Raw genomic sequence first — 210,769 nt, 5'->3', positions numbered from 1 at the left:
TTCCAAGGGCGGCTAATTAATTAGGAAGTGATATAGTGGTTAAATTACTGCAAAATCACTGCCTTCATTAAGGGAATCAAAATGCTTATGTTGCACTAAAGTGATGCATTCAATTCTGACGTTTGCACAACTTGTGTGTTGTCATCAGACACATCCCTTAATGAACTTAAGAGAAGTTTTTTAAACAGTCATTATAGTGAACACATGAGCACCATGAAACCCCACAACATGAATTTAGGAAATCCTAATTTACTGATTTCATTGTGTTTACATCCAAAAATAATTGTTTCAAACTAGCTATGAAGGATGCTGATCCATATTTTAATACATATGTTACAAAATTGGGTGTCCATATTAATGGTGCGTTCCATTTGGTCTTGGAAGTCAGAAATTTTGAGTTACTTATCGCGGGGGTTCCAAAAGTGGGGGTCGTGAGACACTAGTGGGGGATTTCGAGATGTCTTCCAGAACCTTTTTTTTTAAGTAATCTAAAATGACATACTTTGCCAATTATTGTAAAAAATATCAACAAAAATAGTAGCTAAATTTGAAATGAAACTTTGCAAATGCGTTTTTTTGTTTTCATTCGTTTTCTGCCTTTCTTTGTTGCCAGGTGACTCCTAACATTAAGGTCAGAGTCAGGGTTGGTTACAATAAATTTACAAAATCATCAGTAGCAGTAGGCTAATTCACAGCAGCACAGGAAACGGCCACATAGACCAGCTCAATGAAGTATGAAGCAACAATTAATCACTTTGAGGGACAGTGGGGGTCATGATTCTTTGGCCCTGGGGGGACAGGGCCTTCTCTGTCGCTGCCCCCACCCTCTGGAACTCTCTCCCCCAACACCTCAGATTCTCTCCCTCACTCACCAAATTCAAATCCGGACTCAAAACACACCTATTTACAAAGGCTTTTAAACTATAATTGATTGATTTTTGTTTTGTTTTGTTTTGTTTTATTGTTTCTTGTTTTGTTTTATTTTGCTGCCTTGCTTTTCTTTGCTTTTTTTTGCACTGTTTTCCTTTGCTTTTCTATTGTATAATTTTATTTTCCTGTAAAGCGCTTGGAGAATCTTTTAAAGGGCTTTTATAAATAAAATGTATTATTATTATTATTATTATATTATGGGGGTCACGGCGTGAAAAGTTTGGGAACCCCTGACCTATTGGATACGTCACCAAGAATGTCCCCGGAAGTCAGACTTCCTACTCGGAGTAACCTCAGTAACTCTGAGCTCAAGTTCCAAGATGGACTCTTCCTGCATTAAAAGTAAAAACTGTACTTTTAGTAGTACTTATCTGCACCTTAGTTAATTTCTGCAAAGTTTCAAAACATGAGATATAGAAATGTTGGCTTAATTCCCGGACATGTTTTCTGCAGTTTTCCAGCTAATCTAAATAACTCGTTTCAACAACTTTGTCAGACTTGACCTGAGTTTGACATCAGGCTCTACCGTCCTTTAAGGACAATGTTGAACGACATGCCCACCCGGCAGCTCTTTCAATTTTTCAAAAAAGTCCTCTTCACGGCTCGCCTTCTGCTTCTGTTTTGCACTTTGTTGATTAAGCGTGTCTAAGAAAGTTGCTCGTACGTGTTCTTTTGGTTGTGAAGGAAAGTCACAGCTCTCACCCTAAAGACGAAGGCACCAGAAAACAGTGAGAGCCACAACCGAGCTGTTTGTGCTCTCAACTTAACCATGAGTCCTTTGTAAACAAAGACCAGCAGGAGTTGGATTTGTGTCTCAACTGTTCCTGAAACTTTGAGCTGTTCAATGTATAAAGACCTCCCATGAAGGCTCTAAACCGAAAGCTGTATGTACCGTCATGACAGCATGTTACTTACTACTAAGCTGTAAGAAAAGTGAAACCCCACAAGCTGTGTCGAACTTTCTATGACTGGAGAATCAGCCAAACGGTTCAGGCAGAGGCTAGATAGTTCTGACATGAGGACTTTCATGGACACCAGGAGTATAAATAAGGAGGTTTTTGAGCTGCAAATCATGCATTGCTGCTCTATAGGTGTTGTACATTGACATAATAAAATGAAGAAAGCATATAATTGATTTCCTTTAAAATACTTAAAATACTCTTACCGGCCTTGAAACCAGAGAAAAACCATATGAATATGAATCATGATAAAGTGATGTGATTCAGACAACAAAGACAGGAATTAGAGGCTATAAACTCACACGTCCAAGCTTCTTAGGTCAAGATCTGGCTTGACATGTCGCTGTCTTTATCCTGTAAGTGATTCTTTATGTTGACATGATTTGTAATCTCAGTGGATATCCACTCAAGCAGGACTGACAGAGATCACAACTACACAAGATGACAGTATATCCTTCAGTGTATACATTTTACTCAGGATAAAAAGAACCTTTTATTAATAGCTTCAATGTCACAAACCTCAGTTATCTCCTGCTGCAGAACTTCACAGAACAACTAACTCGGCCTTTAAACGTTCTCAATCTACCATGTAGTCACGCTGAAGAATCTGAGAATAAAGCTCACCTCAGAATAGAAAGTGATTACAGCATCTTACTTTTTAATAATTAATGTCGTCTCTCCAACTCTTCCTCCGCGCAGCACTGCAGGCTTTTTCATTAGCTGTGCGGGTGATTTATGAGCTGTTGTTACAGCTGAGATAAGCTTCACTTAGATCTCAGATGTGATTTAGAGATCCGAGTATATATTGCATCTATAAATAAATAAATAGAATTTTATATATAGGTTTGGCATGGGAGCTGGCTTTCATTATATTGTAGTGCGCGGTCCCTTGTTTCCATGTGCAGGAATTTATTAGCAGCTTCTGTTTCCTTCTGTTTTTATGTTTTATTGTCTCGGTGAAGGAAATGAGATAGACAAGAAAGTTTGAGTGTAAACTTTAAAAATTAGTTTAAGAACAGCTTTTTATTAGTTCTGTTTAAAGAGGCTGCAGTGTGTTTCCAGAAGAAGCAGATTTGGGTTTAAAGTTGCAGATAATGCTAATCCTAATTCCATTTAACAAGAGCTTTTAGTTTCATACACAGTAATTGTTTTATAGCCTTTTTTCACATTAAATTACAGATCCTCTGAAGTCCCATTAATTATTATCAGCTTTATGTTGTGCACACAAGTGAAATTTTAAAATGGACTGTGCTCATAAATCCCTTCCTCTGGTCTCCTGATCACTCAAAGCACTTTTACATTACGTCACATTCACCCATTAACACACTGCTGGCTTTGCCACCAGGAGTAATTTGGATTTAGTAGCTTGATCAATCTGGGATCAAACCAACAACCTTTCAAATGAGGGATGACCAAATCTATAATTTAACCACAGCCACCCCTTACACAACATTTTAACTTTTGCACACAAAATGATTTTTTTTCTGTGCTCACAAGATTAACTTAAGCAAACAAGATAATACGTTGTGCACGCAAGATACTTCCTATGACTCTTGGGGACAAGATAAAAAGCTAGTACACAAGATATCATGGAACTTATGGAGCAAGTTATCTTGTGCACATAAGGTAATAAATTGTGTGCCCCATATAATTTCCTTGTGTACACAAATTATCAAATATATCGTAAACATAGTGAAAAAATATAAATGGTGGGGCGCCATTGTCCTAGTGGTTTGACATCGGACTTCCAACAGATCCGAGTCCAGTCCGTCTCTTGCTTGTCCATCAACACCCAGGGAGCAGGACCGTCAGACAGCTGGAGTCATGTGACCGAGGTTTTTCCCCCTGTAATTACTGAATCAAGGATTCTCCTCCTCCTCTCCTCATCCATGTTGTCTTTCTGATCCTCTGAAAACCTCTGACCTGTTGACTCCAGGCCTGGCTCCGATCATCATGATGGTTTGTTGTTGTGGTTAAGTGAAATACGATCTGGTGATAATACAGAGTGTTTTATTCTGAAAATTAACTGGATGTTTTCATTTTGTTTTGGTGCCTGACTTCCTGTCCCGCTCCATCTGCTCTGTTGAGATTGATGCGTCGTGCTCAGCATCCTGCAAAAATAGAAGTCTTCTGTATCTGATCCGGAGATCTCAGAGACGCAGCTGGAACGCAAGGGAGTGGATCCAATGGAAGTCAACACATTGACTAGAATAGAAACAAATCAACTCTGGTGCTGTGATGGATCAGAGACGAACTGGAAACAGATCTGGTGGAAGTTGGCCCTAAGTGTGTGTCCCATATACAGAAGCTCCAGTCCATGGGTTTAACTACAGGCCTTGACTATTTGCTGCATGTCTTCCCCCTCTCTCTGCTCCCCACATTTCCTGTCTCTCTTCAGCTGTCTAATGGAATAAAGGGGAAAATGCCCCAAAAATATAACTTAAAAAAAAATGTAAATAAAATATATGCACAGCCACACCTCTGACTCCAAATGTCAGCACGCCTGCAGGTCTTTGCTCTCCACATTCTCTCAGTCACAGTCGTTACAGCAACACGTCTGCCAGTCCCCACAGATCCCAAATATCACACACTTTACAGCTGTCATTAACACTAAATGAGGACATGGGAGCAGCGTGGAGCTCCTTATCAGCAGCTAATTAGCCGCTCTGAAATTACCTCAAATAGCCAGTTAGCAATTAATGACACAGTTCTGAATTCTCTGAGAGCTTCATTAGCATATCCCAGGACGGCACAGAGATAGGAGACGTTGTAATGAACATGCTGCTGCAGAGGAGTTCTTTAAGGCTAACATTGTGACTGACTGGGAGGTGTATGTGGAGGTATTCATCATATCTGAAGGTGATGACTTGATCCAGGTGAGGTTTGAGTTTCTGAAACAACATCACAACGTGGGAAGTTTGGTGCAGTGAGCTCAGATCAGAAGGATAGAAGAAGAGGAGCTGTATGAACAGATACACTTCTACACTGATATAGATCTCTCTCTTTCTATCTATCTTTTTCTTTCTTCCTTTCCCTCCCTCCTCCACTTCCTTTCTTCCTCTTTGTCTCTCCCCTACCTCTCTCATCTCTCCTCCTTCCTCCCCTACTTCCTTTGTTTCTCTCTCTCTTCCCTCTATCTCTCTTTTGATTTTTCTATTTCTTTCTCCAGATCTCTCTCTGTCTCCCTACCGCTACTTCCCCAACTAACTTCCTCTCTCCTCCCCTTTCTTTCTATTTCTCTCTCCTTCCTCTTTTGCTCTCCCTCCCTCCATCTGTCTACCCCCACCTCTTCTTTTCATTCTCTATCTCTCTTCTGTCTTTTTCTTTCCTCTCTCCCTCTTTTTCTCTCCTGTCTATCCCTGTCTCTTCATCTCATCCTCTACATCCTCTTCCCTCTCTCACCTTCCTCTCCCTCTCTCTCTCTCTCTCTCTCTCTCTCTGTCTCATCTGTCTCCTTCTCTCCCCTTCCTTCCTTATTTTGTTTCTCTCTCTCTTCCCTCTTTATCTTTTTATTTTTCTGTTTCTTTCTCCATATCTCTCTCTATCTTTCTCACTACCGTGCCCTCCCCCACATTCTTCCCCTCTCCTCCCCCCTCTTTTGTTCTCTCTCTCCCTCCCTCCATCTCTCTTCCTTTTCCTCCTCTATTCATTCTCCATCTCTCTTAAGGTCTCTTTTTTGACTCCCTCTTTCTTTCCTCTCTCTCACTTTTTTCCCCAATCCCCATATCTTCATCTCATCCCCTATATTCCCCCTCTCCCTTTCTCTCACCTTCCTCTCCCATTCTTCTCTCTCTCTCAATCACCTGTCTCTCTCTCCATATCCATCTACCTTCCTCCCCTACTTCCTTTGTTTCTCTCTCTTTCTTCCCTCTATCTCTTTTTAAAATGTTCTCTTTCTTTCTCCATATCTCTCTATCCATCAGTCTTCCTATATAACTCTCCCACTCCCCCTCGATCTCTCTCTCCCCCTGCTTTTTCTCTCCCTCCCTCATTCTCTCTTCTATCACCTCTTCTTTCATTCTCTATCTCTCTTGATGTTTCCACCTCCCTTTCTCTCCCCTTTTTTCTCCCACTCTTTCCCTCTTCATACCCTTCTTCTTTTCATTCTCTGTCTCTCTCTTTCCTCTCACCCACTTGTTCTCTCCTGCCCCCCCCCCCCCCTCCTTTTTATCTGTCCTCTCTATCCCTGTCTCTTCATCTCATCGTCTATTTCCCTTTCTCTCACCTCCCTCTCTCTCTCTCTCTCTCTCTCTCTGTTTTCTCTTACTTCCTTACAGTTTCAGTTTCTCTTTAATTCTGTTAAAGTTTTCCTCTGAAGTCTCCTGAAGTAAAAACATTGTGTATCACTTGAAGTCCTAAAAAGTGAGTTCTGGTGATATCACACAAATGTAAAGTAATCTGAAAGCAGCATCGACTCAGTAGATGTGAATAAGTTCTGGTACAGCTCGGAGTAGCCTCTGAGTCTCCAGTGAGATTTCTGAAAATATCAAAGTTCAACTTTTTGTGCGGCTGGTCTTTGAAGCTCCCTGCAGACTGATCTCCTTCCTGAACACTGAGCTCACTGCCCCGCACACTCTTTGATTCCAGACAGGACGGTCACATCCAGTTTTCTGGCCGGTCCTCCAGGATTAGAGACTGAAAGTTCTGAGGGCAGAGAACAGCTGAGGCTCCGACTCACCGCCTCCTCCCCTCGGGCTGATAAAAGAGCATGTGTGGATAAAAGTTAATGATATACCACCATGAAACTTTCTAACTCACACCTTCACTGCAGCTCTGAATGTGATCTCAGACTTACTGAGGTGCAGTGTTTCTGTTTTTCTCCTCTGTTGGTGCTGCTCAGTTTAATGAAGAGCTCGGAGGCGCCCTGCAGTGATGCAGCACCCACGTCTCCAGAAATTAAAATGATATTTGCATACCTCTCAAAATGCTCATCAGGCTGTGCAAACGCTCACACACGGCACGCTTAACTCGCACAAACAGATTCAATAAGATCAAATTAAAACTTGCAAAACATGAAGAAACACCCTCAGGTGAACAAAATCAAGATGATGAAGAAACATAAAAATATTCTTCCTTAAAAGTGCTGCTCTGTTCTGTTTCTGAAACCCTGACTCAGGTCGGTCAGATCCACCTTCCTGTGGGCCGGCGTCTTTTTCATCCTGCAGATTAAAGATTAATCAGCCAGACAGCTTGATTAATATTTCAGGTGCAGCTATACAAACATTTATTGTTCCTGAAATGTAAAGTATTCTTCTTTACAAGCTGCTTTCTCTGCACAAGAGGCCGCACACTACTTTTGAATCCCTTCATTTAAATCTGTGAATTCTGAGAGTGTTCAAGGACCCCTTTTGTATTTCTGATTAGCGTTCAGATCATGAGCGGCGGACTGAATGAATAGACATTGATGTGATTGCGTCAGTTAGAGAGCCGAACAACAGAGTGTCCTTGCTTTGGATCGACCACACAGAGCTGTGAAATGTTTGAGAGGAGAAGAGTATGGATTAGATTTACGCTGGAGCGCACCAAAAGGAGAACAACAGATACAATACTGTCACAATAACATGTTTGTGAGGCCGCGATTGTTTATCTATAAAGAAGATTTGTTCAAACTCTTATTGACCGAACTGTGGAGCAATTTTGGATTACAATGGATGTTCAACAAAAAAACACACACTGTGATCATATTGTCTGACATGGCTGAAGGCCAAACTGCATTTTACAACCCCAGATCCACAAGAGTTGTGCCGCTGTGTAACATGTTGATAAAAACAGAATTTGATGGTTTGCAAATCATTTAAAACCTTTGTTTGATTGGAAATATAGAAGAGACATCAAGCTGAACATAAAAAATAAAAGCTCATTTTAAATTTGATGCAAGCAACACATTTTATAACCTTTAGGACAGGTGCATGTTTTCATTGTATCGCATCACCTCTCCCTTTAACAGCACTCAGTAAGCGTTTTGGAACCCAGGAGACCAGCTTCTAGGTTTGAAGGTTAATCCACAAACTGGTCACCACCCCAATTTAAGCATCCCTACATTGGCTCCCTGTTGTTTTTAGGATTGATTTTAAGATACTTTTAATCACATTTAAAGCACAACATGGACTCGTCCCTCAATACATTTCTGAGCTTGTATCCCTCTATGAACCAGGATGCAGTCTCAGATTGTCTGGCAGTGCTCTGCTTGTTGTTCCACAGTCTAGACTAAAAACTAAAGGGGACAGGGCCTTTGCTGTCAGACTTGCAGAGTCAATCCCTAATTGTATCTCACTACTCAAGACACACCTTTATAATAAAGCTTTTATTTTGTGAATTTATTCTAATTTTTAACATTTTACCTCTCTGCTTTTACTGTTGGTTTGCTTTTATTGCCTCTCTCCTTCTATTGTCTGTTTTTATTGTTTTTGCTAAGCACTTATTACTTGTATTAAAAAGTGCTATACAAATACAAGTATTATTATTATAAAGTATTATTACATGTTGTCTCATTCTTGCCTGATATTGAAATTCAGCTGCTCAACAGTTTGGGGTCTCCTGTAATGTTTATTTTGTGTCATGATGCATCAAATGTTGGCAATAAGTGACAAGTCAGGACTTCAGACAGGCCAGTTTAGCACCCAGACTCTACTACTAAAGAGCCATGCTGTTGTAATATGTGCAGAACGTAGTTTGACATCTTCTTGCTGTATCATGTAAGGTCTTCCCTGAAAAAAGGTATACTGTCTGGATGGCGGACTCCAGCGGCAACAGATACTACTACTACTACTACTATCCGTCTCATGACTATCATCCCTCTCTCTCTCTGTTCATCTCCTCTATCCCTCTTTCTAACAGATCTCAGCAGATGTGTGTCACAGCTAACATGCATACTGTGCTGAAACTGATAGTCTGGTTCTGGTTTTCATGATGCACTTGTAAAACAATGTGTGTGCAAACTAAAATATCCAAAAAGCACATAACCGGTCACTATTAAATAAAGAGTGAGGCTTTTAAAGGAGGTTGCTTATTACTGTATTGACCCGTGTAGAGGATGCTTTTTTTCTTTCTTGAAATACATCTGAAATAGTAGTTTGGTTATATTTGGGGTCCCAACTTTTGAATACAAGTATTTGCTCACAACAGTGGATGGCACCACTTATCCATAAAGCGAGTGTAACCCTCGTGACTGAGGTCAGCTGTCACTCACAACTACAAAGCCAGGGGGGTGAAAGATGGAGAGATACAGGGATGGTCCAGAACAAGATGGTGGTTTAAAGATAACAGTGGCGATAATAGCGAGGCCAAACAGTTGGACTTGAAAATGTAATTCTTCGGTCTCTGCAGATGTGTGTCTAACATGAGTCTGGTCCTGCTGGAGGTTTCTGCCTGTTAAAGGAAGTTTGTCCTTGCCACTGTAACTTGCTAAATGCTGCAAAGTGCTCTGCTCATGGTGGATTAAGATGAGATCAGACTGAGTCCTGTCTGTAAGATGGGACTGGATCTGATCCTGTCTTGATGTTGGGTCTTTGTAAATAATAGAACATAGAGTACGGTCTAGACCAGATATGTTTGTAAAAGAATCTTGAGATAATGTTAGTTGGGATTTGGCGCTATACAGATAAAGATTGATTGATTGATAAAAAAGCATGGTGGTCCCTGTCCTCTTTAGACATGATTTCCAAAAAGAATGACAAATTTTGATACATCAGACCTCAGGGCAGTTTTCCTCTTTGCCTCAGTCCATCTTAAATGGGCTCAGACTTAGAGAACTGTTTTAATCTACATTTGTGGAAGCAGAGACCATCTGAGATCCCTGACAATGTTCTTTGTGTTCTAATTTTGAGCTAATGCAGTGAGTTCCACTACAGAGTCATGTCTGTTTTTAATACAGTGACACCAAAAAATCACAGCAATCCAGTCTTGGTTTTAGACCTTGTAGATTTCTCCAGATTTTTATACCCGGTCATGTGACTGACCTGTTTGTTGTAAATTAACATAACTTACTTGGGAGATGTTTCTCCAGTTTTTTTATCAATCTTTTTTTTCAGTGTTTTGTTGTCCCAATTGTTTTGAAACATATTTCTTGCTTCAAATTCAAAATGAGCATACATTTTTCATAACATGTTTCAGTTTGACCATTTGATTTGTTGTCTTTCAACTAATTAAAGGCTTTAAATGATCAGTTTTTTATCAACATTTTGCACAGCGTCCCAACTCTTATGGAATTGGGGTTGCATGACTAAACTGCATGACAAAAGATTTCTTGAACTCAGGCATCTTCATCCTACAGTAACAGATTCACATACTTCAAGTTGAGCGAATCAAAGTTTTGTACAAAGTCTTTTTATTATGCATAAATATGTAACAAACCAGAACAGTTTCCAAAGTCTGTACATTTTTCTCACACAGTGTATGATGACTGTGGTTTCTACACAACCTGCCATCATCAGAACATCACAACACAGCTGGAAACCACTGATTGCATAGATAGAAAATGAGCACCTTCATTGAAAAGTAAACCGACAGTGTAAACTTCAGAGTTTGATTTAAAGTAATGAAAGCTCATCTGACATTTCTCCTCTCATCCTCATTTTTAGAAGCCGTCATTGTTTTCTGGACTCAAACCCTCACAGGCTGATTTGTATTCTGTGCACTCCAGACTCCAATTGGCATGTTGCACCTCTGAGTGCAGGTCTGACACCCCCCCCCCCTCCCCTCCAAATGGAAAACTCTCAGCCGGCCAAAGAACTGCATCTCTGTGAGGTTTGCAGGGAATCTGAATGTGCTGTGTACAGTACGCCGGGCCCATCGGAGTGATTTGTGCCATAATAGTATTTAAAAGGGGATTGATCAATTCTAAATACAGAGGAGATTTGCTGCAGAATCAAATTATGCCATGATGACTTTTTATTTGCTTGAAAATCGATGAAGAAGGGCAGAACTGAGTGAAGACTTAATCTAAGTGTTGTATCTATTGGTTCCTTTTAAATTTCTCTGCGATGGATAACAGAGCAGCTTGTGTTGAGGCTGTACAATGTCTGTTGTCTTCATTATAGAAGACATCTGAGAGCAGGGGCGTGTCCAGACTTTTTAAGGACCGGGTTGCCTAATTGGGGCACTGATTTATCCAGAGGTGGCATGAGGTTGGTGTGCATATATGTGAATTAAAAGCACATGCTATGTTCCAGGGATGGGATATGATTTTCAAAACTTCGAAGATTCGTTCACTTAGTAAAAATCGAGGAGTTACTTTGAATATTTTCTCATTTTAAAAGTACAATTGAAGAGTTCATTTGCAAAAAAAGATAATTCAGTTTTTATACATTTTCCAAAAAAAACTTTTTTTTTAATATAGATTCTTAATAAAGTTACATTTTCAAGATATCTCTGTCATTTTGATTTAGTCAAAGCCACCCAACCTCAGTTGATTGATCAGACCAAAAGCTGGTATTAGAAAAAAATATGTTTTTTGATCTTTTTTTTTTTATTTTTCAAAATTGAGTGAACTATTTTTGCAAATGAACTCTTCAATTTTTCATCCTTTTTACCGGTGCCTGTTTGTAATACGGTATTCCAGCCAGATGGTGGCTATAGGGCGTCTTAAAGCTGTTAGCTAACAGCATTCAGTAAAAGGAGAAGAGGAATGCTAACTATGAAATAGCAATAGAAGAAAACATTACAGACAGTCGCTCCAATTTTCTCTGTTTCTGAATCTCACACTACTACACATGTATTTCCAAATACTGAGCATGGCTGTGAAATGTTAACACACACGCCAAGCTGCGTCACAGAAACACCAACTTAAAGATTGAGACAGATGCTGTCAGTGCCCGCTACTAGCAGCACCTCTTCCTGCTGCTGGTTAACATGACTGCCACACAAACGGGCCTTTAACGGGACAGGTCTGTGTGTGTGTGGGGGGTGGGGGATTATGATAATCGCCGAATAGATGCCAATGATTATAGAATAGTATTTTGGCTTGAAATGCCCATCCCTACTATGTTCCTCTCTAGATACAAGGTTGTGTTAAATACTTGTTTCTGATTGGTCAAGGGTAATTCATTCTCAACAGCTAAAGCAACATCAGAAACAACCTGATTCCACACACATCATATCAAATCAATCTGCAGAAGGGAGTGGGGCACATTGTACTTCTGCCTGTTGACACTGTGGCAAAAATGTTAGGTTTGAGGGTCGGGTGGTTATTGGGCACAGAAGTGAGGCGAGCCTGAAGAGCTACTGGGACTCAACCATCTCTGAGAGGGGAAAGTGGAGCATCATCCAGTCCTGTAATCCAGAGAACATTAGCAGAGCTGGTGAGAGCAGATACTGAAGTCACTTAAAGCATGAGCTGTAGTGAAAATAGTAAAGATTAGGGGTGTGGCGAGCCAGCCTATCTGCATAAACACCCACTCTTCACACATTTTGCTTACATAATGAGCTTAAATCTTTCAGGGCTCAGACCATAGATGAGTACCCACAGTAACACATTGAAGTACTAACTAAACAAAGTGTGCCATATTGATATTCAACAGAGAGCCTATTGCAACACGCCCCATAAACAGAAGTCCCACATGACAAATCTTAATTAAGGAGTTTTGGGTGGGGCCCCGTGCTGCCCCACTAGACACGCCCCTGTCTCAGACCCCCTGGACAGCTGCCTGTCTCTAAATATCACTCAATCTCTCTGAATCAGCTGACACTTCAGTATCCACACATGGATCGATCCCCCGCTCAATAATGGAGCAGCAAAGGTGTAAAAAATGTTGCAAAAAATAATCTCCATCCATGTGGAAAAGAGCTGTGAGAAAAAAGATGAGGCAAAAATAACAACACTGCTTTTCAGCCTCAACTTTCACAGTTAATGCTGGAAACAAAACTAGCTAAAGGACACACTGGAGGCTTTTTATGGAACCCAAAGTCTGCAGAGAGTACGCCACAGAGCTGGTATTTCTTCCAGTCGGGGACCAAACAATGCAATTAAGTTTCATGGCGTAACACGATAAGCCGTCCAATTACTTGAGTGCGGGTGTCATGACAACACAGAGCCCCCTCCCACTCCCTCCCGCCCCTGTCGGATGTTGCAATTATTCTCAGTCATGATGCTGTGAATGCAGAGAGGAAGACCCTTCCTCAGACAGACGGGGGCACAAATGATATCCTCCTGGCCTGAACGTCATCAGAGCCGGGGATAAAAATAATTTGCTTAGTCTGAGGAGCATTTTGTCCGTAATGAGATTCAGGACAAAGGTTTTGTTGCACATAATGAGAAAGATTAAGGAAATGTGAAGTGTGTTGATCAGGTGTTGGAGGACACATTGTGTTTTGTGCGTGTGTTATCAATCTTAAAAATAAACAAACTCCTGCCGTGATAAAAAGAACACACATTTATACAAACCATCTAACCCTAATGCAAAACATACAAGCATCTACACATTCACATCTCAATAAGAGTGAGAATGACTCTGCCCAGCCTACGTCTTTTACAATGATAGACTACGCACATGAAGATGACACGCATTGAAAAAATACAGCGTATGGAAATAGCTTCTTTACTCTAATAATAGCGTGGTGGCCTTGCTTTACAGTCCTCTTCCTGACCTCACGTCATTGTTATTCTCTAACAGTAACATCATCTCTATGTACAGTGACAGCTGTGCTGCGTGAGGAGGCGACAGAATGGAGAGCAGTCATTACGTTGTGGTTACATAAGCTGCGTTCAAGAAAGACAGTGATGGAGTTGATTGTTTGAAGGATGTCAGGATGGCTCTGTGAGAGAGAGAGGTTTGAGGATTCTGAAGAATAATGGATGACTTCTTCTGATCATAACACCACACATACTTTAAACTTTATTACCGGGTCTGTGCTCGTGAATATGGCTGTTTTCGAAACCGCCAACTATACTAGCAGTACGTACGTATTTGGCCAAAATTCAGTATGTAGTAAGTGAACAAGAGCAAAATCTGCAGTATGCCAAAACTGATTCGGGGGGGAAGCTTTGAAGTTAACCCTTTATTCACCTTCAGACTCATGCAGACCTACAATCAACCTCGCATTTTACTCGTAAGATGAAAAAGGGATCAGAAAGATTCTTTACGCAGCCAAAACATTCACTTTTTTAAAGTTAAATTAAATCCTGTCTGAGGTGCATCGTGATTCATTCAGCCTGGAAACTGAACTCATGAACTGAGTCCAGTTTTTAAAGGTTTTCACCAGGGGTGACCCCAAATAGTCGAGTATTCGACGATTCATTGCCAATCTCATAGTCGAATATTTGCATATGAAACGTGGATCATTCCATTCAAACCATGGGGGTGCTCAATGTCTAATTTTACACTATTTTCCTGTTTCCCGTAAAATAGCGTCTCATTTAGCCTATTTTTATATAAATACAGACTTATTTAATGTAATTCTGAGAACAGCTCTTGAAGTGTTAAATCTCCTTAAAGTGGTAATTAAATCTCCCCTGGTAATTAAAGGTGGACCATTTAGCGGGAGCTGTGGAGCAGACGTACCTCAGCTGGCCTTTAAATCTTTCTACGTTCATAGCAGCTCAAAATGTCAGGAAATAAAACTTCAGTTGATCCTAAAAAATAGTGATGAAGATGAGGAGCAGCTTCATGAAGAGGGCTGTGAGATCAAGGATTACCGGACCACACAAAAACTGTACGGGGCCAAAAGAAGGAGGAGGGATACCCAAAGCTGTCTGAAGCCTCAAAAACAATCCATAGCATCCCATCCACCTCCACGCCTTCAGAGAGGATATTCTCAAAGACAGGATTTACAGTCAACAAAGCTGTTGACTGATTTAAAAACCCTTTAGCTGGTTCAGGTTTGATTTTGAACATTATACAAAAGTTTAGCCTTAAGTTGGACAAATTACCCTCCGCAGTGCTGCTCTCCGCTGTGTGAACACTGTTTAAATATCTCTTGATTCCTTATTCTATAGTGGCGCGTTGTTCCATGTTTAACGGATGGTGGCCTTATTTGAGTTTTCTCTCCATCAACTCGTTGTTTTTGCAATATAGATTTAAAAAATCTAAGTTTTATACTTATAATATTCTGTTGTCCCTTTTACTTTAAGCTACGAGTCTCTTAATTGTAAATGGTTATGCGTAATATTGTCATGCGGTCACCATCATGCAGACTTTGGGTCAATAAGGAAAAACAACAAACATTCGACTATTCGTCGACTATGGGCAAAATCTGATGGATCAGATTCGACTAAGCAAATCCTTAGTCTGGCTCACCCCTAGTTTTCACTCTGAAACGGTTTCAATTCTTGGCTCTTAAATCCACGAGTCAGAAACTCAACAAACATAACACTTAAACTTCGGTGCGGACGTTTGAGATGATGTTACAAGTTTAAAGTACGTTTGGTGATCACTTCTGTTGCAGACATTACTTCTCTTTTCATGCATGAGCTGAACCAAACTTCCTACAGTGTGTTTCAAAATAAATGTCTTCATTCATTTTATTGTGAAAGGCCAAACCGGAGTGCCATATTTTTTAAAAACACAGTTTATCTGGTGCTTTCCTCTATTTCTCTTCCCGTTAGTCCAACATGGTCTCAGCAGATGGCTGATCAACACAAGCCTGGTCCTGGTGGAGGTTTCTACCTGTTTTGTTTTAAACTTAAACTAAAAATGTTTCCATTCAGTCTGACTTTTATGTAGGCTTTAACAAATGTATTACTTTGGGGCACTGGTGGCCTAGCGGTCTAAGCGTCCCATGTTGGGCGGCTATAGTCCTCGTCGCAGAGGTCGCTGGTTCGACTCCTGGCCAGTTGACCATTTGCTGCATGTCTTCCCCCACTCTCTACTCCCCACATTTCCTGTCTCTCTTCAGCTGCCCTATGCAATAAAAAGGTGAAAAAAGCCATCCAAAAAAACAAAAACAACAACAATTGTATTACATTAATGATCTATATTGATTTTAATGATTTTTTATTAATTTTAACTATTTGTTTTGTATTTATCTACTCAGTTTTATTGATATTTTTAGCCTTTATTTTATCTTCAACTCTTATCCTTAACCCTTTTAATGTATTTATTTAAACTATTTATATTCTTAATGTTAATTTGATGATTTAACTTATTTGATAACACATTTTATTGATCTTGGTGTGCATTAGTCTCTATTTTAAAATCCATTTTTGTTTTTTAATATGTCCTGCCATTATTTGATTCTGCTTCTGTCTTGTTTTCAATCACTGTAAATAACTTTGAATTGGATTTGATTTGTATGAAAAGTGCCATTTAAATAAAGCTTGATTGATTGATTGTTTTAATTTGGATAATTAAGGCTTATAGCTGAATAAATGTCACTACATTACACTCTTTCATTCTGTTTTCATGGCTGCTCATCAATCGAGGAGCTGTGAGATGACCACAGTTTGTCAGATTATAAAGGTTTTCACAATTTAAGCAGCGAGACATGGGAACAGTTTAGCTTAACACCCTGAGATTGATGTTACAAGAAGATGGCTGCTGTGGGACTGTGGTCGATTTATGACCCAGAATGAAAAGAGGAGGAATGTTATATTTGTTTAAAATGTATGAGATGTTGTTTAAAGCCTTAAATACATAAATCAAGCAGTTATTGTGTCTGGATTTAAGTCTTACAGTCTGATACAGTCATGTATCTTTGTTGGTTTTAAATTATGAATCCATAAGTTTTCAACTTTGAACACTTCCTAAATGTTGATTCTCGCCTTGTTCATGATGCATTTAAGGACCCCTCATTAAAAATCTGACAATTACCAAAAATATGACTGCAGGACTGCATTTCTAACAATCACATGAGATGTTGTAACACTGGATAGATTCATACAACAAACTGAGTGGTAACATATGATTCATATTTCTACTGTTTTTGCAGATGACATCAAACACTGGACGTCTAACAGCTGCTGGTTGCTGGAAGACGTCTAGTGTTTGATGTCATCTGCAAAAACAGTAAAAATGAGGATGTAAAATGTTGGGATTTAAGTCTTAAAGTCCGTTCTCATGTATCTTTGTTGGTTTTAAACTGTGAATCTGTAAGTTGAAAACAGTTCCTTAATGTTGATTCTTGCCTTCTTCGTGGTGCATTTAAGGACCCCTCATTAAAAATCTGACAACCACCTACAATATGACTGCAGGACTGCATTTCTAACGATCACATGAGATGTTGTAACACTGGATAGACTCTCACAACAAACTGAGTGGTAACATATGATTCAAATTTTTACTGTTTTTGCAGATGACACCAAACACTGGACGTCTAACAGCTGCTGGTTGCTGGAAGACGTCTAGTGTTTGATGTCATCTGCAAAAACAGTAAAAATGAGGATGTAAAATGTTGGGATTTAAGTCTTAAAAAAACGTTCTCATGTATCTTAGTTGGTTTTAAACTGTGAATCTGTAAGTTGAAAACAGTTCCTTAATGTTGATTCTTGCCTTCTTCGTGGTGCATTTAAGGACCCCTCAATAAAAATCTGACAATGACCTACAATATGACTGCAGGACTGCATTTCTAACGATCACATGACATGTTACACTGGATAGACTCTCACAACAAACTGAGTGGTAACGTATGATTCAAATTTTTACTGTTTTTGCAGATGACACCAAACACTGGACGTCTTCCAATGACCAGCAGCTGTTAGAAGGAGATGACGGCCTTATTTACACACATATGTGGAGAGACTCTTCATCCTGATTTACAAGTGTCATCCATGTACTTAGTATTCTGACAAACACTGAGGGACCCATACTTGGCATTCCTCCTGATCTTCACGCGTTGCAGTAGAAATATGTCATTTTTCGTGCCGTGCTGTCGTGTTGTCACACTTAGAAGACATCGTTTCTCATCGAGCAGTGTGTGGGGTTGTGGAAATGGCAGAAGATGGCTGTTTACACTGAGCTGAATGTGTGTGTTGACGGGCAGACATTCACAGAGAAAGCAGTTTATAATATCAGGGTTTCCATTCGGGCTCCTCTGCAGCAGCCACAGAATATCAAACAGCCTCTCAGGTTCAGGTTTGTGCATCGGGGGAGCGTGATGTGTATTCCTCTCTGTTCCAGCGTTCAGTGCAGTTTTTTGTGATTCTTTTTTTGTTGATCTTGGGACCTGTGCTAGATTTCTCACTAACTTTTGTGGTGCTGGCTTGTGTTATTCCGACTCTTTGCTGCAGACGGACAAAACATCGTGATTGAAGAGCTCCGGGGGGCTCAGAGCTGCATTGTCAGAGACGGGTTCGGAGCGGGACTCGGCCAGTCTGAGACACAAAAAGAGAGGGAGAGGTTATGAAAAGTGATGCAATGGATAAAAAACAACAACTGCATGAAAAGATGGATAACAAAAGCATGCTACCCAAAAGTTAAGCCAAAACACGTCAAGCCCCTCCTACTCACTGACCGCAGTATAAGGTCACAAGGTTGGCCATGTCCATATTTACAAACAGGACACGAGTCCAAAATCCAAACAAAGGTCAAATATCACAGGTTGAAGAAGGAGTATCACGCAATGATTGACAGCTCTGTTGAGAAAATCAGCTCCTGAGGCTACCTGTGTACTAGATTAGCTGAACAAAGGAGGAACACGGCACTAAAGCCAAACAAACACTAATAAGATTCATTCAAACAAACACAGACAGCTTCCACAAGGTAGACTACAGTGATCCACAGGGATTGAATGTGTTTTTTGGTTCCCTGATGGGCCAAGACTTCAACCCCAGGGCTCCACTAACTAGTCCCTACTGCAAGCATGCTGACTGGAAATGGCATCACAAGTATAAGATTAAAGCGTCTGTAGTGATTGGTATTTTGGCTTCACTTCTGCACATCAGAAAGAGGTGAGGACGCGCCATCCATCTTTAGAGGCAGTCAATGCTAGGCACTGTCTGAGTTTGTTAGGTGCATTCATTTTTACAATACAGCAACATGTTATTAACCTCACAATGCTGCAATAATTCTCATTGGCAGCAGGATTATTGTAGCTTTTCTGTCAGGATTAAATCAGTCACTGTAGTAATAGTTATAAACAATGCTTTAGGATGTGCAGTGATACTTCCACTGGTTTTGGTGTGCTGGTTTAGCTCAGTGGTTGGATTATGCTCCTCATTTTAAAGAGGCCACAGTCCTCAAAGTAGGCGACCTGGGTTCAAATCCAACCTGCATCCTTTCTCCTCGTTGTACCCTGTTTTCTACTCTATCCACATTCCTATGCTCTCAATCAGTACGTTTATATGATGTTAAAAATGTTAATTTATTGCATTTGTCACAGTAAACATGTTAGTCCGACTGAAATCACACTAAATTGGACTTTTCAAAGTCAGACTAACAAACCTAGATAATGCCGTTTGGGATTTATCTACACCCAGTGGTGTAGAGTTGTGTATGGACCGTTTGGACGTGTCCCTACCAATCTCAAACGATGGCTGAAATGTCCCCACCCATTTTAAAGTTGAAGGGAAAAAAAAATGTGCTTCATGCGGCACACAAAGGGTTAAATCCTTTCCCAAATACATCTTTGAGACCGGTCAGTTTTTCATTGGCTTAGCTCCCTGTAGGCTGTTTCGCTTGCAGGTTTTGCTTGCAGTGTTGACGGTGCACTCATGTCTGAGGATGTTGGCAGGCAAGAAAAGAAAGATGGACATTGGAAGCTATTTTAACAAAGTGTAAGTCACCAGAGGAAAATAGACCCCCCCCCTCATAGGCAACCACTAATGAATGCAAAACATTGTTTCTGTTGCAGGCGGATGTCCCCACCAATGTCAAAATCAAACCTACGCCCTTGTCTACACCTCAACTTGACCCAAACTGACCTAGGCATTGGGTGCATGCAAACAGCATAAATGTGTAAAAGGAAGCCGGGTAGTAAACAAAATGTCAACAGAAGAAGAAGGAGAGTAAACAAGATGAAGCTGTTGTATCGTATGTAATAAAGGTACAAAGCTTTAAAGCTGTCCATGTTTTCACTGTTCAACATACAACCGGTTTATTTGTCAGTAAATCGATTCCCGCCTGGTGCTCGTAAACTGGAGGAAGGACAGTCGTCCAATGAAATTTCCTAATCAAGCTATAACCGCAGCTCCACTACACTGTGCATGTAAACATACTGAGTAATAAAGGAATAAGAGCCCAAAACAAATAATTACATTAACACTCCCTGGCTCCAAAAGTGACGCCAGTGCGAGACATTAGCGTATTAATGCAAAGGGTATTTTGGCTTCACTTTTGTACAACAGGATGCAAAAATGGGATGGCTGCCTTTATTTTAGATGAAATGTGATAACTTAAGTTAGGGGGATGAGGGAAAAGTGGACAAAGTGCATAAGAATGAAAAGCTGTGGATGCAGGAGAGGCACACAGACAGCTACATCACAGTTGGTGAGGGTAGCTCTCAGCACAGTTGGAGTAAAAATAAATGGACAGATGGATGTAGTTTCCAAACATGAGGGTTCCCTGGGACATGCCAGCTCATAACAAGGATGAGGAAGACTTTGTTTTTTCATTAAGGATGACATTGCACAAGGACGCGTGTTTGCAACATGCAGAACAATGCATGAAAAGAACACGTGTAACTTACCGGTGTCCATCTCCTCTACCTCCATGTTGCTGCATTCCAGGTAGAAGAAAGAGGAAATCATGACTATGGTACATGGTTTATTTGTGATGTGATTCATCTAAAACAATCAGATTCTCATAACAGGAAGTTGTGAAAGACTGAAAGCACTGTCAGTGTGTGTAGTTTGAAACACTCAGCGAAGGTTAAAACGACAATAAGAAAAAGCTCATGACATTTAGATGAGGTTAAATTATTAAAAGCACCTCAGTAGCAAGCTTCCTCTTACATAATAGTCCTCTTTACTCAAAGGTCTCTGTCCATTTAGGAACCTTAAATATAAATCTAACCACTTAATTAAGTCAGTGTCAATAGTTGTGAGCACAGAGCCGCAGTTCGAATCATTTTCCTCTTTCTCACCGAGGCGTGATCCCTGACCCGTGTTCAAACACTTCATTAAAAACACAGAGGTTGGTTTGACTGCTGCAAAAGCTCAAGTTAGAGGACTACATAGCACTGCTAGCGCCCCCTAGAGGCTGTGCAGCTGCTTTCACACACGGTTTACAATGAACCAATAACATACAGAGCAACCAACTGAACACCTAAGACTGCTTGAAATTCACACGCTCTTAAAAAAAAAAAGGACAAATCAGCCAAGAGACAAAAACAAACAAAGACCAAACATTAAAGCTCCAGTGAGGAATTTTCAGTTTGTGTTGATTCTGGCGCCCTCCTGTGGACAAAGTAATACCTCTCGTCTCTTTGCTGATCTCATCCTGTCCATGTGTAGGTAGTGCTCTCTGGTAAATTACCACATCCTGATTTCTACAAATCAGATGTACTCACAGTGAATGTTTGTTGTGGAAAAAGTGCTGTCAATCATCTGGTCTGACACTTACCCCCTCATACTGCTAACAGACATTAATAATCACATGAACTTTGAATCTTGTTGCTGATGGTCTTGTTAGCATTTGTGAATCATAAAAAGGCAACACTGTTAATTAAAGTCTGTTTTATAAAATAAAATAAGAACTCATAACAGGTGCTTTAAGTATTTTTACGTTCTTTAAAGCTACAGTGAGAAGTTTTTGGCTGGTTATGCAACAGATGGAAAATGATGCCTTTTCTTAAAGAGCAAATTTAACCACCAGCTAAAAAAGATTAGTTATTTTTAATGCTTGAAACTGCTACTACAGGGTAGGTGTCAGATGAAGTGATAACAGCATGCTGCAGGAACTGGCCTTTCATTCCACTCATCTTGATGACTGAAGCAAGAAAGCAAGGTGAAAACATTTTCAAGGTCACTTCTTATATGTGTTATATTACATATGTTAAAAGAGATAAGACATGTCTTTGTCCACAGGGGGCGCCGAAATCAACATAAACCAAAATTACCCCACAGGAGGTTTAAACGCAGGGGTGTGTCCAGAGCCCTGGGTAGCACTGTCCCCCCTCTTGGCCACCCCAAAACCCTGAATAATCAGCTATTTGCCCTGTCAGAGGCGAGACTTGTGTTAAAATTAACTATTTGAGACGTGTTAACAGGCTGGCAGTATATTTCTTTATATTTAATTGAAGCCCATTTTAATGCACACAATTGTGTCTTTGGACAAACACTGTCTCCTCTGATTCTCAAAGGAATAAGCTAAGAAGATGTATGTGACACTACTCTGGTGTGTGTCTTTTTTAAAGTCAACTAATCAAACACAGGAATATGACAGCTGTATGATACTACACAGACTCCCTGAGCTCCCTTGTCTTATAGGTTCCTCTGAGTCGCTGCTATGGACGTGCCAGACTCCAGCTGCTATAGCTACTACATCTCTCTCTCTCTTCATCTCCTCTATCCCTCTTTCCAATCCCAACACAGTCTCAGCAGATGTCTGTCTAACATGAGTCTGGTCCTGCTGGAGGTTTCTGCCCGTTAAAGGAAGTTTGTCCTTGCCACTGTAACTTGCTAAATGCTGCAAAGTGCTCTGCTCATGGTGGATTAAGATGAGATCAGACTGAGTCCTGTCTGTAAGATGGGACTGGATCTCATCCTGTCTTGATATTGGGTCTTTGTTAATAATAGAACAGAGTCTATTCATTTGTGTATTTTCACATAAACCTGGCCACACCTTCCTCTGCAGGTGCACCAATTGGGCCACCCCACTCAAAAAAAGTCTGTACACGCCCCTGCTTAGATGTTTTTTCACATTTGGGCAAAAAAAATTGTCATTGACTTCTTACTATTTAATATTTCTTGTTATAAGCAAAGTAAAGATCCTCCAAGGACTGAGTTTGCAGCCGAGGACAGGGAATAAAATGCAGACTCAAACAACCAAACATTGAAAGCTGTTTCACACACACTGTTAGTTATTGTATTCAGTAACTTTTTTCAGTTCTTGCTTCTTTTTTAAAACTCTGGAGTTTTGGGGATTTTGCACTGAAGTTTTTAGTGCATGTGTGATCATATTGTCAAAGGTGTTATCTTTATTTTCTCATCCTCCCTCCAACTTTAGAAAAGGTTTATACAGACAAAGACTACAACCTTCCTCTTCTGATTTTAAAAGCACTCCCAAATGTATTATGCAACACCGAGGACTGTCACAGCCAGCCACGACAACTCAACATGATGCAGAGTCTCCAGTGTTTCAAGACGGATCTTCTCCTACATTTAAGCACGGTCATGGCCTAGCTTGACATCAACGCTTACCTCCTCTACACTTTAAAATCCTTTACCATTTATCTTAAATGTTCCACCTTCCTCTACACACTCCTGACTCGAGGTTGGAGTTTCCTCCCCCCTGCTGAGAACATCCCGGGTGCTGATCTACCCTCCTCTTTTGATCTCCTTCAACTGGCAGCAGCTTCCACATCCTGTATTTGAAATCTCTGCCCCTCATTTACTCATTTGCTTTGACTAAAGAGTTTTCATGCTCTGGGCCAACACACAGATCTGTGAGCCTCAGGCAATACAAGCTAATGAGTAGCTTTCTATTTAATGTGAGAGGCCCTATCCCTACCTCCTCTGCTCTTTTCTCTTCAAGGAGGATTGAAGCGGCTCTGCAGGACACTCACACACACACATCAGCTGAGCCTAAAAGCCATGGAGAGGCCTCACACATCCACTGGACTATATTCAGAAGTGCTTCTGTGCATGAATGGACATTTCCACAGAGTTTGGATGAGTTAGGAGGGATTTTTAGAGCAAAAAGTGTCATGATTTTATGCCACAAGCATATTCTGCAACACAAAATGTGCGTGTATGCACAGTGACACTGCAGACAGTTCTTTTCATCACACCTTCCTGATCTGAGACTCACACTGTAGTCGCTCTGCAGGCATCTCACAGCCGTGAAATGACAATTTCACACGCTATCACTCTTTCAAAGAGAACAAAGTGTTGCATTGTGATCTCAGTTCAGTGATAAAGTGTTGATGCAGTTTAACACAGCGCTGTCTGCATTTGCTTTCTGTATGTCAGACAGCTCTGTCAGGAGAGGAGGAAGCAAGAGTCGCCGCTGTTTCCTGCATCTGTTCAAAGCAGCAGAGTGACCTCAGCAGAGTTCACATGGCTTACTAGTTATGCATGTCTTCTGCAATGTAGTGAAATGAGCTGCACAACGCAATGCATTTTTACTGGTATCACAATGTGAGCATTCACAATATGCACATCCCGAAAGTCCAAATCTATTACAATAAATATGAGTCATTATTACATGCAAATAAGCAACGCTTCCTCACTTAGCATATGTACATTTTCCTTTTTGGATTGAGACCAGGGTCCATCTTTCACATTATTTTGATTCAGTCAGACAGAGCTGAAGCTGACTATCTGCTATCCTCTGATTAATGGTGCCAGCCGAGGATCTGATCTGGGTTCAGGAAGGATGTCGCAAACGTAGGAATTATGTAAACATGAAAAAGCAGGGGTGCTGTTGGCCTAGCGGTCTAAAGTTATGCTGTTTTTTTGGAGGCATTTTTGCCTTTAATGACAGGACAGCTGAAGAGAGACAGGAAGTGTGGGGAGTAGAGAGCGGGGAAAGACATGCAGCAAACAGTCGACCCGCCGAGAGTCGAACCGGTGACCTCTGCGACGAGGACTGTAGCCTCTATACATGGGAGGTGGGCCACCAGCGCCCCAGCATAGCGGTCTAAACGCACACCCCATACACAGAGGCTATAGTCCTTGTGGCAGTGGTCACAGGTTTGACTCCTGGCCTCGACCATTAGCTGCATGTCTTCCCCCTCTCTCTCCTCCCTGCATTTCCTGTCTCTCTTCAGCTCTCATATCCATTAAAAGCAAAAAATGCCAAAAACTGTAACATTAGAAAAAGCAGACAGACATTGAAACTGTGAGCGATGACTTAAAGCTCCTGTGAGGAACGCCCCCCTAAAGGACAAAGCAGTGCTTCTTATTTCTATGCTGATTTTGATCTGCACATGTGTGAGTCAAGAGTTCAAATAGAATAAACTCACACACTGTTATTTCCACACTAAAGTGCACCATGGGAAATTTAAAAAAGGGTGTTTTAGTGAATCAACTCGATTAATATAAAATTGGCTGATGACACCTTGTATTGCTATTGCAATACTTAAAAACAAAATTAAACATAAAATGCCTCATAGTAGGATAGCACAATCCTTGTTGTTGCCTAGTTGGTGTGTATTGTTCTACAGTGCTGTATAATAAAACCAAATGTAGTGGTGACTTTTAGCAAAAACCTTCTTTGCCACTTCTGCAGGACGGGCTGTTGACTTGTGCGTTGTAAAACAGGTTTACTCAAAATTCACTTCTCTAGTCACTATTAACTTCTAATTCCACAAGCGACAAAACTATACAAAACCAAACAAAGCTACGGTTAGAAAATAATGTTGCTCCTTGTCCATCGCACATGCTCAGTTGCTCCCATTTAGCAGCACCAATTACCTGCAGCATGACAATTAAAGGCACATACACTCAAATAACTCTATGGCTCTAACACCAAAGTTTAATAAATTAAGTGGTTTAATTTACTCTTCAATGATAGAAGTTGGTTTCCAGTATAAACAAATAAGCTATTTTGACACATTTGATAAAAGAATACACTGAAAATTGTTAATTTCATGTCAGTCATTTTTTAAAAACAAACTTAAGACTACCCTTTTTAATCTGGCTTTTAATTTGGAGTATTCTCTTTTATATCCCTGGACTGCATTATCATAATCATTGATTTAACAACATTTATTTATCTTATCTATTTAGTTATCTATTTATTTATTTGTTGTATTTATCAGATCATTTCACTTTAATTGATTTTTAATTTTGTTTTCTACCCTTACTTATTTTATTAATTTGACTGTATTGATTTTATTAATTTTTAAGCATTTTTTTTAATTATGTTTTTTATTATTTCACCCATTTCTGTAGTTTCCTGCCTCTCTGTTCTTTTGTGAAGCACTTTGGGCTGCATGCATGTGTGTATGAAAGGTTACGAGTTGAGTGATGGTGTATGAGTTATTTGGTGGAACAAAAACTTGGATTAGGGGTGGATTAAAGTCCCTTCTGAATGATCATTCTTGCTTCATGATTTTGCTCTATCAAGAGGCGTGGCCAGAGGGAAGGCCAAGGGTGGCATGGCCCCTACTTGAAATCTGATTGGCCACCCCAAAATACTAAACCATGATTTGCAATTTGCCTTGTTGGAGGCAGGATTTAAAGTCAAGGCTGTTCTTTGCACTCACACAGCACATCTCCTTTTGTTAGAACTTATATAAGATACTGTTCCCGTCTGTTTCATTAGACAGGTGTGAAGGAGAGGAGTCAGTAAAGAATATATACTGTATCTATTCATCACATCTTCATACCTCTTAAGTATCTCATCATTTCTAACGGCTCAAGTCATTGACGAACAGTTCAGACAGATTCACTAAATGAAGTGTTCGATCAATACAGCACTCCTGCAGACACTCGTTTTCATTCATCCTTTCTACATCACACTGTTGCCATGGATGCAGTGTCGTCTTTCTGCGTAGTTACCTAAAAAAAGGGAGACCACTGTCCCCGTCCGTCTGTCTGTCCTTCTGTCTGTCTTTTAGTGTGACTTTTATTATTCAATTAAAGTGTCAGTCAGTTTGTCGAGTGGAGCTTTTTGTTATTTAAAATAATCTGAGAGGTTTCTGACAGCTGACCGTCAACCTCACCGCAGCTGTCATAAACAGCCAGCGTGATTCAGAAGATGAGTGTGTCCTCTTTCAGGACGATGCTCAACAGAAGGAGAGTTTCAGGGGTGTTTATTTTGGGGTGAACGTTTGGGAATTTAGTCCCTGATGTAAATTTAAAGGTTACCTTGAGAAGGCATCTTCGAGTCCATCATCCACGTCCTGTTGGAACAGAAAGAATATGAATCAATACATGCCTGGATTATTTTACATTACAGTACAATACTGCTGATTCTGTGCAGACTCACTTAGTCAGCTGGTGTATATGACTTATTTCATACAAGAGAAAGAAAACAGGAATAAATGAGCCAAAGAGTCAAATATCAGGCAGTCTTTGTGATGTTGTTCATGCTGATTTTTTTCTCTTTGTTTAAACCATTATTACTGTATTCAATTGAATATCTTTATGGCTTTTTTTACAAACTAATAATGGAGGGGAATCTATAAATATAAGTACAGGGATGTGTTGTTGTTTTCTCCCACTGCACTTGTTTAAAGAAAAGGAAAGAAGTCCAGATCAATTAAATCCTCTTCCTCTGTTCTGGTTAATGAGCTGCTGATGAATGTAAACATATATCACTGTCTCCAATTTCACTTCAATTTATAAGAAATGTATCCGGATGTAAAGAGTGGTGTTTAACAAATCAAGTTGGACTATCTGATTGAAATAAAGCATTCTTTTTTTTCCATTATTTGAACCCTGTTAGGGAGGAAACATGAAGCTCAGATATTCAAATGAAAATGGTGACACCTAGTGGTCAGACTGTGTTAGTGTACACCAAGGGATGTGAATCATGACCTACAGGCACATGGAAATCTAAAATTAGAAGTTTATAGAAAATACTGGAATAAAAACATCCAGATTAATCAAAAAAATAACTGAAGGAAAACTGACTTACAGTCAGAAACCATCCAATATTTCGCAAGAGCTTCTTCTATCATATAATGTAAAACCAACTTCTACTTTTCATGGATCCAGACAGAACATTATGAGTTGTCTTTGTTACATTAACCTACTGAGGTTAAGAGTCTTTTTATCCTACTTTATATCTGAATGTATACTGCATGAATACTACACTCAAAGCAAGGTATATTTATCTGTAAACAAACCATTTGTAATATTTGTATATATCTAAATTTGGATGTATTTTTATTTTCACTTATTTTATTTTACTAATTGAAACTTAATCTTGACAGCACTTATGTCTAAGTTGCTGCAACAACCAAATTTCCCCCTGGGGATCAATAAAATTATATCTTATCTTATCTTTAAGCCCATTTTATTAAAAAGGCAATTTAAAGTGCTTCACACAAAACATCAAAACATCATGACATCAGGACAAAGAGCAGAAGAAACATTAAAGAAAGGGATGATGTGAAATTACTCTTACCAATCAATCAATCAATCTTTATTTATAAAGAACCAAATCACAACAATGGTTATCTCAAGACTGTTCTATTATTAACAAAGACCCAACGTCAAGACAGGATAAGATCCAGTCCCATCTTACTGTCAGGACTCAGTCTGATCTCATCTTAATCCACCATGAGCAGAGCACTTTGCAGTGTTTAGTATTTAGCAAGTTACAGTGGCAAGGACAAACTTCCTTTAACAGGAAGAAACCTCCAGCAGCACCAGACTCATGTTAGACACACATCTGCTGAGACTGAGTTGAGGTTGGAAAGAGGGATAGTTACAGACTAAATATTTAAACAAGTCAACACTGAAGTCAAACATGAGTCTTGTCTATCTGCTGTGGAGGGCTTAGGACTGTTGGAGCTGAGATGGAGCAGATGAAGCAAAGTCAGTATAAGCACACACACAGACTGAATAGAGTGAAACCTGTCAGCTCTGCTGCTGTGGAGGACCGAACACGCATCATCTGGAAGTTCACCATTACTAGCTCCTCATTGGCTTCAAACACAGTGACCACAATTTAGTCTTTGTTTAACTGGAGACAATTTTTGGTACATTAATTTGTTGATTTGTCGTATTTTTCCTGTATACTACATGTATACTGAATGTTTCCCATTATTTCTCCTGTTTGGATGATACTTTGGCTCACACTTGAAGTAGTGCATAAAGAGAAAATGTTGATCTTGAGTTAAATATAAGCTTTAACTGTGTCTCAGGAGATAGAGTCCCAAATTGATGCAGTACCAAGGATTATCTCTCCATCAGCTCTGTGATGCTTTTAGGTAATAGTCTCTTGACAGAGGACCTTGTAAATTGAAGACAATCAGGTTTTTAAACACGTGAAAAACAATATTGAAGTGTTAACAAGCATCGTGACGTACCCATGAGTCGTGTTTGATTGGTCGCCTTCTGGTCGGGTTACTGCGAGGTGAGGGCGAGCTGAGTGAGGCGGAGAAGAAGGGCCTCCGCAGCTTCTCCTCCATCCCGACAGGCTTGTGTGTTTCTGGATCTGAGGGAGGGGGGGAGGTGTGGACAAAATAAAAGAGAAGTACACAGGAGGTGAGACAGAAGAGAAAGGATCCACATCCAGTCGCAAGAAAAAGAGAGATTTGTTGTGTAACTTCAGCTCGAGGCGCTCTCAGCTCTCTCTGCTTGAAGCTGATTTCAAATCCTCTCTGTAAAAACTTTCAGCCACCCTCTCTGAGCAGAGTCACTCCTGAGCTCCTCAAAGCTTTCACACCACTTTCTCTGTGTCCTCAGGCCTCTGCAGCAGGATGTGGAGCAAGCTTAAATTAAGAGAGGCTGGCTATTAGCTAACAACAACCTGAACGGATGATTAAACCTCATTTCTTGGACTCTGTGACCCCCGAGGAGCAGGAAAGCATTTTGACCTATAAATGTCACGGCTGTTGGATGGCACTTAAAAATCTCCTGCCTCTCTGAATGACTAATGAGAGTGTGTAATTGGCTGATTTGTCCTCCATGAGACTGACGGCAGTTTAATTTGAGTGTGAGCGGGTTCAGTGTCAAAGTACAAAATGACTAGTTTGGTTGTTGTGTGCATGCTAGAACTGCTAAAGTCATTTAAATATCATTATGCAGATGAAAACAGGAGCTTTAATTCGTCACGTTCACTCCACACTGTGGGTTTGTAAGGATTATAAATGCACTAGTCTTTACTGTAACTCTGCTTCTAATTACAGTCTCATTGCAGAGACTACATCAGTTTTATATCTATCATTTATACACCACTGATTAGATCATTAAGTCTTTTATTCTGTCTGTATACAGTGTGATGAGATTATACCATCTTTAAACTCATCCTCCAGCTGTAACAGAAACCTCTGATCCATCAAAAACCTGAGGAAAACTGACATTGTGTGAAAAGATGTGGGAACCTTTTGTGTGTGTTTTGGAACGTGGTGATTTGGGTAATGTGCTCATTGATTAGCTGGACAGTAAATTGAATATGGACTTTGCTTAAATATATGAAATACCTGCTCTATTCATATTTAAATGTATATTTACATTTATATTTATACTTCTATATTTATAATTAATTAAATTATATTTATATTTATATAATTAAAATATATTTATAGTTATACTTATGCATATAGTTTAATGATATAATATGTTAGTATTTATCTAATTCAATTAGATCTATATTTATATTTATACTTATATGGATATAATTAAATTATACTTATATAATTAAATGATATCTATATTTATACTTTGTTTAAATAACTAAACTATATTTATATTTATATTTATATTCATATTTATTTAATTAAATTATATCTATATTCATATTATATCTATACTTATATTTATATAATTAAATTATATTTATATGTATATAATTAAATTATATCTATATTTATATTTATATAATTAAATTATATCTATATTTATATTTATACTTATAATTATATTTATACAGTTGCATGTGTACAGTTTTCTTTTTGGCCCATTAAAGGGAAGTTAAAGCTTTTTTGTTTGGCACCTATAAATATGAAGATAATACAAAATAGTATTGAAAGAAATATACAAAATAATGTTGATAAATAAAGCCTCAAATATAAGGATTTGTCCACAACATAAGAAAGATACTGTTTTAATTTGTATTTTTTAGAAAATTCTGCTTGAGAATTAAAGTTTGATTAACTTTGTTCTTGCTAAGATGAAAGCATAAAAGTTTCATAACTAAGGAAAACTAACAGACTTCAACAAGTAGGAGTGACTCCAAGTCATCAATCATAAGAATGTAACAACAGGAGATGTTTATTCAGTGGTCAAATAGTCCCTAATCCTGTTTTTGAAGACCTCCCTGCTTATTACATACTCTATCTTAAAGTGACCCTGCAGCTTAGACGAAGATGAAGGAGGAGACACTTTGAAAACACTTATACCAAAGTTGTGAGGGACATGAACCATGTGGTCGGCTATAACTCAGTGAAGAGACCCGTCTGATACCAATAATCTCTACTGCTGAGAGCTTATCCTTCTCATAAAAGCACCAGAGCCTTGTGTTAAAGTCAACTTAGTCTAGTTGTCTTATAAACCTGTAATCCCTGCAGCAGGGTGGGTGTCAGACGAGGTGATGAACAAACCTGCAGAAACACACGGAGTGCCTGATGTCTCCGTCTGTCCGTTGCTTGTGGCACATGAACAGCAGGTCCTGGCCTTCTTGCTTTTGTCTGCAGACAGAAATACAACCACAAAGTTCAGCATCTAGAGCTTTTACCCACATTCACTGCACTCTATAAAACATATACCACCTGTCACGCTATGTGTATCTTTGACACCGGGTTTGTTCAGACCTTTTCCTGCCAACCTTGAGGTTTGTATGAGTCGAGGAAGTCGTGGTGAGCTAAGGTATGAAAGCCACAGGTTGAAATCTTGCATGTCTACCGTTAGCGAGTTGGCGTTTGTGTGCATTGCACTCTTTACTGTTCGCCTCAGATGTTAATATGTTGTTTTCTAATGTTTTCTTTGTGTCATTTCGTAACAATTGAAATTGTGGAGTGTACCTTTCTGACAGAGAATTTCCTGCTGTGGGCTGTACAGTATCTCACAAAACTGAGTACACCCCTCGCATTTCTGCAAATATTTAATTATATCTTTTCATGGGACAACTCTGAAGAAATGACACTTTGATACAATGTAAAGTAGTCAGTGTACAGCTTGTATAACAGTGTAAATTTACTGTCCCCTCAAAATAACTCAACCCACAGCCATTAATGTCTAAACCACCGGCAACAAAAGTGAGTACACCCCGAAGTGAAAATGTCCAAATTGGGCCCAAAGTCCTAATATTTTGTGTGGCCACTATTATTTTCCAGCACTGCCTTAACCCTCTTGGGCATGGAGTTCACCAGAGCTTCACAGGTCGCCACTGGAATCCTCTTCCACTCCTCCATGACGACATCACGGAGCTGGTGGATGTTAGAGACCTTTCGCTCCTCCACCTTCCGTTTGAGGACGCCCCACAGATGCTCAATAGGGTTTAGGTCTGGAGACATGCTTGGCCACTCCATCACCTTCACCCTCAGCTTCTTTAGCAAGGCAGTGGCCGTCTTGTGGATGTGTTTTGGGTTGTTATCATGGCAGCACTCATGCAGACCCAGACCATGACACTCCCACCACCATGCTTGACTGTAGGCAAGACACACTTGTCTTTGTACTCCTCACCTGGTTGCCGCCACCCACGCTTGACACCATCTGACCCAAATAAGTTTATCTTGGTCTCATCAGACCACAAGACATGGTTCCAGTAATCCATGTCCTTAGTCTGCTTGTCTTTTGCAATTGTTTGTGGACTTTCTTGTGCATCATCTTTAGAAGAAATGTGAGGGGTGTACTCACTTTTGTGAGACACTATAAATATCAGGCCTTAAAATTCCTGAATATATCTAAAATAAAAAATATGTGAGAGAGGTGCATCGAAGAATAGCTTCCCTTCTTTCTTTATCTGACCTTCCCTCCTTTTGTTTGGTGACTCACCTTCCTGAGCGATCTCCCAAAGATCGAGGGCGACCTTAAAGGCCTGAGCTACGGTTAATGTCACAGCCTGAGCCTGGAGAGAAGAAGAACATGGTACAGATGAAACACAGGCTTAATATAAAACCCAATAATACAAGAACATTTGCTTTAACATCTTCAGTTAATCTATTAAAAAAATTTTCATGAAGAGAAGCAGACTGCTGGGCTGAGTGGAAACCTGCCACAAGAGGGAGCCACACACCCTCTACATTAATGCTCCTTGCAGCCTCTCATTATGATAAATGTGCACAGTCCTTCTGACCTGCTGAAGTCCAAGAGCTTGAGTCCAAACACAAATAAGAACACAGTGAATGCATCACTTATGAGCGCTTGATTACTTACGATCTTCTTCTTCTGGCACAGATACGCGTGACACTCCAGCGTCTCATTGAACTGACTCTGGGAGACGTACGCAAACACCTTATCCTGAGTTTTATCGGCCGTGCAGTACGAGATTCTGTTAGAGAAGACACAGAAAAACAAAGAAGCATTATCACACATGCCAAATAGGATAAATCCGACTGACAGAGCTGCATTTATGGTGATGAACGAGCAACTGCAGTAGGCAGGAACCAATTTATGCCATTAATGTCTCCAGGCAAACATCCCATTATATCACAATACAGGCATGCAGAACAAAGAGGACCATGTTCACTGCATAAGCTGCCCCCCTGCAACTCATATTTCAAAGCAGGCTGCACTGTAAACATGTCAATACAGCACCATAACTTTTCAACCCTCCACCCTCTTGCATATGCATTAGGAAACCAATCATGGCAGGATGAAAGCAGCAGTTATGAATATTATGCTGATGAAGTCCCACAGCTGGGGTGGTGAAGCAGGAGACACAAGAGCGTCAGTGACACCCACGAGAGATGCTTGAAGCTGGGACTGGCTCTTTAACGCCTCGTATTTAGGGGATAAGAGTGTTTTATGCAAAAATGATCTCATGTGCTGACACAGTGCTGCTTTGAGGATTGATGTTTCTGCGTAAAGAAGGTCAGTTAAGCCAGGAGAGTTCAGCTAAGTGTGATCATCATCATCATTATTATTATTATTATTATTATTATTATTATTATCAGTAATACATTTTTTTATTATATTATTATTATCAGTATTATTATTATTATTATTATTATTATTATTATTATTATTATTATATTATTATTATATTATTATTATTATTATTATAATTATCAGTATTATTTTAATTATTATTATTATCATTATTTTTCTATCATTATCATCATTACTATTATTAGCATTATTATTACTATTATTATTATCAGTATTATTTTTATTATTCTTTATTTATTTTTATTACTATAACTATTATTATTATATTATTATCATTATCAGTAGTAATTTCTTTATTATTATCATTACTTTTATTATCATTATTATTAAATTATTACTATCAATGTTATTTTATTATTATCATTATTTGTATTATTATTAGAAAAAATATTATTAGTATTATCATTATTACTAATATTATTTTTAATATCATATTATCAGTAATTTTGTTATTATCATTGTTTTAACATTTATTTATGCAATTTATTTAGTAATCTGTTTATTTATTCTATTTATCTGATCCTATTTACTTAAACTGATAGTTAATTTTTTTTAAATTCATTAATTTTATTGTATTGATTTAATCTTATTTTTAAGTATTTTTAAAAAGATTATGTTTTTTAATATTTTACCAATCTCTAGTTTTCTGTCTGTTCTTTTGTGAAGTGTTTGGGCTGCATTCTGTACATAATGAAAGCTGCTCTATAAATAAAAATGATTTGAGGAAATTTGAGGACAAAGAAAAAACTGTAGATGTAAAAGAGAATTCTTGCTCACTCTGGTCTGTTTACTTCTTGTTTATTCTTACTGATGTTCTTTAATTTGCTGCTCCTATCAAATAAACAAATATTAATGCACCACCTTTTCAATTCTCTGCATTCAGGTGCACTCATTCTTAAATCTGTGCTCTTTGTCTCTTGAGATCATCTCAGGATACAGAGAAGCGTCTGAAAAGCTGAAAATCAAACATCATGTATAACCTCCCGGACGGTCACGTAGTTTGAAGTTCCTCCTGTAGGAGTATCAAAGTTTCTCGTGTCAGTGAGAAATGGAAATCTTGAGTTACGAATTGATCTGTGCTGTGACTTCAAAGTGCTTCAGAACCTCATTCCCGGCAGTCACACTGAATCACACCTGGATCTTATTTCTCGTTTCAAGACATCCAAACGTCTGCAGTCCATGTCCTGTAATTCTGGAGGGTTATCTAAAACCAATCTAGAGGAAGTGCAGCACGCACAAAAAGCCTGTGTGGGCTCTCTAAAGCGACAGACACAGATCCGGTGGATTTGCTTTGCTGGATCTTATTCAGGCGGTTAGAATCAGTATTGATCCAGAGTCCGCCTGTGTGTCCGTCTGAGGCTGCTACCTGAACCAGCAAGGCGTGTCATGTTTGTGGCTTTAAATAGACGTGTAAATGAGCCACAGGGAGTGACACACATGACCTTTGTCACTCTGATTAAACACATGGCCTTTATAATGAGCAGCACAAGGACAGAAGTGGATAGCCTTAAACAAAACTCAGCTTCATCAGCTCAAGTTGTTTTCCTCCTCATCTCATTGTCTGCTAACAATTCAACTTCGATCCCAAGTACATGTCGTCTCCGGGGATTGAAGGCTCCACAGGACTGCAGAAGCTGTCGTGTGGATGTCTAAATAATCTGTCATGATTCCAGCTCACTTCTACGCTGCATATAAAAAGGATCCACAGCTGGCAGCCAGTCGTCTGCAGCCCCACTTCAAAGAGGAGCACTGAAAATGCAGCAATTTATTCGATCGAACAACAAGCATGAAATCACCACCAGCCTTGTTTGCTGGCTTGCACCACTGATGCATGACCCACATTGTAATGCCCCTGACACCCAGCTCTGTATTTCCCCACTCTTTCCCCTGTGCTAGAACTTATATTTGGACCTTAATTGCAGAAAATGAGCGGAGGAAATGTTGAAAGGGTTGGCCTATTTAAGTTTAGAAAACAGTGATGTAACCAAAGTGCTCAATATAAACTTAATTATCCTCTTATTGGGATGTTTTTACTTTCCCCCCTATTAAATTTATTGCAGCCTGTTTCTAACTTATTTCTGTGCATGTTAATTGAGCCTCCAAAGATTTGCACCTTGCAGCTATGCGTGTGCTCCACAGACGTTTTAAAAAGATGGACGATATGACAGCTCCCCCCAAATGAAGCCATCAGAGTTAAAGCTCCCTCTACTGACTGGCTGCAGCATAGATTATAAAGCCCGTCCCCTCATATCTGATCAGAAATATATTGAATAGTTTATTTTGATATATTCTATTCTATGTATTTATTGTTATTTACATTTTTTTATTTTTTTATTTCCTGCTATGGTTATTATTATTACTATTATAACATACATATACATGTTTGTTTGTTTTTTACCCTCATTTGTCATTTTCCTGTCTGTTTTATAACCTTTCAGTTGTCGGGTGGTTTAGGGGATGTTGGGGATGTTGGGGATGTACATGTTTGTATATGTACATATCTGTTCAAAACTAAGAAAAACTATAAATAAAGTTATTAAAAAAAAGGAAATATATTGAATATGTTTAATATTTATGACTTTAAATCAGCTAGATCATCTTCCATGCAGACTCAGAATGTAGATTCACTTTTTTGTGTATGTAACTTAAATCAGGAGATTCATACACAAACATGAAATAAATATATAAATAAAATTAATTCATAAAAATAAAATAAAATTAATACATGAATGAATAAAATATTACACATACATAATTCATAAATAAATACATAAATAATGAATACAACAAAATAAATAAATGAATAAAATTAAGTAAATAAATAAAATTAAGTAAATAAGTAAAATAAAGTAAATAAATAAATAAATGAATGAATAAAATAAAGTAAATAAATAAAATAAAGTTAATAAATAAATAAATGAAATAAAATAAATACGTACAAAATTAATTAAATAAAAACCCACCCCAGAGCAACCCGAGACCACCAGCTCTACCAGACCATGATACAGATCTTAAAACAGGCCAGCCCACATTTGAATATTACACTTATTACACTCCTTAACTGCAATCATGCGAGCAGTGGAAAGCTCTATGTCTATTTCTAGTAAAGTGAGGATTCAGCTCTGGACCGTCAGCTCATCAGGTGTTTCCACCTCTTCGCAACCAACTTCTTTTTGGCAGTGAGGCAGGCATGTAATATTACTCTTCACATACCTCACAGTACAGAAAACTCTGGAAAGATAATCTTAAGGACCATCAGATAATCTGGACTTTGTTGACTTTTGTTGGAGATGGGCCAAAATCGGCAACACGCTTAAGCATAAAAGTCATACTGACTTTTTTATTTAATTAATTATTGTTTGCTTCCTCTTAAAAATCTTATATATAATGTATTCCAAAGCTTGCTTTTTCTCACTCCATTGTATTAATCTGAGGCAATATGGATTCCAGCCTGTAGATGGGGTAGAGGGGGATGAGAGGATGAATTATGGATGCATCTTTGATCCTTTCTATATTGTGCTTTTGTCTGTACATTTTGCATAAGTCAAAAAATAACTTGCACTGCTTTGGTTCCTAATTCATCACTGATTTAGTTTGATTTAAAGATCTGGAGCTATCCTCATAAAGACAAACAGAAGTTTGCACGAAGGCCTGAAGCAACCATGCACAGGCGGATTCATCCAAGCAAAGATAGAAAGTTTTGGTACTCTTCTCTCTAATCGCACATTTCAACACATATACAAGATAAAGAGATGTTTTGGGACAGAGTTAAACGGATGCATTCTAGTAAGAAATGCTGCTCATTGTCCATACTGTGCTGTTAGATTACCCAGAATACTCCGCTGTAGGCAGAAGAGAAATAGGCAAATAGGTCAGTGCACATACAGCGCCTGTAGGCACAACATTTCTGCAGGAGACAACTGAAACAATTTCCAACACTGAGCTGTGTTCAAAATGACACGCTTACAGAACAATGGGGGAATTGTTACCTCCCGTTATCAATACAAAGACATTACTGATGTGAAAAGATCAAACAATAACAGACTTCTGTCTTCTTAGTATGGCATGAATCTGACATAACGTGACTCTGATTGAATGTTTCATGAGAGCGCAAAGACACACAAGCTGTTTCTTCCATTCCCACTAAAGTCATTTATCTTGTGTGAACTCTTGAATCCTTGTTTGCTGATTTAACTCAAGATGGGAGAATCTGTACAAACACAAATAATGTACTGCCAGCCACACAATGGATCATACTCACAAAACAATCTTCCAGCTTGAAACAATGAGAGGAGGAAAAAAGAGTAACTGACAGCGCCGTGGTGTTTTCACTAAGCTGGAACAACAGAAGCTGAGCTGTCAGTCTGCATCATATCTCCAAAGAGGCTCTGCGGACTCCAGCCTTTGATCTCCTCGCTGTGTCGAGCACCGCTGTTTGTGCGGCAGCGAGGGAATATCAATGGAAATATTTAAATATTTACAGTACAAAGCCTGAACAGAGCCTCGTACATCAAAGCCTGCGTGCACGCTGAATACAGCAGGTACGCTGTTTAGCAATGAACCACTTTTGTTTAACTCCAACACGACATAAGTGCAGTAATGAAAGAGCAGCATTAAAACGAGTCTTCAAATTCAAACCTACAGAAAGCGGCCAAATATTTCCATGAATGTTTAAAAAAATCCTCCTGACACGTCTCACAGATCTAACAACGTGTCAGAACACGGAGCATCATTAGCAGGTGGACTGTCAGTTATCTTTGAGCCCCGTGTGTTTCTCTGATTGATATGCTGGTCCACTCTGAGAGCTCCTGTCAGAATATGAATCAGTAACAACAGTCCAGATGGAGGCTCAACACCTCACAGTCTGCTGCTCACTGGAGGAGGCAAGGATCACTTTCTCTATCCTTATTTAGAAATGAAAATAAGAACACAAGAGACAATAAGTCAGCATATTGCATGAGTTCCCTACACTTGTTTCACATATTGTGTGTAAAAAAAATCCAGTGAATGCTTAAAATAAAAAACAACCATCGACTGATCAAGTGGCAAATCTGTGTTTCATCCAAATACAGAATAACACACATCACCAAACTTTTTGTCACAAACAATCCAGGGTTTTTTTGTTTTCTCAAGCAACATTTAATAAAAGAAGTAAAGTAAAGTCTGACATCTTTAAATATACACTTATTTCCTGTAGTGAGAGAAAGATCAAACCGTATCACTCACGTGTTTGCGCAAGGAGCTAGGGCTAAGGAGGAGTTAGCTTAGCTTGGATTAAAGAATGTTCAAGGTTAAAAACATGAAGGAAAGAAAAACGTTACTCAGGTCCAGCAGCGTATAAAAATAGATAACAAGCTGAAAATAGACCCTATAAATAAATACATAACCTAAAAGCCTGTAATGAATAAATAGAAAACATAGTCAGAGAAAAAGGAAGTGGGGGAAACAGCCAGCCTGGTTCATTTCAAAGAGAAGATTCAAAAGAAATCAAATAACAAGTTTATCATTAGACTTTTATGTCTTTATTTAGAGCACTCTGTGCCCCAAACTTTTCAGGCCGCAACCCCCAAATTACAGGGGTCAAAGACTCACACCCCCCACTGTCCCTGGATGTTATTAAAATGTTGCTTCATACTTCATTTAGCTGGTCTGCAGAAAATCAGCCTAGCTTCACATGTGACTCTGTTTCCTGTGCTGTTATGAATGAACCTGCAACTGATGCTTTTGTTGTAATATTTACAACAATGAGTAAAATATGCAACTTTAGATAACTTAAAATCAATCAATCAATCAATCAATACAAATCTGGAAGACTTCTTGCGACCCCCCTATAGTGTCTGGCGACCCCCACTTTTGGAACCCCTGATTTAGAGGAACAGAGCAGGAAACTGAGAGAGAGTGGTGAATGACCGCAGGATGGATTCAAACCTGGGCCAACAACATCAAGGACTATAGCCTCTGTACATGGGGTGCAAGACTTAGCCACCAGACCAAACCAGAGCCCCATAACCAGCACTTTTAAATGTCATGAAGTAACATCTTAACATTTGTGCTCAAACAAAGCCAGGCTAGCTATTTCCCCCAGGTTTGGGTCATTATGCTAGTCTAAGCTAAGCTAATTGACCAGAGCCAATGGTATCAAAAAAAAGCTTTGTGTCATTACTTTTGATTTTTTATCATGTAAATAGGACTTTGGCTGTACTAATGTGCCTTAAAATCATGTTTTTAGATGATGGCTCGTTTCTGTCTTTTAATTTGAAGATCATTTTTGGGTCTATTTGCTTTTATTTAACAGCTTTAGAGCGTCAGGGATCAGAGAGAGATCGACATGCACCAAATCATGTCAGAACCAGTCATTGATCCTCCAATCATTGGGACAAAGATTGAAGCCTCTGTACATGGGGCGCCTGCTCTACCAGCTGAGCTACACAGGCGCCCTGCTATTCTTTCTCTTTAAAGTCAGACTGGTTCAGAATCATGAATGTTTAAATTCTCTGTGCCTGCCATTACATTATGATAATACAGTATTCCCCCCGGGGATCAATAAAGTAATACCTCATCTTATAACCTGCCTAATACTGTGTAGGTCCCTCTTTTCCCACCAGAACAAATAGCCCTGACCAGACCAGAAACAGACTCCACTAGACCTCTGAGGATGTGCTGTTGTGTCGGGCACCAATTTAGCACATAAGCAGCAGATCCTTTTAGTCCTTCGAAGATGCGAGGTGGGATCACAAGGATCAGACATGGTAGTCCAGATTAGATTAAGATCTGTGGGATTCGGAGACCAAGTCAACACCTTGAACTCATTCGTGTGCATTAGTGTGGGAACAAGGGTCAGCATGGGAACCCTGGCTGGTCTGTTTCGTTAGATTGGAGCACTCAGGCCAGTCTTCACTCCCCACATGAGTCATGACCCTTGACTGCCTTTGACCTTGGCACTGGTTCAATACTTTCCCTCCCTTGGACTTGTTATGGTGGGTACTGACCCCTGCAGACCGAGAAAAAACCCACAAGAGCTGCAGTTTTTGAGACACTCTGACCCAGTTGTCTAACCCCTGTCCATTTTTGCCCGTTCTTCCTGCTTTTAACACATCAACGCTGAGGACAAAATGTTCACCTGCTGCCTAACACATCCCTCCTGCTGACAGGTGACACTGTGAAGAGATAATAAATGTTATTCACTTCACCATCCGTGATCATAATGTTACGGCAGATCAGTGCAGACCAACATAATTCCCATTTTTCCATAGACCGATCAAAATGTTTTTATATATTTTTGGAGCCAAGAACTTGAAATTATCTTTTTTTCAAACAAGCATCAAAACCAATAACTCCAAAAGAAGCTTGTGGGCAATATTTACACACCTGAGGATGAGACGACTTGGATGCTGTGAGGAAAGATGATGAAATCTAAGAACGCTCTGTGTTTGCTATATTTATTCTGAGTGCTCCATTTCTGATGTATTCAAGAATCATTTGGTGCTGGGGCGCCAGTGGCCTAGCAGTCTAAGCGAGCCCCATATACAGAGGCTACAGTCCTCATCGCAGAGGTCGCTGGTTCGACTCCCAGCCGCAACACTCTTCCCCCATTCTCTGCTTCCCACTTTTCCTGTCTCTCTTAAGTCATCATATCAATAAAGGAGAAAATGTCCAAAAATATAACTTGAAAATATAATAATAATGATCGTTTGGTGCTTAAAAACAAGGAAACTCTAATATAAAGGCGTCTTCGTAGAAAGAAGCACAGTATTATGTTTATTTCAAAGGCCCTCAAAGGTTAACTCTCTCCTTACTTGACGAGTTTCTTTGTCTCCAAACACTTCAAACTGCAAAACCAGATCTCAAAACTGGATTACTCTAAAAACACCAAGGTTTAGAACTGAATGTGGAAAGATTGCTGTTGGTATTGCTGCTCCCATTATGTGGAATAACATTAAAATGACAGCTAAACTCCCCTCTCTGATTTCTTATGATGTCTTTAAAGAGGTAGTGTTTGAGCAACTTAAAGAAAGTACTTGAAATGTTGTGAAACATGAAAGCATTTTAGAACTGTTGTTTTAATTGTATTAACTGTATTGTTACAACGTTACAATGTCACAATGTTACAATGTCATTTAGCAGACACTTTTATCCAAAGCGACGTACATATGAGAACAAGAACAACACAAGCAAAGATCTAGACAAGAGGAAACAAGATCAGTAAGAGTAACAAAGTGCTTCAAGTCAATTTGGGTGCAGGTACTGCCAAGCAGTGTAAAGGCAATGCACAAAAGTAAGTAAGGATTTATTTATTTTTTTTAATAATAAAATAAGGAACATCTACAATGAAGCAACCAAACAATTTAAGACCTTCCATTGTCATCATCAACAATTAACATCACCACAACAATGACCAAAGTACCAAGTGCTGGGTCACTCAAGAGCTGAACACAGATTCCCAGAGTAGAGCAGGACAGTGTGAGTCAATTGTAGCTGGAAGACATGATCTGCCACTGGGGACAACAGTGGAGAAGAGTCTAGCTAAGTGCATAGTGCTTCCTAAAGAGCTGGGTCTTTAGCTGTCTTTTGAAAGTAGAGAGGGACTCTGCAGATCGAATGGAGTTGGCCAATTCATTCCACCATTTAGGGGCAACAGAAGAGAAGAGTCGAGCTAGTGATTTTGAGGCCTTGTGTGCTGGAAGCACTAGGCGCTTTTCAGAGGCTGAGCCTGATATCGTGTCACCAGTACAGCTGGATAATGCTAGAATGAAGTTGTGAGTACTAACAGCAGCCATGTTTGTTTGTGTTTTTAACTTTCACTATGATAATGTTTTGGTGAGGACCGGTTTTGAATCAGTCACGATCATATGGTCGCAAGTCAGCGGCGCTCTTGCATGTGAGCGTGGGGGGCGTCGTTTTGGAGGAGCTCTGAGGGAGGAGGGGAGGGGTTAGACGGAGTCCTGAAGAAATGCTACATTCAAATTCATGCTAGTTTTCCAAGACTGCCAACCCCAGCTTTAAAGACCTGTCAATAACTATGGAATAACACGTTGTGATCTATTCTGTATTATGACATGTAATAGGCTATGATCTGACCATCAGTCGCTCTTATTCACCTCTGTTTTGTGAATAGTATTATCTGAACCAGGTCCATGTCCATGACCGTGTTTTTGTTACAGCTGTTTCTGTTTTGTTTTTATTTTTTGTTGTTTTGTGGGGTTCTTTCTTGAGCTTATTATTGTGAAAGACTGATGTGATTGTGTATTGTGGTGAAGCCTCCGTTTCTATGTGTTCGGAGTGACTCCAAGAAGAATAGCTGTTTCTTCGGCCACAGCTAATGGAGATCCAATTAAATGAAATGTAATTAAATCTCTACTCTCTTCCTTGTATGCTTAAAAATATCACCAACTTAGTCTTTTCATTCCCTTTATAATAAAAAACTCTCTTCAAAACATCATTCCACTAAAACTTTACCACTGAATTATCATCAAACCTCCTGAGTGCTGCCGCCCCGGGCCTCACCCCCGCCAGCAGTAACCTCCAGCAGCGCTACAAGGACGATAAACTATTTTAATGTCTGATGTTACAAATTAGCTGCTGCTGTCGGGAGCAGAGTGGTTGTAAATACTGCTGGATTAAATATCATGTGATAACAGAGAGGAAACTTTAATGCAAAAAGCAGGGAACGATACTGCAATGTTTGTGAGTGGGTGTGTGTGTGTGTGGAGGGGGGCTGGGAGGGTCATGGTTGGGAGGATCCTATTTCCAATGCGATGCACAATATCTTCCTGTCTGTTCTCCTCCCTAAGCTTCCCCTGAGGGAAACAGCCCGACCTCCACTAGGTGTGGATCCACAATTAACGCTACAAAAACAGACATTTAAATACACACACGGAGCGTGAGGCGCATACTTAAATGCTTATATGTCCACTCATGCATGGATGGCCAGTGTGTGCAAACAAATACACACACTCACACAAACAAACCTTATTTGTTATGCACAATAAACAGTCTGATTTCATCCATTCTCACACACGCCACAGCCTTTCACACTTCACTCGCTTTCTTGGCCAATAAATGGATTATGTGCAACTAAAATAAGACACAAGAAAGGAGGGGCAAAAGGGGAGAGAGGAGGTGGGGGGGTGGGGTCTCATGAAAGGGGAGAAAAAAAAAAAAATCAATCCTCAGTCAGCTCTGCATGTGGCCCCTCAATCTCTCCAGCATCATTACTCCAGAGTAAAGGCGGCGTGAGTTTCAAAGTGGCCAATTAGTCGTGGGTATCCCTGCGTTCGGTGCTCTGTGCATGTTAATACGAGCAGAAAGGAAGGAGTCATTTATAGGCAGTGTAAATGAAAGGAGGAAGAAGAGGGGGGGGAGATAAGGAGAGGAAGAGGAGATCAAAGACGAGGCTGATTCCCCGTCGCCTGTGGTCTGTTAGCGCTGATAAGGTGGATCAGAAGCGGATGCGAACACACACACACACACTGACTCACAAACACACTCACATGTCTCGATCACAGCCTGTTTGGTAATCACAGTCCAGCCATATGATATTTAGACTGTAATCCTCATTGACAAGAGGCCGGGGCCGTGTTACAGGAGGTCTTTCCAACAAGGGGAAACCGGCCAGACGTATAACAATCCATACACACTTCACTGATTTGGTAGAAAGAGACCAAGCATGTAACTGAAGGGCTCATTTTTATTGACACAGAGAGACAGTAACAGACCCTCCAGTGAGCCCCTCCCGCCCTGACATTAATGGTTTCACTGTGAACTGACCAAACATGGGACACATGACAGATCTGAGAAGAAAGCTTGGTTTAATGGTGCAAAGGGAGCCAAAGCAGAGGACAGAGGGGAGAGTGACCTACATAGATGACTTCATGCATCAGATGAGGTCAATATACTGCTTTAAGGAAGCAACTGGAGGGAGCACCTTCATCCTTCAACACATGACATACTGTTCATTAAGAATAAACAGAAAATTGATGGATAGGTTCACACAAAGTTCACTTCATGTACGAATCATTAGTATTCACGTCATATCACTCAACTGTGCCAGTAAAGTAAAGCAGCCACTTATTGAGATAACTATAACATCATTCAGTGACTCTCTGAAAACACTGAATGAAATTGTTCTGCATGAAAGTTTCAATTATAAGCATGGAGCCAGTAGTACTACTATGAAAACGAGGTCAGTGGGACTGTCACTGTGTCACTTGTACAAAGGAAAAAACTAGAACAGGAAGTGAATCGACACAGTAATCTAAAAACGTCATTCAATTTTAAAGAAGGAATTAATTTACTGGATATGTACATTAAGTTTAATTCAGATGTCCTCGGATAAATAAGAGTGGATGTAAAAGTCTCAGCAAGATATGAGGAAAAGATATTGGTTGTTGATTTGAAGAAGAAACATGGCAGAGAATTCTTTCCAATAATGGGAAATACATCAGAGAAGCTAGAGGCAAATACACTACCAGTCAAAAGTTTGGACACACCTTCTCATTCAATGGTTTTTATTTATTCTAAATATTTTCAACATTGTAGATTAATACTGAAGACATCAAAACTTTGAAATAATCTGGTTTTGAGATAATATGGATCACAGCAAAACACATTAAGAAGGCAAGTAATTCTACAAATGAACTCTTGACAAGGCTCATGTTAATTAGAAACCATTCCAGGAGACCACTTCATGAAGCAGACTGAGAGAATACCAAGAGTGTGCAAAGCTGTCATGAAGGAAAAAGGGGGCTACTTTACAGAATCTAAAATATAGAACATATTCTGGTTTGTTTAACATTTTTTTGTTCATTAAGTAATTCCATATATGTTCTTTCATAGTTTTGATGTCTTCAGTATTAATCTACAGTGTTTCAAATAATTAAAATAAATACAAACCCTTGAATGAGAAGGTGTTTCCAAACTTTTGACTGGTAGTGTATATCCAATATAAAATACTTCATAGGTACTATTACACACCAATAAGGTTCTATAGCAAGGGTTTCCAAAGTGTGGGTCAGGACCCCCAAGACACAAATTGGGGTCATGAGATGTCGTCCAGAATGGCTTTTTTTTTTTTTAAGTTATCTAAAATTTGTACATTTTACCCATTATAGTAAAAAATATCAACAAAAATAGAAGCTAAACTTGAAATAAACCTTGAAAATAGAAAATGTAATGAGTTTTCTGCCTTTCTTTTTGCCAGATGACTCCTAAGTTTAGGGTTAGTGAACAATTAATTATCAAAAGCATCAGTAGCAGCAGGTTGATTCATAACAGTACAGGGAAAACAGCAACATGCTCATGTAGGTAGGCAAATGTTCTGCAGACCAGCTAAATGAAGCCACATTAAATCACTTTGAGGGATAGTAGGGGTCGCAAATCTTTGGCACCTATATTTTGGTGGTCGCAGGCGGAAAAGTTTGGGAACCCCTGCTCTATAGTCTTTTAATCAAAGACAGCTTATGTTGGAAATGTAAAACAGAACGTGATACATACATGCACACACTATGGAAATGCCCCATGGTATCCCCATTATGGAAGAATACTTTGAGGTGTATGGATGAATGGTTAGGATGTGTTGGAAGTTTGGTGCCACAGCTGAGTAAATCTAGACTTTGAATATTAACAACTGGCATCATAACCTGTACTAGACTACTTTTAAGATTCTGGAAGGAGACTCAAACTCCTACACTGAAAATGTGGAGGGAACAGATGACAGGAATTGCTGCATGTGAGAAGATGTTTGGGAAATTAAACTCCAGAAACGATATGATTAAAAAAGGATATAGGAGAATAGGAGAAAGAGCTATGATAGCGGTGAGATAGAAGGATGGATTTATTCATACAGCTAAAAAATGGTCCTTCTGATTCCACCATCAGTAAAGCTTTGGCAACAGATCTTATCAGCCTCCTTGTGTGACAAATTACTATTTAGACTTGAGTACTTTTTTGTTTTAATTAACATCAAAGTGAACACATCCACTGAAGTTGGAATATTTATGTTGACATTTCTGTCCTCATTAGGCTCTCCTTCTCTGAGTTTTGCAGGTGATGCACCTTTTAAGATAAACATGCAAATCTAACTTGAAACATTGCTGCCCTTATCACTACCGCTCATGGTTAAAGTGACAGTGTAGCGATAGCCATTTTAGCGATGCTCTCTCCAGCTCTGCTGCCATTGCTTCGATAGCAGGGGAAGATGTTGCCCCACTTTTCCCTATCAAAGATGGTTGGAGTCCAGTAGCTCCTCACTCTCTCATCTGTGTCCGCTAACTGTCATTATTTCCTGACTCTCAAGACCAGCCTGAGACGGACACTATAGCTTTTTGCCACAGTGTCAACAGGCAGAATGAAATGTGCTTAACTCCTTTCCTCAGATTGATTTGATATGGAGGTGTGTGATCAGGTTGTCTGTGGTGTCACTTTTGCAATTGAGAATTAATTTGCATTGTTTTGGGGTTTTGACCAATCAGGATTTAAGTATTCGACACGGCCAGGTAACAAATGATAAGCAGACCACCATCTTCAACAAAGTCTCACACAAAGTCTTTGCACTTGAATGCAAGCTGTCCAAAGACATGAACAGTTTTCTACTTGTCACCTCACCTTCGACAACGATCTACAGATAGAAGAACACACTGCTGCACAAACAGTCTAGACACACTCCAACTTCAGTATAAAACAAGCCTTCACTTCAAGAAGAGTCCTCTGGCTGCAAAGAGGACTAAGATATTCTATCAAAGAGCATCAAGAATATAAGATTTAGAAACTCTGAGTGACCTGTTAATGTTTTTTGTCATGCATTTCCAGGAGATAAAGTGTCTCATATATATAATGCTCCTCCTCAGTCAGAGCGACGTGCTGACAGACCAACAGACAGAAGCACAGATGGAGCACTGAGCAGACCGACTCTGAAAACATGGAACCATGCAGCTCGCAGGGATAAAAATACCTGCAGTGAATGGGAACCTGAGTACAGTCTGGTGCACTCTGCTGGAGTGTTGGACTCAATCAGCTTATCCACTTTGCAGCTTTCTATTTTCAGTCTATTCTATTCCAGCACTTCTTCTGTACCTGTATATGGAGACGTTTTCTATGAGGTCTGCCGTCTCTGCGTCTGTGATGATGATGCCTTTAGGGGACACTGTCAGAGTTACTTTCCGAAACTTCTTGGCGCTGGCTCTGGCCTGTGGATAAAGAACATAAAACACAAATATATAGGACACTTAAATCAGACGGAGAAGATCTAAGCACAGGTGGAGACAGCTCCAGCCTGTCACTGTGACATATTTAAAACATAAACTCACATCTGGTCAAACACCGAAAACCCTGCAGTGGAACAGTCGCTGAGTGAAACCGAGCAGCCTGCGTGATTTGTCTCAGAAATGCAGGGAATTTATAAAAGGTGACAGAACAGAGGGAGGAGAGGAGCTGCAATGTGTAGCTCAGAATGAGTCCTCGAGGTCGAGCTGGCAGCCACTCGCTCCCCCTGCCGCTCCGCTCCATCTGGAGCTTCAGAAAAACAACGCCACAGTGCTGAGCTTGCAGTCTGCGAGAGCGCCTGTTGACAATGACAATGACCCTCCTTACGGTGCAATTAGCTGGCAAATGAGAGCACTTTAGTTTCACAGCCAGATGATATCAGGTTAAGACTCAGTGGAGTGACGTTGAGGGAAAGCAGAGAAGAAAGACGGAAGGGAAGGGAAATAAAAAGCAAAGATTTCATCATTTACTTCAACATTCCCCGTGCATCAGGGCGCTTTTATTTTGACAGGAGGTGAAGTACAGGCTAACAGTGAAGAGATGCGGTGGATAAAAACAGTGTGAGCTGTGCTTAAACAGAAACGAGGACTTCTGAAGGACAACAGAAACGGTGCCAGGGCTTTCAGTAGCAGCCCTAAACACCCTGGAGAACACTCTCCCCGCGCTGCACTTATTATACGTGAAGCTGACTTTATAACACGGAGGGGGGGAAAGCATGCTGTGGCTGGCGGTGGCAGCTCATTCATGTAGGAAGTGCTAACAATCACATTTTCTTCAGTCATGTTACTCATGTCGTGCCACGAGGCGAAAAGCAATCTGTCAGCCTGAGATACGCCAAGTTCAGCCTCTCTGAGTGCGTCAGGTCCTCCGGTCTTGTCTTATCGTTCCTGACTGAAGCATGTAGGGAAATGGAAAGAGTCACAAATGTATTCACTAATCCCATTCAGGTTGATTGGTTTCCAAGGGAACAGACAGAGACAACAGAGTGTGGTTTTTTTTTTCTGCTACTGTTGCAAATCAAGTGAATCTTAATCCTGCCATTAGGTTCTGTTCAGTCTGTAATGAAGAAGCAGGAGGTTTGTGATTATCTGTCTGCACCCTGCAGGAAAAGTCAACAGATTAGACTTCATGAATGTTGGCTGCATTCCCCGAAAAGGTCTCCATGTGGAGGAATGCATGAACAAAAACATGCATATCATTGTTTGTGTCTGTGTGTGTGTTTAAACAGCCTGACAGGTTGAGATCGATTACAATTTTTCGAAACAATCTCATTAAACTGTCAGGATTCTGAATCCATGTAGAGAACTGTGATCGGCTGAATCCCACGTCTGGCCCAGGGTTGTGAAGTAAACCTCGTATCACTGCTTCGGCTGCTGCACATGTGCTCACATCGATAATCCTGGATTTAACAGCTGGGTTTTTCTGCAGCCATATTGACCCTGATAAAAACACACACCCCCTTCGTAGCTGCATGCTGAGAGAATTTCAGAAAGTTTCAATCGTTACTGAGAGCTGTTTTCAAAAGTGGAAACTGAGCAGTGAAAATTTTGCAGAGCATTTGGTACATTTAGAGTTACACATTTGTCTTGAAATACATTTTGGGACCAATTAGAATCAATTTTCTAACATTTCCCTGGCTCATCAGAACTCATTGCATCAAAATCTGACAAGTGAGTCTTTCCCGCTCGGCAGTTAGAGGCATTAATTTCACAAATCCACAAGAGAGCGTCTATAAAAAGCATCTCTGTGATTGAAATCTTCACAGTCACTCGTCTCCTGGTATTTCATGCTGCAATGAAATCGCTGGCCTTGTCAACTGGAAATGTGTTGCAACAGGGTTTGCTAGCATCAGACCGTGAGGAATAAAATAAAGGTAAATTGACTCACTCACCGTGGAAACAATTCTGCGGATGGCAGCAGAGGCCATGTCCTCTCCTTTGGGCTGGCCCACCAGAGTCATTCCCAGGTACTTGACGTTGAACACCATCCCCTCCAGCAGGGTCTCCTTTGTGTCCGTCCAGTTCTCCGGCAGCTCTGATAAAACAAAAAGACAGGGTACAGGAGATTAAAAAATGCTCCTTTGAAAGAGGACAGGGTGTGTCCAGACTCTTTGAATGAGGTGGCCCAGTTTGGGTGCCCATATTCAATAATGGATATCATTTATTCATCCTTTCTGTCTCCTCTACCTACTTACAGGATAATGTGGAGGCTTTACTCTTGTGTTGATTCATTTATTTATCTTAATTTAAAAAGTGACACAACAACAGCTTGTGTAAAAGCTCAATCACAAACCATTAATACTCGAATGAAAATGTTACAACAAAAGTGGTTAATGAGGACATATATAACCCCTGAAAAACTCAATAAATGGTCCCCTGACATTCCAGATACATGTGTGAAATGTTCGATTGAGAAAGGTACTTTGATTCATTGTGTATGGGGAATGTCCTAAGCTGGTAGCCTTTTGGAAAATGGTTGCATGCACTCTAAGTAAAATCACAGGTATTCAGGTATCCTGTGTAGCAAAACTTTGTATCTTAAGAATACACCCAGATTGCTTTCCTGTTAACTCTAAGTGTAAGACTCTGATCAACTTTGGCCTCCTGCAGGCCAGGAGGATGGTTGCTCTATCTTGGAGAGAGACAGAAGTATCCTCTGCACAATGGATGGATTAGAGAGATGACAATGTGTGTTACACTAGAAAAGTTAACCTATGTAATTAGGGGTAAAATGCAAGAATTTGAAGAGGTGTGGGCACCCTTAATGGACTCTCTCAGGCAACAATAGATGATACTTATCTGTAAGGCTATTGAGTGTGACAATTTTATTTTATTTTTCTTAATTTAATTGTATTATTATTATTTTTGTGTGTGTTTGTGTGTATGCAGCAAGGGCTGCTTGTATTTTATTTTGCAACTGGTGTGGTATGTGTTGATGTTTTTTGCATGTTCTTGTTGAAAATCAATACTAAAGTGACACAACAGAGTGGTAACAAAAATCTTTCAAGCTACATTCTTTGAGTACTTAAAGATTTTTAGCCAAAGTTGCCATTAAAAGTAAGAGTAAAAGATAACGTGCTGTACTGAAATGCAAAGCAAGCTTCAATCACCTTGATGCATCACAGCCCAAAATAGTTGAATCTAACACAAAGCCCGCCCCTTTCAAAGCAAATAGCCAATCACAGTTCAGGGTTTTTTGGTTGACACTCATGGTGGCCAATCAGATTTCAAGGGGGCCCATGCCACCCCTGGATTAATCAAGAATAAAGAAAGCTTTATTGCCAAGTGAGCTTGCACATACAAGGAATTTGACGTGGTGATTGGTACACTGGTACTTGACAACAAGACAGTAAGGACAATAAATATGGAAACCTAAAATCTAATCTAGAAATTCTAAATAAAAATACTATCTGTATTGGGGCGCTGGTGGAATAGCGGTCTAAGCGCCCCACGTATAGAGGCTATAGTCCTCATCGTAGAGGCTGCCGGTTCAACTCCCAACCGGTCGACCATTTGCTGCATGTCTTCCCCCACTCTCTACTCCCCACGTTTCCTGTCTCTCTTCAGCTGTCCTGTCAAAAGCAAAAAGCCCAAAAAAATTAAAAAATACTCTCTGTACAAAGAAAGGTATAGGTTAAGGATACATCATTTGCAGTACTTAGTTGTAAAGTTCAGCTCCTACAAAAAGAGTCCAAAATATTCAGACTTTTATCATCTATTCAAAAACTTGTGGAAAAAATCTCAGAAATGATGAATAAAAGTGTTACTAATTTAAATAACTAGCCGAACCAAAAGCTTATTTGGAATGGATTAAGATTTCAGGAAAGACTGCATAAAAATAAATGTTTAAAAAATCATTTAATGTGAATTTTAAGATTTTAAATGAGTCAAAATTGGTATTTGAGTTCTTGTCCGACTTTGTGATGTTGTTCAAGCAAACAGTTTTTTAATACTCAGCCTAGACTGTACCGGAGCTGGCTCAGTAGAATAACAGCTGAGCAGATAGTGCTGCTGATATACAATCAGACTCACACAAATGAAGTGTGGTATAATGATTACAGAAAATCCTCCATGTGAAATCAGTTTTCATGCGCTCCAATCTGTAAGATGGTTTTAACTGCACTTAGAAGGATTGAGTAATAAAGACTAACAAAGAGAGTAACAAATGATGTGATTTATTCTGTATATGAAACCGTCCATAAATGATCCTCACGTTCCACATTAGGCTCACAGTCTGGATTTAAGGCGCATATCGGATCCCTTTAACTGTGCCCTGTTATCAGCACGGGATAAGAAAACAGAACTGATCTCAGGAAATAAAAATGCTTCACAGGTCACAAACCCAGTATCGGCTGGGTGCTGATAGATTGCACAGAATGGCAGCAATATCCTGCTGTTAGTGTGCTTTCCAAAAAAGAAGCACCAAGCTGTCTTCTTGGTCCGACTGCAACTGAGCATGAGGAGCAGAGTAACTTTCAAAACTCCAACAAGTTCTGTTGTTAACTTAACGGGCCAATAACAGAGTTGACCACACATAATGTGGATGTTGTAAATCTTTAAAGCAACTACAGCTATAAAAAACGAATGATGGCTCAATCTGAGTGGTTATCTCAAATCCTTTAAAAAGGACAGCATTTTTGTCTCATCTATTTTTGTACCTTTTTTTTTTGTTTTTATATTTTCGTTATTTTGGAACCACCTACTGTCTTTATTTATTCTGTAATGTTAACTTTTTCATACTTCTTTTCTGTCTTTTATATATGTTAATTTTCTGTTTATGTTCTGTTTAAGTATGTTGGGTGTATAGTCAGCTACTTTATAGGGAGGGTCTCTTTCAGGAGGCAACTATCTTTCATATTTCTACGGTAGCTCAGAACAGACAAACTAGTAACATACACATTCTTGTATTTAGTGAGTCACCACACAAAATGCAAGAGTTGCAGGACACAGAAGTGGTTGTGTGCAAAATAATTTGTATTGATGTACGTTTGGTTGTAAAAACTTGTCGAATGGATTGTACATACTGTATCACTTATGAGGCTTCAATGACAGAAAGGGTGAGCAAGAGAGCATTTCAATCTAGATTCTGGCCACTAAATATTCCTACGCACTGTACCTTTAATGAGGTAAACTGTTGTGCTTCAGGTTTGCAGATCTTACAAATCTGGGAAACCTGGTAAATTGTTTTCATCTCATTACTTGATGATTGATCACAAACTGAAAGTCGATAGAAGATAAACTTTCAAGGGACATTGAAGAAGGGTTCATGTTAAAGCATCATATCTGATAACTCATTAGCTAATTAGACATCAGCTAACATAACCACTATCAAGCTGTCAATACATTTACTTTAACTCTCTCTGTCCCATTGAAAGTTACTAACCATAGACCTTTCTAAAGTCCCTGAGCTCCCTTGTCTCGTAGGTTCCTCTGAGTCGTAAGCATCCTCCTGCTGTGGACGCTCATGACTCCAGCTGATATGGACAACTGCTGTTACTACTACTCGTCTCATCACTATTCTCTCTCTCTCTCTCTCTCTCTCTCTCTCTCTCTCTCTCTCTCTCTCTCTCTCTCTCTCTCTCTCTCCTCTCTCTCTCTCTCTCTCTCTCTCTCTCTCTCTCTCTCTCTCTCTCTCTCTCTCTCTCTCTCTCTCTCTCTCTCTCTCTCTCTCTCTCTCTCTCTCTCTCTCTCTCTCTCTCTCCCTCCCTCTCTCCCTCTCTCCCTCTCTCCCTCTCTCCCTCTCCCTCTCCCTCTCCCTCTCCCTCTCCCTCTCCCTCTCCCTCTCCCTCCTCTCCTCTCCCTCTCTCCCTCTCTCTCCCTCTCTCTCCCTCTCTCTCCCTCTCTCCCTCTGTGTAAAACAGCAGTAGAACATCTTAAAGCATCTGGCCCACCCTGAGCATGACTCCAGAGGAGAACGGCCCCTGAGTGAATGAGATTTCATAACAAACACTACATTAAGAGACTGGCACTGACAAAGAGTATGAAGAATAGCATGCAGAGAAAGGAAGAATAAAACAACAGACACAAAATCAGTGTCCAACACTGTATTCTGTTACACTGGCACCAAATTGTCCACATGGGCTGAGCCATCTGTCACTGGCAGGCCCCGTGCAGCTGTGAAGGCGACCAGCAGAGAACACCATCCCTTCGCAACGCTTCCAACAACTCTGAATTATTAACCAATCTTTGATCAGGCTACCGGGGGCAGCTTCAAAAAGCAGTGAGCACGTTTGATGTTCTATGACTGCTAAAGGATGTACGGTGGACAGCAAGTTTGTCTTTTACAAAGTGTTCTGGGTGAGAGCCGTGTTAGATTTGAGACTGAGAGGTTTGTTTTTGTCAGACGTTAAAGGTGTGACTTTAATGGAGAAGGCTATACATTGTACAGATCCAGCAGGTCCACTTAAGAGTGGCTCTCTAATGGGTTATTGATCCGTGACGAAGAAATGCATCCTCTCTTTTTCCAATTTCCACAGGAGGTCAGAGGTGAAGTTCAGCCACAGAACTACAAAATTGGTTTCAGTCACAGCCCACTGAAGGAACACAGACAGGATAAAATAAAGGATGGGATTCCTGTGAGGGCATTTTACTGACAAGTATAGCCTTGGGAATTTTAATGCTTTTAAAATCAAGACGAAAATTTAATTTACTTTAAATGTATTCAGGAGAGATTTGGTCAACTCCACTTATAAGATTTGAGGGTCACATTGAGGAAACCTTGCATTGGATCTTGACAATAGAGATAAAGTTGCATGCAGGCTGTGTCTGTTTAATCCACTTGACTAGAGGATGCATAACCTGCAAGGAGGACTAAAGGCTGGTGGTGCTACATCTGCTAGTGTTAGCCACCCTCTGCAAACCAATATGACATGGATTACCTGCAGTCTGTGTTAAGCCAAATTCAATAAACTGTGCTCAATTCTAGCTGCTCCCCTTTCTTAAGTTGAGTCCTTTAGTTGGGACGTGGATTTCCTGGTGAAGGCTGGTGGTGCTAGCTCTGCTAGTGTTTGCCACCCTCTGCAAACCTGCAGACTGTGTTAAGCCTAGGAATTATCTAGGAATCTGTCTTGACAGCAAATTTTCTTTTGAAACACACATACACTGCCCACAACGATCAAATCCCACATTGGTTTTCTCTATGGTAACAAATCATCCTTCACACACTCTGCTAGACAGCTTCTGGTTAAGATGACAGTTCTCCTAATGCTTGACTACGGTGACATAGCCTACAGGTCTGCCTCCAACACTCTCCTTCACAAACTGGATGTCATTTACCACACTGCTATCTGTTTTGTCACTGCAGCCCCATTCAACACTCACCACTGTCACCTATACTCTCAGCTGAACTGGCCTTCACTCCACTCTTGCAGGCAAAAAACACACTGGTTTCTATTCCTTTACAAATCCCTCATTAGTAAAACCCTGTTTTATCTACAGTCACTAATCAAACTACACAGCACAAACTGTAGCCTGCGCTCAAGTAGCTTTATTAACCTCATCACACCCAAAGCCCGGACTTCCTTTGGTCGCACCTCCTTCTAGTTTTCTGCTGCAAATGATTGGAATCACCTGCAACAATCCTTAAAGCTGACCTCTTTCATTCCACTCGCCACTTTCAAAAACGTATTACATCCCATAACTCAACATCACTGCACTTGCTTTTAAGTTGTTCACTCCTGTCATATTTTTGTATTGTATTGTTCTAATAATAATAATAATAATAATGCATTTTATTTATAGGCGCCTTTCTTGGCACTCAAGGTCACCTTACAACATTAAAAACAAACAAAGTTTAAATAACAAACAGGAAATAGAACACAATTTAAAAAGTTTTAAGTGACTGGACAGTGGGGTTGTGGTCAGATGGAGTAAGCCAGTTTAAGTTTGGATTTAAAATGTGGGAGTGAGTCAGTATTACGGAGGTCAGGTGGGAGAGAGTTCTAGAGCTCCCCATGGTAACAAGGCAAGCAGGGGGGACAGAGGTCAGAGAGTTATGGAGGGGCGAGGTTGTGTATGGATTTGAAGGTGAGGAGAAGTATTTTGTAGTTGATCCGGTGTGTGATGGGGAGCCAGTGGAGCTGTTGCAGGATGGGTGTGATGTGGTGGATGGAGGCGGTGCGTGTGATGATACGGGAGACTGAATTTTGAACCAGTTGTAATTTATGGAGGGTTTTGTGGGGTAGGCCAAACAGAAGGGAGTTGCAATAGTCCAAACGGGAGGTGACGAGGCTGTGAACAAGAATGGCTCTAGGTTCCTCTGTATGTCCTCTTTTATTTATTATCAAGCCATCTGTATTGCCTCCTCGCCCAGGTCGTTATTGTAAATGAGAATTGGTTTTCAATTGACTTACCTGGTAAAATAAAGGTTAAATAAAATAAAGCCAAATTCAGTAAGATGTGCCCAATTCTGACTGTTCCCCTTTCTAAGTTAATTCAGTCAGTTGAAGTATTAATTTCCTAGGAAAAGACTGAGAAATGAGTCACTTCTGAATAACCTTGTACAAGGTTACTGTTTTTAAATATGATGAATGTTCCAGCAAACCCATGGTATTAGCATAGGTTAGCTAGCTGCAGGTTTTAAAATCTGCTGGTGACATTTCATCTTCTCAGTTGACATAAATTGATGATAATTCCCAAAAATGAGAAGCCTTCGTTTGTTTTCTTCAGAGTAACATCAGAGCTCCATTGTCAGGGTTTCAACTTTGATTTTTTTTTGTGAGCATGCCTGCTTTAAAGCAAAAGTTTCCACTGGTGATTAGCTTTCTGAAAAGGAAACTCCAAACAGCCAAATTCCACCACTTAACCCTGATTAACTCCAGTTTCAACAGCAGAGTCATTGTCACTCTAAGCTGCCGTACGTCAACTCATGGTCAAGAGTTTCATTACTTGGGTTCAGTCTTTAAAATGTCACATCACTACCAAGCTGCTGCAGCGCTACAGTCCATGTTGTGTCTCCAGCAGGCTACACACATGAATAATTAAAGAGCTTCATGTTGATGCTGCAGGGTTTCCAATATATTATCCCCCTAAAAGAGGAGCGCTTAAATTTTTAATAAATCCTGTGTGAGTCTTCAGCGGGGCTGCGACTGATAAGAGTGACAGGAACAAGCGGAGGGAGGCTAATTGGATTTGAACATGTTGAGGGAAATACAGAGGGGGGACTAAAATGTGCAATGTGAGCTTTTATTATTAGCATGCTGTGTGTTTGTGATGTGTGTTTGTGAGTGTGTGCTGAGGTGATTTAATTTAAAAGGAGCACAAAACAAGATTAGAAAGGGCCGGGGCCGTGGCGGTGCACTGATGACGTTTGCATCTTTATTAAAATGATGCCTGGCAACATTTTCACACCCCGGCTGTTCCAGCAAGTGCACTGATGCCATTATGTTCACATAAGAGCTTCACAGGCGGGACACACTGCAGGAATCAACACTTTGCAACAAAAGCACGGAGCGGTTTAATGACATTTTGCTGCACTGGGCCTCTAGTTACACTGTAATAATGCCATCGCCTTGAGATGTTGAGCGCTGTAAAATATTTGAAGCTGTTGAATGAACTATTGACAAGTGTGGCATTGCACAGCAGCTGATAGTGCTGTTGTAGTCTAATAAGTACCATGTGCTCTGCACGCTGTCAGCTACATGCAGCGATCACCAGCTGTCTCCTTGAGAGCCCCGCTCAGTAATTTAATTTGCACTAAGAAGTCAAAATCGTACCCTGGTGAATTCTGCTCCAGCTGAACACCTCCACTGACTGCTAATTAATAAAACAAACAGGAGCCAGCAGATATGCACGAGCACGACAGAGCATATGCACTGCAGGCACACATATGATTTTCTTCCCCAGATAAATGAGAAAACTGTTTGAATAAGCGTGAGCTCCAGGGTCAAAGTGAGAAAGAAGATCCTGTTTTCAACCTCCCAAAAGATCAGTGAGGAGGCTATTTTTACAAGGTTTCACAATCTATCTTGGTTTGAATCCAATGAAATAAAAACAGCATCAATATGTCAGTGTAAGAAAATATTCAGCCTGCTTTTTTAGACCCAAGTGACACCCCCATCCTCCACATCCTTCTTGATCTAATCTCTCTGCCTTACTTGTTTTACTCATCCGATGGAACTTTGAATCTAGGACACCACCTTGACAGGGAAAATAGGCCGCACATTCAGGGAAGATGGTGGGCTGGCATTCTGTGCAAGTGTGTGTGTGTGGGTGGGTGGGGGGTGTATCTGGTTTCCTGATTCTGCCTGGAGGGGGAACCTTGTAGAGCTAAGTCCTCCCTCTTCTTACCATTCTCCTAATTCCATCCCCTCAGTCACCTCTCTCACCTCCTCTCCTCCTCTGGCTCAGAGTAAATCCCCCTCCTCACATTTATCTCAGAGACTGGCTTATTAAGGAGGCCGGGGGGGGGATATCGAGCACCTCTCAATCAGAGCTACGGCACAAGCTTCTCCTCAAACCTTGACAACATCAACAATGGCAAAGATGGAGTCCAAGAGACTATGTTGCTAAGCAACCACAGATTCACTAACAGCCCAGCTGCAGCAGAAGCAGCAGCCAGGAGGTGGTCTCTGATAATCAGGATACTGAACACCTTGGCTGGGCATCAAAAGAGGAGAACAAACCACATAAAGTGCTTGGAGATGAGTGGAGGTACCCTGGAGAAGCACAAGCTCCCACCTCTGGAAGAGAAACATAAAGAATCATTGAGCCAGAATACAAAACTCAAGATCTGCTACTTCAAACTGAAACCACCTTAACTTTGACTACCTGCTTCTTCTCACAGTTCTCACAATGACATAAAGCTGACATGACAGGAACATTAAAGAACATCTGCTGCCTAAAGTAAGCATTGAGTACGACCTGGAAGCATTTTAACAAATGAAAAAAATCATTTTCAATCAAATAATTTTATTTTATTATTTAATTTTATGTTACTTTATTATTGTATTATCTTATTTTCATTTTATTGTATTGTATTATTTTATTTTATTTTACTTAATTATTTATTTTATTTGTGTATTTTGTTTTCACTTACCTTTATTATTTTATTGTATATGATATTTTTATTTAAGGGTATTATTTTATTTTATTATTTTACTTTACTTGATTATTTTATTTTATAATTTTTTACTGTGTTATTTTAATTTTACTTTATTTTGTTTGTTACTTTATTATTGTATTATTTTATTTTTTATTTTATTTTTATATTATATTGTGTTACTAGATTATTTTGTGTTATTGGAGTATTTCATTTTATCTTACCTTTATTATTTTATTTTATAACGCTATTTTTATTTTGTTTAATCATTGTAATAAATTGTTTATCATTTTATTTTGTAACTGTATTTCATTTTATCTTTATTATTATTATTATTATTTTTTATTATTATTATTATTTTTATTTTTTTATTATTTTTTTTTAAATATGTACATTAGTTATATTCCCCTGGAACAAAATAATTTCCTCCAAAGGGGGATCAATACAGTACATCTAAATCTAAAACAAACCTATACAATATCTTCGATTATTGAAATCATCAAGAAAAACTCAGTAGAAGCAAAATCCTCACAACTGAAAATGCTTGAACTAAAGAAGATTTGGCATTTTATCTGAAAAGTAACCAAAACTTAACAAACAATCCCAGTTCTGGTTTGTTTAGTGACACTTAAAATAGAAATCTCATAACAATACGGCTTTAGAGCCGACAGGAAGTAAATAAAAACAATCTGCAAATATGATGGATTTCAGTTCATCCATCATTATGATCACTAACCCGGCATCAGCCATCTGTTTGCTTGCCTCAACTTCTAATTACCACTTTCCTGTGTGCGTTGGGAATCTTTCTAATGCCGTGGTTTCATCGAGCTTAATGTGAAGTTTTCATTTTCTGATGCCAAACACTGTCAGACAAAGACAAATGTTTGCAAAAGCAATAAAATAGACAATTGAAATCCCTGAAGACTGTGAGCAGATTTAATTTGGCGTTTGTCTCCTCAAAAAAGAAAACACAGTGAAGTCGTCGAGCGCCGTCACACAGAAAAACAATTTCCCTCCTGCTTTTATTTCCCTTCCACTGACAGGAGGAAATGTCTCTGGGGGGGGAATAATTCAGGTTTATGAATCAGCTGTTTCCTCGTAGGAGCTTGAATGAATCAGTGTTGTGTGGATTTAAAGATAATCCTTTTTAAACCGAAACCCCTCATTAATATCTCTCACTTTACACGCCATATCTGCTGCTAATCAAAATAATGATGATGCAAATTATCTGGTGGTGTGAGCATGAATGAGCACAACCGGCTACAGCAAAGTGGAAGCAGTTGAGGGCTCTCTTAGGATACCAAGACAGAAGAGTATGTTTATATAGCAACCAATAGTAGCATTGCTATTTTACAGCAAAACCTACACTGTGGCTTTAAGTCGTCAGGGTATAATAAGCTAGCATTGTTAGGCCAACGACAGCTACTGAACTTACATCTCTCAATATCAAAAGTAACATCTTTACACACAAACAGGTGTTAAATGTTTGAAAGGATAATTCAAGTTTGTGAAATGTGCTTTCTTGTCAAAATATATGATAATAATGGACATATGGCTACAAGCTAAGCTAACAACAAGGATAGGATGACCATATTTTCAAACCTCCAAATACGGTTCATTTAATTTCACTACAAACCCACATGTATGAGCTCATGGTCCAATTGGATTCTTCATCAGTGCACCTGATCTTCCAGCCTGTACCCAGTGTTTGTGTTATCATGGCTTTGTATGTTAGCATTTCCACCCTCTGCGACCAAAAATGAGCACTTGCAGAAAGTGCAAAGCGCAGCATATTCATTGCATGGCACTTTTCTGTAACTGTAACTCTCCTGGAGCTCTTTGAAAAAACACTGACTTCCTTTTGGGCATGACCGCTGGCTTACCTGATGTAACGCAGCATGTGTCAGTATGATAAGCTAGGCTGGCTAAGCAACAGCTGCACACTGAGATTTGATTGACAGATGTACAGAAAAGACAGTATTGAGTTTTGACTTGCGGTGCATTAGGGATGGTTTTCTATTGGTTAAAACAGAAAAAGCCTTTTGCAATGACATTAACTGATATGCATTCAGACAAATCAATGTTGAAAGCATGGTACATTGGTGGTTATTGTGTTAAAGCTGGGATGCGGATTGCTAGGAACTGTGATGTATAAGTGTTTAATATATATTTGTTGGGACTCTGTACACTAGGCTTCAAAACAAGACAGTCCAAGTCAAATCGAGATATCTGGTGGTCACCCTTCACAAGGACCAGAAACAGACAGAAAAACAGCTAGCTTGTCTCCCTCAAAAGCTAACAAGGCACCTGTAAGTCCTATTAATTAGTATAATATAACAAGTCTGGTTGATCCTCTCAAAATGTTTTTAAAGAAGTTGTGGTTTCACAGGGGACTAGACAAAGCCAGCTTAATATTAAATGTACAGATAGGAAAGCAGAATTCCTCCAAGTCTCAGCAAAAGCACACAGTATTTAAAAAAGGACAAGCTATTCCTTTCACTACAGGGAGTAGTGGAGGTAAATAAGAGTAGACTTGAACTTAAATATGGCTGTGTAATTTCTATAATCTAATTAATATAACTTACTTGTGGCTAGGGGCATGAAAAAAAAACTGTGATATGTAAATTATTTTTAAAAAGATGACTTAAAACACAACTTGATTAAAGAATGTGTTATAGTGTCATGAATACTAATTGGCTTTTGACTGAATACAGTTATTATGCAAAACATAGGCTTCCAACCCCCCACCCTCGTATCAGGAAGCATCCTACAAAGGCCCTGTGAATCATTAATTAGACAAGATCAAATCCGTTTCTGTATGCTGTATGAAACAGCCTTATCGTCTCTACTCTGAGAAGCCTGTTCTGTCTTCAGAGGTGTCCAGAGAACGAAATGAGATAAAGCAGAAGAGGGGTTATTACCCGGGCAGCCATTACTCCATGCTTCAAATTAAAAGTCAACACAGAGGCTTGAGTTTTTGTTCCCTGAATGTCTTCTTGTATTCTATTTATAGCCGGTATCCCACTGAGAGAGTTGTGCTAATATTTGCTCGGCAGTCAGTGACAGTTGGTCTGCATGATGCCGTGTAGGAGGACTGAGCGAGTTAATCATACAATCTTTGTTTCCCCATCTCCTGGATGAAGAATTTGTGCCACAGCAACTGAAAAGAACATCCCTTTAAGCGAGTGACTGTGTTTTTCCTCAAAGGGTGTTGTTTTTAAAGGAATGGTGTGGGCTGTAGTTTATATCTGGTCATGAACTGAGATGACTCTGCTGCGGCTCTTTTGTGCGACAGGGTCGTCAAAAAAGTTAACCTAGTAGTCTCCTACTACAAGGTTTAGTTAGCAGCAAACACTTCAAGATATCATGATACATTGGGTCACAATCCAATACCTATTGGAATACTTTGCAATGCTCTAGAAAAGATGAGGTAATACAGTTTGTTAACATTGGGGTGTTTTCCATCCATCCATCCATCCATCCATCCATTTTCTTCCGCTTATCCGGGGTTGGGTCACAGGGGTAGAAGTCCAAGCAAATTGACCCAGACATCCCTCTCCTCAGAAACCCTTTCCAGCTCCTCCCAGACCAGGAAGGAGATATAATCCCTCCACAGAGTTCTGGGTCTACCCCGGGGTATTTTCAATATGATCAATACCATCTTACAGGCAAGACTAGTCTTATCTCATTTTAGTGCCGTTCCTTGTCAGTCAAGTCAGCCATGCCCTTAATTAGGCTGAAATTATAAGTTTAATTTATTCAAAACTAATGAGTTGTAAAAAGATTCACCACCGCACAGTGTGTCTATAAAGAAATGAGCTATTCAGACCAAATCATTTTTTTGGACCAGGCTGTAAACATGTTTATTTTGGCTCTTAAGATTGGCTTTTTTGAATGGGTGTGTATGTGGCTTCCTGTACTTTTGGAGCAAGCCTCAACTGGACACTCGAGTAACTGCGGTTTTTGGCACTTCCACATTGACTTCAGTTAGGAGCCAGAGTACCGCACCATTCATTTTATTGTGATCTGTAAAAAATGCTGATACAGATGATTGTCCAAATACCAAATATTGGCCCAGATCATTGGCCATGGCTGATAATCGGTCCACCCCTGCACTGTCAACTTCGCCAAGATAGACCATAAGAAGCACCCTCTGTCCTCACTCCTGTCAACATTGGTTGCCTTTACCTATAATCACAATCATTTCCAAATCTTCCCCTCATACTCTGAGCAAACTTACTCCAGAAAAACTTCCATAAAGGTCATAGATTGGGAAAATATCATATGAACCCTTTCAGGATTTGCGCAATGGGTCGTCTTTGAGTGTCACACTGACAAACAACATATTTCACTGTTGAGCTACGAGGGCATATCATCCCCTTCCTTGTTAATTATGGGGTGGTGTTTTTTGGGGGGAAAGCTTGTGTAAAGCCATTTAAACGCTCATTTATCTGTTTCACCATGCGCCAATTAATCAAACACAACCCAGCAACAGGGGAGCTTGTTCGTGATACAGGCTGTTTACAATCTGCTGACAGTTATAGTTAATCATTGATTAGAGGGCATTAAAAATGGAGGGTGACTCACACAGTAAATGTCCACTGGAAGTGCTTTGGATCATTTATATGGAGTGACTCAGCTGACACTGTTTGTCTATTCCTGGCATGTTGTCTGTTAAATTAAGATTTCCATACAGGGCTTAAGCACCCGGGTCTATTTTTCCACACAATGGCCTGTATGCATATTCATCTTAGAGTTCATAATATACATTTTTAGAGCTGTTCAATAATATTTTTCTTTTTCTTTATGTTCCTTTATTAGAAAAACAAGAAAACATTTCAGACCTCAGACCTCAGAGTGAGGGAGAAACAGGGTATAAATACCCGTTTCACTAGGAACAGTTGACTTGGAGGACTCTGTTAACAATGCAGACACTTCCACACTGGGAGAAATCTTTCCTTGAGGCTATATATTCATAAAGAATAACCGTTTAGCACCGTGTAAGGATTGTTTCCATTAGCATTTCAAACATGGAATTATTCCACTTTTGCTGATACGGATCTTTTCTCCCTCGTGTCTGCTGGCTCCCATTTTTACATCTTCTTCATCTATAAGTAACAACCACAACAAGAATCCATTCATAGAAACAGCTTTATATTTGATACGTTTTCATTCTAGGGTAAAGCTGTCAGTCACAAAAATAACCCAGAATCCTCTGGTTCCCCCATTCCCCATTTCCCATCCATTATCACACCGAAGCAAAGCAAGTCACCTTGGAGAGCTGCTGATCTAATCAGAGACAGTGTATCTCTGCAACCCTTTAATAGCTGAGGGCTTCCCACAGGAATCCCCTCTGATGCAGTAAAACACTTCCGACCCTTCCAGCAGAGTGATGGATGCTGGTTCGACATAGACGGCTACCTCGACCTCCAAGGTCTCAGGTCTCTGGAGTATCAGGGGAGATTAGAGGGGTAATCAATGTGAGTGCTGGAGCTGAGATGTACAGTTTCCAACAGCTTATTCTCTCTTAAAGTGGTGGTATCCAGCTTTTTCATATTTTATAGATATGTGGCATTAAATTGTTGGATGTCACTAATCCTGGGATGAGACTGAAGGCTGCTCCGAACAGATTGTTCTTAGTTGCTAGGCATGTTTTTTGTCCATCTCAAAACTTTCTGGGTCAGATTTGAGGTCCAAACCATATGGGCATATTTAATATTCTGTCATTTGTATCTCATAAAAAGAGAAACACAACTTGGTAGCATAGCAACAGTGGAAGACACTTCTGGAATGCTGGGTTTTTGAGGGCTGGGTTCCAGAATAGTTGGTTTTGAAATGCTGGGTTCCTGAAAGATGGGTTTTGATATGCTGGGTTTCAGATCTTTGGGTTCTGGAATGCTGCATTTTGAAACGTTGGGTTCCAGAAGGCTGGGTTCCGGTATGCTGGGTTCTGGTATGCTGGGTTCTGAAATGCTGGATTCAGGAGTGCTGGGTTCCACAGTGCTGGGTTCCAAAGTGCTGGGTTCCAAAGTGCTGGATTCCAGATTGCTTGGTTTAAGAATGCCGGGTTCCAGAGCACTGGGTTCTGAATTGGTGGGTTTTGAAATGTTGGGTTCCAGAGTGCTTGGTTTGGGAATGCTGGCTTTTGGAATTCTGGGTTCTGGAGTGCTAAGTTGTGTAGTGCTGGGTGTTGGAGTGCTAGGTTCTGAAATAGTAGTTTTTGGAATAATGGGTTCTAGAGTGCTGGGTTCTGGAATGCTGGGTTCCGGTATGCTGGGTTCAGAAATGCTGGATTCCAGAGCATTGGGTTCTGGAATGCTTGGTTTTGAAATGATGGGTTCCAGAGTGCTGGGTTCAGGAATGCTGGCTTTTGGAATGCTGGGTTCTGGAGTGCTTTGTTACGGAGAGCTGGGTTTTGGAGTACTGGGTTCTGGAATACTTGGTTCCGGAGTGCTAAGTTCTGGAGTGCTGGTTTATGGAGTGCTGTGTTCCAGAGTGCTGGGTTCCGGAATACTTGGTTTTTGAATGCTGGATTCCAGAGTGCTCGGGTCCAGATTGCTTAGGAGTGCTAAGGACCTTGAATTCATGGCCTGACTGTGTCTGAGGTCTCATGAAAAATGTCCACACAAAACAGATCTGAATACTTTAAGACCAAAAATGTATAACAAAAAAGAACCAAAAACCTTAAAAGATTATTCTCCTTTTCTTCTTTAACAGTTTTCAGCTGCTTTTGAAGTTAATCTCAATCCAGCCTGATAATTAAAATTGAGGTTACAAAGGAAAGTTTTAGAGCTGGATGATTTATCGCAGCTGGATTCTGCTCATCAAAAGCTCATCTTAATTTATTAGACAGCCATAAAATCTAGATAGCCTTTTCCTGCCTTGAACCGTGTTATCACATAAATCTGGTTCTTTAACAATCTGAGCTACACAAGTTTCCCATTCCGCCCTGATGGGAGAAATATATTTTTAGGAGTCGGGGCTCCTCGGCTCTCCGTGCTGAGCTCAGGTGGGGACATGATGTGTGAGGGGGAGTTTGAATTTTTCAGTAGAACAGAACAGGGAGATGGGATTTAGCTCTCCAGAGGAGGCACAAGTTCAAAACAACACACACACACAAAAACACAGGTATCTGCAGTAAAAATCTCCCACAGACACCAAGAGAATAAAAATCGAAAGTATGCTCATAAAGACTCTTCCACCTGAGTGACAGCATCCCATCTAACAGACAGCTGCCAGACATCAAACAGTGAAAGTACCTGGGTGAAATGACTGCACTGTACACGTTTGACAGGATGCTGGGTTGTCTATGTGTGTGCATGTGTGTGCATGTGTGTGCATGTGTGTGTGTGTGTGTGTGTGTGTGTGTGTGTGTGTGTGTGTGTGTGTGTGTGTGTGTGTGTGTGTGTGTTTTGCAGCTCTCCAAAGATAGTGTCTCTCAGTTTCCTCGTGTTGCATAATTCACTTCACTTCAGGGCAGGGAACCTTGTTGGTGTTAAAATCAGCCCAGAGAGAGAGAGACCGCATACATACGCATGATAATGATGAGCCATATAAGACAGTTTGACTTATGTGTTGGTGTTTATGGAGGTGAAGCTGGAGGCGGGGCATGTTTACATCTGAGTTAGACTGAGGGGATGAAGGATGCCGCCATGGTCGTTAAATTTAATCATTTGTAGCCTGTATAAATTTAAGCTTGAGGCCTTTGAGTTACCAGTCACTTACAACACATACTATATATATATATCTATATATTCTGGGTCATGACAACATTTTATACACTTTCCATAAAACAACTCACAGGGGTCTGACAAAGAAAATCAATATAAAATATGACGTCGGAGCAGTTTTTAATAACATAAGGCCAAGGCTACAAAAATCAATATTTGTGGAGTGCTACCGTGAAGAAAACACACCGACAGCTTCAAGTGTATCAGGAACGACACAGCATGTGAAAGAGGTAGAAATACTAGCATGAAATTTTGATAGAGTGTATGAACTTCAAGTCGTTTCAATCCAAGATACAACTGGATCAACACAGAAGTTGGCTTTCTAACATGAGTCTGGTCCTGCTCGAGGTTTCTGCCTGTTAAATGGACGTTTTTCCTCGCCGCTGTTACAAGCTAAATACTGTGAGGTGCAATGCTCATGGTGGATTAAGATGAGGTAAGACTGAGTCTTACCCTGTCTTGGTGTTGGGTCTTTGTTAATAATTTAACATTGAGTACGGTCTAGACCTGCTATGTTTGTAAAAGCATCTAGAGATAACATTTGCTGTGATTTTGCGCTATACAAATAAAGATTGATTGATTGAGAAGAAACTTTGACATTTTCCTAACATGACAAACAGAACTTGTAAGTTTAACCAAACCTGATGCAACAGCAGTAAACAAACACACACCTTCTACAAAGAAACGTTAGATCCTCACCATCAAAGGGTTTTCACCTAAAACATCCTCTGTTATGCTCAAAGCTCGAGGATGACTTAAGGGGACTCTCTTGGGCATGTTGGGGATTTAAGGGCATTAATGAAGAAATAAGAGTTGAAGAATAAAAGGAGAGATGGGCTCCACACTAAGCTTTGACTAAACCAAGACCTATGACAGGAACATAATTGAAGCATTAATACATTTAGAGGCAGTATGTCAGCTGCAGGATTTAAAGCACAAGAAGACAAGTGCAACAAGAGGTGTGAAGCACTTGTCGACCCAGCGTGAAACCATGAATACCGTGATGAATGCTGCAGAGTCTCATGTACATAATCCAAGCTACAGAACCCTTTATCCAGCTCGCTGTTCTTCCTCTCAACTGAAGTAATGCAGCCCAACACAGCAGGATGTGGGTTAATAAAAACATGCTTTACACTTTGTTTACATAAAAGGTGAATTCATCAGTTTTTTGTAACACAAAATATAAGCTACACTAGAAGCTCAACTAGTCATAGACCTTTCTGGAGTCCCTGAGCTCCCTTGTCTTGGAGGTTTCTCTTGAGTCTGTGCCGCTGTGGACATTCCAGACTCAAGCTGCTACAACTCTGTCTGTCTGTCTGTCTGTCTGTCTGTCTGTCTGTCTGTCTGTCTATCTGTCTCTCTCTCTCTCTCTCTCTCTCTCTCTCTCTCTCTCCCTCTCTCTCTCCCTCTCTCCCTCTCCCTCTCTCTCCCTCTCTCTCTATCTCTCTCTTTCCCTCTCTCTCCCTCTCTCTCTCTCCCTATCCCTCTCCCTCTCTCTCTCTCTCTCCCTCTCTCTCCCTCTGTCTCCCCCTCTCTCCCTCTCTCTCTCTTTTCCTCTCTCTCACTCTCTCTCTCCCTCTCTCTCTCTCTCTCACTCTCTCTCTCCGTCTCTCTCTCTCTCCCTCCCTCTCTCTCTCTCTCTCCCTCTCTCTCCCTCTCTCTCCCTCTCTCTCTCTCTCTTTCTCTCTCTCCCTCTCTCTCTCTCTCTCTCTCCCTCTCTCTCTCTCTCTCTCTCCCTCTCTCTCTCTCTCTTCCTCTCTCTCTTCCTCTCTCTCTCTCTTCATCTCCCTCTATCCCTCTTTACAACCCCAATTCAGTCTCAGCAGATGTGTGTCTAACATGAGTCTGGTCCTGCTGGAGGTTTCTGCCTGTTAAAGGAAGTTTGTCCTTGCCACTGTAACTTGCTAAATGCTGCAAAGTGCTCTGCTCATGGTGGATTAAGATGAGATCAGACTGAGTCTTGTCTGTAAGATGGGACTGGATCTTATCCTGTCTTGATCGTAGGTCTTTGTTAATAATATAAGAGAGTATGGTCTAGACCTGCTGGTAACATGGCTAAAAACAACACCAGACAGAGAGTGGGGCGGTTTGGATTTAAAAGAGTATGTAAATTATACTTCATTTAAAGAAACAAGACAGGAAACAATGAAAAAGAAAGCCGTCACAAATGTGTGGAAAGCTTCACAGAAAGGGGAAGCTAAGTGTAGAAAAGTAGGAAGCCTGTCTGAGCAGAGCCGTCACTGAGCTAGCTGTGCTTTTGACAATAATCCAACTAATCACACTGTCAGGGGATTTAGCTCATGTAGTTCTCTTGTGACAAAGTGTAGGGAGTCAAAAGGTCAGGCGCTCAAACTAAAATCCTCTCTAGTGTTACTCTTACTGCGAAATGACTGCATTTAAACCTGATACGTTGTTCATAAGCTAAAATGTTCACTTCTTATAAATGGGGAACAGTTTAATCCATGAGAGTGAAAATACAAAATCCGTTTCAGTTGTATTCACCAGCAATAAAGGATGCTGCCGAGTTACAGCTTCTACAGAACACTGATTACCTAATCATAATGGCGAGGCCTTTGAATATCTGTAATGAAAGGACCCTGAGGGATGCACGGTGGATTTCTCAAACCATTTACGTGATGCAAACGGCGCCACACAACTCGTGAAGCTTTTGATCGAACTAAATCCATTAGACAGGTAACTTTCTCCCGAGCACGTTCCATGAAAACTAATTAGCAGCACTTTATCATCTGATCTGTGCTCGGTCTGTGACTGAATGTGTGTGAGCATGAATTATGCAGAGTACAGGTGGGAAATGTGCTCTGTTAAATCATCGGCTGACACACTGGAGCTCAGCATAGTACACATATTGGCTTAACTAGTTTTATAAATGACTGAGTGGAGACTATAGTGAGTGTAGACTGCAATGAACTGGTTTCTCCTTTAAGCGACTCCAATGACAGACAACACGGTTACATAGACAACAAAGTTCTACAAAAAAAGCTGTCCTCTGATACTGTTTGTACTTTTGCAAGGATTATCCTAAAGTACAAACCCCTCTATATGAAGCAAGAACTATTAACGAGCAGATAAGTGTATGGGAGCTCACAGACTGATTGGGGTGATACTCTAGAAACTTGGGATAACTGTGTCAAATCAACTTAATGATTAAATTTCATCTTCGCTAGTCAGTTTTAGAATTACTAGTCAGTTAAACTAGTTATAGTAAGTAATATTTTTATTATTGCAGGCCTGAAATGCCGGTCATATGCTGTGTTCAAGCAGCAACCTCTGGTCTTAAAATATGAAGCCCATGTGGAAGTGCTAAAAACTGCAGTTCATTGAGCGTCCACTAGAGGCTGGCTGCAGAAACACAGGAAACCACATACACAAACATTCAAAAAGTTGATCTTTGCAGCAATAATAAACATGTTTACAGCCTGGTGACTTGATTGACAGGCGGGCAGTTATCAAAAAGGCTAAAAGGCCCGCCTCTTTACCTTACACTAGCTCGGACAAAGTTGTGTTGAGTATTTCCAATATGGCCCCCACCGACCATTGATACAAACAGGGCTTCAAGAACAGATGGGTGACCCCACGGATACTACGTCCATTTCTTATATAGTTTATGGAAGTGTCTAAGATGTAGCACAGCCAGCTGCCACAAGCCAGGGCTGTAGCTTTGGTAAGTGGCTACTGACATGATATAATGCTCTACTACCCTGATGTAAACAGGCACAATGATGACAGATGCCGTCTTGTAGCATCGCTCGGTTTGTCAGTATTTTGATCTACAAAATGAAGAAGGTGTATGTAGGCTGTGTCTGTTTGCAGCACAACCTGTGAGAAGGATCAAAGGCTGGTGGTTCTAGCTCTGCTGACCTTAGCCACAATCATTAAATCAATTTGACATTGTTTACCTGCAGACTGTGTGATCTCTTGTTTAGCCATGTCAAAGAAATTGTGCTCAAATTTGACTGTTCTGTGAGTGTTTTCTTTCCTTTAGACAAGGTGGTTAGTCAGAAACTGAATATGTTTAAATCAGAAGGAAATAAGACACTCCTGAATATCCCAACTAGAAAACTCATCCCTATCTAATATTGAACAAATGAAAACATTTCTGTTTAAATTAAGTACAACTCTGAAAATCCCCTTAAAATCAAAAACACCTCTAGAATACTTCCCATAACTTCAACCTTGCTTCACATGTTTCTGTTTTCCTCTCCTGTGTTTGTTCTTGTTGCATCATTTTGTTGTTATGTGTGTTACTGCAGACAAGGCACTGCTGCAAAAGGTCATGTTCATATGCAAATCCAACCTTTACTGTAGATATCATCTTAAATAAATCAAGTCCCCAACCCCTGAAAGGAGAGCATTCAGCCAATGTAAAGGTTAGCAAGAAGCATGGTTTTATTTCACCAGGACAATAAATGAGGATTACCCTGGCAGAGTCACAAAGACTAGCACAAATTGGAGGACATTTTTTGTTGTTTTTTTACACAAAGCCAAAATTCAGTCTCTTGAAATGGAGTCAACATGAATTTATATTTTGATTTCTATTTCCCAAAGAACTGTTTGGATCACAAGAAAAATATCTGACAGAATATCTGAGATTAGTATTCCTATGAGCAACACACAAAACCACATTCACCTTCATTGCCTTTTTTAAGGTAGCAGAAAACTTACAATAACTGAATCTGACAATATGCATATAAAAACAAGAATATCTGCTTGCTGTGTTGGGAAGTTATGGTTACTGCTTTTCCATCTACACAGCCAGATTATGCTGTATTTGGTAATCCCAGGCTGCCTTTTTGATGCTTTAAACACCCCTCATAAACACAAACCAAGCGCTCCATAAGAACCCAATTATCAACTCCTCATCTCATACCCTTACACTGGCAGCAGAGGAATCCCTCTTTATTTGCAACACACTAATCCCACTCTTCATCCCTCTCAATCTTAATGCACTGCTGACATCCCCTCTATCACCACCCTGTATATACCCACCCATTGCCTCTGCTCATCCTCCTCCTCCTCGTTGCTCTGCCCCTGACTCATGGGTAACTGAGTCTTAACGAGCCAGTGAGAGATAATTGCTCCTCGAGGGTCAGTACCGACTGACACCACTGCCTCCTGCACGCCATTCAATGCAGCCCCTGTCAGCTTTAATAGATCTCCAGGCTGGACTCACTGCTACAGCTCCCACCCAGTCGAACATAATGACTGTGGAGTCCACTAATTTCACATAAAGCTCCTCTATGGACTGCAGGGTTTAGCAGTGCAAGCTTCCTGTAAGCAATAACACTCTTTAACAAAACCACTTAAGCTGTGTATTCATAAACTAAATTAAGAGAGACTTTTCTGTGCTTCTTTGATATTGAGCTGTGCAGCAGAAGCCAACACTGATACTTACAACACCAACATCATTACAAAAAGCAGCCAAAGGACACAGTCCTACTGGATTTCACAGAGTCTGTCCCAAAGCTGCACCATCTCAAATTGATGCAGCCCTGTACAGCACGGACGTCCTTGGTGCCAAGGGCAAGTGTGTGTGACTTGTGAGATAGAGAAAGGTCCATTCTGCTGCTCTGTGACAAGATCCAAAGGGATGGCTCGTACTCCAGGCACATACTGTGTCCTCTGCCGTCCTGCCAGGGGCTCTGACCTCACCAGATGACGACCAGCGGCCACGAGAGGCGAAGGGGAAGTGCTGTGCATGCCAGAGCTCTGAAGACTAAAGACTGGCTTTATACCAGTCCAGAAATAGGTCATTTTATGGTGCCACCCTGGAGTGGATATGATATTATTTACTTGTTAAATGTGTGCCTCTTTAAAGTGTTAGTTTGACTTGCGATGTTAATGATCCTCCTGCATTTGACTTGCTTATCATGCCGCCTGTGTGTGACCTCCTGAGGTTGTACAAATCCAGAAGGAGGGGTTTGGTTATTACAAATAGTTGTCTCATGCTAATGGATCAGTCAGACTGGCAGTAGAATAATAATCATGAGGGGAGTATTTATATCTAGAAAAGAGATGACTACCTTACATAAATTCATGAGACTCTAAAGCACATTCAATTCCAGGATTACTTTTCAGAACTTTTCTAAAAATACATCTGTTGGCTTTATTCATCTTTTAAAGTAATGGCTTTTGGTCACTCAGACATCGGTGGCTATTGCATGACCTTTGTGAAAACAGCCTCTACACTTCACCACTGTTTGGCAGATGATACAGCAGAAAATAGCAGTGCAACAGCTGATACATGATCTGCACAGATCAACTCCGATGATTTGGCTTGCAATGTGAGCCATTAATGCAAATTCATCATCCAGGTGGAAAATAACTCCAGTGCCTCTAAATCTCTCTGCAGAGGTGCAGTAAAAAGAGACAAAACAGAGTGTTGTGTTTCACTCTGAAGGCCAATGATAAGAGGTGTGGAAATGAGTTTGGAAAAAAAACATTTGAATAGCAGCTGCTGGAACTCTGTAGTGAAAGTAGAGTAATGTTGGATATTCAGTCAGGATCACTCCTGTCCAACCTAAAACAAACTTCACTCTGCTGCTAACTTAGCATGAAGCAATATTACAAAGTAGTCAATGTATATTGCATGTGCATGATGCATGGTAGGTAATGCATATTGCACTACAAATAATATATATTGCATGATAGATAATGTATATCACATGGTAGATAGTGGACATGGCATGCGTCCTACTACATTGCACTAAATATTGTATATAGAATGGTAGATCATGTATATTGGATGGTAGATATATAAATTATATATTGCAAGGAAGATAATGTATGTTATCCTTTCAATGATGTATAGAATGTATATTGCACTGTACATAATATATACAGCATAGTAGATATTATTTCTAGCATGATAGCTAATGTATCTAATATGTGTACAGTGCATGGTAGATAATGTATATGGCATGTGAAGAGTGGATGTGGATAATGTTTTTTGTCATGTGCATAGTGGATAACAGATAATGTATTTTGCATGGCAGATACTGTATACATCATGTGTATTGTGTATGATAAATATTATGTGTTACATGGTAGAAAAAAGTATATTGGATGGTAGATCATGTATGTTGCCCTGTAAATAATATATATTGCATGGTGTATATTGTATAGCATGTGTAAAGTGCATGATATATAATGTGTTTTGCATTGTAGGTAAAGTATATTGCACTGTAAAACATATCAATGCATTGTAGATAATGTATATTGCATGCACCCATTATACTGCCCTGTGCTCACTCCAAAAAACTGAAGACACCATTTGTTGTTTTGCATGACTCACCAAAAAGGTGCACTGCAGGATCAGCCGGTGCGATTATTCACATACCACCTGTGTAACATTGCATGGCATCCGCTATATACACTGTGTGCTTCTGTATGTGTCCAACACAAGGGACAACATTCGGTCTAAAAATATGAGTCCAATATGAGAGGAAGTGCTAAAAACTGCAGTTCATCGAGGATCCGCTTGAGGCTGGCTCCGGAAGAACCAGAAACCACATACACACCAATTAAAAGAAGACAATCTTTACAGCAGAAATAAACATGTTTACAGCCTGGTACAGAAAACAAGAGTAGTCTGGATAGCTCATTTATTGATCGGCACACACTGTACAGGGGGTGATTTTTTTCATAACCGAAGATATTGAGATTACAAGTTTTCTAATTAGAAGCACAGCTGACTTGATTGACAGGCAGGAACCTCGAGCTGTTGGCTAGGAGGCTCAAAGCCCGCCTCTTTACGTCACACTTGCTCGACAGCAGCAATATGGCTGCCGCCGACGACTGGCCTCAAAACAGCGCTTCAGAAACAGATGGGTGACGTCACAGATACTACGTCCATTAGGGGTGAGTATTGGCAAGAACCTTGCGATACGATACGTATCACGATACTTGGGTCACGATACGATAGTATCACGATATCACATATTGTGATATATGGCGATATTCTAGACAGTAAAGTAAGAAATAAATAGATGGTGTATTTGTAAATCACACAATATTACTCAAAATTGAAAGGACAAATTAAGTCAAAACTATTTGATTGAAAACAACTTTTCCACTTTATTGTTTTTGAAATACTGAAGTCCTCTTTTAGTTCCAACTCGGCTAAAACATGAATTTTTATTTTGTACCAAAAAATCGATTTTAAGAGTTGAAATATCGATATTATATCAGAAGACAAAGTATTGAGATATATTGCTGTGACAATATTTAATCACAACTCTAACGTCCATATTTTATACAGTCTATGGTCGAACATTGCTATAGCTCAAATTCTGACTTTTTGTTTGTTTCACCCTACTTGAGGGATTTCTGACTTCTTCTTGTTGTTTTTGGCTGGTCCCAAATTTGACTGTATCTATGACTTATAACCATGGAACTATCTGAACCATGAGTTTTGAGATCTTTTGCACATCAAGAAGGAAAAGAACAATACCATGGGGGATCAAAAAAGTCTTCTGTACTCCTGAATCCTGCATCCCTATTGCTTTTTCATTGCAGCCTTTAAAAATAACTGTGACTCAACACTGCAGAATACATTATGTTGATGGAAATGAACACATTTGAACAGGGAGATTACTATTGTGGTCATACATAGACCCTGCCATCTCCCGCTTGATGGAGAGTAAACCTCTTTGACAACTTCAAGTTGTTTCTTTCCCAGTGTTTGATGATTGACAACCTATCATTATTGATACCAGAGGATGATTCAGTGATGAGTCTATTATGCTGCTCTTGAAAAGCCAAAGCAGGTGTGCATTTGTCTCGTTCTAATCTCAAAATTGCCCCTCATGCCTGCAGCCTGTGTGTTAACATAAAGGCTTTCAGATGAGTCTTTTTTTTTGATTAATCTACCTGGTGAGAGTGCTGTCATGATTTTTACATATGCTTGACAGTCATGGTACAAGCATTAGACAAACAGGCAGACCTGTCATTAACATAAGGGGGTGCATTTCTGAGAGGTGTGTTAAAGATTGATTGGTTCCTCACTTAAGTGTTGGTTAAGGAGTATTGATTTGGTCTCGGATATAATATTGACTTTCCATTACATAACCAAGTCCTTACATTATTTCTCTGCATAATCTCATTATAAACCCTCAGTGAACAAACAAGACTGATGAAATTGATCTCTTCTTTAAAACTTCACTCACACCTAATTTGCAGCTGCAATGTTGTCTTATTTGCATTCCATCAGCCAGCTTTGTCGCATCGCCACATGCTGGCATACAGATGCTGTCCTCTCTCCAAATTGCCTGCTAAGTAGCTTCTGGACATGGGCAGCAGTCACTGTGTCTGCGTGTAGCATTTGTGACTGCTGTGTTCACGTTTTTCCAGCCTGATTCCTCTGGTGTCTCTCAGACACAAACTGCTTCTGTCATCAGGCAGCTGGATTCTGCTCTGATCATCCTGCTCTTTTTTCCCCCTCCTCTCTTTCTGACATCAACAACAGAAAGAAGAAAAGCACAAAGCAGAGTCTCTCGCCAACAATGTGGCACTGACAATGTCTTAAAAAAAACATGTTGATGGTTTGTTTGTCAGCTTTTGTTATCATGAATTTCCCATGGCTGTGACAGGGGGACTATGGTGAGGCTTGCAACAAAATAAGATTAGAAGTTGAAGTCCATTAGTCCTCTGAACCAGAGAAGACAACCTGTCCCTTAATGTTGTCATCCCGTGCTCAAATCCAGGAACTAAAAGCAGACAAAGTCATTTAGGAGACTCATTAAATCTCCAATCCAAAGAGAAAACTTTTAAGTCCCACAGACTTACACTCATTACTCAATAATTTATGTAAAACATTTCCTAGAAAGAGCGGAGACACCGAGGACGTTCTCCTGGCTGTGAAATTAATCAGTCATGTTTAATGGAAGCTGGCATGGGCGGCTGATTATTCACAGAGAGAGAATCCAGGATGAGGCAAAAGCAGCATGCTAGCATTTAAAGGCAGCGAGGGGCTCGTGGGTGATGTAGCTGAAGGGAGGGAGCGTTCAAGACAACGCTTCACACATCAGTGAGACAGCAGGGCTGCAGGCAGCAGAGCAGCCCCTCACACACTGCCTATCACTGTGACAAGGTTCAATGCTCTGACCCTTCATTCGGTGCTCGCAGCCTCCTGTGCTTCACACTGAAGTAACCCAGGAGCAAGTGAGCACACATCATATGATATGATCTCAATCATCTGATTAACTGGGAGCTAACGACACCATGCTTCAAGTACTGCTGTTATCTTTCACTACTGATTGATTCTCTCTAAAGTCATTCTGAAAGTGTGGAGTTTACTTTAAACAGCATGTGTTATTTTGCCTTCTATGCATCTCTGCAAATAACCTTCATGTGGGCGACTTGTTCTCAAGTGAAACGGTGTTGAACTGAGATCTACCTCATGTTTCTGCATTGGAAGATCAAAAAATACTAAACAACAATGTCAATATTGATTATTATCCAAAAGATCTAGCTCCAAATCATGCATTTGTTATTGTTTCTGTATTTTATTGCACAATTATATCAACTGGATCAATTAACTGGGCTACAACTAACTGTTTTTGCTTTTCAATTTCAAACAAATCTTGTACTTTTACATTATGGTGACATATTGTACATGCATGCATCTTCATCCACTTTACAGACCCTTACTTCACTACATTATGCAGCTCTGCTTTATCACCAATGCAAAGTCTCTCGCTCACCATTTGCATACTTTATGATTTGGTAGGTTGAGCATCAGACGACACTGAGTGATACTGGGAAAACTTTCATCTCAGCTCTATGGGTACCAGGTGCGAACATCTAAATTTAATCTACACTGTACTCCGATTTTGGACACATCTGGGGACGACTAAAAAAGTTACAACCACTGAAAGTTACTAACAATAGACCTTTCTGGAGTCCCTGAGCTCCCTCGTCTCGTAGGTTCCTCTGATTCGCTGCCATAGACGTCCTCCTGATGAGGACGTTCCAGACTCCAGCGGCAACAGCAACTACTACTACTTCATACTCGTCTTCATCACTACCAATGCTCTCTCTCTCTCTTTGTCTCCTCTATCCCTCTTTCCAACCCCAACACGGTCTCAGCAGATTTGTGTCTAACATGAGTCTGGTCCTGCTGGAGGTTTCTGCCTGTTTAAAAGGAAGTTTTTCCTTGCCACTGTAACTTGTTAATACTGCGAGGTGCAATGCTCATGGTGGATTAAGATGAGATCAGACTGAGTCCTGTCTGTAAAATGGGACTGAGTCTTACCCTGTCTTGATGTTGGGTCTTTGATAATAATTTAACATAGAGTATGGTCTAGACCTGCTCTGTTTGTAAAAGCATCTTGAGACAATGTTTGTTGTGATTTGGGAATATATAAATAAAGATTGATTGATTGATTGATTGATTGATTGATTGATTGATTGATTGATTGTGTCATTTTTTTAAATATGATTCTGTATGGCTCCTACCTTGGCCAGATCCCTCTTGTATCATAGACTTTTAAATCTCAATAGGACTAAAGGTTTAATAAAATAAAAAATATATGAAGAGTTCATTTGCAAAAACAGTTAACTCACTTTTGAAAAAATAAAAAAATGTTTGAACTCTTTTTCTAATACTAGCTTTTGGTATGATCAATCAACTGTGGTTGGGTGGCTTTGACTAAGTCGAAATGATTTTACTAATCAGAGATATCTTGAAGATGTAACTTTCTTAGGAATCTATATAAAACATAAATCCATTTTTTGAAAATGTTTAAAAACGGAATACCTGTTTTTGCAAATGAACTCTTCATACATAAAACATGACCTGCTGCTTATTCAGCTACTTGTTAATGCAATAAAAATGTCAAATGAGGGAAAATGCCAATCACAAGAGGGAGTTTACAAATATCTTGCTGGGTTTGTCAACAGTCCAAAACCTGCTAAAGTCGAGTTAAAATGCTGTAAAAATTAATAAATGTTGCAAATTTTAGAAGTGGAGGAAACTTGATAATATTATTGTTCTTATAAAACAATTAGAACAATTAATTGATTGAATTAATGACTGTAGTTGATCTTTTTTGTGTATCGACTACTCGATTAATCAGCAAACTTCCCATGTTTAATTGAATTACTTAGTTATTTATGCTCCTGCTGTTTGCATTAGTGGGCATTTGGGAGCAGCTCACACGGAAGTAAAAACAACACAATTACTAAACCTAATTAACAACACAACACTTAACACTAAATGCACTTTTTGCACCAACACAATGTTAAATCGAGCTCAGATCATTTTGGCAACAAGACAAACAAAAGCTCTCGAGGAAGAAACACAATACAGTCAGCAGCCAGAGGCACATAGTGTCCTGCCTTTCCCTCAACTGATACATTTTCCTGCCTTTGCAACATCGCCAACATCTCAACAACATTGTTCCACATCCACGCGTGAACACACTCTCGCCGTCTCACTCACTTTCGTGCTTTGAAGTTCCCCATGTGTGCCGCGGGACTCCGGGGCTCTTGATAATCGCTCTGCCGGCGGATTTGAGGGCATCCATCCCGAGGTGTGTCTGCTCTCCTGCAGGTGGATTCCCCAGTCTCTCCGGACCACAAGGGAGGTGGATACAGCTCACGCTTGGTTTTAAAGGCAGATGCACCAAAAAAAAAAAAGGAAGGAGGAGAACAGCAGAGAGGAAGCCCCCTGTTGTAGTAGAAGACACCCTGCTGTGTGGCTGCTGCTGCTTGCTCTTCACACAGAGACTGAGGAGCGGCACGTGCACCTACTGCACCGCTGCCAAAGTTAAGGGCGTGTCCTTCCAACCTTGATGAGCTCACAGTCACCGGGCGCCCTTTAAAGTGCTCCAGTCTGAGGACCCTAATGGAAAATCAGTAGTGGGAAGGACTCACTAATGACTTTATGGCTAATGAGCGTAATTGAATTTTCTTTGCGTGGTTTATTGATGCAAGCACTTTCCACTGCTAGATTTTCTTCATACAAAAGGCTGTATTACACTTTTAATACTCCTGTCCTGTCCTGTGTTGTTTTTTGATTAACTTGTTTGAACTTTATTAAACCCTGTCCTGTCATGTTCTCCTTTACACCCCTGGATGTAAGGATGGCTATCATAAAGACCTATTGGCTAAAAATACATAGTATTTAAAGTAAGTAAAGTAAGCTTCATTTATTCTGGTAGTTTTAATTCCAAGTTGTAATTTACTTTAGGAAATGTATTTAACCCTCCTGTTACCCTCCAATTTACTAACTTGCTCTTTTATCCTTGGGGTCAATTTGACCCCAGCAATTAAAACCTCCAGACACTGATTGTTACCCAGGTTTATGTTTCAGGTACTTAGGTTATAAAAATGTATGTTATAGTGACCTCAATATCATCCAAAACAATTAAAACAAGTGTGTAAAATGTTAAATGTTTTTATGTTTCATACAGCTAAAACAGCCTGGGGTCAAATTGACCCCAATGAACACCGATGCCTAATTTTTTTACAGGAAAATAACAACATATCAACATTTTGATTTTATGTTTTCCCAGTTGTCCCCATTAATGAGGAAAATTGACAAAATATGAAGCCAAACAAATTATGTTAAGCATTAATTTAGAGACATTAAACATTGAATGGGGTCCAATTGACCCCAAGGATAATAGGAGGGTTAATGCTACTTTAGCCTATATTTCAACACTATTCCATTGGTAATACTGAACGTATACTCCACCTAATGTATCCAACAATGTAAGCAGCTAGATATGTATAAATATTTATCATGCATATCATGAAATGAATGAATAATACTGTATGTTCACGGGGTAATAGTGCTCTAAAGTGGCACCCACCTTGTCAGCCTAACATTAAAGTTCACATTCTTCATAATGGGTACTTAAGCATTCACTACTTTAAGTTTATTATATAATAAAATGCTTTTATGCCTCTACTACTGGCTGCAAATTATCAACTAAGAACTGAAAGTAATGCTTCATGTGTCTTGTCTGTTGGCGCCCTCTATAGATTGAAGCATGTAATTACAGCTGTGCAGATTTAATGGTTTTCCTCAAAGGAAGTATGTCAGTCTGGGTAAATTGATGATTTAAAGTATGTTTGTCTTAGAGAAGGCCCTCTCTACCCTCTAAGGAGTAGATAAGTGTTCTTGTTCTGTTATTTCTTTCTTCCTCATATTTCCCTCCTCCCTCCATGAACTCTCCCCGACCTCTCCTTGACCTCTTCCTGACCTTTACTTTAACCATGTTAGTGGTTATGGAGTCTCCACTGTATTATGGTAATTCAAAAGCAGGGTCCAAACTGTAGTGGTAGAGAGCCAAACCATTCAGGCTCCAGACAGGAAGGATGCAACTCGGGTTTGAGCCCACATCAAGCCTGCTGTGAGTCGGCACTGCTATCCAATGTGCTTCTAATGATGAAAAATTATAGTGGATCATCTCACCTGACATAAAAAACTGGGTTTTACAGTCACTAGATGGCTAAATCTGAACCAAGCAAGACATAAATTATGATATAGCTTTCCAGGAAAAGCAAAATACCGCTCAAAAGTGGCCTGTCTTGTCCATGTGGATATATTTACATAATTGATTTTGTATTAGGCTGCCTATAACTGTTTGATTTAATTTATGAATATGATTGATTTATATGTGAAATGAAAATATGATAATAGTATGGGAGGTAGAGCCTTCAGCTCTATGGGAGGTAGGCCTCTCTCCTTAGGAATCATCTACTAGTCAGGGTCCAGGAGGCAGACACTCTCTACTTTTAAAAGTTGGCTTCAAACTTTCCTTTTTGATAAAGCTTATAGTTAGAGCTGGCTCAGGCTTGGACCAGCTATTAGATATGCTGCTATAGGCTTACACTGCCGGGGGAACTGACACACTGGGATCCTATCTCTCCCCTCTCTCTGCCTGCCACTTACTTTAACTCTCCCTTTCACGTTAAAGTTACTAACCATAGATCTTTCTGGAGTCCCTGAGCTCCCTTGTCTCATAGGTTCCTCTGGATCTCTGCCGTAGTAGGCCTGCTGCTATGGACATGCCAGCCTCCAGCTGATACAAGTACTACTATCCCTCTCACCACTATCATCTCTCTCTCTCTCTTATTCTCCTCTATCCCTTTTTCCAACCCCAACTCGGTCTCAGCAGATGTGTGTCTAACATGAGTCTGGTCCTGCTGGAGGTTTCTGCCTGTTAAAGGAAGTTTGTCCTTGCCACTGTAACTTGCTAAATGCTGCAAAGTGCTCTGCTCATGGTGGATTAAGATGAGATCAGACTGAGTCCTGTCTGTAAGATGGGACTGGATCTGATCCTGTCTTGATGTCGGGTCTTTGTTAATAATATAAAATAGAGTATGGTCCAGACCTGCTAATAACATTTGTTATGATTTGGCGATATATAAATAAAGATTAATTGATTGTTTCCCAACCTGAGGATGAGAAAACCCACAGAGGGTCAGAAGGCGACTGTGAATGACCACAAAATCATTAACTGTAGGCGGAAGCAAAAAACAAACAGGTTTAATACACACCTGGCAATGAAAATCTTTTAAGGCATTGTTTTATCTTTGCCCTTTTTGTAGTGGATCATCGTACGTCAGCAAGAATATTTAAATAAGGCAAGACTGAGTTATTTCACAAATCAAGGAGTAATTTTAATCTCAAAATTATCATAATCTGCACATTTCCCTGGGTCCTTTTTTAGTGGCTTCAAGAAACAAACATGCCATTTAAAAAAAAAGGGAACTCTTGACTTTTCCTGATTACTGAGATTTTAAAAAAAGACCAGTCATTGCAATTTAGTCCTTCATGGTGAAATGTTTATTTAATTTCTCTCCACAACTCATGTCCGAGTTCATGTCTCACAAATATTTCACACTCAGGAAGCTAAGCAGCGCATGTAAAGTCATGTATTTCTCATGAATCATCTATAAGGGGTTCTTAGACTTCAGCCCGAGGTGGCATGCTGCTGTTGTAATTTCGGTGCTCTGTGATCATTTGAGAGAGAGAGTCTTGAGTTTATATGTAATGCTCTTAGCTGCACGCAATACTGCAACTACACTGATTGCTGTGTGGGCATTTACAGCATGTGTGAGTCTGCCTGTGTGCGTTTATCCTGCACACACAGCAAGTAGCAGAATCATGCAGCTAGATTTAAAACTCTTTAGAAAAACACTGCGGTGTCGCTGCCATGTTGTACACTAAAGTATCTGCAGAATGAGCATTTTACCAAACTATAGCAGTGTCTCCCTCCATAGCTTATAAGGAGATAGCCTCCTAAGAGCTTAAGCTGCACTAAAACAATGCAAAAGTGACACCGCCCTCTGTCTGCGATCATGGAAGACTGTGGATTTGCGATTAAAAGTTATAATTGATGGTGTTTATAAATCCCTCTGGTCTTTTCAATCAGCGCCATAATGTCACAGAGCACCTTTGACCCCAATAGAGAAGAACAGGTACAGGCTTCAACAGTTTCAGGTGTCATTTTCAACCAGAAATCTTTGACAAAAGAGTGAAAATACAGTGACGCATGCATCGTCTGTTTCAGGTTTCTCAATTTAGGTATGAGCACTGCATCGTAAAATCTGTGGAGGGAGGTGAGGTCACTAAAAGAAGTGTAAGAGTACAGCCAGACGAAGAGAGGGCTTCATGTAGTAGATTTATGTAGAGAGGGAGAAAAACCATCTAACAGAAAAGAAAACATAAAACCCAGAATGAACTAGTCAGCTAACATGCTCTCAGCCACTCCTGTTTGAGATTCATTCATGGATGCTGTCCTGTCTGGAAAACTGATTATCCCCCGTCCAATCTTCTATCATACTCATGCTTTAAGTCTCATACAAGCTCTCTCACACTCTCATGTTTTTTTTATTTGCTTTCTCTAAACCCGCATCGTCCTTACAGGCTGGAGCTAGAAGGCATCTGGTGGGAGGGCCTGTCTTGGAAGCAGGAGGTGGCCTTGGACAATGATTTTCAGGTCAATCCAGCTGAAACATCAGCTCCTGGATTTGTGTTTTATCCTGTCTAATCTTCAACCAAGTGCAAAGCCTGCAATCGGAGGACCTCATACACCGTCTATTTCAAAGACTGGGTAAACTGTCCCGTGGTGGGCTCCTTCTTCCCCTCCTGGTTTCTCTCTTCCCTCTTGTTCCTCTCTTCCTCCCCCTTCTTGTCTTTCTTCCACTTCAGAGGCACACAGGTAGTCTTGGGACTGGGACTGGGAGTGTCCCAGGGACTCCACTGACAAGCTTCGGCTAGACAGGATGCTACTGAGGCTGGACTGGCGGGCGCCTCTTGGATGGGTCTCAATTTCAACACGAACCTCAATATTGGTTCCTTCCCTGCAGTGACATAAAAAACACATCATGTAAAAAGCGGTCTATCATAACTTTAATGACTTGAGGAAGCATAATCAATGACTACCTCAAATACATAAAGTCTGCTTCAGTCCCATGATAAGTCGTACAATAAGACTTCAAGCGGTGCCACGGCCTAATCAGCTTTGAGCTAATTGTCAGCCTACTTAAAACAGCAACACTAACATCCATATGCTTTACAGGTATAGATCAGACTCTATAAACAGAGGCAATTAAGGAGGCATTGAAGCTCCTGTTCTTATCATTGAAAGGATTCATGGCCAACACTCAAACACTTACTCAATCACTCATTTGAGAACCTTCCTAGCCCAAAAGGACGATTAAAATTGACCCTGCAACATTTCAAACTGGGCCGAAGTGCTGGTTGGAGCAAGACTGTCATCTCAAAGGTAAAACAATTGGCAACTAAGCTAAACACCCAAATAGGGAGTAGAAACTAAGCAGTAACCTCAGGTGCAAAAAAATGAAGCCAATGTTGAAATGCAAGAAACTGCAGTTCCTTGAGTGTCCACTTGAGGCTGTCTCAAAAAAGGCCAGGAATCCCCATTAAATCCCATATTAAAAAGCCATTTTTTAAATTAAGAATTAAACATGTCACAACCGTTTCCATTATATTAACAGGAGGAGTTCTGCCACATTTGTGTTATTAGGGGGCGTGGCTTAGTTGATTGACAGGTGCGTGCACTGTAGTTGTTGCCAGGAGGCTTAGGGTCCACCTTAGCTCCACCTTCGGCCGGATTTTGGGTTGACTGAAAGTTAGGTTGACCTAGTTTCAAAACTCCTCTTCAGAAACTTAAGGATGATGTCACTAACATCAGACTTCCTCCAGATCTGTGTCCGGTCTGTCTCCAATCCGCTGCAGTCCAGCTCCGTGCTCTCTCATCTGTCAACACCCACCGGCTGCTTTTTCAGAACACAGCACGGAGCAGGACTGCCGGACAGCGGGAGTCATGTGACCGTGGTTTTCCTGCAATAATCACTGAATCAAGGATTCTCTTCCTCCTCTCCTCATCCATGTTGTCTTTATGGTCCTCTGAAAACCTCTGACCTGTTGACTCCAGGCCTGGCTCCGCTTATCATGACGGTTTGTTGTGAGTGTTTTATTCTGAAAATTAACCAGATGTTTTCATTTTGTTTTGGTGCCTGACTTCCTGTCCCGCTCAATTGATTAATGTGTCGTGCTCCGGCATCCGGCAAAAATAGAACACAACAGAGCGGATCCAGTGGAAGTTAACACATTGACAACAATAAAAACCCTATAGAATAGAAGTGCTGTGACAGATCGGACACAGATCCGGTAGAGTTTGGCAGTCAGACTACATCCATGTTTTAAACAGTCTACGGTAGAAACAGAGACAACATTTACCTCAAAGCGAGCGCTTGTGAGTCATCAAGCTTGCCATCAGGCACAATGACCACCTCACAGTCTGATTGGATGTCCTGCTGGGTGTATCCAAGGGGTTTCGTGGCTTCATCAAATACCTCGTAGCTATCTAAATCAGGGGGTGTGGTGCTTGTACTGGGGAGGACGCCCACTTCCTGTACACTGACTCTGACTTCCTGGACGCTGGTGTCGCTGAGCGTCGGGTTGTTTTGACCCGTCCAGTGGTCGCTGACTACATGAGAGAATAGAAGATCTATAAGAGAAGTGGAAAGTTCATCAGATCAGGACAAGGACTGGGAAGATATTGTACTATACAAAACAATAATGTTCTTAACCAAAGTCCTCATCAACTCTTGGCAAGAAAGCAAATAAATGACTTGAAGAATGTCAAAGTATTTCTCTAGATTTTGTACTCACAGCTGGCTAAGTCCTCCAGTTGGATTTTATGTGTTTCAGGCGGCTCACTCTGCGGTCGACACCAGCCGTTCCTACAGAGCGACATTGGGACGACCCCATAGACATAAGTCAGCATTAGCGGCACACCGACACCTGCAGGAAAATAGATCGGTTTTAAATACATCTATTTCGATTTCTAGACATGTTTAAAAGTGGTCACTGGTGTCTGTCAGGCACCTTAACACGCTGGAGTTGAGAGGTTTCCAATTTAAAATACATGTTTCTGTTAAAATGTTTTTCCAGGCCACACCAAGTGATGTAGCATCAGGTAATTTCAAAAGACATTTTAAAATAAATGTGTCCCCATCATGAATTTCATTTTATCAACTGTAATATCCAGATCAAACACTAGAGGGAGTCCCTTCTGCTCCACTAGGGAATCCATAATGAACTCATTTGTTAAAACAGACTTGTCTCTAAAGTAGTCTGGGACATTTTGTATCTATATTTATGCAGTTGTGTCATCACAAATAAGACTGGGGAGCATTGCTAATGCTTCAGGATCTAATTTCCCTCACAAGGGAATCCCTTCTCTTACATTGAGGGCAAAGTAATATGGCAATCATCTTCTATTTTATGCATTTACTCAAATCATCTGCATTCTCTCTTTATATTACTTAATTTGATATATTATTAAATGAATCCGTCCTCAACCACTTGAAGTAGTGTGCTTTGAAAGTCTTTGTTTTCATTCTGTTAATACAAAATATACAAACACGTCTACAGAGCTGGAAAAATATCCCTGTAGTTGACAAAGGTTCAAAGCCAAAACAACCTTTTAAAGCACAAAATTAACAAAATGGAATTAGAGTTGTCAGTGTTTAAGTGTTTGCAACAATGTGAGTATGCTTCTGAACTAGGTCTTTTTAATTGCTAGCTATTTTGTCCCATTTGGCACACCGTAGCTGCCGCAACATCTTCCTGTTTCCTGCTACTGCCATGATGGAAAACAACGACACTACTGCACTTTTCAATGAGACATTTCCCTTTAAAATAAAACTCCCTGGTGGATCAGCAAACAGAATTGAAATATAAAGTACTTTAAAGGTGACATATCACGCTTTTTTCATCAATATATATTGGTCTAAGAGGTCCCCAAAACATGTCTTTAAAGTTTATGCTCAAAAAAACACTTTGAAATTTTCTCTCTGACCACGCCCCCTCAGGAAGTGGGTGTGGCCTCGGCTGTCCAGCACGTTGATCTAATGTTAGCTGAATATACACGGCTGCTCAGAGATCACGTTACTTCAACCGTTTGAATCTGATCCAGAATCTGATCCTGACGGAGAGGCGCCTGTAGCAGGACCTTTCTGAAGGATTGGTCACAGATTTAGTGTTTCTTGTTGTTTTATTTATCAGTATGTAGACGTGTGTCTTGGTACACAGCTACGAACATGTAGCTATGTGGCAATGCTAACTAGCGCTAGCACTTATCCATGATAAATAAAAATCATCCACTAGATCTTCAAATCTGCAGACGTGGGAAGTAAAACCGACCTCTGCCAGAAAGGCAGCAGAACCTTTCTGAAGGATTGGTCACAGATTCTGTGTTTCTTGTTGTTTTATTTATCAGTATGCCGACGTGTGTCTTGGTACACAGCTACAGCTATGAACATGTAGCTATGTGGCTATGCTAATTAGCGCTAGCACTTATCCATGATAAATAAAAATCATCCACTAGATCTTCAAATCTGCAGACGTGGGGAGTAAAACCGACCTTTGTGTTTATTAAGACAGCCTACAACTAGCATGCCTCCTTCCTAAGCTCCTTGTTAGCACACATTTGTGCAGGTAATGAAAAACGGAGGAGGGGTTCAGTATTATTTTATACAGTCTATGGGCTGAACAAGCTCCGAGCTCTGACTCCGTGACAGACCGGATATTGTTGTTACGCAAAAAAAACACGGAAGTCTGAAACGGCTCGTTTCACACACATTTATAGAAAGGTGGAGAAATCAAAACAGGGGCAGAATGGATTTTTTTCATTCTCGGGGGGTTTGTAGACATGCCAGGGACACATATTTCAGGTAGAGAACCATTAAAAAGTCCATTTTGCATGATATGTCACCTTTAAACTAACACCTACGAGCTAAGCATACAGGTGAAGCCAATCAGAGTGATGTCAGTGGGCAACTGCAACACAAGAAGAATCCCAACATACCTGTCGATGAAACTAATAACAAAGCCATTGAAGCTGTCTTCTACCTCTGAGTCATAGTTTCAGACCACACTGGTGTAGCAGTGAAGCATGTATTTAAATAATAAACCTAAAAGTCAAGATCTTAAAGTACAATTCATTCCCTTTATTAAGAACTGCTTTGTTAGGCTGTAATTTGCCTTCTCTGTTTTTAATTTTTGATTATTAAGGTCTTCCATAAAGAGTTTTGACAATACAATAAAATAATAAAGCGCTCACTTATTAATCCATTGCCTTGATAGCCTTGAAGTCTAAAATAAGAATTAAAATAAATTTGATTTTCCTTCACAAAAGTGCTTCAAAAGAGTCCCTGAACTCGATGGGCAGCAGCCTTTTGTGCTGCGTGATTATGCAACCCGTGATTGAGATAGGAATTCAGAACACAAAGCAGAGTGCCGACCAAACAATGGGACATCATTAACACAGCGAGAACTGGGACGCTATTGACTCAAAAACAGGGTGAAACCAGGGCAAGAGGATGAGCCTGCCAGCCCGAGAGAGGCTGTGTGTGCATGTTGGAGTGCGTCTGTGTGAATGAGAAAGGAAGAAACGACGGGACAGCGAGCTGTGACTGAAATATGAGAGACTACAGTGAGGAGAGAGAGCAGCAAACAGAAGACACATGACAGAGAGACAGTGAAGGCAAAGTGGCAAACAGTGAACAATGAAACGTGGGGACTCTGATGCAAGCAGGAAGGAGGACACACAGGGGAAGGAGATGAAGGTGAAGTGTGTGTTTGTGTGTATGTGTGTGTGCTACGGGTCGGCCCATCAGTGTGTGGTGCAGTGATGGTCGTGACACTGCAGCAGGAAGCTGACAGGCTGCTTCCTCCTTGAGGATCCCAGTCACAGCTGGGGATGTTATCTACAGTAACAACTAGCATGACTCAACAAAATGCTGCTTTACACTGTAAGTGTACTGAACTGCACTCAAGCCGTGTGTCTGCTAGACTGCTTACTCATGGTACTCTGATAAAAGGGACAGTCCGCAATTTTGAGAACACAGTTTCCTGAGGGCAGCTAATTTTAAAGGCTTGAAACAGTGGAAACAGCTAGCTAGGTTCCATCCTTAAGATAAGACAAGATAAGATAAGATAAGATATTACTTTATTGATCCCGGGGGGGATTCAGTTGTTGCAGCAACCCAGACATTTATACAATCAAGAAAAAGTTCCAATTGGTAAAATAAAATAAGTAAAAATAAAAATAGATAAGTAAATAAATAAATAAATAAATAAATAAATAAATAAATAAATAAATAAATACAGAATGCAAAATAAAGATAGAATACAAATCAGTGGTTGCCAAAGTGGGGGTCATAAGATGTCTTCTTTTGCTTTAAGTAATCTAAAATAGCATATTTTAAGCATTGATGTAAAAATATAAACAAAAATAGAAGTTAAATTTGAAAAAAAGTTGCAAAAAAAAAAAAGATTCATTAGTTTTCTGCCTTTTTTAGTTGCCAGATGACTCCCAAGGTTAGGGTTAGTTTCTGCAGACTAGCTAAATGACATATAAAGCAACATTTAATCACCTCAAAGGACAGTGGGGGTTGCAATTGTTATATATATATGTTTATTTTGGAGGCCACAAGCTGAAAAGTTTGGGAACCCCTGTCCCAAACTAGCAGAATCCAGCTACAAGCATCTGTGCTAAGCTTGGTTTCAAATATGAGAATGGTGTGTCAAACTCCCAACATGAAAAAACAATTGAGGAAACTAGTTTTTTACATTTTGGCTTCAAGAAAAATGTTGGTTTGGTGTTTTTGATCCTTTCTCATGTCACAGAGTTTATTATCTGGCATTTGTGAAACCAGATATCTTTAATAAAGAACTGCCAGCAGCTTGGTACATTGACTAGAACAAGGGGAACCAAGTATCCTGATGCAATCTAGAGCTAGAAAAGCCAACTTCCTGTTTGGAATACAGATAAGAGAACAGTGTTCGTTATTCGATTTGAACTCTTTACAAAAACTTCAATGAAAGGAATTTCTCTTTTTCGTTTTGGGTATACATTTTAGGAGACGTGAGGTTTCTATTTCCCAATGTTAATCCCTTCTCATAATCCAGAAGGGATTATCTGAAACAATGATGGATCGTCTTAATCTATAAAGACTGTTTTATCCACATGAACTCTCGCCTCAGATATTAAAAAACTTGAGCTTTATAAAACATAAATGGTTGTCTTTGAGGATATTGTGACACATTTGACAACTTTTTATTAAAAGAATAATTTCCAAACACAAAACCAAACACACCCATCATTTAAATTCTGCTATCAGGACATACAGAGGCCATATTCCTGATGGTTCCTTACCCACAGTGACAGCTGCTATGACCGGCGACACAAACACTGACATCATCACCCCACTCACCACAGTCAAGTAGTGCTTACTTCCTGAGATATTGTTTTTCTTGCAGCGACCATGGACCTGGAGGGTAATAAAAGACACAGAAATTAGATCACAGAAATGTGATTTGCTCCTTACTGTTGTCTCATTGTCTGCAGCCACTTGTTCATATCAGATAAAACACGTGTCCTTGCATGCATGCGAGACCAGTGGCAGAATCACAGAGCAGAAATACATGGATGGTTTCCATTGTTACATGTTCAAAAGGTGACAATACATCTTTAATTAACAGGACTTTTTTTGTACAAGCATATGGTGCATTTTAAACATCCTTGAGCACCATATGGAAGCAGTTTCTACATTTTAAGCCCAACATAAAGAAGCCAACTCCACACATGCAATCAGGAATTACAGTCTTGTGTGTACCTTTCGACCCATGTAGATTGGTATGCCCACAATGATGACTGGGATGGCAATGCCCGCTATGAGGGAGATGACCACTGGTGCTCCCAGCAACATGCCCACCTGCCACAGAACCTTTCGTGTCTGAGACCATGGCTTCTTCCCCCAGAAGGTACATCCAGAGGGACTGAGACACACAGGAGACACAACAGATGGGATTAGTTTAATGTCAAATCATGCACAGAGTCAGGAAAAAGGGATGCATGGCTCATATTAAAACTGTAATAAGTGTTCTGGCTTCATGTGTGACCATGTCTTTCTGATTCTAAGTTTATTCCCCAGTATGTTACAAACTGACAGAGGAGGAGTTAATCAAAAATCTAATTCTGTTAACCGTTAATCCATGAACACAGACGTTGATTCTGTTAGGTGATTTATTTGATGCTATAAATGGGGTTTATTGCCATGATCGACAGCTCTGTTGACAGAAGAGGCTCCTGCAGCACACTTCACTGGATTAGCCGAATATAGGAGGGACAGCCAGAAAAAATGTCATGTCAAGTCAAGTCAACTTTATTTATATAGCACATTTAAAATAACCAATGTTGGCAAACGTGCTGTACAAGGTGAAAGTACAAGAACACAGCAATAAACATAACATATTCATATAAAATGTTAAATCTAGGAAAATCAAGTAAAATCTGAGGGGATACTAATGTTATCATCTCAAGGAGAAGGCCACAGAGAAGAGATGGGTCTTCAATAATGATTTAAAACACTCAATAGTGGAGGCTGATTGTATTTGAAGTGTTAAGCTACTAAGATTGGGGGCTGCTATTGCAAAGGCTTGATCGCCCCAGGTTTTTAAGCAAGTTTAAGGCACATCCTGGAGCAGCTGGTTGGTTGACCTCAGTGTTCAAGCTGGAGTATAAACATGGAGATCCTCAGCCAAGTAGGATGGTGCGAATCCATTGAGGGCCTTGTATGTTGTCAGGGAAGTTTTAAAATCAATCCTGTGACTGACTGGGAGCCAATGGAGGTGAGAAGCAGCATTTTGAGCGAGCTGCAGGTGCTGAATGGATATTTCCAAGCCCACATACAAAGAATTACAATAGTCAAGCGTAGAAGTAATAAAGGCGTGTATCACTCTCTCTATCTCTCTTGGAGTGATATACGCCTTCACCTTAGCTATAAAACTGGAAGAAGCTAGACTTGGCAACAGAAGAAATTGTGAATTGTTAACCTTGTATCCAAACACAACGTAACATCACTCAAACAATTGAGCAAGGACTACAGGGATCCCTTCCTTTTTAAGCTCAAATGCATATATATTAGAACATCATCCGCAAAACAATGAAATGAACATCAACACCAATGTCATGAACGTTCTCTAACTGTGAGTGTCTGCTTCAAATCAACAAAACATGCTTTTACGTTGTAGTCTGTGACGATCTGAGGGATCTTTGCCGATGTGTCAGTAAGTTAAAGTAGTAGTAGTTGTGTTCACCAGCTGATATCTACAGCACAGACTCTGGTTCCAAATTGGCAAGATGTTATCACCTGTGCTGTGAAGTATTTAGGCCTAACTTTGGTACAATGGGGGAAGGTCGAAAAAGTGTTGTCCATCTTCAGGTGCTTTTTCCGATCACAGGAACTCTAACCTGGAACTAGGGACTTTCCCCAGGAACTATGTGCTTTTTGACTGCAGGAACCAGGGTCCAAATTTAGTTCTGGGGTAAATGGATGGACTTGTACTTTTATAGCGCTTTTCTAGTCTTTCTGACTACTCAAAGCGCTTTACACTATTTGTCACATTCACCCATTCACACCCATTCACTCAACATTCACACACCGCTGAACATCAGCAGAAGCAATTTGGGGTTCAGTGTCTTGCTCAAGACACTTGACTGCCAGAGCTGGGACCGAACTGCCAACCTTATACTCTACCCACTGAGCCACAGCCGTCCCAGGGTAGTTCATCCCCCTGAAAAGCCCCTGCTTGTGGGGTAGTACTTCTCAGAGGTCCAGGATCTATGGGGGGCTGGGCCTGCAATGTGGAATGTTTCTGATTGGCCTGATTTGCATAATCATCCTGGAACTTCAGCCTGTGGTAGTAACGCAGACAACAATAGGGCCACAGGAACCTTTTAGATCCTGGAAGAGTTGTTCCTGGATCTAAGAGGTTCCTGGGAATTCTGGTGGAGAAGCACCTTTTATATAAAGTCAGGGGTCTGGGTCAAAACAAAAACCTTTTGCTTGCACCATTGAAAGGCTGAGATTTCCAACGGTATAATTTCAGGAAACATTAGAACATCCTAACTTGGGTAAAGTACATTGACAAGGACAAAGACGTAAAACTCTATAGCTTCACTAAATGTTTTTTATTATAAATAAATTGAAATGAGGAAAACAGACACCTGGGAACATAAAAAATCCTTCCCTTCATTACTGTGATCATAACAGCACCAAGCAGCCTCCTCGCGTTCTGACACAAACACAAAACGAGTCTGAACGATCACTTATTAAGAAACATCTGAAATGAATGGATGCTGACAACAACATGACAACATTATCTGTCTGTCTCATAGCTGTCTTCACATCATTAGCCAAAATGAATGACCTCATCTGCGCTTCTCATTTCAGCTTTGTCCCCTCTCCCTGAATTACTGTCATTTGCAGCGGCCATTTGTATCCAAAGCGTCGTTAGATTGACGTGAAAGCAGGGTTACTTAAGTCTGTTTACGTGGAGTCAATCTTCTGTCACTTACTGGGACATTAACTACAACATGTCCTCCTTTAAATTGCTTCTTTAATCTCATATAAGACTTTGCGTTGTAATTCCAAATGCCAACTAACTGACTGATGTTGTTTGCTCCTAATGAAGCAGCAATTAGATTCCAGGAGCCGCAGTGATATTATAAGCAACACAAATAGCACCTTAGGGCTCTGCAAGTTCTCTAAGCATGCATTGGTTTTATGGCAGCAAATGTCACCTTGAGGTTATGAAAGCCTGAGTGGGGGGAATTATGACGGGATATTAAGGTTGTGCTCTGTTGCTCTGACATGGCAGATTTGCAGCGAGATGCTAAAAGCTTTGCCCTTCTATAGGACGCTTGGTGTAAGTTGTGGTGTGAAAGGCAAACAAGGAGGGGAGAGGAAGAGAGAGAGAGGGTGCGAAAAGATTTAAAAAAATCAATACATGAAAATATATACCCACATTATTGTTAGCTGTAGTTATAAAATGGACCTCAAACAGTGGAGAGATTAAACCACGTTCTGTAAATATTCTGCTGCATGGAAATATGGCGTCAGATAAAACTGATTAATTGATGAAAAGTCAGCAGCAACTTCCTTCCAGGACTGGAGGAATCAATAACCACCCAGACGAGCTGTTCAAACAATGACATAGTGCCGGTGTCTCGCTGACTGGCTTACTTTTTAATCTATCTGGATATTGTCAAATTTACAAAACAGTGAAGATAAACTCGACTTGACAGAAAAGTTTGGTGTCTCCTATTTGCTTGAACTGAGACGGTGACACGAAGCACTTTTTCATGTAGACGCTGCTGTAACACTGGGATCAAATTCTGCTGCTGTGTGTGATGTGTTGAGTGCAGCCCTTTCACTGTATGGCTCCTAACACCAAGATACATCATTATGTGACTGCAATTTATTGATTAATTTTAATACAAATCATTCTGTGCATTTACAAACAGCCATTAGAATTTTGTTGAGCCTTGCATTTGAAATATCTTGGTTCTTGCTCACCCTGTCTTTATTCTTATTCACATAACCACCTGCTCAGTAAACATTATCCCACTTTCTCCACATTCTCTGTATCGTTCAATGATATAATTTACTGCTGATGATGAAATCCCAAAATCCTTTTCAAGTTTCCAACATTATTCTGAAACATTTGCTTAAACAGTCTCTCACAGCATCCCACCTTTTTTGGAATTAGGGTTGTATTTGCAGCGAAGAGCAGAGGTTTCTCTCTTTCACATCATGTATGTCTCACCACTATCATCTTTCTCTCTCTCTCTCTCTCTCTCTCTCTCTCTCTCTCTCTCTCTCTCTCTCTCTCTCTCTCTCTCTCTCTCTCTCTCTCTCTCTCTCTCTCTCTCTCTCTCTCTCTCTCTCTCTCTCTCTCTCTCTCTCTCTCTCTCTCTTTTATTTTCCTCTATCCCTCTTTCCAACCCCAACATGAGTAGGCTTAAAATGTTCCTTTTTGATAAAGCTTATGGTTAGAGCTGGCTCAGGTTTTAGACAAGGTCTTAGTTATGCTGCTATAGGCTTAGACTGCCTGGGAACTAACACACTAACACACTGGGATCCTCTCTCTCTATCTATCATTGACTTTAACTCTCCCTGTCCCATTAAAGTTACTAACCATAGACCTTTCTGGATTCTCTGAGCTCCCTTGTCTCATAGGTTCCTCTGAGTCGCTGCTATGGACATGCCAGCCTCCAGTTGCTACAACTGCTACTATCCTTCTCACCACTATCATCTCTCTCTTCATCTCCCTCTATCCCTCTTTCCAACCCCAATACAGTCTCAGCAGATGTGCATCTAACATGAGTCTGATCCTGCTGGAGGTTTCTGCCTGTTAAAGGAAGTTTGTCCTTGCCACTGTAACTTGCTGAATGCTGCAAAGTGCTCTGCTCATGGTGGGTTAAGATGAGATCAGACTGAGTCCTGTCTGTAAGATGGGACTGGATCTTATCCTGTCTTGATGTTGGGTCTTTGTTAATAATAGAACATAGAGTACGGTCTAGTTTGTTGTGATTTGGCGCTATATAAATAAAGATTGATTGAAGATGCCATTACATTCTGTTATATCAGGTGAGAAACAGAGTGAGGCCATTACAAACTTGCCGATAATAGTTGTTAGCATAACCCTAAAAGCTATGGCATAACTTTCAATTAAATAAAGGGACAGAGGACATGAAGTGAGGTGTTTGAGGATACTCCAAGAAATGACCCAACATACAAAAATACTGCTGTACTGTATTCTGTATTGCAGGTAAAACAATCAAAACATCTTGGCTTTTAAGTTTTACTTACCTCAAAAACTGGAAAGGATGTCCACAAAAACAAACAAACAAAAAAAAACATGCAAAAAAAGCCATGGTGTGTGAAAAATGCATATTTTCTTCATGTCACTTCATTGAAAATTACTTTAGACTACTAAGTTTTCAGCGAATAAAGTGAAAAATGTCAGTTTTTTAATGCATGTCACAGTTTCTACTTTAACTTTTGAATTCATTTTGGATATCATAATGTTAACTGAGTCACATAAACGTGGTTGTGCAGATTCAGGGTGTGATAGGCGTAAAAATCACATCACAAAAAAACAAAAGTTCCACAGCAGGAACTTGTGTATGATCTCTATGGCAGAGCTCTAAGGGTAAACAAACAACACTAAGCATGTTAGGGTTTTTGTTCCAGGTGAGATGTGAGTAAAGTACCTGAGGTAGTGCACAGTCGGTGATCTCCTGCATACACAGCCAGCAGAACTGACAGGCACACACAGTGCAGTTCATACGGTTACAGCTGCCATCATTGGTCTTCATGATGTAGGCACCACAGCGAGGGCACGCTTTGATCTCCTCTGCATCTTCAGCAACAAAGAAAATATGTCAGCAGTGGGAACGCGTTCTGCAATATTTATTTTGCACTTTCTTATACACCTACAAAAAAAAAAAGCTGAGATGTGTACTCTGATTCCTGCTGCTGAGGGTTTGGCAATAAAGACAAAAAGAAGGTGTCACCTCCTCCGGGTTCTTCATTGAAGACGTACAGCGTGGAGGCATCGTTTCCGCTGGAGGTGTGGCGTGCTCGCTGACGCCGGGCCTGGTCACACGTCTGGTTGGGGTGCCACAGCTGTCGACAGTGGTAGCAGAACTCGGTGTCACATCCCTCACGGCCACAGCTCAGCTTGGGACACTCAGCACAGCCATAAGCGATCACTGCATAGCTGAGGAGAGAGAGAGAGAGAGAGAAAGTGCAGATGAAGAAACGCAGAGCAGCCACAATGAAAATGTTAATTGATCCCTGAAGGGCCGTTCCGTACTGTTAGGGGCTGGAATATCTATAAAAGCTGCACTTGGACGCGACGTAATGTGGATTTTACAGCTTAGAGAAGCAGAATGAATGATTCATTGTTGTCTTTGTTCACAAACAGTACATTTGTTGGCTTTGTGCCTCGATGGTTCACAGTCAAAGACAGGAGTGACGATCAGTGGGACTGGTTTCCACAGTTTAACACCTGAACCAGAAATAATCCCACCCTTAGATCTTGAGCTGTCATTAGAATGATAACACAGAGGCCGACGCCTGAGGACGTAATCCTACTCCTCAGAGGTGACATTAACATAAATTTTAATATTTAAAAGATCATGTGATAACGATCAAATACAAGTGAAAGGGACTGGGAGTGATTTAGGATCAAGGCAGAGCTGCTTCACTGTGAAGTGTTTGAAAAGCTCCTCAGGGTTTTTTTGTGCTGTTTCTAAATTTGTGAGAAAGAAAGACGAATCAGACGGACTGAAAGGCCACACACAGGAAGATAATCAGCCCATTCAGGTGCCCGTCTAGATTTTAGCTGTGTCTCAATCCCTTATTACATTCTTGGCAACACAGAAAGCGAGTGTGGACCTGTGCCAGAAACATTCCTGGGTACCTCAGTTTGTCAAAAATCTGCATAGCTGGAATATTTTGCTTTAAAACCGTGTCACACTTCTGCAAGGTCAAACCGAAAATGTACAGCAGCACTGCGTAAGGCTGCAGACAACTTTAGAGGGGTTACAAACAAACACATGAAGCCACCAGAAATTTAACAAGAACATAAATGATTTAAGAACCTCTCACATTTTTAAGATGATCATTTCAAAAGTTTGACTTCTAAATATAATATGCTCCAGAAAGTTTCCTACTCAGTAAATGTCAAATAGAGGTTATAAGTTCTCATGTCACACTTTTTTAGTTGCATATTGGAACAAAATCTGCACCTAGCTAAGTCGTGATGTCATAATCTGCTCGTACGAATGTGATGAAGTCGTCACTTGTTGAATTGAAGGTTAGCATGAATTAACATCATCCCTTCAGGCAGATGATAGTTAAATAAACTGCCTTTCACTGTCATATATTGTACCTATATCACCCTGCATCCTGTTCTGTTCATATTTTGTTCACAAGAATGTAAAAGTATGAGCATGTTATCACACAAACACGGGTCTACTAACAGTTTCACTCTTGAATAATCTAAATTCAGACTAATTGACGAGTCTAAAGGTAAAAAATCACTCAATAAAAACCAAGCACAGTTTATTAAACGGCTAAACATGGGACCTTGAAGTCTGCTGGTGAACCATGTCAAATTGGTTCGTGTGGCTAAAGCTTGCAGAGCTAGCACCACCTGCCTGTTATGGTACCACTTTAACCAAACACAACCTACTTACCTGTGCACTTTAGAGTCAATTTTAAGATTCTTTTAATTGTTTTTTAATCTTTAAATGGTCTGGCCCCCGCCTTACCTCTCTGAGCTCCTTCACCCTTACACTCCTGCTCGGTGCCTCAGGTCAGCTGATCTGCTGCTCCTGGACGTACCGAGGTCAAAACGGAAGCTCAGAGGTGAAAGAGCTTTTTCTGTTGCTGCTCCTAAATTATGGAATGAGCTTCCCTTCCACATTAGACAAGCCTCCTCACTGTCCATTTTTAAAACTCATCTAAAAACACATTTTTATTCCTCGGCTTTCAACCCTGCATGGGACTCTGCTCCTGTTTTAGTGTTTTATGGTTTGTTTTTATTGTTTTATTATCCTGTGTTTTAATTGTTTTATGCCTGATTTGTTTGTCTATTTATGTACAGCACTCTGTTTCGGCTGTGGTTGTTTTTAAAGTACTTTATAAATAAAGTTGAGTTGAGTTACAACTTTATCTCCATTTTCTAGATTCGAAATATTGCCAAACTACACACCATTATAAGATGCTGTGCTTATTTACATCTGGGTAGTAGAGCATTACAGCAGTATTATGGCATTAACTGGAGATACACCCCCATCTAGTGGTGGGTGTCTGTGCTACAAGCTTAGAAACAGCGCTTGATTAGCATTTCAGGCCTAAAGTAATACAAATATATATATATATATTTAAAGTTATATTTTTGGCCTTTTTGCCTTTATTTTATAGGACAGCTGAAGAGAGACAGGAAATGTGGAGAGCAGAGAGAGGGGGAAGACATGCAGGAAATGGTCGACCGGCCGGGAATGGAACCGGCGACCCCTGCAACGAGGACTGTAGCCTCTGTATAAGATATAGATAAGATAAGATAAATACTCCTTTATTCATCCCACAACGGGGAAATCCATGCAAACAAGAAGGTGTACAGTACAAGAATATATTAAAAAAAAAAAAAAATGTTCATCAGAGACGACAGCTTGGCCATGATTCTCCTGTCAGCCACCACCTCCACAGGGTCCAGGCACTTAGACCGCTAGGCCACCAGCACCCCCAAGTAATACAAATATTGATAATACTTTAACCAGCTAGTAAGGTTGATGACATTTAATAATTTAGTCGACCGATCCTAAAAGAAATGATCAAGATATTTTGTAAAACTGACACATATTTGAGTTTCCATCTAGTCAGACAGGTATGCAGCTGACACATACTAACTTTTCTTGTACACTTTTTGCTTGGACAAATAAAGAGGAAAAAAACACCCTTTAGTTTTAAATAGTGACATTTTCCCGCTTCATCAAACCCAAAAATCTATGAATGAAATTTAAGTTATGTGACATCAAACTGGATCTTAGTATCTCCTCATGGAACGCTTGTGCTGCACTTCAGTGTGTGTTGGAAACTTCTGTACAATGCAACAAAAACATGACTAACTGTGCACATATACATGAGAGCATGCGGACACACACTCAGAGCACGCTTTCTCTGAGCCGGCATAATCTCCCGCTAAGCTTCTGTCACTAAGACCTCGAGGAATGTGTGTATATTGGGAACATGAGAATACACAAACCATAACTGTTAATGACCGGTTTACATAATGGGTCAGGCTCTTTAATGTGGGAACCACTCAAAGCACGCTGACCCTTCCTTGTAAATATCTTTTACAATGTGAAACTCATGGATACTTTGAATTCTCTTGTTTCTCTGTGTTATATTTCATTCAGCACAGCAGCAGTCAGATTCTGGATTCGATTTTTGTTCCACTCGTTCATCACGACTGAGCTGTGAGAACTGACAGTCAGGGAGACAGACAGTCTACCACTGAGTTCTGGTGCATACGTGTTTTTGACCACAAATATTCACACAACACCCACACAACATGCACACACACATCATGGTTTCCCATCAGCAGACCTATCCCGTTACCCGTCCATGAACATCGATGTGATTCAGACAAGGATGTACGAGGATGAGAGCTAACCCAGAACATGCAAGGAGCCTACATTCTTCATCACATTCGGCTGTTTGCTGTTTTCAGATTCAGATTCAGAATACTTTATTAGTCCCCGAAGGGCAATTCCATTTTACAGTTAACCTGTCCATAGTACACAATATACAGTAAAGGAAACAAGGAAATAAATAACACGTCAAGGAAATAAATAACACGTCGTGACATCAGCAACTACCACAAAGCGGGATGCTAGGTAGTTCCTGGTTTACTCTGCCTTTGTGCATTTAGCAGCCTTATGGCAGAAGGAATAAAATAATTAGAAGTTTCCTCTGACATTAAACTCAGATTGGGAAGCTTGATCCAGTGATGTTAAAATGTTGCACTCTCTGGGGCGCTGGTGGCCTAGCGGTCTAAGCGCCCCACATACAGAGGCCACAGTCCTCGTCGCAGGGGTCGCCGGTTCGATTCCCGGCCGGTTGACCATTTCCTGCATGTCTTCCCCCACTCTCTACTCCCCACATTTCCTGTCTCTCTTCAGCTGTCCTATAAAATAAAGGCAAAAAGGCCAAAAATATAACTTTAAAAAAAAAAAAAAAAAGTTGCACTCTTTCCAAGTGTTTAGTTAGCTTAAAGTAAGAAACTTTACAAACTGTTATCAACTCACCACTTCCTGATTGATACAACTGAAAAGACAATATAAAGAAAAGCCAGGGGGATACTGGTTATATATCAGTATTTTTACTTCAACTTCCAATGGTGCCTTCAAATGGAGTTGTGTTTACTGTGCTACTAGAAATGGACATATGAACGCCCCCTCTTATCGTATCCACGACATCGTACATCCAAATTTTCTGAAAGCATTGAGTTCCCGAGTTGTGACATGTCTGACGACGTTCACAGAAATGGTGGACACCATGTTCTCCAGTTTCACGCAAATGAATAAAGTTATTACGTGACTGATAGGGTCTGTAGTTAGAGGAGCGAAATTAGCTAACATTAGCAAGAGCGCTGCTTGTACAACGTGGTTTTATTAACGTTAGCCATGTACAGGCACAGCAAGTGTTACTCTAGATCAGGGGTGTCCAAACTTTTTTCAAAGAGGGCCACATTTGATGTTGTCAGAATACCTCAGGGCCAGGGGCTCCTACTGAGACTTTGGAATCCTAAAAGTTATACATGAAATATCTATTTAATAACAATTATTTTAATTTTTTTCTCAATAAAACAGTAACTAGGAAGTCCTCAGTTCTCCACAAGCCATGTAAACATTAGCAAACGTTACCTTCTTTTAGCAGACAACATTTTAAGAACAATTATTTTGCTGCGTTCTGAACATTTTTTATGCACCAAATTTTGCCTTTTCTGAACAATTTTATAATTTTGATCTTGTCTTTTGTCCTCTTTTGTGTCTTCTGACCTAATGTGTTCATCAAGAACATTTTCACATCATGATAAAAACTTTAATTTGAAAACCTGTCAACTTTAAGAGTTCTTGTGTTTCTTCTTTATTGCCTTCTTGCAGAATTCCCATTGCTTTGGCTTTAGACAGGCAGTCCATATGAAGCTTTTTGAGACGTTTCTGAATTGACTTTAGTTTTGTTTTTGCGCTTGATAGAAACTGCAAATGTACACATAATTCAGAATGTGATTAATTTCTTTGCTATTAATAACACAATTTAAGATGGAAGCTTGGGGCCATAAATAAATGGACCTTGGGCCGCAATTGGCCCCCGAGCCGTACCTTGGACATGCCTGCTCTAGACTGTTAACTTTGCTGTCTTTTGATTTTTTCCTCTGCACGGCATTTCAGCACATATGAAAAAATAGTAATATTAACATTTCCACTTAAAAAGCAAAGAGGATACTTTTGGCGTTTTTGTAGCCGTTGCCTAGCAGTGGTGTTACCACCAGACTTCACAGCTTTACGAGTTCCATCTGAAGGCAGCATTAGCTTAGGTAAAATACCTGTTACTCAGTATGATGGGAAAGGCACACCCAAGCTTATAGTAATGTAAGCTAGCTGTTGGTTAATGCTAACTATCGCAGTTGTGGCCAAGCTAATTTAGCTAAAGCACCGCATATTTGTGGACTCATTCAAACACAGCCACTGAAGCCATTCTACCAATTCCTAGCTAATATTATCTTTAGTTAGCTAGTTAGCATCATCTTTAACTAGCTAATATTATCAGCTAAGATGTGACACCTTCCAAATCCTGTTTTTTTTTTTGCATTATTAAATTTAGTTTTTAGATGCCGTGCTAATATGGTAGCAATCATCAAGCATCAAATTAAGATAGTCATAAGAACAGCTAGTCACAACAATGTTCTTAAAAGTCAGAGAAGGCTGGTATAAATGGGTTAGCAGGGCTTATACAATAAAATACAACACAGATGAACAAAAAAATCTTCAAATAATTAAAAAACTGTGTTTGTTTTTCTTGTTTTCATGAAGCAAAGTCTCAACAGAGCTCAATAGCTACTACAAAAACACACTATCTCTCTAAATGTGCTTATTTTTCAGAGCCCGAGCACTGAAGCATCCTTCCCCATTCTCTTCTGTAATGAGTGACAGGTGTAATGACAGTTTCTGACATCAAACACTTCTCTGTAGTGTTGTAGTGTCAGGCTGTAACTTGATGTCTCACATGTAATGCATCTGTGTTAACTATACTAACTAAGTATGAAGCATGTGTTAAACCACACTCCCAAGATGACCACCAGCCAACACTGTTATAGTCCTAGCTAGCATTACCTTTAGCTAGCTAATATCAGAAGTTACACCTGTCCTATCCATCCTTTTACAATATCAAAAAGTAATGAAAGATAGAAAGTGATGGACTTCCTGTTAGAATTTTAGACTCCCTTATCTATTAAGATGTAACTCAATGAAGAGGCAGTGAAATCAAAAGGGCAGAAATAGTAATAGCATCAAAGCTGCACCAAAGAAATGGCCGCTGTGATAATATGGGGTGTTGTCAGTTTTCCTATGATGATTTCTTTTCTTTTCATCATTGTTTTAAATATTAATCCCTCTTATTAATCTTTTTTTTGTTTTGTCTGTAGATATTCAGTTTCTACATTGATACTTTGTCTTTGTGTTGATTATTTTCAATGGAGGGCCACTCAACAAGCACAAAACATGTTAGTGGTTAATTTTATTATTGAATTGTATCTGTTATATCTTGGCTCGTGTTATTGAACATGCAATGTTTTGTTTTGTTCTTTTATATGTGCAATAAATAAATACATAAATAAATTCTGCAGTGATATCATGGTAGGTGATGTCTTTAAACCTCGCTTTGCCACATGATGAAATCCATATTTCACACAATTTTCAGCCACATTATCAGGTGAACTTAACCACAAACTCTTGTTGTGTTGAATGAATCCATATATTTGTTGTGGTCTCCAGTTCATACTGAATTACTCAACTCTTAAGAACTTAAATGCTCAAGTAAAGAGGCTTTTTTTTATATTCATTTGCAGTCTGATCTCTTCCAGGGACTGAAAAATATTTTGGTCGCATCAAAATTGTTATTATCATTTCAGCCTTGAGATTCATGCACGCTCAAAGGAAGCTTTCACTTGCTGTCAGTTCATCCTTTGTAAGCTCAGTCTATCATCCTGACACTGAAAGACTGCTCCAGTCTTGTCTTCTACAGCATCAAGCTGGTGGTGGGTTTGACAAGACCTGCCATGTTGTAACACTGAATAACTGCAGGGCTCTTTTCTTTGCTCTTCTTTTAGAGGGTAATTACAGTACAGCTAATTATTACTTTGTGGATTGAGATGTCAATAAAGACGTGCAATTCTTTTGGTTAGACAACCAAGAGAATGTCATGATTGCATGATTTTTGCCTTCACTTTACAGCTGCATGAAGCTGTTCTAGCAAAAAAAAAAGGATTGCAGGAAACCCATTTTGACTTCACACAGTTTGATTCTCACCTGCAGTCAGGTGCAGGACACCAGCGAGTATCTGGATCAGACGCCAGGAAACGTCTCAGCTGGTACTCCTCAAACCGCTCCAGCAGTGCCTGATCATCCAGGATGGCACGAACATCCAGCGGGGAGAGCGTCTCGGGGCACTGCGGGCATGCGATGCACACCCGGCTCTCTGATATCTCGATGCGCAGGTACTGACGGAGGCAGTCGGAGCATGTCCGGTGGGCGCAAGAGGAGAGGCGGGGGAAGTGGCAGCGTGGTTGGCTGAGCAGGCACAGAGGGCACTCCTCCAGGTGTTCCTCCAGAAGCTGCTCCTGGCTGGAGGAGGACAGGGACAGGACCCCCGTGGAGCCGCTGCTGGCCCCGCCCACACACTCGGCTGTGGCTGCACCGGTCTCGCTGGCCTCAGCCGCTGCTGGCTGACCTCCTCTTTCTCCTCTTTCTCCTCCAGAGGCTCTTGATTCTCCAGCCTCTTCTGCTGTGAGGTCGAGCTCCTGTCACATTTACAGAAATTCTTATTTAAAACATGCAGTTATGTGAAATAAGAAAGCTCTCAAACTTTTTAAAAACCTTAAACTTAATATAAAAATGTGCTGCTCTTTAGTTTATAATTTGAAAACAAATGTAATATCCTTGTATTTATGGTGAGAATCAGAATAGGCGAGTGTGTACGTCCCTGGATACCTCTTGTATTTGATGTACTCGGTTTCTTGGCAACATAATTTCCCCAAATTACCAATTCATTAAATAAACACTCTAATGGATTTGGGCTGTAACAGTAGGGGAGATGGAGGAAGCAGGCAGAAGCTAATACATCAAGAGTTAATCATCTACAGCTTCTCTTCAGGTTCTCCTTTCTTACACAACATCTAGACCACTAAACTTCTTTCAGCAAGACTAAAAAAATAATCAGTTTTCATCCTGTTACTGAACAAACAGTGGTATGGTGTAGCACTTTAAGAAGTTATACTACTATGTCATGCATTTCAGAGATGGGTGAAGTCGTTTTTACTGATAACAGCACTGAGATTCATCAGTATGTCATCATTTAATCTAATTTTTAAAAAGCAATGACAGTCAGAAGAGCATCATCCTGAGTCCAGAGTCACAGAGGGTGAGTGAGACAAAATGTGAATGACTTAACACTGCAAAGGCTCTTTATGTTAGCATCATTATGACTTGAACCCCTCCTCAATGTAGAACAAACAAGACAAGCAAATTATTGTATCCCTTCTGCTAGACTGACTGCTAATGACTGTTCCTGTAAAATTGTGTAGTTATAAGTTGTTCCTCAGTATTTATTCTCTTTTATGACAAGCTCCCTGCATATTTGTTGTCACTGACATGTTGAGCATTTGTTTGTTTGTTACTGTTTCTGTGGTTTATTTGACTAGCTGGTAGGCTGCAAACAACATTGCCCTTCTGGGATCAATATTATTTATTTATTTATTTATTTATTAGTTTATTTGACAGGGGCCATGCAAAATAAAAACTGTCAAGCCAGAGTTAGCTATAAGCTAATTTTCATCTGTGGTCCCTGGAGAGGAAGATGTTAACAAATGTACAATACAAATGATAAAAAAAACATACTAGCACTTAAAACAATACATAGACTACTCAACACAGTCCATCACTAATAACGACACATTTAAAATTATATTTCATTGTCTCTAATTTGATGCATTCAGATGGTCACATGATTGTTTTTCCTTGAGCAATGATTTCAGTTTACTTTTAAAAACACTGAGGCTTGTACAGTCTCTAATGTGGGTCAGGATTGAGTGAAAATGCAGACTGTCCAAATGCAGTCCTCCTACGTTTAGCTGAACAGTCTCCTCTTGCTGATGCCCTGGTCTCCCTAAGTTTGTTCCTGCAGAGTAACACACATTGTTTAAGTGGTGGTGGGGCCTGATCATTAATTAATTTATACATCAGACACATATCTGCATAACAAAAAAAACTGTTAAAGGTCATTAAGTTATATTTCGTAATGATTTTACAGTGGTGGTACTTCCTTGTTTTTTTTATCTAGAGTTTTCAGTGATTGTTTGTAGAGGGTGTATAATGGTTTTAGAGTGGTTGCTCCAGCCTGAGAATAAAGTTCTCTGAATCTGGTTCTGAATGTGAGATGTTAGGGGTTTGTCTTCAATCCATTAGAACAAACAAAACAATTTGCATTTTAAAAAAAAATAATAAATTTAGTCTATCATAACTGCTCAATATCCAAAAATTGTACATCTTTTTAAAATATAAAACTCTAAATTCTGCAGATTTGTTGCAGACACTTTTGATTTCTAACTTTTTGTGTAATTTTCAAAGTGTACACTAACAAAGAAAAACAAGAACATAGAACAATACAAAATAGAACAGAAAAAAAACAAAGTAAAACAATACAAAACATGAAGACTATGAGATGACAGCACCTGGTTTAAGACTCAGACAAGGAACAGCATATGTTACAAAAGTAGTGAAACACACTTTAGAAAAGAGATTAAAAGAAATCTGGTGCTACGCCAAAAATTTTCATAAGAGGAAGAGAGAAAAAAATTCAGCCAAGGGTGTGGGAGGTAATGTATGTAATTTCATACTTTAAATAAACTTAAACTGGTTGCCACATTTAAAAAAATATATATGTTGTTCTCTTTTGAAGTAGCAGAGAGGCTTTCTATCAGTAAGACCTTGCATATTTGTCTTTTTCAGTGTGTTAGTGTATGGAGTTTGACTTAAATTCATTTGAACCAAAATAAATTAACATTTTTTCTCATTTTTTAAAATGTAATTCATCATAACTGTACATCTTTTATAAATATTTTTTGCAGCAGATTTCCTGAAACCAAGACATAAAAAGTAAACTAGGAGGAAACTGATTTAAAAATTGATACAAACAGCTGTATCATAAAGTTCTGGCACGTCTTCTCAGTGCCAACTCTATAAACTCTGAAAAGGCTTCTTTATTGACTTCCTTCTCCAACTGGGATGTAAACACAAACTGAGATGCTTAAAATGAACAGCTAAACTGCACCAAGTCAACTTGAAGCTGAAACAAAACCAACAGAAACAATACAAACGGGGAGTTTCGTCCTCTCTTTCATCTCTCTGATAACAGAAAGTTTCAGTGGTCTGGGTCTCACCTGCTCTGGGTGCTCGCTCGGGGTCAGCGTGATGGCCACCTCCTCTCTGGGACGGGCCTCCGCAGGCTTCTCGGGCCTCGCCTCTGCTTTGGGCTTCCTGCTGAAGAAGTTGAGGAAGCTGAGCGGCCCAGTCTGCTGCTTGGGCCTCTTCATGGTGTCTGAGTGGAGCGGGAGCAGCAGCTGAGGAGGGCAGGCCAACGACCATGAGCAGGATGCAGAAGTGTGTGTGTGTGTTTGAGTGTGTGTGTGCGCGTGTGTGTTTGAGTGTGTGTTGTTTTTTAGGTGTGTGTATGAGAGGGCGGGTGAGTGCGGCGAGCTCTCACGGCTCAGAGTCTTGAAGCTGGGCGGCTGCTCTGCCGAATGTGGGAGGAAGAGAGGGAGAGATGGAGAGGTAGACGGCGGGGAGGAGGAGGAGGAGGTAATCCCTGCCTGAGGGGAGCATCGCTGATTTGGAGCCTGTCCGAGGTCGGGTCATGTGATACGCTCTCTCTCCCTCTCCCTCTGTTTTCTGTCCCTCCTCCTCTTCTTCCCTCCACCTCCACTGCAGTCCTCTCGGTCCGAGCTACTCTTTAACGGGCCCACAGTGCTTCATCATTTCAGGCCTCCTCTTCAGTCCACCCTGAGAACAAACATCACAATCATGACTAAATAACAGTGAATCAGAAATGATAGGATCTGCATTCAGGCAAATGTTAGGTTGTACAAAAGTCTCTGTTTCGAAAGTGGAGCTGCTAAATCCATCACAGGCTCTGCAATTACTCAACAGAGATATATGTCAACTTTTTATGTACTGCCATACTTTAACACAATCGTTTGACATAGTTGTAACAGTTTCCTAAGACAAACCCTTCTCTAAAGTGTAAAAATCCTAACATTGTATCATGTCGTGTCGTATTGGGTCAAGCCATATGGTGTCATGTCATGTCATATTGGGTCATGCCATATCGTGTTGGGTTATATGGTTTTGTGTCGTATTGGAAGCAGCAACCTCCGGTCTGAAAATATGAAGCCCATCCGGAAGTGTTACAAACCGCAGTTCATCGAGAATCCACTTGAGGCTGGCTGCAGAAACATCGGAAACCACATACACACCAATTCAAAAAAGACGATCTTTGCAGCATTAATAAACATGTTTACAGCCTAGTTAAAAAAACGTCTTGGCCCTATGTAGATCATTTCTCTATCAGCACACACTGTAGGGGGGTGAATTTTTTTCTAACGCAACTAGGGATCGGTACCGAATTCGGTACTTTTATAGGTACCGACCGAATTCCATCGGTACTACCGAGTACCGACTCACGTAAAATCAAACGATACCATGTTTCGGTACCTGAACGCATCCCTGTGACTGTGAGGGAGTGGAAGAGGAGTCGAGTTTCCATACTTTTGCCCTGTAATAAAGTCAGATACTGATCGGGTGGACGTCTCTGCTCTCTGCATCTGCGCAGGAGCGCGCCAAACAGAGCCTGCAGCTGACGGGTGCACACACACAGAACTGCAGAGGATTAAGTTTATTTTATACAGTCTATGGTTGAGAGGGTCTCTCTTGCTCTGACTACCTGCCCTGTTTATAACCATTCCTGTGTGCGTGAATGCCCAACAAGTAAGTTGTGTGTCCTGTTATTATAAAGAGACGGAGAACTGACTTTTCCCGTCCGCAGGCGTTCACGTGTGTTCATTGATAAACTCCCGAAAGAGCAATTAGACGCCACGAGCACATCAGCTAATATATCTAATCACCTTTATAATCCTGTTTCTGTTCAATTCATGTTAAATGAAATAAATATGTTAAATTAAACAAATTTGAGATATTTTTTTTTTTAATTAACATTTATTACCACATAAACACAAAAGTACCGAAAATTGGTACTGTTGATTACCGGTACCGATTCCCAGGTACCGGTAATCGGTACCGTATCGGTTCAAATGTGAAAGGTACCCATCCCTAAACGCAACGGTTCAGAAGATGTTAAGATTACAAGTTTTTGCCTAAATAAGGACATGACTGACTTCACAACTTGGTGTCAGAGTCCCAAAAAAAGAATCAGAGGAACCACAAGATGATTAACAGAAGAGATGAGCAGAGTATCCTTCCTCTGTTATTCCAAATACATATTGAGTTTCATAACTTCCTTTAAATACACTCTCTCTTCCCTTGACTTAAACTGGAGATTAATTCAGAACTAAATCAAGAAAAGGATAGAAAGGAAATCCAATTCAGAATATGTATGCAACTGGGGATTAAGTGCTACAAGCAGATGTGCCTTTATTTAAAAGGCTGACAGCAAGAGGCGCACAGATGCAACAGTCCACACAAACCAGGAAGATATGAACTGATCCAAAACATTTGATCCAGCCCTGCATCAATGCTGTATCAAGAATTAGACTGACTTCATTTAAACCTGAGCAACAAAATCATAACATTAAGCATGCTCTAGCTGTAGCCTGCTCAATGTATGAAGTGCAGTCATGTTTTGAACATTTAAAAAGGAGGAACACGTCTCCATAAATGCATGAACAAGAATGTGAAATATATTCACTTTCACCCTCTGCATAAAGGAGCAACAGAAGAAAACAGAAACATGGACGCCTCAGTCAGATCTGTTTCAGTGCTTGTTATATCTTCATCATCATTAGCAACCTATTAATATTTAATCACTGCAAAACAACGGCACATAAATACAGGATATATTATGCATGAAACACCGTGCACAGTCGCTCTCTTTTGCAGGAAACCTGAGCAGACACCAAACCAGGACCTTTAAATCTGACCTTTAAAGAATGTCACAAAAAATAGACATTTCAAATACAAGCTGTGGCATTTGACTCTTAAATCCCTCCTTTAAATCCCCTGAGATCCATTTATATAAAATAAACATCAAACTAAAAACACACCGAGGGGGTTTGAGTCCCCGTGACCCGGCCTCAGACATGAGCAGTAAGGTCAGAGCCTGGAGACACAGCTAGCAGAAGGAAGAGCGAGTTGTGACTGGTCTGACAGAAAGGATTGGGGGAGACAGAGGGTGAGGCAGAGGAGAGGCAATGAATGACAGCACAGACAACTCATTCTGTCTCCATTAGGCCGCAGTGAGCTTTCATAATCAGGCCCAGAGAGAAAAGAGAGCGCGAGGTGATTCATGCAGGCCCAGACCAATTAAAAAGGTTGTCTCCATATCGCCACTACGTCAAATCGGACCATGGAAACCACTCCAGTTACAATATCATGATAGATCATTGTCTATGTAATGATGCAAAGCTGTTCTAGGTTTAGAAATTACTGCAATTGCCAGAGGCAGGGTCTGACTACAGGAACTACACTTTATCTTTCTTTTAACAGGGATGCACAAAGAGTCTGGATTTATGTAAGACTGCAGAGTCTAACCTGCTTTCGTGCATAGAGACAGAGAGTTAGAGCTGTATTTTTATTCCAGTCCTGTGGATATGTAAAAATTTGACATGAATAGCATGCCATTCTTGCAGTAGCACATCATTGTATATGTTAATTTGAGAGTATAGAAAAGACATTTCTGCCCTTTGAAAAACTGGCAGCATAAACTGATGATTAGTGTCCGTATTTTGGATGCAAGTTTTTTTCCACTGTAGTGCTGCAGGAGATACTGTGACACTGTGTTTAGCTGAGTTACACCGAGTCCAGTACACAAGAACACAACAAAAACTGCACGACATGTTATTGCAGAACTTCTTGTTTGGTTGTTTTTATGCAGGAATGTTCTGTTCATGCAGACTAAAGATCATGCAGGCGCAATTTAAAGCTCCTCTATCAAAGGATCTTAACAAACCGTATTAGGAAAAGCAGAAAAGCATTCATGACATATTAAAACAAAGCTGCAACTCATGATGATTTTGGTAAGTTTGATAAATTAGTATGATTTGATGTATAAAATATCAGAAAGTCATGTAAATTGTTCATCAACATATTTAAAAGTCTGATTCATGTCTTCGAATGTCGTTTTGAACGAACTAATTCAGATATTAAAGCTCCTGTAAGGGATTTTTTAGATAGTAATGAAATAGACTGAAATTAAAGGGGAGGCTTCTTTATGACTCACAAAAGCAAATGAGACCATCAGTAAAAAAATATATTGTGATTTATAATTGCCATAATGCTATAATGCTCCACTACTCGGATGTAAACAAGAGTGTGACAACAGGTGGCATCTCGTAGGGCGGCGCAGTTCTAGAAAGTAGAGGTAAAGTTGAATGTAGGCCGTGTCTGGTCAAACTGACATGTAACCAGCACAGGCATGTGGACGTAAGCCAGCAAGGAGGACTGAGGGCTGGTGGTGCTAGATCTGCTAATGTTAATCACACTCAGCAAACCCAATTTAACAGTTCTTACCCGCAGACTCTGAGATACTGTGTTTAGCTGTGTTGAAGAAATTGTGCACAAATTTTATCAATCAATCAATCTTTATTTATAAAGCGCCAAACCACAACAAACGTTATCTCAAGACTCTTTTACAAACAGAGCAGGTCTAGACTGTACTCTATGTTCTATTATTAACAAAGACCCAACATCAAGACAGGATAAGATCCAGTCCCATCTTACAGACAGGACTCAGTCTGATCTCATCTTAATCCACCATGAGCAGAGCACTTTGTAGCATTTAGCAAGTTACAGCAGCAAGGACAAACTTGAGCCTGATTTATACTTCTGCATCAAATTGATGGCGTAACCTACGCCATTGGTCTGCGTACCTGCCGTACCTACGCAGAGGCCTACACACATAGCTGACATGCATCACCTCCAAAATGTAACTGCGCATCGAATCAATGCGGACCGCAAGCCCTGTGATTGGTCCGATCTGCAGCATTGTATTTCCCTCATTTACAGCACTTCCAGGATCCCCGCTCATCAGCCTCACATTGACTGTGTATTTCATCTCCTCCTCTCTATTCTTCATGTAATCATGTCTGTATGATAAACAGCAACATGTATGAGCTCTAAAATAACATAATACACTTGGAATTTCTGTGAAAAAGTCAAAAGAGATCATCGCAGGGCCGGAAACAAGCAGCGAGTATTGCTGTGCGACACGGACACATCGACGCAGAAGTATGTAGTGCTCATGTCCGCGTCAAGCCTTGTTGCGTAGGGGCGACGCTGAAGTATAAACCAGGCTTATGATCCAGTCCCATCTTACAGACAGGACTCAGTCTGATCTCATCTTAATCCACCATGAGCAGAGCACTTTGCAGCATTTAGCAAGTTACAGTGGCAAGGACAAACTTCCTTTAACAGGCAGAAACCTCCAGCAGGACCAGACTCATGTTAGACACACATCTGCTGAGACAGAGTTGGGGTTGTAAAGAGGGATAGAGGAGATGAAAGAGAGAGAGAGAGGGCTGATGGTAGTAGTTGTAGCAGCAGGCTGTCTATAAATTTGACAGTTCAGTGTTTTCTTACCTTTAGACTAATCAGCTGGTCAGAATTTAAACTTCAGTTCAAACAATTAGGAGTGAGTCTCTTCATAACATCCCTAGTCAGGAGTTTAGTCGACTTATTGTTGCAGCAGTTCCAGGAGACCAGCAGAATAATCTCCTGTATGCTCCCCAAAGAGTAAACAGTGATGGTTCATGTGGCGTTCAAGGGTCTTTTCTTCATAACCTGACCATCAATTATGAAGTTGTTTGTTTCTAACTCTCTTGTGGAAGCCTTTGTTTTCAGATAAATCCGTGGAGACAGTCTGAGTTGAGTTAAAAAAAAAAAATCTTTCTAGCAACAGTTTCACACTAGAGCTCTCTGTTCATGGTTTTAATGTTTTCAACAAAGGATTTTTTTCTACATCCAGTCCCCGGTTTCTGTGCTAAGCATCCGCATGAATTTCCGCAACACACACACGCACACACACTCCACAGAGACCAGCTTTCTCAGCCAAAAGAAGCAACCTCTGTGATGAACACTTCACTGATCCGCTGTTTATTTATAGAAATCATTCCCACACATCAAGACATCAAACGCACACATAACACATTCAAAGACGCTAAGCTTGCATTTAATGTACATCCTGTCTCGTCTTACACGTTCAAACAGAAACACACAGAACTGATCTAAACATGAACACACACACACACACACACACACACACATGCAGAGACAAAATTGGATGATCTTGAAGTACGGTTCAGTGGTGGTCCTGCAGCAGAGCGGAGATAAAGACATAAGCAGGAAGTGACTTTGATGATGTGAAAGATATCTGCTCAGACTAGTTTGGATAAATGATGCCACTTAGAAACAACCCATGTCAATTTAAGAGCATCAGCTGCGTCTGCTTTACCAAGGTCAACACGTTGTTACTTGTATTCTTTCTTTAACATCGTTCATTTATCTGAGATTATGTTCTTTTACCACAATCATCTTTTTCATAATCTGTGCAGAGCATGTTTGCATTGTAACAGATCATCATCCGGAATCAGATCAGCCATCCATCAAAATCTGCCAGCTCAAAGACTGCTGACATGCACGCATACACACTCCCAAACGCACACACAAACATGGATTATCATGCAAAAATATATCTGAATTGTGAGGATGAAGAAAGGGGGATGGTAGAAACAGAGACTGGATAATGACATGCTGCTTATTTGACCCCGGCTTTGTTACAAACATAATGAAGGTTGAAGTCCTGGACTGCTCAAAGTTACTGAAAAGTACAAAAAAAAGAAACAAAACACAACTTACATCTTAAAAACAGACAGGGGATTTATCAGCTATGAGTTTTGTAAGCTCTGTTGCCTCTGACATGCATTACCTCTAATGACCAGCAGGGGGGCACTCCAGTCCTTGCAACAACAACTCCAATGCATAGAAGTCCATGAAATAGTTCTTTACCTTCTTCATTACCTCAATACACATTTTATTCAACACAGGTTGATGTTCATATTGTGAGTTATAGTTCCAGTCAGAGTTAAAGGTACAGTGGGAATATTTAGCGCTCAGATTCTAGATTAAAAACCTCCCTTGCTAACCATTCCTGTAAGTGACGGTGGCCTTCAAGGACAAGAAGCTCAAGTGATGGATTGTAAGTATGACTGTGGAAGTCATATTTGTATCCATGAATGAATGACTGTGGACTGGACCTTTCATTCATCCCGCTAAGCTAATCAAAGGATGATGCGCCAACTGGATGAGTCCCAGTATAGCAGCCCTTATACCCCTTTACGACCAACGCGAATCTGGTTGTAGTTCGGGGCTGGTGCTCGCGCTGGTTCGGAGCTGGTTGAACTTCAGAACCAAATTGGCACTAGTTTGTTTTTCCACTCACTCGAGCCTGTGGAAGAGCCACGTCATGACGTCACGCCTGCTTTTTCCCAGCAGGGCTAGTGCGAACTTTCCCTCACAATAACAAAATTGGCGGACAACATAGCTACTGGTGTTGCTCCTGGCTTTTCGTAATCCCATGAGGTCATGGATCTGCAACTCATCCAACTTTAGAAACATTTCTGTGCTACTTGTCGTGCTTTACATGGACGGCATCTTCACCCCTCACCCCTGAAGTAAGCGGTTCGTGGTTCTAGATCAGCAAAGAGTTGGTGCTGCTCTGAAAACGAATGATTTTTGCATTCAGGTGATGATATGCTGATTTAAACATACTTATGAATAATATATTCCACTTCTGCAAAGTCTGTTCTACTAAATGCAGCTAAAAGTTACACATTGCACCTTTAAAATTCTATAAAACAGGATATGCTTTAGAGCAAGTCTGTTGAGATGGATAAGAAAATGCCTTGTTCCACTTTAGATTCTACGAGAAGAAACTTTAAGGAGAAGGCTGTTCTTTTTTAGGTTAATTTAAATACATCTACATTCATTTTACAGAACTTTTTTTACTCTATTTAAACCAGTGACAGTACATTTTCTAACAAGCTAGTGTTAGAGTTAGGTGATTACTCTTCTCATGCTCCATCCACTCATCCAGATATGGTAGTGATAGTGGTACCTCCAAATTTCACAGCCAAGATAAAGAACTCTGGGCTTCAAAATGATGGCTTACAACCATTCTGTGATATCATGGTGCTAACATCTGCTCTTAATGAACAGTCTGTGGTCAAAACAGGCGGATAAACACAACTTACTTCTGATGTGACACACTTTACATGACCTAAAGTAACCTATAATTTACAAGGAAACAACTCCATTAACATGGATAAAAAGCTATTGCACCTCATATTTCAATCAATCTTTTTTTACATCCCCAAATCACAACAAATGTTATCTGAAGACTCTTTCCAAACAGAGCAGGTCTACTCTATGTTCTATTATTATCAAAGACCCAACATCAAGACAGGATAAGATCCAGTCCCATCTTACAGACAGGACTCAGTCTGATCTCATCTTAATCCACCATGAGCAGAGCACTTTGCAGCATTTAGCAAGTTACAGTGGCAAGGACAAACTTCCTTTAACAGGCAGAAACCTCCAGCAGGACCAGACTCATGTTAGACAGACATCTGCTGAGACCGTGTTGAGGTTCGAAAGAGGGATAGAGGAGATTAAGAGAGAGAGAGAGAGATGATAGAGGTCTACAGTCAGACAGTTTCAAAATAAAACAACATAAACTTGTTACTAACGCATGATCATATTTCTTCTTTGAAATGATCACGCTGAACAAACTTTACGACCTCTCTTTGATGTATCTAATAATGAATATAGTTGAGGGAGGGTAAGAAAAGAGAGGGAAGAGAGAGGGAAGAAGAGTGCCGGTCTTTAATGTCCTCCCTTTAGAGAGCTCAGGGGACAACAAAGTTACCAACACGAGGCTGGACACAGATGTTGCTGGGAAAGAGAGAGAACATATCTTCAGTTAACAGCTTAATGATGCTTTTTACTCTTTAGTGTGTGTGTGTGTGTGTGTGTGTGTGTGTGTGTGTGTGTGTGTGTGTGTGTGTGTGTGTGTGTGTGTGTGTGTGTGTGTGTGTGTGCAGTATGCAGTAAAATGCTCCCTATGCCAAAGACACACTTAAAGATTTGACCTCCCCTCTTCACACTGCAGCTCAGCTTCGATGTCTCATACTAAGCGAACAGTTCTCTAACACGGACTTGTACAAGAATCCAGATTCTTAAAGCGTCTGTGCGGATTACAAAGAATTAAAGGACAAATACAAAATCTGGCCTTGAACTTGTTTTCTGTAGTGCTGCACAAAGAGCTCAAACATGAAGTCTTCTCCTTTACCAGATTATGTTTTTGGTCATGTTTTTATTTGGTATTTTGGAGCAGCTTTGTATGAGTAAAACTACAAATCCTGCTGCTGCTGCTGCTGCTGGGAAACACTGAGGCCTACAAGCTTTAAGAAGCCACTGCAGAGGGAAAAAATCAATAATGTTGAAGTGAGTCCCATGAGAGAAAATAACCCACTTTAGTCCTGAAAGAGAAATCCTCTGTAGAGTAACTCTCACTGCAGTGTTTCCAGTCAGGGAGGTTTAGATTATAACAGACTAATGAGTTATTGAACATGATCATCCAAACCATCCTCACTTTATTTGTCCATTTAATCTAAATAAGACTGAATCACAGGATAACTCACAATGATTCAATATCACACGATGCAATATGGTGTGGTAAGTTACGGTAAGGCAGGGTGTGATCAGGGCTTGACACTATTTTGCTCACCAGCCACTGTGGCCATTGGTTTTCCAAAGTTACTAGCCACTCAGTGTTTTCACTAGCCGCAGTTTTGTGGTTTGGAAGTTATAATTTACATGATCAAAGTTGCTTTTATCGTTGAACTAGATTTACCACCCAAAGAGTAAATGACAACCATCCATCCATCCATCCATTCATTGTGGGGCAGCAGTAGCTCAGTCCATAGAGACTTGGCTTGGGAACCGAAGGGTCGTCGGTTCGAGTCCCAGTATGGACGAAGTTTGGCAAGTGGACTGGTGGCTGGAAAGGAATGGACCAATAAGCAAATAGCTGCAGGTAGTGCTCATGGGAGATTTGGTGTTGTAGTGTCACATCTCTACTTGTAGTGTCACATCGCAAACAGTTCGTCATTTCAATGACAATAAAGGCTTCTGTGGGCGCCGTTAGCCTAGCAGTCTAAGCATGCACCCCACATACAGAAAAAGGAGAAAGGTACTTTATTGATCCCCAGGGGGGAAATTAAATTTTTTCACTCATGCTTTTTTGGACATGCTACAGAACAGTTTTTATGGTATATACATACAATGCACACACATGCAGTGAACATGCTTAGGGAGAGATGTCAGGGTGAGGATGCTGCCATCAACCAGCACACCCAGGGCAGTTGGGGGTCCGGTGCCTTGCTCAAGGACACCTCGGCAGTGCCCCGGCAGGTGAACCAGCACCTCTCCAGCCACCAGTCCACTTGCCAAACTTCGTCCATGCTGGGACTCGAGCCGGCGACCTTTCGGTTCCCAAGCAAGGTCCCTATGGACTGAGCTACTGCCGCCTCCAGAGGCTATAGAAATCGTCGCAGAGGTCGTAGGTTCGATTCCAGCCTCGACCATTCACTGCATGTCCTCCCCCACTCTCTACTCCCCACATTTCCTGTCTCTCTTCAGCTGTCCTGTCCATTAAAGGCGAAAATGGCAGAAAAATATAACTAAAAAAAAAATTGGCTTCTGATTCTGATTTGGACACTTTTAAAAAGACAACAATTTGGGCGCTGTTGTCCGAGCGGTCTAAGCTGACCAAAATACAGAGGCTATATTCAACTCATTTCTGCGGTCGCTGGTTCAACTTCCGGCCTCAAACATTTACTGCATATCTTCCCCCTCTCTCTACTCCCCACATTTCCTGTCTTTCTTCAGCTGTCCTATCAATTAAAGGCGAAAATGCCAGAAAAATACAACAACGAAAAAAATAAGGACTTCTGATTCTGATTTGGACACTTTTTAAAAAGACGTCGATTTGTGCGCTGTTGTCCTAGCGGTCTAAGCTGACCAAAATACAGAGGCTATATTCAACTTGTTGCTGTGGTCGCTGGTTCAACTCCCGGCCTCAACCATTTACTGCATGTCCTCCCCCACTCTCTACTCTCCACATTTCCTGTCTCTCTTCAGCTGTCCTATCCATATAAAGGCAAAAAGGCCAAAAATTTAACTTTAAAAATGGTAAGTAAAAAGATGACAATTAAAAAACAAGTGTGGAAGTGACTGTTACACGCCACTGCTGAAATCCACCCACTTCTGGAGAGTTGGCAGGTGTTAAAGTCAAGGCCTGGGTATGATACAGTATGATACAGTATGATATTGTACTGAGAGGTAGTGTACGATACGAAACTGTATGGGGCACTACAATAGGGTACAATACAGTACAGTGTGATACAATACAATACAAACCAGTGTGAATCAATTTGATATAGTGATACAGAACAATATGGTACAGTATGATGCAGTAAGGTATAGTATGTTTGATATGATATGATATATGATATGATATGAAACAATGCAATATGATACTATGAGACAAGACGAGACGATGGAAAATGAAATGAACTACATGATATAATTGGGATACAGCTATTCTAGGATGATTGATCAATGTTAAGACAATCATACAATAACACACCACAACATCTGATTAACTGAAGAAAACATAATGCCACCTTTAGTGCCACCATGGGAAATCATGAAGTAGTGAGGTGGTTGAGTCAGAGTGGAATATAAATCTGTTTAGAGCACAGTACTATGATCAAAATATCAAAATTTAGTACCAGATAAATGTCTACTGCAAAAGTCAGGACTGTGATATAGTGCTGTATTGATATTTGCACCACTCATAAATTTAATTAAATATTCCTATCAAGGCAGTCATTCCCAAATTTCAGCTACAGACTCCATTTTCACCTGCAGGAGGCTGATGTTTACTCATTTTCTCAAGGGACTTGAACAAGATGGCTGTTTGACCCCGTGACCTGACGTCTAAACGACATCATGTCGATCACAGCACACAGAGCTTCAGCCCCCCACCTCAGTCTTAATTCACACAGCAGCAAACCCTCATTTTTAATTCATTTCCAACAGGCTAGGAGGAAACTGATCCCTCAGCCAACAGCATCAGCGGACATCATTACATAATGCACTAAGCCTTTGGCTGGAGTTTTGTTTCCTTACCTACTAACATGATTCAGCAGGCTGATTCACATTCATTTCAAACTGACAACAACAACAACAACGCACATTTAGACTCATTTCTGCAAAGAAGTCCAGGTTTTAAAGGGGTATTCCACAAATTACACACAATAAATAAACCCACCAATGTTACCAAGGTTATCTCAGCATGACATCAGTGGATTATGAGTCAGTGTTTCCCAGAACACAGAGAGGTAAAAGACCCCCACCCTTGCTTCATCAGGGAGGTTCGCTGTTACTTTGTTCTGCATCCCCTTGTAGTGGTTTTGTGTCTTTTTCCCAGTTCATGTCTATCCCCTCCAATGACTGTGTATGCAACTGCAATGCTATCACACTATTCAAACCAAGTATGGTGTCAAATTAAGTATGAAGTGTTTTACAAATTCTTAGTATGCAATTTTGCAAATGCAAGAAATCACTATATCCTCTGTACCAGTGGTTCCCAAAGTGTGGGTTGGGATCCTCTGGGGGGTCGCCAGACACTAATTTAGGGTCACAAGATGTCTTCCAGAATTGTTTTTCTTTTTTAAATAATCTAAAATTGCCTATGTTACCCATTTGTCTAAAAAATATTGCCAAAAATAGTTAAATTTCAAATAAAATCTTGCAAAATTAAAAATGTTTCATTAGTTTTCTGTCTTTCTTTGTTGCCTTATGACCCTGAAGGTTAGAGTAAGTTAACAATTAATTAATAGAAGCATCAGTAGCAGCAAGTTAATTCACTGCACTACAGGAAATACAGCCAGGTGTGCATGTAGGTGCTTCATTTTCTGCAGACCAGCTAAATGAAGTAAGAAACAACATTTGATCACTTCGAGGGAGGTCGCAAGTCTTTGGTAGCTATATTTTGGGGGTTGCAGGCTGAAAATGCTTTGCGGCTCCCCTGAATAGCAGACCTCGCCAGCTAGCAACAAGCCAAAAACATAGATATTCAAATGAATCAATAGCTGTATTAGTAACAAATGTTTGTATACTGTTGTTGGACAGCCTGGTGGGCATGCTTGCTGAGTCACTGTAGCTAACATTAGATGGAGAGGATGCTCAAAGTATATTGGTAACCTCCACACTAACAGTCAAGTCAGCAGGTAGTTAGCGTAGTATGTTAGTTTGTGGTTTTTGACACAGCCTAAGTTTTTCTCTGTCTCTTTGTAGTTGTTATGTGTCTCTTTGAAGTTGTTATGTGTCTTTTTGAAGTTATGTGTCTCCTTGTAGTTGTTATGTGTATCCTTGTAGTTGTTGCGTGTCTCTTTGTAGTTGTTGCATGTCTCTTTGTAGTTGTTGCATGTCTCTTTGTAGTTGTTTCGTGTCTCTTTGGAGTTGTCATGTGTCTCTTTGGAGTTATGTGTCTCTTTGAAGTTGTTATGTGTCTCTTTGAAGTTATGTGTCTCCTTGTAGTTGGTATGTGTCTCTTTGTAGTTGTTGCGTGTCTCTGTAGTTTTTACGTGTCTCTTTGGAGTTGTTATGTGTCTCTTTGGAGTTGTTATGTGTCTCTTTGGAGTTATGTGTCTCTTTGGAGTTATGTGTCTCTTTGGAGTTATGTGTCTCTTTGAAGTTATGTGTCTCCTTGTAGTTGTGTGTCTCTTTGAAGTTATGTGTCTCTTTGAAGTTGTTAAGTGTCTCTTTGTAGTTGTTATATAACTCTGTGTTGTCCTTCTGTGCTCATTATTTGTAAATGCTTTGTCTCTTTTCCTGGTTATCTGTTTGCAATCTTTATCTCGTTTAAGTTATGTGTACATCTCTTTGTAGTCCTCCAGTATCTTTGTAGTTGTTCTGGAAGGGTTTGCAGTTGTGTCTCTTTGTTGTCATGTTTCTCTTTGCTCTTTGGATCATTGCAATACCAGGATTTCAAACTTTGATATGTTACCAGTATGATGTCGATACCTGTTTTAATACCACAGAAAACAAAAAAATAACCTCCTGGGTACCAAAAACTGTTTAATTTTCTCAGTGCATGTAAAGAATAAACAAACTAACATCTGACCTGTTGTTAAAAGTAGACCAAAGAAAGGCACAATGGTTCTAATATAACGAATAGACCCCAATTAAGTTGGATTATAAAGCTACTTATCATTTTAAGACTTGAGCCCAGATTGTCTTGTTTATTCATGCGATTCTATCGTTTTTATTGGTTGAATATTTTCTGATATGCGTTTTAAATGGAACCTTTAGCACTTTTATCATTTTATCATGTCTATTAATTTTACCACTTTTATTGTTAGATTAGTTTTAGGATATTTTTGTATGTTTTGCACATTAAGTAGTTTGTTCTGTCTTACATCTATCTTGTAATTCTGTATTGACCTAACATCTTACTGGCTGCAAAACAAGTTTACCTACGGGTACAAATAAAGTAACCTGAACCTGAACCTGATTTATAATCCAGAGGAAGTGTGATGTAATGTGTGCAGCTGCAAAACCAATGATGTCTCTCTGCATTTTCAAGTGATACTTTACAGCCTCAATCTCTGTGCAGTGATCAGGGTGAAGCTCCCTGTCAACAGTCCAAAGATCAGGACTAAAGGAACACATATAGGAACCAGATGACGTTGCGGTCTCTTTAGTCGTACATGAATATAATATGTGCATCGTTATAAAATGCCAAAAGGACTTCATAAACCATCAGTATTTACAGAACTGGTATTGCACTGGCATTGAGAGAGCTTTAAGTGTGACAGAGAGTCGAGCAGAGACACACACCGAGTGCAGAATGTGTGGAAACCAGCACTGCAACCAGCAAAATCCTGCACCTTTGCATGTCTGTATGGAGCTGTGAATGTATTCATTATTTAATTAGAGCAGAATCACTGTGATATCATAAAAATGACAACTTATTTCTAAATTTTACTGCTTTATTTACTCATAAAACTTGCTTCCTACACTACTACTTGTGAATTTCCCTGTTGCGGGATGAATAAAGGAGTATCTTACCTTTTTAATTTCATTGACTACCACTGCTCCCTCTTTTGCTGTCAGTATATTTTGGTTGAAAATATGACTGCAGACCTGTTTGTTTCTACAAGCTTTGATGCTTTTTGATACTATCTAGGTAAAAATAAGAGATATTCTATAATTTTAAGCATGTGGTATTGAAAAGTATGTAAGTAAAACTTTTACAGACTTACTTTGAAGTGAGTCTTCGTCTCTTTGATGTTGTTTGTGTCTCTGCTGTCCTGCTGTGTCTCACTGTAGTTGTTAAGTCTCTCTGATGCTGTTTTTCTCTGCATCTCTTTTTGTCCTTTCGCACTTTGTATCGGTTATGTCTGTAATGTCATCGAGTTTCAAACTAGAAATGCAAACAGAAAATGTAAACAGAAACTTTAACCTAAAGCTTACATCCGGGGGACCCCTGACTTATGTGTCCTTTGGGTTTGTGCCAAGTAGATCTGCACTGTAATCCCTCCCTGCTGTTTAGGCTTGGGAGCATTTCACTGAAAGTCCTGAAATTGCTAGATTAACCTCCATGTGTGTTACAAATTGAAAGTAAATGTTTGGACGGACATGGGTATTATTTAGAGGAGAGAGGTAGAATGAAATGAGGCTGTTGGTATCTAGTCTTTTTAAAGCTTGACCCTCACTTGCGACAATAAATCAGCTGTTTTCGCCGCCATGGTACCCGTTTTGACCATCCTTTTCTCCTCTGTCTCACTCATGGGAGACGTGAGTGTGCAGCTGTAGCTGCTGCAGAAAAAGGACTTCAGGCGGATGAATGAAACCTGTTGCTGACATTGACCTACACAGATGGTTGGCTTCTTATCAAGCGGGCGTCATCTGACATCACATTTGATCTACTCATAACATTTTGAAAACAGAACTTTGTGTTTGCATCTCTCCTTTGCTGCATTCCTTCAATTTGGACAAAATGTTCAGTAACTAATCCAACACATGTGGAGTGAATTTCATACCAACGTTTCCTGTGAGATGTCAGACTTGATTTCAATAAGTTGAGCAAAAAAGTATGGCATTAGATCTGCTTGATAGAATGACAATGACAGATGGGATTATTACACAACCAGCAGCATCTGCCCCGCAGCATTTCCCCTCTTTCAGAATACCAAAAAGAAAAGAAATAGGACACCATTTTTTCCTTTGGATTTTTGTCCTTAGCATGAACTATAGTGTATCATCACTTCACTTTTTTGGGGGGAGGTTTTGGAGGACACTTGTTAGCAAGCTGTTGCTCGCTCTGCGCTCCGTGAACAGAGAAGGAGGTCAGTTTTCTAGTCTGATGAGCTGAGTTGTGCCTTCAGCGGAGGGAAACCTGATGATACACCCTGTTAAATATCTGTTCATTGGACTCAAGCCCACATCAGCAATGCGGGTTTCAGAGGCATTAGAGTGACCTCAGCCTGCACCCCCCCTCAACAACACACACACACACACACACACACACACACACACACACACACACACACACACACACACACACACACTCCTGTACTCCTGGCATCCCTCACACATATATTCTGCTTTTGTACCATGTGGCATCAACACTGACTCTTAGTGACCTCTGCTTTGTGTTATTGAATAACAATATGAGGGATTAGGTTTTACATGAATTTAAATCATAGCTGCCTGTATTGTCTGGAAAATTCATAACAGTTATGCATGTTTTTTTGTATGTTGTGATGCAAAATCTAAATAATAGGTGTTTTATTTCACAGCATATCCACATGAACATAAAGGCTGGCCTGCAGGTTGGATAAAAAGGATGCACATGCACATTTAAGGTGCTGAAAAGCGCGCAAATCAAATGCAGCATTATTAATACTCCATATTTGAGGGAAAAAAATAAGTAATGAGCATTTTTCAATAGCTTCATATTAATAATTCAAAGAGAGGTCTGTCCAGGACATCAGTATGCTGTTGCAGGGAGTGGCATGTTTAATAGGTTACGTATTCGCATTCACCTCCACCTCGTGATATCCATCACAGACACGAGAAACAGAGAAAACCTGCGGTCACAATGAGGGTTTGGAGGTCCGCTGTTAAACACAGAGCATTTTTTATTGCGTAAACATTAGGTATCTTACCTCTGAGTGCGGCTCCTTCTCTTTGCAGCGTAGAAATCAACAACTGGCTCCTCCCCTCCAGGACCAAACAGTAGCACAGAAATCTCCCTCTTCTCACTGCCGCACAGAAAACACGCTGTATGTCACCGTGGAAGCTGCACGGAGGATGGATGCGGTGCTCTTGCGGGTCCGGTTAAGTGCAGGGTAAGACCGGGTAGAGGCAGAGGAGAGCCGCGGTGAGGAGGAGAGACTAATCCCCCGGTTCACAGCTGCAGACTGACGGCTGAGCTGTGCGGCGGCCTGAGGGGAGGCACACTGCAGTGACATGAACCAATGAGATGACGCAGAGTCCCAGGATCTCCTATTCATAAATGCCCAGTCCCAGAAAAAGGATAACAGGGGTTCTCGCATGTTTTCAGAGCCAAATGTACACAAACATGCTCCTTCTTAGGGAAGAAAATGTCTCAGCTGAAAATAAAGTTTGGTTATTTATAAGGGTAGGATATAGCTGCAAGCCAAATAAAGACATACATAGGAAAGAAAGATGGAGTCCCTCAGTCTATTTGAATTATCCATTAATAAGTGGGCTTATTATGCTACAATAATAAGAAATAATAATAATAATTTAATTTGTAGAGCACTTTTCAAAATCGAGTTACAAAGTGCTAGCAAAATAAAACAGGCAGTTAATAGAACACACAAGTCAAGATAAAGAAATAAACATATTTTAAAAGACATAACATTTCCCCTAAAAGAACTCTAAAGGAATAAAATTATCTTTTTCTTTCTTTTCCTTTTCTTTCTATTGTATATTTCTACATAATTTACTTTCCAATTTTGTATGGGTGGAGGGTCACACAATTTCAAACAAAATGTTGTGTCAAAAAGGTTCGAACTTGTAAGAAATGTATCATGTATACATAGTATTGACACAATAAAGTACAAATAAAAAAATAAAAAAATTAAGGAATAAAATTATTTTAAAATATATTTTTTAAGACGGTTAAAATAAAATAAAATAAAATATAATATAATTCAGATAAAATCCGGGATGGCTCTGCGCTAAAAGTCTGTTTTAAGGAGGGATTTAAAAGAGCTCACTGACTCAGCAGACCTGATCTCCTCGGGGCAGATGGTTCCAGAGAGTCGGACCCCTCATTGCGAACGCCCTGCCCCCTTTTCGTTGTCATTTTTGTAACTGGAATGCACAGTAAACCTCTGCCCGAGGATCTCAATGCATGTGTAGGCTTGTAGGGTGTACAAGTCACAGGGGATGGTGGTAAGCTCCGCCCATTTTTTTGAGAAAGTGGCCAAAGAGCCGCACCAAAAGCTAAGCTATCAACCGCTAGGAATGTCTGAATAAGCTAATTTTAACAAACGACATTCAAAGCATTATTCTCAGTGTCAGCGTAAACTCTATTTGGACGTTTCTCGGCCCTTTATTTTGCAATCAGAAAGCCCATTTGTTTTTGCACTGTTCTTGAATGCAGCACATGCAAGTTAAAGTCAGCTGGTGCATTTTCCTCCATGAGGTACCCTAGCTTCCATTGCAGTTCTGCCACTTTCTTAAAGGGGCGGAACTACCTGACATCCCCTGTGGCTAACACACTTACTCTTAAAAAGGACAACCTCATAAAACCCCACTTAAAAATAACCTACTATACCTTTAATACTTGGGATCTCTCATCAGGACCATGTCCAGACTTTTTTGACTGGGGTGGCCCAACTAGGGCACTAACACTTGATGGCATGAAGTATGTGTTCACACCAGACTAAAAAATATGGACCGCGACGTGACGTAGTATCCGTGACATCACCCATCTGTTTCTGAAGCGCTGTTTTAAAGCCAATCGCCGGCGGGTGCCATATTGGAAATGCTGAAGTCAACCTAACTTCATCAGAGCTAGTGTGAGGTAAAGAGGCAGGCCTTTAGTCTTTTCGCTAACAATTAAAGGTACTTTATTGATCCCCAGGGGGGAAATTCAATTTTTTCCACTCATGCTATTTTGGACATGCTACACATACAGTTTTCTTTTTTTTGGTATATACATACAAATGCACACACATGCAGTGAACATGCTTAGGGAGAGATGTCAGAGTGAGGATACTGCCGTCGACCAGGCAGTATCCTCCCAACCCCAACTGCCAACCCCAGGCAGTTGGGGGTTCGGTGTCTTTCTCAAGGGCACCGAGGCAGTGCCCAGGCAAGTGAACCAGCACCTCTCCAGCCACCAGTCCACTTGCCAAGCTTCGTCTATGCTGGGGCTCGAACCGGCGACCTAAGCCAAGACCCTATGGACTGAGCTACTGCCGCCCCCCTACAGTTACAGGGTGCCCATCTGTCAATCAAGTCAGCTGTGTCCTTATTTGGGCAAAACACGAAAGTTTCATATCTACGAAAAAACTGAGTTATAAAAAATGAACCCACCCTGTACAGTATGTGCTGATAGAAAAAAATGAGCTATTTAGACCCAAACTGTTTTTTTGTACCAGGCTGCAAACATGTTTATTATTGCTGCAAATATTGTGTTTTTTGAATGGGTGTGTATGTAGTTTATGGTGTTTCTGCTGCCTGCTTTAAGTGTACGCTCAATGAACTGCATTTTTTTTAACTTCCGCATGGGCTTCATAGTCATATTTTAAATAGCCATTCTTCAGTACCCAGCCTTCTTAATGATCACCCAACTGTGTTAAATGCTGAATTCTGATTGGCAGCAATGGTAGTTAATTCTGTCAGCTTGTTTGTGTCTTTATTAGGTGGCCAGGCAATAAGTCGGATTATGTATATAACCACTAGCTCACTATACATTATCTCTGCCTCCCTGGCCTCCTTTTGGATGTGCCCCTGGCTCCTGTCGCATATTCAGAGGTCCTTAGGCGTGCAGATGTCAATTTTGCTATTTTTAATTCTATCATTACCAGTTTAGATTCTATACTTTGCTGTGAGTTTACAAGCTGTGGGTTGGAAGTGATCTAAGCTGATGACCTTGGTAGCAACACATGGCACTGTGTTCTGCTGGTTTTGTCCTGTTGGGTGCTACATTTTCTCCTCTAACATTGGTACATTACGAAGGACTGACAAACTTCTCTGTCCTAATAGGTCCAGATATGTGAAATAATTAGGTCAAGTGAGGAGCATAAATGTTTCAGCTCCTCAGATAAGAACAGCTACCACTGCAGTTTGGAAATACATTACCACAGTGCCATCTTCAAATTTATGAGTGCTAAGGTTAATGTCTGAAAAAGGTTAAAGAAAAAATATCTCAGATGGAGAATTCTTTTGGTGCTTTTAAGGCAGACATATTTGAAAAGGGTGCATGAATAACTTCAGTTTCTATAAACGGATAGATGATTCATTGCTTGATGTATATAGTGTGTATGAAAAGAGAAAGCTGTGGGAGTTACAAGGTCTGAACTTGTAAAGCTGTCTCTAAGCAGAGCAGCAGAGGAGGGTCAGTGGTTGACATAAAAGGTCGTGTGAAATACTCAAAGATGTGTTCTTACCAAAGGCAAAGAAAATGTTGGTGTGTGAAGTGCACTGCAGAACCTGGACTCTTTCTTAAAGGGGAACAAATGATGGAAAGAAAGTGGAAATAGATTGCGTCAGCAGTGAGAAGCTAAGCTGTATTACATCCTAACTGGAAGTTAAACTAAATTTTCTTAAAAGGCTGAAAGAAGAAATGCTAATTTTAACATCAGAGGGATGAAAAGCATTACACAACACAACAACAACAGGAACAAAGGGGCATGGAGAGTAAAGCTTAGAGCTGAAATGAAGGGCCTGAAAGGAGAGGCACTTTCATAAGTCCATCTCAAAGATTAATTTCAGCATCCAATATATTGTAGTTCCCCTCTCTCTGTCTCACTAAGTCCTGCTGCAGCTTGGACATAGAATCCCATGTCCTGTGAGATCCAGTGTGAACAGTGACATCTCTGCAGTATTGTCTTAGTGTTGATTGCACATAAATGTAAATGAGGGAGGATGAGTGTTGTGGGAGACACAGGGGGGTGAGGCTGGAAAAGATACCGCAAAGATAATTAGTTTCGGAAGCGGAAACACGAGCTAACAGGAAATGTATACAACATCTATGGAATCAAGTTACATCATCACCCAAACAAGAAGACATCCGGTGTGTGACCCGGGCCTTCATAATAAAAGTCATCGATACAAAATAAATCAATAAATCAATAAATGCACATTTAAACAAAGCTCAGATAAATCCTAATGGTTCGAATATAATTTTTCATGTTAGGCTGATATTTTTTTTTTTTAACTTTGGAGGTAAAGAACAACTAATGAGGACTGATATGTATCAATCAAAACAGTTGTAGATAAATAAAAACATTGTCAGAATCAGAATCAGAAATACTTTATTTATCACTGGGGAACTTCAGTCATTACAGTATGCTCTTATATAAGAAAGTCAAAATATTAATAGAAAGAAGGAATAAAATAAGATATAAAAAAGAATATATCAAAAATAAAATACAATGAAATATTAAAGAACATACAGAAGTGCAGAATAGCTATATAAAATAAATATTAATAAAATTAAATCAAATAGGCTACATAGTGAAAACAGAGTAGGACAGTGCTTTTTATTTGTTTGCATGCTAACAAATATTCTGGTCATCCCCTGCCTCTGTAAGTGCCTCACTTGGGCCAGCCCAGTCAAAAGTCTAGACCATTATATATTATTATATATCATTATACATTACTATATATCATTCTATTTTCTTGTATATGATTATTTATTATTATCATATATTATCATACATATTGGGCCACATACACTTGGGAAAGCCCAGCCAAAAGTCTAGACCTTTATATATTATTATATATCATTATATCTATATATTATTATACATATTTAAACAGTCTATGGTCTAGACACGCCCATGCTACCCCATCTTCGAAGCATTTCAACAAAACAAATAATAAATCATTTAACAACTACAGGCTGAATCCTGGTGTTTCTTAATAAACGTTTACGAATTCAATCATATTTTTTAAAACAAATAATAATTTTTTTTTATTTTTATTTATGCTCGAGGAATTTGAGCAGCGACTTTTACTTTGAAGGTCCCAGGCCGGAAGTGAGTTTGTTGTTGCTGCTGTCGGATCTCAGACGAATCAGAAAATCAATTAAGTTATGAAAAATACCATTAATTGCCTTTCTTTGTCACCGCAGCTCATGAAGAAATGGCGGATCTCCAGACTTTGTACCTCTGCTGTGTCTGATGGCTCATCCGGATCCAACAGGAACCTTTTACACCGAGAGGAATATTCACGTCTTTCAGGTGAGTTAGCTTGACGGCTGCTCGGCTAGTTTAGCTGAAGGCTGAGTGTTAACATGTTTTATAGAGGATTATATCTAATGGAGAGAACACTGACAGTCATTAACTACTACGTGCCTTTGACGACGCGTTATATAGAGCTACTTAGTATTAACACAGCGTACGTTTCCACTCCTTTCTGACATGTCTTATTGTCAACATTAAGCTAGCTGTGAGGACATGTTTCAGGTTAAAGAGCTAGCTCGCTTCATTGCTCTCTGTCGAGCTGCAGCAGCAGAGATAATGGGTTAGCCATGGAGCTAAACTAGCTTGGAGGCTACATAGTAAATGTCCATTATAGAAACCTTAGTCTCATATATAACCGCTAACTCAAACCTCTTAAACATGGTTTTAATATAACACATGAGAGAAACTGCTGACACTGCTCTGAGTTATTGGCTCGCTCCACTGGATCATAAGAGATGTGCTAATAATCATTCACACACTGCGGTAAGACTCTGAACACCAAATGAGACTAGCTGTGTGATGTTTAAGCTTTTATTATGAGCCCTATAATTAAATAAAACATAGCTAGTTTAATATGGTAGCTAGGATTTATGTTATTTATAATATTTATGTTTTTTCTAGAGGCTCAAGAAGAGGACAGACATTGGTTCAAGTTACCCACATGGCAATATTTACCTGTCTTCATACATTTCCCTAGTAAATGTTCTGACTTAAAGTGACATACTAAAGAATAAGGATTGATGGGACACTTAGTAGTTGCCTGCTTACGTCACGCGTTTTTTGACGTCTTGTGACGCTCGCTTGAGGAGGCGTCACACGTTATTAATAATAATAATAATAATAATAATAATAATAATAATAATAAAGAAAATGAATTAAATAATAAGGAAAATAGCAGAAAAACAACATAACAAAAAATAAAATTGATGGTAATAATGTTAATTTTTTTTTTTGCTTTAGTTACTGTGTCACACGTTGTTGATAATAATAAAAAGTAATATAATAATAATAATTCATACACTAAATACATAAATTAAATGATAAAAATTGCAAAATAAACAACAACAACAAATAAAATTAATAGTAATAATGTTAATATTTGTTTCAGCTTTATTTACTATGCAGCGTCTCTCTTGCAAAGTGCTTCTTAAAATTTGTGCAAACACACACAAGTAAAAACTTAATTATATTTTGAAACATGAGGGATAAAAAGGGGAGTGTATAAAAAAACTGAATATTCTATAGGGTTATTATGGTTTTTATGGTGATTATTATTGTTCTGACTATTGTAATGATAATAATAGCAACACTAATTATTGTTTTTAAGTTAATAATTTATTTTCTTATTATTATTTAAGGATTATTTTTGTTTTTATTTTCATTGGTATATGACAGTGGTTCCCAAACTTTACCATGCCGAGGCCCCCAAAAGAGCATTAGTTTCTGGCCAAAGACCCCCCTTTGCAAACCCACAGACAATGCTTCAGAATATGTAAAAAGAACCCCATCAACTTTCAGAATGTGTTTCCTTACTTTTATTCACTTTTCAATAATTATTACATTTGTTTAGCATAGTAAATTATTAACAAACGTGTTGTTATAAAAAATAAAAATAATTAGATTAAATTTTTTTCCCTTCCCTCCAATTTTCTTAGGGCTCCCTAGCGCCCCCTGGCGGCACCCACTTTGAAAACCAGTGGTATATGACACTGTTAATTACCAGTATTTAACACAAACGACAAAGTATGTCAAAAAGCTCTCATAAACAAAGTTCATAAAAAAGAAAAGAAAGCTACAGATTAATTTAGCATGCTTTTGTCCAAAGTGACTTGAAATGAAAGTAAGTACAACACAAGCAAGGATTTAGAGGGAAACAAGACTAGTAAGTGCTACAAACTTCTTCAAATCCAATTGGACATACAGTAGGTGCTGTTTGCAGTGCTACAGGCGCTGTGTTCTATTATCAACAGAGACCCAACATCAAGACAGGATAAGATCCAGTCCCATTTTACAGACAGGACTCAGTCTGATCTCATCTTAATCCACCATGAGCAGAGCACTTTGCAGCATTTAGCAAGTTACAGTAGCAAGGACAAACTTCCTTTAACAGGCAGAAACCTCCAGCAGGACCAGACTCATGTTAGACACACATCTGCTGAGACTGTGTTGAGAGAGGGATGGTATTGGTGAGACGGATGGTAGTAGTTGAAGAAGCTGGAGTCTGGCATGTTGACAGCAGCAGGAAGTCTATGGCAGCGACTCAGAGGAACCTACGAGACAAGGGAGCTCAGGGACTCCAGAAAGGTCTATGGTTAGTCACTTTAATGGGACAGGAAGACATGAAGTCATCTCTAGCTCTAAAGTACCAAATGAGGAACAGGATGCACATTTTTATTCTCTGATTTGATGGACTGACATTTTTTATGACAAAATCCACAAAGTCACTAAAACATGAGTCACAGGTAAAACACGCTCCTGCATGAATCATTGATTAGCCATCAGTTCACAGTTAGAGTAGCAGGAGTGTTCGTTAGTAAAGATGACTAACTGCTTAATCACTTATCTTTTTTATTTTGTCTTACATTTGTAGAAATACTAAAGATTATCTTCCAATCAGACGAGAATGAGCTGATGGTCGTGGAAGTCTGCAGGAAGACGCTCCAAAAAACAGAGAGGCTGACTGGAAGATGCCCAGAAAAAAACAACAGAATCCACAGCCAGTCAAGTGTAAGTACTCAAAGTTCCTTTTGTGTCAATAGCTGTGAGCCAAATCTGAGCTCTCACACTTTTATTTTAACTTTGACTCGACAGTCACTCTTCTTCTCTAAAAACAGCACTGTGTTATAGGGTCGGTTCTTTACAGCGTGTGTCCTGTTCCTCTTCTCACATCTGGACTCCAGGCGCTGCTGATCGAGTGCTTGCAATGTTACACATCGATCACAATGACCCTGGTTTCTGTGACGAGTGATGCTGTTCAATCACGTTCACTGGAACAAAATATTTGAGATGAGACTCTTTGTTTCTGTGCCAGTAAGACGGAGTAAGACATCCCTGTGTTTGCTTATGAGCCCTGCTACAGTCCAATCTGAACTCAGCAGCATCTCCAAGAAGAGCTATTCAAGCTAATGTCTTCAGAGATTGGCCGGTGTTTTGGTTTAAACAGCGACCCTGTTAACCTGATGCATCCCTCATAAACGTCTCTAAATTTATCTGATGAAGATATTTTGAAATCTTAATAAAAAACTAAATAAGTTTGCATTCCCAGGAACTCCCTCTGTGTTTCAACAGCTGTGTAAACTCCACAAACAATGACATGTTCAGCCAAAGGCCTCCAGTTTGCAGGGTCACTTTTAAAACCGTAACACCGGGAGAGATGCATTTACGGTGGGCTGAGAGAAGACTACTGTTACAAGCTGCTAAATCAAGAGAATCAAAGCTTCTTCTTTTGAAAAGTACACACCCATACAAAAAAGATAGAACAAATAAAAACAAATGAAAGAAAGAGAAATCAAGTGAATCACAACTGAAGAGGATTAGGGCCACTGAAAAAAATAAATAAAGGTCTAATTTTTAAAAAATATTTTTACTATCAGAAGAAAAAAATTGAATTCTGAGATTAAAGTCAGAATTTTTACTTTTTTCTCAAAATTCACACTTTTTTCTCAAATTCTGACTTTAATCTCAGAATAATAATAATAATTTTAAAAAATGTGACCTTAATTTTTTTTTTTCAGTGGCCCTAATCCTCTTCCATAAATCACAGATGTGTCTGATGTTATCGTGGACGGCGGGCAGAATAAAAACACTGCGGTTAATCTACCAATCAGACACGTTCAGCATTGCAGGCCCTGCCCCCTAAAAGTCCCGGGACCTTTGAAAAGTACAACCCCCCCAAGCAGACGCTTTTTAAGGGGGAGATTATCTACCCCTGGACTAAATTTAGACCCTGTTCCTCCGGTCGAAACACCCGTAGTTCAGGAGTAAAGTCCCTTGTTCTGGGTTAAAGTTCCTGATGTTAAAAAACGCCTTTCCTTTATATTGTCTTTTGTAGAAAATGAAACATCCCACTGTCTCCTTTAAATATCAGTCACTATGTCAAACACTGAAACGCCCAGCAGATGGCAGCATGGATGGATCTGCTGAGCGTGATGGCCTTGAATTGTCCCCACAGTCATTTTCTGAACACTGACAGCTGTGTGAAAGTTGTTTGGATGCCATCAAGCTTCAGAGACCAGGACTAAGAATTTCAGGCGTCATTAGCTGTAACTGCAGAAGAAGAGCCCCATCTGTCAACTGTTAGCACTTCACTGTTGTTTAGACGATGCAGTTTCTCTTCTTCAGGGCAGAAACTTTCCCTCCATGTTCACTTTTTAGTGCCACATTCAAACTGAAGTGAAAGTATTTAAAGCTCGTATCTCACCCACATGAAGAACAGGTGAGTCACTGATGACCTGGCTAATTGAGGGTGAAACAGCATTCTCAGGACGATCAACTTAGTTAGTAAAAGATTTAAATGCCTGTGTTTCTCGTGTGAGCTGCGAGGTTTTAAACTGATCCATCCGTGCTGTGATATCTGTTTAATGTGTGTTGTTGGTTTCCCTCTCTCTCTGCAGTGGATTCTGAAGATGGTGTAGTCTTTGAAGCTCCAGAAAACCTCACATTAGACACAGACTTCTTTCTCGGACAAGACCTGGAGTTTGATGACCCTGATCATGAGAGCAAGATTCTAGGTCTGGAAAAGTTTTCAGGTATGTTTTCCACTTTTCTGAATTTATACTGACGTTTTCAAAGTTAGAATCATTCACATCTCAGTCCTGGGTGATTTGGGAACATCGCTGATTACATTATTCATGTTGCTCTGACAGTGAAGCCAGTCAGAAATAATAGCAGCTGCAAATACATTTTGATATTTTAATGTATTATTATTTAAAATAAAATGCAAATATGCACTGAGCTTAATTTAGCTCAATGAGCCCTTAGAATCATTAAATGATAATAATAAACTGTGAAGTAAACTCAAAGCAAAACAGTATATATAATGTATTTTATGAATTTATGTGCTTTGGCAATAACATCTCTTTGTTCATGCCAATAAAGCAAAAAAAAGCAAAAGCAAAAAAACTGTGAGACCAGAGCTTGTGGTACTGAGCAGCAGGATGTGGCAGAGTGGGTCACTTCCTCCGCACATGTATGCAGTAGCTCACACTCAGAGTGGTTTGGTGATATTTTAATTCTAGTTGGCACATCATCTCCATCCCTCTCTCAACTCAGTCTCAGCAGATGTGTGTCTAACATGAGTCTGGTCCTGCTGGAGGTTTCTGCCTGTTAAAGGAAGTTTGTCCTTGCCACTGTAACTTGCTAAATGCTGCAAAGTGCTCTGCTCATGGTGGATTAAGATGAGATCAGACTGAGTCCTGTCTGTAAGATGGGACTGGATCTTATCCTGTCTTGATGTTGGGTCTTTGTAAATAATAGAACATAGAGTACGGTCTAGACCTGCTCTGTTTGGAAAGAGTCTTGAGTAGGGATGTCAATTTCAAGTATTTTCCCTGATCGATCTTTGAAAATGTTTACGATCCATTGTTGATTCATCTTTAAAAAAAAAAGGAAAAAGTTTTCCATGTCAAAAACAATGCCAAATGCATTTCAGTCAGACAACTCACTTTTAAATTGTTTATTGTAGCAGCAATACATATTCAAGTTTGGCGCCCAGGCTCCGGCCTCATCACTCCCTGCAGATAAGTTTACATGCAGACAGCACAACATACTGAACACCCCCTGGAGCCTGCAGGTGGATGCTGGGGTGGCGGTGGGGATGAAAGAAAATTCAGGGAGATTTTCCCAGTTTAAATAGACCGCCAATTTGAGAGGCAGAGGGCAGGATTGGATGATGGTTATGAGAGTGGGACATGTGACATGTGTATAGCATTGCAGCTCGAGTTGTCTGCCTGAACTAGCTCGCAGGCGTCGCTCCAGGCATCGAATTTTCCTTCATGACACAATGCATGTACATAACTGACAGTATTGAAAAGGTACGGATCGTGTTGAGGCGTTCAAAACGTTAAACATGCTGAATAGCAACATGTGGAGCAGGCTCATAATCTCCGCGGACATACAGTCATAAAAGTGAAAGCTCAGACTTCAACATGTGGATTTACTCAGCCGCAGCCCCCAGCTGAGAGTCTCACCTGATTCACATGGAAACATGCTTTAAAGGTACAAAAAAACCTCCCTGATAGCTGAATGAAATATGAGACCACATGATGTTTCTTCCACTTGATAGAAAATCAAAACACAAAAATGTGTTCAAGTAAGTTCTTAACAATCAATTAATCAATAATCAATTTATTGTTGACATCCCTAGTCTTGAGATAACGTTTGTTTTGATTTGGCGCTTTATAAATAAATATAGATTTTTTTTTTTAAAGTTATATTTTTGGGTATTTTTGCCTTTTAATTCTTATTCCCTGGCTTTCGACTCAGCATGAGACCCTGCTCTTGTTTCAGTGCCTTTTTATTTTTATTTTTATTTTTATTTTTTAACTTTATTTTATCTTATTGTTCTTATTGATTTTATGATTTTATTGTTTGTTTTTATCCATTATGTTTCTGTACAGCACTTTGTGTCCGACTGCTGTTGTTCTTAAAGTGCTTTATAAATAAAGTTGAGTTGAGTTTAATGTATTGGACAGCGAGAGAGACAGGAAATGTGGGGAGCAGAGACATGGGGGTAGGACATGCAGCAAATGGTTGAGCCTGCAACCTCTGCGATGACGACTATGGCCTCTGTGTGTGGGGTGTGCGCTTAGACCGCTAGGCCAACGGCGCCCCATAATTAAAGATAGATTGATTGATTGACATGTTACTTTTGACTAGTCAACTGAGCTGTCGGGGAGTTTCTTTGAAGTGAAATGTGCAAGTGTTATTATTTGCTATCACAGCGGCAGCGGGAAGCAGGAAGATGCTGCGGCAGCTTAGCTACGGTGTGCTGAAAGGGACAAAAGAGATAAGATAAGATATACTTTATTTGTCCCCCATTGGGGGAAATTTCTTTTGTTACAGCAGCTTACAACATGGGACAGGGGAATACAACAATATACTAACATAGTTAAAAAATATTATAACAGTAATAATAGCAATGAAAAGGGTAAAATAAAATAAAATAGAATAAAATAAAATAAAAATAAAATAAAATATGGCAGCTATTACAGATATATACACACTATGTACACTTATATCTGATAATAGATAAGGTAAGTTATTGCACAACAAAAATGCATCAGGTTATTTAAAAACAAACATACACAGTATGAAGAACAGTGTGATTTTGATGGATACAGTAGTTATTTGTGAATGTGCCAAGTAACATAGTAACTAGTGGAATAAAAGATGAGAACAGCTGATTAACGGGACACAGCAGTCCTGGTGTTAAACAGTCTGATTGCAGATGGGATGAAGGACCTGCGGTAGCGCTCCGTCCTGCAGGGTGGGAGTCTCAGTCTGCTGCTGAAGGAGCTGCTCAGGGACCCCACAGTCTCATGCAGGGGGTGAGAGGGATTGTCCATGATGGATGTCAGCTTGGCTAACATCCTCCTCTCACCCACCTCCTCTATGGAGTCCAGAGGACAGCCCAGGACAGAACTGGCCCTCCTGACCAGTCTGTTAAGTCTCTTCCTGTCTGTGCTCCCTGCTCCCCAGCAGACCACTGCATAGAAGAAAGCAGACGCTACCACAGTGTCATAAAATGTCCGTAACAGAGTCCTTCACACTCCGAAGGACCTCAGTCTTCTCAGCAGGTGCAGACGACTTTGGCCCTTCTTGTACAGGACGTTGGTGTTGTGTGACCAGTCCAGTTTATTGTTGAGGTGAACACCCAGGTTTTTGTAGGTCTCCAACCTCTCGATGTCCAACCCCTGGATGTTCACCGTAGCACATGATTAAAAATAATCAATCAATCCATCAATCTTTATTTGTATAGCGCCAAATCACAACAAACGTTATCTCAAGACGCTTTTACAAACATAGGAGGTCTAGACCACTCTATGTTAAATTATGAACAGAGACCCAACTTCAAGACAGGGTAAGACTCAGTCTGACCCCACCTTAATCCATCATGAGCATTGCACATCGCAGTATTTAGCTAGTTACAGTGGCGAGGAAAAACTTCCTTTTAACAGGCAGAAACCTCAGGCAGAACCAGACTCATGTTAGACAGCCATCTATCATATCTATCTATCATAGAATACCAGGTTACTATCAGCCGTGATGCAAACTAACCACTGGAGCAAAAAGAGAGTGAATATGTAGCTCAAACAATGTGCTTTCTTGTCTCTTAGAATACCTTTTCTGTTGTAAAATTAGTTGAAGTCAGGGACATGAGGCCTCAGCTGCTCATAAAAAAACATCTACATGAATAGAAAATAACAATGTGAACATCTATAGCAGAAAGGGCCTTTTTATTTTAACATTTCCTATGTCGGGCCGGTCTATCATCAGAGTTTTCCCCCTCTAGTCTCAGTGTGTTTGTGTATTTTGATGTGCTGCAGATGTGTCTGTTGATTAAACAGTGAAGGGAATCAGAGGAGCACACAGCCAGGTCATTATTACACACTTGAATGTTCTCCACAGTTTGAGCTCCAATCATTCAGAGACAGGGCGACGGCATCTCTCCGCTCTGAATCAGCCATCGTCTCTGACCTCCTGTAGATAAAACACGGCCTGATCATGTGATGTAGATTACTGAGATGGTTTGAATGTGGCTGTGATGCTTTCATTTGTACCACGAAGAGGACTCAGAGGTTTGTTTCACAGAGATGAAGAGTGCTCACCTCCTCCTTCCCTCCCTCCCTCTGTGCGACAGTAAGAGAAATGGAACTAGCAGCTCAAATTTCCCAGCATGCCTCTTTGTCAGACAGAGTGATCTGAAAATGGAAAAGTAGAGAAAGGAGCTGAGACGCCATTATTATATAATGGTCATAAAAATAGGACTATTACCATCAAGGACACCATTATAGGAGGGCACGTATTCATCATCATCATCATCATCATCATCATCATCATCAGCCTCTGCTCCCACCACCATTACCGTTTCCCCCTCATCATCATCATCATCATCATCATCATCATCATCATCATCATCATCATCGTCGTCCCTCATCATCATTATCATCATCATCAGCTGCAGCCTCACCATTATAGTCATCATCATCATCATTAGGCTGGTAATCATCCACGAGGGGGTTTCCAGGGGGGCAGATATAAGGCCAGCACCGAACCCTCGCCTTCCTCACATCCTGCCTCTGCTGCCGTGGAGGAAGGTGCTCCTCTTTCTGCTCGCTCAGTGTGTGTAGTTCAGACCGGAGTCCAGCTACGCGGCGTTTGAAGTCTCTGAGCTTTTTCTTCTTCTTCTTCTCCTTTGGGGGAAAAGAGACGTTTTTCTTTCTTTTGTGTGAAAAACCTTCAGATGGGAAAGCAGCAGATACAGCTCAGGTGACCTTGCTGGTAGCTCTGTGAGTATCAAATGCTTCTCTCTGAATTCTCACTTTCTTTAAGCTTTGAGGAGAGACAGTCTGAGCTTAACTTACTTTAATCTGGAGGTTTTTTTCTATTGATGAAGAGGGCTTTGATTCATTCAGTAAGATATGTAAAGGGGACACTATGTGGGTTAGATTTCTGCCTTCAGGTGTAAAAACAGTCGATGGTAACAGAGTTAAACTGAAGTCTGGAGTTTCTAAGTGGAGGATATTTTCCTCATGTCATCAGCTCTGCTCATTTCAGCATTCTCTCTTCAAACTTTCTCTATACGAGCCTGGTCTGAATCAAGTGTTTCCTCATCGGTGGAGTACGTTTGTTTTTTGTGAATACATCCACAAAGTGTGGTCTAAAACCTGCTGTAGATGTTAAAGGTCTTGAAAACCGTCCTTTTGATGCACTACAGAGGTAACTCAACAACATGTGTTGTTGGTTGATGTCCTCAGAGCAAGCCTTTTGTTTCATGTCACTTATAAATTGGGGTGTAAGTCTTAATTGCTATAATTGTAGGTCTATTGATGTACTTGTTTCAACAAAGAAAGATGTGGTGGCTGTGAAATGTTGTAGATCTAACAAGTAGCAGGAGAGAAACACGAGGCTGTGTCCGACATTACTCGTTATAACGTGCAGTGGTTACATACCTTGTTTCCTTGGAGCTCCCCTGACTTGTATCTAAGAAACTGGGAGCTGAGGGTTTCTATCTCCCTCTCTCATGAGGACCCTCACAGAAAGACAGGCGATGCATTGCTGCCAAAAATAAAAACACACTTTCTGCTCTCTCTCTCTAAATGTGTGTATGCATGTGTGTGCAGATGTGTGTTTGTATGTGTCTATATGTATTGTAATTTATTTATTTTATTACTCCTCTTCATTTATTTTGTCATTTAAAATTGTCTTTCAACTACAATTGTATTCACAAGTTTTCTGTTAATTTATTGATCTGTTCATTTTATTTTTAATATTATCAATTTTATTTCATTTCACATGTCTGAGCCCCTGTTTGATTGTTTTAGTTTAGTCTTATTGACACATTTAAAAAGTTACAAATAAAATATTAAAATGTTTTTTTATATATATATTTAATTAGAATCGTTCTCTAAATCTATAAATGTCTCTTTTCTGGTGTAAGCTATTCCTCTTGTAATATTCAACAAGATTAGACCTACACACGTGCATGTTTGTACCAAAACAATGGTGGAAAAATATGATTTTTTTTTTACACAGTTGTATCTGCACAAAATGTTTTGAACTGTCCAGGAAGTGTGTTATTGTTTGGAGTCCAAGGGAGAGGTTCCGGTGGCTGGTGGTGAGGCTTTCAGCAGTGTGACTGCCCCCTGGTGGCTGGCTGCAGTATAGGTAAAAAAGTCCATCTCCCCCATTCATTTGAATGTGGGAGCAGTCAAACTTGTGGGAACATAGTGTTATCTTGCGCGCACAAGTTTTTAACTTTTGGAAACAAACTAACATTCTTGTGATCACAATGTAAATATCTATATTCTCCCTATAAATAATTATATCTTGCGCATAGTGGTGTTATTTTGTAGGAACAAGTTTTGATCTTGTGCGTACAAGATCATTTTGTATGCACAAGGTAACATTTTTCACATTTTGGAACTTGAGGGACTTTGTATAATTGTGGTTTTGGTTATGTAATTTCGACAACCTCAGAGCAGACAAAAGCCTCACTGCCCCCTTTGGGATCCCTGGCGTCCCACCTTTGGGACCCCTGGCGTCCCCTCTTTGGGACCCAGACCTCAGGTTGGGAACCAAAGATATTTTAAACATATATAGAGAGCAAAATTAGATTTTAACCCTTTAAAGTAGACTCAAAGCATCATACAAGTGATGCTGAGAGAAGCAGAGCCACACCTCAACCGTGTCTCCTCTGACATTCTTCTACATTCAGACCCTCTCCTCTTCTTTCATTCACATTCCACACCCCTCCCTCCCTCCTTCCCTCTCTCCCTCTCTCTCTCTCTGTGCTCTCTAGTGTTTTCTTTCCTCCGATTCATATGGCCTAAGGAGTTTCATTGTGCCTTGGAGCTACGGTGGATCCCCTGATAAGCTTCCCAATCTTTCATATTTACTCTTTATTCATCAGCTGCAGTGAAGGAGTGAATGTTTTAGGTCCTGGAGTGTGTTTTTGTAGATTCTGGTGTGCATTGTTTAGACTCATGGTTTCCCTCTCTTTGTCTCGTGTGCAGAAGTAGCAGCTGAGATCGGCTTCTCCGTGTACCCTCTGGCTGATGAGGAGAGCCCTGCGTACAGCCAGCTCAGCATGGAGAGTGAAACAGAAAACTCACACGGCGCCACTGACAACGGGAGGGATGAGGAGGGCGGAGCGTCCCAGTCGGAGCCCAGTTTCCCTCCCTACCTGTCCTGCAGGGGCTGCGGTCAGCTCCGCGATGAACCTTTAGGACCGGGCATAGACCTGGTGGGTCCGTTTTGCCTCAGGTGCTGCAAAGCCTCAAGGGAAGCCAAAAGCACGGACTTCTGCTCTCCCTTTGGAAGCATGAGCGGGATTCGCTCAGGTTTGCAGATGGACGACGACGATGATGACGACGACGACGACATGGGGGACGGGATGATGGACAAAGACATGACGGCTGAGGACAAATTCCCCAAACTGCACTCGTGTCACCTCTGCGGCTTCTCCTCCCGCTACGCCAACCACGTGAAGCGTCACATGAAGACGCACAACGGGGAGAAGCCCTACAACTGCCCGCTGTGCACTTACGCCTCGGCTCAGCTGGTGAACCTGCAGAGACACCTGCGCATTCACACCGGGGAGAAACCGTACAAATGTGACAGCTGCACTTTTGCCTGCAGTTCCCTCGGCAACCTGAAGAGGCACCAGCGCATGCACGTGCCCTCTTTGGGGGGCGGACACGACGTGCTGCCACAGAGACCCATCATTGGACAGAACGTCCTCAAGAGGCAACTGCCCGGGCAGAGAGCCAATGAGGAAGTCTCTTCTGCTTCAGCCAAGGGTATTTATCATTTCCTCATCATCACTCAGATTAACTTCGTGAAGAGTCATGGGATGATGCTTCTAGAGCTGCTGTTTGAAACTGTCATACTGAAGGTCGAGCTGAATATCATTATGGCTGTGACTATCTTCAACATCCGTCCTGTGGCCTTGTGCCTGTGACGTAATCACAGCCATGCTGATATTTACAAGAACAGCACGACCTCGAGTGTGATATTGCTTTTATATCAATCAATCAATCTTTATTTGTATAGCTCCAAATCACAACAAACGTTATCTCAAGACGCTTTTACAAACATAGGAGGTCTAGACCACTCTATGTCAAATTATAAACCGAGACCCAACTTCAAGACAGGGTAAGACTCAGTCTGACCCCACCTTAATCCATCATGAGCATTGCACCTCTCAGTATTTAGCTAGTTACAGTGGTGAGGAAAAACTTCCTTTTAACAGGCAGAAACCTCAGGCAGAACCAGACTCATGTTAGACAGCCATCCATCATGCCTCGACCCAGTTGGGTCTTGAAAGAGGGATAGAGGGGAGTAAGAGAGAGAGGTGATAGTGATGAGACGAGTAGTAGAAGCTGTTGCCGCTGGAGTCCAGCATGTCCGCATCAGGAGGACGTCTACAGCAGCTCAGAGGGACCTACGAGACAAGGGAGTTCAGGGACTCTAGAAAGGTCTATGGTTAGTAACTTTAATGGGACAGGCAGAGTTAAAGTAAGTGATGGGGGGTTGGTGGGAGTGTCAGTGCGCCAGTTCACCAAGCAGCACAACAAAAGCTGGTTCAAGCCTGATCCAGCTCTAACTGTAAGCTTTATCAAAAATACAACAGTTGCAGTAAAAAATAGATCCCTTTATTTTTCTTCATCTAGTCTTTCATTATTCTCTCCAAACACACCTTGCTCTACGTCTCGACCTTCACTCGACTGTTGTCAAGCAATATAAACATGTTTTGTGCTCTTGCTACTTTGAGTGTTTCATCACAGCAGCTCTTACGTTTAGTTATCTGTCTCCATCTATCATGTCTCCAAAGAAGCTGTCTTGCTGCATGTGTGAAGCTAAGATAGAAGCTAAATTAATCTAAAACAGCTTCATTCTTAACACCATAAGTGACTGGTGCACAAAATAAAAGTCCTGTGCTGTTTAGGGTTGCAAAATTCAAAGTTGGAAACTTTCCATGGGAATTAATGGGAATAAACCAGGAATTTACTAAATTGAAGTTTGGCTCTTAATAGGTAATTTAAATAGAGTTGGGGAAAATATATTTCAGTATAATCCTGACTAAAACAACCAGATTTCATGCAAGCACAGTTGAATATCTCTGCTATTCCTCAATCACATGCACATAGCACACTGCTTACTGCAGGGCCATTGAGACCCCGCCCCCTACATGCACTGTGCATTCCTCCATCACATGAAGCACAGATGATTTCAATTTTGGATGGATGTCTGCTTATAACAAAACAAATATTTATGCTTGGATATGATACCTTTCCATTAAATTACCCTCATGTCCCATTAATTCCCATGGAAAGTTTCCAATTTGGAATGTCTCCAAAATTCCCCAGCTTAACTTCCAATGGAAATTTACTGGAAACTTCCCACCCCTTTGCAACCTTCGTGCTGTTTTATTTGATATCTTCACTCATGAATAGCTTCTCATCCAATCAGATTACTCTCTCTGTGTTCTATAAATATGATATTAATCTCTCTCCTCTCTTTCTGTAAAGTTTCAGAAGTTGTGAGGCCGACTTCAAACCTGAGTTTGGGCGCACAGAACAACAACTACATGCCGACCTTTGACGGCTTAAAGGGGGCGTCACCTCCACCCATACCCGCCTCCAACCCAGCTCCTGGACACCAACCTCCACCTCTGCTGGAGAACACAGTCAGTGGCGGCGGCGGCAGGACAAACAGAGGGGGCGTGACAGACAGTGCCCCCCTCCCCCCGTCACTTTTCCCTTACACCTGCCGGCTGTGCGGCATCGTCCTGGAGGACGAGGACGGCACCTCGGCGCAGATTTGCGCCAAATGCACCCTCGAAATGCTGACTAAAGACTCGTCCTCGTCTCCTAACAGTCCCGGAGAGCGCAGCGACAAGGTGTACACCTGCGCCGCCTGCCCCTTCCTCACACACTACCCCAACCACCTGGCACGCCACATGAAAACTCACAGCGGCGAGAAACCGTACAAGTGCCCACAGTGCGACTACGCCTCAGCGCACTTCGACAACCTCAAGCGGCACCACAGAGTGCACACGGGCGAGAAACCCTACAAGTGCCATTTGTGCGATTACGCCTGCGGGAACTTGGCCAACTTGAAGCGCCACCAGCGCGTGCATTCAGGCCTGAAGCCGTTCCAGTGCGCCGTCTGCAGCTACAGCTGCAACCAGAGCATGAACCTGAAGCGGCACATGCTGCGGCACACGGGGGAGAAGCCGTACAAGTGCCAGGAGTGCGGCTACACCACGGGCCACTGGGACAACTACAAGAGGCACCAGAAGAAGCACGGCCTGGCCACGGACGGCTGGGTCAAAGTGCCGAGCGCCGGCATGGATGGAGAACAGGAAGGGAGGAAAGGGATGATAGGAGGAGGAGGAGGAGGAGGAGGAGGTGGAGGTGGTCAGACTCAGAGGAAAGAAACAGGCGTGGATATGCAGTACATGTCCAGGGAGGGAGGACAGACGATCCACTCGTGCTACAAACTTGAGATTGTTTGAATGAAACTCAGCAAAACTAAGCTACCAGCAACTCCTTTTGATTTCTTTTCTCACAGAGCCTTTATCTTGTTTTAGCGTGTGTCCGTCTGTAAGTGTTCGTCACATGTCTTCAGAGGCTGCTAATTTTTCATTTGTAGATCTCGCACAATATGAAAACTGTTGTTTTGAATATTTTCATCCTGTTTTCTTTTCTTTTATGAATCAGAAAGGTGGATGAGTTTGTGTCTGTGTAAAGAAAAAGGGATTATACCGACTGTGCAAGTCTTCAGACTGTCTCAGTGTGTGTGTGTATTTCAAACTAACCCACTCATGTTTCCACTCAGATCTGAACACTACCAAATACTCCTCAACACATGGAACCTGCACAGTCTGCCTGAACTGTCGAGCTGCACTGCGCAGTCTATAGAAAGTTGTTTCTCAGTAATCAGCTTTGAAAAATGTCAGTCTTCTATTTTTTTTGTGCCAAAAGAAACCCTCCCTTCCTCACTGCTACATTTCCACGCTCACCCTTTGTTTGCTTTGAGGTTAATTTAAAGGAACTACACAGTGCAGCTCGACCTAAACATGGTTCCTCCTGTGCCCTGAGAATGTCCTCTGATTGTGGCCCTCCAATGAACTACAAGCAGTGCTCTTAAACAGCACTGGAACTATCTTACACTCGTCTCTTCTTCATCTGTTTGTGTCGACCTTCTAAATAACCCCCCCTGTCTTCAGTTGTCTTTTAACCCCTCAGGAGTAGAAAAAAAAAGTGATTCGGCACGAAGATAATTTCTAGTTATTCGAGCTCTAAGATTGCATGCAGAAGCATCTTGAAAAGATCGACTTTGTTCTATGTTTGAAGAAAAAGCACAAATATAAAAACCTGCAGGTTGCATTTGGACGGCGGCAGAAAAACTAAAGGGAATAAAAACATGTTGCTCTAATGATTGAACATAATCTTCTTACATATCATTACACTTCAAATCCAGAGATCATGAATCTGCTCATTTGATTACTGTTTACTGTGAAATTAGCCCTTACTCGTGTTTTTTTACTTGAAAGTATAAGATGACACCATTAGTCAGCATGTGTGTGTAATAGTTTTATTTTTTTTAAATGTGACTGTAACACACTGCTAGAAGTGCATACTTAAATATATGTAATTGTTTTTTTATTATTTTGAATGTGTGATGTGTCATTTTAGTTGCCATGGGAAAAATAGGGACTGTGATTTGAGTTGACCCTCTTGAATTACGACTATATGCAAGTGAGATTTTTTCAGGTTGCCAACTTTCCATGACGAGATGGAGAACCTATTGTTTAATACCGACACCCCCCCCCTAAGTGTCCATGTTATGTCTTTATGCAGTGTCTCATAAATGCCTTAAGTGAGGATTTTGAAATAAACACGTGGAGTTCATGTCATTGAATGTCACAGCAGACTGGAGCGCCAGTTTTTTTTCACAAGTTTCACAGTGTACACATTCATCACAGGCTGTTTTTGAAACCGCCCACTATACTAGCAGTACACACGGATTTGGTCCAAAATTCAGTGTGCAGTAAGTGAACAAGACCAAAATCTGCAGTATTCCAAAGCTCTCAGGAAAATTTCACAGTATGCATCGGACCAGTCTGCCTAGAGTACTGTTTCCCACAATGCACAGCATTAGTTCTGCTTATGCTTTTTTCTTCTTATTTTGACGGGGGAACTCAGTTCGGTGCTGTGAGAATTATTAAATGCCATATAAACCACTTCTTAACTTTTTAAATCATAAGTGATGCTAAAGAAGCAGTTTATCTATCAGCTAGGCCGTTGTTTACTTCCGCTTTCCGAACCGGAAATCCAGTGCCGCCCGGCTCAGCATCCTGCAGAACAGATCTAACAGAACAGTCATACTACATACTAAATCCAAACACAAGCCGTTTCAAAAACCGCCAGTGACATCTACCAGACAAGACATTTTAAAGAGACCTACAGTGTTTACTTTCACTCTGACGACACCATGAGTTTGACATTTGTGGTCCTGAAATACTTTGAAGCTTCTACTTTGCACCCACTCTGGATAAAGCCCTACTTTTACATCTCTGCCGATTTTGACCTATACATGTGAATCTCATCCTGCTGTCTTTAAAGCTGGGGTTGGTAATCAACCAACCAACAAAGCAACAATGAATGTTTGAATGAATGAAGAACTTCTCCTCTTGTCTCTCCTCTCTCCAGCTCGCACACTCTACACCTCTCCTGATGCCTTCACTGACCGTCAACACTGTAGGAATTAAGAACATCTACACTGAACACGTTTAACAAACAGTAGAGCTGTTACAGTATTATATATGTGTTATAACTTTTCTCCTGATGTCGTGTCACCGGTACAACTGGATAATGCTAGCATGATAGTTGTGAGTACTAACAGCAGCCATGTTTGTTTGTGTTTTTAACTTTCACTATGAGAATGTTTTGGTGAGGACCGGTTTTGAATCAGTCACGATCATATGGTCGAGAATCAACGGCGCTTGTGCATGTGAGCAGAGGGGGCATCGTTTTGGAGGAGCTCTGAGGGAGGAGGGGAGGGGTTAGACGGAGTCATGAGGAAATGCTACATTCAAATTCATGCTAGTTTTCCGAGACTACCAACCCTAGCTTTAAAGAGGGAGAACTGGTTCTCAAACATTTTTACCTGGTAAAATAAAGGTCTAATTAAAAAAATCAATATTTTACAAACAAGCATCAAGTTAAAATGTTAGATGTCAACACCAAACATGTGCAAAGTTTCTAATAGTGAGGTGAATGTGTGTTGGAGTAATCACAGGATGAGATTTCAGGCTCGTTCAAACTGTGACATCACAGATTGTTGGTTCTCTTTAAAAGAGCACAAAGAACAGACCATTCAGCAATGTCCTGGTGGGAATTTCCTCGTCCCTTTTCCAAACTTTCGGCTGTATTTTGTCATTATTTTCTGGCATTTTTTCCTGTAATGATCGGACCCCTGAAGAGAGACTCTCCCGAGGAGAGAGGGGGAGGATATGCAGCAAAAGCGTCACGGCCAGGGGTCGAACCAGCATCTGTTGCAACAAGGACAGTAGCCTCTGCACATGGGGGCACGCTCCTAAACTGCATGGCCAACAGTGCTTCTATGTTTTGTGATTTAACTCAGTGACGATGACTTTGTGGAGTGACAAACAGTAGAGGAGGCTTCCAGAGCAGGCCAATCAGAAGAGAGTGGGACGGTGGCTTAAAATGAAGCGGTTCAAACAGAAGTTATAATGAGGGTTTTCAAAGATACCAGACTGAGATAGAGGTTTTTTTGAGCTGTGAATCATGTGATGTTTCTACAGAGGTATCAGAGGGACAATATAAAGTCAGAAAGTGAGAATAATAAACAGTCAGAAATATCAAACCCTCCATGAATAAGCGGCAACTTCAAGTCTTAAAATATGAAGCCCATGCGGAAGTGCTAAAAACTGCAGTTCATCGAGCGTCCACTTGAGGCTGGCTGCCGAAACAACGGAAAACCACATACACACCCATTCAAAGAAGACGATCTTTACAACAGAAATAAACATGTTTACAGCCTGGTTCAAAAAACAGTTTAGATCTGAGTAGCTAATTTCTCTCTTGGCACACACTGTACGGGTGAATTTTTGTATAACTTGTATTTTCAAAGATATTAAACTTGCCAGTTATGCCCAAATAAGGGCGTGGCTGACTTGATTGACAGGCAGGCTCCCTCTAGCTGTCTCTTTACCTCACACTAGCTCGGACGAAGTTTCGTTGTGTTCAGCATTTCCAATATGGCACCACCGATGATTGGCTTCAAAGCAGCGCTTCAGGAACAGATGAGTGACGTCATGGATTCTACGTCCTGTTTTTATACTGTCTATGCCCATGAATGTTAGCTGTAGACGATGTGGTGAAGGACTGCTACTCTTACCTGGCAGCAGCATTCACTAGCATTAAAAATAACTATATAGAAGTAATCAGTCTAAACAGTGAAGATCTCTTTTGCCTTTTGAAGTCATGCAGAGGAAACAGTATTGATTTCAGTCAGCTTCATAAGCAGATAAAAACTCCCTACAGGAGCTTTAATCAAACACCAAGCTCAATCTGAAGGTGTTAACACACTGCAGAAGAAATGCAAACACAGAGGAAGGTTGAACGCCTCACGCTGAAAACAGGACATGGACCACAGGATCAGCTAATCTCAGAGTTTATTGTAGCATCATGACAGCCGTCACTGACTTTCCCCACTCAAATCAAAAATGAAACATAGTGGAATGAATGAATGAAGTCAATACAATCTTTATGAAGTTGTGAAAAGTAACGCTGATGAAAAATGCACTTCAAAAATTTGGCACCTACACATTAATGGACCTCGCAGCGTCGTCAGCGTACAAGGAATGTGACAGGAAGAGATTAGAAATAAAAAAACAGGAGTCAGAACGAGTCAGAGAGAACATTTCGTTTACAGTTCTGGCTACGAGTGAGAGTAAATTGTTGATAGGTTGGCATCTGTTTTATACTCAGAGGCGTAAAAACACTGACAGATGCACACAGCTATAAAAATGGAATGACACGTCGTTTAAAAAAATCGGGATATGTTCATTTTTGTTGCTCGCTCACTTTGAGTTTTGTTCTTTTCCAGCACTTGTGATCACATTAGCCTCTTCATCCAAGCACCTTCTAAATCCTCTGAGATGATTGGCACAATGTACGTACAAATTACAATGAACTGAAACCCCGGAGGGAACGCTCCTAAAAAAAACATCACTCGCCCAAAATAACAGAACAAGACGAAGAAGATCAGATGCAAAATTTGTAAACACTTTACATTTGAACTAAAAAAAAAAAGTCCTCTACACATGATGTAAACAATGATAAATGTTAGTCCATTTACACTCTGCGGTCTATACAGCTTAGATTACATTTGATCTATTTGATTACATAAGCTATTGATGATAAAGATATTAGTAAATGTTCAGAATACTTAATAGCATGTACATAATATAAAAAGTGACATTGTCATAATTTTTATGTTTATTTTGTGCAAAATGCTTTAGTAAACTATAATTTGGCATTTATGAGAAACCTTTAAAAAATTGGTCTTTTAAAAAAAAAATTAAAAAAAATCAACGATGGATTTAAAGAGCCCCACACACACGTGTTCAAACGTCCACTCACACACTCGTCTCCTCCGGTAATACTGTGCAAAAAACGATGGCTTCAGCAAGTGCAAGCAGCTCGGCCAAATCAACCATCTATTGAGATCTGCAGGACGCAACGACGCCCGCAGACGATCACGTGTGTTTGTGTTTCTGCTGAATGATATGGTAGCCCGCGAAACGAGAAAGAGAATTAAGGCATCAGACTATTTCTGAAGGCAGCATGAGCGACTGTGCCTCGAACAAACTAAGTCCTGTGACTCTGCAGAGATCCGGACCTGACTTGGCACGTGAGGAGCATGACGCAGAGCATCTGCTTGCAGTATCAAAACACGACATTTTGGTTTCTAGCCAAGCCGGACGTCGATCACGCACAGAAAGTAAGCGGCTGCTGTGAGAAGTCTACAGTTTGGAGATCAATTTTCAAACACATTCACTGGACTCTGAATCTGGAAACATCCAGCTCTGCTGCGGTATCACTAGTGCCAGGTCGAACTCAACATTTGGCTCTCTGCTCAGGAAGGGAACATGCAGCCACTGAGGGAGGTTTTTCTTCATGTACTCTATCATATATTAAGTTTAGTTTGTACCTTACTTATTGAACAGCATTAAGAGAACTTCACGTATATTGCTGATGACAGTAATCGATGTGAATGAAGCAGGAAACTTTGAGACCATGACATACTGAAAGCGTCCCTATCTGAGTACCTGTAGCTTCACATGCTATTTACTGTATGTTGCCACAAGTTGAACAACACAGGGACGAGCTTTAAATTGAAATGATTGAAGCTAAAACTCAATTCACGAGGCGTTTTAGAGAAAAAAAAAGAGAACAAAAAGACGTAATCTGTCAAAGATTAAATGAGAGCTTAAGGCAGCGATTTCTCCAGGAAGAAGCTACAATCTCGCAGACTCGGACGCCCCGAGTTGGTTCCGCTCGGCTCGGCTCAGCTCAGCTTGTAATCTTTGTCGTCCCAGTCGCTGAGAGTGGGATGTAGAAGGGGCGGAGGACGGGGTCGTGGGGTGGGGGGGTGGGGGGGAAGGTTACAGGTCGTCATCCCCGATGCCCTCGAAAGCGTAGTTGCCGTGAAAATCGTTGCCGCTGATGTCGTTGGCGGAGTTGGAGGCGCTGATTCCTCGCAGGGACACCGAGCTCAGCTTGGTCTGAACAGAGAATCAACAATGTGTTCATTAGAAGATCATCAAACCCTTCTTTCATATTACAAAGAACAAACAGAGGCTGATTATACTCACTGAGAGTTTGACGATCTGTTCACGGTTCTGGTCTGGAGATTCCTGCAGCACAAACAACAGAAGAGTTAAATTATCTCACGTCTTCCCTCCAAAAAAAAGTCTAACTCAGAGCATGCTGTTCCATCTCCTCACCAGTAGAGGGGGGGATTTCACAGCTTGCTGACTGTCTGGCCGGTGGATGGAGCCGTTGTGTCGTTTCCTCAGCATCTAGAGGAGGACAGAGGAGCAAAACATCCGGCACATGAGGAGGTGTGCAGTAATTCACAATGAAAGAATAGAAATGCAATCAAGAGGAATAGTCTTCACAATTATTTACTGATCAGAAACATGATGCTAAATGTTTCATTCATAATCTCACATTTCAGATCACTGATTTTTGATTGGCTGAATGTGATGAACAAACCTTTTTTATGCTGCCGCCCGACTTCTTCACCATCAACTCGTCCACCATGGACTGAAGGCAGATACTCATCATGATGGCCTGAAGTCACAGAATGAAAAAACTGATCATATCTGACGTGTTCTAACTGATGATAACAGACGACATCACATCACTCCTGTCCTCGCTTCTCTCTCCACTGAGTTCCTGTGTGTTTAGAATAGATTTTAAGATTTCATGAGCACTTCTGAAGTTATATTTTTTGGGGGCTTTTACACCTTTATCATAGAGGAGATGACAGTGGATAGTGTAGGAAAGGCCTCAGGCTGGATTCGAACCCAGGCCAACCGCTTCATGGGCTCGCAACTTAACCATTCGGCAAAATCCGTGCCCTTAAAACTACTTTTAAAGCTAGCCTGGGTCTTGCGCAATGCTAACACAATATGAGCCATCCCATCGCAGCCTTGGATCCTCAGGTGGGGCACTTTAGGTCGTTCCAAAGTCGAGGCTCAAATCCAAAGGGGATCAAGCTTTCTCCATCAGAGCTCCTCGACTTTGGAACGACCTCCCCGAGGAGATAATGTTCGCAGAGTCAGTGACATCTTTTAAATCTCTTCTTAAGACCAATTTTTACTGACTTACTTTTATGTGATTTCATCCTTTTAACCAATTTTTATTTTTATTTATTATTATTTTTAGTTTTTATCAAACTAATTAATTGTTTTAATTTGATTTGATTCTTTATTGTTTTTTTATTTCTTCTTCATCTATTATTTTAATGTTTTAATTCATCCTTTTCCAATTCCCCGTTTCTCTGATTTAATGTCGTCTTCCTCTTAAAACCTTGTATTTTATTGTCCTTTAATGCTTTTATTTACTCATCTATTTTTATTTATTTATTCATTTATTTATGTATTTAAAAAATATATATTTTTAATGTTTTGCATTGTATTTTGTCTTTGCATTATTAGAATTCCTACACTCCTCTCTGTCTGTTAAAGGTTTACTTTGTCTAGCACTTTGTAAACATTTGTTTTTAAAGGTGCTATATAAATAAAGTTATCATTTATTATTATGTTCTACTGTTTCATTTTGATTTCACATCTTTTTGAACATCTTTAAAAAACACACTGTAGTAGTCCGAGTGCAGTTTGAATTCATGAAGCCCGCTCTCTGAGTCTGTGTGACTCTGTACCTGCTGACTGGTGATGGTGACCCACTGCAGCCGGTCCTTGCTCATCAGATACTCGAAGGCCAGCTCCAGTTTGACCTCACATTTGGACGAGCTGCAGGGATTGGTCGTGCCGTTGGTGATTGGGACTTGCTGCAGAGACGGACACAAAGATGGAGAGTTAGTATCATCAGTGTTATCAGCATTTTAATTTGGAATACATCTGTTGACGTCGACCACTTATGATTTATGTTTGTATTATTCTAAACTTCTTCTTCATCGTTCAAATTACATTTCCTTTATTACCCCTCTAGAACACTACGCTCCCAGCATGCAGGCCTGATCATCGTACCTAAAGTCACTATAAATAGTATGGGAGGTGGGAATCTTCAGCTATCAGGCACCTCTCCTTTGGAATCATCTACCAGTCAGGGTCCAGGAGGCAGACACCCTCTCTACTTTTAAGAGTAGGCTTCAAACTTTCCTTTTTGATAAAGCTTGTAGTTAGAGCTGGATCAGGCTTCGACCAGCTCTTAGTTTTGCTGCTGTAAGCTTAGACTGCCGGAGGAACTGACACACTGAGATCCTCTCTCTCTCCCTGTCCTATTAAAGTTACTAACCATAGACCTTTCTGGAGTCCCTGAGCTCCCTTGTCTCGTAGGTTCCTCTGAGTCACTGCCATAGATGGCCTTCTGCTCTGAACATTCCAGACTCCAGCTGCTACAACTACTACTATCCCTCTCACCAATATCATCTCTCTCTCTCTTCATCTCCCTCTATTTCTTTTCAGTCTCAGCAGATGTGTGTCTAACATGAGTCTGGTCCTGCTGGAGGTTTCTGCCTGTTAAAGGAAGTTTGTCCTTGCCACTGAAACTTGCTAAATGCTGCAAAGTGCTCTGCTCATGGTGGATGAAGATGAGATCAGACTGAGTCCTGTCTGTAAGATGGGACTGGATCTTATCTGGTCTTGATGTTGGGTCTTTGTTAATAATAGAACATAGGAGTACGGTCTAGACCTGCTCTGTTTGGAAAGAGTATTCACATTTGTTGTGATTTGGTGCTATATCAATAAAGATTGATTGATTGATTCTTGTGTTGAATGCATAAAAAGAAACAGATTTCCAACTTGCTTTCATCTCACTATTCTACTCCACAACCAGAACATTGTGTGAGCAGCTAAATTAAATCTCCCATCCTGCATCTCTCGGTCTAAGCTGCCAGTCTTTAGCTGCTGCATCACCAATGACAGGCAGCCAAATCTAGAGGAGACACATGCTAAAAGATTAACGGGGGTGTACGGACGGAAAAAACAGAAATGTGTGCAAGAGCAGAATTTTAAATGTCTTTACGAATATGTGAAGCCCAGAGACGCTCCCGCCCCCCCGGAGACGAGCCCTCATTCCTCATTAATGGAGCCTGTGCTCCTCGCCGGGCCGGAGACGAGCTGCACCTCCCATGCAAACCACACACGCAAAAGATAACATACAGAGGATCAAATCAAGGGTTTGAGACACACACACACACACACGAACGCGCGCTCAGTGTTTATACATCGTCTTCCGGATGCAATTTGAGATCAGCCTACGAGGGGGGCCGCAGCACTGCAGCAAGAGTCAGTCGGAGAGGAAAGGCCTCATTAAAATGACTCTGACCTCTCAGAGTGCGCTCAGGAATTAAACACCCCGCCGGACGAGGAGGAGAAGGAGGAGGAGGAAGAGGAGGAAGAGGAAGCTCGGTCCACAATCAGAGGAGCCGAGATGTATTTTAATTTTAGATGTGCTGCGACGTCTCCGTGCAAATTAACTCGTGGAGAATCCTATAAAGCTTCTGTGATTCACATTATGACTCCGCCGCTCCAACACTAATGCCATGCAGAAAGTGTCAGAGCGGTTTTTCCGTCTTCATTTAAATGAGCTCCGCTGGCTGTAAATGTTCATCTTTCTGCTGCACGTAATGCTTCACTCAGCTTTACAGAGAAGGTGAAAACAGAAAGTCCTGCTGCTGTCTAGTTTCAGTTCAATGAACGGTTAGAAGTAGGAGGAAAATACAGATTGGAGCAGATGCAGTGTGCGGTGCATGCTGATTCTGATTCTGGGAGGTAATTATGAAGATTTCTTTTTGTTTAGAGGGAAAATGTGTTGAGGGTTTTTTGCCAGCTGTAGTTTTTAGATTAATGCAAATTTTGCAGCTGAACATGGAAAAGTACTGACAGGCTGAGTGTCAGAGGGAGGTTTGAGGAGAACATCTCTGAGTTCACATTTGGAAAGAAACTACAACTACAGTTAGAGACAAACAAGAAGGATTTTGGAGTATTTGAAGGTCCATTTTCAATTGTCAGGGCTGGAGAATGTTAACTAATATCAATCAATCAATTAATCTTTATTTGTATAGCACTAAATCCCAACAAACGTTATCTCAAGACTCTTTCCAAACAGAGCAGGTCTAGACCGTACTCTATGTTCTGTTATTAACAAAGACCCAACATCAAGACAGGATAAGATCCAGTCCCATCTTACAGACAGGACTCAGTCTGATCTCATCTTAATCCACCATGAGCAGAGCACTTTGCAGCATTTAGCAAGTTACAGTGGCAAGGACAAACTTCCTTTAACAGGCAGAAACCTCCAGCAGGACCAGACTCATGTTAGACACACATCTGCTGAGACCAAGAGGAATAGAGGGGAGGAAACAATAGGAAGTCTACGGCAGCAACTCAGAGGAACCTACGAGACAAGGGAGCTCAGGGACTCCAGAAAGGTCTATGGTTAGTAACTTAAATGGGACAGGAAGAGTTAAAGTAAGTGACAGGCAGTGAGAGGGGATCCCAGTGTGTTAGTTCCTCCTGCAGTCTAAGCCTATAGCAGCATAACTAAGAGCTGGTCCAAGCCTGAGCCAGCTCTAACTATAAGCTTTATCAAAAAGGAAAGTTTAAAGCCTACTCTCAAAAGGAGAGAGGGTGTCTGCCTCCCGGACCCTGACTGGTAGATGATTCCAAAGGAGAGGTGCCTGATAACTGGAGGCTCGACCTCCCATACTATTTTTAGAGACTTTAGGTACAATGATCAGGCCTGCATGCTGGATGCGTAGTGTTTTAGGGGGGTGATAGGGCTCTATGAGTTCTTTAAGATATGAAGGTGTCTGACCATTAAGAGCTTTCTGAAGAAGGATTTTAAATGATAGATGTTATTGAGAGCCAGTATCTTTAATGAAGGTCATTTATGTGACTGCTATACATATGATGAAAATTAAGGTAATAAAAATGTGTCTTTGTTAAAGCATCCTTTTGTATATTTTAATCATCTGAGCATCAAGGTCAGAGGCCTCAACCCGTTAATGGAACTGATCACTATTTCAGCAAAGCTTCAAACACCTCTTGTTTACCTTTAGACTCACGTTGCACATCTCATACACTCTCTGCTAAACACCTTCTCACTCACTGCAACACGTTGTGCACAGTGATGCATAACAAGCACAGGTGACAGAAAGGAAACACAATCACAGCCCAGGTGTCAGAGCTCACACACATTTCAGAACTGAACACACTTGTTGCTAACGATGTGAGTGCACAAAGATTGATGGAGACGATGTGAGAGGCAGAGGAGGAAGAGTGCGTTTGTGAGTGTGGGAGGTGGTGGACCGCAAGGAGGACGAAGAGGAAGTCGCAGGCACAGATGACAGTTTGTGGGGGGCGTTTTGTGATTTGATTGTTGACTCCTCTCCTGTGCAGGGATCTTTGAGGGTTTGTTAATAATATAGGTTTGGACCAAGTCTTAATTATACTGCTATAGGCTTAGACTTCAGAGGGAACTAACACACTAGGATCCCTTCTCACCTGTCTCTCTGCCTATTACTTACTTTAACTCTTCCTGTTCTAAATAAGTTACCAACTATAGACCTTTCTGGAGTCCCTGAGCTCCCTTGTCTCTTAGCTTCCTCTGAGTTGCTGCTGTAGACTTCCTGTTGTTGTGGACATGCCAGACTCCAGCTTCTACAACTACTACTATCCGTCTCACCACTATCATCTCTCTCTCCCTCTATCCATCTTTCCAACCTCAACTCAGTCTCAGCAGATTTGTGTCTAACATGAGTCTGGTCCTGCTCTGGGTTTCTGCCCGTTGAAGGAAGTTTGTCCTTGCCACTGTAACTATCTAAATTTTGCAAAGTGCTCTGCTCATGGTGGATTAAGATGATATCAGACTGAATCCTGTCTGTAAGATGGGACTGGATCTTATCCTGTCTTGATGTTGGGTTTTTGTTAACAGTATAGGTTTGGACCAGTTCCTAATTATGCTGCTTTAGACTTCTGGGGAACAAACACACTCTGATCCCCTCTCAACCTTTCCCCCTCATTCACTTCCCTTAACTCTTCCTGTCCCAATAAAGTTACTAACCATAGACCTTTCTGGAGTCCCTGAGCTCCCTTGTCTTGTGGTTCCTCTGGATCTCTGCCGTAGACTTCCTGTTGTTACGGACATGCCAGACTCCAGCTGCTCCAAATACTAAAATCAGTCTCACCACCATCATCTCTCTCTTAATCTTCTCTATCCCTCTTTCCAACCCCAGCTAGGTCGAAGCAGATGTGTGTCTAACATGAGTCTGGTCCTGCTGGAGGTTTCTGCCTGTTAAAGGAAGTTTGCTCTTGCCACTGTAACTTGCTAAATGCTGCAAAGTGCTCTGCTCATGGTGGATTAAGATGAGAGTCCTGTATGTAAGAGGGGACTGGATCTTACCCTGTCTTGATGTTGGGTCTTTGTCAGAGTGAAATATCTGCTCCGTGCTGTTTTTATTTCGAGTGCTAGAAGAAACTAAAACCTTCTCTTCCTGCATTTTCTTTCACAGTGACAGTGAAACACGCGAATTGATTAATTCCTTTCACTTGCACCTTGGGTGAGTAATCCAAATCAATCCTTGTCCTCTGCTGAACAGCGTCTCATGGCTCAGAGATCAATGCAGATAAAGGAAACAGTGTAAAAAGGCATCATGCATTCATCTTACAGCCTGTTTGTCTTTCTGTAATTCTACTAACTCTGCTCAAAGAGGAGGCTTTGTTGCTTTCTTCTTCAGGTTTCCTTCTCCTCATTAGACGATTATCAGTTCAAAGAGAAGATGCTCCTGTGTGTGTGTTTGTGTGTGTATGTGTGTGTTTGTGTGTATGTGTGTGAGGCAGGTGGATCGATACGACACCGTCCTACGTGGGCTGCGTGTTTGGGTTATTGGACCGATGAGGATGGATGGTGTGGAGGTCATCACATTTAGCGAGCAGTAGGAGTAAAAACGAGTGCTTGGCAGGACTGCAGACGTTTGTTTCTGCTGCAGCGGTGAGAGGAGGAATGTAAACAAACAGGGAACTAAAAACTGCAGCCTGAAGCTCCTCGTCTCCTCTCTGCCAGCTCACAGTTTCATAACCCCGCCGAGAGATTCCAATTAGATTATTTGACTTTACAGGCGTGCTCGAAGGTGAATCCACTCATCCTCGCTCTTTCTCTCAAACACACACACACACACAACACACACACACAAACACACACACACACACACACACACACACACACACACACACACACACACACACACACACAGAGAGAGAGAGAGAGAGTTCCACTTACTGAAGACGTGACTCGCCAACACCTCATGCGCGTCACCTTGAAGCTCCCCTCCTTCATTTGTTCATTTGGCAGCTTGACGTGGAAGTTGAGCTCATTGTTGCCGGCGCTGACGATGACTTGGCAGCCCTTCTCGGGGAAGTCGGTGATGCACGGGTCGAACTTGATGTAGCCGTAATATTTCAGAGTCTGACCGAGGTGGATGAACTGGAGGAAAAATTTACAGCAAAGCTACTTTTAGATGACTGTCTTTTTTAAAAATGTCTCTTTTAGTCTGCTCCCCAGAGAGAAGAACTTTGAATTCTCTGCTGGGTTATTAAAAATTCATACCAGGGGAGAAAGTGGGCTAATTGCATCACAGAAAGCACTGGAGGCTATACTCCCTACAGATTTATCTTTGGACCGAGACGTTTGTGTGTATCAGCTGTATTCATGGAGCCGCTGTAGAGGCAGAATCCTCTAGAAGAGATGCCCTTGCTTACTTCTTTCTTGGAGCCTTTCTCCTGTAGTGATTTGAGCTGCCGGTGCTGGTCTTTGTTGACGAGTATCCAGCCTCTCTCAATGTCAGACACAGTCTGAGGAGGAAGAAAAGGAGAGTCATCGTTCTGCACAGGTTAACAAAACAAAAGCAGGAGTGTTGTTTCTTTTGGGTGCACATGGGAGAAATCACACCCTAAGCCTTTGATGTAAAAAGTGCAGCTCAGCAAACCATTACACAGAAACATGCACAGTTTCTTTTCCTTTTGTAAAACCTCCTCTCTGAGACGCACAGGCAGCACTCAGCACTTCCAGATTTTAATCAAACTTGCAGCCGCGAAAAAAACAAAAACTGCTTAACACAACAGATCAGCAGCAAAAAGCGACATGCAGCTTTCACAGAGGATCACAGAGGAACACCAAGAGAGTCAAGGTGTTGCAAAGTCAGAACAAGCTGACATCGCAATCAGAGAATAGAGGGACCCAGGGGACGCACAAAAAACATTTGGAGGCTCAGAGCGCTGCTTGATTTAGCTTTCTTGTTGCTGGCGCCGGGTGAACTCGATCAAACACAACAAAAGCAGAATGTAAACAAACACAATCATGCCTAATTCTGCTTCTCTGTTTGGTTCTATGTCTCAGGAGGGGGATGCAGTTAAGAGGTATTTTTTTTAAGACCACTTAGGCTGCTGGAAATAAACAACAGTGTCCGGCTTAGTGATGCAGCCTGTTTACCTGTGCGTAGAGCAGATTCAGGCCCACTCTGTTGTCCATGACATCACCGTCGTACGCCATGTCCCAGTAGCTGCAGAGAGAGAGAGAGAGAGAGAGAGAGAGAGAGAGAGAGAGAGAGAGAGAGAGAGAGAGAGAGAGAGAGAGAGAGAATTCTTTATCTTTCAATGGGTTTTTTTGTATGACAATATATTGAGCATATTGACTTTTTCCTGCCTTTCGTGATTAAAAGGCCTTCCTTCCTGCCAGAGTTTCATTCTTATAACAGCTTTATTTCACCTTACTTACTTAATTAATTAATTTATTAATTTATTTATTCATTATCTATTTCAAATTTTAGTCATCTTTTAAGTATAGCATCTTAGTTTATTTTACTGGTTTAATATTTTAGTATTTTATTATCTATTCATTTATTTTAATTTGGTGAGCTTGATTTCCTGTGTTGAGTTTTAACATCTTATTTTACCTCCAGTGTTTCCTCATTATTATATCATGACAGCGTTTTCTCAGTTCGTTCAGCAGCTTCTTTTTTTATTTTTCATTTATTTACTTTATTATTATTATTTATCATTATTATTATTATTTTTTGCATATATCATGGTCTTAACCTTAAGATCGGGTGGGTTTGGGGTTGGTGTTAGGATTGGGGGGGGGGGGGGTTCTTTTTATTTTTTTAATATTTTTTATCTATTCTATTTTACTTTGTTTTTATGTACAGCACTTTGTGTTACAATGTCATTGTATGAAAAGAGCTTTATAAATAAAGCCTGATTGATTAAAAAAATCCCCAAATAAGTGCATAAATGTGTTGTAATGACATCAACAAAAGGCTCTGAACACTGAACCGTCTAAAGCAGACCAATTTATACCATTTGATGTAATTCTGTTCAAACCACTCATGAATTATTAAACCTTTTTAAATTGGACTCTGATGTTACATTTTTTTCACTCCGTGTCAGTATGAAGGTGGGGTAAGCATTCATTCTAAGCCATTTATCTCCTGGACAGTGGGTCTGCTGAAGGGGATGTGAGTGAGAGTGCTTTCTGAGGCTGCTCTGTGGTTCCATCAGAGGCTATTGCTGGTATGTCAGTGTGCAGAGGTGTGTGGGTGCTGGAGGGCAGCCTGAGGAGCGGAGCGTGACGCTTGAAAAATGCATGAATTCAGTTTACAGAGAGAGGGGGGGGATCAGATGTGGGATTACATATGACACATGGCTGAAAGAAGAAAGACTGGAACAGAGCACGGCTGGTGAAACACATTTTTAGCCTTTAGGTGTAAAATCAGCGGCTCAGACCTCAGTTCGGTTTACTAATGTTAGCTGATTTCAATTTTTATTCTCTTCTACATTTGGGGGAAAAATCTCCTGACAGTCATGTCTCCTTACACTTCACTTCAAGCATGCATGGGGACTTTTCTCAAGCAGGTGTGAAGCATGTTGCCTGTCTACATCAGTAATTTAAAGCAGGACTGTTAGGAGAAGGGATAACTTATCAGAACATCTGCGTGCGTGTTCCTGTGTCCTATAAATACTTCTATTCTACCTCAACAAGACAAGACGTCTGGTGATAAAGGGTTAATAGTTTTTGTTCCAGGTTTCTCTGGACTCAGACAATATTCCCTCCATTTTTAGCGTGCACTGTTAACACAGAGAAACAGTTTTTCCATTCATTTGAACCTGACCCCCCCTCCGCCCCGGATCCCGTACACTGGGGGTCTGTTTTTTCTCCACCTCCACTTGTTAGTTCTACATTCATTCTTCCCTTGCTGCTCTACACTCCTCAGAGAAACTAGGTCAGGAGGACTAAGACTTTCCTTCAGGCAGAAAGAAAGTAAACATCCTGTGTACCTCAGTCAGCGGGAGGCTGGGTGACGACATGCGAGGAAGAAGAGAAATGTAACGCTGAAGAGGGGAGCTACCTTCAGGCTCCATTCTGCACGTAGAATTTGTTTGGGTGGCCCACCGAGGAAGGATTTTCATATTTTTTGAGACTTGCAGCTCCCACTGACAGTTTCTCATTTCCTCGCACAAGCGGCCTTGACCTCCCCGTCCTCTCGTTTCATTTTAAACTGTTTTCAATAAACAGAAATGAGCCACAAATAGAACAGAGTGGAGGGTTTTCTGTCACTCCAAAGCAAACACTGTTCGACTGCGCCACATGAGCTCTGCTGTTCTCGAGGATATTTTGCAGTTCTGTTTAGTTACCTGTGGATGCTTGTTGTTTAAAAACAGGGATTCTAGTTTTGGGCAGTTTCCTGTTTTTGCAGAGCGGATCATCTCTCCATGCTCCAGAGCCAGCCTGTGACGAACGGACTTTTTTCAATACTCTTATGCAAAGAAGAATAGAGCTGAGAGACGTTTTTAGAGATGTTGTGTTTACATTTTCAATTCTGGGGGGATTTTTGATGCTTTTATTCATTCTCAAGCTGTCAACTTCGGGATGTGCCCATTTAGTGGACTAAAAGATTACACGTTACCCTTACTAGTCAGCTGCAGAATAAGGTTGTCTGGTTAAGGACTTCTTCTAGAATGTTCTACTACCTGGATGTAAACACACACAGAGTACAGATGACTTCTTGTAGAGCGGAGAGGTTTGGAAGTGTTTTGATCTTGATGATAGTGATAAAGTTGTATGAATGCCGTGTATGGTTGGGCTAGGATACAACCATCCAACCACAGGCATGGTGCTAGCTGTACTAGTGGTAGCCAGATGCGGGGATCTATTTTGTGAACTGTGTTTTACCACAGGCATGTGGAGGGTCGGCTGGTGGTGCTAGCTCTACTAGTTGTATCAAGATCTAGGAAGAAATGTTGTGAACTGTGTGTAACCACAATAGACTGTATAAATACTGGACATAGTATCCGTGACATCACCTATCTGTTTCTGAAGCGCTGTTTGGAAGCCAATCGACAGCGGCAGCCATATTGGAAATGCTGAACTCAACTAGGCATAGTGTAACGTAAAGAGGCGGAGTTTGAGCCTCTTAGCCAACAGCTATATGTTCCAGTCCAGGAGTCAAGTCAGTCATGTCCTTATTTGGGCAAAAACTTGTAATCTTAATATCTTCTGAACTGTCGCGTTAGAAAAAAATTCACCCCCTGTACAGATAGAGAGATTAGCTTCATAGGGCCAAGCCATTTTTTGAACCAGGCTGTAAACATGTTTATTAATGCTGCAAAGGTCGTCGTCTTTGAATTGGTGTGTATGTGATTTCCGGTCTTTCTGCAGCCAGACTCAAGCGGATTCTCGATGAATTGCAGTTTATAACACTGCCGCATGGACTTCATAGTTTGAGACCAGAGGTTGCCGCTTGGTGACCACAGACATGTGGACTTTCAGCTGGTGGTGCTAGCTCTACTAGTGGTAGCCAGATCCAGGAATCCAAATTGTGAACAGTGCTAGAAAAATTGTGGTCAATTTTGAGTCTTTTTCCATCTTTAGACTAGTCGGTTAGTCGGATTTTAAACGACTTGGAAGTTAGTGGCTTCATAACATCACGAGTGAAAATCCTTCTTGTTTTGTTCATAACTCTTACAGAACAATATTTCTTCTCTGGAGGATATCGAAGCAGAAAGTGTTCACATTTGAAAAGCTGGAATGAAGAATTTAACCCAGACATTTCTGAAAATGTTTACACAAACTAATTAACTGATAAAAGCAACAGTCTGTGAGTATTTTAATAGTTCTTTCAGCCAGTTCATGAAATTTGTACAATCAGTAATGTTTGGTAATCAACAATTGAGCTTGATTAGATTTCTGATTCCTCTCTCAGCCTGATTCCTTTTTCTTTTTTTGAGTGACAGGAAAGTGCACCACCCGTCTGCTGGATAACAACCCTCCTCCTCCTCCTCCTCCTCCTCCTCCTCGGTGAAATAAAAAGTGAAACAAATGACTCAGGTCTCTTTTCCAAATTAAACTGCACTTTGTAGACGATGGTGAAGTCAGATAAAGCAGCCGGGTGCTCTGATGCAGGACGGAGTGCTTCACTGCAGATAAGCGACAAATGGAGCAACACCCAAAATTCAAACTGGTCCCAGTGATTTCAACTACACCAACACAACAGATGTAGTTTGTGATACTGCTGGTAGAAATACCTGGTCTGCATCTTAAGCTGGATTAGATAAATAACACATGAATACTCAGGGCAGTGAATCACCACTATAATTATGTGTGGAGGAGAGCACTTAGAGAGGAATGTGATGCAATTCAAAGTCATGATGTGAGCAGGTGGTGGGTACCTTTTCCGCAGGATTATGTGAAATTCGGAGCTCCTCAAGCTGGTGATGGATACATAAGGCAGCTCAAACTCCTGCAGCTTCCGCACAACTGAGAGAGAAAGAGAGAGAAAAGAGAGAGAGAGCAAGTAACAGCTCCAGTTAAGTCCCAAGGACATTTGGATAATGATGGCAACAAACAATGAAGGAAGGCGAGCTCCATCTGCACAGGTCCCGGGAGGCTGAAACTTTCCGTGTGCCTGTGTGTGTGTGTGAGCATTTAAATGGTAAAAAGAAAAAAAAAGGTAATGGGCTCTACATGTGTGTGTGTGTGTTTGAGTGTGTGTGTGTGTGTGTGTGTGTGTGTGTGTGTTTATCCCTAATCCGCAGCTGTTTCATTGTGTCCTGTTCCCTTAAGTGAACAGAGGAGATCTCAGGTGCTTGGCGATGCCGCTGCCGGGTTTCCAGGCATCAATAAATGAGCACAACACTAGAAATCTGATGGCTGAGCAGCACTTCAGTTAGCAATCAGGTTTGTAAAAGGATTTTCATTCCTTTATGGGCCGAGATGCTGCTTACAGGAGGATGAAAAAAAAAAAAACATGCTGGCTACTTTGATGTTTTAAAAATCTCTGCAGGGATAAAAAAAAAAAACATGGAAGCTGAATGCCTGAAATGTTTTGGAACATTTTAAAGCAATCTAAATCAGCAGGACGCTGTGGAAGAAAACATGAAATGTGGATAAGAAGAGCAGCGGGGCTATTTCAAGCTGCTTCTTCTTGACATGTCTTTGCATATTTTACATCGCATATTGATTTACTCACAGACTTGTGGAAAACTTACTGCCTGTCAGAGAGGGATTGAATTCTCATAGCTATCCCGTTGTGTCAATACTCCCACCAGTTTTGTTTGATCCGCGGCCTGCTGCGCCAGATTTATTCTAGCAGTCGAGTCATATTCAACACATGGCCGCTGCCTTTCAAACAGTGCAGGGTTTCAGATTAAAGCTGTGCCAAGAATATACAACATGCCCGCAGTATTTACGGATTCCTCCAGGTTCACCTGGCAGAGTTTGAAGCCTGCCTGGGAAGGATTTGGGCGAGGAGTGGGGGAGTGTTTGGCAGGTGGACGAGGTGGAGGGAGAATTTTTTTTAGGACTGAGCGGGGGATTTGACCCGAGAGGGCTGTGATGAAATGGAAATAAAAAAGGAGGGATTGGAAAACTGAAACATCTTAATGTGGAAAGGCATGTGACTGTGACTCTACAAGCAAATATTATAAGATGAATTCAGTTCACAGATTAGTTCAGGGGTTTATACGTTTCAAAGTAACATAAGAAAGTCCAACTTTTAGAAACTATACACACATGAGACGATTGAGGGGGTTTGAGGGATGTGAGAATATGCATCAGTCATAAAAATGTAATGATGGGAACACAAGGTTCCTTGAACTTAAGAGTAAAAGAGCGCTTATCTGCCAACTTAGCACTGATCAGTTGTCAAAATTAGCATTACAAATGTAACATTTCAGGCACTGATTTAGACTAATGGTTAAGTTGCGCGTCCATATATTCAATTCAAGTAAATGGTATTTATAAAGCACATTTAAAAACACAGCAGAAGCTGACCAAAGTGCTGTACAATACATAAAAAACACAATGTGAGACCAAACAAGCAATCATTTAAAAAGAGACAAACAAACGACAAGGAAAGCACAGCATTGGAAATGAAAACCTCATCAGGGCTAGAGGACTCAAATGCTGAAATATAAAAGTGCGTTTTGAGGAGAGTCTTAAAAGAGTCGACAGAGGGGGCGGCTCTGATTGAGGAGGGGAGGCTGTTCCAAAGACGCGGGGCCTTTACACTAAAAGCGCTGTGGGCCCTGGTTCAATTCCAGCCTGTTGCCCCTTCCCGCATGTCACTCCCGGTTTCCTGCTCTATCCACTGTCCTATCCTCTCTAATAAAAGGTGAAAAATGCCCAAAAATATGACTTTGAAAAAAAGGAATGCGGGGCGCTGGTGGCCTAGTGGTCTAACCCCCCCATGTTTAGAGGCTACAGTCCTCGTCGCAGAGGCTGGTCGACCATTTCCTGCATGTCTTCCCCCACTCTCCTCTCCCCACTCTCCTCTCCCCACTCTCCTCTCCCCACTCTCCTCTCCCCACATTTCCTGTCTCTCTTCACAGCTGTCCTGTCATTAAAAGGCAAAAATGCCCAAAAACATAACTTTAAATTATTTATTTTTTTAAATGCAACATTTAGCCCAACTTTCTAACTTCCAATAAAATCATTCTCATTCATGTTTCATATTTGCAGAAAATGACGATTGGAGAAGATAAAAAAAGATGTGTTAACTTTCTAAAAACTGTGAATGATGCATAGAAAAAGATTATCCACAACAGAATATTGATGTTTTAACTGAGGATGAATTTTGGAGGAATAACCCTGATCTTTAATTACAGCTGTCATGCTTCATCTTGGCATTCTCTCTACTCTTGATGCAATTCATGTAAGGTGTGCCTGTGCTGAAACTCAACAGACACTTGAACAGGACTTCTTCCTTGCTTGTAGATGCACTGATGTAGGGGAAGTGGTTGCTCAGCTTATATGTGATGAAATCACTCTGAAGATATATTTACAGATTTTATCCTGAACAGTTATCAGATCATAAGTCCAAGTCAGAGCCAGGGTCAGTGTGCATATTAAACATGTAAGATTCATTGTTTAATCTGTTGAAGCACTAAACTATCTCTGCAGACGTGATGACTTCATTCATGAAGATTCTGTAGCCCACACAGATCTCAGACTTTAAGAGCATTGACCTCAGATAAGAGCGCTCACACTTAAACCACAGAGCACAGCTCAGTGTTCCAGTTCACACACAGACAACAATACCGCTCTGTATGAAGAATGTAATATATGAACGCTGCATTACAGCTACAACTCCAACACGAGCCCCGCTCTCTCGGGCCATGCAGCTCTTCTTCTGTTTTAGTGAATCTGAAAACAGTGAGCTGCTGGCCTGACGCCAAAACAAACTCTTTACGCTTCATTTAGGAGAGTTTAGAGCGAGAGAGGGAACTATAAGCATGAAATTGCCCCGCACAATCGTGCCCTTGTTTGTGGGGAATATTTGTCCGATGAGTTGTGTGTTGTTTGTGTGTCACTGGCCGACCTGATGAAGTGGTGTAATCACATTACTTTATCAACTGCTCGCTCAGTTTCCGTTACAAAGCAGACTGTTTATCTGATGGAGTCCAGCTGGAGTGATTACACAATAAAACAAACTCTGGAGAGTCCGGGGTTTAAGAAAACCCTGAAAACACATCATCTGGATCAGAATCTAAATGATCAGGAGTAATCAATCAAAGCTTTTCTTAACGGGTAAATCTCTTCGTCCTCTCTCTCTTGTTCTATCAGTAAATATTAGAGCCATAGAGTAATTCGAGTCTATGTGCCTGATTTAGTTCTTCCATCTGTTATTTATCTTGATCGTTTGTTATGAACTCTGTTTTGACCTGCCGGGGACTACAGATGAAAATGAGCCTTATGGCTAACTCTTGCATATTTACATCGATGCGAGGCTGAAATGTTCATTAATATGCTCTGTCCCTTTAAATAAATAAATAAACATAAGAGACTTAGACATTTCTATTGGTTAGACTAATTTTAATATATCTTTATATTTTATATTTAATGTCTTCTGTGTTTGTCTAGCTGGTCGGGGTATCTGTGACTTTAATTGTCCTGCTGTATTAATTGATGCAGCTGATGGGAGCAAATTGGCAACTGAGCGTGTGCGCTGGGATGAAGGCTTTGATCTGAGCAGGATGAGGAGCAACAGATTTTCTGACCGCAGCTTTGCTTTGTTTGTTTTTTAATAGTTTGTTTTTATATATCAGTTAAGGGAAACAAAATGACCTTTCTTTTGTAAACAAGTTCATTGAGACTAGAGAAGTGCTTTTTGTTTGTCAGCAGTCCATATTTTAATGAATTCTCAGTTTGTTTCATTTTATACGGCATCGCTTTTTGTACGGTGACAAATTTACATTTTGGAAAACATTTTTACTCTTTATAAAACAAAATGACATCAGCAAAACACTTTTACCAAGGCCAGAAATTTACAAAATCAGAAACACTTTTACAAGCTGTGAGACAAGAGAGGGAATATTTTTACCAGTACCAAAACAAATTTAAAAACGTCAGATTCTGATGGAAAAGGAATATTCTAAATACTGCAAGTGATCCGGAAGTGATTGAGTGAGTTGTTTGTTTTGGCGGAGAGAAACGGCCTTTCCTGCCAATTCTGACGTGTCCTTTCAAAATAAAAGCCAGACAAAATTTGAAAACATAGTGATAATTCTTATTCTGGATATATCTGGAACAAATCTCAGTTTTCACTGACTCATTATAGTTCAGACTCATAGTGGACAACCGCATAGTGTAATCCAGCCAATCACAGCTTGATCTGATGTGTAATTTTAAAATATCAGCCATTTGGAATTGGAAAAAAAATTGTGATAAATTGGTACATTCCTTTTCTGTCGCTTGTAAAAGTGTTTCTGATTTTGTACATTTATTTTGGCCTTGGTAAAAGTGTTTTCTGATGTAATTTTGCTGTAATGTAAAAATGTTTTCCAAAATGTTAATTTGTCTCCAACTTTGTAAAAGTGTTTCATCCTTTGTAAATTTGCATTGCACTTCCCAGCCATCCTACTTTTGAAATACATGCAGGTAAACCTATTTTGGAAAGTCAGAAACATCCCATCCTGCAGAAGTGGCTAAAAAGATTGTTGCTACTACAGTAAATAATTACATCACTGGTTTTTGAGACTTACATGTTAAACCTCCGTCCACACATTCTCTGACCAGGAAGAGACTGAAGTAACCGACCAGCTCATCTGGGAGGTCCAGCTTTGTTGCAACAGCCTGCAGAGGGAGGAGAAAGATGAAGAGTTTACAAATTTAACAGAGTTATACCTTCATCTGATTTATATTTCTCTGTGTTGTGATTGAGATATGATGTTAGATATAATATTCTAAAACGAACAGGATACAAATCAACTGGATTTTGTATTTAATACAGACTTTACTGAAATAGGGGATTAAAAACTTGGATAAAACAACCATAAAGTGATACAACTTGATGTTTTTAATAACAAACAGTGAGACATTTATTGAGGTATTGAACACTTATGGTTAAAAATTAGTGCTTTGTTTTGTAACCTGCATTACTGTGGCTCTGTTTATCTAGTAAATGGGTTAACAAAATATAATAATACAAAGACACCTCAAAACAACAACTTCTTTCCCTCATTTTAAACTCCTGAAATCTCACTGCCAACAACAGATCATCAATGTGAGAGCCATTTCTGATTTTGCTGACAGCACACAGTCCTAGAGCACCTCTGTTTTCTCCCTGATGAGCCTGAGATGCACTTTGAAACCTGCCGAGGTGAACCGAGGTTAACTAACAGTAGTTAAACTTTCATTAGAGAACTTAAAAAGTGCTCTAACAGGCTGGATTTACAGCCAAGAGCAACAAAGGACATCATACTGAAGAGATCAGCATGTTTACTGCTCTGATTCTTTAACAGTGTGCGAGGTTATGGTCAATTATAGCAGAGGTGAAGTGGATGCCATAAAAGGTTACATCACAGCTACTGCTTGACACACATAAAAACACATGTTGGAACCAGTCGAGGCGTTGCTGAGTCTGGTTCGGTTGTTACACCGAAGGTGTTTTGACGTGTCCTGGTTTAATCCATTTTTAATTTGGGTGAATAAACTCTCCTTCTTTGCAAATCAATGTGATTTTATTTCATTAGTAATACAATGTGAGAAAACCAAGAAGTCTGTCCTGATAAGAGGAGATAAGAGGAGATCAAATATGTCTTTTTACTCTGACACAAACACTGAAGGTTGTAGATAAACTCTTAGGCTCTTGTTTTGGTATCTGCAGCTGTAAACATCATTTTATTAGTTCAATAAAGACGATTAAATAACCTCCTCTCCACATCTCTTGTAATAAGTGGAGCACCATCAGTCCCTGGTTTCCTGTGGAGCCTGTATATTTTTACTATCACTCTGTATTACAAACCTGAACAGATGATAAACTAGCAGGCCTACCGGCTGACACGATTTGTTTATGTTCTTTGTCACAGACTACTCTCTGGCGCTTACATCAAGGACGTCCTCCGTCTGATCTGAAGTCAGGATGTTGACTGTGACCTTCTGACCGTTGGAGAGGCAGATGTCGAGAGCGACTTCTTCTGTGGGAATCTGCTGCGTCTCCTGCAGGAACGACAAAGAACAGAGCAGGCTTTCCTTCAGCTTCACGGGTAAGCTGAACGTGTTTTCATTCTTGTCAGTTGATAACAAAAAATCTCAGAGAGTCACGTGGGGAGACAAAAATGTGGGCCGGCCGAGAGAGGAGGCAAGTCTTTGTAAAATCTGGCATGTAAGGGCGAAATGATATCAAATGTATTCCTGATGCACTTTGATCAACTCTGAATCATAAAATACACATACTCTGTGCAGCTGTGTGTGATCTCAGGTCAGAGTGGAGTCAATGCTACCAAACTCACTCACTTAGAAAAGCAACATGGATGTATATATTCAGCTTGATTAGGGTTATTTCCATGCCACTAACAAAACAAAGTGACTATTTAATGACACGGCCACAAGAGACAGATGTCTGGACTGACTTGAAGAAAAATCAGAAAACACTATAAACAAAACAGCAGCATGAAACTCTTAAACGCAATTAGCTATTGATTCTCTAATCAGGGGCGGAGCCAAACTAAACAGGGGCAGTTTTGCAGGGATGCCACAAAAGAGCAAACACATAGATTAACATTTATTAACCCTTTCTGTCCTCACTGATCAGTCATTTCTAACATTTGAGTATTATAAGAAATGTTGTAACTCTGTGCATATTTACAACTCTGAAAAAAAGCTACAAAAACTGCGACATATCAATTATTTCAGCTTCCAATTTTAAGGACTACAAAATCAATTGAGGTTGATTTTAGCATCTGACAAGGCAAGAAAGCCAACCATGATCTGAGATTTTCAGGAGGCCAATCATATTTTTAGTGGTGGGCATGGCCACACGTAGCTGCCTGCTGGATCCGCCCCTGCCCCTGATAAAAGAAGCCGCCATAGTAGATTGTACATTCATTAACTTGCAGTTTTGCCCCTAGGGCTGAACTTAACTTTACAGACTGTTTTTGCCCTGATTCATTTTTTGGATCGTCAATACATCACCAAAAAGTTGGAGAGTTTCCCTCCCAGTTGCCTGAAGCCCAAAGTGACAACTTATTTCTTCTGCTAACAGTCGTAAACCCAAAGATAATTGGTTCATTGTGTTAGGACAGTAGCAGAACAGGGCGCCATTGGCCAAGCAGTCTAAGCATGCGCCCCATAAACAGAGTCTGTAGTCCTCGTCGCAAAGGTCGTAGGTTCGATTCCAGCCTCGACCATTCGCTGTATGTCCTCCCCACTCTCTACTCCCCACATTTCCTGTCTCTCTTCAGCTTTTTAAAAAAAAGGACAGTAGCAGAACTTACTGGCACTAAGAAGCTAGGTTTCAAAATGTGAAAACTGGAGCAAATCAATTGATACATTTCCTGAATTATTGCAGCTTTAATTCCTTTATTTAGCTGATTCAATTATGTACACATTGTTGCATCTCTAGTCTTTCATTCATTTGTTTCATGAGCACATCTTAGAAATAAATAAAGAGCTCTGTGTTTATTAGTAATGGCGTTTGTTCTTCTTTTGAACGTGTCAGACGATGAAACAAACCCCCAGCATGAATGAATGAAGAACAAAGCAAGTTAATCAACTACAAAAGCTGTTAATATTGAAAATATTCTTCATTCCTACTTTGTGACCTTGCACTATGTTCTGTCTTCCCGGGTCATTATTTATGATTCACACCAATGGGGATCAATAAAGTCTATCTATCTATCTTTCTATCTATCTATCTATCTATCTGTCTATCTATCTATCTATCTATCTATCTATCTATCTATCTATGTCAACATTAAAGAGTACATAACCTTAACCCCAGCGTCTTTAGCCCTCACCGCATCTGCTGAGTCCTCCCTGATCGTCCCTGCTCTCTCAGCAGGGGGTCTCTGAGTGACTACACTGACGGTGCACATGAAATGACAGCACAGGGTGGTATCTCATCTCCTTCTCTGCACCTGCTGTCCTCGCAGCACGTAAGGAGCTGCTCGGGGGAAGGGGAAAGAGCTGAACGCAGACTCTGATGAGAGAGGACGACAGGAGGAGGAGGAGGAGGAGAGGAAGAGTTGGTGTGACGTGGCTGCAGACGGATGAATCTGTCCATGAAGGTTATTGGATTTACAGCCCTCCGGGCAACGCAGGTCACAGCTTGAGTGATGACAAATCAACCGCGCTACCTGGTCTGATGAAGTTGTCAGCACTTCACTGGTTTGAAACTGTCTTTTCTGCTCGGCGGCCAAAACACAGCAGGAGTTTGTTCTCTCAGAGCATGGTGCTTTTCTGCTAATATCTGTTTGCAATTTCAGTTCTGCAGAAGGAGCTTTTTGGCAAATGTGGTGGGATGAATCATGTTTTCCATTTCTTAATAATACAATGGTTCAAGAAGATGCAGCTCCCACACACCATGCAACTTTATTTCTGCTTACAGTCACTTTCCCCTCCCTTTTCAGACGGTCCTGTTTGTCACCATCATTCTGCATGCTAAGCTAAACCTAATCTGACACTGGAACCATCTCCAGTACAAGAACGAGATGACATGACCCAAGATAAACTGGGACAAACATGAAGAAGACAGCTACCTCCCTGGACCGCACTGCCAAAAGTAATTACTGTGCTGAGCAGAAATGACCGCATCAGCCTTTTGGGTTCAAGAAGCACGCCCTGCCTCGTCACAGGACCCACTCACCACGGTGACACGACAGAAAAGAGCTGAAACACAGGTATGGGGGATAAACACAGTACCAACCTGCTGTGCTTTCCTTAAGAAGCTGTTGAACATCTCACTGGCTCCGAGTAAGGGATCCTGACGCACTGTGAAATAAACAAAAAACACAAGCAGGGGGAAATGAGTGAGACCAAAGCAGGAACATAAGTAGAGAATTAGTCGTAACTCAGTGATCAGTGAAATGAGAGCAGCAGAGGAAGTCATGCAGAGATATGTTTTGGTTTGATTTGTGAGCTCAGCGATTGGTTCAGGGTCTTTCGCAGGATTTCTGTGTAAACATAAACCTCCTCAGGCTGCAGCATTCTGCAACAGCTTTCTTACTATCACGCTGCTTAATTCTGCTGCTGTAAAATGGGTTCGACCTTTCACGACTTCTGCCCGGGCAATTTAGTTTAACATGCAGCAAAGTGCACTTCATGAGGAGCAGCAGGTATAAACAATGCATTACTGGTTCTCTGGCAAAGGTTCAATTAGCTGTGAATTATTACAAACACTTTCATCACACTGGAGTCTCCAGCTTTAGTAAATAACAGACAAGATGTCTCTTTAGCTCATGTCCTTTGTTTTCTAATGAGGCTGTTTTCAGTTCCAGGGCCACATGATAATCCTGTAGGACTACAACATGACTAACTCTCTCTGTGTGTGTATGTGTGTGTGTGCACACTGTCCACTATTGTCCGATTTACAAATTAGTCTAGCCCTCTGACAAAATGTCAAACTCCCAAGCCTTCTGTGTCAGACCGGATCGTGTTTGTGGTCGTTCATTTTCCATAACTATGTAGAAAAGCCATGATGTAACCCCGAGGACTTGTGGCCAAGAACACCCTGTGTGTGCGTTTGCTCCCAGACTATGAGCAAATACACACGAGAACAACGCTTCCTTGTTCTCTGTAACTGCCAGTGCTTGAGAGGATTAAAACAAACCCTCTGCATTGCTGCGTGCACCACTCGTTCATGTGTGTTTACAGAGAGTTCACCCCTGACCGGTTTGCGAAATTTGGGAAATATGCTGGAAACCGTTTAATCGGATGTGCAACTCAAACTGGGTCCTGAACGTGATGCAGGTTTAGTTTCAAAATGATCAAGTTGTTTACTCGCTGGTTTATATATAATATGTAAGGGATGATAATATGGTTAACAGGTGGTTATGGTTCACTCGCCTGCTCCATTGACGTTGCTAATACTAGTGGACAGGATCCAATATGAAAACTGCTGATTGAGCATGCTAACCAAAACTTGTGTTTTAGCCACATTGTTCAATTATGTCTTTTTTATGTATTGTACAGCACTTTGGTCAGCTTCTGCTGCGTTTTTAAATGTGCTTTATAAATAAATTTGACTTGAATTTGACTTATGTGATGCTAACGGAAACCAATGGTTTACCATGTTGTTTAGCCTGCCGATTGAGCATGCTAACGAAAACTTGCATTTTAGCCACAGTGTTTACTTAAGTCCTGCTAACGGAATCTTAACAGGTTTACCATGTTGTTTAGCCTGCCGATTGAGCATGCTAATGAAAACTTGCAATTTAGCCACATTAACCTATGAGATGCTAACGGAAACTAACGGATTGTTTTGTTTAGCCTGCTGATTGTGCTTGCTAACCAGAACTAACGTCTTAGCCACATTGTTTACTTATGTGATGCTAACAGAAACTAACGATTTTACTGTGTTGTTTAGCCTGCCGATTGAGCATGCTAACGAAAACTTGTGTTTTAGCCACATTGTTTACTTAAATCATTAAGTTTCCGTTAGCATGACATAAGTAAACAATGTGGCTAAAACGCAAGTTTTCGTTAGCATGCTCAATTGGCAGGCTAAACAACACCGTTAAATCATTAAGTTTCCGTTAGCATGACATAACGGTGTTGTTTAGCCTGCCGATTGAGCATGCTAACGAAAACTTGCGTTTTAGCCACATTATTTACTTATGTGATGCTAACGGAAACTGATGGATTGTGTTGTTTAAATTGCCAATTGAGTATGCTAATGAAAACTTGTGTTTTATCCACATTGTTTACTTATGTCATGCTAACGGAAACTTAATGATTTAACGTTGTTGTTTAGCCTGCCAATTGAGCATGCTAACGAAAACTCGCATTTTAGCCACAGTGTTTACTTATGTGATGCTAACGGAAACTGATGGATTGTGTTGTTTAAATTGCCAATTGAGCATGCTAAAGAAAGCTTGCGTTTTAGCCACATTGTTTACTTATGTCATGCTAACGGAAACTAACAATTTTACAGTGTTGTTTGGCCTGCCGATTTTCCGTGGATTGATTTGACATGACGTGTGATCAGTTGCCTCTGGCATTGCTCAATTTCATGAAAGTTAATAACCGCCATTAAGGCGTTTTATCCAATCAGAATCAAGTTTCTTACACAGCCGGAAGGTAAGTCAAAAAGACAGGTAATAATTATTAATAATATAATCTCACAAAAATAAATTATTCCTTTACAGCAGTTTTCCTTTTTTTAGAAGAAAGATCCAGCATCCTATCAAACTTTGAAAAAACCTTCCAGGTGTGTAATCCTGACTCAGGGTTTCTCTCCACATCAGGTGTGTCAGCAGAACTCAGTCTAGTGAGGCTTTGGCTCAGTGTCCCCGCTCGCTCTGTGCTCACATCATCACTTCTTCAGTGAGACACTTTTATGTTTTTATGTGGCATCAAGAGACCAGCGTGTGTGGCTGGACTCCCCGCAGACACCGAGCCAACTCATTCCTGTGATTGTTGTGGAGAAGCAAACATTTCGAGGGAAAGTTACACAAAAGTTTGAGTCTGATCTTTTCTTTTCTTTTTTTTTCCTCCACCACGTTAAGAACAATAACTCCTCTTACTAGAAAATCTGGAAGTGCAATCTTGGGGATTTGTGTTCAGCAATTTAGAGAAGAATAGTACCCGATTTAAACCTCTGACAAAAACAAACCACGATGAATCTGATTTCAAAAATAAAATGAACACCGTTCAGCCATTCAAGTCCGTTCAGCATGAAGAACTTACCGGCCTGCATGTATTTCTCCAGCTGCTCTCGCCTCTGTTCGACCTCAGCAGGAGTCAGCGTGAAGATCTTCTTTGGAGGGAATGCAGGCACCACATTGCTGCCATATTCTTTCTTTATCTGTGCACAAAAACACACACAGTGAGGAGGAGTGTGCAGGAGACTGAGCTATACAACTTTCTTTCCTTTAGGACATTAAGATAAGAAGTGTTAGACGAGTTGTTTTAAATGTATTTCAGAACATCTGTGAAACATTTATACTCCAAAGCTGTTAACTTCAGCACAGAGCAGCAGCTTCTTAAATTAAAGACTTGTGGATTCATATTTCTGAGAGGTACATTCATGCTGTTTGAGATGAATCACAGGTTTATTTTAAGACTGGTTTCATCGACTAGCTAGCTAAGTTTCCATGCTCAACACACACATGCACAGACACAAAAACACACACACAGACACATCTGGAAGCCTGAATGTCTAGTCATTCCAAGTTTACTTTGTCTTCCAGCTTCTTGACTCATTCCTTCCCCCTTTTCTATCATCTCAGTGCTGGCAGCTTTGAACTGTGGAAGTCTTAAACTCTTAAAAACCACACATCAAATGTGCTTTAATTTAACAGGAAACAAACTGTACAAGAGAATCCACCGACACTTTTTTTCTGCTCAGGTCGTGCACATGTGGTGTGAAGGAGGCCGGCCACAGAGAGAGAGAGAAAGAGGTGATTTTCACCTCAGCAGACTGCCCTTTGGTATTTTCCGTACGTCAGAGGCTGCGCTGGTCACACATACCAATAAGCTCTCACAGCCACAGACACTAAAGCCCAGGTTACACATGTGTCCACAAATCGGACTCTAATCTGAGCTCAAACTGCGTCTCTGCAGTAATCAAAAACTCCCTGTTCTCACTGTTTGTTGTGAATGTGACCTAAACACAAATCATATGAAAGAAAAGTATTCACATCACATTTCCTCCGCCGTAACGCGCTGTACCCGGCAATCATTTATGTTTGGAGGTCATGCGTTCGCCACAAGAAGCCCTATGGGATCGGTCCTTAAAGATTCAAGTGTGTCTTCCCCACACCCTGTTGCCAGGCAACGACAGCAACTGTCAGGCTGGATAGCACAGACCTGGAGAGGGAGATAGCAAAGTTTGGCCCCTTGCTTGCTTATTTATTAATGTGTGAAAGCAGGAGACCGGGCACATCTATAAGACTGTGTTATATACTGCAGTGTACATCTGACAGCAGAATCAGCTCATGGGGAGAACGCCAGCAAACAAATCTCTCTGCACAGACGCCGCATCCATTCTCTGCAGCAACACTTGTTTCTACAAAATGTGAAGGTATTTTACAAACAAGCTCATGCTCAGCCACAGCACTACACTAAACAAGTAATGCTTAAAGCACTAATTGCTTCATTACAGTGCCAACAAATAGCTGCGTCTCTGTGTAAAGCTTCTCTGAGGCAGAGACCAGGCAACCCCACACTTTCCAACAACATCTCTCCCTCAGATTAAGTTCCTTTTCCCAGCAGGTGAAGTGAAGAAAGGCCAAGAACATTCCTTCCATGTCGCCAGCCTCCCCCCCCGAACAATAACGCCTATTTACGTGCAATAGTTTGAACTCCGGGAGGAATAACAGCGCGAGGCTTCAAGCCACCGCGGCTGTGATTCAAAGTGATGGGAGGGCGGCGGATCGACCGTGCGACACTGAGACGAGCGAAAGGTCACGCTGGGTGGATGTGGTGGCATTTAAACAGCTTTCACAGGGACGGTCTCTTCTGATGTAAATCACACTCACAGAGACGAAGATGAAGGGGGAAGGATTACCTGTTCATGGAGGCCGAGGAGCTGGCTGTAGCGTACCCGACAGTGCAGCACGCCGTTGACGTGGATGTTGTAGGCCTGTCAGAAAGAGAGAGAGGGAAACTGTGAATATGAAGAGGAATGTATTTTAAAACTGAAAAGCTGCAGCTGTTTGGACCGAGGAGCTTCTCTGTTAGTTATTCAGATAAAAATATGAGATAAGGCAGAGTCAGAGATCTTTTAAATCTCTTCTAGAGACTCACTTTTACAGACTTGCTTTTATGTGACTTCACCTTTTAAATTGCTTTTTATTTTTATTTTATTGAACTATTATAATTATTTGATTATTTATTGTTTTATTGTTCTTTTTTTCAGTTATTTTAATTTTCTTAATCTATCTTTTTCAATTTTTTTGTGATGTGATGTGGTCTTCTTAAAACCTTTTATGTCCTTTTCAATGATGTCTTTTTAATGCTTTTTTTAGGATTTGAAATTAACTTTTTTTTTACAAACATCCAATGAAAATACAGTTAAAACAAACAGACAAAAAACAAAATAAATAAAAACAAATAATAATAATAAAATTAAAAAAGGAGAAAATAAATAATAATCCCAAAACAAACAGAAAAAACTAAATTAAACAAAAAAGGGAAAGTAAATAAATAATCAAAAAGAAACCCCAAAAAAACAAGCAAATAAAATAAAATAATAATAATAATAACATGGGAAAATAAATAAATAAGAATAATTCCAAAACAAACACACAAAACTAAACAAATAAATCAAAACAAATAATACTAACATTTAAAAAAGGAGAAATAAAATAAATACAAATAAATCCCAAAACAAACAGACAAAAAAACTAAACAAAACAAAACAAAACTTTAAAACTGGAAATTAAATAAATAAAAATAATTACAAAACAAACAGACAAAATCATAAAATTGACAAATCAGTATGAACATAACTAGTCTAATGATAGAACAACATCTTACCATACACATACCTTTACACATATGTGTTAATTTGTGATTATTCTTGTTAACCTTTTGTTTGTATTTTCTTTTTTACATTGTTAGTTTTTTGTCTGTTAAAGGTTTATTCTGTCACCCTCCTGAATTCTGCCAGGCTTTGTTTGTCAAAGCACTTTGAAAACCTTTGTTTTTAAAGGTGCTATAGATGCTTCTTTCTAGGAATACGAGGTTACAATAACATGTTTCCTTCCCTATCAGCCAAAATCTGACGGATCTCTAAAGTTGTAATCCCTTTAGCTGTAATCTCAGTGCAGACGTAAACCCACATCTGCTGGAAGGCAGTGGAGCAACCACAGTTTAAGTCTTGCATCACAAACTCAACTTTCACTTCTGATTTTGCACAAAACAACAACCACAGTCTCAGTCTTTCTTCATCTCAGCACAGCGCTCCCTCTCTCCTTCAGTTCATTTATCAGCTCCAAACAAATGAAGTGCAAACAGGATTGGATCAAACCCTGCTGATTTCCATGGAGAGAAAACAGACCCAACTGCACATTTTTCAATCACAGCAGCATCTCCTTGAATTATGCCAGAGCTAACCAATACGGAAGGCAAGAATCGCAAGGGGAATCTTCAGTTCGGTCTCAAAGACAACCCCCGTTTGTTTTGTTTTGACAGATAGAGAAAGATAAATCAGCGGAGAGTCATCGGCAAAAATAACACTTGGAATCAGCAATCCAACTTTATCCTCTCCATCATTTTCAACGCCAGTTTAATCTAGTTTTTCATTTTGCATGCTTCAGTAAGTGTTGAGAAAGATGCTGGACGGCATAAATAACAACTTTTAGTGATAGCCTCAGGAAAAGAGAACCTTTAACCCGGGACTTCCACCAGATCTGTGTCCGCTCCATCTCCACACTCTCTCGTCCATCAACACCCACCGGTTGCGATTTCAGAACGCAGCACGGAGCAGGACCGCCAGACAGCTGGAGTCACGTGACCAAGGTTTTCCCGCTGTAATCACTTAATCAAGGATTCTCCTCTGCTTCAATGCTCAGTTTAGAGACTATAACAAGATGGATTACATACACAGCTCCCCAAAAGTAAAACCCTAAACAGTTGGAGCTCCCCCTACTGACCGTCCACGGTAATGCGCAATCTGTGACATCACACATTGTTGTCCGAAGAGGCGTATGAAGCTTAATAATGGTGGCTGCCATATTGGAAAAGCTGATTTATCTTAAATTTGAATAAGTTTACAAAGAAGAGGCGGACCTTAACAGCGGACTTCCACCAATTCCGTGTCCGGTCTGTCTCCGATCGGCTACAGAGCAGGACTGCCGGTCAGCTGGAGTCATGTGACTTAGGATTTCCCGCAGTAATCACTGAATCAAGGATGTCTTTATGGTCCTCTGAAAACCTCTGACCTTTTGACTCCAGGCCTGGCTCCGCTCGGATTACAGAGTGTTTTACTCTGAAAATGAACCGGATGTTTTTATTTTGTTTTGGTGCCTGACTTCCTGTCCAGCTCAATCTTAATCTGTTGAGATTGATGCGTTGTGCTCCAGCATCCAGCAAAAATAGAAGTCTTGTGTATCTGATCCAGCAGGCTCCGACCTGCCAGATCTGAGACGCAGCCAGAACGCAACGGAGCAGATCCAGTGGAAGTTAACACATTGACTAGAATAGAAACCTATCAGATATCTGGTGCCGTGACGGATCAGAGAATGGCTGGACATGGATCTGGTGGAATTTGGCTGCAAGTTTGCTCAAACGCAGACTCTCTTAAACAATGACACAATTAGAGTTCAATAGAATGAAGTGTTTTGGTTTCTGAGAAGTCAACACTGCCGATATAAACAACACCACTGTCTTCAGTTTGAGAGGAAATGTTTGAAAATGATGACTCAGAAAAAAGTAAACACAAAATCTGTTCAGAGGAGTCAAAGTTGAAAACGGCTTGACTAAAGGCTCATGCTGTGAGATCAGCTTGACGTTGATGACTTTTTACTGACTCAAGGCCCTGATCATAATTATACTTCCTGGTTCCTTTCATAGGAAGCAACAGTCACCAGGTTGTGTACAGTTCAAACCAGCGATAAGAGGAAGGGCCGCTGTTTGCTTGGCTAAGAGATTTCCTTTTTGGGTGTCAAAGCAAAAACTGTCGGTGCTTTAATCTCCTTCAACGGACGTTTAGAGTCTTAAAATAAAAACCCCCTCAGGCCTAGGACCACACTGGTGACGCCTCTGAGGATCCACTTTTCTAGTAAACAGAAAAACAAAGGCAGTTTAACTTCTGGAGGGTAAAAGAGGAGAGAGAGACGTTGGGAGGAAGAGGCCGGTGATTGAACTGAAAGATGCTCATGTCGACAGGATCCAGGCAGGAAGAGGAAGAGTGAGTATGCAGAATATCTGAACTCTTTTAGACAAAACAAAAAATACAACTTATTTTTCTTTCTTTTTTTTAACGGATGTGAGCAGTTCAGCTCAGGCACAGTTCAGCAAGGTGATTTCCCCTTAATATAACCACAATGATCCTCCATGTTTTCTCTATCCTCACTCCAAACCTCATTTAAATTCAGACTGTAAATACTTCCTCTTTCAGATGTTGCAGGTAGAATAAATTTTGACTTACACAGCTACAAAAAGAATGAAACAAAGAGGTGATGGTAAAAAAAACAAGAACTGCCAGAATGATCTACGAACATGACACATTAATTTCACCTTATACTGTAGATCTTTTAAGTCAAGTTGAAATATCCACACTGAAATGACCCACAGATATCTCAAAGCTTGAGTTTCCAGACCAGGGTCTATTATTAGAGCTGCATCCATAGGCACAGTGTTCTGTTGAGAAATAACAGACTGCTGCCAGGGCATATTGACCAATCAGAATCAAGTATTTCAAAAGTACAGAAGAGCATGTTTAAGATTAATTTTCTCAATTTGTTGGAGGATGCGACTTCATTTAGCTAACAATGGTGCTATTATCCCAAATGAAGTACATCAAAATCAGTGTAGCTCCACAATCGGTATAGGTCAAGCAGCAAACTGCAGTCTGAAAATATGAAGCCCATGAGGAAGTTGCTGAAAACTGCAGTTCATCAAGCGTCCACTTGAGGCTGGCTGCAGTAACACCGGAAACCACATACACACCCATTCAAAGAAGACGATCTTTGCAGCAATAATAAACATGTTTACAGCCTGGTTCAAAAAAACGTCTAGGTCTGAGTAGCTCATTTCGCCTCTTTACCACACACTAGCTTGAACATAGTTAAGTTGAGTTCAGCATTTCCAATATGGCACCCACCAACGATCGGCTTCAAAACTGTGCTTCAGGCAGGTTAGGTGATGTCACAGATACTACGTCCATTTTTCATTGTCTATGGTAGAGATCGAAAAATTCTTAATGCCAGTTTAGTTTAGCAGCGACTATGTTCCCTCTATAAAAGTTATAAGCTCACTTATTAACTTATTAGCAAGCAGAACTTCCTGAAGTCAAAACGGGCAACGGGTCATTCATAACCACAGCTGCCTTTAAGTAGAGCAAGAGTCACCTAATGGTTAGAATGTCAGACTGTTTATTGAAACGCCCTGTGGCTCTACCAGAGGTGACTTTTGTGCATGCGGTGGCTGCACCAGCCCAATATGTCAGCACTTAGTGAGGTGGTATTTTTTGGCTTGACATCTCACAATCAGGTTGAAATGAAGGCACGTTGTCCATTCTATATAAAGTCAATGGTTGAAACTAAAAAACTAAAAGTATCTGAACACAGTGTGACAAACTTAAAGCTTATTCTGCAGGATAAAAAGAAACGATTGTGTATGTTCTCTCTATGAAGGAAAGGCTGTTTAAATTCAGCTTCCAAGGCTATTACAACAGTCTTGAGATTAAACTATACAACATGGTATTCACAGGGAAACAAGCATATTGTGCAAAACGTAAGTAATCCTGATTAAATGGACTTAGAAGAAATAAGATTGGTTTGCATAAAGAAAGAAATGAATCACAGAGAAAAGACGTGCAAACTTTTAGTACAAGTCAAACACAATCTTGACGGAGTAGCGTGACGGTATGACAGATTTTATTTCTGTATTATCAGAGCAGTTCTGTACGTGTCAATCTCTTTAAAACCGTCTTACATTTTGTTTTTTGGTATAAAGTTACTAAGATGTTGTCGGATACAATTTAGACCAACGTTTCTTAAAGGTACAGTGTGTAGAAATGGGAATATTTAGCGATGTCTAGCAGTCAGATTCTAGACTGGAGCGCTCCCATGCTCACCCCGCCAACTGGTGAGGCAACGGTGGCCTTCAAGGAGAAGAAGCTCCTGTGACTCATGAGAATTATAATCCTCTGTCAAGTTTTTACCTTCAAAAATTTACAACAACAACAAGCGCTCTCTTCTTCTTCATCTTCCAGTGCATTTTGGACGGCTACAAACTCATATGTTACTAGTTTGTCCGTTCTGTGCTGCTGCAGAAACATGGCAGCCTCCATTGAAGTGGACCCACTCCTTATGTAGATAAAAAATGCTCACTCTGAGTTAACAAAAACAAATTGAGTGTTATATCGAGGTGATTATACACTAATTCAAACATACTTATCAATATTATATTCCACTTCTACCAAATATGTTCTGCTAAGTGCAGCTAAAAACTGCGCACTGTAGCTTTAAAACATGTGAAATGCTTATGACCACACTAACAACCTTCATACAAAATATAATGGAGAATGTCTAAAAAAATCTCATCTTCCTTTTACTTTATAAAGCTATAATTATTCATGTTGGTCGTTTGTGAAGCATAAAAGCCAGATGTTAGCTGGTTCTTACATTTAAGGCTTTGTTGCTTCTTTCCTCATGTATGACAGTAAATCAAGAGATTTGGGGATTACAAAGACATGACTTTGGACTACATTTACAACATATGAGTTACTACTTTACAAATGTCTGCTTGGGATCCAAACATTGTGTATTTAAGATCATTTGAACTTTGAACTGATGTGGAGGCGTTTCTCTTTACAACACTGAACGTTTTCCGCATGCACCCACATGTGATGTGTGTATTTATTCTCCTTCCTTTCACATACTCGGATGTGCGTTGGATGAGATTAAGTCAAATAAAACACATTCAGAGAAGCATCATTTTGTATCCATGTGTACATTAAGGGTGAGACATGATGACTGATTGACTGACCGCAGCGATACATCATGACTCCTAATGACATTCATCCATCACTTTATCTTTTAGGGGCATTATGTATTCTTCATTTAATAAGATATTGTGATCTATCATGAGAGTATTCTCTTGTAATCTATCATAAATGCTGAATCTGCCTTTCTGAGAGGGAATCAAATACTACATGTAGATGGAACCTTAAGACCCTTATTCTTCTTCACAGAGGTCATAAAAAGGAGCTTGGTTTCTCAGCGTTTCTCACTCTTTCAGCACACGTCCTACAAAACCCTTTAAATAACACAGGTATGGGACTTGGTTGTCATCTCTTCTAAAATCAGAAGCAGGTTCATTTGAACTTGACACACCTCACTCCACGGAGAGCTTATCTCATGACATGACTATCATCTCCAAACTGCACCTCGTGCACAGACGGTCTCACAGGTTTCTACATGCATATGAACTGGGAATGTTGTGTAAATTTTTTTTAAAGTGACCTTGTCTGATGCTCTCCAACCCGTCTACTTTTAAAAAATGTAGGAGCCATGAATGAATGAATGATTTAAAAGGTGTTTTTTGAGTCTACTTTCGAGGTTTATTGTTTGTATATCGCATGGTGACATTGTGTTGTCACATTGATGAGGTAAATAGTGGGTCATATGTTAGGGGAAGGGAAATTCCACTCATTTAAGCCATCTGTTTCCTTTTGTTTGTAGTTGGAGAGAGAGGGTGAGCTGGGTCGCCATATTTTTTGTTGGCCACTGTTTTCTTTGATCACTGTGATAACTTCAATCATCAGTTTTGTGCACTTTATCATGAGTTGATTATCTTTTTTCGCTAATAAAAGGATAAACATATTTTTTGTACATCAGAGATTTTTTGCGTTAGTGGGTCAGACAAGTTACTAGGCCCAACCTCAGCCTCTCAACGGCTATTGGCTCTTTGTAGCCGCTACAAGTGATACCACTTCATTAAAGCTAACACATGAACTAAGCGGCAACCTCCAATGAAGCCAATGCGGTGTGTTAAAAACTGAAGTTCCTCCAGTGTCCACTAGAGGCTGGCTCTGGAAATACCGGAAACCACATACACACCAATTCAAAAAAGCAGATCTTTACAGCAGAAATAAACATGTTTACAGCCTGGTACAAAAAACAAGAGTAGTCTGGATAACTCATTTCTCTATCGACACACACTGTACGGGGGGTGAATTTTTCATAACACTGCAATTTCAACTATTAAGATTACAAGTTTTTTATTATGAGAGGCACAGCTGTCCTGACTGACAGGCGGGAACACTGTAGCTGTTGGTGAGGAGGCTCAAAGCCCGCCTCTTTACCTCACACTAGCTTGACAGAAGTTAGGTTGAGTTCAGCATTTCCAATATGGCACCCGTCGACGATTTGCTTCAAAACAGCGCAGATACTACGTCCATTATTTGTACAGTCTATGAACCCTACGTCTCTGTGGTGCAACCAAACAATGACACAACTTAAGTTACCAGATAACTAGTTTCAACACCTGGTTTAGTGAGGACTTTACTCCCTAACTTAGGACTCAACTTCTGCACAGCTGCTGCAACAGGCTGCAGGCCTTTAAACTATAAACTGAAACAGATGAACTTTCTTGTTTCTATGTCCCAACATGTTCCTCCTCCAAAGTCAATGAGTCACTATCACTTACAGTGGCACCAACTTCTCCCTCTCTTCAGCACACCCACAAACAGTCAGGAACATTACAGTAAATATCATGTGAAGCAGAGAGGAAGCTGCAAGTCTACTAGACAAGAGGAAGTGGGATTGAGCACTTGATTTGTCTCTGCTTGCACAGGATCGGCACCATATTTAAAAAGGAAAAAAAAAACTGCAAACCTTGTTATTCTAAAAGGCCCTGTGCAAACTCTGCAGATTCTGTGGCCTACTGGTTCCAAGGTACACAGCCCCATCTCTCAGCATTACAATCAAGCAAAGTCCCTTCCTGTTGGCCGGGTACAGGAAGGTCACAATGACAGTCACACGACTGCCAGGCATAGAGGTGGAAACCCGGTGCTTTAAAGTTCTCACTGCAGCACAGACGAGAGAGCGTGCTCAGCCAAGTGGAGGGAAGCCAGAGATGACACCTGAAATACTCTGAGACAATTCACCTCACATCTGCAAGACAGGTGTGCACAGTTAACCTGCATTACATCAGAAACAAATTAAAACAAAGACATTATCACGACTTCAACAGAGTGAACTAGTGTGCTGCTAATCTCATGAGACATTTCCTCATCTCTGGAGCATATGGAGTCAAGATAGAAAATAGTCCCATTAAGACTTCCATTGTGCTTCCACATGGAAGTCAGATGCTGCAGATGTTATTTCAAAGCATCTGGTGAATATGAGACCAACAGTGTTCTTCATCAAAACATCTAATGGCCTCCAAGATGAGTATTTGTTTTATTGTTTGTTCACATGGTATTCAGAGCTAACAGGAAAAATGAAACCAAGCTGTTACCTAGCAACGTAATGACTTGTGAGCATGGATGGGGCATGTTAATAGAGACGCACTCGCACTAGAGCGGGCATCTGAAACATCAAGAGGAACAAGACGGGAGAGTTGTTTGTGATTCTTTAAACATACTGCCTCAGACAAACGTCCTCATGTGTGTGTGTGTGTGTGTGTGTGTGTGTGTGTGTGTGTGTGTGTGTGTGTGTGTGTGTGTGTGTGTGTGTGTGTGTGTGTGTGTGTGTGTGTGTGTGAGATCGGTCTCCACTTCTCCATAAGCATACAGATTGTTTATGATGCTTCAATAAAAAAACAGCCACCATGAATCATCCTCTCTGTGCCAAGGCTACAGTGGCCTCGAAGGTCAACTGCACAAACATTACAAGATCAGAAAAAATATTTCAGTGAACGCAGACAGCATAAATCTAAAACAAAAGTATTTCCGCCCAGCAAAATCTATAAATGTTGATTGGAAAGCAAAAAAACATTTTTTTTTTTTTAATTACAAAACTGAAAATATTTTACAAATCGTTCTATTATATATATATATTTTTTTGTGGGAATTTTTTAATGTTTTGTATTTCAAATAAATCTCTCTTGTCTTTAATCTTTCGCTTCGGACAATATTTTTGTATTTTGTGAAAGGTTTTTAATATTTCCTTAAAAAATGTCTATACATTTTTATTTTTCATGAAATATTTTAATATTTTGTGATTTTTTTTTGTCATGTTTATGAAATATTTAAATAATTAGTGTTATATTGTATTCACTCTGTAAAATGTTTTGTGTTTTGATCATACACTTTAGTTTTTTTTGTACATTTCTTTTCACTTTTAATGAAATATTATTTCATTTTGTGAAATATTTTCATATGTTTTATGAAATATTTCAATGGTCTGTGGAACATTTATTTTCCTTCTTTAATTTGTTGTGTTTTGATTTAATATTTTTGTTTGTATGCTTTAAATTTTAACATTTTTAAATTTAGTGACATATTTTTTTAATTCTGTTAAATGTTTTACTTTTTTGTACATGTTTTTCGCTTTTAATTTTAATATTGTTTTGATATTTTTAAAAATGTTTATATTTCATGAAATATTAAAATTCATAAACTTTAAAATATATATATTTTTACGTTTTGTGTAAAGGTATCTCATTCTGTTGAATATTTTTATGTCTCATGAAATATATTTTTTATTCAGTGAAATGCTTTTGACATTCACTGAAACATTTTTATGACAGTCATGAAATGTTAACCTTCAGGGCCATCTTACAAGGCAAGGTTTAGCAAGTTTAAACACAATGGGAATAGAAAAGGCAAAAAAAAAAAAAAACACTTAAAACAATGAATGAACTTGAAAAAGACAAACAAGACAAACTGACAACAAGTCAGACTGCTGTATAAAAACAAAGTATGATGATGGAGCCACAAATGATTGCTGGCTGCTGTATTTTAGGACTGTTGTTTTAACAGTTGCTTAGAGAACTAAACAATAGAGTTAAATCAGTGCTGGCTGTATTTCTCTCTAAATAGAAAGGAGGATTGTAATATTATGGTGGCAAATCTGAGGGAGAATTAAAGTGCTGACTCAAACCTTTAGAACAAAAGGGACTGTGTTGGTTGGCTTTTGCTGTAAATACGATTTGGTGAGACAACAACAGTGGCAGCGACATAACCACCAGATACAGATCATGCTGGATGTAATGTTTAACCAGGTTGAAGCTTTATAAAGTGTGCTTTTTGCATACTCTTTGTAACCTGCATGTGTTAGAAATGTGCGTGTTATGGTGTAAGTCAGGGGTGTCAAACATGCGGCCAGACGTTCTAATCTGGCCCATGGAACGACTTTGCAAAGTGAAAAAATTACAGAGAAGACACTTACTGCAATTTTTCAATAAAAGTAACTACAATTTCAAATTTGTCCTCTGGGGGTTGCATAAAATCAGTGCTGACGGAGTGAACCAGAACCTGAACAGCGCTTTTTTTCTCAAAGTGAGAAAATAGATTACTTTCTGTTTGCATAAACCGGTTGAGATTCATAGAGACTTTTTAGAGCACTATAAGATGATCCACTAACCATTAACACTAGCTCTACACACCGGCATACAACACTGTCCAGCAAGCAAACTGTTTATGCTGGAGGGGTCCAGAATAATCAACTTTACCTTCTTCATTATTATATTATATCTCTGTTCTTTTGATGTAAACATTTCACTCTGTGTCAGGTGAATGGGTAACCTGTGTGTTCGCAGCAGGTTTCAGGGCTTACAGAGTAACATTTTCAGCCCCACTTTGAGACTCATCATAGAGAAAAATACAACAGCTGTTTTTGTAGAAAGGTAGTTCATTAAATGTGAACATTTTCAGAATGTTCTTGTACTTTTTTGCACTAAAAAACAAAGGGAAACATTCAGAGTTGTTGTTATTTATAGGTTATTATGTTGTGATTTTGCTGCTCCAGCCCACTTCAGATCAACTTGTGCTGTATGTGGCCCCTAGACTGATAATGACTTTGACGCCCCTGGTGTTAAGTGAAGGTGTGGCTGGGTTTTAAATGCACCAGGCAGCACTATTAAAAAAAAGGTAAACACAGAGAAGCGTGATGCATTCACGTTCAGCAGGTGAAAGAAAAACACATTAGGATGCTCACCACATAAGTTGATCCATTCTCCCCCGATCGAACCTCCGTTTCAGGGATGGAAAAATGCATTTTAGCTGGAGACACGACGAGAGGTCCTTGGAGACGAAGACACCACAGTTTGTCCACAAAGTCCACCACTGCAGTGACTGTCGGAGGAGGAGGAAGAGGAGGAGGAGGTGGAGGAGGAGGGGGCTCTCACACGGTTCATCCACTGGGGTTGTCAGTCCGGGGAAAGCGGTGCCAGGCTGAGTGACGACTTTACAATCTGCCAGATGAACTCATGAACCAACTTCACATCAAACTTCTCCCACGTCAGTGTGTCAAACTTTTCTGACTGCCGTCCCCGCAGCAGCAGCCATGTTTGCAAGTGTCAATTAATTACACCTTCACTTCCAGGCGTTTAAAAACCTCCTTTTCGCACACTTTGGAGTAAAATGTGACAACTTAAATCCACCTACTGTCTTTTTAGAGTCTCAGAGTTCACAGATAACTTCCTCCATTAGAGTCACCAGGTGAAGTTTGACGGATAAAAACGGGCAGTTGGTTCAAACAACACAGCGTCGCAGAGCCGTTGGCAAACCTTTCGAGATAAAAGAGGAGACAAACGCACTTGTGTCGACTCTGCTTGGTTTTTACTGCCTCCTAAGTTTGCTGTAGACGGATATAAAGTGAAGGAGGATAAAATGTGATAGAAATGACAGAGAGAGAGGGAGATGCAGCAGCGCCGTGAAGCCTTTCTGTGTTCAGTGGATCCTATCTAGAAGCATTGCAACAATCCCTGTGGGCTGAACCATGTCGTTTTTAAGCGGGGGTGGCTGAGTCTAAATAATTGACAACTTTCACCACAGAAGGCTAATTAAACGCGAATTTTCTCCACATTATAACCAAAAGTAAAAAATGGAATTTTAACAATACGTCGCACACATTGTTTTATCAATTCTAAGTCTGTAATAAAATTATAGCGCTTGGAGCCACCCCCCTGTTTTGGTACGACCCGATGTGTCAGTGAAAGCGTAGTTAAAATTAAATATTCATCGTCAATATTAGGAAAAAAAGGTGATTTAGACTGTTTATTTTGAAACACATTTTTATTTATTGTATAAAATGTGTTAGAAAACAAAAAAAAAAGCTGAACTATTTTTTTCCATAAAACATTTAAACACTCAGGATCGTGATTGCCAGCTAAATTAATCATTTGCAGATACTTACACCACTAATTACACATCTAAAACAATTGTTGTTGATTATTCTCTTCATTACAAACACGATCATATTTAAATAAATGCTCAATATTGAATTTATGCGCAGAACTGAGTTAGGACATCTGGATATTAAGTGTTGGAGCGACTTCCGGTCACGTAACCAAATGTAATTGTAATGTAATTGAATTTTAACAACACGCCGCACACATTATTTTTTATAATTTATTAGTATGTCATAAAATAATTCGAGAATGGAGCTACCCCCTGTTTTGGTACAACCCAATGTGTCAGTGAAAGCGTAGTCAAAATTCATGAGCAAGGAAAAAATGCGTTTACATTTCCAATCAGTCAATCAGACTTTATTTATAAAGCGCTTTTCACACAATGGCATTGTAACAGAAAGTGCTGTACATAAAAACAACTTAGAATAGAATAAATTAAGAAAAAGATCCCACCCCTAGCCCCGACCCCAAACCCACCCCACAACCCTAAGGTTAAGAACACAATATATGCATATAAATAGTAATAAAAACAATACAAATGAAATAAATAAATAGAAAATAAAAAAAGAAGTTGCTGAACAAACTGAGGAAACGCTCTCATGATATCTTAATGAGGAAACACTGGAGGTAAAATAAGAAATTAAAAACACCAAAATAAAATACATTTCTAAGATAATAAAACACTAAAATATTAAACCATTAAAAAAAACAAGATGCTATACTTAAAATAAATAAATAAATAAAGTAGAATAAAAGTGACACAAAATTTAACTAGATAATAAATAGATAAATAAAACTGTTAAGAATAATATATTTGGTCAATATTAGGAAAAAAAAGGATGATTCAGACTGCTTACTTTGAACCCCATTTTTATTTACTGCATAAAATGTGTTAAAAACTATTTTATACAGTCTATGGTTAAAAAACAAAAAAATGCTCGACTATTTTTTCCATAAAACATTTAAACACTCAGGCGTATGTTTATTAGCTAAATTGATCATTTTCAGATATAATGACACATCAAAAACAATTGTTGTTTAGTATTCTCTTCATTACAAACACGATAATATATAATTAAATGCCCCATATTGAATTTATGCGTAATCGCAGCGCAGAATTGAGTTAGGACCGACATCTGGATAATAAAGTGTTGGAGCGACTTCCGGTCACGTGTCCGCCTCAGCTGGATCATATGACTTCAGTCGATGAAAATGAAAGCTGGGTGCAGCCAGCTGAAACCTGTGGTGCTTATTTTGATCTTTAGTCTCTGTTTTTACGAAAGTTTTCAGCAGACTGAGCCGCAGGTAAGCCTTTAATATGTCAACCTAAGTGCTGTAGTGTTTACCTCAGTATGTAAATCAAACAGTGTCCACAGAAGACTTTGTTTTGATGTGTGTGTTTACAACCTGTGCTGGGAATGTTGTTGTTTACTTGAACCTGTTGTGGTTTTTCTGATCGCAGGTATGTGAGCTCTGTGGTGGGTCTGTCCTCAATGTCTCTGGGACAGTGGGACAGTTTTGTGCCTCCGCTGGTCGGATCCAGGGGCGATGCTGCCTCGGCAATAACACAAGTGGCCCTGAACACATCATTGGGTAGGACTTCAATGATGCCTTCAAGGCGCGTCGTAAATCTAAAGATTACATTTTTATGTGCCAGAGTCAGGATTAAAAATGCCCTCAAAGAAATGTATTTTTTTCATTAAACTTTAAATATGTATATATTTTTATAGAGTTTCTGACCATTTTTATTTAACCAAAATGTGTCACTAACAAAACAAAATTATTTTTGACCAGATAAAAAATATTTCAATGGATAAAAATGATATTGGTTTCACCTGTCATTCAAACATATTTCTAAAAATTTGATTCCAAGGTTTTTTCATTTTTATCAAACAACATTGATTGTTAAACTGTATTTTTTTTTAATTATACTAGCGTTATTTATTATATTTTTTCAGATTTTGTAAATTGCAATAAAGTGTTCAAACTCATTTCAAATTTTAAGTTTAATTAGCTTTGATCTTCACTGAACCAGAAAGACTCCATAATAACTCCATATTCTTAATTTTGGTTGTGACTGCACATTACACATACAGTATATGATGTGAACAACAAACTATGATAAGATTAAGATTCACCAAATAAAATGTCAGGATAAATAAAAACATATATATATCAATGTACACCAACACAAATGTGATTCTTTTATAACACATTATAAAGTTGATACTGACAAGGAAACAGACAAGGCCTACTTTTCGTTACATTTTCTCATGTTGTTTTTATTTTGTTTTGCAGTTTGGATCTGTCCAATTGTTCACTGACTCAAGTGGAGGATCTGCAGAATGCCTCAAAGGCACTGATAATGTAAGCACAGTAAAATTGGTGTGACTGTGTGTGATATTGACATGACAGTGTGTGTTATGATAATGTAAAAATAATGGGTAAGGTGTTGGCACTGTAGGCATCATTGTATATGTACTAGTTTGTCAGACACAGCCCAACAACCTCACTGGAAAGGACCAAAATTCTCAGACTGAACTTATAATGAAAAAAAAGAAATATGGCTGAAAATATGAGTTCATAATTCCAGTGTGTATATTTTGTAGAATTAATAATTTGATGGAACAATCTCTTTTCTAAAAGTCTTGACTCAATGTCTTGCTTCACAGAGACCTCTCACTGAACCCCATGGTCAACATCAGTGACGCAGTGTTTCAAGGATTTATTCAGCTCAATCAACTGTAAGTCAAGTTAAAACAACACAACTAACACAGCTGCTCATGAAGTGAGTTCAGTTTCCCTTAAATCAAACTTTTTCTCACCGTAGGATTCTACCACCAGTGATATCTTGTCCTGGAGGCAACGCTTCCTGGGAAAAGGTCGAGGCCAAAGAGGGAAACCGTGTTTGTGAAGGCCAGAGAGATTTGTGCAATCAGACCGGACAGCTGTGTGAGTTTCCATTGCGACATGAATCTTAATTCCAGTGGCCTTGCTGTAATATGTGACATCTGTTTATCTCGTAACTGTTGACAATCCACAGCCATCGAATGCCCAGAGAACTCCCTTTGTGGTCCCAATGGTCCTGGCTTCTTCGAGTGCAGCTGTGCTGACAAATACCATGGATACAAGTGTCTCAGAGAGGTCAGCTTAATCACTTTATGATAGACTGTATCTCTTAGTTTAGTTCGTTAGTGTTGGTCTTACATCTTTAGTTTTCTTTTTCCTCATCAACAGGGGGAGTTCCCGTCCCTCCAGGTGTTCGTGCCTCTCGGAGCGTCCACAGTTGTCCTCTCTCTCGTCTTATGGGTCACCCAGAGGCGGAAGGTCAAGCCACTCTGAGGCTGCTGGACCGCAGCTGACTTTTTAATCTGCAATGATCGACTGAGCTGAAACTGACTGTTCTAAAAGGGAAAACTGACACATCATGGGGTACATCACTTTTATTTTACTCCTTGTGAGGAGTGGCAACATTTTATCCAGGGACAATCAGAATGACTGCGCAGTTTTAGAAGGGAAATGAATGAATCCTCAGAGTTTTAAGTTGTTTAAATTTATTTGCAGTAATGCTGCTGTTGATTTAAAGATTTTCAAATCCAGTGAAAAAGGTTGTTTTTAGAGAATTCTTAATATTTGTTCACTGCGCCAAACTGAAGTCCACTCAATGAAGCTTAATGTGTTCATCGGAAGGAAATCAGTAGTTTGGCAGTGTTTACAGCATGACAAACTTCCATCAAAGCAAATCCATAACCAGTGAATCATGATGAGAACCACTGAAAATCTGAGTCCGATTTTAATTAGTCCATTTTTAAGTTATTTAAACACATGAAGTTGTCGCCTGCTGTTACAATTTAATGCACGTTTCACCTTCTTTCCACACTCTGCCTCGCTGTATCCTTCATCCATCATCACCAAACTGGAAAACGTCCTCATGTTGACGTGCAGGTTTTGATGCTTCCTGCTGGGATTCAATATGTAACACAAACACACGTCGCTTTGCTTGAGATTCATCTTGACATATGCATCTCTGTAATGAACCAGTAAACTGAATAATAACAATAACTGATGCTTCAACTACTGACACTCCTATTTGATGAAATGCTGCTTTTTGAAGTCTTGTTTTCTCTCTCGTGTTCTGATTGTGCCAAACTGAAATTTAAAGCATGCGGGTATCTGCTGTTGATTGTTTTGGACATGACAATAAATGATCTTTGAGCTCTTTTGCCAAATAAGCTGTCTTACACTTTTTTTTATCGCATTCAGGGTTCATGTTGCCTCCATTACTCGGTCCTGACGTTTTGCCGTCTATAACATCAAGAGGATCAGACCCTACCTGACAGAACACGCGACACAGCTCATGGTTCAGGCTCTTGTAATGTCACGCATAGACTACTGCAACTCTCTACTGGCAGGCCTCCCTGCATGCACAGTTAAACCTCTGCAAATGATCCAGAACGCAGCAGCAGCACGTCTGGTCTTCAACCAGCTTAAGACAGCTCATGTCACTCCTCTGCTCATTTCGCTACACTGGCTTCCAGTTGCAGCTCGCATCAGATACAAAACTATAATCATGACTAACAAAGCAGTAACCAAACCGCTCCAGTTTACCTGGAACCCCTCATCACGGTCTACTGCCCTTCTCGCCCGCTACGCTCAGCCTCTGAGAAGCGCCTCAAAAGTGCTTCCAACACACAAGGCCTCAAAATCACTAGCTCGACTCTTCTCTTCTGTTGCCCCTAAATGATGGAATGAATTGGCCAACTCCATTCGATCTGCAGAGTCCCTCTCTACTTTCAAAAGACAGCTAAAGACCCAGCTCTTTAGGAAGCACTATGCACTTAGCTAGACTGTTCTCCACTGTTGTCCCCAGTGGCAGATCATGTCTTCCAGCTACAGTTGACTCACACTGTCCTGCTCTACTCTGGGAATCTGTGTTCAGCTCTTGAGTGACCCAGCACTTGGTACTTTGGTCATTATTGTGGTGATGTTAATTGTTGATGACTTGAAGCACTTAGTCACTCTTACTGATCTTGTTTCCTCTTGTCTAGATCTTTGCTTGCGTTGTTCTTGTTCACATATGTACGTCGATTTGGATAAAAGCTTCTGCTAAATGACATTGTGACATTCTAACATTGTAACATTGTAACATTCAACAGGTGAGGAAAAGAGCTTATGCATCTGCAGCTCGTGTGAGTAGGGATTAGTTTCTGAGATGCATGCTCAATTTAAAAAAAACAACCTATTTTTGAAGACAAGAAGCCCTCTTCATATTAAAACTACCCTCCTTCAATAAATAAAACTCTGTCCTCATGGAATCCCACCCATTCAAACACACATGGACTCGGTTTAAAAAGCGTATGCCATTTCAGATAGATATTTATTGCATGCTAAAAGCACGATTATTTTGTGTCGTGTGCGGGCATTTTTGAAGCGCACGTTCTCCTCCGTGGAAACACAAAAACAGTCTCCGGGTTCAGGCGGGAGGTCGTTCACTGGTCCACGTTCTTGACTCGCAGCACCACAGGGACCGAAGTGCAGGGGATCATCCCCAGATCTGTGATGACAAGGTCCACAAAATCAGGCGGCGTCACGTCGTACACCAGGTTCAGCAGGCCGAGAGAGGGCTCCTGCTGCCAGTGCTCCAGCTGGGTTTTCCCTTTCCGGGTCACAATGAGGTCGTCGGGATCATCTGGAGAGAGCGGATGAAGTTTAAACATTTATTCAAATAATTACATATTAAGATAAATTATGTAAAAGTTCTATTCTTTCTTACCTAGTTCATTGGACACAAAGGAGTCTGTCTGCACCCGCTCACAAAACTTGTAAGTCTCACAACACACCAGCACAGGCACATTAAAGGCTTTGGCCACGAGAGCGATCTGTGACGTCCCCACACGAGACATGACGTATCCGTTGGCCAGCAGAGCGTGAGCACCAAGGAACACCTTCGATACCTACAAGGTCCACATTGAAGGCATTATTACAACGTTTAAAACATACAGAAGTCTTTGGCTGCAACACAACTCCTCTTACTCACCTCTGGAAGGATGTAGGACACAGCTGAGATAAGGACGTAGGTGCAGCTGATGCCTTTCTGGACCAGACGCCTCAGAGCCTCCCGGCCCTCCAGCCGAGGTCTGCTGTCCACCACGATCACGCGGAACTTCCTCTCCTTCTCGAAGGCCTCGCACAGGATGTGGTTGACCAGCGACGAGCTGAGCGGACGGGGATGGAAGAAGAAAATGAGAGCGGGTGGAGTCAGAGTATAAGAAAGCGGAAGGAAGGTGGGAGGCAAGAAAAGGGGAAGAGAAAGTGGGAAGAGAGGGTTACAGTAAATGCATGTGTTGCATTTATTTGACATGAGACACAGACACACATATCTGAAACTGAAAACAACAGATGTGAGATTGAGACTTGACTTTTTCATGTCTTACCATCCGTAAACGAGGATGACGTCCCCATTGCTGATCTTTTCTATGGAGTACTTGGCGATCGCTTTAGCAGCAAGGACGATCTTCTCATTAATGTAGCACTCGATACAGTCCTGCAGTTTGCTTTTCGCCTTAACAGAGAAAAAGAGAATGCAACAGGATGCAGATGAGCATTTAAAAAAATCAGTTACTTTTACTTATTGAATAGAATAAGTTATCTGTTCACACATACCTCTTCTTCTTTGCACTGACTGGGAATATTAGAGATCTCTTTCTTGATGTATTTGATTGCATTACCCATGCTGGCTGAGAGAGGGCGACATTGGTTCAAAAAACTGCAAGAAGGACAAAAACAAGTGGAATCAGTTTATGTGTTACAACATCAAATTAAAGATTAACCTCCCAAATCTATCAAGTGACTGATTAGGACAGCAGGAAGTAGAAATATCCAGCAAAGTACGAGGACACAGTGAACTAGAGATGATACATGGCTAACATTGGAGACCTGATTTTTGTACCTGATGTAAGGTTTCAGTTTGTTGACCAAGTCTCTTGACAGCTCTTCATTTGGAGGTGTGGTGTAGTCCCTTATTACCTGAGGAGAGAAACACAACTCTAACTTTAGTTTAAAGTTAAGATGATAATAATAATAATAATAATAATAATAATAATAATAATAATAATACATTTCATTTATAAAGCGCTTTTCTAAAAACTCAAAGACGCTGCACATAGGATAAAAACATCATATAAAACAACAGAATAATAAAATCATGAATAAAATACATTTAAAAGCAATCATACGTTAAAAGCAATTCTAAACAGGTGGGTTTTGGTGAGTGATTTGAAGGTGGACGGGTTGGGTCAGGTTCTAATGTTAAGTGGTAAGGCGTTCCAGAGGGTGGGGGCGACGACAGAGAAAGCTCTGTCCCCCAAGGTTCGGTGCTTGGTGTCAGGTGGTAGGGAGAGGAGGTGGGCGTTGGAGGATCGGAGGTTACGGGAGGGGGTGTGGTGATGGAGCAGGTCGGTGAGGTAAGAGGGGGCCTGGTTATGGAGGGCTTTGTGGGTGAGAAGGAGGATTTTGAAATGTATGCGCTGTCTAATAGGGAGCCAGTGGAGGTTTTGGAGGACAGGGGTGATATGGTCACGGGAGCGGGTGTGGGTGAGCAGGCGGGTGGCAGAGTTCTGGATGTATTGTAGTTTGTTGAGTTGTTTTGAAGGAAGGCCATAGAAGATGCTGTTACAGTAGTCGAGTCTGGAAGTGATAAAGGCGTGGATCAGGGTTTCAGCAGTGGAAAAGGAGAGAGATGGCCGAAGACAGGCGATATTTTTAAGGTGGAAGAAGGCGGTTTTGGTGATGTGCTTGATGTGCTGTTCCAGAGTGAGGTGGGAGTCCAAAATGATACTGAGGTTGTGAACATGTGGGGACGGAGTGAGGGAAGCATTGTCGATGGGGAGGTTGAAGTTGTTGGTGGTTGTGGTGAGGGATTTGGGGCCGATGATTATGAGGTCAGATTTTTCACAGTTGAGTTGGAGGTAGATAAGATAAACTTGTCCATGATGAAATAATTAACATATGAGGGTGTGATTTCTGAAATTGTGTCTCATTCTTATCAGACAGGGATGCCTCATAATCAGGGTCCTCCTCAACATTAAGATGATGACGGAGATCCTGCGTGTATCCATGGTAACATTGTTTACATACGAGATCAGCTGTTAGCAGCCCATAGCATGTTGATGCTAAACCATACTAGGCTCGATGTTCCCTGCGAGCTGAGGAGAAGGAGGCGGGGACGACATGCTGGTATTGAGGTGCAAGTTAGAAGGGACGGCGTCGACCTGTCCTTCCACCCACCGCTATGGGGACTGTGGGATCTGTCTACGATGAGGTGGACGAGCTAACCCAGCACCAGAGTAGCACCATGCTAACAGAGCTAACACTGGACACGAACGCCACATTGGAAGGATTTCACCTGCTGTGGGCGGACAGGATACAGGAGAGCGAGACTGAACTAACTGGTGAAGAAGGCCAGCTCAGTCCTGGACCCTGTGAAGGTGGTGGCTGACAGGAGAATTATGGCCAAGCTGTCGTCTCTGATGAACATTTCTGTTCTATATATATTCCTGTTGAAATTCTTGCGCTGTACACCTTTTTGTTTGCTGCTGTAGCTCTATGAATTTCCCCCGTTGTGGGACGAATAAAGGAGTATCTTATCTTAACTTAAGACTGGCTGTTTTCAAAACTGCCAACTATACTAGCAGTACGTACTGATTTGGCCAAAATTCAGTATGCAGCATGTGAACAAGAGTTAAATCTGCAGTATGCATTGGACCAGTCTCCCAGAGTCTTCTACGGAGTCTCTTAAAGGAGAGAGAGGACACTGTGATCATAAAGCCCTCATGCTGCAGTGTGAGCTCTGTACCTGTTTGAAGGCATGAAGCAGGGCAACAGAGCGAGCGTTGGACCCTGCAACAATTCCCTGTGAATACTGGAGACCCAGCTGCACGATAGCGGGATGAATCACTGTGGAGGGAATGCTGCAACAGAGAGGCACACATGACATTTAGTATCAGTGTGAAGGAGCTACACCATCAGACTCAAACAAGCCAAGACAAACACACTATACTTGTTTACCCAAGCTGCTGCGTGAGAGGAGCTTTGCGGCTGTACTGGTGGAGGTGAGAGAACAGGCTGACTTTGTAGCCGTAGTCTAACCGGAGAGGGATCTGAAACACAGCAGGTAGAAAAATGTCAGTGCATCTATTTCTAGTAATGTACAGGAAAACAGAAAGTTTCCACACACGGTCATAGAGATGTTTTACTGTTGTTTATAAATCTCTCCAAACACAAACAGATCAACCTTCAACCGGCACAGCATCAGCTCAGATCTACAACTGAACACACTCCAAAACCACACACCATCTCTTTCTGAGAGGACCCAACAAGAAGTTTCAATCCTCCACTTTTGAGGTGTTTCATCTTCAGTTAAAAGTACACAAACACAAAAAGCAGACATGTTTTGGTGGCACACATTTAGGAGAGTTAGACCTTGATCTCCTCTGCAGCAGCTTTGCACCCTGGTGTCTGAAAGAAACATGAAGCGTGAGCATGTGCAGAAGAGATTCACAGCTAGTGAGGCTGCAGGGACAGAACACACTCGGGTTGAGGACATGTGGATGACCTGTCCCTAAATTCAGACAAGGTGCATGATTAAACATAAAGATTCAAGCAATCCCATATTAGTTTGTGTTATTCTAGACGCACTCAGCATGCCTTCATTCCTTTCTTGTATTTTCTTCCAACAAGATATTTACTATTGTTGTTGAATTACAAACAGCTAAAACAGAGTACCCCTAATCCAATCTCTAGACCTGATGCCTTCTTAGTTTGGTTAAAACACATCTGCTGCAATCACCACTTGATGCAGAGATGCTTTTGAGCCTCATGTATGCTGCTGAAGTTTGGACACACCTTCTCATTCAATGGTTTTTATTTATTTTAATTATTTGCAACATTGTAGATTAATACTGAAGACATCAAAACTATGAAATAATCTGGTTTTGCACTAGTCAAATAGGGCTATCCATTGTGTACTACTAACCCTACCTCTGAACTGATGGTCTCAAACACATTAAGAAGGCAAGTCATTCTACAAATGAACTCTTGACAAGGCTCATGTTAATTAGAAACCAGTCCAGGAGACCACTTCATGAAGCAGACTGAGAGAATACCAAGAGTGTGCAAAGCTGTCATAAAGGCAAAAGGGGGCTACTTTACAGAATCTCAAATATAAAACATATTCTGCTTTGTTTAACATTCTTTTGTTCATTAAATAATGTGTTTCAAATAATTTAAATAAATACTGTTGAATGAGAAGGTGTTTCCAAACTTTTGACTGGTAGTGTATGTAAGAACCGCAGTGATTTTTCTAAAGTAATTCACTGAATTAATTAGTTTTAACCACAACTATGAATTATTAATGAACTAGAATACTATGAAAAAATGTAAATATATTTTTCAAATTTTATTTTGAAAAGGTAAACTTTCATATTTTCTATATTCACTGCATATAGAATATTTTAAGTCATTTTTTGTTGACATTTTAAAGCCTTATAACTCATGGGAATCAGAAATCAAATGTCTAAAAATGATCAGAATATTTCCTAAGATTGATAAAAAAAAAAAAGATTTAAAATACAGAGGTGTCCAACTTCTGAAAAGTATGTAAATTTAAACACTCAAAACTTTCCCACAATTCCCTCTCTTCACTGGCTTAATGGACATTTTTGACATTTTCATGATATTCTTATTTGCTGAGATGCATCGGTGTTTTGTTCAAGAGTGAAACTAAAATCTGACAGCATAAGGTGCTCACAAAGTTTGACTTGCAGCCTGTGTGTGTTGTGTCAGGTCCAGCTGAATCACACTCACAGCTTCCCCACAGATTTTAGAGATGACACTCAAAGCGTCTCACCTGTTGTCTTTCCAATTTCTTCGCCACTTTCCTTAAAACCTCGGGGTTGTCAGCCTGGACATGTTCTGGAAGCCTCTTCACCACTGGAAGCAAACATAGAGTGTCACTTTCTCTGCCACATATATCACTTTGTATAATGTTTGTATGTTTTACACTTCCTTCTTCTTCAGATCTTTAAAGATTGTCTGTACGATGCTGATGATCTCACGTTACCTGGCTGCAGCTCACTGGGCGGGGCTTTAGGTTTCCCCGTAGCAGCCTGCGGTCCGGCATCTCCCTTCTTGCCCTGTTTGGACGCCCTCTCAGACTCCTGCCGAGCTCTCCTCTCAGCTTTTAACTCTGCTTTACTCTTAGCGGGCTTGTCTGCCGGGGCGGGGCTTTCTGACGCAGGCACAGGAACTGGAGCAGGCACTGCTGGAGGAGCTGAGAGGAGGTCAGAGTTATTACAGTAATGAATCACAGCTAGAGAAGAATGCAGGTACCAGCTCACCGTGTTTCTATGATACCAACCTTTTTGTGTTGGGGGTTGTGTTGTGGGTTGGGAGGCTGGAGACTCTGAACTGACATGCTTCTTTTCTTTCCCTCCTTCCTGAGAAGCCTTTTCTTCTTTCTTCTCTTTGTTTTTCTTCTGATTTTTCTTCTCTTTCCTCAGCCGCTGTTTCTCCTCTTTGGTCAGCTCTTTGCCTTCAGTCTAAAAATGAAAAAATGGTATCAAGTGTTACGTCAAATAATAACAAACTGAATAAACACCATGATTATTCATGTGAGAATATACTTCATGAACAGCCACAAAAAAGGCTGAAATAATCTTACACTTACTCTCACATATTCAAAAGTATGATCATGCACGTGTATTTAAACAGAAGCTATCCATTAAAGTTTAATTGTAAGGTCAGTTAGGTGACAGCCTGCCAGATATTCAGCAAGAGGGAAGCTCTGTGATGGGCATTACTTGTACAACTCATCACTAAAAACTTTAGGATTCATCCTTTTTACTTTTAATAAGTGGAAATCTGATGTTTTATGACCATAATTCGTTTGTAAAAAATAAGGCTCATTAAGCTTGATAAAGGGGTTTAGTGTGTTGTTATCCTGAATGCTGCTGTTATGACGTGCTTTACACGGGCAGCAAAATAAAATGAGCAGGTCATAAAACCACACAAGGAAAAATCAAGAGATATATAATATATTTAAGAGACATGAAATTATTTTAAAATATACTTCTAAAATTGATAAAACTCAAGTAAAAAAATTAAATAATAAATAAATCAAATCAAATCTTAAAGCAAAATAAAATAACAACAAATTCAATTAATTACAAATATAATATATACATAAAACCAATAGAATAAAAATGAATAAACTAAAATATTGAAAACAGAAAGATTTGTTTTAAATAATATAAATTACAAATAAAATATATAAGTATCAAATAAAACAAAAATGAAAACAATAAAAAAAATCACAAATAAAATAAAAATGAATAAAATAATTAAATCTTAAACCAAAATAAAGCAAAAGTAAATAAAATAAAATAAATTACAAATCAAATATACAAAAATAATTTGAATAAAAATGAATAAAATAAAAACAAAAAACAAAAATAAATGTTTTTAAATAATATAAATTACAAATAAAATATATAAGGATCAAATAAAATAAAAATGAAAACAATAAAATAAATTGCAAATAAAATAAAAAAGAATAAAATAAATAATTAACAATGAAATCATAGGTGAGACTGTCACATCTTGAGAGAAAAAATAACTAACCTTGGCTCGTGAAATACCATCCTTGCATTCTGTAAAAAAACAAACAGAGACCAAATTATTACATCAGTTTATTGCACACTTCTTCCTCACCTTTACTAACATGTAATACAGACAGGACCAGCCTTTAAGGAGGAATCAGCCCTTTAGTGAAGGAATCAGCCCTTCAGTGAAGGAATCAGCCCTTTAGTGATTGAATCAGCCCTTTAGTGAAGGAATCAGTCCTTCTGTGAAGGAATCAGCCCTTTAGTGAAGGAATCAGCCCTTCTGTGAAGGAATCAGCCCTTCTGTGAAGGAATCAGCCCTTTAGTGATGGAATCAGCCCTTTATGAAGGTATCAGCCCTTCAGTGAAGGAATCAGCCCTTTAGTGATGGAATCAGCCCTTCTGTGAAGGAATCAGCCCTTCAGTGATGGAATCAGCCCTTTATGAAGGAATCAGTCCTTCTGTGAAGGAATCAGCCCTTTAGTGAAGGAATCAGTCCTTCTGTGAAGGAATCAGCCCTTTAGTGAAGGAATCAGTCCTTCTGTGAAGGAATCAGCCCTTCTGTGAAGGAATCAGCCCTTCAGTTAAGGAATCAGTCCCTTAGTGAAGGTGATGCTGTCAGCGGAACATATGACACTAGACTGGCTGGATTTGCATCATGCTAACGAACCCAGTCTAAAACCCACTGGGCTGACATCATCTCCTCGGCACATACATGACTTATAATAAATGTATTTCTTTTTCTGTTTATTAAAAAAACTACTATAAAAGATGATGCAATGACTACGTGATGTCAAGCCTCTGTCTGGCGCACTGGTTCCGATGATCTGCTCGACTAGCAACATTAGCATTCTGGAGAATAACATTGATACAAGCCAGACTTAAAGCCCAGAAGACTCTGATAATAAGAGGAAGACGTGTTCACAGAGGGCTTACAGAAAAGGTTGATAAAATATCTGAAAACAAGCAAAAAGTCCAGCTGTTACTCTCTCAAACTCACCTGTGTCTCCACTGTCAGCCATGTTTACGCTGCGGCTTCACTTCCGTCTGCTGCTACAGAAACTACCACCCTGGGAAATCTACAGCTCCCCCTGGTGGAATAAAAGTGTAATTACACCACATCAGCGTTTGCTTTAAATTATCTTTTACTTTACTTATTATAATTTAATGTTATATTAAACGTGCTGTAATGCTCATATCAGTACCCCGTATTATCATCCATATCTTTGGTAGGCCTATTTCTACTAATGTTGCATCATAATCCTAGCTGGATCTGGATTCAGGGAGGACCATGTTCTGGGTTTAGTTTTATTTTATTACATGTGGTGTTCATTCTTTTTAAGTCTGTTCGTTTGTTGTTCTTTTTTATATTCCATTTATGTATGTATTTATTACATTTTAACATTTTTGTTATTTCACTATTGTCATTTCAATTTACTATGATAATAATTATTATTATTGTTGTTGTTTTGTTTTCTCTTATTAACAGATCTTCACCTGTCTTCTTATTTTTGTTTTCTTTTATTGGAGAAAAACTACTTCCCTTAGTTGTTCAAATTGATCCTCTGTATATAAAATGGAAAAGAATCCTAGCTGTTCCAAACTTCCACAAAAGTTATCATTGTCATTAATTTATCTGTGAATCTCCCATCCCTGTGTGATATTGTAAAGGGGGATATTATCAATAAACATAGGCTCATGACTTATGTTAAATCACAAGTCTCCACTCCACCTGCATGATAGCTCACCAGGCCACACCTGGTAAACAAAGCCACATCCCAACACAATAAAAGCCTGCACCCAGGCCTTTGTCGCCCCTTTTTTCCTCCAAACCTGGCATGTGCCAGTGATCCCTTTGTTCAATTGTTTGTGCCATGTGGTTTCAGAGGATTTCCTGAAGTGAATGCATTATTGATGTAGGTGTAAACCTTATTTCTGAATTATCTTTATCATTATCACTAAGTGACATTGTTTATTTAGATATGTAATATTTTCTTTTTTCCTTTTGTTTGTACATAACAAAAATCATCCACGTCCACATCTCTGACAGCATTGAGCTGATACCTGATTTTGTTTAATACATCTTAAAACCTGCATTGGATCCCTTGTTTGACTGCACACCACACAGTTGTTCTGTGAACCAGCAGCAAGAGGAAACAAACATTTTACAACTTAAGACTAAATAACCCCTGAACCCCCTTCAGACCTCAGCAATTAATCCCTTATGAAATTGATATTTTGGTAAATACAAGCACTTTATGAGCATTGAAATTCAAATGTGTAAATTTCAATACTTTTCAGATTGTCCCAGCCAAATTGGCAGCTTATTCTCTGTTAAATTTACAAATTTCAAAGTAAGCCCTTTTTTATAAACAGCAATATGTGAATTTGAAAATTGATGAAGATTTACTGACCACCTTCTAACTTAGATTGTCAGAAAATTAGTGAGCATTTTGATGGTTTTTGTGAAATGGGTGTGGAAAATAAGATGTAAGCTGGGGTATATTAGTGAACTGAAGTTGGCATTTAGAAATTGCTGTATATTGTTATCAACAAAAATATGAAGTATCTCTGAACCTAGTTATTATTATGGAGGGAATCCTGCCTTGTTTGGACCTACGGTGCATTATCAAACTCTACATTACTGTGCGATTTTTTTTAAAGTCACATTTTGGGGCATTTGCACCTTTATTAGAAAGGACAGATGATGAGAGATAGGAAATGTGGGGAGTGGAGAGTGAGGGAAGACAAGGTCAAGGCCAGAAGTGGAACCAGTGACCATTGCGACGAGGACTGGAGCCTCTGTATATGGGACACACTTATACAGTTTGGGCCAATGGTGCCAAGGTTATTATGAGATGTAATGCTATTGAGAATTAGAATCTGAAATACTTCATTAATCCTCAGAGATGAGATTTGGGTGTTGCAGTCGCTCCAACAAAAAGTGTAACCATAAACATAAGATTCAAATTTAAAGAAAGATGTAAGGAAGACATACTAATGAAAACAAAAGAATGCATCCAAATATGAATTTAGGTACAGATATGTGCATCAAAATACAAATGTATGGAAAGATTTGTGCACCCGCATATGACTATGTACAGATATGTGTGTTCTGGATATGTGCATCAACTGCTTGAATAAATAAAAATGAAAAATAATGAGAGTTTCAAGTATCAAAAGTCCACAGGTCAGGCAGAGCTTCTGACACTCAGAGGAAGGAGTTGTAAAGAATGATTGTCACAGGTAAGACTAACTTCCTGTGGTCGGTCTGTAGTGTATTTGGGGGGAATCAGTCTTGCTCTGAATTAGATTGGATTAGAAAAACTTTATTGATCCCTCATTGGGGGAAATTATTTTGTTCCAGCAGCTTACAACACAGGACAGAAGAATACAACAACTGTACTTACATAGTTAAAAATATAATAACATATAATAATGACAACAATAACAATAACAATAATAATAATAATAATAATAATAATAATAATAATAATAATAATAATAATAATAATAGTAATAGTAATAACAATAAAGGTAAAAAATAAGATACAATATTACAGATATATACAGACTATGTACACTTCTATCTTATGAATAGATAGTAAGGTAAGCTATTGCAGCAACTGTAACAAACGGCATGCATGCATGGTTGACCATGATAACAAGAGTACAGCAATCTCTGACTCTGCAGGGTTGTGCTTGCTGTGCAGTTTCATGTTTTTTTGGGGGGAATAAAATCAGCACACTTACATACTTATCCTCTGTGTAGATACTTAACATTAAACTACAGACTAAGGCTCCAACAGTGAGGATAAAGAACAAAGTTGATCTTTTTGAGGGATGTGTATTTTGTTAAATGATTGCTGTAAATACAACATAAATCATACATTCATTCAGGCTTTTTAAAACAACACAAATGGTTATAATCAGTCTTTAGCCATCCATAATTACAGCATAGTAACATCAGAGTTATTTAATACAACTGAGTCAGTTATAAGTTATAAACCATGAAGAGTAAATCTATCAGATACGTTTGTAAAAGGAGAAATGACTGATTTGAATTTCTTTAAAATTGTATTCCCCACTTTTATTTGTCACAGTTTTTTATTTGCTTATTTACACCTACAAATACACATCTGTTCAGATAATCAACACTAAACTTGTAAAGAAAATCAAACATTCATCATCATGCGAACACTAACACCAAGTATACGCAGCGTTTCCAGCACAGCGCCTCGTGTCTTTAGCTCCACGCTGGTGTCTGCTGACTGAATTCACGACGCAGTAGCTGGTTGAAGGGGACCAAACCTCACAGAAACACCTGACTTGGTTCCGTTTGACCAGCCACAGCAAGGCGTGTTGCATCAGCGAGACAGAGAGAGAGAGTGAGAGAGTAAAGAGGAGGAGGAGGAGGAGGAGGAGGAGGAGGAGGAGGAGGAGGGTACAGAGGAGGCAAGGAAGGGAAGGACAGAGGAGAAGGAGTGGAAATAGAAGTTAGACATCATCTTCTGGAGCAGTTGGGCAGCCGTGTCCTCTTCAGCCTTACCTGATGAAACACAGAGAGGGAAATATCATCAGTGACTCACTCACGACATACTCTGCATAGTTACAGCATAGCAGCGAGCGTCGCCATGTTACCGAGCAGATAGTTCCTATTTAGAGACCTGGGAACCCTGACAGCCGGTGACATCGCCCTACTTCATCCAAATCTGGCCTTACAGGAGCGAAACCTTCACCCTCACTGACAGCTACCTCCCTCCCCTCCTCTCCTCTTCCCTCCCCTCCTCCCTCTTCCTTTTTGAGGGCCCTGTGGGTGCTATAATGGGTGACAGCTGTGCTCTGTCAATCCTCCTTCACTGTCAGCCGGCGGTGGGGCAGGGCAGGAATTTTTTTCAAGAAGTCCCTGAGAGCTGATGAGCAGCCCGGGGGAGTAATGCTAAACTGCACACGTGCCTGAGCTGAAGGAGAGGGAGCGGGGGGCTTTCACCTGTTGTCCTCACACACACACACACATATACACACACACATGAACCCTGACCTCCCCCCTCCCTTCTCATAAAACAGACAAAAGGCACACTCTGGCACAGCGCTGAATAAAACATGGAAGTTAAACTTTGAATAAAGTGTTGCAGAAGTGTCTCCTCTTCTTCCCGCTGCGGTCGATGCACTCGTCCCCTTGAAACCACACACTTCCTTACATTCCATAAGTGGTGTATTAATATGGGGATATAAGGAAGCATGTCTTCACAAGGGGCAACAACTGGATGCAGCGCTCTGTCAGGGCACAAAGCAGCCTTTCATAGTCACACAGATGCAGAGGAGCAGGAACAACCCGGCTGCACAAAGCTTAACTGTGACAGAGGGCGAGAAAAAAAGTGATGGCGGCAAAGTTCTTGTGAGAAAATAAAGTTTTGTTTGATACAGAGAAAAGGTTTTTGTTGATTTTCCTGCTTTTGTCTTCTAATACCTGCAAAGAAATGAGGCCTTCATGTGTTAAGAAAAGCACAGTTTGTCCCTCTTGAGAAAAAGGATGTCTATCACTTTAAGATAAGAGCACAGACATTTCTTTGGCGGGTAACGCTGATGTGATGATCCTGAGCTGATTCTGACATTCAGCACAGTAAGGTCACATCTCTAAACATAAAGCCATGCTGTATGAAAAGGTCCTAAAAGATGATGAGAAAGAAAAGGTGACAAATTAGAGTAATTTCAAATCTGAACTCACCTTCTTCTCCTTCTTCTTCTTCTTCTTGCCTCCTCTTGTGTGTCTCAGTGAGCAGCTGAAGCTGAGCTGGAGTCCGGCTCCTACTCTCCCTGGTTGTGACTTCCCTGTTAAATCTAACCACTGCTCTGTCAAACAAATGTCTTCTTTGATAGGAGCGCGGGAGACACATGTCAGATCAATAAAGTGATCCTGATTCTTTCCTGTATCACACCTCAGCTTCCCCCCTCACCTGTCGGAGGTGTCAGGCTCCTCCACGCTGGGCCTAGTCTGTCGTAAAAACTGGCAGAAACATTAAACAACTGGTTGCGACGCCTGATTTTTTACTCACATGGTGGTGAAAATCAGGAGACCTAGCAGGATGATAAGTCTAAATCTGAAGCTGGTTCCTGTAGAGCCTGTTAGTTAAGGTGAAGTTTTAACTTTAACCCTCAAAAAGAGCGACCTTAAAAAGTTTAGTGATTTTTAAAGGAACAAAAAGAGGTCAAAAAAAGTCAGAACATCTAAAAACTCCTCTCCTCACTGTCCCTGTCCCTCCTGAAACCCCTTCAGTGACTCCCTCCAGCCCCTCTCCTCACTCCACATCAGCCCTCCAGCTTGAGATCAACCGTCCTCCTCCGTATTGGACCCGGTGGATTGTGCCCACAGCAGGCCTTGCACATCGGCCTTTTCTATCCCGCCCCAGGAGCGCCCCCCTCCAAAGCGGCCTCCCACCTGTTGGTGTCCTTTAGAAGCCCGGGCCTCTCCTGCGCCTCCTGTCCGGCCCAATCAGGGCCCTGACAGGGGGGAGCCAGCCTGTGAAATCACACCTCTCAGCTGTTCACACTGGGCTCGAGACACCCTACACCCCTGCCGTTCCTCTGTTCAACCCCCCCCCAACTCCCTCCAACAGCCCCACCACAACCCCACCCTGCTTGATTTTACACCGAATGTCAATGGCTGCTTCAGGGAGTAAAAAAAAAAAGAGGGGGAAAGAGAGGGATACAGGGAAACAAGGAAGCAACTGCAGGGTGGGCGGGTTTTATTGGGGTTTGGGGGGTACAGTAACGGCAGGCCACGAGTCACAGCTGAAGTCAGGGTTAGTTTCATCCTAGTTTGGTTTCTGCGCCTCGCTTCAGCGTCATTGTATCAGTCATAATGTAGGAAAAAGTGACCATGAAGCAACCTCTGACCAACGCCACTTTCATGTGATGTCATCATGTCCTCAGGTGATTTCTCCTGGAGGAAAGCCCGAGGAATTCAATCAGCCACCTGTAATGTAAACCTCTGTTAATGAAGCTCAGTCAATGATATGTGAGGAGTGTGAAAATGTTATATGGGTGTTCTCGTTGCCTTATAAAACCTGAGCAATAAATTCTCCAGTGGCCACAAGGTGACCATCCTGCCGCCATGACACTTAGAAAACAACACAGGATGAAACAGAAGCTGCATTTGATCTGTGTTTGAAAGGAAATACCAACAGAGGTGATCACAAGTGTGAAAAAATATATCAGCAGAGACATGGAGGTGCAAATTTAGGTTTTAAACTACTTCTCATCAGCTGTTTCGCCCATGAAAACCAGATTTCTTTCATTTTACAAGCTAATATCTCCTCAATGATCATAAAGGTGCTGTAGATCCTTATATGACTGTTTTGGGGCATCTGTGCGACCACACAGTGACCAATACTGTAGAGGCTCGAGCTCAGGGGTTCATTTTCCTCTGCTGCAAGCACAAGCCGCTCCGCTAAGGTCAACACCTGTGTTCTAAAATCAGAGCAGGGTTGGGTGTGATAGGAACCCGGGCCTCATTCACAGAAAGCTCCAGCTCAGAGAGGGGGGCTTATATTGAAACCTAATAGTCTCGCTATTTTCGAGGCACTCGCCGTCCACAAATAGCCTCCCCATCGCATCTTTTGTAGCTCCCGTTTTTTCTCTCTCCCCGCACACAGGATGTTGTTTAAATTGGACAGTTGTTCGATATTTCCCATGGCTCAAAGCCAGGGTGTATCACAAATGCAACATTTCCACTAATGTCAGCTATGCGCCAAGGCCCGGCCAAATATATCTGGGTGCTGAGAATATCAGATGACTTTTGTTGTTGAGTGGATTCTTCGGTGGCTCACACCGGACACAAAGACACAAATCAAAATCCTGCTGTTCCTCCGAACAGCTGATCAC

General features: G+C 40.4%; 6 protein-coding genes across 8 annotated transcripts; 2 read left to right on the top strand and 4 right to left on the bottom strand.

The window, feature by feature from the left end:
* Positions 1-17,441: 17,441 nt before the first annotated feature.
* Positions 17,442-79,490, bottom strand: si:dkey-71h2.2 (low density lipoprotein receptor adapter protein 1). Its single transcript, XM_034698985.1, has 9 exons — positions 79,135-79,490; positions 49,799-49,941; positions 47,719-47,831; positions 32,914-33,028; positions 32,533-32,605; positions 31,140-31,226; positions 28,905-29,032; positions 26,734-26,768; positions 17,442-18,132 (listed from the first exon to the last, which is right to left on the bottom strand). The coding sequence occupies exons 1-9, from the start codon at positions 79,217-79,219 to the stop codon at positions 18,027-18,029; spliced, it is 885 nt and encodes a 294-aa protein (XP_034554876.1). The 5' UTR covers positions 79,220-79,490; the 3' UTR covers positions 17,442-18,026.
* Positions 79,491-82,468: 2,978 nt separating this feature from the next.
* Positions 82,469-124,779, bottom strand: si:ch211-278j3.3 (E3 ubiquitin-protein ligase RNF19B). The gene is given in 11 exon segments (XM_034698963.1): positions 82,469-84,011; positions 85,414-85,684; positions 85,849-85,980; positions 90,401-90,515; positions 90,861-91,023; positions 96,305-96,318; positions 96,320-96,453; positions 96,608-96,813; positions 104,195-104,685; positions 107,323-107,941; positions 124,471-124,779. Coding segments are annotated over 10 exon segments (1,956 nt in total). The 5' UTR covers positions 107,476-107,941; positions 124,471-124,779; the 3' UTR covers positions 82,469-83,734.
* A 4,738-nt stretch (positions 124,780-129,517) lies between these two features.
* Positions 129,518-146,408, top strand: znf513a (zinc finger protein 513a). 2 transcript variants are annotated; one of them, XM_034698965.1, is made up of 5 exons: positions 129,518-129,750; positions 132,371-132,480; positions 134,367-134,501; positions 141,489-142,274; positions 144,006-146,408. In XM_034698965.1, exons 2-5 carry the CDS (start codon positions 132,441-132,443, stop codon positions 144,992-144,994), a joined length of 1,950 nt encoding a protein of 649 aa, XP_034554856.1. In that variant the 5' UTR covers positions 129,518-129,750; positions 132,371-132,440; the 3' UTR covers positions 144,995-146,408. The 2 variants fall into 2 exon arrangements, with proteins under 2 accessions (XP_034554856.1, XP_034554855.1); XM_034698964.1 differs by having other exon boundaries at positions 129,543-129,750; positions 132,344-132,480.
* Positions 146,409-149,165: 2,757 nt separating this feature from the next.
* On the bottom strand, positions 149,166-189,784 carry snx17 (sorting nexin 17). Its single transcript, XM_034698976.1, has 15 exons — positions 189,032-189,784; positions 177,766-177,840; positions 175,944-176,061; positions 172,963-173,027; positions 170,145-170,255; positions 168,800-168,890; positions 163,988-164,075; positions 159,753-159,822; positions 159,023-159,115; positions 158,544-158,747; positions 152,962-153,090; positions 151,791-151,868; positions 151,520-151,594; positions 151,388-151,429; positions 149,166-151,297 (listed from the first exon to the last, which is right to left on the bottom strand). Exons 1-15 carry the CDS (start codon positions 189,089-189,091, stop codon positions 151,178-151,180), a joined length of 1,419 nt encoding a protein of 472 aa, XP_034554867.1. The 5' UTR covers positions 189,092-189,784; the 3' UTR covers positions 149,166-151,177.
* A 1,612-nt stretch (positions 189,785-191,396) lies between these two features.
* Positions 191,397-194,458, top strand: atraid (all-trans retinoic acid-induced differentiation factor). 2 transcript variants are annotated; one of them, XM_034698987.1, is made up of 7 exons: positions 191,397-191,531; positions 191,689-191,819; positions 192,525-192,593; positions 192,899-192,970; positions 193,057-193,178; positions 193,270-193,370; positions 193,464-194,458. In XM_034698987.1, the coding sequence occupies exons 1-7, from the start codon at positions 191,433-191,435 to the stop codon at positions 193,566-193,568; spliced, it is 699 nt and encodes a 232-aa protein (XP_034554878.1). In that variant the 5' UTR covers positions 191,397-191,432; the 3' UTR covers positions 193,569-194,458. The 2 variants fall into 2 exon arrangements, with proteins under 2 accessions (XP_034554878.1, XP_034554879.1); XM_034698988.1 differs by having other exon boundaries at positions 191,416-191,531; positions 191,689-191,844.
* Positions 194,459-195,571: 1,113 nt separating this feature from the next.
* On the bottom strand, positions 195,572-203,990 carry eif2b4 (eukaryotic translation initiation factor 2B, subunit 4 delta). The gene is made up of 13 exons (XM_034698973.1): positions 203,886-203,990; positions 202,905-202,933; positions 201,643-201,823; positions 201,346-201,555; positions 201,133-201,215; positions 199,293-199,384; positions 199,081-199,195; positions 197,176-197,252; positions 196,890-196,992; positions 196,661-196,788; positions 196,264-196,441; positions 196,000-196,180; positions 195,572-195,915 (listed from the first exon to the last, which is right to left on the bottom strand). The coding sequence occupies exons 1-13, from the start codon at positions 203,905-203,907 to the stop codon at positions 195,716-195,718; spliced, it is 1,599 nt and encodes a 532-aa protein (XP_034554864.1). The 5' UTR covers positions 203,908-203,990; the 3' UTR covers positions 195,572-195,715.
* Positions 203,991-210,769: the final 6,779 nt, after the last annotated feature.

The sequence above is a fragment of the Notolabrus celidotus genome, chromosome 13, assembly GCF_009762535.1.
Source record: "Notolabrus celidotus isolate fNotCel1 chromosome 13, fNotCel1.pri, whole genome shotgun sequence".
Lineage (NCBI taxonomy): Eukaryota > Metazoa > Chordata > Actinopteri > Labriformes > Labridae > Notolabrus > Notolabrus celidotus.
The sequence above is the reverse complement of the archived record's forward strand: the minus strand, read 5'-3'. Positions and strand labels throughout refer to the sequence as shown.

Excerpts from the sequence above, each read along its gene's own strand:
- snx17 (XM_034698976.1), bottom strand. The coding sequence starts at position 189,091 with ATGCATTTTTCCATCCCTGAAACGGAGGTTCGATCGGGGGAGAATGGA. Across the intron at positions 173,028-175,943 it reads GGAGAAATACATGCAGGCCG|TGCGTCAGGATCCCTTACTC; the intron begins GTAAGTTCTTCA and ends TTTATTTCACAG. Across the intron at positions 159,823-163,987 it reads CACATAATCCTGCGGAAAAG|CTACTGGGACATGGCGTACG; the intron begins GTACCCACCACC and ends CTCTCTCTGCAG.
- znf513a (XM_034698965.1), top strand. The coding sequence starts at position 132,441 with ATGCCCAGAAAAAAACAACAGAATCCACAGCCAGTCAAGT. Across the intron at positions 134,502-141,488 it reads AGGTCTGGAAAAGTTTTCAG|AAGTAGCAGCTGAGATCGGC; the intron begins GTATGTTTTCCA and ends TCTCGTGTGCAG. Across the intron at positions 142,275-144,005 it reads CTCTTCTGCTTCAGCCAAGG|TTTCAGAAGTTGTGAGGCCG; the intron begins GTATTTATCATT and ends CTTTCTGTAAAG.
- si:dkey-71h2.2 (XM_034698985.1), bottom strand. The coding sequence starts at position 79,219 with ATGGATGCCCTCAAATCCGCCGGCAGAGCGATTATCAAGAGCCCCGGA. Across the intron at positions 49,942-79,134 it reads GGGAACTTCAAAGCACGAAA|AGCTGCCGGAGAACTGGACG; the intron begins GTGAGTGAGACG and ends TTGTTTTATCAG. Across the intron at positions 32,606-32,913 it reads TGTGCCAGAAGAAGAAGATC|GCTCAGGCTGTGACATTAAC; the intron begins GTAAGTAATCAA and ends TCTTCTCTCCAG.
- atraid (XM_034698987.1), top strand. The coding sequence starts at position 191,433 with ATGAAAATGAAAGCTGGGTGCAGCCAGCTGAAACCTGTGGTGCTTATT. Across the intron at positions 192,594-192,898 it reads GCCTCAAAGGCACTGATAAT|AGACCTCTCACTGAACCCCA; the intron begins GTAAGCACAGTA and ends CTTGCTTCACAG. Across the intron at positions 193,179-193,269 it reads CAATCAGACCGGACAGCTGT|CCATCGAATGCCCAGAGAAC; the intron begins GTGAGTTTCCAT and ends GACAATCCACAG.
- eif2b4 (XM_034698973.1), bottom strand. The coding sequence starts at position 203,907 with ATGGCTGACAGTGGAGACACAG. Across the intron at positions 199,196-199,292 it reads CCTCTCACGCAGCAGCTTGG|CATTCCCTCCACAGTGATTC; the intron begins GTAAACAAGTAT and ends TCTCTGTTGCAG. Across the intron at positions 196,181-196,263 it reads TGTCCTACATCCTTCCAGAG|GTATCGAAGGTGTTCCTTGG; the intron begins GTGAGTAAGAGG and ends TGGACCTTGTAG.